Consider the following 248,271-nt stretch of genomic DNA (forward strand, 5'->3'; position numbering starts at 1 on the left):
AGTCAACAAATTCAGGTTTGGGCTAGTGCCAAAAACGCAGCTCCTCTTTAGCCTCCACAGTGCTGCAGTCAGCGTCCCCCCCCCCCCCCCCCCCCGCGTAGACACCTGCGGCGTGTTCCGTAAAATGATTTCGCAATAACTTCAGTCTGTGCGCTCGTTCACTTTTCAAGCGCTCGTGTATTTGTTCACTGGTTCACCAGCACTTCCGTACATAGAGTTTCATTCAATAATAACTTGTATGAAACTCTATGATTCCGTAACTTCAAAAGAACGCGACATCAGGGTTGTCGCAAAACAACTCGTTAAAATCAGGTACAAAGTTTTCATTCTCAGCAATGTATGTGGTTTTTTTGTGAAGCTGGTAATGCTTGTGGTTTTGCTGCCCATAAAAATGTCTGATCGATCAGACCACGGAGGGATATGACAAAGCTATACGCAGTTTTCCACACGGGCTTCCTGCGGACTGTGAGCCATGGCGTCAACAAAACTTTTTTGCGGGCGTTCATTTATTTCTGTTCTTGGAGCATGGGATTTCTATGAACTTTGTGACCAGCCAAGTCAATTATAGGAAATTTAACTGCAGAGTAGGAGTTGTGACAAATGAACAGGAATAAAAAAAATAACAATGGTAATTGCTGAATTGCATCGCCATCGCCATGCTCCATGGGCATCGCCATCTTGCTATGTCGCTGATAGTCGCTGGCTCAATGAACGAAGTTTGCCGAACTACCGCTGGATGGTAGATGTCGGTGATCAGCTGCACGGAAGTTTTGTAAGCACAATACTACGTTGTGTCATGTAGTGACAACAAAGCACATCGACTGCTTTTTTGTACGCTATGCTCTGTCGAAAGCGACAGCCAGCTGAATCTGCACAAGTTGCGGATCACTTACTGAAAGGCGGGTTTTTAACCGTGCCCACGCACAGGCATTCATTCCACGATGATATTACCAAAGCGTCATCTGACACCTTCAGTGTAATCGGCCATGTCCAAGTGTAAACCGCTGCACGTGTCGTACGTTTAGTTTAGCCGGCAAATGCTTGTGAACGTAGTCAATGGATGACTGTAATCGTGCTATCTTGAATAGCGCCGTGTATGAAACGCGCAGGATGCGGGCCCAGTCCTCGTCGTCTCGTCAGACGAACTGGTGCCAACATCTGACTAATGTGAATGTCGTGTGCATTTACGCGCGTTTATTGTGCCTTCAAAACTTAGCAGGCCTCTCGCAACGTCAGGAGACGCGAAAAGGAAGGGTTTGCGACCATGGCCGACGTCTCAAGCTTCAAGACAGCCGGTAAAGATTTTCTTGGGTGATCTTGACCTACGGTTAAGAACACATAAGAGAACGAGATTTTTAGTGACTTGGTGCATTGTTTAGGGGGAAGATAAGTAGCTAAGATTGCAAAGTTCAAACTGAACGAGAATGGTAGAGAGACACCACTCAGCGTTGTGCCCTCATTTCTGTATTTGGGCTCATGTGCTAGATTACTGTTAGTGGGACCTAAGTCTACATGTAGCTGGTACGTGGTTAGCTAGAATTGTTCTTGCAGCTCGTTCTTTGGCATGAGTTGTGAGAGAGGCATGTGGTTTCAGATGGGCGAACCTAATCACTTGTCTCGCCGAGAGCCTGCGATGTTAGTATAAATACACCAGTGGTATGATGGCTTGTGACAGGGATTTGTCGCATCATTCTTCGCGCCTCTGAGACATCAAGTGCTCTATGAGTACTAACGTCCACGCAGCCATCTTTGAAGCCCGGTGCAAGTGCCCTCCAGAAACCCATTTTCCTGGGGCTGGGAATGAGTTTATTTTACTGCATTGACCTTGTACAATGTTCTTGTAGTTGACGATACAGGGATAAAGAAGATTGACAGAGTAATGAAGGCAATTTTGGAGATATCAGCCAATTACACTGTGTTGGCCTGTTTTAAATTATAAATAAATAGTCCTGTTGTCCAACTATGGTGTTGGCGCACATACATTCACTGGGGCTTGACATGGCAGAACGTGAACTTTGTTATGCCACATTAGGGTTAACAGACATTGTATGCTGGGTCCTACGTTTTTGCACAAAGGCCCAATAGCGTTCCAGCGCTGTAGTTATCACACTGAAGCAGGTTAATCGTCGCATGATTATACTGCCTCGACATCATCCGAGCTACCATGTTGTGCTTCCATGATGTCACATGCCGGCCATCAATGTGCAGCAGCCATGAAGATAGGTTGGATCAAATTGTGGTTTCTATTTATTCTGCAAGTGGCATGCCGCCTTCATAACATTCATATCGCAAGCCCTATTATGCAGAAGTACGATTTTTTCACAAAGGACAAGCGGCCCCATTTTTTTCGAGGACTACTGACTGGAAAGCCGAAGATCATAAACAAGTTTAGTGGCGTTAAAGGTACCAGCAACTGCCCAGATCATGAAATGAGATAACTGCACAGATGGAAAGATTGTCCCTCACAGTGACTCAAGCCAACCCTGTTTTTCTCGTGAAAAGTGGAGTTATGTTTTTATTTCTTCATTAAAAATCATGAAAATAGCCTGTGGCGCCTCCTGGCAGCAGAAACTTCAATTATCTGATGTAACCTGTCATGTGACCGTAAAATAGTGTACACGGTTGAAAGGTTTTGTTAGTATTGAAATATTGTTTGCTTCTTTATATTAAAACATATTACTCCATAAAAATGTACATATAGACCTGCGTTAGTTGTGTGCTATAAAGTGTAGCTGCCTTCATTTGATGTAATAATCCGATGCTCGTCAGCGCATCTTGAGCAACTTTTCTGCGTGCTCATCAAACCGTGCAAGCAGATTCCTGGTCACTAAGATATTGGAGCGACTTGGTTTTTCTATCTACAATCTGTCTGCTAGCCGGCATGGCCACGCATATGCGCAGTGACGCTTTTGGTGGCTTGGCTTGGCTCATGTGTCGAGAGAGTAATGATGACGAGACAAGCCGTCCATGACACAGGGGCAACAACCTTGGGTGCAGGCGGACGCAACGCGATACACATACAAAGAAGCTGTATAAAGTCACATAGTCTCATTTTAACAGCTCGTTACTTTAAAAAATAGCTGTAAAGCTCAGAATAAACATGGTTAACATAGTAGTTACAGGAACTTCTGCGAAAGCTGAACAGCATGCACAAGTCGCCAGAAAGGCTACAAGCATCGCTATCAGTTCTCAGCATTGCTGGATAAAAGGGCTCATCCGTGCTCGGAGCCTTTTATATAAGAAAATATTGCTTATAAAATAACTTTGCTCTTTTGGTATTAACTACTGCAGCTACAAACACTACGAAAGGTAAGCTTTCTGTCGCACCGAGAAAAACTGGGGCGAAAAAAGTCAGCTGTTGGTCCCTTTAAAAAATAATGACGAATAATATAATGGTCCTTACCCTTCACATTGCTTAAAAGCTACTTGCAGAAAATTTTCAACTTTAGCTACATTCATTACAAATTACTGCTATATTTTATTGGAGCAATCTTGGCAAAGATTCAGAGCTGGTTACTGTGTAATGCTAACATTTAGAATGCGTGTGCACTTCGTAGTTGGTGGTAGACCTGACGGATCAACACATTAAAAGAAAAAGAGCTTGGCTTTCATTTTTGTTCCTAGTGAGCTGTTACCTGCTGGGAGTTGTCATAGCTTAAATGAAAAAATGCCTTTATCAGACTAAACTTGCGTAGTGTTGCTCTGTTGGAGGTGCTCGCTGAGCTCAGCCAATCAGGCAGAGCCAGTGTATGCTTACATATGGCCAGCATAGCCATGGTCATACAGCGATCAGAAATACAACATTCTGACATCATGAGAAAACATATCAAAGAAACATTTGCGACCAAGCGTCTTGATTTTAGTCTTACGATAATGAGGGTGTGTGCGACCACAACTATGGACACTGCTGCGCTAGTGCCCTCCTTGCGGATGACATTGGATAAATACTTTCTATAAGGACCCTTTAGGCCGGTCTTGTTTAATGGGCCATTTTGGTAGATAAGGCGCTATGCTTGACTGTGGTGCATCAGTGGCATTGAACTGCACTGCACATAACATTGTAGCAGACTACATGTCATAGTAAAATTCAGTGCCTTTTGTCTGTAGCTTGGGGTGATAGCTTAGAAGGTAGAGTGTCACGTTGCTAAACTTGAGGGAGTGGGTTGGATTGTGAGCTGCGGCGGCTCCATTTCAATAGGATTGAATGAAAGAACACTGGCTAACTTTGAGGTGCATGTTGAAGAACTCCATGTTGTCAAAACTAATCCAGGGTCTCTTACTACGTTTGCCTCATAATATTTTCACAGTTATGACATGTAAAACCTCATAAATTATTATTAAATGCGAATGCATTTCTTAGTTAAGCTATGTCAGGCGTCTGTAAAGGGATCCGTCCACAGCCCTTTCCCATAGCAACAGCTGCGGGCGCGCGCGTCCTTAGCAACTGGAGCCCTCGCCATGTCGCGCTTCGGCGTCAGTGCACCCCCTTATCCTCACCCCTAGCAACCAGAGCCCCCACCTCCTTGAGTTGAACGGGACTTGCCACCGCCTCAATGCAGTGCGTTACTGCGTTTCTCACAACAGAAAAACGCCACTTGCGGTGAATGGCGCTATTGGCTACAGGGTGTAAGAAAAAGAAAGAAAGCATTATTCTTCTAACGCTGGTTTCTCACGTGCAAAGCTTGTTATGTACGCTACACAATGCAATCGCATTTCTTCACGATTCCCTTCGGGAAGGTGGGGATATTTATTATCACTATTATTATTATTATTATCCTGTGAGCTGACCTAGACATTTAGGCAGTCATGGGAACCTAATTTTCTTTAGCAATAGGTTGCAGGATCAGAGTACACCAAAGCGACTTCTTTTTAGAAAAGTAGAAGGATTAGCATGGCACCTGTGTAGAATGATAAAGGCACCTGTGTGACATGGGTATGGAAAAGGAAAGAGGTTACTTCTGTATAAAAATGCAGCATAATAACATATATTGGTAGGTATATGTTATTAGCTTGAATAAGTAGACATGTTCACACGAGAGAATGTGTAGAGCAAGTGCACACGACTTGCTTATCAGCAAAGGCCACTGAATGAATAAAAAAGCATTGCACAAAAGGTACATGCAGAAAGGTAGGACATGTTCGTGTTCTCTTCATCATGCAGGCCGATAGGTGGGTCACTGGTGCACTCTCTTGCCTTCTTGGATATTAGAGAAGCTTTTTATGCGATAGCAAGTGCTTATATTGCAGGAATGTCAGTGTTGATGTCATTGGTTGTAAGTGAAAAATTGTTGTCCGTGAGTGAAAAATCATACTAGATGCAAATAATAAGAATTAATCGTTGGAGACTGAATTGAAGTTGGGCCTTCTGCATGGCAAGCAGGTGTTGTAGCACGAAGCCACACCAGTGCTTGAAACTGTTTAGGATAAAAACGCTATACAATATCATGTAGTGTGAGTAGCTGCGTTGCAATGCAGAAGCGTAGAATCATACCAGTTCCTCTCGCAGTAGGCAATGTAGGATAGTTTGAAACTGCCATTGTATTGCCCTTAACGTTCCTTTCTTTGCGGCACAGTTTAGTTGTTGACAGAGATGCAAAGCTAGGCTAGAGATTCAGAAGGCAATGTGAATGATTATGCTGTTGCATTCTATTCACGATGAAGCTCGAGCATCACAACTGCACGGTTTACATACTCTGCTAAATTACTTATTTTTTTTTTTGTACTCTTCCTATGTTCTGCAGAGCATTTGTGATGCACGTACGAGTGTGTTGAACAGGCTGGGCCATCAAGAAGTTCTACATGATATTAGTAAATTTTGTTTTATACTTTTTGTGTGTGGGGGGGGGAAATGGGCTGGGGGGTGAAGAATACACAAAAACAGTGTAAAAGGCTGCTTTTTTATTTGTCTGATAATGCATATATAACATTTCTTTTTTACTTTTATGTGGTCTTATTTACGTTAATTTACTGTAGTTTTAAAATAAATGTTTTGTGTATTACAGAGGAACACTGTTCTGCTGCAGTGGAGCCAGGCTTGCCAGTGCCGGTCTCAATGAGTCCGGAAGACAGTGCAGTTTGGCATCTTCCAACAACCGGTTAGTGATATTAGATAAAACTACACTATACTATGTGTGGGAACACCTTTCTATTTATGATCAGGATTATTGCCATAAAAATATCAGCAAGCCAGAATAGGTACAGAGAGAAAATATGGGTGATAGTGTTGCCTCGACGATTCGTGATATCATCATCATAAATTTCAATACCATCTTCCCAGGTCTATAAAATGATCAATTTGCCAAAGTTTATTACATTGTGTTCCTGAGTAGCGAAAGACTTAACAAAACAAGTTTCATGGAGCTTCTCTTGGTCATTTCAGTCAAAGTAAAACTGCAATATTAGAAAAATACCACAGTGGTCATTATTTTGGGTTTTAATGATGGACTTATGATTTCAAACTCAGGGGCACAACAGCTGTGCCAATTTGGTACAATTCTTTTTTTTTGTGCCGAGTTGTGCCAAAACCATGAAAATTGCTGCAATTGCGCCACACTGTGCCAAAATGCCTGAGCAGCCTCAAATTTTTTTTAGTTGCGCTAACTTGAGTCAGAAATGAAGGCTATGTTGGTCACCTGCAGTTTGTGTCATCAAAGTCCAAGCGCGCAGACGCTAACCTTAAACCATGGTGTACGATGTGTTAGGTCACGACACTTGCCAGACGTTATCGACATAACGCATAAACGGGGCTTGCCTGTTGGTCTACTGTCCACAGCGGAGACCGATCGGCACGTGAACAAACTCGATGTGCTGCTATCGTTGGCACTGCCGGTAGGCACGTTGGTTGCTATAGAAACGGCACATGAAATATTTTTCCTTCTTGATGTTGCGTCGTCCCCGCGGTAGATTAACAGTGCCGTTTCCAAGCCAATGGGCATGCGCCGTCATTACTTTATCTGGTCGGACGTGCCTTTCCAGCGAGTCGAGAAGTAGTGCCCTTAACCTAACCACAGTAATATCTAGGGAATGGAATGGAATGAAAAAACTTTATTTACTAGGGACATTATATTTAGGGACATTATATCTAGGGACATTAAATCCAATCATGAAAGAAAAAGAGTGGGGGGGGGGGGGGGAAGGTTGGAAAATTTTTTTGCCTTGTTTTAAAACGTGCAAACTGCTGCTTAAGCCATTTTTGCCCCAGTACACCGGTACAGTGAGGTAAAGCATATTCAGATTTGAAAGGGGCTGTTAATACTAGTGATTCACGAGAGGCATGACATTTTTTTCGATTACTCATACATGTATACGCCACGTAATTGTGAGTACTAGTATGATTGCGGACGACTAAAAATGGTACTGGTTTATTGGCAATCATTTGGAACAGTGTATGACATTTCTGCAGCCCTAAAAAAATAGTTTTTTCTTTTTTCGCCACTCCTATCTCTCAGTTTCAAGAATCTACTTAATTTCTGGGTCCGCAGCTTAGAGCACAGCATGGGCTGAAAACTCTGTGCACCGGCCTGCTTGAGCCCAGCACGGGGTTCTTTAATACGGCCCGGCCCGGGCCCGGAAGGTTGGGCTTGGCCCGGTCTGTTCCAGCCAAATATGCCTTCAGCATAAATAAAGCGCTGTCCAATCTTCAGTTATAATCCAGTCTTCAGTTTTAAGAATTTTTTTCTCAACTTTAACTTCCTTGACAACTTTAATTATTCCTGTGCATATTTTTGGTTAATTACACCTGTAACACTTTTGGGAAATAATTTTACAGCAATGTCAAATAAAATTGGAGTTGTTGCATTTCAAAGACTGCAAAGTGTAATACCGTCATAGAGTGAAAAAGTGCCATTCATTTGTACTCTGACTCTATATAAAGTGCACATGAGCTCTGGCTATTGAGTTAATGCAGCAAGTGTCCTGCAAATTTCGTGTATTGCTCTACGGAATGAAAAAAAAAAATTCCACTCGTATCTTCCTGGGGAAGAACTCAAGTAAACATTTCGCAGAATGGGAGGAGGTGGTATTGTGAGAATGTTGTGTAATTGGGTATGGTTTGGGAAAGTCTAATTGTGCATCATCATCATCTTCTTCAGCCTGAATTCTCCCACTGTTGGGCAAAGGCCTCTCTCATGATCTGCCAATCAACCCAGTCTTGTGCTTTCTGCTGCCACGTCATACCTGCGAACTTCTCACTTTCTGTCTCCCTTTTATGCGTTTGCCTTATCTGCGAATCAAGTCAGTTACCCTTGATGACCAGGGGTTATCCTGCCTACGTGCTAGGTGCCCGGCCCACGTCTATCTGTTCTTTTTATTTTGTTTTTATTATTTTATTGAATGAAGGAGAAGCGTTGCCTTCAACATCAAACGAAAGCTAAGACGCTCTTGACTGAATTCCGAACGCGTGATCCAAAGCGCGAGCAGTCTTTTTTTTTTAACTAGCAGATGCTAGCAGGCGAGAGAGGGCGAGGGGAGCGACAGACGCAAGCCACCGCCGTTGCCAAAGCGCGACATAAGAAATGCTCCACATTTGAAATGCGCTCGAGCTGCTTCTGGCAGGAAAACACCAGGCTGCATAGCGTTACATAAAGCTGTCGTGTCGACTCTTGGATAAGCAACTGCCCCCAATGTACTACATCATGTTTTCGCTCTCAAAACAAGAAGGTTTTTCACTCCACACCCCGAATCACTGCCACCGCCTTGCCATATATCTGTGAAAGCGAGCCACCGTACCGCCTTCGATATTTGAAAGTGTTATGTCTTAAAGCAAAACCACATTAAGAGCTTTCGAAATAACTGCCTGTTAGGGCACCGAAGTTAACCAGCCTTCGGTATCTTTGGCGCTCCCCTCCCCACAGCACGCAGCAGAGTGCGATGCCCCGCTGGGACCGGAAGCTGGAGAGAGGGTGGCTGAAGGCCTCCGTGTGATCAGGTGGTGAAGTATGACTGCCTGTGGCCCACAATAGTGGTTGCAGACTTGCAGCTCGCGGCATGAACAACAGAGGAGAATGAAATGCGTGACAAAAGGGAAAAGTGATGATTATGGTAGGGAATAAAAGGTAAAGAAAAAAAAATCGGCTGATCCCTCAAACATAAGAATCGATGTTATGCGAAGCATAACACAGATTCATCTTGAACAGCGGCATATGGTTTATATAAACAACTGTTTACAGCAGCTTAAGGATACTACGAACGGCAGCATGAGAGTACCGGCGGCACAATCGATGAGGGCAGAATGCCTCGATAGGAAGTCCATGCCGAAGATTAGGTCGTGAGGGCAATTTTCAAGCACCGTAAATAAAACGGGGACATGGCGGCCGGCAATACTAACGCGAGCGGTACACATTCCAGTGATGGCCACAGTTCCACCATCAGCGACACGTAGGGCATTAGTTGCTGCAGTCGTGAGGACTTTTTTGAGCAGGCGACACAGATGAGCACTCATTATGGACACTTGATCTTCGGTATCGGCTAACGCCGTCAAAGAAATACCGTTCAATTCACCTCAATCAAGTTAGTATTAGTGGGGAGCATCAACGGAGGATTTGGATCAGTCGCAATTGATGCAGCACTACCTCCCGGAGCTGCATGATCTAGTTTCCGTCAGAGAGGATCCATAGTTGACCTGCGACGGATAGCGGCGCGGTTGGGGCGATGGGGAACGGAGGCGTTGAGGTGACGGCGAACAAGCGGTGGAGCGGCTGTTAGGTACGTCGGAATAAGGGTACAATGACTGGGCGAATACCGACGGGAGTCCTCGTATGGTCGAGTAGAGGAAAATGGGCTCCAGTTTGAGGGCGTCCAAGTGCTGCGGCAGTAGCGAGAGATATGGCAAACTCGATGGCAGCGGAAGCAGATCGGTCTGCCGTCGGAAGTTTTCCATTCCGTCAGATTGTAGGATCGTGCAATAAAATGTAAGTCATGGCGTGGTGCATTTATTGTCATTGGTCTGGAGGTGGGTCGGGAGGCAGAGCAGGCCACAGGAATACCGAGCTTTGCAATTTCCTGCCTCACGACGGCTTGAATAACGGAGACCGCCGGAGGCGTTTGTGCGGCGCCATGGTCGAGTGGATGTGGGGGAAATGGGGCCGGACTTTGCGCCTCAAGCTCCCGTCGAACTATACGTATCACACTGTCCTGCATGGGTGGCGCGGAACCGAGATCGGTGCAGGTTGTTGTAACAGCCGTGTTTGGTAGCCGCATAAACTGAGGCAGAACACGGCGGCTTTTGGCCATTTTGAAGCGGCAGCATTCCTTAGTAATTATATCTACGGTCGTGACATTGGTATACACGAGCAGTTTGAAGGCATCATCCGCGAGGCCTCTGAGAATGTGGCCCACTTTGTCACTCTCTGTCATTTGCTCGTCCACTTTCAGGCACAACGCGAGCACGTTTTGTATGTACGAGACATTCGACTCAGTTGAGGACTGCGCACGAGTGGCAAGTTCTTTTTGCCCTTCCATTTGGCGACCGGACGGGTCTCCAAACAGGTTGCGTAGTCGCTCCTCGAAGATGTCCCAGCTGGTGAGGTCGTTCTGATGGGCTTCGAACTAAACTGGTGGGGTGCCGTACAAGTAAAATATTACGTTAGTGAGCATCATTGTAAGGTCCCATCGGTGTGTCTGGCTAACACGCTCGTACATACGGAGTCAGTAGTCAACGTCAAGCCCAGGTTGTGCGGAGAATGTACCGGGTTCATGGGGGTGGGGCATTGTCAGGTATGTGGTGGCTGGAGCTACAGACGGATACGCTGAAGGGTTGTTGTTATTGGTAGCCATGGCCGGAGACTGAACGGTGCGGCCACTGCGTAGCTTCGTGGTGAGGACGGAACGTTCCACCTCCACCAAATATGTTACGGAAAAGAAGAGACGCCATATCGACGAGGCTGTGGATTAGATGTATTTGAAACCAGCGGTAATGGCGTGACCAGTTCACCAGCGATCGAGCGGAGACCACACTTCGTCTTCCTCGTCAGGCACACACGTGCGTCGCCCCCTAGAGTCTCAGTATGCATGCATGTAGCAATATAAACAGCTGTTTACAGCAATGTAAGGATACTACCAATGGCAGCATGACTATCGACAACACTACAAGTAGTAAGCTGATATGCTACACTTGCGCTCGCGAAGATGGTAGCCCCAAACACTGCTGCATAAATCAATTTCAGCATATGGTGCCCAAGTACAATTGACATTAACCCGACGTAAAAACTGTATCATAGGAGTACATATGTAACGTTTATAACATTGAACATAGCCAGCCCTGCAGACACACTGGACGTTTCACGAACATTAGGGTCTGTTTGAAAAGTAGTTGCGAGACCTGGCGTGGCTCTGTGGTAGAATACTTGATTGCCAAGCAGAATGCTGGAATTCGATTACTGCTGGGACCCTGATATTTATTTCTTTGCATTCGTCGCATCAAAGCTCGCATTAAGATTATGAATGCCTATTCTCACCGTTCCTAGTCATAAATCGTCAATCACTTATGGCTTATACGCGCATATGTCTTAATCTTGAAGTGTTTGTGCTAACACATGGGGATAAAGATGAGAAATACAAACAGGTGCAAAAACTTAAGATGAGTATATTCCAACAAGGTTGAGTCTGATTTGTTGTATATATGTGGCACATACCCACCCGTTGTATATGGCTATGTGCCGCACGTGTTTGGCGGAAAAGGTTTGACAACGTGCACGACAGAATAGTCTCTCATGAATAGCTAGTCATAATCGTAACATCATCTTACTCTCCCGTACTGATTTCGGTTTACCCTAAGTTATGTAGGTCATCACGAGAGCACTTAGGCGTAAGAGATAGATAGATAGATAGATAGATAGATAGATAGATAGATAGATAGATAGATAGATAGATAGATAGATAGATAGATAGGTAGGGTAGGGTAGGGTAGGGTAGGGTAGGGTCGGGTCGGGTCGGGTCGGGTCGGGCCGGGCTGGGCCGGTCCAGTCGGTCGGTCGGTCGGTCGGTCGGTCCTTTGATATTAGAAAACGGTAGAAGCTGGTAGAAAAAGCTTCGAAGAATAATAAAATCCTCAGCATGGGTTGTCACTGGAGCTTTTAAAAATTTATGCAATAAAACTTGTCGATACAGCCGTGACAGTGCACCTCTGCGTTACAAAAAGTACCGCAGCAAACCATTATCATGATAATCATTTTCTTTAGAGTTTTATATACTTTCGCCACGGGAGAGTTTTAATGTTCTTTAGCGCCACGTGCTTGCCCTTCGGCAAATTAGTACATAACTGACAAAATATGGCAAGGACAAAGGAAGCCGTAAAGGTAACCCCAAAATTCGCATTGTACAATGGGAGTGCAAGTCGGTCGGTCGGTCGGTTGGTCGGTCCTTCGATATTAGAAAACGGTAGAAACTGGGGGAAAAAGCTTCGAAGAATAATAAAATCCTCAGCATGGGTTGTCACTGGAGCTTTTAAAAATTTATGCAATAAAACTTGTCGATACAGCCGTGACAGTGCACCTTTGATCCGGCTGTAGATCTAAGCATTTAAGCACCGTTTATTGGACCAGCAACTCACCATTCCAACTTTCAATTTTTTCGTTCGTAGACCTCACAGGAATTACCTATATGCATAACTTTGTTTCTGTGACTGCCTTGGGTCTTAAAAGCTATCTATTTACAGTTGAGGAGATCGCCAACCTATGCGTCCGGTGCACATCCTGTGGATCTCAGGTTAATCATCATCGCAAGAGCAAGTTTTACAAGCACAAGCTTCTAAGCGTAATTGTTTGTAAGGTAAGTATCATGAAGTATTATACACGTAAAGCTTATGAATTAGAGGCCTTAGGTGCTGTTTTTTTTTAGTGTAGAATATTTTTACTTGGAAGAAGGTAAAGTAACTGTGAGAAGAAAATAAATTTAGTGTAAAATTTGCAGCTCTACCTCTTCAATAAATAAAACAACATATAAGAATTTCACAGACTATAATGAACTTCATCAGTGTACTTTTCGTTGCTCTTAAATTGTGACAATTTTCCGAGTTGGATTTGGTGAAGTCGTTGCAGCCATTGCATCTGTTTCACGTAATTTTATTGTCCTTGTTTCCCCGCTTCATTAAGGTTTAAAAGCTGCAGTCTACAGAAGTGCAGTGTATCTTGATCTTCAGGCAAAGTAGCAGATATGGAAACAATCAGACTTCGTCTTTACTTATCTCCTGGATTAGTACTACGCTTCTTGCACATAGGAATGCAAAAGTAATGCTAAAAACAAGCTGGAAAGCAGGGACCATCACTTGCAAGTGAGCTTATTATAAAGAGCTTCATGAGAAAAAACTTGAGCATTTGTGTGCAAAGACAGCCGTCAAATTTTTAAATGTGAAGCATTTCTAAGCAAACTTCGGCGACTTTGAGTGTATCTATCTAGCCGCCTACGACTTTTAGCTCTCCTGGCCGTTTCGATAATGGTATCTACACCAAACTTGGTATGGCATAACATGACTGTATGAAGAAAATATCTGATTAGTCGTTACATGAACATTATGACATGAATGTCATGATTTACATTTCATGGTGCTGCAGCTAAATTTACATTTCATGGTGGTTTCGTTTACATGGCATGTTGCAAAACTGGTATGGTATGGCATGATTGCATGGCGAACAAAAGGGACAGATACTAACATGAAATTCATGACATGCGTGTCTTGTAACAACATGACTACATGCCACGCTCATGAAGCGCTGGCAGCCGTTTCGCTTGCTTCACTTTTACCAAATTTAATATGACGGGACGCAAACGGATGACATAGGTAAATGACACATCCAAACATTATAATCATGACATGCATGTCATGTAACAACATTACTACATGCCACACTAATGATGGTTTCGCGGCCGTTTCGCTAGCTTCACATATGTCAAATTTGGTATTACGTGACGCCAATGGATGATGAATGTAAGTGACTGGTGCAAACATGATAATTATGAGATGCATGTCATGTGAGAACATGACTACATTACACAGTCAAGGTGCCAATACATTTCGACGTGACGCGGTGCGCGTGCTCACCGGCGTTGCCATGCCAGGCGCCGGTTCTGCCCTATACTCCCAGGTGCGCACCGCTCTGCATTGCTTTGACGCATGCGTATTTCAGTGCGTCCGGCATCCCTCCATCACGAAAAGAGGGAGACGCAGTGTTGTCTGGGTAACGCATCGGAGCTCGCATGTTGCTAACGTATACCGTCGCTGTGCCAAGTGTGCGCGCCTGTCAACGCTACATTGGAATATATTGGGCCCTTCATGACGCCTTCACGGTCGTTTTGCTAGCTGACCAAATTGGGTGTTACGTGACGTCAATGGATGACAAAATATATGACTGGTACAAACATGATAGTCCTGACACACGTGTCATGTAAGAACATGACAACATAACACGCCCATAGCGTGCTCGCAGCCGTTTCGCTAGGTCCACATATACTAAATTTGGTATCACGCGATGTGAATAGATGACGAAGGTAAACGACACATCCAAACATGATAATCATGACGTGGAAGTCATGTACAGCATCATTTATGTCCACCTTGTAACATTGTGCTGATTTCTAAGTATCATATCAACATTTATCAATCGTGCTTCGCATATCATCGATTCCCCCTGTACGTGGCATTGCCAATTTTGTTATTTCTTTTTTTCTCAAAAATAGGATATAGTAAACACACTCACATCACGAGTATATTAAGAGTGCAAGTGCAGGTACAAAGATGAAAAGCTTCTAGTACAGAACGTGCACTTTCTACGTAATTAAACTCAGTGGCAGAGCAGCGTCTTCGCTGTTCACTATCATTCTTTCACCACCTCTTCTGTACTCAACATATCAACATTTCTCAATCGTGATTTGCATGTCGTCGATTCCCCCTGTACGTGGCATCTGCCAATTTTGTTATTTTTTGATTGATTGATATGTGGATTTAATGTCTCAAAACCACCATATAATTATGAGAGACGCCGTAGTAGAGGGCTCCGGAAATTTTAACCACCCGAGGTTCTTTAACGTGCACCCAAATCTGAGCACACGGGCCTACAACATTTCCGCCTCCATCGGAAATGCAGCCGCCGCAGCCGGGATTCGAACCCGCGACCTGCGGGTCAGCAGCCGAGTACTTTAGCCACTAGACCACCATGGCGGGGCAAAATTTTTTTTAATTTCTTTTTTTCTAAAAAATAGGATATAGTAAACACTCTCACATCACTAGGAAAGTGAGAGCGCAAGTGCAGGTACAAAGATGCAAAGTTTCTAGTACAGAACGTGCACTTTCTTCGTAATTAAACTCAGTGTCAGAGCAGCGTTTTCTGTGTTCACTATCATTCTTTCACCACCTTTTCTGTGCTCCCCTTTGCAAAATGCCGAGCCAACTAGCGTAATCCAAAAATTAACAATTCTCAATATTATGCTTTCTGCATATACTGTTAGATCTGCTTATAACAACCCTCCGTATAATGAACCTCCTCATAATGAATTCCTCAATATAATGAAGTTATTCTATTCCTCGTCGTTACTTCATAGAAGTGCATGTATTTGCGACCTCTTTGTAACAAAGTAACAGTGGGAGACGACCCTGATATAACAAATTTTCGCCACGGACAATCTAAGAATTTTTCCCCGGATTTTGTCATTTTGGCACGAGCATACATCTTTCGCAGTTGCCCTACCGCCGACGATGCGCGAACCAGTGGCAGCACTTTTTGTCGCCCCGTGATTCCCACGCAAAAGTGAGTGCTCGTTACTGGGCACGGACGTGCGCGACGCGGACAGGCAGGCCTGCTCCCCATTAGCCGGCGTTGCCGCCGTTCTTGCCGGTGCGGGTGCATGCATGGAAATGCCTTCTCCCTTCAAACCAAAAAAAAAAAAAAGAAAGTATACTGTGGCGTTGGCATTGCTACACCTTTAGCTAGCGTCACATATGTGGAGCCGCGCTGAATATGGAGGACGCTTTACCAAATAGTTTTCCACGGTTCGTATCGATCGCTCTTTGGATTTGATGCGATGTGCGCATGCATAGTTTCACTGCGCGCGCATGGTGTGGCCTTTGACAACGTTCAGATTATTTTTTTTTTTTTTAATGAGGACTACTGTGTCGTCACTACCTAAGGGATGTCTATCCCGGCTGCGGCGGCTGCATTTCCGATGGAGGCGGAAATGTTGTAGGCCCGTGTGCTCAGATTTGGGTGCACGTTAAAGAACCCCAGGTGGTCAAAATTTCCGGAGCCCTCCACTACGGCGTCTCTCATAATCATATGGTGGTTTTGGGACGTTAAACCCCACAAATCAATCAATCAATCAATCAATTACCTAAGGGATGTCAGATTAGGCGCGTATAAAATCTTTCCGAAAGCACAGTGGCAACGACGGCTCTTTAAAGGTCGACTCGTTAGGCATTTGCGTTTGTGCCATGAGTTCGAGGGACTGTAGCTTTCACAATTAGCCGATTAGCTCTGGGAACAACACGACAGTGCATTTAATGCAATGCAATGAATGCGAGAGCAACAAATTCTGTTATACGAAGTGAGGCTGGCAGCCAACTCTTTTGGATCCGATGTCGTGGAACTCCTACAAAATGCTGGTGTAAAGCGAACACGGTCGCTCCAGGGAGAAAAGCTCTTTCCACACAGTCTCTTCACGTTCACTGATGCTGCGCTGATGCTCACCGAGATACGCACGCCAGCAATCGCGACCGTGCCCTTAAAAGTTCTTCGTTGCTACTCTAGCGACCCCCCCATGCCTCCCCGGGTTTCTTCATGCTCGTTCAATACGGGTTGTTTTCTTTATGTTTGAGCATTCGACAGCAGTTTTAACATGCGGGGGGGATGTTAATGTTTGCACCCTTCAGTCTGTCATTAGTATATGACAAAATATCAAGAGGGCGACGAAGGGATGCATGTTTGATTTGAATAACGTTTGTTAAATTTGAAGTGAATTTAGAAAAGAGGAAGACGAAGGAGAGAAAAAAGAGGCACGAGCGACGAAGTGGCCGAGACAGATGGTGGTGCGTGACCCTAGCGGCGATTTGCGTGCTAGCAGCGATGAGCTGGCATTGTCCACGTGGGCTTCGCAAGAGAAGGTTGCATCGCCAGGGAATTCACTGGCAACGGGAGCGGCAGGACAGGGACTTGGCAACATGTTATGCAGGCGTCCCGAGAGAAAGAAGGAGACCTCAACAAGCTTCGAGGGAGGCTACTTGGGATGCAGTCGCCGCACACAACAAGCGCCGATGTTCCTGGCGCAAACCCCTTTTAAAGCAAGCCGCTGAAGACTGTCCCTGGGTGGCCACATCACCTTGCAGCACCGGGTATCGTCAGCGGCTGCTAGGCCCAACCACCGACATCAGGCAACGACGTCTACGGGCGACCACTTCGGAAGCGGCACAAACGGTGACGTTCCTAGAGAAGGCTGAGAACTCCGACAAGGACACGACCAATCCGGACATTAACAAGCAGCGCATGTCAGTTGTGACAAGTAAGATGACGAGAAGCACCATGAAAAGCACTAAGACTGAAGAGATGTCCGTCAATAGTTAGGACAGTCCAGTCTGCAAAGGAATTAGTTTGGAGGTTTACTTTGGCAGTTATTACTCTTGGTTTTGTACATTTGTGGTATATAGAGGGTGTGTCGTGTGTGAGTGTTTATTAAATGTGGTGTGTTGTTAATGGAGTCATGTCTCAGTTCATCGCCTGCAGCAGCAGCCCCGGTAATCCGTGACACAGGCAATAGAGATGGGCTAGCTCATTTGATCTCTGCTTCAGCAGCGCTCGCACTATTTTACCCGCTCGTAAAAGTCACGATGCACTAGGGCATGTTATCAATTTCGACTTGGTACTGAGCATGGCGGCGACAGTAAAAACCTGCATAGAGTGCCCACATAATGCAGTTTCTTACTGCTAAATAAGTGTTCTGGGTTAATTCTGCCTTCAGTTCCCCTCTTATTTAATCTGTAAATTTATTTTTCAAATTTTTATACTGAACCTGCATATAACAAAGTTCTTTTTATAACGACTTCTCTGTTATTTTTGTTTATCCAGTTTTAACTGTAGTAGGAAGCAGAGTTTTTTTCATAATAAATAAAAAAAATCCTTTCATGGAAATCATTTACAATCGTGCAGTGAATCATTTTTGGGTTTCAGCCCCGCCGCGCCGGTCTAGTGGCTAAGGTACTTGGCTGCTGACCCGTAGGTCGCCGGATCGAATCCCGGCTGCGGCGGCTGCATTTCCGATGAAGGCGGAAATGTTGTAGGCCCATGTACTCAGATTTGGGTGCATGTTAAAAAAACCCCAGGTGGTCAAAATTCCCGGAGCCCTCCACTACGGCGTCTCTCATAATCGTATGGTGGTTTTGGGACGTTAAACCTCACATATCAATCTATCAATCATTTCTGTGTTTCGCATACAATTTGAATAAAGAATCTAAGTTGGCTCATTTAAACGTCTATTTATTTAACATGAGAAGACAAATATGGGTGTATTGTTGGCGACGTACATTCAAACCTTGATATAACGAATCTAGATATAATGATATATCAGTTATAACGAAGTAAGTGAATAATAGTCTAGCAATAGATATGGTTTTAATAATAAACCTTTATAACGAATTTTTGGATATAACGAACTTATCTTCATGTAAGATGTAACTTTGTCATAATGTGGTTTGAGTGTATATAAGTCTGTATGTGCTTTGCTGTCCAATGGTGTTGGAGGTTGTGTTTTGTCACTTTTACAGTCCTTTTTGGTTTTTCCGGCTCATACACTGTTTTCATTCGGCACTAACTTTTGTGCCAAAGTTGCCGTGCCTCGCTTCATCAAAGGGGCTTTACATTTACTTTGGCATGGTTACAGTTAGGATGTTGCCAAAACCGAATACGTCCCACTATGTTGTGCACCTTCGTTATCATTTTCTTCCACCATTCTTTCACACAGAGGGTGGAACAGAGAAGTATGAGCAGACAAAAGTCTTTATTTTAATTTTACCACTATTCAGGCAACATCTTAATCTTCTTGACTATCTTTAGTGCACAAAATTTGTAAAGCATTATCACATTGACCAATGTTACTACATAGAAAAACATAATCATGGAACCTGAAGTGTATCTTTATACTCGTGAGGGCATTTTGATCTCCAAGCGGCCAGTGCAGAAGGGAACTAGCAAAGTTTCCACCTCCAGCATGTGGGGGTTCTGGGTTTGAGTGCCAGCGCCACTGAGCCGGCACCCACCTGTCTTTCTAAGGGGCAACAGGTACCTCAGCGTGGTGCCCCTTGCTACTCGGGTACTGATCCCGAGAAAAAACCTCTTCTTTTCGCAACCGCCTAACTATTAGTCTCTCCGACTTCGCCCACAACGCCGTGTCATTCTCCCCGATGAAATGCAAAAATTAGTATCTTTCCTAACCTCGAACCACTCTTTCTCCCATAATAAATGTGCATTTTTATTTAACATGTCAAGCCACTTAATTAGCGAGAGCGATCAAATGTCTGGTAATTCAGATGTGTTTGAAAATCTGAGCACCAATATGTATGTCTTTATGGTCCTGTATCATCATCATCATCATCATCATCATCATCATCATCATCATCAGCCTGACTACGTCCACTGCAGGATAAAGTCCTCTCCCATGTTCCGCCAGTTAACCCTATGGTCCTGTATACCTTCATAATTTCAATCTCGATGGGGGTCCAGGAATTTTAGTAAGAAATTTGGACAGTGTGTACAGTTGAGCCCCTTTATAAGAGACACTGATATAGGAGGCAAATGGGTATAAGAGACAGCAGTGTGCCTGCAGTAAAATACGGGTTGATAGGAAAGTGCATATGAGGTATAAAAGGTTTATACATACGAGGTTTATACGAGGTTTTACATACGAGGTTTATACATCTCGTATAAAAGACGAGAATGGCTGCTTGGAGCATGCTTCTTATAAAGGGGTTTAACTGGTTTGCCCCTAAAAAGGTGTGCAGTTTAATGAGTATAAAAAAATTTTACATGTTTCCACATGATGATGATGTGGGATCACAGTCACTACTGTTAGCTTATTAAGGGTAGATGCTACTCGAAAAGAAGAGTTTCTTTAATCTGCAGCCTAGGGAAATGAAATTTTTGCTGTATACATAAGCTTTTATGCTCATTTCAAATATGTAATCAGTTTATGTTAAGTTTCATAGTTTTTGTTTTGTACCATGGCAATGTGTAAAATATAGTTCTTTTTGGACGCACTGTTCCCACCATCAAATTTGTATGCTTCTGAGTCATTAATGGCTCATATTGCTCCACATGAACCGTAAAATGTAAAAATAATAAGAAAGTATGTATGAGACATTTTATTGATAAACAAAATTGAGATGTGAGAAGTCCCAGAATGCTCAGACCATACTAATTACTTACTTTAGGTTCGTAATAATTACATAGTCCATATCAAACTTCAAAGGAAATGCCTGCACTCCTCAAATAATAAGGAATATGGGGGCAAAATTTAATCACCATATGGCTATCAGAAGTGCCAGAAACATAATGCCAAACTGAAAAAGTTGCCTAAAATTGTATCTTGAGAGAAACACATTTTAAAGGTATAAATGAAAGCTCGTCTGTGCAGCAAAGATATGTTTTTTAAGAAGATTTTTTCGGTCATGAGAGCTTGGGAAGTATTGTTATTTTGAGCATATGGCTTTGGTGAAGTGCTCATGTGAAATACAATGGAAGTAGCCTGGTGACAATTTTCAGGGGACTCTAGACAATGAGTTCTTTTTAGTTTTAGTAGCTACTTTATGCTCTTTAAAAGTAATTTTAACCTGCTTCGAGTTTACTTTGTTCAATACATTGTTCAATTACATTGTTCAATATCTTGTTGTTTAACTAAAAAATTTAAACTTGTGAAAGCAGATAAAAACAAAAGAATATGTACTTTTGGACCTGTCAAAAATGAGTTTTCGGAAAAGAACTCATTTTTTGACTTGCATTTTCTCTTAACAGGGGATTTGCACATTATTTTGTTACAGTAGGCTCTCACGGAACGGAACCTGAAGAGACTAGAAAAAGTGTACTCGGCTTAACAGGAGCTTTATTTACCGATATGAACAGAGGTGCACCATTATGTACGAAATCAATCATATCAGGTGTAGCAGTTACGTTTTGCAGATTTTCGTTTACTGGGAATCTACTGTATTTTTTTTTAAATGCTGCCGGGCTGCTTTGTCCATATCTTTACTCTCTGGAATGTATCGTTTCAGCGGTGCTACCAGTATTATGGTGATGGCCAGTTTCGGCAGCCAGGAGCTGATAGTGACGAGTACTGCAGTTGGTGTGCGGAAGGTGGTATCCTGATTTTGTGCGACCGCTGTGGCCGTGTTTTCTGCAAAGAGTGCATAAGCTGGAACTTCTCCTGCCAAGAGCTGAATCGCATCGAATCACTGGACGAGTGGCAGTGTTTCGTGTGTGATCCAGCTCCACTTGAACCTATGGTGAACTATGCCAGCGTGATCACTGACTACAGTCGACACCTGAAGAAGCAAAGGCCCTCCTCAAGCTCTCGTAGCGAGAAGCCGAAACTTTCCGAAGCTGACATGAGGAAGCTGGTGCTCGATAAGGCGAGAGAAATCAAGCATTCCCTTTCAGAGCTAGCCAAACGACCAGAAGGGTTCCTTGCAGAAGCAAGCAAGGTGCTTCGCGACCATGCCAGTGCTTTGTCTTGCTTAGCTGAAAATGTGGAAACCTGTCAGAGGCAGCAGCTGAGGTCTGTAAAACGTGCCAGCAGAAACAAGCACGGTAAAGACAGTTACCATGAGGCTTCACCGTCAATGGGCTCTCAGCCAGGTGTCATTGTAACAACTGGGGATGAAAGGGTAATTGCAATTGGTGGAGAGCAGCATATCGGCGGACCTGAAGGAGACAACTCGACAGATATGCAAGTTCAAGGGAGGAGTGAGCTATGCTCTCAGGATAAAACCAATGGTCCAGATGTTAATGCCGCTACTCAGATGATAGGTGTGCCAGCAATTAAGAAAGAAATCAACAGTCCGGAAGCTAGCTTCAGGCACGAAGTACCGGACGAATCTGCAATCAAGACAGAAATCAACATTGCAGAATTTAGCTCTCAAACTGAAATGCTGAATGTGTCTGAAATTAAGGTGGAACCAGGCATGGATAGATGTTCTATTCATTCTGTTGCAGGAAATGACGATAGTGACATTTGTGGAAGCCTGAACGGCCCACTAATCAACTCCGATGGGGAATTGTCATCTTTGGCTGCAGATATCAAATGTGAAGATGTTTCCAAGAACCTCACTACGGGTATCCCCATGGAGAGCAGTAGTGAGCACTGCAGCATGACTTTCAAGAATGAAGACAAGGATACTGCTTCTGAAGTAGAAAACATTGAGGAAATTCCACCGAGTGGAAATGCTTCCTCATTTGTGGATGAGCTGAGTGCTTCTTCAAGCGACAGCGATTTTGACCGTGGCAAAAAGTCCTCAGCCTATAACTTTGTTAGGGAAGTCAAATGTGGCAGCAAACTACCTTCTTCGGAAGAGGAAAGTGAGACAAGTGAGAGTTCTGAAACCGTTGAAGAGTGGGAGCAAACGACTCGGTGTGCAACTCGTAGGCGGCCTAACGATAGCAAGAAGAGGCACTCCAGAGTCAGCAGATCTGCCAGAGCAAAACGCCCGAGGAGGTCTAGTTGGTTCGCGAGTGATTCCAGTGGCTCTTCGAGTGACACCAGTGATTTCTCGGGTGAAGACGACGAATGGTGCGATTCATCGCGGAGAAGACCTCAAGCTCGTAAACGCAAGATTCCTACGAAAAAGAAGTGTGCTTATCGAGCTCCACCTCCTTTGTCGGAAGAAGTCCTCAAGAGATATCTGGACGAGGCGTTTGAGAGGTATCAGGATCCAAAGCTCACAATGCGTGTAACTGTGGATGTGGAACGCCTTGAGGTCGATCATTCACAGTATGCTCCAATGAGAACGACATACGAGACAGATGAGTGGAGTGGTGTGGAGGAACTTGAGGATGCTTCCAACACTGCAAAGACACGTAAGTTCAACCTGCCTTTAAAGTGTATTTAAAAAATAATGTCAGTAGCTTTTGTCGCGCTTTTTCTTCCTGTACTGCTTTAGTGCATGTGGATTGAGCTGCTCATCAAAATTTGAGGATCACTTACCGTAATTACTCGAATCTAACGCGCACCTTTTTTCCGGTTAAGCGAGTTCATAAATCGCATGCGCGTTAGAATCGAGTACGAACAAAAAAATTACGGTCAATCTATTGCCATCGGCAAATCCAAATGGCCGCCCCCTACGTGCATCGGCATGGCGCGTCGGCCATTTCTGCCTATGTGTTTCCCATGTGCGGCACTTCGTACATGTGCTGAGGAGTTCGTCATCTAGTAGTGCATTAGCATCGACGGCGTGGAAGGGCCGACTCCAAAAACCCGAGTGCACCACGATGCCGCTTTTAAAAGTAAAGTCATCGCGTGTGCAGAAACGGACGGAAATCGGGCCGCATCGCGGTTGTTCGGAGTTCCCGAAACGTCCGTGCGGGACCGGCAGAAACAAAAGCAGAAGATTGTCGACAGCAAAGCTTCACGCAAAGGCTTCAGTGGACCACAGCAGGGTCGGTTTCCGCAAATTAAAGAGCTGCTCGGCGAGTATGTGCTTGAGCAGCGAGCGGCACAGCGGCCCGTGACGACAGAACTGCTCCAAGTGCGGGCTATGCAATTAGTCTTAGAAAAAGGTCTAATGCGGAGCCAGTTTAAAGCGAGCAGGTGCTGGCTAACTAACTTTATGAAGAGGAAAGGCTTTCCTTTCTGAAGGGGAAAATGCATATGCGAAAACTTTTGCGGAGGAGTACGATGAAAAGCTTCACAGTTTTCAGAGGTTCGTCCTAAACTTGCGGCGCAACAACGGCTACCTGCTTGGGCAAATTGGGAATGCCAATCAGACGCCTCTTTACTTCGACATGCCTGGCACCACAACCGTCGAGAAGAAGGAGGCGAAGCAAGTTCGCGTGCTGACATCGGTCCACGGTAAAACAACAGTGACGGCAATGCTCTGTTACACGTCAGATGGGCACAAGCTTCGCCCGTACCTCATATATAAACGCAAGACGCTCCCGAAAGGAGTCGTTTTTTCGAGTGGTGTGATCGTGCGGGCCAGCGAGAAAAATGGGTGCGCGTTGCAATCGATGTCTTACATTTTTTTTTTTTTTCGTGGTGGAAATCGGGTGCGCGTTACAATCGAGGGCGCGGTAGAATCGAGTAAATACGGTAACCTAGTTCATGTTCCCTACTCATGTAGTATAGAGCGTATTTCTCATATCATCATCTGCATTCAGAAGAGTTCAGTTGCTTAGTGTGCGCTGTTGGGAGCTCTAATTGAATCGATGGGGGCCATTACGTATCATCCTTGCGGCTTTTTAGCATTCTGTGTCATTTTTTACACAAATGTTGTATGGTGAACCACTTTCGACCTGCAGTGTCATTACAGCATGTCTTCATTTTAAATGTCTTCAAAATTTCTGTTTCCTCCTTTTTCTTGCAACTGGGCTATATTTCTAATTTTTAAAAAAATTTCAACATACTGCAGACTCAAAGTGTTATCGTGGAAGTAAAGGTAGAAAATAGAAAAATTGCATAACAACGCAAAATGTACTGGAAAATGGAAGATCACTGTTTAGTTATGTTGCTTTCAAGGCTGCCTTGCGGCATAAGTACACCCTCATAATCTTGAACTCCGATATCCCGAAAGCTTACCTAAATTGAATACCTTTTGTTTCCACATTGCCAGTCTCATGTTCTAGTTTTTTCACTCCTTATTTTGAAGAAAAGCTTTTTTACCAAACTTCATGCAGTTTAGAAGTAAAAAAATGTTCCTGATTGGAGGTTTTCATACTTTGTGAGTGGCTCAACATCACTAAAGACCGAAAGTGCACTTGTGCACTAGCGGGAACTTTTGATGAATAGCTGCAGCAAATTTGGGCACGTGCTACACGGTTGCTCTAGACTTGGAGTGTCCTAGTTAGTTGTGCTGAGTTACACAGTCTTGTGAAGGAAAGACTCTGATGTCGCTACTAACGAAGGATGCTTCTGCACTTTTCATTGTATCTGCCAAGGTCTTGTCGGAGAGAACAATTGGTTCTCGCAGCTTCTGATGCTGTCTACTGCATAAATGAAGAAATTGGCTGGTCCCTTCTCATAAGGTGTTTAATAGCACTCCCAACAAACTTGCCCTTTTTTACGAAAGAGAAAAACGAGAGCAAGAAAAAAATCAATGCCGAGTTTTCTTAGGGAGTTGTTAAAGTGATACGTAAATGTAGAGTTTTACCTTAGGAAAACCTATGGTTGCAGCCGTCTATGGAGCATTGTTTTCAAGTGGCATCTGTGCAGCATCCTTCTCATTTTCGGTGTTCATCAATGTCTTGAATGACCCAACAAAAGGCCCCTTTTGGGATCATTGAAGCATATGTTTGGCATTAATCTTTTGTGAAATTTTTCCCGACGTGTACAAACTCCATGCAGACCTTTCATGCTCTTCTATAGATGGCAATTATATCACAATCACGAATTTTTTTTCATAGGCCTCATACAGAGCGATCTCCTTTTATATATTCTTTTGCCAATGGAGCAGTATATTTTTATAGATGAAATATATTCATATTCTGCAAGCGTGGCTCTGTAGCACACTCAGTAAGACACATGGCTTCTTAGTGTAAGTACGTAGATTCAAAATCAAAAGCTCATCACTGCCAATAAAAATTTATTGTGTTTTCTACCTTTATTTTTTTAAAGAAATTCGTCTTACGTGGCATAGGGACAAACGTGCAGTTTTCTCATGAAATTGACATAGAAATACTTGAAAGAAGAAAAATTTTATTAATAGTTTCAGTGAAGTTAATTTGGGACGGGCTTCAGCTCCAGCCTAGGCATCGGCCACGAGCCCTTAGGCTCGGGCGGCTCTTGGCTAGCAGGATGGCCCACAATTGTTCTAATATGGAGCTGAAAAGAGCCTCCTCCCAGTGGGCCCTGCAGTTTGAGACTGCCTTTTCATGGTTTTGTATGTTTTGTCATGTAAACTTGAGCATTCCCATAGTGCATGGGCAAGTGTTAGTAGTAGTAGGGCAGTAGTTAACATAATAATATGTGGGGTTGAATGTCCCAGAACCGCCATATGGTTATGAGAGACGCCGTAGTGGAGGGCTCTGGAAATTTCGGCTACCTGGGGTTCTTTAACGTGCACCCAAATCTGAGCACACGGTTCTACAGCATTTTTGCCTCCATCGAAAATGCAGCCGCCGCAGCCGGGATTCGATTCCGCGACCTATGGGTCAGCAGCCGAGTACCTTAGCCACTAGACCACCGCGATGAGGTGGTAGGGCAGTAGTTAGTAGTGTCAGTTTCTTTGGCTTCCGCAAACTCCTTTGATGCTGAGCATCTGCTCTTTGTCAATTATTACATCAATCTTACATAGTAGTCTCAAAGGTGAACATACTCAGCATACTTGGCTGGGCTAGAATTTATACAAATAAAATAAGCTCTCCAGCCACTTATAGTCCGAAGTTTCTAAAGTTAAAATTTAAAAATTAAAAACTGACCCAGTGTTTCAATACCGATTCGGTCCCTTCTTCAGGGGTACTGTTTGACCAGCTCTGAAGCTAGCAAATTTTGCTGGTGTTCCCCTCTCAATCTTCCTTCTTCCTGCCATCAAGCACATTGTCTTGGCGCAGTACCTGTAACACTGTTGCCCATATGCTAAGCTCGATGATGTGTGTTTTATTTGTGGTCATGGCGGCCACATTTTGACAGGGGTAAAATGCAAAAAAAACAAAAAAAAAAAAAACACCCGTTAACTTAGATTTACGTGCACGTTATAGAACCCCAGCTACTCATAATTTTGGGAGCCCCCCCCCCCCCCCCTCCTTACTGCATTGTCTTCGTAATCATATTGTGGTTTTGGGATGAGTAACCTCGAGAAATATTATTATTATTATTATTATTATTATTATTATTATTATTATTATTATTGTTGCCTGCAGGCATCAAAATGTTTAGTGCCAAGATACACAACTGATAGGGAACGTTACAGGTTTCATTCTGTAAAGGCTTCATGTGATCATTCAAAGGGCTTACATTTTCGTTGTTTCGTTTATAGACTCTTGACCTAATCTTATTTGTTTTCTATGCCCTCAAGTTGACAGAGTTTCAGAAGTAAAGTCGTGTTAGGGCACCAAAGAAATTTTGGTTTTTCTTATTGTTCACCAGTGTTCTTTACTGTCTTCATGATATTACTCACCGACAAATATATTGTGTGCAGGGTCGTATGATTCAAGTAATGATGGTGATGATAAAGAAGTTGAGGTATCGCCAACAAAGGTAATTTCCTGCTTTATTGTCTGTGTAACACTTTCTTTAAATTGGTCAGTTTCAACAATATGGGATGGGTGTATGTTGCAAAGGAATACTGCTAAGTGGAAAAAAAAAAAGGGCAATCGAGTTGTGTTTGAATTTATGTTGTACGTTTCAAAAATAATAAATACCTCCATTTTTTCATTAGTAGCACATAGGTAATTTTAATATTGACTAAACACTCCCATATTATATTACTATCAACATGATATTACTATCAAAGAATGAAATGTGACATTCGCTTCAGTAGCACCCTTGACACTTGTCTTGGCAATGTATTATTCCTTTTATGGTGGGAAACAATCCACTACGAACCCCTGTTTCTAACTTGGAAATAAAATCGAACCTCTTTTATAAAAGACACTGATACAAAAGTCAAATGGGTACAAGAGACACCAGGGTGCGTACAGTACAATACGGATTTGTAATAAAATGCTAGCGAGTTACCCTGCTTATAAGAGATCTGATATAACAGACAAGAATTACCGCCTATAGTCTGCCTCTCATAAAAAGGTTTAACTGTAGTGCTACATCGTGAAAGACCACATGTCTAATTTCTCACTCTCAATGATGCTTTCATCTGCTGTGATGTCACGTGCATCATTTGTGGATAATACTCGGACGCACATTGTCTCTGGCACCAATCATGTCTGCACAGTTTGCAGCAATATAACTCAAAAGTACTTTTTGCTGAGGACTTTGTCATCTAAAATATCGTGTGTCTGCATGACTTTGTTTCTTTTGCTATGGAGAATGAAGCAACACGTCTTAGGACACTAATGGCTTTTTTATGTACATGGAAGCTCAACTAAGCACTGCCATGAAAGTAGTAATAAGGTTCAGGTGACATTTACAAGTAACATAGAGTGGTTCTACTATAGGACAATAGTTACTATCGTGAACTTGTTTACAGCGCAACACTAGAAACACAAGACAGGGAAGGAGCAAAAAATAAAAGACAGAACAAGTTCACGATGGATCCCAACCATCTGGCCCAACTTACCGTCTTACTGCAATAGTTGCTATGCTTGAGGGGCCCCTCACATCTTAATCAATGATCTTTCCATCACCGGAAGGGTTGTACTTCGGTGTTACCTTTCATTAGGATAAATGACAGTCTAATACTTACAATTGCTCACAAGCGCAGTCACTGTAACAAGCAGCACAATAAAGTAATGCCAAGTGGATTGCTGTAGTGCCCAAGAAGCATGGCTTGTTCATAAAATATTAAAAAGGTTTTTTTACATATACCTTTTGACTACATCCTTATTGGCTACTGTCCTGCTTTTCTTCTTTGTTAGTACTATAAATTCACGTCTTGATGAGACAATATTTCATTCAGTTTTATCAAGTTTTATGTTCTTTAGAAATATTTTTCAGAAATTGATACACGTTTCAGCTGGTAACATTTACACGAGACAACTGTTTCACTAGTGTTTTATTAGTGCACTGCGATACCCACACATTTTTCAGAGTCATGCCTACACTGATAAATATTTAGGACCAGCAGAAGCAAACTAGTCTCACGGAACAAACTGCTTGAACACTCTGCTCACAAAGCACGAGTATATTATTTCATGTTTTTTTGCATATACTTGTATAGCAAGGTCAACCAAAGGCTGCCATAGTACAGTGGTCTTCATATGAAACTGTATTCTTGTTTGCTTAAACAGAGCCAGGATGCTGATGGCAAAGGGCGCAGAAACATTCGCCGACTCATCTCAGACGAAGAGCTTGCTCAGCAGACCAAGGCAGCTGCTCAGGCCGAAGAAGAAAGAAAACGGCGCATCGCCGAAAGGCGAAAGCTGGTACAGTGCAGTAGCTAGTATTTAACTAGTTTCTGTTTCGCTTGACATCGTGCCGGTCTTTGACTGACTATCAATACCTTCTTTCGTTTGCCGCAGTACTACGAAGTTCTGGGAACCGAAGTTGGAGAGACTCATGAGATGACGACGGAACTGGTGCTTGAAATGGACCTGCAGACAAAGGAACCCCTTGTGCGTGTTGATGAAAAGCTTGTCAAGTTCATGAAGCCTCATCAAGTGAAAGGTGATGTATCTTGCATACTTCTACATATCAAAAATATTTTTTTACGAAGCTGATTGATTTCTTTCCTTCAACTTCCAGTAGCAAGAACGGAGTTCTGGAGAGAGAGATGGCCCAAAAAGCGCATCGTAATAAGAATAAAAGTTGTCAGTGTAATGAGACGAAGTTAAGATGCGAAATTTTGTCGCATGGTTGGGACATTGATAAAGGCAGCAGTTGTTGTGTTCAAGACTTGGATTTTCATATGGGCAAACAACGTGCAAGCCATTCACATTGTAAACCAACAGCAGCATCAATAGCCTTTGGCCATGGAGTATAATCTGTTCATTGGCAGAGCGCGTCATCCTTTATAAAACAGTCACCGAACCGTCCAGTGCTATCTCAGGTGCACGCATGAACTCTCGAATAAACTTGCCTGTTCGCGCTGTGCGTGTAATCTTAACCAAACGATCTCAGAAAATCACAGAGATTCCCAAACATTGTGGCGTGGTCTGCGGCGTTTTTGTGGCTGAAACCCGAGTACAACAAAATAAAGTTCATAAACGCACATGGCAGTACTGAGCATGTTGCAGATATACATGCTGTATCATTGATGTTGTTGTTGCAAATAATGTATCATATGAGAAGTTTGTTAATACTGTCCAGTTACTCCATTAAGCAAAAGAAATAAAATGCCAAAGTATTTTTAAGCATTGGCAAATGCTACTGTTAGAATTGTAGCATCAGTGGTGTACATAGGAGTGTAAATTTGAAAAACACAGGTCAGAGGACGAAAGTAGGAGGGAGCAGAAAGTTCGGGCGCTACACTTTAGCTCTGCTATGTACCCCGTTCACTATGTACCCCATTGACGATAACCAACTCGCCCAACAACAAGTCTTACTTAGCATTATAACATGCTAAGAGTTTGCTTCTCGTTAATGCAAGCTGCCTGAGGAAAACAAGGTAGCTTTGTAGTGAATGACTAGAAACTTAGTCATCATTCTCGAACTTTAGTTGTATGTGCAAAACAAAAAAAAAACAAAAAAAAGGCACAGTAAGCAAGAGCTTAATATTCAGCAGGAAAACTTCATGTTTTAATTATTTAGTTGATAGTTCAGTGGAGCACCGTCTGGTCAGGTAGAGGCATTGATGAAAAACAGGTTGCTGACCAATGTCAAAACAAAACACGAATGACGTTTCTGGATTTGTACGGATCCCTTTTTCTCAATCTAGTGAACAAGGGATCCAGAGGTGAACAAATGTGAACAAGGGATCGGTACGGGTTCCAAAAGGTCGTTCTTGTTTTGTTTTGACATTGGTCAGTAACCTGTTTTTCACCAATGTTCCAATGTTTTCACATTTTCAAAAGAAAGCATAAAAGAACGTACGTTTTCATTTGTGCTGGTTTATAGAGTGTTGTCGGATTGCAATCATGGTCTTCTAAATCACAGTGATTAATAGCATCATAATAAATTGAAGTTAAGTATAAAAGTTAATGTTTTTGAATATATTACATTAGGGATTGCTGGTTCATGCCTATTCTTGATTGCTGTATTGTCTGTACATTTGCCATGTCTTGTGCAACGTCCTTCTGACACAGGTCATGGTTCTAGCAAGTGGCACATTTAATTCTCAGGCATTGGAACAGCTTGCTCAATGCAGGCATTAAAATGCAGGTGTCAAGTTCCTCTATGACTGTGTCATTGAGTCATTGGAGATGCTGAAAAAGGACCCAGAAAAAGGATCTGGCTGCATTTTGGCTCACTGCATGGGACTGGGAAAATCATTCCAGGTGCCGTGGTTGTCTTTGTTGGAACTCATCATAAGACATTGTACTGGCATGCTATGTTGTTGTTTTTATGCTTACAGTCAGTCTACTTTGTAATGAAGTTGCATGCCGTGGATTGTGCCTTTGTCATAATTGATATTTATTTTGCATGCACGCATTCCTTACCTGCATTCCTTACCTGCTGATAATGGTGATGGAAAAACTGTTTGTTTTAATTTGGTACCTCCGTGCTTGTTTTGTTGTTAGGTGTTACTATATTTGAGCATTTAGCGTATGTTATATTTCGGTCCATTGCATTCACATGAATGTACTGGGGGAGAAAAAAGAGCTTGTTTGATGGAGCAACTACAGGAGGAGGCTGACAGTTATGGAACTTAATAATACGTGTAATTGCAGTTTGGTATAATATTCTTGCTTTTTTTTCATGATTGAGAGAAAGGAGGAGGCCAAAACATAAGTGTACTGCCCTGTTATCAGTAAAATTATTAATCTCTTCCAAGCTTCTTTCAAAACTGCTTGACTTTTTTTGGGAGCTTCTGTGCCAACTTCTTAAGGCAAATCTTTGACCAGAATGTGGATAGATAAATCAGTCCGTAAAAAGATCTATGAATGAAAAGCGTGTATGTGTAAAATGGGAAAGGCAGGGAGGTTTAACCTTTGCCGTTTGGAAAATGAAGAGAATTTTATGACCAACAACGAAGGATTTCAAGCAGACGGTTCTTTATACCTGAAGGGGATCGGTTCCATGTTTTTAGCATTTTTCATTATATTTACCTTGTTTTTCAGGTGATATCTTTCTTGCACACAATGATGACCCACAAAGAGGCTGGTCCATTGCTTAGCACTGCCCTTGTTATATGTCCCTACAACACTGTCTACAATTGGGCTAATGAATTTGATGTGTGGCTACATAGAAATGGACTGGACATGAAGGTGTGTGTGTGGTTCTGCTTTTTATCAGAATGAATAGGCTTGCATAGCATATGCGTAGTAGACACCACAAAGTAGCCCATGATGCATGTCCCTTTTACATTTATTGTGGCTTGGTTACTTTGCCGAATCTTTGGCTCGCTCGAAGCATTCTTCAAAAGAGCATTCTCCCTGTGTGCTCTAATTTTGCTAAAAACAGGTAGTTGTAAGGAAGGAAATAAAATAGACCATTAAAAATCCTCTTGCTTTATTAACTTTAGTTCCATATTTACTGTGGGGGCATCTATTAATGCTGGGTAGTAAATGGCACCCTGTGTGTGCAGTGTGTACAGAACAAGTGTACGTTTGTGCTGTGGGTATGAGTAGCTGTCGGAGTTTTAAGCTTAGTAAATGTGACGTTACATACAAGTTGCAAAGTAAAATGTATTAGAGTATGTGTGATGTCGTGATCTTTAATGAAAAGCAAAAGCTGTGCCATTAATTTGGAATTTTGTTCTAAATTGCATCTATTCAGTACTAGATTGGCCTCGCACAGAACTTACCTTTGAATAATCCAGTGTTGGTCGATATTAGTGCTGCCCCATTCTAGTAGATCGTACTCTGCCTAGTCTGTCATCAGTTTTCGAATATCTAGAGGGGCGGAGCTCAGACTGTAATTGCTTTTTTCTATCCACAGGTGTATGAAGTGTCTTCCATGAAAGTAAATTTGCAGAGAGTGGAGGTGCTGGAGAGGTGGCACCGTGAAGGTGGTGTGGCCATCATTGGCTACAGCTTGTTCTGTCAGCTCATTAAAGGGAGCGGCAAACGAAAGAAAACGGCACTGCTCAGTCGATACAGAAAGATCCTCCTGAACCCAGGTAAGCGCCAGCATTGTTGAGAGGGGTCATGCTTGACTAGTGGTCAACTCGGTAAAATCTGTACCAGCAGTCACTCAACAGACAAGTTACAACTCGGAGCACGTGAATGATTGCACCACAATGTTGACCAAAATGAATGGCAGCGAGAAAATGTTTACACTTACTATGCCTGTAAATTTTTCATATTGATTACATGTTTTCTTGTAGCAAATACACTCAGACATTTTAGCACAGTGGTGCCTGACATCACTGTACCATGTTCATTATATATGATACAGTTGAACATCGACAAAAAATGAATAAAATAAATAAAATAATTAAATAAAAATAAATAAATAAAAGCATGTTTGATTAATTAGATGGAAAGATACAAAAAAGACAGAAAGAATGTCAAACCTGAAAGGTGTTTACCAAATTTACTATGTGATGTGGCACCTACTATGGTCAGTTCTAGTTTTTTTCAAATTTCTTGTCATTTGGGATTACTAGAATACCAGGTTACCAGAAGCGTAATTGTTAATTACAGGTATTGTAACAGCTCCAGGTGTTCCAAAGCCCAACTAGGCAAACATATAAATGCAGCAATAAAGAGTTTGCTACTTCACATCGGGCGTAAATTTTTGACAATCAAGAACATGTTCTCCGCACAAAAACTCACTAAACAGAAAAAGATGTGTCTCTAATTGTGCTTAGGTGTTGCTATCAACATCCAGTCACCTGGCATCATACGGAAGGATTCCGTCATATATGTCAGTACTGCACATGCGAAAGCTCTTTAGTTATCGTTCGCAATGACCATATGGTGAATAAAATGCTGGAAGAGTCACAAGAGCAAAGCTGAACGTCGTCAGGGACCATACCACGCACGCACGGTGTTGAAAACAAAGTGCGAACGACACGGATACCGTGGAAAACTGTTCGGTAATGCGCCCTTCATTCCAGCATGGCCCCACATGTGACCCTAACTGTAAGCTTGGCACTGCCAATGTGCCAATGTAAAAAGGGCACATTTGCACATGTGTCCGTGACGGCAAGAACAACAGCAACGTTAGCTCGTGGGGTACAGACCCGCCGGCCCGCCTCGTGCACACCCACTCACAATAAGGAGCGCTCGCTCTCGCCTGCCGTCGCCAGGTTCACGAGAGCGCCGTTGTCGTTTCGCTCTTCGTCGGCGAAAGAAGCAGCCAAAATGACAAAATCTGGGGTGAAATTCCTAGATTGTCAGAGGCGAAAATTGGTTATATCAAGGTTGTCTCCTGCTGTTAGTTTGCAACATAAAGATTGAAGATACATATACTTCTATGGAGTAACGGTGGGGAATAGAAAATCTTGGTCATATCGATGAGTTCGTTATATGAAGGTCCGTTATAAGCAGGTTTAACTGTTTAACATTTGTACATATATCTGGCATCATTTCGTAACATTTTGCACAATAAAAAAATTACACCACAGTCACCTTCCCACCGCATGCGAAGCATACTCTTATGAGATAGCAAGGTGAAAGTGTTTATTTTGGCTAGGTTGATGAAGTGCTACGTGGGGTGGTGTTTCATAGTTGTCTTGTCAAGAATGAGGCAATGCAGAGGCTGAATTGAATTTGTACGTTATTTGGTGCTACCAAGGTGTTGTCGACAGCATAACATGTGATAGGCAAAGACGCCATTTTCTCATTTTCCCATCCTCATTCAACTTGTGTGGAAGTCCAACTGATGTGGTGGACAAGGGTGTGCTGCCTTCAAGTAGCAGTTCCAAATCTTCCTCGCATACGTCCATATATAAGTGCATCTGAAAGTTTGGATGGTAAAAATTTTCGACATTCGATTTTTCGGACTTGCTGTCATAATTTCACATCCAAAACAGCATTGATTGAGCCCCCACATCTGTCTCATCTATCATCTTCATGTTGAAACCAGCGTTTTCTTGAGTCGATAAACTCGCAACCGTAGCAGAGCTTGAAACGCAGCTTTGCCGCAACATGAGAATGTAATGAAGTCAAGCATTTGAAAATTTGAAGGGACCACTCGTAATCAGATGTAGACTGTATTTGTCCTGTGGTCTTAAAAAAGTTCGACTGCAAGGGTGCCTAAAAGACAGCTTCGCCGCATTAGGCAAATCTATTGAGGTGAAGCATTCTAAAAAAATTTGAAGGAATCATTTTTGATTAGATGTTGGCCGTCTAAACGGTGTAAGATATAAACAATTTATGGGGGGAGGGGACACTCCTCAGCTTTCTTTAAGGATGCTATCGATCAGTCGGAACCTTGGTTGCCCCGTTTTCAACTGGTCGATTGCGTCTTGGAGTTGTCCCCACCTAAAATGTTTGTACCTGACACCGTGGCCGTCTATAAAAAACTCGACCTCGACCGTAGCGGAGACTGAAAGGCAGCTTTGCCTTAATACGAGAATGTTACGAGGTGAAGCATATTAATTATTTGAAGGGGGCGCTTTTAATTAGACGTTGGTTGTATTTGCCTTTGGGAAGTTCGAATAGTAAAATTCCAATGTGAATCAAATTGAATAGCAAACGGTATTCGAATGATATTCAAAATTTCGAATGTTGATGCACTCCTATTGTAAGGTTAATATGCTTCCTGCACCAAGCATCTTCAAATAGCTTTTCATATTTTCTTACGTTCTTTTTCTGGAAAACTTCACAGGGCCAAGCCTTGTAGTTTGTGACGAAGGACATGTGCTGAAGAATGCCAACACTGGCTTGTCCAAAGCCCTGAGTACCTTGAAGACTGGCCGAAGGATTGTGCTGACTGGTACCCCCTTGCAGAACAACCTGACAGAATGTAAGTTTTATAAATTTCCTCTTTAGTGACTCATCATAATATTTACCTATGGCAGTATAGAAGCGAACTCAGTGCTGTATTGGCGTACGATTCTGCTGTGGGGCTTTCAGTGCTAGTTGCATGGTCTCTACGCAATCATTGCAGCAAGCTTCTTTGCATTCATAGTCACTACTGTATCATTAACGGACTGTTATAACCCTAATCTAAGCTACAAGAAAAGTAACCTTATATATAAAGTGAAACAAAGGATGATGTATGAAGAAAACACGGCTAAACGAGTCACAAGTGTCGTTTGTCAGCACGAGTGTGTTGCAACTCTCGAGAATCACTGCAAAAATAGAAAAGTAAAATACATAAATCAGGCAAGCTGTTAATTTTTCTGATTAGTGAAGCACTTTTAGTGACACCTGTATTTGCAGAACCTCGTCCTTGTGGAACTTCTCACTACATGATTCGGGCTAACTTTTCTCTGCAAAATAAATCCCATTGTTGCTGCTGTTTTCTTATTATTTTTTCTTTCTCTCTCACGCTACTTAATCTCGCTTACTTGTTGTTCACACCAAGAGGCACAGTGACGCTAGCCATCGCCATTTTGCAAGCTATAGAAAACATTTTCTACTCTGTGCACTTACTGTTCAGGCATTTACTATTGCCGCTAAGGCGTGAGCCTATCGTGCAGTCGTGCAGACTTCAAGACAATGAGTGGCCCAAAGTTCACACATATAAAAGAAAACAAGTCATTGGTAGTTTGCATGGGAGTGCAACTAGATCTGCTGCGTACTTTATGGTCTAGCCTTGGCTCTCTCTGAACTGTCAGTGCTAAGAGAAGTCTTCATTTTACTTTTTATCAAGTTAAAGAGCCACAATACATGTCAGTCTTTATTTTCGGGGCATTTGCCTTGATGTGGTGTTATTTGATGATTGCATCGATGCAATGCAGCAGAAAAATTGCTTTTTTTGGACTGATAAAAGCTTAACAGATTGCAGTGCTTTGTGTGCTTTCATCGGTGTCCAAGGAGAATGTAAACACATGATGCCAAGCGGTTTCCAGCGATGCCACCAGGTGTCGATGCTGCCTGTGAATCTCGCAGTACTTTGCCAATGATGGGCTTACACCTGCAGATAATGTTTACATAGTTACTTAAGCCACGTATCGTGCAGTACTTAGGGCAAGAACTTAGGTTTGCAAGTACTGATTATTTGCTAGTTAATTTTGCTACAGTGTTTGGTGATCTTAAGATTATTTATTGTCCCATCTGGAAATAATTTTTGTTCTGCAAGGATTTCTATTGTTCAGCAAACATGGTGTAAACAAAGCATGGAGTTTACTTCATAAAGGTGCTGTCATATTTGTAGCAGGGTGACTGTTTGTCATACATGAAGTTTTTATTTGTGAAACACTGAACCTCGGAAAAAAAAAGGAGGGGTGCTGCATATAGGTGCTATGCTAACAACTGTTTGCAAATACCATCAGATGCGTATAGCACTCATCAACTTGCCCGAGATGTTTTTCTGAAATATTGAACCTTTTTTTTGTTGTCAATGGTAAAATTCTGATGAACTTAATTAGCCTTAGCGCTTATAAGTACTCAATTGTCTTTTTGTATTGTATGTCGCACTACTATCACTAGTAGAGCTTTCTTTTTATAACATTAATTCCAACCATGCGACGCCAACAAACAAGCCTTCATACAAGGATATTTAATTTCTGCAGTGTTAGCTCAGTGATGTATGCATATTCCTGAAGAAATCAATTTAGATACCCATGTGTGTCAAGTTGTCTTCCAGTTCACTTTCATTTATCTTTTCTTTTTTATCCCTACATTGTCAAATTTAACAGTTAATATATTCCCTGGCATCATTCACCGTCTGCATCAAATGGTTATAAAAAATATGCTTCCTTTAGTTTCTTATTGCACTTGCTGTCTGTGAATTTGCATGCCATTTTTTTTGCTCATATAGGTTTTATAAGTGTCACGTCATTATGTGTGTCCAAAAAGTTTTAAATGTGACAAGTAAATACTTGCGAGCAGGAAAAGTTGATGCGAAAGTACTAAAGGGGCAAAAAGTTGATTTGTTTTCAATCCATTTTTTTTTGTGTGATAGAACGCTTACTCTTCGTAGTGTTCGTAGCTGCCGTAGCTAATCCCAAAAGCACGTAGTCGTTTTATAAGCAGTATTTTTTTATCTGAAAGGCTCTGAACATCTGAACACGAATGAACCCTTTCAAACCGCAACACTGAGAATTGATAGCGATGCTGGCAGCCATTCTGGTGACTTGTGCATTCTGTCGTTTTGGTTTTGCAGGAGTTCCTTTAACTGTGCTTAACCATATTTTTTCTGAACTTTACAACTATTTTACAAAATAACAAACTGGTACAATGACTCGATGTGGCCTTATACCGCTTCTCTGTATTTTTACTGCATTGTATTCGTCTGCGCCCAAGGTTGTTGCGCCCGTGTCGTGGATGGCTTGTCCCTTCGTCGTTACTCTCTTGACACAGGAGCCAAGCTAAGCCGCCAAAAACGTCACTGCAAATATGCGTGGCTATGCCGACCAGCAGTAGACACAATTTCTGAGACAAATTGTAATGTCACGTAGTTTATTTACGTACAGACCTACTGGAAGGCCGAGGAACGCCAGTAGAGCGAGGAACGTCAACAGGCCGAAAATACAAACAAGCGCAAGCTCGGGTCGCGCGTTTGCACCTACGCTGTGGCTTGCCGTTTCTTGCTGCTTCGTCGTCGTTCACATAGTTCCCTACATTGGCCCCCGATGAATAGCGTAGCCAACCTGGCAACCTTAGCCGTAGTTACTATAGCGGGGTCGTAATACGGCTTCAGGCGACTCACATGCACAATTTCTCGGCCACGACGGCGTAAGTCATCAGACTGTGTCAAAGGCTCAATCTCATAATTGACTGGTGACGTACGGGTGAGAATGCGATAGGGCTCGTGGTATCGTGCCAGTAATTTCGACCAAAGGCCAGGAGTACTCGGTGGAATCCAGAGTCAAACGAGAGCGCCAGTCGTGAAAGTAGAGAGATGTCGGTCGGTGTCATGCCGTCGCTTCTGGCGGCCTTGGTCCTCGGTTGTCAGTGAACGGGCCAATCGTCTGCAATCTTCTGCGTACCTGGCAACATCAGAAATTGTGTATGGGAGGATAGTGTCCAGCGTGCACGATGGTTCACGTCCAAGGGGAAAACCCTGCTGTCGCGGTCGTAGCGGTGTTATACGCATACGTGACGAATGGAAGGACAGTGTCCCAATTGGTCTGGTCTGAAGCTGTGTACATCGTCAACATATCACCGAGAGTGCGATTAAATCGTTCTGTGAGGCCGTTCGTCTGCGGGTGATATGCTGTCATCATGCGATGAACCATGTTGCACTGAGCGAGCAAGGCTTGAATGGCGTCAGACAAGAAAACACGCCCCCGGTCACTCAAAAGTTCGCGGGGAGCACCATGACGAAGAACAAACTTGCTCAATATGAAAAACGCAACTTCCCTCGCGGTTGCTGCAGGTAGTGCTGCCGTCTCCGCGTAAAGCGTGAGGTGGTCCACGCCGACAATTATCACCTATTTCCAGAAGACGACGTGGGAAGTGGTCCATATAAGTCCATACCGACGCAGTCAAATGGACGCGCTGGACAAGGCAGAGGTTGAAGTGTACCGGCAGGGCGTTGAGGTGGGGCTTTACATCGCTGGCATGCAGTACAAGCACGTACGTACTTGCGAACAAATGTGTACATGCCGCGCCAGTAGTACCGCTGACGTAGACGGTTGTACGTTTTGAGAGCGCCGGCGTGAGTGCTTTGCGGGTCGTTGTGGAAAGCAGTACAGATTTCTGAGTGCATGTGGTTGGGTATCACTAACAGCTACCTCCGACCTTCAGACGTGTAATTCCGCCGATAGAGGAGGTCGTCTCAAATAGCGAAATGTCTGGCTTGACGGGGGATAGTTCTCGGGACTGAATTAGCTAACAGATCAGTCAGAAAGGCGAGGAGTTGGGAAATCGACACATCTTTGCGTTGTTCCGATGCCATGTCTGTCAAGTCGATTGGTGTTATGACAGCTGAAGAAGGTGACGAGGAGGTTGGGTCAGCCAGTAGCGGCAAACGAGATAGCGCATCAACGTCGGAGTGCTTGCGGCTGGATCGGTATACAAGACGAATGTCGTATTCTTGTAGGCAAAGCGCCCAACGACCAAGGCGCCCCGACAGGTCTTTGAGCGATGATAGCCAGCGTAGAGCGTGATGGTCCATGACGACTTCAAAAGGGCGGCCATAAAGGTATGGGCGGAACTTCGTCAAAGCCCAGACAATTGCGAGGCACTCTTTCTCAGTGACGGAGTAATTACACTCGGCTTTCTTGAGGGTTCGACTCGCGTAAGTGACCACGTATTCTTGGTATCCTGGTTTTCGTTGAGCCAATACAGCACCAAGACCGACACCACTGGCGTCGGTGTGGACCTCCATAGGCGCATTGGGGTCGAAATGACGTAGTATTGGAGGTGATAATAATAACCGCCGAAGCGCGGTGAAGGATTCATTGCACTCTTTCGACCAAGCAGAAATGCCTTTGGAAGTTGTCAACAGGTTGCTAAGAGACGCGATGATGGAAGAGAAGTTACGCACAAATCGACGAAAGTATGAGCACAGACCGATAAAACTTCGAAGCGTCTTGATGGAATTGGGCTTCGGATAGTCGGCCATGGCGCGGAGTTTCGCCAGATCCGGGAGAACACCCTCTTTGCAGACAACGTGACCCAGTATAGTGACCTGACGTGCGGCAAAATGGCACTTCTTGGTGTTAAGTTGAAAGCCAGCAGAGGTGAGACACGTGAGAATAGCACGAAGACATACAAGGTGAGTCGAGAAGTCACGAGAAAAAACGACGATGTCGTCTAGGTAGCAGAGGCACATGTTACACTTGTAGCCGCGAAGGATGGTGTCCATCATCCGTCTGATGGTAGCTGGGGTGTTGCAGAGTCCAAACGGCATGACGTTAAACTCATACAGCCCATCAGGTGTTACAAATGCAGTCTTCGATCGGTCAGGATCAGCCATTGGAACTTGCCAATATCCTGAGCGTAAATCTAAAGAGGAGAAATATTCTGCTCCTTGCAAGCAATTGAGAGCATCGTCGATGCGTGGCAACGGGTACACATCCTTCTGAGTCATCTTATTGAGCCGGCGGTAGTCGACACAGAATCGGATAGACCCATCCTTTTTGCGCACAAGTACAACAGGGGATGACCAAGGGCTCTGCAATGGCTGGATGACACCACGCTTGAGCATATCGTCGACTTGTTCGTTGATAATACGGTGCTCTTCCGCTGAAACACGATATGGTCGTTGGCGTAAGGGAGCATGAGTACCGATGTCAATGAGGTGCGTGATGTTCACTGTGCGACCCAAAGATGGTTGAGCGCAATCGAAGGCAGAACGGAACTCTCGAAGAAGGGACAAGAGTTCACGTCTTTGTGTCGGCGATAACTTAGCGGCAACAGAGGGCTGGAATGAGTCTGGCGCGGGCAGTGTGGCCACAGGTGGCGTCATAGCATTGAGCTGGAGGTGAGGTGGGTGTTCGGCAAACTCCAGAAGGCGCAAGAGGTCAACGTCTTGTATGTTACCCAAACATTCTCCGCAAATTAAGGTAACTGGCGATGATAGCGAGTTCGCAACGAGCATGGAGGTAGCACCGGATTCCACGGTGAGTATGGCAAAGGGCAGGTGTAGGCTACGGCGGCGGGTAAATACGTCAGACGGAGTGAACAAATCAGTTCCGGCAAGAGCGGCCGTACAGGTCAGGGCTACAAGGGTGGATGTTCTCGGTGCTATTTCCGTGTCTGCAACAACGACAAGTTTGTAAGATTCAGAAAGAGAATCTACCAAACAAGAGGTTGGCAGCAGTGTAAGGGCAACTTCTGCACGTGAGCAATCTATGATGGCCCGATGACGCGAAAGAAAGTCCGATCCAAGAATGACTTCGTGGGAGCATGATGCCAGCACAAAAAATTCAGTGGCGTAAAGTTCACCTTGGATAATGACACGTGCAGTGCGCACAGCTGTAGGTTCTATGCACTGCGAGTTGGCCGTGCGGAGCGTCAGGCCCGAAAGAGGCGTCGTCACCTTTTTCAACTTGCGGCGTAAGGTCTCACAGATTATGGAAACGGCAGCCCCTGTGTCGATAAGTGCTTGTGCGGCGGTCCCCTCAACATTGACGTCAAAAACGTTTTGCGGCGAAAAATATGGAGGCCTTAAGCAGTTCGAATTGTATGCAGCTGTTGCCTCCGGAGCTGCAGCGATCAGTTTCCCTCTTCCGTAGCAGGTCGGCGAAGCATAGGTGACAGGGAGCGTCGTCGGGGCGATGGTGACCGATGGTTTGCGTAGGGTCGATGACCGTCAGTGGTGTACCTTGGCGGCGTCCTAGACGACGCAATTGTCCTGCCCATGGTGTCAACTGGAGGGGGATCTCGACGACAGTGGCGGGCGACGTGTCCAGCGATACCACAGGCGAAACAGATGGGCCTATTATCTGGCGTCCTCCAAGCGTCTGAGCGACGGTAAAATGGAGCTGAAGATCTCGCGAAGGGATACGGCGCAGCAATTGGGTTTGTAGGCACGACATAGGGCGGCGTGGCAGGTTGAGCATACGGCATACGCTGTTGCGTAGGCCGAGCAGCGACGGCGGCGTACGTGAGAGGCGTAGTGACAGGTGGTTGCTGATGCATCGGTGGAAGGGTCTCAGTGACTTGGGTCCGAATGGCGTGTTGGAGGTCCGGTGCCAGAGCTTACGCGGGCTTATGTGTCAGTGGCAGCTGTGACAGCTGGCGCGCTGCCTTTTCGCGGACGAGGTCCTTGATTGTCGAAAGCAGTGACTGCTGATCGGTAGGATGGGCAGCTAGGTGCAATCTTGCGAGCGTGTCTGGCGTCGTGAGGGCTTGACAAGCGATTGCGCGCTGCCTACGCAACTCATCGAAGCTCTGACAGAGGGAAACGAGCACAGCAATTGTGGGGGGATTTCTCGCAAGCAACATCTGAAAGGCGCCGTCGTCAATGCCTTTCAATTGTGCCTGATTTTTTCTTCCTCAGGCGTGGTAGAGTTGACGCGGTTGCATAGATCTTCAATGTAGCCCGTGTAGGTCTCGCCTGGTTGCTGCGCACGGTGACGTAAACGCTGCTCGGCTTGAAGCTTGCATGCCGCAGGTCGTCCAAAGACGTCCGTAATAGTAGTCTTGAATGCAGACTACGTAGGAATGTCAGCTGCGTGGTTATTAAACCACAGTTACGCGGTGTCCGCAAGGTGGAGCGTGACGTAGCCCAGCTTACTTGGGTCGTCCCATTTGTTACTTGCGCCGACTTTGTCTTACCTTGTCAACCAATCTTCGACGTCCGACTCAGTGGAGTCCGTGAAGATAAGAGGATCTCGTTGAGGATACATGGTGCTGCAAGTGACATGGACGGTCGAAGGTCTCACCTGGAGAGGCGTCTCGGTGGCCATGTTCGTGTCACGTAGAGGGGGAAGCTTATGGGAGCGAAGTTCTAGGTTTGTACGGGAGTCCACACACCTCCACCAGATGTCACGTAGTTTATTTACGTACAGACCTTCTGGAAGGCCGAGGGACGCCAGTAGAGCGAGGAATGTCAACAAGCCGGAAATACAAACAAGCGCAAGCTCGGGTCGCGCGTGTGCACCAACGCTGTGGCTTGCCGTTTCTTGCTACTTTGTCGTTCGCATAGTTCCCTACAATAAATAGAAAAACCATGTCGCTCCAAAATCTTAGCAACCCGGAAACTACATGCACGATTTCATGAGCAAGCAGTAAAGTTGCTCAAAATGCGCTGACGAACGTGGAATCATTACGTCATGGGAAGACAGCACCACTTTAATGGATACTACTAACGCAGGCCTATATGTACATTTTTATAGAGTAATATCTTTTACTATGAAGGAGCAAACAATATTTAAATACTAACAGGAAGATTGTTGACCGCATACACTAGTTAACGGTCACATGACAGGGCACATCGGATAATTGAAGTTTCTGGCACTAGGTAGTGCCACAGGATATCTTCATCTAAGGTCCCTAAATGAAAAAAAGTTTCCGAAGTAGCGGCACTTTTCTCTTTCCTCCTCCCCTATATTCCTGGAGCGCCCCCTAGAAGGTTCAAAACTTTCATGAAAAAGCGAATGTTTGGGTTCAGTTGCTACGGCGAATAGATGTAAATGAAACAAAATGGAATGAAATAAGTGGTAGAATAAATGGTTACCTTTATGAACATAAACGGTACAACACAAGAGCAAGCGGGATGTGCGTTAATCAACTGGCAACGTTGTGGAGTTTTATATTTTACACTACTAGCCATGGTGTCTCGTGTCGTACATCGTAGTTCGTCCAGGTATAACTAGTCCGCTTCTATGAATGTGTTTTGCGCTTGCTGTGACACTGTGAACGTGCTTCTTGCTGGATCCTGTCAGTGACCCTAAGGCGTGACGCTGTGACGAGTGATTTCAGTCAGCTTGTGCACACGCAAGGAAAAACCACGGCCAGACTGGTACGAACGCTTGACTAGCAGCCCTGCAATGACGGTTTTTTTAAATGTGCCCATTCTGACAATCGTGATGCCAGGTGATGTGGTGCGGTGTGTGGATCTTCCTGAAAAATGAGAGTTCTATGGGTTAGGTGTCCCGAAGCAGCTCGTTTATGCCGCGTTCTGGTCAACTGGTCAAGCATAAAATGTTCCTGATGATGCGTTAATTACGCGCTCCAGCTGCTCTGTATGCATGCATACGCACAAGTATTCGTAACAACTGACATGGACCAGACGTGCATTAGACGCGCTCCTGGCGTTTGAATAAACACCGACCAATAATCTTGCTTCACAGATCCGCGTCGACGTACGTCGATGTATTTGCATGAAAGCGTTCTCCTGAAATGTTTCATAGCTACACTTCACGGTGTGTTTCATTTCGAATAGCACAAGGTAAGTGGAAGAGAGCGAAACCATTTTCCGTTGTATTATGGCAACTGAGCATTGCTGTAAAACTCGTATATTGCATTGAACGAGCAATGCAAGACTATCTTGGCCAACTTGGCGCCAACTTAAACGCTCCTCCTCTTCAGTTTACGTCGTGGCTATGATTTCATCTTTGGTCAGGGCGAGAATCCAGCTGCAGCCATATGCGCATGGATACTCGTTTTGAATCTTTTGCATATTAATAAATAACACTGCCAGTCACTTGCAAGATCACGTGCAAAGAATTCACTAATTACGGATGCAGATTTCACAGGAACGGAGGGTTAAGTGAGAGAGTGAGGAGGACAGCTCGAGAACAATGAGTGACACTACCTTGGAAACTTGTTTCATCTAGTGACCTTATCTTCATTATTTTCGATGAAGAAATAAAAATATAACTCCGGTTTTCACAAGAAAAACAGGGTTGGAGGCACTATGAGGGACAATCTTTCCGTCTGTGCAGTCATCTCATTTCATGTACTGGGAAGTTGTCGGTTCCTATAAAGGAGCACTGACTCAAAAACTTTTCACCTTGTTTTTTCTGTTGCAATACATAGCTAACAACCCACTAATAATGGCTGAAAAATGCATTTTCTCAAGCAAGCGACAAATAATTATCTGGAGACAGTGTTATAGAACTCAGTCGCAGTTTTAGTTTCAGAGAGTGCCTAGTTAGGCATGACCCAAATTGGTTTTCACCTAAACGTCGCTTGTTACGTGAGCACAAAAAACAGTGTGCCATAAGTACTGTATTGACCACTCTTTTTAATGAAGACTTTTTAAGTGCTGGTACGATTTCCTCTTAGGCAGTGTAAAGATGTGTGACACTTAAGAATGCGCTGCCGAGGCAAGGACCTAGGCCTTCATGCTTTCGTGATAGTCTTCCCCTCTTTTTGTTGAAAGATTCTGTTAGGAGAGAGTTCTTGCAAGAATCGTGGCAGCACACACAAACTTGTGACACAGGGGGTGGTGGCTTGTTTGCCTGAAAACTGAAGGCGCATTTTGCATGTGGTGGTGTGACATTGATATTATATGTTGTCACGTCGCTCCAGAGATCCAGGCAAGGTTTATTGAAGGCTGAGAAACAGGGCCCTTACTAAGCGTCTCAATTGGGCTTTCTTGCTAGAACTGGGTCGGGCATGCACTTCTTTAATTAAAGAGGCCCTGCAACACTTTTTGAGCATGGTCAGAAAACGTTGCCGATTGGTAGTAGAGGCTCCTGAGAATATCCGAGCCAAATATTATAGTGCAGCACACCTCCTGCAATTCACAACAACCTATCACAGTCAGCAAAATATTGCTTTCTGTTCTTTTGGCAAATAATGGAGGAAGCTCAAAAATCACTCATAGGAGGCCTTCTATCAGCCATTGGCTGAATTGAGCTAGGTGCACTCGGTCGTTACAAGGATTGCCACGGGAGGCCGCGACTTGTCCACGCGTGCACGCGCTACCACAGTCATGTATTCAAAGAAAAAAAAAAAAAAAAAAGAAGTGCTCAAGGTTTCGAGGCGCGCCTGACATATTTTCTTTGCTGATGTCATTTCTCCCTGCTTGTCTTCCAGTGCTTTTGTTGGGATGAGGGAAGAGAGAATGCGATTACTACGTGTGACAAATCTTTGTAACTTTGCTTGTACTGGACGGATTCTTAAAATTTTTTTGGCATTGAATTTGTGAAGCAATAAACTTTTTTATTGAATCCATTCTATGATTACTTGGAAAAGTGTTTCAGGGCCCCTTTAGGTGGTCTGTGCCTTTGCATACGACCCACTACTACAGGCAGGCGGCAATATTCCACACACACACACACACACACACACACGCACGCACGCACACACACACACACACACACACACACACACACACACACACACACACACACACACACACACACACACACACATGCACGCACAAAAAAACCGTCGTTTTGATGCTGCAAGGTTATTAATAAAAAAGGCAGCTTAGGCAATACGAAAAGACATAACGAATAGTTAAATGTTACATGCTCACAGTCCACCAATGATGAGGCAATGGCAGTAGCACAAATAAACGGAAGCAAAATGACTTAACAGTAAGAGAAATTAAGAACGTGCAAAATAAGGTTTCATGTGCTCAGCCGAAATTATCTCGGAGCTCGGTTCTCTTCATTGTGTTATTGTTGACGACGCAGGGTTCGGAGCCACTACATAGTTCACGTGACTTACATGGTGCAACACTTCATACGCATCGAAGTATCTGCTTAGCAACTTTTTGAAGATGTCACGAGGAAAACAGGGGTCCAAACCGAAAGTTGGTCTCCTGTACTGTAAGATACGTCTCTGTTGCATGTAATGTCATTGTGACATAGTGTCAGTTTTGGGCCCAGAACTACATAGCAAGGAACTGAATCCAACCACGAGCGCACAGGCACACACACGAGAATATATTTACAGAGAACGTAACTATGAACGAGTAACACTTAAAGTAGTAGAAACACGTGGTCTATAGCTGTACTCAATGTCTCTTTGAATTAGAAAAGTCTCGCCATGTTTTGATGTGGCTTGCGAATCGCCGGCGCCGATCGCTCGTGGGCTGTGCGCCATCTGGCTCGTTGCCGTCCTCAACGTGCGTCGGACCACGCCGTGACACGGCCTTCTGCCGCAGCAGCAGCAGTCGGTAGCTGATTGGTTGCTCCGCAGCAGCTCTTCGCCACCACGCTCGTCTCAGCAGCGCACCGGGGTCGCGCCAGCCACCCGGAACGGTACCAGGAACATCAGGCCCGCAGCAACCAAAACCCACAGCCACTCTAGACGGCAGCCAGCACCGCGGAATTTCGCCTGGTCCCTGGGCCAGTCGCCCAGCCGGAGTACAGGAGCGGTAGAGCGCCTAGATGCCGTTGTCTAGTTCCTCGGATTGGACGTCCAGACGAGAACTGACTCCTTGCACGCGCTGCCTCGAACCACCGCACACCACGCGCACGCTTCGTTTTCCTCTTCGCCCCCGCACGGTGAACACTGAATTCTTTTTTTCCCCCCTCGCCTCTGTATCATGACAACCCCTCGTTTAAGAATGTTGTTTACAACTTTTATGACGTGAGGAAGAGGCGGAAAAAATGTCACAATGTTCTAGATAATTCACTAAATGTCCAGTTGTACGTCCACAGCACTTCAGAAGTTTACATAACATAGTGCAATACATTCCCATTACACGCGGCTCAGGTAATCTGCTCCGACATTATCCGACCCTTTGATGTAACAGACTGAAAATGAGTACTCTTGTAAGAGTAGGCTCCATTGCAAAACTCAATTGTTCAGGTGTTTAGCGGATTGCAAGTATTGCAAAGGCTGGTGGTCGGATTGTATGACAAATTGTTTGCCGTACAAATACAAATGGAATTTTTTCACCGCCCAGACAGGTGCCAAGCATTCCCGTTCGATGGTGGAATACCAGGTTTCTTGAGGCAATAGGTTGCAAAACCTGGTCCTCTCCTACCTGGAGCAGTACGGCACCAAGCCTAGTGGTCGAGGCGTCGGTGCAGAGAACAAATCCCTTTGTCATGTTGGGTGCTTGTAGAATGGGAGTATCTCCAAGCTTGTTCTTCAAAATAGTGAAAGCTTCTTCCTTAGAAGGTCCCCACGCGATGGTATTTCTCTGCCCTTTCCGTGTGAGGTCAGTCAAAGGCTTGGTGATCTCAGCGGAGTTTGTGATAAATTTCCTGTAATAGTTCGTTAGACCCAGGAAAGACTGCAGGGCTTTCTTTGTCTTTGGCGTTGTAGTTGCGAGTACGTTATTAAGGGTTTTCAGGAGAGGTTCAACTTTACCATCTCCGATTCGATGGCCAAGAAAACAGATGGTTTGCTCTCCTATCTCACATCTACTTGGCTTGATGGTTAAATTGGCGCGTTGTATTCGGTCAAATACACGCCGTAGAGTGACCAAATGTTCAGGCCACGTGTTTGTAGCAATGACTACATTGTCAAAATAGTGATAAACATTTTCTATATCACCTAGAACAGCTCACATGAGGCGTGCGAAAACAGCCGGAGCTGTCTTTATGCCAAAGGGCATGAACACAAAAAGGTATAGTCAAGATATACTGGAAAAGGCTGTTTTTTCCCGGCTGTCCACAGCCATGGGCACTTGCCAGTAGCCCTTGGTGAAGTCAAATTTTGAGAAGAATTCGTATTGACCAGCAAGGGCAAGAACCACGTCTATACGCGGTATTGGTTCACCGTCCGCAATCAAGATTTTATTTAGCTCTCTGAAGTCGACGCATAAACGAATCGTGTTGTCAGGTTTTTTGACAACTACGATGGGAGCATGGTATGGTGACTGCGACCTTTCAATTATGCCCAACTTTAGCATTTCTTGGACTTCTTTCTCGATGCTTTCCCGCAGAGCTAGTGGGATGGAATACTGCGGAACATGTATAGGTTTATCGGATGTCAAGCGTAGTGTGCAATCTACTAGGTCAGTCTTTCCTGGAAGGTCCGAAAAGATTATCTCAAATTCTTTGAATAAATCAAGCACATCAGAACGCTGTTCAATGCTCAGATTCTCTGATAATTTCACATCATCCGCAGTCTGTGTACGAAATAACCTAGGGTAAGGAATCTCATGTGAGCTTTCTTCACTTGACATTTCCTCGTTCGCTTCCGGTGGCTCTTCAACTTCGTTTATGACCCACACCTGCTGCACTGGTAAAGGTTCGCGTTCCTCGTACTTTTTGCGCATGTTGATGTGGAAAATTTTTCTTTTTCCGCTTATCGCGAGAACGTAGTCGACCTCATTCTTGCGCTCGACGACTTCAAGTGGACCTTTCCATTGCATGGGCGGTTTGTTAGTATCTGTCTGCAAAAGAAGTAACACTTTATCCCCGACGTTTAGCTTTCGAGGACAGCTTTTGCGGTCGTAGTAAGTCTTTTGTTTTGCGCGTGCTCTTTCCAATTCATCATGCGCAAGTATGCATGTCTCTTCCAGGCGGTTTCGAAGGTCGACCAAGTAGGTATAGGTAGTGCGAATTTCACCGTCGATGTCTTCATTGCTCCACAGCTCCTTCAGCGGTCCTCGTACGTGACGACCGTAAATTAGCTGAAAAGGCGAGAAGCCCAAGCTCGCTTGCGGCACCTCTCTGTAAGCAAAAAGGAGTGGGGCGAGGTAACTGTCCCAGAATCGTGGTTTTTCCTCGCACATCCTCTTGAGCATCATCTTCAGCATTTCATTAAACTTCTAAACGAGCCCATTCGCCATGGCATGGTAGGGGTCGTTCGAAGAAACTTGATGGCAAGAAGACGGCCCACCTCTCCCATGAGTTCCGCTGTAAAACTTCTTCCTTGGTCTGTAACGATCTCTTTCGGTAGGCCGACTCGAGAGAAAATCTCAATCAGTCCTTCAGCTACATGCACAGCATCAATTGCAGGGAGTGCAATGGCATTTGCATATCAGGTGGCAAAGTCGATAAGAGTTAAAATGTAACGGTTGCCACGGTCCGACTTCGGTGAGAACGGACCGATTAAATCGACCGCAACACGCTCAAAAGGCGTACGAATGACAGGCATGCTTTCTAGAGGCGCAACACCAATTTTGCCTTTTGGTGTCGTTAGCTGACACTTATCGCAGGACTTGACGAACCGTTTCACGTCGCCATGCAGATCCAGCCAGTAAAAATCTGCTAAAATGCGATCTGCCGTGCACCAAATGCCTTGGTGCTCTGCCATAAGACTTTCATGGCCGACTTCAAGGATACGCTTCCTGAAAATCTTCGGCACGACGAGCTGGCTAAACGTCCTGCCTGTCGCAAGGTAGTATTGTCGGTAAAGAAGTACTCCTCTTTCAAGAAACGTGTAACTGTGGCCTTTCGGTGACTTGAAATCTTTACCGACTTTGGCAAACACGGCTTTCAATGTTTTGTCGTTCTGTTGCTCTTCTGACAACTGGTCTTTTGTTACGTCGCACCATTTTGTTTTTGGCACGGACAATGCTGTTATTTTGTCCTCGTGAGGTTTAACCGTAGCGGAAACATAGTGAGGACACTCCTCAGCTTCCATGCTGCAGTTTCGCGTCGCATTGTCGCTCTTGTCGACTGTAGGAGGCTTCCACTTATGATCCGGCTTGTGAGGATCTCTGACACCTGGTAGGTTACCAAACACCAAATCATTAAGTGGCTTGTCCATACAAAGTGCGGTTATCTCTCCCTTAAAGTATGGGGTGCTCACGGAAATCTTGGCCTCTGGTACTTCTATGGTGGAACCATCAATGAGTAAGACTCTGCTACTCTTCCCAGTCAACCGTTGTTTTGGCACTAGGTTTCTTCGGATAATTGCAGTATTACTGCCTGTATCTCGAAGAACCCTGACTGGTTTACTAACACTTTGCCTTCAAGAACTGGCATTTCTTGTACCAGAAATACTGGTATCTTTTCATCCACAATTGCATTAGGAGGGTCACGTTTCTTTCCTTTTTGCCCTCCGCCAGTGTTGTCACTCGAAGGGTAACCATAACGGTTCTCGTTCACTGCACATGCGGAACTTTTTTCTTTCTGTGCCTTCATGCTTCAGCACTCGTCGCTCTAGTGGCCAATTTTCCCACATACTCTACACTTTGTCGCTTCTTTAGCTGGGTTCCGAAATTCATGTGCTTGATGTCCCAGACGCTTGCATAGCATGCATCTTGTCGGTGATTTCTTGGGAGCATTATCAAGACTCTTGAATTCTCTGGAGTCGTCTGTATCCTTTCCCAGGTTTGACAGATTCTGCACTTCTATGCAGCGATCAGTAGCGTCAGCTAGCTGTTGAAGTGACTTGCACTCACGTTCTTTTGAAAATATCGTTAGTTTTGGATGGCAACAGTGGAGAAACTGTTCAACGAGCATGTAGTCTCGAAGGCCATCGAATGTTCTGGGCACATCAGCCATGTCAACCCAGTGGTCGAAGTACCCTGAGAGTCTCGCGGCTAACTGTCTCCCGGTTTCTCCATCTTCTGGTCGTGCCTTGCGAAATTTTCTTGGTACCCTTGCGCAGTGAATCAAAACCTCTGCAACAAGGCTTTCTTTACTTTCTCATAGTCTAGAGAATCTGTGGCAGTCATTCGGCCAATTACTGTCAACGCTTCGCCACTCAAACACATGCTCACAGCTAATGCCCATTTCTCTTGTAGCCAGCCTTGTCCTGTTGCCACGCGTTCGAATCTTTGCAAGTATGCATGCAAATCATCACGTCGCTCATCGAACAGCGGAAGCGATTTCTGTGGATTCAGTACTGCAGAGGAGCTACTCGGCTGAGCCATAGAATCAGAGTCAGCTGCTGCATCTACCCTCAAAGCTTCTTCTTGAAGCTTTAGCTTCAGCTCAAGGATTTGCTTCGCTCTCTCATCTGCTTCTCTGCTCGCTTCTCTCTCAGTAGCACGTTCATCTCTTTGCCTCGCCTGTTATGCCTCAACCCACTTACGCAATTCTGGCCCACTCAATCCTAGTTGTGCCCCAACAGCAGCTAATCTTTCTGTCTGTGTCTATCATCAAAACAAGTTTTGTGAATGTGCACTCAGGAGACGATAACTTCCTTCGATGTTTCTACGAGCGGTATCCTGGCAGGCTCGCCAGATTGTGACGTAGTGTCAGTTTTGGGCCCAGGACCACTCAACAAGGAACTGAATCGAACCATGCGCGCACGGACACACACACGAGAATATATTTACAGAGAACGTAACTATGAACGAGTAACACTTAAAGTAGTAGAAACACGCAGTCTATAGCTGTACTCAATGTCTCTCTAAATTAGAAAAGTCTCGCCGTGTTTTGATGTGGCTTGCGGGTCGCCGGCGCCGATCGCTCGTGGGCTGTGCGCCGTCTGGCTCGTTGCCGTCCTCAACATGCGTCGGACCACGCCGTGACACGGCCTTCTGCCGCAGCAGCAGCAGTCGGTAGCTGATTGGTAGCTCCGCAGCAGCTCTCCGCCACCACGCTCGTCTCAGCAGCGCACCGGGGTCGCGCCAGCCACCCGGAACGGCAGCAGGAACATCAGGCCCGCAGCTATCGAAACCCACAGCCACTCTGGACGGCAGCCAGCACCGCGGAACCTCGCCTGGTCCCTGGGCCAGTCGCCCAGCTGGAGTGCAGAAACGGTAGAGCACCTAGATGCCATTGTCTAGTTCCCCGGACCGGACGTCCAGCCGAGAACTGACTCTTTGCACGCGCTGCCTCGAACCACCGCACACCACGCGCACGCTTCGTTTTCCTCTTCGCCCCCGCACGGTGAACACTGAATTCTTTTTTTTCCCGCGCCTCTGTATCATGACAGTCAAGTATTGACCTGTTGTTGCAACCAATGTGTAGCCATGCAAGCTGGCGAGTTTTTTGATGCGCTATACAAATTCATCGGCGTCAGTTGTTAATTGATCGGCATCTTCGCAAGGAAGCATAAAATCTAACATTATCTGTTGATATTTCATAGATGATGTCTGTGTGTCCATACAAATCAACCCCACAAGTTATTTCTCTTCAAAATTGTGTCAGTGCTCCTTTGATTTGCATTTTAGACTTAGGTTGTTTCTTCCAGATCATTGCATGGTGAGCTTTATTAAACCAGGACTCCTTGGAACAAAGACTGAGTTTATCAACCGATTTGTGAACCCTATTGCCAATGGACAGTGTGCAGACTCCACTTCTCATGATGTACAGCTCATGAAAAAGAGGGTTCATATCCTTCACCGTCTTCTTGAAGGATTTGTACAGGTGTGTACTGTGAATCTAATTATTGGTATAGTGAATGCTGATATTATGAATTATAGATTATTATGAACTCAATACGAATATTAAGTCGCTATGCTTCATTTCAGTGACATTTTTTTTTTATAGCGAAGCCAGAAATGCAAAAGCTGTCACGATATTGACCATAATGAAAAAATACACTTTTTTTATCATTTTAGAAGGCTGTGGAACTTTTGGTTATCCAGTGCTAAAAAAGTGCATTTGTAAGGTTCTGCCACTGTGTGAAGTTTGAAATGTCACAAAGAGACAGATAAGGGTTAACATGTTTATAGTTGATTCGAAGTCTAAAATAATATGTCAATGTATCTATGATTTTTTTCGTGCGGTAGATTGAAGATTTATTAGAGACAATTTATATCTGCACTGTTACAATGAATATAGAATATAACAAACTAATTTATAGTCTATACATCACTTTGTTATAAGGAAGTTTGACTGCGATATAATGTTGACATCTTGATTCTTAGACATCACTTAGTTAGTGCATGAAGCTGACATTTGTAGTTCAGTCTGCTAACCTGTAACTGCTTAGGTCCCTATGTCAAGAAGTTGTGTGACACTGTAGTATTCATAATTCTGTACCCCCATCGAATGCTTTCAGATTTTTCTGGTACCTGAATAAAAAAAAAAAGAAATGCTTGCGGGTAGGCATCAGTTGACTTGTGCTCTCTGCATTGTTAGATAAATGTAGTATAATGCGACTTGGATCATTGCTTACTTTCAGCGCTGTGACAAGACTGCCCTGGCTCCATACCTTCCTCCGAAGCACGAGTATGTGATCCTGGTACGGCTGTCCGACATACAAGTGTCACTGTATCGGCACTTTCTGAAGAACCTAACGCTGGGTGCTGATGACCAGCGAATGAACAACATTTCACTCTTCACGGACTACTTCACTCTGCAGAACATTTCCACGCACCCTCTGCTGCTTGAGCTTAGTGATGACAGGGTTACTGCCAGGGATTTTCTCAATGATGGCGATGAGGAAGAGGTAGGGTATTTGGTACCTTCGTACCACTACCTTCATACTTCATACTTCTTGTGCTACTTTTGCTAGTACCTTCATATTTTATACTGCTTGTGCTACCTTCATACTTAGTTTATTTTGCTGTGTCTGTACATTGTAACAGATGCTCCAAGAAGGGATGCATATTTTTTAAGCAATGGCGAAATGTTGAGGTAGTTGTTTTGTATTGGCGTGATAAAAGAAACATGATGGTCTTTTCTGAAAATCAAAGCATCAATAACGATATCAGCATACGTTTTAGACAAATATAAAATGTAAGTGTGTCTAGGTATTGTAGCTACAAGTGCAAACTAATGAGAATCTCTTGGCAGTACAAAAGCTCTTAAACGTACATACTAGGTAGCATCGAACTCAACCATATTTTGTCATATAAATTTTTGGATACTGCTATCATTTACTATGTAATGGGGAAAAATGATTTAATATGACCAGTAACGGCACTAACCGTGAATTAGAATGCATACAACGTAACTTCAATAAAGCCCCACCTTTCCTCGAAATGCTCCTGTATCAAACTTGCGCACTCGAAGCTAGGATCTGCCACTACACTCTTGAATTCTTATCACACAATGTAGTTGGGTCTCCTGAAGTGATTCAAAATGAACTTGTGTAGTTCATTATTTTTGGTTTCATCAAAACGGTTATAGTTTCAGTTTCGTAAAGGCTGTGATTGCTCCAGGAGCAGCTATGAACCTATATTCGTAGGGCATGCTCACAATCGCTAGACATGTGCAATTACGAAAGGCATCAACACGAATGACTTATGAAACCTTTTACGTGATGCGCACTCATGCGAAAAGACTGTGAGAAGATGATCTCTCTTTGGCACAGCTGTAAACAGGTTTTGTAGAGTTGCGCGATATCTGATCTAAAAGAGTTAGGTGCCAGCCTTACAATTTGTTGCTATCTCATTTATCGCTTCACAATTCTAATGAAATTGTCTCTTTTTTTAACTGGATGGCAGCGTTCACAAAAGAAAAAAAAAGGGTGTAAGTAACGGTGCTCAATGAAAGGGAGGGGGGCGGGCGGTGTTCAGTTCCCAGAACAGCCCAGCAGAGAGACTGTTGCACATAATTGTTCGTGAAGCATATGCGTGCATTCTCATTCATTTGGCCGGTGTGCTTCGCACTTATCAACTTGACGGTTGACGCTCGCACGTTCAGGTAAAAAAATACATGTGCAAGGGGGTTTAATAGCGACGCCAGGTAATAGGCAGACAGCGGGTACGGAAACAAATGCTCGGGCAGTCCAGCGTCTACAGCTCGTGCACCCGCTCGCGCTTCGCACTCAGCGATGGTTCCACTAGTTATTGCCTTGCGAATTCCCCACTGCAATGCTCCGGCGACGAAGATGAGCCATCCTGGCGACTCAAGGTGACGAGAGAACAGGAGGGTCGTAACAGGGCTTGAGGCGACTGACGTGGACCATCTCATGACCAAGGTGGCCCTTGTCCGTGGACGGCTTGAGCGGTTCAATCACATAGGTGACAGAAGAAGGGTGCTGTATGACGCGGTAAGGGCCCGTATACTTCGGTGCAAACTTGGGAGTCAGTCCAGGAGAGTGGAAAGGCAGTCGGAGCCACACGAGAGAACCGACGGGGAAGGTATTCTGAACAAGATCATGGTCGTGGCGATCTTTTTGGATGGCTTGGTTATCGGCTGTGAAGGACCGTGCAAGCTGACGACACTCTTCGGCATGTTCGGCCATTTCAGAAACTGGGCTGAACTCGGAGGCATCAGGATTGTATGGCAGAATTGTGTCGAGTGTGTTGCATGGGTCACGACCATATAAAAGAAAAAATGGAGAAAAGCCTGTTGTTGATTGAATCGCCGTATTGTAGGCGTACGTCTTACGTCACGAAAGGAAGAACAACGTCCCAGTTGGAGTGGTCGGAATCAATATAAATAGCAAGCATGTCTCCAAGGGTTCTGTTGAAACGTTCCGTTAGGCCGTTCGTCTGAGGGTGGTAGGCTGTTGATGTGCGGTGTACTGTACGGCATGAATGTAGGAGCTGCTGCAGAACTTCGGACAAAAATACGCGTCCTCTGTCACTCAGGAGCTCCCGTGGTGCACCATGACGAAGAACAAACCGGTGCAAGATGAAGGTTGCAACGTCACGAGCGCCAGCCGAAGGTAGGGATGCCGTTTCGGCGTACCTTGTCAGATGGTCGGCAGCCACAATCACCCATCGATTACCACCAACAGAGCACGGTAGCGGGCCGTATAGGTCAATCCCAACACGATCAAATGGGCGTGCAGGACATGGCAAAGGCTGCAGTTGACCGGGTGAATGTGGGAATGTCTTGCGCTGCTGACACTGGGAACATGAGCGAATGTGTTTGCGTACAAACGTGTACATACCCCGCCAGTAGTAACGTTGGCGAATCCGCTCATACGTCTTTAGCGCACCGGCGTGTGCGTGTTGCGCTGCAGCATGAAAATATTTGCAGATATCAGACCGCATATGGCTGGGTATAACTACCAGCCATTTACGGCCAGCCACTTAATAGTTGCGACGGTATAACAGGCCATTCCGTATGGCGAAATGCGTTGCTTGGCGGCGAAGAGCACGCGGGTAACCGGAAGTTGATGCGTCAGAAAGCATATTCAAGAGCGAGGCAATTCAAGGGTCTTTCCGCTGTTCGGATGGCATGTCTGTGACGCTGACGGCAGAGAGGGGAAGGTCCAGGGCTGATATATCCGTATCATCAGATTTCACGGGTGATCGTGAAAGCGCATCTGCGTCAGAGTGCTTTCGCCCCGATCGGTAGACGACGCGTATGTCGAATTCCTGGAGGCGTAGTGCCCAACGTCCGAGGCGGCCGGAAGCATCTTTCAGTGAAGCCAACCACCAGAGTGCGTGATGGTCAGTTACCACATCAAAAGTTTGGCCGTACAAATAGGGGCGAAACTTGTTTAACGCCCACACAATCGCGAGGCACTCTTTTTCCGTAACAGAATAATTGGCTTCTGCCTTAGTGAGGGCGCGGCTGGCATAGGCGACCACATACTCCGTAAAACCTGGCTTGCGTTGCGCGAGTACTGCACCAAGGCCGACGCCACTTCCATCCGTGTACACTTCGGTTGGCGCAGTAGGGTCGTAATGGCGCAGTACGGGTGGTGAGGTAAGGAGTTGGCGCAGTGTTGCGAAGGATTCGTCACAGGCTGCTGTCTAATTGGAAAGATCTGCAGTGCCAGCAAGGAGTTAGGTAAGTGGAGCGATGATGAAGGCAAAGTTCCGGACAAACCGACGAAAATAGGAGCACAGGCCCACAAAGCTCCGTAGTTCTTTAACTGTAGTTGGCTTAGGAAATTCGGCAACAGCATGAAGCTTGTCAGGGTCGGGAAGGATGCCGGCTTTCGAGACGACATGACCAAGTATGGTGAGTTGTTTAGCCACGAAGTGACACTTCTTCAGGTTAAGCTGAAGCCTGGCGTTTGTAAGGCACTGTAGAATCTTACGCAGACGAGTGAGATGCGAAGTGAAATCGGGTGAAAAAACCACAACGTCATCAAGACAGCACAAGCATATGTTCCATTTGAGACCGCGTAAAATGCTGTCCATCATTCGCTCGAATGTGGCAGGCGCGTTGCAGAGTCCGAATGGCATTGCGGTAAATTCATAGAGGCCATCTGGTGTGACAAACGCCATTTTTGGACGACCAGAGTCAGCCATTGGGACCTGCCAATAACCCGAGCGAAGGTCAAGCGAGGAAAAGAATTCTGCACCTTGGAGACAATCGAGAGCGTCGTCTATGCGGGGAAGAGGGTAAACATCTTTCCTCGTAATGTTGTTTAGGCGCCTGTAGTCTACGCAGAACCGCATTGAACCATCCTTTTTTTTTGACGAGTACAACTGGGGAAGACCAAGGACTACAAGAAGGCTTGATGACTCCACGCTGTAGCATGTCGTCTACTTGTTTTGCAATTACCCGACGCTCCGCTGGTGACACACGATAAGGGCGCTGGCGCAAAGGAGTACTCTTTCCTGTGTCAATTGTGTGCACAACGGTGTTCGTTCTTCCTAGCACCGCTTGGGGAAAGTCAAACGAACGCTTGAATTCGTGCAACAGGGTAACAAGCTGCTCTCGTTGAGCCGGGGTGAGATGGCTGTCAATAGAACAGTGAAATGCATCGGTAGACACGCTGTTCGAGGCAAAGTGAGGAACCAACGCGTTCAGCTCCATATTTTGCTTGGTGTCGAAGAAATCGGCAGGCACGACAGTACCTTCATCGATAAGCTGAATGTGGCTGAGCGTCTCGTTGCGGCGCAAACTGAGGGGGCACGAGTTAGGATTGGAAATAAATATCCTGGTAGTGCCTTGACAAAGCTCAAGAACGGCGAATGGCAGCGATGTGTGGTGGCGGCTACCGAAGATGTCAGATGGCGTGAATAGGACGGTAGCGTCAGAAAGTGAAGCACAGCAGGCAGGGACAAACTGGGCGCTGAAAGGAAGAAGGTCTATGTCCGTCGCGACGACAAGGTTAGCCACACTAGATACGGCCGCATCAACAGAAGGCGCATCACGAAACGGTAACAGCTCCACTTCGGCCCGAGCGCAGTCCACGACGGCGTGATGACGTGATAAGAAATCCCATCCTAGGATGACATCGTGGGAACATGAAGCCAACACGTGAAATTCAATTGTGTACAACACGTTTCGAATAACCACTTTTGCTGTACACGCCGCGACGGGCTCAATTTGTTGGGCGCGCGCAGTACTAAGAGAAGCCACGGGAGAAAGCATCGTCACTTTACGAAGAGAGCGGCAGAGTCTTTGACTAATCACAGATATCGCGGCACCGGTATCGATGAGTGCGAGTGTTCGTACACCTTCGACGATTACATCGATAAGATTGGCGGGAGACAGGCGAGGACTTAAACGATCAGACGATGACGCAGCTCGTGCCTCCGGAGCTGCGGCAGTTAGTTTTCTGTCTCAATGGAGGTGGGTCATCGACGCATAGGTAATACAGAACGACGACTTGTTGAAGGTGAAGGCGAGCGGGAAGTAGAACGTCTAGAAGCGAATGTTCGGGCACCGGAAGCAGTTTGCGCATCGCGTTCGTGAACTTCAGGTGGTACGTGAGGCGCGTGGTATGGAGGCCGAAACGAATAGTCAGGATATCTTGGTGCGTTAACTGTGAAGCGCCGACGACATAGACGTGCAACGTGACCTGGAATTCCGCAAAAGTAACATATGGGCCGGTTGTCAGCAGTGCGCCAAGGATTTCCGGCGTGCTGCTGTGTAGCTGGAAACGGCGCGGTGGACGGTCGCACAGGTTGTGGCGTATACAATGGCAGACGAGATGGAGGCATTGCCGCGACGGCCGCATAAGTCAGTGGCGCGGCAACAGGCGTTGGTGGAGAGGCAGGCGTAGGTAATGGCAACGCCTTGGAGACCTGCTCCTGAATAGCCTGTCTGATTGTCGGCGTTAGGCGGTTCGTTGGTGCTTCGGTGGTCGGCAGATACGAGAGACACAAAATCTGTCGTGCGATGTCTTCGTGTACATATTCTTTTATCTGCTCCAGCAGGGAGGTGTCACCACCGACGGCCAGGGCAGCGATAGAGTCGTCTGCTGTCGTCGACCTCCGAACTGCTGCACGTTGTTTCCGAATCTCTTCCAAGCTCTGGCACAAGGTCACAAGTTCGGATACGGTACTTGGGCCCTTTGCCAGCAACATTTGATAGGCATCATCGTCTATGCCTTTCAAGATATGCCTGATCTTGTCATGTTCGGTCATCTCAGGGTTAAAGCGCCGACATAAATCGATTACATCTTCAATATAGCTGGTGAAGTTTTCGCCCTGCCTTTGTGCACGTCCACGTAGGCGCTGCTCAACACGCAGCTTGCGCACTGCGGGGCGATCGAACACAGCTGCGAGGGTGGTCTTGAAAGCGGCCCAAGTGGCGAATTCCGTACGGTGGTTTGTGAACCACAGGCTGGCGACGTCTTCGAGATAAAATGGGACGTACTCCAATTTCGAGGGGTCGTCCCACTTGTTGGCGGCGCTCACCTTTTCAAACAGCTGCAACCAGTCTTCCACGTCTTGGTCCTCGGTGCCGCTGAAGAAAGGCGGATCTCGTTGGCACAGGGTGGTAGGCACGATGACCAGTTGAGATTGGGCCGTGCTTTGCTGGGTGGTGCCTTGCTCGGTCGTCTGATCAGGCATTGCTGATGCAGTGGGCAGCTTCCGGCTTCGAAGTTCCAGGTTTGTGTACCCAGCACCTCCACCACTTTGCAAGGGGGTTTAATAGCGACGCCAGGTAATAGGCAGACAGCCGGTACGGAAACAAATGCTCGGGCAGTCCAGCATCTACAGCTCATGCACCCGCTCGCGCTTCGCACTCAGCGATGATCCCACTAGTTATTGCCTTACGAATTCCCCACTACAGATGGATGGCTGTACATCATACCATTTGCTTTCAACTGTACAATCTGTGTTTATATTCTGTTGCGTGAGATTTGTGATCAAATGTTCGTTCTTGCAAAAGTTTTTATTTAGTATTGTGCCGATATTTGCCTCTCGTTATATAAGCCTGCAAGCATAGGCCAATATATTTTTCTCTTTCAGAGTGACAGTGCCATTCCTTTTGTCGACGACGTGGTCTCAGAGAAAAGCACATCCGATTCAACTGATGAGGACGTTGAAGCTGCAGATATCGGAGAGCCAACTGCTCAATTGAAAGAAGGGTGTGTTGATTCTTTTCCTGCCTGTTTTACTACTTGACTGATAGACCATACTTACATGGTTGAACAAAGTATTGTTTTGATAATTGGTACTTCCCTTGCTTGAGTATGACTGAGGACAGTAAAGTCATAAACAGAAAATGTTTTCTACAATGCATCACCAGCATCATCATAAGCCTGACTATGCCTACTGCAGGACAGGAGCCTCTCCCATGTTCTGCCAGTCAACTCGGTCCTGTGCTTGCTGCTGCCACTTTATACCCGCAAGCTTTCTAATCTCATCTGCCCACCTAACTTTCTGTCTCCCTCTCACCCGCATGCCTTCTTTGGGAATCCAGTCAATTACCCTCATTGACCAATTGTTATTCTGCCTATTTCCTACTGACTACGCCTACTGCTGTACTACAGGACAGGAGCCTCTCCCATGTTCCGCCAGTCAACTCTGTCCTGTGCTTGCAGCTGCCACTTCATACCTGCAAGCTTCCTAATATCATCTGCCCGCCTAACTTTCTGTCTCCCCCTCACCCGCATGTTTTCCTTGGGAATCCAGTCAGTTACCCTCATTGACCAGTTGTTATCCTGCCTATTTCCTACGTTCCTGGCCCCTATTCATTTCTTCTTGATTTTAACTATGATATCTTGAACTCCGGTTTGTTCCCTGAGCCACTGTGCTCTCTTCTTGTCTTTAAGGTTACCCCTATCATTTTCCTTTCCATCGCTTGCTGTGTCGTCCTCAACTTTAACTGAACCCTCTTTGTAAGCCTCCATGTTTCTGCTCCTTAGGTATAAGTACTGGCAAGTGGCAGCTGTTATATGCCTTCCTCTTGAGGGATAGTGCCAATGTATCAGTCAGAATTTCAGAATGCTTGCCAAATGTGCTCCACCACATTCTTATTCGTCGAACTACTTCAATCTCATAGTTCGGCTCCGCGGTTACCACCTGTCCTAAGTAGGCGTACTCTTTTACAACTTCAAGTGCAGTGGTACCTGTCTCGAGGCGCATTTCTCGCCCAAGGTTGTTCTACATTACTTTCGTTTTCTGCAGGCTAATTTTAAGACGTACCTTTCTGCTCTCCCTGTCTAATTGAGAAATGAATCGCAATTCCTCCCCCGAATGACTCAGCAAAGCAATGTCATCGGTGAAGCGTATGTTACCAAGGTACTTTCCATTAACTCTTATCTCTAACTCTTCCCATTCTAGGTCTCTGAAAACCTCCTGTAAGCACGCGGTAAATAGCATTGAAGAGGTCTTATCCCCTTGTGTGACACCGTTCTTTATTGGTATTTTGTTGCTTTTTTTATGAAGCACTGTGGTGGCAGTTGATCCTCTTTAGATTTCTTCCAGGATGTTTATATATGCTTCGTTGGCGTCCTGACTCTGCAGTGTCTACATGACTCCTGATATCTCTACTGAATCAAATGCCTTCTTGTAATATAGGAAGACTATGTACTATTCGCAACGAGATTAGGCTATAGGTGGCAACACCGTCCCCATGGAATATGTGGATAGGCTGTCGGTGACGTGTATACAAACACGGGCAGCAGCGCTTCACTGCCTGCGGTTTGAGCCGATTGTTGGCAAATGAAATGCGTTGACTGAAGCTTACTAGTAATATTTATGTTGCTCTCTGCTGAATCGACACACGAAGCCCATGCAACGTGTGGGGTCTCGATGCGGAGAGCGCCACACTCTTGGAACACGGACGGACACAGCAGACACGGTCGGACCACAACGAGCAACACACATTTATTTAACTGCTTTTAAATCAAGGATATCGCCAGCTGAGTTATTATAACATCAATTGAGATCAACATGCTATAACAGCCTTACAACACACCCAAGGCTTCGTCGCCAATGCTTGACTCACCACGAAGGCCCCGCCAGATGGCCCGTGGTGTCATGCACCAGGGACTCACGCGAGAGATAACCGTTCGCACCGAATGCGACCCGCAGAAAAGGCTCGCTTAATCAACTCGTGCTGCCACCAAGGCCTGCAGCCTGGGGTCACTGCCGGCGCTCCCGATCTAACCATGAGGATGATAGTAGTGATCAACGCTCGCCAACACAACAGCGCCTACTGTTCAATAGTTGTGACCCCGAAACACGGCTTCTGCACGAAACATGTGCTTTGCTCACCCCAGGATGCCAAACCGCATGGCTCTCGTACCAACAGAACAACGTTCTTGAACTAACACTAACAACAACAACAAAAAAAAAACGTGAGCAGAAAAAAAAAAAAACATCAATGTGCCGACAAGTTCAAACACGTTACAACAACCGATCTCCTGACTCTCAACAAAGCACATTGCCGACGCTAGCAATGGAAGTTTCCCTAGTTACCCTGGGCCTACTCTTCCACAGCTCAAAAAATGGCTGTTCCGAATCGCCAGAACTGTCATCCGATGCTTCAAGAGCTCCACGTTGGGCAGCCATTGTGGGGTCTCGATGTGGAGAGCGCCACGCTCTTGGAACACGGATGGACACAGTTGACACGGTCGCACCAAACCGACCAACATACATTTATTTAAATGCTTTTAAATTGATGATATCGTCAGTCGGATCATTACAACAGCAATTGTGATCAGCACGCTATAATAGCCTTACACAAAGTTTACGCAACACTCAACATCATAAACAGGATAACACACCCAAGGCGGCGGCGCCAACGCTTGACTCACCACGAGGGCCCCCGGCAGATGGCTCGCAATGCCGTGCACTGGGGACCCACGCGAGACACAACCATTCGTGCCAAACGCCCCCCCCCCCCCCCCCCAAAAAAAAAAAGGCTCCCTCAATCAACTCGAGCTGCCACCAAGGCCTGCCCCCAGGGGTCACCGCCTGTGCTTCCGATCTAACGATGATGATGATAGTGGTGATCAACGCCCGCGAACACAACGGCGCCTACCATTCAATAGTTGTGACCCTGAAATACGGCTTCTGCGCGGGCCACATGCACCACGCGGCACGAACAACCTTGCGGGGGTGTCATCACCCCCACAACCGTTACTATTACTAGCGAGTCAAGCTCACCCTGGCTGGCTGTCTGCACGGTTTTGCACTAAATCACGCTTGTGCTGTGTTGTTTGTACGCATTTCGCTTATGTTTCACCTACTACGCACTCCTCTTGCACGACTTAACTACTTATCAACATCTTGCTCATTTGAATACTATAAAAGAAAGGAAAGATATCCCTCATATCGGTGCGATGCATTCGGTGCCACTGTTCACAGCAAATACGCATGTGCATTTTTCGCCTCATTCTGTTCCCCATGAAATATGGGACACTTGATAAGCCTAGCCAGGAAAGTTTCCTGGCTGACAGCGCTTTGCGTTACATTGACGTTTATCACATACACACATGTTCGTGCAACATTAACACTGTCAAAAGCTTATAAGAGTCCGTAGAAAGCTTTCGTGGAAGGATCACGTGCATATGACAGTGATAAAACAAAAGTCTGCTTATTTCATGGGAAGAATATGTTTTTTTTTTAATTTTTTCAATAGAAAAATGACCGTTGCGTTCTGCCAGTCAATAACAAGGCCACACAAACCCTCTAGACAGTGTGAAAAAAAGATGACATTTTCTGTGAAAATGTACAACAGTAATGTAAGGCATGTTGTCTGAAATAATTTTGAACATCTGGGTTATTCAACACATTTTCAAATCTAAGCAGTGTATCAGTGTAAATTTCGCTGTGTAAGTTTCATCCCAAGTTGAAAAATCACACTGAGCAACTCCGTTTCAAGAGGAGTTCAAGTACCGAAGTGTCACACTTGACTTGATAGAATTACCTTTCTGTAGTAGTATTATGGCCAGATAAACATAAATAAAGCTCATCACATAGTCGATAAGCTAATATTTACAGTGCTGTATTTATAAACTTAACAACAAGGTGCCAGTGCATGGCCTATATACCCTCGTTTTTGTTTACAACGAAATCGCTCAAACGCTGCGTTCACTCACAATTTAATAGTATTCGTGCTTGAAATGATGCCAAGTGCATTTTACGATATGCTTGAAGCAGAAAACCATACTCACACTGAAGTGATTCTGGTAAATGGAGGGTACAACGACAATACACAGCGCTCTGGGAAGTTGCATATTTCTGATCTTATTGCAGTGCATTACCAGCCGAGCAAGACAAAATGCTTTCATCCGTCATTTCAGGCATACGTACAAGCAGTGAAGCTCGCGCTGACATATCCGAACAAGTCACCCTTTGCGAATGTTCACGACAAATTGCAAACATGATGTGGCTAGTAGACAACGCAGGGAGCAGTCCACACTTTGCCGTTTCGGCCAGTTGCCGCCATGCCGCGACTCTGCTCAATCTCGCGGCGAATAGTGGTTGCGTGCTATCAATCACCTGATTGATAGTATCAGTGTGATCGATTGTTGAGTAGTCTGTTCGAAATCCTGCTTGTTCCTTAGGTTGATTGAATTCTATTGTTGTCTTAATTCTGTTAGCAAGTACCTTTGTAAATAGCTTGTATATGACAGAGAGCAAGCTGATTGGCCTGTAGTTCTTCAAGTCCTTGTCGTCTCCTTTCTTATGGATTAAGATGATGATAGCATTCTTCCAAGATTATGGTACCCTCCCTGTCAGAAGAGGCTTCGTAAACGGGGTGGCTAGTTTTTCTAACACAATCTGTCCTCTGTCTTTTAACAGATCTGATGTTACCTGATCCTTACCAGCAGCTTTGTCTTTTTGCATTCCCTCCAAGGCTTTCCTGACTCTTCTGTCATTACTGATAGGATGCCATCTGGGTTACTGCTAGTTCTTACCCTATGGTCGGGGTTGTCCTGGCTATTGTACAGTTCTCTGTAAAACTCATTCCTTACTTTAACTATCCTATTCATATTAGTACAGCCAATCTCTTATATATCGAACTCAAAGGGGATGTTGAATTAGTTCGATATATCAATATCTCGAATTACAAAATATGCGTATTTAAGGCCTAAATAAAGGCCTTGGAAATCATTACAACTCCTAACATAACGATTTACTCACAGTATAATGAATGACAAAATGTGAACTACAAGTAACCGTACTTTCTCTCGCATGAAAATAGGCCATAAACTTGTCATGCTTCTTGCACACCGTCAAGTTCTAGTCATACTCAATATCACTGAAGCTTTTCGAATAAGGGAGTTCAGCTCCTTCTCAAAGGCCATGCTTTTTAGTATCGCATACCATTGAGCGCTAACAAAAAAAGGGAATGTGAACATCGCAATGAGGTTGCCAAGCCACTTTGAATTCTTAATTTGGTGTTCTTGGCAATTGGTTTATTTTAAAAACACTATGCTCACATGATGAGACTTGCAGATTGTGCATCAAACATACCGGTGCACTCGCGAGCGCCTCGCAACGAAGCAGATCAGAGCGATCGAATGACACCACCTTTCATCACCTGCACGTGGAAAATGATCCGAACTTATCAGAACGCGGCTGAAAATAGATCAATATTTGCAAGGAAAATGCATTTTCTGGACCTCGGTTTGGTGCAGTGTTCGATATAGCGGTTGTCCTGCTGTGCGGGAGTTCAATATACAGATGAATCGGTCCCGTACTTTTGCATAGGAAATTCAAGGGGGTTTTTCAACTGTTCAATATAGCCAATAGTTTGATATATCCGAGTTTGATATATCCGGGATCGACTTAGTTGCTTTGCTTTGCCTTCCTTGTCCCTTAGAGCATACATCTGGTTTTTGCCTGTCCCAAGTTTCTGCTTCACCGCTTTGACACTTCTTCCGTTCCTTAGAGCATGTTCAATTTTTCCAGTCTTATACCTGCTTACATGGGATACCTTACATTTATTAATCAACTTTGAAAGATCTGCCAGTCCAAATATGTATGTTGTGTTTGAGGCTTTCATGCCGTGACGTTTTTTAATGAAGATCTCTGCGCTAGAGTCCGGTCTAACTACCGTACCTTCAACTTCCACAGCACACATCGTAATGATACTTGTCAGATTATCATTCATTGTGTCAACACTGAGACTGATTTCCTCAATGAGAGCCTAGTACCTAAGCGAGAATCTGACTCGTGCACTTTCTCTCTCAATGCTAGCTCATTGATTGGCTTCTTGCGTATCATTTTATTTCATTCCTTCTTCAAGTCTAGGTTAACTCGAGACCTTACCATTGTATGGTCTCTGCATCGTACCTTGCCAAGCACTTCCACATCCTGCACGATGCCTGAGTGTGCACTCAGTATAAAGTCTATTTCATTCTTACTTTCGCCATTAGAGCTCTTCCATGTCCACTTGTGGTTGTTGGGGGCCGTCCTATGTACGGCTGACACAGAAGCTTAACTAATGTTCCAGCCGCACACAGTCGTACCATGCACGATTAACGTCCCCTGTCCGTAGACACAGAAGCTTAACTAATGTTCCAGCCGCACACAGTCGTACCATGCACGATTAACGTCCCCAGTCCGTAGCTCGTCTCATTGCAGCTACACGGGTTCGGGCGAATAAGGAAACAGGCTAGGTCAACAAAACGACACTTTATTGCTAGGCGTTAGCAATAGCGCGCAAATGTCGTGAGGATATAGTACAAAAAACAAGGGTAGACGGTCCTTGGTCGTTGTTGTCCTCGGCTCGAAGGGGAATTTGCAGGTTCGACCTTCTTCTTTCAAGTCTGGTGTCAGAGAGAGTGTGGGGCTGTCCGCACGCTAGTTTTTTCCACTGACCCGGTTTTCCTCTCCCTGACGAGAACAATACTTTTTCTCCCTGAGGGAGGGGAAACCTGTTCCGCACGCCGGGAAAGGGGGAATCATGAGTGCTGGCCGCGGGGGTGTTCTATCTTCTCGCAAGAGTGTTTATTGACTCTCGAAGGGACAGTCATGTCCCGGCAACTAGGCTGTCGCGCTGCCATAAAAGAGAGAGGGTGGCTGAGCGCTCGTGCTCCCCCACACAGTTCACTTGCTTTCGGTAGAAGATATTCAAGGTGCATAAACTATTGCATTCTGTGAATTCTACTAATAACTCCCCTCTGGCATTTCTAGTACCAATGCCATGATCCCCCACTGCCTGGTCTTCAGTCTGCTTCTCTACTGTGCCATCGAAGTCGCCCATCAGTATGGTGTACTGTATTTTTACCTTACTCATTGCCGATTCCACGTCTTCATAGAAGCTTTCAACTAATACGCCATCATGGCTGGATGTAGGTGATAGGCCAGACCACTTACATCTTGTATCTCTCATGAATTTAATTACGATACCTACCACCCTTTTGTATTCCTCCATGTTATCAGCTATATTTTTGTGGATGAGGAACCCCACCCCCTGTTTTCTTCTGTCAAACAAGCCACGATAGCAAAGGACATGCCCTTTATATAGCCCTATATAGGCCCCATCTGTCCTCCTAGCCTCACTGAGTCCTATTACATCCAATTTAACACCCTCTAGTTTGTCGAATAGCACACTTCACTTAGTTCTATTACATCCAATTTAACACCCTCTAGTTCCTCGAGTAGCACAGCTAGATTTGCCTCACTAGATAAGGTTCTAACGTTAAACGTTGCCAAGTTCAGATTATAATGGCGGCCTGTCCAGACCCAGAGATTCTTATCACCCTGTGCTGTGTCGCAGATCTGACTGCCGCGGTGGTCAGTTTTTTCGCAGCCACTGGGGACTGTGGGCCAAGGGTTAATTGGCATATCCATGTGGGAGGTAGTGGCCAGATAGTGCACCATAGTAGTCAATTCCTGGTCGCTAATTCTCTCTTATAATGCATGACTCTTTCGAAAGTGATGCAGTCCTGAAGCGTTAAAATTCACTACTACTATATAAATATTCGTTGGATAGTTCAAAGTAGAATCGGCTGTATTATCTTGTTTCAATTTACAAGTGTGGGGCTTCACTGAATGAATCGAGTTCAAGTACTTTAGTGTCCTGTTAGAAGTATTGTTGATAAAAGGTTTCAAAGCTGGAACGTTCTTCTTACATATTATTCATTTTGTGGTAAATCCTGTCATTTAGGAGTCTCTGAATCATTTTTGGTTGGTGCTAAGGTTTGCAACAGAACATGAGTGATGATTTGCTCTCTTGAGACAAGGTGATCTGTGCAATGAAACCTTCATGATATGACTTTCATGGGGCCTTGCAAAAACATTCTGTAGCCTGGTCATTGCATAATCCAGCCACCAATAATTATAACATGCAGTTCCAGGCACCAAAATTACAAGGAGCTTCAGTTGAAACTTGTATAACTATAAATCATTACTTTGAATGGCTTGAAAATCAAAGCTGCCAAGAAAGTAAATTTGAAGAAAATACACATGCCAATCGCTCATATTGCAGCGATTTAGCATACCTTGTACCCTTGTTCATGGTCATGAGCATTTAAACATTATTTTCTTGCAGACAGTTTTCTAAAACCAAGCAGCTAAGTATTCATTTCAGCAGCTAAGTATTCATAAAACCAAGCAGCTAAGCCCAACAATGAATGTTTGAAATGCTTTGTGTTAGCGTGTGTCAAAGCGGCATACACATCTTTATTATGGGTATCTGAATGCACATATCCTATATGATCTGCATGCATTTTGATTCTACACTATTTCTCTGCAGTCTCATAACAGTTGTACAATCATATAAATATATGTATTTATTTACATGTACTGGAGGTCCTATTCGGACCTAGGCAGGTGTGGTTACCTCGTAGGCAACAAATGAGAAAGGAAAAATATAAAAGAGACATTTGCAATGTGTAATTATGCAACGTATGGGCTGATCCCTAAAACTGCAGTATAATGAACATGGGCCTGTCCCAGAAGTAGTGCAGCCAAAGTGTCCTAGAAGTGCTAGCTGCTTAAAATGCTAGTTGTCTCAAGAGAACCATTGAAAAAATGGTGCTCGATGCATGCACCGAACATTACAAAGAGAAGCTGTGGCATGAGATGAATATGTTGTGATCCTGGCCTGATGGTTAGATCATTTGGCTGCTGTTACAGAATATAAAGGTTTGATCCACCATAACTCACATATTCGTAACATAGTAGATGAACTTTGCTTACTCTGAATATATCTGATGAACAAGTAGAGGTGTGTCGAATGGGCACGAAGATGTCATAATCTACAAAAAATGTTCAGCTTAGATGTGTTGCTTTCAGAGTACAGAAGTGTTACTTTGATGAATGACAGCTTTCAAGAGCACCTAAACACGCACACATGAATATGCCGTACGAGGCACCCACTTTCAATTTAAGCATGTGAAAATGTATGTGGAAATATGAGCTTTTTATTCATAAATGAACGGTCATCACTATCTATTGTTGAAAACAAGAAAGATATGAACCCTTCTATGTGTGCTCAGAGATAACTTTGAACCCACTTTGTTAATTTTCTGACTTAAGTTTAGCTCTAAATGTTACATTTAAAAGCTTTTGAACACATTTGAAAGCTTTCGAACACATTTGAATCTTCATCGATACCTTTATATCTTTCGTAAACAGATTTTTTGCAAGCTGCATTCTCCTGATTTCTGTCTGTTTGAATATGCAGACGTGAAAAGGATGACATGGATGGTGAAAGTGGGGCTGTTAAATCTACGTCGTTATACCACACGAGGAGTCGAGGTTTGTTTCACTTCTTCTTTGTTCTGCGGCAGAACTTTGCCCATGTGTTTCTTTCGTGTTTTGGTTTAGCCACTCGTGACAAAGAACAGTGAAAGTGCTGTACTTAGTTGAGTTTGTTTTGGTCCAGCTTTTGCTTTTTTACCGACACACTTGGGGATCAATCATCCAGACTCTGAGACACTGCCCTGAAAGGGCAAACAAACTACGAATTGGTGCTCCCGGTGGCACTCTCCTGTCTAATCTTCATCATAAAATCGCGACTAAGAACCGGTGCAGCCATGGGGAAAGATGCAAGTGCAGTCATGGTGGCCGATGCAAGCAAGGCGAGCGCACGCATCCTATATGTGACGTCAAAACAATCGCAGCGCTGGCCTCTCTAGCGGAGCCCCTCGCGGCCAATATTTTCTATAAATAACTAAGGTGTACCGTGTTCTCACATCCCCGCTTTCAGGAAAACGTTAGTATAGCTGCATTATAATTGACATGTTGCTCTGTAAGCTGTTAGCTATAAGCTGTATTGAAATACCAATGGGGCCTTTCTGTATGATGGCAAATAGGATTGTGAGAAAAGCCCTTGATATCTAGGTAGTCGGGCACCGTTAATGGTTATGTTATAAGTGGTGCAGACTGCATACAATAATTTGTTTATTACGAACTTCAGAGTATCGCAAAAAGTGGTCGTTATATCGATAGTGTTTTAGATATGGACTTGCCCTGAAAGACGTTCTCTTAACGGCCAAGCAGTTTATTCCTTGTGTGAAGAGGAAGATGTGCCTGCAGCGAGCAGCATCGCCATTGCCTGTCTCTCTCGGCTCGTGCTTCGGTTCGCTGCTAGACGGTTCTTCACGCTGTCGTGCCGTTGTCGTTAACGGCTAATAAACCTTTTCACATTTGGTGGAGAGTGCTGTTTATCCCCATCGCTACATCCTGGAGCTGCGAAGCTGCAAGCTACCGCCCATCATGACTGACAATGCCAACCCATCGGCATCGTCGCCCCAGTTCAACTGCCCTGGCCATCCTAGGCTACGGGACCCGAAGGTCTTCAGCGGTGCGGATGGGACCAACGTGGAAGACCGGCTCTAGCACTACGAGCTGGTAAGTGCCAATAATAAGTGGAATGAATCCGACAAGCTGGGCCACGTCATATTTTATCTCACTGGCGTCGCAGAATTGTGGTTTAACAACCACAAACACAACATCCTCACATGGAGCGCCTTCAAGACGTCATGTGCTGAAGTGTTCGGTCGGCCGGCTGTCCGCAAGCAGCGGGCAGAACAGCGCTTGCGCGACCGCTCTCAGCAGACTGGCGAAAATTTTACCAGCTATATTGAGGATGTCATCGACCTTTGTCGACGCGCAAATGACACCATGCTCGAGTCGGACAAGGTCAAACACATCCTGAAAGGCATCGACGATGGCGCATTTCAACTGCTCTTGGCTATGAATCCGAGCACAGTTTCTGAAGTCGTCAGCTTGTGTCAAAGCTACGACGAGTTGAAGAAGCAACGCACTCTTACTCGGCATCCTCAGCGTGGTGGTGAGTCGCTGTCCAGTTTCGACATCATGCCTGACAATTCACCGTTGCTTCAGCAAGTCCAAGCCTTCGTCCGTGAGGAAGTCGCCCGTGAGGAAGTCGCCCGCCAACTTTCTCTAGTGCCCTTTACTCAGGAGATCACCACCCGTCTACCTGCCCCGCTTTGCACTGCTTTATCGGAAGAGGTTGCACAAGCTGTTCCCCTTGCGCACTACGAGCCACCTCTATCTAGTTGTGTTCACTGCCCGCGTGTCGCACAGCCGGTAGGTGCCCCTGTCACCTATCTGCCAGCCGTTCAGCCTTCGGGCGCGCCCCTAACGTATGCAGCGCAGCCTGTGGCTCCTCCTGTCGCCTGTTCGCAAGAGATGCAGCCCATAGCCGCGCCGCTCACATATGCGGACGCTGTGCGTAGGCTTCCGCAACCGCCCTACACCACGCTCTCACAGCCCGCACACCCGGCTACTTATACTGCATCTTGGGTGGCACCACCAGTCGCCAATCCTTGGAGGATGCCCGATAACCGACCGATTTGCTACGCCTGCTTCACTCCCGGACACGTTGCCCGCTACTGCCGCCGTAGACTTCAGACGTTCGGCAACTATGCCCGGTCGTCGCAACCCGGCAGCCAACCCTTCGACCAATACGGGCCGGTATCGTCACCTCGCTATGCACCTACTGACCACCTTCACTTCCAGCTGCACCGCGCACCCTCTCCTCGTCGGCGATCGCCCTCCCCTATGCGTTGCCGGCCCGGACCCTCCGAACAGGAAAACTAAGCATCGCAGTTCAAGAGGCAAGAACTGCGCCGTTTTCGAACTGTCTAAGCCCTCACTCCTCTCCTGCTAACGTGGTCGCAGTAACTGTTGAAGGTTATTGTACTTTTGCCCTTGTGGATACCGGCGCAGCTGTTTCTGTTATTGCCGCTAATCTCTACCGTTTATTACGCAAAGTGCAAGGGAGTTTAATGGCGACGCCAGGTAGTAGGCAGGTAGCCGGTACGGACAGAAATGCTCGAGCAGTCCAGCGTCTACAGCTCGTGCACACACTCGCGCTTCGCACTCCGAGAGAGATGGTCCCACTGTCGTTTACTTGTTCTGCAATTACGCGCATGTACGCGCAATCGTAGCATGTCGTCTACTTGTTCTGCAATTACGCGACGCTCCGCCGGAGACACACGATAGGGGCGCTGGCGCAAAGGAGTACTTTTTCCTGTGTCAATTGTGTGCACAACGGCGTTCGTTCTTCCTAGAACCGCTTGGGGGAAGTCGAACGAACGCCTGAATTCGTGCAACAGGGTAAGAAGCTGCTCTCGTTGAGCCGGGGCTAGACGGCAGTCAATAGAACGATAAAATGCATCGGACGACACACTGTTCGAGGCAAAGTGAGGAACCAACGCGTTCAGCTCTATATTCGGCTTGGTGTCAAAGAAATCGGCAGGCACGATAGTACCTTCATCGATAAGCTGAATGTGGCCGAGCATCTCGTTGCAGCGCATACTGAGGGGGCGCGAGTTCGGATTGGAAATAAATATTCCGGTAGTGTCTGCACAAAGCGCAAGAACGGCGAATGGCAGCGATGTGTGATGGCGGCTACCGAAGATGTGAGATGGCGTGAATAGGACGGTAGCGTCAGAAAGTGAAGTGCAGCAGGCAGGGACAAACTGGGCACTGAAAGGAGGAAGGTCTATGTCCGTCGCGACGACAAGGTTAGACACACTAGATACGGCCGCATCAACAGAAGGCGCATCACGAAACGGTAACAGCTCCACTTCGGCCCGAGCGCAGTCCACGACGGGGTGATGACGGGATAGGAAATCCCACCCTAGGATGACATCGTGGGAACATGAAGCCAACACGTGAAATTCAATGATGTACAAAAGGTCTCGAATAACCACTTTTGCTGTACATGCCGCGACGAGCTCAATTTGTTGGGCGCTCGAGTGCTCAAAGAAACTACGGGAGAAAGCATCGTCACTTTACGAAGAGAGCGGCAGAGTCTTTGACTAATCACAGATATCGCGGCACCGGTATCGATGAGTGCAAGTGTTCGTACACCTTCGACGATTATATCGATAAGATTGGCGTGAGACAGGCGAGGACTTAAACGATTAGACGATGACGCAGCTCGTGCCCCCGCAGCTGCGGCAGTTAGTTTTCCGTCTCAATGGAGGTGGGTCGTCGACGCATAGGCGACACGGAACGACGACTTGTTGAAGGGGAAGGCGAGCGGGAAGTACGTCGAGAAGCGGAGGTTCGGGTGCCGGAAGCAGCTTGCGCATCGAGTTCGTGAACTTCAGGTGGCACGTGAGGCGCGTGGCATGGAGGCCGAAACGAGTAGTCAGGGTATCTTGGTGCGTTAACTGTGAAGCGCCGACGACATAGACGCGCAACGTGACCTGGAATCCCGCAAAAGTAGCATATCGGCCGGTTGTCAGCAGTGCGCCAAGGATTTCCAGCGTGCTGCTGTGTAGCTGGAAACGGCACGGTGGAAGGTCGCACAGGTTGTGGCGTATACAATGGCAGACGAGGCGGAGGCATTGCTGCGACGGCCGCATAAGTCAGTGGCGCGGCAACAGGTGTTGATGGAGAGGCAGGCGTAGGTAATGGCAACGCCTCGGAGACCTGCTCCTGAATAGCCTGTCTGATTGTCGGCGTTAGACGGTTTGTTGGTGCTTCGGTGGTCGGCAGATACAAGAGACACGAAAGCTGTCGTGCGACCTCTTCATGTACATATACTTTTATCTGGTCCAGCAGGGTGCTGTCACCACTGACGGCCAGGGAAGCGAGAGAGTCGTCTGCTGTCGTTGACCTCCGAACTAATGCACGTTGCTTGCGAATCTCTTCCAAGCTCTGGCACAAGGTCACAAGTTCGGACTTGGGCCCTTTGCCAGCAACATTTGATAGGCATCATCGTCTATGCCTTTCAAGATATGCCTGATCTTGTCATGTTCGGTCATCTCAGGGTTAAAGCGCCGGCATAAATCGATTACATCTTCAATACAGCTAGTGAAGTTTTCGCCCTGCCTTTGTGCATGTCCGCGTAGGCGCTGCTCAACACACAGCTCGCGCACTGCGGGGCGATCGAACACAGCTGCGAGGGTGGTCTTGAAAGCGGCCCAAGTGGCGAATTCCGTACGGTGGTTTGTGAACCACAGGCTGGCGACGTCTTCGAGATAAAATGGGACGTACTCCAATTTCGAGGGGTCGTCCCACTTGTTGGCGGCGCTCACCTTTTCAAACAGCTGCAACCAGTCTTCCACGTCTTGGTCCTCGGTGCCGCTGAAGAAAGGCGGATCTCGTTGGCACAGGGTGGTAGGCACGATGACCAGTTGAGATTGGGCCGTGCTTTGCTGGGTGGTGCCTTGCTCAGTCGTCTGATCAGGCATTGCTGATGCAGTGGGCAGCTTCCGGCTTCGAAGTTCCAGGTTTGCGTACCCAGCACACTTTCACCACTTTGCAAGGGAGCTTAATAGCGATGCCAGGTAGTAGGCAAGCAGCGGGTACGGACAGAAATGCTCGAGCAGTCCAGCGTCTACAGCTCGTGCACACACTCGCGCTTCGCACTCCGAGAGAGATGGTCTCACTAGTCAGTGCCTTGCGAATTCCCCACTACAAAAGTCACGACGACACTTTCGGGACTGTCGCTTCACACCACAAGCGCACAGCAAGTAACGCCTCTCGCATCCTGCACTGCAAGAGTGTCCATCGAAGGCATTCTTTACATCATGGAGTTTATTGTTCTCGCTGTCTGTTCGCATGATGTCATTCTCGGGTGGGACTTCCTATCCCGCCATAATGCCGTCATCAATTGCGCACGCGCCGAAGTTGAGTTTTCACCCTTGTTTGATGATGTCCCATTAATTGACGCTCTTCATCAGCCGCTGAAGTTGCTCGTTCATGAAGATACTGATACTCCACTTGGAAATTTCGCACTTGTTCCCGTTTAATGCAACGCCTACACTGACGCTGCAGTCCTTTTTATGCCTTCCGATATCTTCAAGAGTCGTCGAGCTCTGCCGCTGCCTTTCGCAACAAATGACCTTGTCTCCGGAAGAAGCAATATGTTCGTAAGCAATCCGCTTTCCACACCTGTCACTTTGCTTGCAGGGGAATGTCTCGGCCGCGTGCAGAATCTCGACCCTTCGTCATTGGTTGATGTCCCGGATGACTACTGCGACCACCCAAAAGCACTGTCGGCACTCGGGGAGTCGTCCAATGATAAGTTTTCCAGCGCCATCGCCTGCACTCTCGCTCCCACCGAAGATGCCGACCTTGTAGTGACACGCATCCTGAAGGAGTACGGCCACTAGCGTGGGTCCGGTCTTAGCGAGCCGCAGGGCACGCGTTAACCGTCGCCATGGCGAGAACACGATACTGCTCGAAGTCGCAACACTTTACAGTAAAAGCTCGTTAATTCGAATTCCACGTGAATGCTGGGCAATTTCGAATTATACAAAATTAGAAATAATGAAAGTGAGCAAAAATGGGTGGATTTCGGGGGTGGGGGCACGAAAAATATTTATTGGTCAAAAAAGTCGGCGATGACCATCTGCTTTTTTTCTCTGAATGCCACAGCTGCGGCTCTCTGTTCCAGCGCGCAGACGCGGCGCAGGGAATCCTCTTCACCCTCTTCAAAGCTGAAGAAGAGACGCGCCACATTAAGTGCCTCCATCACCGCAGAAGCTGATGGGCGCACAGGTGCTTCGTCATCTTCGTCTTCCTTACCTTCTGGCTCTTCAGCAACAGGCTGCGCACCAGCTACTTGAGCGATAATGTCCTCATCAGTCAGGGCACCACACACCGATGCACCGGTGTCAACTTCAACATAATCGGCTAAACGTATGCCCCGAAGAGTGTCGCGCAATGCCACTGGCATGAGCTCCTCAGCCCCATCCACGTCGACGTCACAACTATCCTGCGCACTTCCAGCTGCAAATCCACTGTAGCGGAAACAGTTTGCGATTGTGGTCGCGGTCACCTGTTCCCATGCGCGCACCAACATGTGCATGGCAGTGAGCAGCGTAACGCCGAAGTCCTTCCTGTCGCCCGCGCACAAAATCATTCTCTCCAGCACGTGAGGCCTATAAAAGCACTTAATGTTCCTTATCACACCCTGGTCCATTGGCTCTAGGGCCGCAGTCGTATTTGCCGGAAGGGACACCAACTTAGTTGCTCTCAGCTCAACGTCGACTTTGTGCGCCGATCAGTTGTCGACGACAAGAAGAACGCGTCTGCCGCCCAGTTTCATTCACCTGTCGAATTTCAGTAGCCACTTCCTGAATACGTCACCTGTCATCCAGGCTTACTTGTTTGCGGTGTACTCCGTCGGCAGTGTACTCCGTCGGCAGTGAGTGTTTTTGAAGCACCGTGGCTTGAGTGCTTTGCCAATCACAAAAAGGGGGACCTTTTTCGTACCGGTCATATTTGCGGCGACCAGATCAGTGACACGCTCTTTGCTGCGCTTGCCGCCGGCACAGCTGTCTCCCTTGTTGGTGATCGTCTTGTCTGGCTGCAACTTGAAAAATAATGCTGTCTCGTCAGCGTTAAACACATCCTGTAGTGAGTAGCTCTCCAAGTACTGCTGCAGGGTGTCGCTTCTCCAAGTAGCGCATGTTTCGGCGTCCACTTCCTTTGCCTTGCCGGATAACGTGCGGAATACGAGATTGTGCCGCTCCCTGAAACGTTGAAACCATTCCTTGGAGGCGACAAAGTCTTCAATGTCCAAGCACAGGGCGAAATCGGCTGCCTTGGCCATGATGATAGGGCCGCACAATGCGATACTCTGGGCTCTCATTTCTTTAACCCAGATAATCAAAGCTGACTCCAGTTCCGGGAACTTCGCTGTCCTTAGCCTTTTTCAACTGGCGCCAAAATCCTCGGCTTCATAGGCGTTTTCAATGGCCGTCCTGTTGTGTATGTAGGTTGACAACGTGCTCGGAGGTATGCCGTGCTTCCTCGCAATTTCGTATTTGCTCGAGTTCCCTTGGTCAACCTCTCGCAAAATCTCCGCCTTCTCCTTGACAGTCTTCGCGCAGTAGTTTCCCCGCGGCATCTTGCAACTTCGATGCGGAATAAGACTGCTTGTTGGCGTGAACGAACAATGGGCTCGAGAAACAAAGTGACGTTGCCTGGTGCGGCCTAGGACTGCTAGGACTACTCCGCCGACTCCTCAGCCTCCCGCGGGTCTTGCGTATACAAGTGGCGCCAGGCGCTGAGATAGCGGGAGGGCTACGGAAAAAAAAATTGCTCCCTGGATTTTGGAGGCCATACTTTGCTCGCCCTTTGCTCGGAGGCCACTTGAAGCTCGAAAAAACCAGTCGTGCCACCTATCGTTCGGCCGTAAAAGCTTCCACTAGTGTTTGACGATGATGACGCTCGGCGGCGCGCGCTTCGAATTATCCGTAGAGGCAGCAATTTCTGTTCGAATTAATGAATCGTTTTACACATGGTCTCCTATGCACTGCGGACTGGACTGCGGCGACCATTTCGAATTATCCAAAATTTCAAATTGATGAGGTCTGAATTAACGAGCTTTCACTGTATTGTCTGTGGCAACACCAAAATGCAGTACAGCCCGTTGCAAAGGCACGGCGGGAAAGCAAATGGGCTTACCCACGCCACAGGCATAAAAGTACTACACAGGGTGCCACGAGCACGTCTTCGCGGTAAAGGTGATCCACGGAGACACCGGGACCAAGGCCCGATTGAGCGAGGGCAAAGGCGCTCGCTTTGACTTCAGAGGGAGACGGGTCGGCATAGCTAGGCCACGCACTAGGACACTGTACCACTCTTCGGCCTAGCGTTCAGGGGGGGGGGGGGGGGGGGCGACATAAGGTAAGCGTTCGCCGCGGGCGCAAGGCGCTGTTGGCGAAGTCCGAACGAGCCTCACAGGAAGCTGACGGATGGAAAAGAAAAGCGTGCTTACCCCAATGTCGTCCCCGGAGAGGTCTCTCTACCCGCTCCCGACGCAGCACGCGAAAACCTCTTGGGAGACTCCGCGGGCGGGGCCATAGTCAAAATCCGCTACCGAGTGAGGGAGTTGAACGTCACTCCGCTCTCCCAGCGCGGCAGACAGCAGAGGAGGGGAGACATGTCGGGACGTGAGAACAGCAGAAAAGGCGGCAAACCCCGCACAAAGGCAGCGGGCTAGTCTCAATTCCCACAACCTGCTGTATCTTCTGCATGAGTTCAGGAGTTCTTTAGATGTGTCGCAACCTCAACTAGGCCGCACGTCACAAGTCAAGTATCATGTTGACACCGGCCTGCACCAGCCACCGCGTCAAAGACCATACCGTGTCTCCGCATCAATGATCAAGTCGAAGATATGCTTCGTAGAGATGTCATTCGACCATCCCACAGTCCCTGGGCGTCTTCTGTCGTCCTCGTGCGTAAGAAAGACGGATCTATCCGATTTTGCATGGACTATCGTCGTTTGAATAAGATAACCCGCAAGTACGTCTATCCTTTGCTGCGCATTGAGGACGCCATTGACACGCTTCATGGAGCGAAATTCTTCTCGTCGCTAGATTTGCGGTCTGGCTACTGGCAAGTCCCAGTGGCTGAAGCCGATCGCCAAAAAACGGCGTTTATTACACCAGACGCACTATACGAGTTTAACGTCATGCCTTTTGGGCTTTGTAACGCGCCTGCCACGTTTGAACGTCTTATGGATAATACGCTATGTGGCGTCAAGTGGAATATGTGTCTCTGTTACCTCGACGATGTCGTGGTTTTCTCCCATGATTTTCCTATGCACCTCCTTCACCTCAGGCACGTTTTGACTTGTCCGACCAATGCTGGCCTGCAGCTTAACCTGAAAAAATGCCGCTTCGCTGCACGCGAGCTCGTCATTCTAGGCCACATCGTGTCCAAGCACTGCGTATTACCTGACCCAGCAAAACTTCGAGCAGTCGCAGAATTTCCCAAGCCGACGACCATGAAAGAACTTCGCAGTTTTGTAGGCCTATGCTCTTATTTCCGGCACTTTGTTCGCAATTTTGCATCTATCATGTCACCAGTAATTCAGCTTCTTCGCGGTGACGTGTACCTCTCCTCCCGGTCCCCTGCATGTGACGTTGCCTTCACTACTCTGCGCCGTCTGCTCACCTCCCCACCTATTCTTCGCCACTTCGACCCGATGGCTCCTACGAAAGTGCACACCGACGCCAATGGCGTCGGGCTAGGTGCTGTCCTCGCTCAAATAAAACCCCGGCTTTTCAGAATACGTTGTAGCCTACGCTAGCCGCACTCTGATGAAATCCAAAACTAATTACAGCGTGACAGAAAAAGAGTGTTTGGCTCTGGTGTGGTTGCTTGGAAAGTTCCGGCCATACTTATACGGCCACCCGTTCAATATAGTAACTGATCACCACGCACTTTGCTGGCTCTCCACTTTGAAAGACCCTTCTGGCCGCCTTGTGCGATGGGCACTCCACATTCAGAAGTACGACATTCGCGTCGTATACCGCTGCGGACGCAAACACTCTGATGCTGATGCCCTGTCCTGCTCACCTTTACTACCAGATCCGTCGTGCGGAAACACTCGCCTCCAGACCTTGTCATCGCTAAATCTCGACTAGATTGCCACCGAACAATGTCGTGACCTGTGGATCGCATCTCTTATCGAATATCTATTTGGCACGCCCAACCTTCCAGTATCTCGATCCCTCCGAAATCGAGCTTTCCATTTCGCCATTCGCGATCAACTTCTTCATCAACACAACTACGCTCTCGATGGCCGCCAGTGGCTACTGGTCATTGCACGCACTTTACGATCGCAAGTACGTGCCTCTCTTCACGATGATCTGCAATGTGGCCGCGCCGGGATGTTCAAAACATATGAACGCCTTCGCCATCGCTATTACTGGCGCGGCATGTACAATTTTGTACGCAAATTCGTGCAGTGCTGTCCTGACTGCTAGCGACGCAAATTAACACTGCCACGTGCGACTGGCGCATTGCAGTCACTTCCATGCCCTGCCAAGCCATTCGATCGTGACGGCGTTGACCTCTACGGCCCCCTTTCATTGACACCAGATGGTAATCAATGAATTATAGTGGCAGTTGACCACCTGACACGCTACGCCGAAACAGCCGCTTTGCCGAGCTTTACAGCTCAGGATGTCGTCTCTTTCATTTTACGTCGCTTTATCCTTCGACATGGTGCACCTCGAGAGCTCCTTAGTGACAGAGGCCGCGCTTTCCTTTCCGAGGTCGTCAAAACTCTGCTTTCGGAATGCCACGTCATTCATCGGAAAATGACAGCATACCACCCACAGACTAACGGGCTAACGAAACGATTTAACCGCACGCTGGGTGATATGCTCTCAATGTACGTGGCATCTGATCATAGCAACTGGGACCGTGTTCTCCCATACGTCACATTCGCATTTAACACCGCAATACAAACCACCACGGGATTCTCACCTTTCTTTCTTCTTTACGGACGCGAGCCTTCCCATACAATCGATACCCTACTACCCTACCGTCCTGATGCATCCGAGTGTCCACCTATCTCCGATGCTGCTCGACAAGCCGAAAAGTGCCGCCAGCTCGCCCGTACCTTCATCTCGAAAAAGCAACAATGCCAGAAAGAACACCATAGCACCGCCCTTTCAAATCACAGCTATGCCCCAGGATCTCTTGTGTGGCTCGCCATCCCATACCAAACTCCGGGACTCTCCTCGAAACTTGTCCCTCAGTACGAGGGGCCTTACACCATTTTGGAGAAAACCTCTCCGGTTAATTTCCTAATTGAGCCAGTTTCCTGATCGGACGACATGCGCCGGCGTGCGCGTGACATCGTCCATGCTTCCCGCCTGAGCCTCTGCCTGAAACTTCTTAGGTCGCCAGGATGGCTCTTTTTTCAGCAGGGGCGATTGTGAAGAAGAAGATGTGCTTGCAGCGAGCAGCATCGCCAACACCCGGCTCTCTCGGCTCGTGCTTCGGTTCGCTGCTGTGCTGATCTCTGCTGGACGGTTCTTCACGCTGTCTTGCCGTTGTCGTTAACGACTAATAAACCTCTTCACTCTTGTGGTTCTTTAATAAAAAGTGCTAAAACCCCTCTGGTGACAAGTTAGGCCTTTTCTTGTGTTTTGCGATGCCTGCTCACGAGTGAAATAAACTGCCTTTTCAATGAATTGACATGGTTTCACTGAGGCATGGTACCGCCATAAGTAATATATAGTCCCTGGCTAGTTGCATGCAGCACGTTGCTTGCTTGGCTCATGCCGTCACTGTTGGGTCGTTTGCAGTCTAATATAAGCGCATGCTTGTGCGTTCTTTGTGTATGCTCCACACTGAACCGTACATTGCTACAGCGAATAGCCTGTTCGTCTAACACAACCAAGACAAGCATTTTGCAGGCAATACGCAAGTGGCCCTCCATGATGCGGCAGTGAACTTGCAAGTGGCAGCATGGCATTGTTTTACCACCATTACTCTGCATGGCTTGCTCTACTTGTGCATCTGAGCTGATAGCTGCAGATGACTTCGGTTAAGCTGTCAGGGAAAAGCACAATGGCGCATTCATCGCTAGCCGTCACCTTACCTTCGCTCCTTTCTGATGCTTATTCGTGAAGGCATCGCCACTATTTTGTGGAAGTCGTAATCACGAATTGGCTGGTATTTTCCATTGCCGAAAAGATAAAAGACATTTTGCGGCACATTGTGGCGCCAGCAAGTTGAGGGTTGCAGTGAACTTTTATGCAAGGAGAGGTTATTACTTCTTCCAATAATGGTTGATTACATTCCAAGGCATTGTTGGTTTATCGTAAGCGGTCGTAAAGGCATGGGCAGGTCGGGGAAAAAAAAAGTTGCCTTGCAATAGTTGACCACAAGTCTTCATGCTCTCTGCCACTATACCACAACCATATTCTCACTACCATTGTACCACTGGAGAAATGTCTGGAAAGTGAGTGACCTCACTCGCAGCATTCAAAATTTGTGTGCGGGGCGTGTCACGTTCTATATCTTCATTGCAAGTAAACAGCAGCGTGGCATGCGCAAGCGTATGCCTCTCTCATACCTTAAAATGGCTGTTTTAACTTGTTTTTTTCCCATATGCGCTACATTTTTACCTCAACCAATTCAGAAGTCTTCATTGTGAAAATATGAGGCTTTAAAGAATGTTCACTTATGTGGACTGTTTCATTGGGTAGCATAGGAAAAATGTGAGTGCATCGGAATATGGTTGTTATAGCCTATAGATAGTTATATCTGGAATCATTATAAGTGGTTTCAACTGTATAGCTGTATTTCGTTTGCAAATGGCCCTGCCAATCTCATGTTACTCTGAGTTTCGCTTTGCCTTTTTTTGGTTGTGCACTGAAACCTTATTATAACAAAGTTGCATCTTACATGAAAATAAGTTCGTTATATTTGAAAATTCGCTATGAAAGTTTATTCCTAACGCTATATCTATTGCAAGACTACGTTTCATATACTTCATTATAACCAGTATTTTGTTATAACTGGGTTCGTTATATCCAGGTCTTTGTAAATAATTTTTGTAAATAATTTAAAATGCTATCTAAACTTTCAGTGCACATTGTTGGGGATAGTGCTTAGAGCACAGTGTTTGATACTAAGCCTATGGTTCACATCACAAGCTTGCATTGTGAGATTTTATAAGGGATAGCACTGGAGTGCTTGTGCATGTTCCCCACAGTCTGAAGGCAGGACTGCAAATTATTTTTGCTTTGAAGCTGCTTCTGAAGCTGCTTCTGAAATAAAAAGCGGCACAATGCTAGCACAGAGGGAAGCAGCTGGAGGATGTGCATAGCAATCTGTTAGGTTTTCGAGAAATGCTCGCTTAATTACAGCAATGCTGATATGGAACTTGTGAGCCATAGTTAAAGTTGTGCCGATAGTATATAGAGCAGTCTGAGCCATGTCTCCACTAAAAAAAATGCAAAAGGTTGTGAAAACTAGATGTAAAATTGATTGCTTGGTTTTTATTACCAGGCGACGTAGACAACCGGCCACCTACACCACAAGAGCAGAGAAAGAAGCAATGGTGGGATGAATTTGTCTGTGAAGAAGACATCGAGAAGCTGCAGATCAGTGGGAAACTCACCTTATTTTATGACATCCTCCAGGAGTGCGACGCCATTGGAGACAAAGTGTAAGCTCCAGCTGCTTTATATGTTTTTGCCTTGACATTATACAAAGCATAGTTGTCAATCTACCTTATGATTGGCTATGCTATATATCTCTGGTCTTACTTAATTCGTATGACATTACAATTTATTGATGTCGTATTCATTGCATTGTATTCAACGCGCTGTCGTGTTGTCAGAGCTAATCCGCTAATCACGAAAGATATAGTCCGCGAACTCGCGCGCAAGATGGAAGCACATGACAAGTGGACCTCCAAAGATCCATTGTCACCGTGGTCTTGGAGAGTTTCCATGAGTGCCTTACCTGACATCCCCTTGGTAGTGATGACACGGTTGTCCGCATTCAAGAAAAAAGAAAAAAAGCAAGGTAGAACATTGTCGGGGGCCACACCATGTGCGCGCAGTGACACCATGCCCGCGCGTGCGCTGTCGAAAATGAGGAGCGAATGATACAGATACCTCAGAAAGCTATTTGATAAAGCGCCCTTCATATGCAGTGCAGCCCCTCATACATGACGCTAACTAGAAAAATGGCACTGTCAACACGAAAGTAGTTTTCTATTTTTGTTTCTGGTTTAAAGAGAGGGGGAGGGCACATCCGTGCATGCGCCCCTGGCAGCAACAACGATGAAAACGCTGGCTCGAGGGGCGCAGGCCCGCCTGCCCGCCTTGCGCACACCCGGCCGCAATACTATGAGCGCTCTCTCTCACTTGGGAGTCACAGGGACCAGGAGTGCGAAGCTTTGGCGGCAGGGCAATAGTGGATGACGCATGCTCGTGTCAAAATGACAAAAATCCAGGGTGAACTTTTAGACTATTTGTGGCAAAAATTCGTTATATCAAGGTTGTCTCCCGCTGTTAGTTTGTTACATAGAGGTCGCAGATACATGTGCTTCTATAGAGAAACGACAAGGAATAGAAAAAGTTTGTTATATAGATGAATTCATTATATATAGGTTCGTTATAAGGAGGTTTAACTGTATTAATAGTTTAATTAATTTGTTGCGCACCTTAAGTGCCATTTCTCTCATTTAGTACCAGCGAGCACACCGAAAGCTACGCAGAGGGATGGGAAGATAATAAGGTGGCAAGAAGCTTCATCCGTTTAGCAGTGTATTTCATGACTTTACACTAGTTCTTTTCGTTTCTTTTTTTTTTGTATGCATGGCTTACTTTCAGTGCGATCGCAAGAGTGCGTGCTTGCATGTTGCGACATCTGATAATGGCCATCGTAACCATGCAGCTTGCGACGCTCAAGTCGGCCAATGACTGCCGATTTTGTGTCTATGATGTGGTCATTTTGGATAAAGGCATCTTTTGTCGGCAGGAATTGATTGGAGCCCCACCGCGGTGGTCTAGTGGCTAAGGCATTCGGCTGCTGATCCGCAGGGCGCGGGTTCGAATCCCGGCTGCGGCGGCTGCATTTGCGGTGGAGGCGGGAATGTTGTAGGCCCGTGTGCTCAGATTTGGGTGTACGTTAAAGAACCCCAGGTGGTCTAAATTTCTGGAGCCCTCCACTACGGCGTCTCTCATAATCATAGTGGTTTTGGGACGTTAAACCCCACATATCAATCAAGGAATTGATTGGAAATTGTGATTGTGCAATTATCGCAATAAGTTGATTAAGTAAGGGTAATCAAGTAGTTAAGTTGATGATGCAATGGCCTTGCAAAGGGCCTCAGTTCATGTTAGTTGGTGATATTGGCAGCAAAAATTTTATTGAAGAGCTACATGTGTAGCTAGTCATAACATTTGCTGTGACGACTTTGAATATTGGATATGAGAATTTGGGGATGTTGGTATTATCAATCAGTCACTTTTGAAGATGCTTTCAAAGTTCCTGGCCACATTCAGTGCTATAACTCTTAAATTTTGGCTCACATGTTCTCGGTATCCTTGACTACCAATCGGCAGCATTTTCTGTCTATGTTCGAAAAATGTTGCACGACATCTTTGAAGGGTCCCTCAGCAGGCCCCATGACAAATTTTAATTAGATGGTGGCAGTTGCTGCGCGTCCTACGAAAAGCGTTATGCCACAAAAATTTTTTCAATCGGTTTATTACGAGCTGAGAAAACGTGTATTTCAAACTGGCACGAAACCATGATGCAAGGAGATGAACTCGAAACCCTTGCCGCTAGTCCTGCGTAGCCTTCACAAGACAAATCCCTTCCTTACCCTCTCTGGCATCCGAGCGAGAGGAACACATTACGTGCACGTCAGGGCATGTGCGCATGACGAGCCTGAGCTAGCTCAAGCCCCCGAACATGTGTGCGCTGTTGTTTTGCTAACCAGTGTTATTTTGTGGTCTACTGGCTCGCCGATCATCAGGTTTGCAGCCTATTACCGAGTATGAAAACTGAGACATTCCAAACTGACTCAAAAGTGGCAGTATCATGAGCCATTGCAGTATTAACATTTACTTGGACGGGGTAATAAAAATAAGTGTAAAGAGTACTTGAATGCACGAAAACATTACTTTCGTTTCCAGTGCTGGTGACTGCTTGATGCGTTAACCACGGGGACAAGAATGCATGCGAAACGAAGGCACATTACCTCCATGCATGTATTGCTGCAATTAATGGGGGGTGGGGTGGGGTGATGAAAAAGACGGACACATTCTTTTTGTGTGTCTCATGATTTCTCTAAGCTTTATTCATCTATTCAAGCAACAAATTGCACAAACTACACATGTCGTGTCAAATAATTTTCGCCATGTCACGTGCTACTGTTGGCGATGTCAGAGCACAGTTGTTTATGTGCAGGACAGACGTTGCAGCACTACTGTCTACATAGGGCAATTCCATCCTCTACGTCATCCCCTCATTACCTGGGCACGTGCACGTGAGAAGAAGGGCAAGCAGTGTTCAGCTCGGAATTTGACCCATTTTCGCGGTGCATAGCATTGTGAATAATGGCAGACGTGACTGGGAACGCCCAGTGTATGCATTGCGCTCGTCAGCTCAAAATTGTCAAACTTGGTTAGGGGCCTTTGAGTTCACTAGATTTTCTATACTGTGTGTAGGTTATTTGTAATAGTTACTGCATTTTCTTGCAGTTAACCCACACCCTTAACAACGATTCGCGGAAAATATTGAAAAAATTATCTCTGACAATTGTCGACGAAGCAAACTTTCATGCATATCTTTGATGCACTACCATAAGCCACCTCTGCAAACCTGAATTTATGTTTTTGATCTTTCACTTCAGTTTCTTAACTTTTATGTGTGTGTAATACGTGCAAATATATTGTATCAGTGAATGATAGGGCCCTCCTTTCCCAAAGTTTACTTTTCAGCCAGAGCCTGCTGACTCTGGACTTAGTGGAGAGGATGCTCGAGCAGTGCAACGGGCGGACAGCAACGGGAGAGACCGAAACAGATGTCGCAGACCCCGCTGACCCATTGAAAGACTGCCACAACACATGGGTGCTGGGCGTCGACTACTTCCGCATTGATGGTGCCACATCGGTGGATTTGCGCTCGCGCTGGATCAGCATGTTCAACGATGAAAACAATCATCGTGGTCGTTTGTTCCTTGTGTCGACTAGGGCGGGCTCACTGGGCACTAACCTTGTGGGTGCGAACCGTGTGGTGCTCATGGATGCCTCGTGGAACCCCACGCATGACACGCAGGCCATCTTCCGTGTGTATCGGTTTGGCCAGAGGAAGCCAGTTTTCATCTATCGCCTACTTGCTCAGGTGAGTGCGTGTTGTTTTGAAAGTAACATTGAGCATTTATTTTACTTGTATGACAGGTTATGATTAACACGTCTCTGAAAACATAAGTTCCTGTAAGCTTCTACTTAATACATTACAGTATGCCTTTCACGAGATAGTTTCTTTCTCCAATTAAAGCTTCATTATACTGAGGTTTTATGTTTTGTTACGCCAGCAATGATGATTTTTCTAATACTCCTATGAGCTAATTTAGTAATGATAAGTCAAGTTGGTGTAATGGCCTTAGAAAGGCCCAGAGTGATGTTAGTGATATTGGTAGTAAGAATGTTAGACTTGAAGAGCTGCTTGTGCATATAGTAACATTCATTGTGACAGTTTTGAAATGCCATATGAGAACTGTGGTGGTTTTAAAACGAATGAGAACATGCAAGTGTCATAAAATCTGTGTAATAAAGGGAGCACACTTTGCGCTGCACGAAAGATGTTTTGCAGCTAAATGTAAACTACAATTTTTAACGATTCCAAGAAGTTGCAAAAAACTGCATGTCACAACACTGTAGTAATGTGATACCTTGCAGTTGCTTTGGTGCCCCGGTATGCTATAACAGACATCAGCATAAATTTATCACATTGAGTACTGCTTATTTTTGTCTCATCACAAATATTTTGAAGCAGCTGCACTTTTTGTCTTTGCGTATTACAATGTAATGAACGTCCACGTTTTCATACAGTGCCGGCCTGATGGTGATGAACAATACCACAGAACTGGGGCACCTATGATTGCATGGCCGCTTACATGAGTGCTGTAGTGTGTGTATGAGTTTGCGACTATGTCCTACGTGGCCTGCAGTCACATTTTTTCAGAATTACTCTTATGCTCGTGTACAACTGCTTTTGTGCTTGCTTGTTAATATTTTCATCAAAGGTGTGGTGTACACGTAACCCGAAGGAGTACGGCCACCAGCGTGGGTCCGGTCTTAGCGAGCCGCAGGGCACGCGTTAACCGTCGCCGTGGCGGGAAACACGATACTGCTCAAGTCGCAACACTTTATTGTGGCAACACCAAACGCAGTACAGCCCGTTGCAAAAAGGCGCGGTGGGAAAGCAAGTAGACTAATCCACGCCACGGGCACAAAGTACTACACAGGGTGCCACGAGCACGTCTCCGCGGTAAAGGTGATTCACGGAGACACCGGAACAAAGGCCCGGTTGCTCGAGCGAGGGCAAAGGCGCTCGCGTTGGCTTCGAAGGGAGACGGGTCGGCGTAGCGAGGCCACGTGCTAGGACACCATACCGCCCTTCGGCCGTGCGTACGCAGCGGGGCAACAAAAGGTGAGCGTTCGCCGCGGGCGCGAGGCGCCGTCAGCGAAGTCCGACGAGCCCCCGAGCGACGAGAGTCGACGGACGGAAAAGATTGCGTGGCTCACCGTTTGCTGTCCCGGAGAGTATCTGACCGCTCCCGACGCAGCGCGCAAAAACCTCTCGGAGTCCCCGCGCGCGGCGCCACAGTCAACATCCGCTTCCGGGTGAGGGAGTTAAACGTCACTCCGCTCTCCCACCACGGCAGACAGCAAAGGAGGGCAGGCATGTCGGGACATGAGAATGGCAGAAAAGGCGGCAAAGCCCGCGCAAAGGCAGCGGGCTAGCCTCAATTCCCACAAAGGTTGCATTAATGTGATTATGACTACAAATAAAGAAGCTGTTGTAGAAACTGTTCCAGTTGCTGTTACTACAGAATTGGGCTCTCTGAATGGCAAGTTTTATTTGTGCTAAAGAAAAAAAATAGTTGCATAAATTATAGTTGTTTGTCTCTTTAATCCCACTGCCTATTTGCTCACAATTAGTTTTGCATGTTCAGTGCACTGTTGCCTCACCACCATGGGGTAATACATCTACTAGATTATAGGACGAGTTTTTTTTTCTAGAAAAACAATCAAAAGTTGACCATCGTCTTACATACCGGTCATCGAAAAAAAAATGTGAAAGTCTCACAACAATGGACACCAGAAGTCGAAAGCCTTCATTGCCATTGTGAGCATCAGCAGTGGCGCCGTTGGGCAAGGCTAGGCAAAACCTACAGTACAATTACCTATTTCCTCCAGAAATAAGTGGTAGTCTACGGCAGTTTATGATAGGCTTTAAGAAAAAAAAGTTGAGGATGCCGTAGCGTAGAGCATTCTGGTGGCACAACAAAAATTCAGTGCATCGGAGAAAAGCGTCCAATATTGGAGGAGCAATAAGCAACGTATCACAACCTGGAGAAAAAACAACAACATAGTTTCGTGGACAGTGCATCCCGAACTGGAAACACTACTCGCCGAATTTGTCCTGGAGCTGCGTGCAATATTGCTACCCGTAACAGTGGAGTGCATACGCATGAAAGCTCTCGAGATAGCGTGTGACTGTGGGCTTATGAGTGTTCAATTCAAGGGATCGTCATCGTGGTTGCGCCGATTTATGAAGCAAAAGGGCTTTGAGCTGAAGTGCCGTACTTCTGTTTTTCTGCAAATGCTGCATCGGTAACGCATTGAATGGAACAGGCGACGATTCACTCTGGGACGTTACTAGTGAAAAACAGACGTCGTCGGACTGAAGTTTAGACAAGTCTGAATGACAGCACTTGGTGGCCTTTTGGTGTTTAACTACATAAGATTAGTGTTCCAAAAAAATAAAATGTTACCACAGTGCAGCTGATTGTGTCGCGCTTTTAGCAAGGTAAGGGTGCACCGCGATACTTTGGGATTTTTAAAAATTTCTTGTTCCGAGAATAAAAGTTTGGGGGGTCGACCTATATTCCGGTTTTTATTGTACTTCGTAAGCTCGTAGAAGATGTAGAGCTTGGATAGGTCAAGTGTGATATTTTACCTTGACTCAGGGGACTATGGAGGAGAAGATTTACTACCGCCAGGTGACCAAACTGGCACTGGCTTGCCGTGTGGTGGACAAGCGACACGTCGGGCGTCTCTTCAATGCAGCAGAGCTTGTCGATCTGTACACATTCAATCCAGTGGGAAAGGATGAACCACAGTCCACACCCAAGGTGCCAAGCGTAAGTACAACTCAACCATGCTTCAAGAAGATGAGATGTGGCAGTGTGCAGCTTATAGAATTTCGCATCAAAATACTGGTTGCTCTCATATTGTGCACTGGTTAGTTTGCTGTTAATCGACTCCCTTTGTGATGTTTCCATATGGTTTGTACATACTGTGCTAAACAAATAAAAAATGTAGTCTTATTGAACTTGGACTAATGTTAAAGTATAACTTAGCAATGAATAGCAAAACAAAGTAATTGCAACTCTTTTCAAGTAACCTCAGAAATCCATGCATTTAAAGATGCAATTTTAATGAAGCAAAAGCTTTCTTGAAATCGATAAGCCAAATCCTTATAGCACGCCAGAAGGCAATTACTAACTGGTATGAAACTGAACAAGTCGGTGGGCTGAAATATTCTTATCAGGCTATAATGAAATCATCTGATGTTAATATTAATTATACTGAGATCAGGTGGTTTTCGATTTGACTTTCAGTTTGCTTGTGAGCAATTCAATACTTTCACAAGCTAGTGATGACTTTGCATTGCTTGTGAAAACACGCAATTACTGTAATGAACTAACAGTCATAATGAAGTCCTTGCAATTCTTCTATCCAAATTTAATTATGCTGAGTGGATTTGGTATTTAGAAGCAGTGTCTTCAGCCTGGATTGAAAGTAAAAAGTTCTGCTAGGCTTGTTGCTGACCTCTTCCAATTGAGAAAGATTGAGGCAAGATGGGGCATACAATTCAAAATGATTCTAAATGAACATCAGCTCATATTGAATTGTACGCCCCATCTGGTGGAAATTTCTGACCAAATTTCTTTACACATATGCAAAGAATATACTTCAACAAATATTTTGGATCACATTCCTTTCCTGTTTCTTGATATTATTGCTGTGATATTAATTTTGCCGCATCATGTTTGCTAGGACCGGCTTTTGGCAGAGCTGCTGATTCGCAACAGAGACTGGATTGTGTCCTACCATGAGCATGACTCACTGCTCCAGAATGACAAAACAGAAGAACTGACGGAGGAAGAGCATAAGTTAGCCTGGGAAGAGTACAAAAATGAGCGTGATGGAAGACTCATCGCCTGTAAGTTATAGTATTTCTCTTATTCGGGGTGTGTTCTTTAGTAATTGACAAAAATTGCATGTTTACCTGGTCACTTGGCTAATTGAATAAATTGACCATACTACAGGGGGGGGGGGGTCATCCTGACCGTTGCACTAATATTAAACAGTACAGTGTCAGCTTGTTGATTTTTCTAGTCCAGCGGTGTTAGAAAATCGGTATATAGGTGTGGTAATACACTAAATTTACTAATATTGGACGAGCGTTTTGATGCAAAAAGTGCATATTTGAAAAATTAAATATTTCAAGCAACTCATATACACCAGACTTTATTTAAACAAAACCTGGAGAGACAAGGAAAATGTGTTCTGTTTAACAAGAGTTCCATTTATTGAGAAATGATGAGTGGGAGCAGAATTCAAGTGCAAAAGCAATAACGTTAGAGGCAGTTGCTCTGTTTAAGCAGCAGTTCCGTTCAAGAGATTTCTACCCAATGTGAGTCTACGGGATTCAATCCATACGTGATCCAAATAGTCTCTTGCCAAAAACAGCTTGTCAATTTTCACTTTCTTAGTATACAGTGAAACCCCGTTAATTTGGACTTCATGGTACCGAAGAGAATGTCCGAATTAACCAAGAGTACGAATTATCCCGATTATGAAGAAAACACTTGAAAAATGTCTCCTACACCATGAGACTTTTCTATCCAAATTTAATTATGCTGAGTTGATTTGGTATTTAGAAGCAGTGTCTGCCATCACAGACTTTTATTCCTTAAAAAGTCTCTGATGGCAGTTTGCATCACGGGCTCAATGTGTGACGAAGTCACAATTTTGCGAAGTTCCTGTAGGTGGCTTAGCCCACGCACACTGTCCTAGGAAAGCATGCATATGTCCTCTAAAATGGCCAACGCATGCACAGCCTCCATCATAGTGTGGCGTGGACGCTCCTCAGTATCACTTGCGTCCTTGTCAGCCGATTCCCCTTCGCCATTTAAGACTTCGGCGACGACATCGCTGTCGGTCACTGTACCGTCCACGGCAACATCTCAGTCAATTGTGAAGTAATCGCCCAGGGGCACATCAGCTGGCCTGATGCTTACATAGCGGCCGTCTTGCTCTTCGCCGGTTTCCTTATCGGCCACCACCCCAGGATCAGCAGCGTCGTGCACGAAGCCGCTATGCCTAAAGCAGTTTGCGACTACTGCAGGCGGTATGTTGTTCCACACGTATGTCAGCATGTGGATTGTGCTTAGCTGGCTTACTTGGTACTGCTTGCCTGACTCCATGCAGATCAACATTCGCTCGAGTACCTGCCGTTGATAGCGGCTTTTCACGAACTGTATGATTCCCTGGTCCATCGACTGCAGGGAAGCCGTTGTCTTCAGAGGCAGGAATAGCAGTTCAAGATTCTCGAGCCCGGACACCTTCGTGTGCGCACTACAGTTGTCCTAGCACGAACAACACTTTCCGAGCCTTGGCCGCAAAGCGGCGGTCGAGCTCATGCAGCCAGGCTTAAAAGAGTTCGGCAGTCATCGAAGCCTTTCCGTTGAACCGGTAGTCGACAGGCAGCTGCCTAATATTCTTGAAACATCTTGGCTTCGCAGCCTTCCCGATCACCAGCAGCAGCAGCCGCTCTGTGCCGGTCATGTTAAGAACCAGAAGAACTGTCACGAGCCCTTCAGTTCGTTTTCCACTGATGCACGGGTCCCCCTTAAACGCGATTGTCTTGTCAGGCAGAGCCTTATAGAACAGCGCTGTCTCATCAACGCTGAAAATGTTTCACAGCTCGTATGTACAAAGGCACGCGGATAGTCCAGACCGCCAGTCCTGCATAACACTTTCGTCAACCGCACCTCTTTCACCACACACGTTGCGGAACACCAGCCCATGTCGCTTCTTGAAGCGGTCGAACCAGCCTTCGGACGCATTGAAGGAGTCAATTTTCATGGTCACCGCAAACTTCTGTGCTTGTGCGCGCATAAGGGGGCCGCTCAAGGGCAAACGCGCATCGCGCGAAACGGTAATTCAGCGCAACAGAGCTTCTTCTAGCTTGGGATGCGCTGCCGTTCGAAGCCTCTTTCTTTGGTCGCCAAACATGTCCTTGTCATACGCTTGCGTAATCTGCTCTTTGTTCTTCACATAAGTGCTCAGCGTGCTTTTCTTCACATTGAACTTTTCCATCACTTCTTTTCGAGATGCTCCCGCTTGCAGCGCCTTCAATGTATTCACCTTCGCAGCCAAATTCTTTGCTTCGTACTTCGCCCTCTTCTTGCGGGAGTTGGGGCGGTTGGGGCCGCAGGAGACGAAGGGGAAGCCATCCCGGCGTCGCTCGCGCGGTGGTCACGCACGCGCGCATGAAGTACACAACACACACACACACAAATGCACGGCGATAAAAAGGAAATAAAAACCGGCAAACTTTTCAAAAAACAGCAAACAGTAAGACTGCAGATGGCACTGATCACGTACAGATAAATAATTTAAAGCACGCTAGAGGTCAGCAATCCAACTCGACCGTCACACAAACGTGTTCGACGCGCAAGAAAAAAGGAAAGGCAAATCCATAGGTTGCCCATTGCTGGTGACACTAGCAATGCACTGCCTTCTATTTTAGTTGTTTAAACCACCATGTGTTTTTTTTTGGAGGGGGGGGGGAGGAAGGTGCCTCCAAGATGTACTACCCATGGACAAAGTTTTGAATCTCAGAGGCCGCAATCCAATCCCAAAGTTGCGTAGGTGCGCCGTCGATTTGGCTGGCAGACTTGGCTGCTGCTTCCCCGTCGTGACTTGACTGCGGTCGGGCGTTCGAATTAACCGAAGTGCGGCCGAATTTGTCCGTATAATGAGAGTTTTCAGCCATAGAACAATGGACAATTTGGACGGGACCAGACGCCGTGGCCGAATTAACCGAAATTCTGAATTAACAAAGGTCGAATTAACGAGATTTTACTGTACACAGAGGCTGTTTGACCAATGATAATGATAATGGTGTTAGTGCAGCGGTGCCTCCAGATCAGCATATGAAATACGTAAAGGCGTGATGGCAGCTGCCATTGAACAGGCTATTACAGTTTACCACTATCAACCCCAGGATGATAAGCATGTCTAACTATTGCTTGCTTAGCAGTGTGAATGGCTCACCACTGTTGGTACTGGTGTAAATGCCAGGCCTCCATCCACTGCCAGCTTCTCATGCCAGACCACTTCAAAGACTCATCACTTTGCAGAAACAGAAGCAGCACACCATTACTGGCAACGAAGTTGTTGGGCCAATCCAGCGCTGCTTCTGTTTCTGCGAGCAACACGCAGCTGAAGCAGTCCTGGGCATCTAGTGGTGACACTGTGCATACATAATGTCACCTGTTAAAAGTACGTAGTGCAATCAGATTGGCTCTACATTACACACAAGCTGCTAAGCTTATAGTGGTTGATGATGCCCCATTTTGCCCATGATTAGTCATGCTGGCGGATTCGTCGGTGGCCACCATCACGGTGTACCTTTGCGCATTTCGGATGATTATCTGTGCAAGAATTACAATCGATCTTGGATATAGCAAACTCGAGGGGGATCATGACATATTTCTATATATCGATGATTTGAAATACAAAATATGTGTTTTTAAGACCTAAATTAAACTAATTAAGGCCTTGAAAATCATTACAACTGCTAGCATAACAATTCACTTACAGTACAATGAAGAACAAGGTGTGAGCTGCAGGTTACCACACTTCATTATGCATAAAAATAGTCCGTAAACTTGTCTTGCTTCTTGCGCGCCTTCGGTATCCAGTCATCCTTATTGTCATTGAAGCTTTTCTAATAAGCGAATTCAGCTCCTTTGGCCACGACAGTGTTGAGAATTGCATGTAAGAAATGTCCCTTGCCTTTCACCTATTGCATTTAACAGTAACAATATATTTCTCGTTAACAGCTACAGAATACTTCTGATTTAAGGTTGAATGAACACATGGAATACACATGAAAAAAGGCAACGAAAACACTTGGGTTCTTATCAAGAACCATTGGCAAGACTACTAAAGAACTTAGATTGTTGGTGAACAAAACGTATGTGCGCCCATTCTGATAAAGGTCTGCTCTATGAGACCTTCATACACTAGCAAATGCTAAAAAACTAGAATGCATACAAAGAATTCAAAGGTTTACTTACAACGCTCACAGTAGAAGCACGTCCCCTTCAGCCCTCCTGGGAAGCCCTAACTTAGAACCCTAAAACAGCAGGTGTGCCTGTGAAAGACTGAAACTAGTTTATCGGATTTAGTACAGTAACCTAAAAATCGATTGGGGAAAAAGATTGAACCATTGAAATCACGAATACCACGGTCAAATCATAGCAAAAAAGTTCAAAATTCTCACGTAAAACCACTAATTTTCAAAAATCATTCTTTCCTTCAGCAGTACATGGGTGGAACGCGCTGTCCGATGAAGCGGTATCGTCCACAATTTTTTTTATTCATGCATGTGATAGCGAATCTGCCAGCCATCACTTGATTGAATTGTTGTTATTTTTGTTTTTTTTTCTTGTGTATTAGTTTTTCGTGCCTTTTTAAAGCAAAACTGGCTCATTCTCTGCAAAAAGAAAAAAAATGTTATATTGACTCATTTTTTAAAATGTTTCTAAGTTATAACTCTTCTAGATTTTTTTTCCTCGATGCACTCTTTTTGTTATAAGTCCTTTCTGTTGTCTTCTTGCATTGGAAAATGTAATATCAAATGTGTGTGTGCACGTATATATATATATATATATATATATACATACATACATACATATAAATATCTTGGCATCACAATATCACAATCACCAACAACTTAACTTGGTCCTGCCACATTGAAAAGATTTGCTCTTCTGCCCGTAGAAAGTTAGGATTACTAAGGCACGTTCTCAAAAGCTCTCCCCCTAAAACTAAACTCCTCGCTTTTAACACAATAGTCCGGCCTTGTTTAGAGTATGCGTCCGAAGTCTAGGATCCGTGCACTAGAAAGATATTAATAATCTTGAGAAAGTCCAAAGATTAGCTGTTCGGTTTATTTACAATCACTTCTCCCAGTCTGACTCCCCGACAGAACTAATAATTAATAACAATATTCCAACTTTAGAATCCCAAAGGAAACTAGCTAGACTTAAACTTTTTTTCACCTATCTAAGAAAAACACTATCATAGACCTTTGGCACGTCCTCACTCCGTTGTCTTCACGTCCTGCTAGAGGATACCATTCTTACAAATTCACACCTAGCTGCCTTTGCGCGCACTAGCAACTTCAAGTACTCTTTTTTTCCCTCGCACAATAGCGGATTGGAACGAGCTGTCGCACCATATTTTTGAGTCTGCAAATGTTCTAAAATCTCTAGAAAATTACTTTGAAGTGCGAGATGTGTAACCCGCAAATATATTGTACACCTGTCTGATTTATTTTTTCTGTCGTTGTCGTTGTTTTCTTTGTTTTTTTTTCTTTACACCTGTACATCTATTAGTTGGTCATATCATTATTGTACCACCTCCCACTCCTGCTTGGGCTATTTTTATGGCCTGCAGTACTTTATAAATAAACAAATAAATAAATAAATAGGTAACCCACTCCTGGCTACGATTTCACATAGATGTCAGTATTATTGACTAAATAAATAAATAAATAAATAAACAAACAAATAAATGACAAACCAGAGTCTCATTGGTCGACTGGTCTGTAGACTTGTGGAAAAGATACTTCTCTTTTTTTTTTTCTCCCACACTCTGCGACCCCCAAATTTGAGAGGCGCAGTTAAAGGGCCATGACACCCAATTTTCACTCATAACCTGTGTTGTGTGGGTTAATCCTTGGATGTTCTCAAACAAGCTGGTTAAGTTTTAGTGCATTTGGTTGAGCACTTAATTTATAACAAATATCTTTATAAACACATGAGCAGCATGGGCAGACCATGACACTGGCACACTTGCTAGCTGCGACATAATAAGCTGCTTGCTTTGTGAGTGACTGTATTCTGGCCAACAATCTTGTTTCATGGTCAGCTACGTATACAGTGGAGCTATGTCAGCTTTCTTTAGCTTGACATTGAAAATTGAATGACTTCCAAGGGCTTAAACTGAGCTAGATTATGACGGCTCCACTCGATGAAGAACATGACGTCACGCACGCCATGGCAAAATGGTGGTCACTGCCAGTGAAGAAGGATATAGAGCCAGCGACTTCTAGGGCTCATTTTACAAGGAAACACTCTTATTGTCTATTTTTCATACATGTGTGAGACCATATACACTCAAACCTCGTCATAACATAATGGGATATAAGGAAATAATGGATATAACGAAGTAAATAAAATTCCTCTCAAAAGCTCCATTGAGAACCATGCATTCTAAACCTCGTTTTAATGAAGTAAAATTGACAGGTAATGACAGGATATAATGAGCTCAATTAGTCTACAAAAAAAAACGACCATAGTGTGTTAAGTATATCGTTTTCTGCGGAGTTTGACGCTCGTCCGGCGCGGCTCTTTCAAAACTACCACGCCGGCCTTACTTACAGCCACGCCACGCGCAGCCGAGAGAGCCATCCTCTTCACACAGCCAGCGGAGAGAATTGAGGAAGCGCTCAGCGGCTTACATGACCGAGAATCGGCGCCGCGGTGCGAAGTGATTTCCCTCTTCGTGCCTTAAAGACAACGGTAACGACTGCGTCTCCGTCTCCGCTGCTACCCTCTGCACCGAGAAAGGAGGACTCTCCGCGACAACTTTCTTTTTCTTTTTTTCTATTCTCCGCACGCGACCTTGAAAGGAGAAGGGTCTCTACGTGCAGAGACGGAAAAGGGAGAAGCGTGGCACAGGCGCGTCCGCATCGCAGATCGGCATTTGAGGGAGAGAAAACGATCCGCCACAGTCTTTTCTTTCTTCACGTGCAGCGTTGAGAGGTGCCGCCGCGAGATTGGCCATGGTGCTGAGAGCATTTTCAGAGCGCGGTATGTTCGAATTAACAAGTGCTTGCACGTTCAAATTACGGGCATTTTCGCCCAATGGAATACAGATAGCTTTGACGGGACCTCAGCGTGAGTTCGAATTAACTGGAAGTTCGAGTTAAGGGTGTTCAAATTAATGAGGTTTGACTGTGTTTATTTTTCGTCGCACGCGAGGCTGCGTAGTGGTGCATCGGGCCACGAGGCGGTTTCTTTCTTTGCATGCTTATAGGTGCGCGCTCATCTGAGGATACATTGTGACCAACTGTTATGATCAAATAACAAAATAATGGATATAACGAAATAATTGTGGCTCCCCTTCAAGTTCGTTATAACAATTGATTGATTGATTTGTGGGGTTTAACGTCCCAAAACCACCATTTGATTATGAGAGATGCCGTAGTGGAGGGCTCCAAAAATTTCGACCACCTAGGGTTCTTTAACGTGCACCCAAATCTGAGCACACAGGCCTACAACATTTCCGCCTCCATCGGAAATGCAGCCGCAGCAGCCGGGATTCGAACCCACGACCTGAAGTTCGTTATAACAAGGCTTGAGTGTAGTACTCTCTACTCGTATTTTCAGCCGAAACCAACAATTTGGCGGGTGACCATGGTTCCTTTAACCTGACAAAATGTGATCATATTATGCAGTTGTGGCCAGACTTTACGGAGACTTAATGTGGTGGGTTTGTTGCAATTACAACAAAGCAGTTAGCATTATTTAATCTTTGTGAATATTAATGAGGTTGTGTATGTGACCATTATTTAGTAAAGAGTTTCAGCCTCAATTTTATGCCTCGACCACGTCTGTCCCCTCTAGCTTGCCTTTTGCATGCATGCATGCTGTGGGGCATTAAAAGGGGGTTCAAAATATTCAAGTAAAAAAACTTCTTTATAATAAAAAAAAAAACTATGGTAATATTGCTATATGCATATTGCCAGCTTTTTAAATCGTGTGCGCGCAGGCGCGGTGAAGACTATGAAGATCTCTTTCTCTGCTCAGGCTCTGGACTGGACTTGTCAGCGCTAAGATATTTGTAAACAGGGCAAGTGACTTGTCATTCACGTAACATGTTAGGGTTGCGAAAATTATTTGTGGGCATAAATTACACAATATAATAACGCATCTTGCGTTGCATCTTGCAGCCGAGCTTCTGGTGTTGAGCTCATCTCTTGTCCTAAACTTTTTCTATTTCGTAGCAAGCAGGAGGTCCTCAATTGCCAGCAGTAGCGAAGAGATGCTTCTTGCTCTGTGAGATGTTGCAACGTGTACTGTTTCTCTTGCATTGCAGCAGCAACAGACACTACTTTGACGCCTGGGGCGGCATCCATGGCAATGAAAACAAAGCCAACCAGCCTACGCCGACTTACTCGAGATGGCAAGAAAGCCAGAAAACGTCATCCAGTGCCAAAAGTTATTCGGATACGATTGCCCATGGGCGCGGGGGCAAGTGAGTCTGAGTCTACATATGTATTCATGATGCGCATTCAGATAAAGGAAAGAAAAAAACATTCAAGGAGCAGCCTTTACAAACACTGAAATTAAAATTAAAGTGCACTGGTTAGGATTGTCAAGTAGTTTTATAAGGTATAAAATAAAGATATTCTATTTGACTAAAAAAAATATTCAATTTCACTAATGCAGGTTGAGTTAATGCGAACCTCGATATAACAAACTTGGATATAACAAATTATCAGTTCTGACAAAGTAAATGAAGAATAGCTTGTCATAGATACAGTGCTTTAAGTATATGTTTATAGCGAATTTTTAGATTTAGCGAAGTACTTTTGTGGCAGTTGTGACAGTGCTATAATGAGGATTGTGTGTATATCTGGTCACAGTTGACTTCGGTATAACAAATGTATGTAATAAATTATCTGACGCCCTTGGTAATTTGAATTCCAAGGGGATTGAAAATCAGTTCGAACTTAAGAGAGTCCCTTTGAATATAGCACCCAGTGATTTAGACTACATTTTTGAACTGGTACTGCCTGTGCCATCTTTGCATATGCTGGCAAAGGACAGGGGGTTCATAGTGTGTGTGTGTGTGTGTGTGTGTGTGTGTGTGTGTGTGTGTGTGTGCGCGCGTGCGTGCGTGTGTGTGTGTGCGTGTGTGTGTGTGTGTGTGTGTGAGTGAGAGAGAGAGAGAGTGTGGGAGTGAGCAGGCATTCTTTTTCCTTAAGGGTGTTGAAAAAAGGAAGGTGAGAATGTGCATTTGGCAGAGGGTGGGGTAGGGGGGGGGTCCAAAATGGTGTGGGTCTTCTTTTCTGCGGTAGTCATGGTGGAAGTGGTTATTGCTATGGACTTATAACTGGAAAGTGTCTTCCACATCTACTAAGACAACACAGCTACTCACATGAAGCAGAGTAGTGAAATAAAAATATTCAAGGGAAATAAGGAATTAAAAAGAAATAGAGACACTCAGTCCTGCATGTCTGCAGCCTCTGTCAACCTAGCAGCATGCAGAGATCAGCATTGACATATCTGAATTCCTGCGATATTTGTGGCAGCTTTGTTGACATACTTCGTACACTTGCAGCCTTTTAAAAGCTTTTTTTTTAATAGCGAAGTTACTCTCAGCCGAGGTTTTCATCCAGCGTTGTGGTAGCGCTGATCACGTGGCCTTGTATTGTGGCAAGAGTGAGCCTCGCTAGAAAGGGGAGAGATGCTTGTGCTGCGAGAGGTGAGGGTGTGTCGTGAGAGGCGAGTGCTTGCAACGAGAGGCTAAGGCGGAGGATGTCAAAGGGTGAACTTCCGAGAAACGCTCCACGATTGTGCAACGGTGAGGAACAGTGGAGTGTAAAATAGCGTATCAGTGAGAATGTTCAGGACTCCCGATCGAGATGGTGCCCAACGTGAGTGTTGGTGAGAGTTGATGCAAGAATAGGTATGTCGTCACCTGACCAAACACAATGTTCATGCAAAAGAAGCCGAAGCTAAGCTCCAATGAACAGAAGGCTTGAAAAATATAGCCGATATAGCTTGATGAAGGATGTGCATAAGCTTCACTGTTTCGACAGTTTTCGACTAGTGGAGCTGGCTGGATTGTTTTTCTTTCCCATAGTACAGCACCTCATATTAGTGCTAGCATTCACTACTTCAACAATTTAAGTGTAAACAGATGCATGTAGGTTTCAACATAACTTCTGCATATCCTTTTGTTATTGCAGTGTGGCATCATGACCTGGTGTCATCAAGCCATTGTCACATACAATACAAACCAGTGCTGCTGTTTCATTTGCCTGTACTTTTGTTATTATTTCCTTGAGCCCAGTTCTATAATTCTGACGTTACAGAAAATAACTACTATGGTGAAATGAGTGTAGTTCATGTTCTAACCTTTTGATTTTGCATGCCAGTGTATTATTAGAGAGTAGTGGTCCCAGTGTTGCACATTTACCCAAACCGGCTTAAACCTGTGTCACACGAGCGTTTGGAAGGCCATTTAACCAATGTTCTATTGACTCAACTCTGTGCTGCTGCGCGGGTGATTTCGCAGTTCATTGAGTCAGTAGCCTGTCAAGTCAATGGAGCACCCCACGATTCCGTTGAACTTCGATGGCTGTTGAGTGATGGAAGTAGAAACAGCGCTACAGCATGAACATGCCAACGTTGACAAGCTGCAAACGCGTGGCCACAGTTTTTTATTCAACAACTTGAAAACCAAATGTGCATTCATAATTGCATATAAATAATTTATTGAAATATTGAAAACAAAAATGATAGATGCAAGTGTGCTTTTAAACGTATTTACTAGATTGTTTTGCTTACGATGACATGAAAATGAAAACAATTTGCAGTGCCACTCAGTTTTTGCGAGAAACACCCGAACTGCTCAACGGCTGTAAAAAGCTGCCCTGTAGCCTGCCATGTAGGAGCGTAACAACTCTGTTGAGTCGATGGAACTGCGATGTTTCAATGCTCAGTGACTTGGCGGTTTTTCAAAAGTGCCCATGTGACACAGGTGTTAGCAACACCAAAACTTTCTTTTATGGCGACTGTGTAGGATAGATGCCAGTGTATGTTGCATACTGCCTTTTTCAATAGCAGCATCAGCGACATCCACTCCAGTGTTCGTAAACTCATCTATGGGAGTGATGAGAATGACAACCACAGGCGGCATGAACTTTGTGACACAGAATTTCGCTGACTCAAACTTGACCAATGTACTCATGGCACCAAGGGTTGTACAAGTACCTATGAAGATGGCTGCGAACACTGTACTAGGTGAGGCCATCACTCTAGCTGTTCTATCGTTATGATGAAGCTATTTGCTTACAAGTGTAAAGACTGTCTAGATGAGTTTTTGTTTAATGTACTTTTAGGTAGGTCGTGCACACTGGTCCATAGACCCATTGTGCATAAATGTTCTTGTGTACAAGATGGCACTGCCTAATAATTTTTGGTCAATAGTATGGAAGTATGTTAGTTTTCTCAGTTTAGATGTGCAAATATATATTCCTGTGAGGTTCTCATACTTACTTCACTTCTATTTAAAGTACATTATTTTGTGCAATCCTATTCTTGATGTGCGCTATTTGAAACAGCAGGTAATATCGGCGGGGTCTAATGTTTACTTGAAAATCCACAGAAACGTCACGGGCTAATTGTATCGGTTCAGATTTTTCCGTGTCTGCATGATGGAAGCCGAGCATGACACATTTGGCTTAATGAGCCTTAAAAATTAAGCTAAGCTCATCCACATGGAGCTCTGCGTGAGAGGACCTGATAAAAGCTGCTTCTAATTTCTACAAACAGCTGGATCGACTGTGACTGCTTCACCGGCAACCACCTCAACAACTGCTGTGGCATCACCGACAGTGCCAACGAACCTGGTCATGATGGCACCCAGTTACATCGACACCAGGACGATGAAATTTTGTTACTCAAAACCAACGGTAGTACAGGTGCCAGTAACATTGCCCTTCAATACTCTTTCAGGTGAGTGTAGCATTGTGGTCACCAAAATACCCCTGATAGCAACTCATTTTAGTAGCACATAAGTAAATGTTTGTAGGATATTGGTACTTCCTAGTATACAATTAATGGATGAATGCTTAAGTTATCTGCACAAGCAAAACAACATGCAATGCTTTGCTTGTTTGTGACGATGACTTTTGACTGCACTTCCTATAGATTCAATGAAAGTAGCATTATGGAAGTGTAGCTTTGTCAGACACCTTCACCTACAACAAGGTTATTAAAAAGTGTTTTTCATTGCCTGTCTTTTTTTTAAGTGGGCTCACAAACAAACGGACACAGTTGTGGTTATCTGGTATGCTGCTTGTGACCTGCAATCAAATAAAAAAAAGTGATGTTGATATCGAGCTATGTTGAACGCATCTAAATCCCCTTGTCTATTTCAACAACTGCCCACTTTTCAGTATGTTTCTATCTGTATCTATGTTTACTATATAATTATGCAGGTGGGCTATAGAAAACAGCTTGGTACTCATTTATCTTGCCTTCCTGAGGGACACATCTTTTTCACCGTGAGTAACACGTGCGCGGCACCTACTCTCAGGAAATGTGCAATTTGCCTAAAAGGTTGGGTTCAGGCATGTGGACCTTATGCTGAAAGTTGCAATGGAATCACCAGAAGCAATGAGTCGTGCACATGTACATCTTTGCTTGAAAAGTTGTGTTGCCAGCTGTTTATTGTAAAGGCAAGAGTAGCAGGTGTGTGATTGGTGTGCAGTTTGGAAATGCATTTGAATTGGGGGGATCTCAACTGTAATTATAACATATACTTTTTTTTTTAATCAGGAGCGACTCCAGTACAAGGTGGAACCAAATCAGTATTTGTACAAAAAAAAGTGCTACAAGTGCAGGTACCAGTGAGCACTAGCTTGACAACAGGTGAGAAAAACTTGTGCTCGCAAGCAAATGGTACACTAGCAGTATTTCTGCCAGCCGAGTTTGCTACAGGAACAAACCTTCATTTTGCAGCATCGAGAAAAGTGGTACAAGTGCAGGTACCAGTGAGCACTAGCGCTACAGCAGGTGAGGACAGCTTGCGCTTTCAAGCTGGTGGCACACTAGCAGTTAGAGTGTACTACCGTACTTCAAAAAGTCTTAACAGCACATAGAACAATTAGGAAAAAAAGAAGACAACAGAGGTAACGAGCGCTAACTTCGAACAATTTTTTATTTTGACGAGAAATGTCTCTATACAATTCAAGGCTGAAAGTGTGATACCAAAAAAAAAAGAATAAGAAAAAAGAAACGGGAAAAAACGTACATGTGGGGCGAGCACTGCTTCATCATTTCACTTAGTTCGAGCATATCACCACACGCGTCCTAAAACTGGGTAATCGATTTCTTGATTTAAAGGTGCTATAGACTGTGCGCTAACACACTTCCATATCTGCTTTGATAACTTCATAAGTTGTCTGAGCCCTATGCTTTGCCATCACCTTGCTCAACACCATAATAATGCCTGCAATACGGTGCAAGGTCACATCGCATTCATTGTCGTGACTGTGGGTGCACACCATGCTTTAATCAGAGTAAAGTGATGGCAAGGCATAGGTTTTAGCTTTTAAATAAAGAAATTGAGTACCTGGCTTGGTTTTAGGAGGCGTGTGGTGATATTTCTGAACTAAGTGAAATGACGAAGCAATGCTCGCTACACATGTGCATGCTTTCTTGTTTCTTTTTTCTTATTTTTTTTGTTCTCGCACTCTCTGCCTTGCATTGTATACACTTCTTATTGAAATTAAAGCTAGTTGGAAGTCAGCACTATTTACCTCTGTTGTCTTGTCCTTTTCCTAATCATTCTATGCGCTGTTGACACTTTTTGAAATGGATCCCCAAAAAGTTGCCCAAGCGTCAACCCTTCTATAGAGTGTACTAGAATCGGAGAGCAGGTCCACTGGTGCAGGTGGCAAACTGCACGGGTGAAGTAAAAAGCCCAGAAAATTTGCAGTGGCGCTGCAATCCCCTTCGCCTGAAGCTCTGGCTCATCCGGAGTTGTTGGGCCACTGGAGCAGCGGTTGCCAGCACCCGGTAGTAACTTCTAGAGTGCTGAGCAGTCTACATCGGTGCGGCATTGTCTGTTTGATACACTACTTCTCGCGTTTTGTTTTTACCATTCGTTCACTATCTATTTTCAACCTTGTTAGTGCGAAAAAAAGATTCTAATGCAGTGAAGCTAGCCCTGCTGCTATTAGCCACAAACAGGGTGTTAGCGAAATTATTATAGTGCCTCTCGTTAGTTTAATTATTCGCAAGACTTAGTATGACGCCCTCGATGGCTTTGCACGAACGCTGCTGCAACTGTGCGGGATATGCTTGAGACACGACCGATGCCCGACGGCAAAGCTGCTGCTGCCGGCCATGACACACGGCTGTAACCATAACGACTATAATCGTAACCATGGTAACCTTCATGTGAAGGCGACGATGATGCCACTTGGATTTTCAAAAGAAAGGAAACGCCTCAGAAGTGAGACCCAATGTGGACCCACTCCCCCAATCTAGTACTACACTCTAATAGCAGTACTTGTGCCAGCCGAGTATGCTACAGGAACTAACCTTCATTTTGCAGCATCGAGAAGAGTGCTACAAGTGGAGGTACCAGTGACCACTAGCAGTGCAGCAGGTGAAGACAGCTTGCGCTCACAAGCAGGTGATGCCCAAGCAGTATTCGTGCCAGCTGGGGTTGCTATAGCAATTGACCTTTATCTTGCAGCACCGGGAAGAGTGATACAAGTGCAAGTACCCGTGCCCACAAACACTACAACAGGTGAGAAAAGCTTTGATGTTATTTTTATTCAGATAAAACTGTAATAAATGAAATCATGTTTACAGAAAAGCAGCATGTGGCTATGACTTGGGGCTTTGGAGCATCTGGCTGCAAAAATTAAGAGCTCAGGAAGTGAAGTTGTGTGTGGCTAATATGAGCACGTCACCTGCACATCCACTTTGTTCACTCTGCCCTTGCAGCGTTTGCGTGAGCAACAGCACTGCAGCGGCTTTAAAGGCACTTGAAGCACGGTGGCAGTGCTTGAAATTCTGAGAAAGTTCTAGACGTTCCTCATAAGTAGGTTTCACGATATTTGTTTATCACAATCTGAGATTATGATGACACAATTCAGTGCATCAGAGTGATGCATGCAGTCAGTCACATTGTAGAGTGCAGCAATGCTTGCAGCCATGTGGTCGGATGCAAAAAGCAGTTATTAATCGGCCATAGTGCTGCTGAAGACAAAATGTCGATATTGCTTTTGCACCGTCAGCATGTGAGAGAGCTGTAATTTCTCTACATATACCTTGGGAAGCAGTGCAAAATCATGAGTGCCCACTCCACGTTTTTCAATAAAGCCAGGAGTGAGATATGGCATACCAGTTGTCAAGGTGTCAAATCATTACAAGTCCTCTATATGTGTGGTGAGTAAGGGGTTTTACTCAATGGGCCCAGGTCATCGGACGCACTCAAGACAACTTGATGACACGAAGACGTTCTTTATATTGGACGAGGACAAGAACACACACGAAGAAATCTCACAATGACAAATAGAAAGTCTACAATAAAGTTTCTTTGGTGCGAGGAGAAAGTCTACATTGTTACGGTCAGCATTCTTCGCTCCCACGACACCAAGTTTAGAAAACCACACTCACGCGCGCCGTCGTTGCGGTGACCGCAGCACCGGGCAACGTGGCGTTGTGTCCATCGCAGTAGCGTCCACAGTGAGGCACGCCTTCTCGTGTAGCTTGCTGGCTCGAGCTTAAGACGTCCCGCACCATGACGTCTTGTTGGCGTCCAGGTCATGCTCGACTGAAGCGAGCGCCCAGGACACGGGGTCAAAAGCCCCGACAACCATCGAAGCCGGCTGCGTAGGTTCTCTCCGAGACCAGAACAGCGGCTGGCCATGAAGAATGTTGCTTCGGACCAACCTGGGGGTGAGGTGGGGCGATGCACAGTCTAGAACGCACCCGAGGACTTCAACGCCGCGACGAGGCCCGGACACGGAGAGTCAGAACGAGCAGTCAGGGCGTGGCCCGAACTTGTTCTTGCGCTCTGCCCTCTGAGGTTAGCCGAGCTGTCCTCGTGGCTCGGGAGCTTTTTCACGAGGTACGTGCACGAGCACGTGCATAGGCGAGCTTCATCATTTCACCGCTATCACTATCATGGTAATTCCCGCGCACCTGAAATGCTAAATCGGCCCCGCACAACGATCACAAATAAATCGGCCCCTACGGCTCACTCGTCGAAGTCCTCACAATATGGCCATGCAGGGCCATAACTAATCGGGAGTTGAAAGGGTTCTGACACCCCCGGGAATTTTTTTATGCCTTAACTGTTCGGGTGATACTGGAGTATTTACATGCCTTCGCATCGAGCAACACTTGCTAAAGTTAGCCGTTTTACACTTAAACACTTCCTCAAAAAAGTTCCTGACTACAGCTCTGGGCCACGAAGGTCATGCGTTTCGATGGTCAACCACCCTGACACAGTGGAGTGGCCAGTGACTATCTTCAGGCGTAGTCAGCTTAGAAGTGCTGCTCTTTGTGGGACAGTGGGACACATACGTCCCACCGTTTCTTCTACGGAAAAACCTTTCTCCCACATCAGCTGTCATAATTAGTGCCATGAAAAGTGGCTGATATCTCACCTAAGTCTATGCAAACTCGAGAAAAGGCTATCTTCGGGTGTAGTCAGCCTAGAAGTGCTGCTCTATGCGGGACAGTGGGACACATGCATCCCACCATTTTTTCTGCAGAAAAAGCTTTCTGTTACATCAGCTGTCATAATCAGCGCCACGAAAAGTAGCTGCTATCTCACCTAAGTCCATGTAAACTCGAGAAAAGGCTATCTTTGAGTGTAATCAGCTTAGAAGTGCTGTTCCTTGCATCACAGTGGGACACATACTTCCCGCTCTTTCTTATGCAGAAAAACCTTTCTCCTACATTAGCTGTCATAACTAGCACCAGGATAAGTGGCTGCTTTCTCACGTTAGTTTATGCGAACTCGAGAAAAATTGTTTCATTAAGTGCAAATAGTGCCACAATGTCTTTGAAATTGGTTCCTTTTTTTACGGAAGCTTTTGAATTTTGGTCCTGTTCAAAAAACAAACAAGTGTGTAGTTTAAAATGCGAGATAGTCAAAACCATATGAATATTGTGGGGAACCGGTTTATTCAGCCAGGCTTGAGCTAGATCACTCTGGTAATATTTTCAGGTGACGAAGATGTACAGGTGATGATGATATGTAAAGAGAGTGAAGAATCCTTCGCTTGTCGCACTCACACTAATTCCCCCGCACGGTGGAAACGGCCACCTGGTCACCTGAGAGTATTAGCAAATGAGCCACGTATAAGGCTTTAAAAGAGATACATGCACTATCTCTGTCCCTCAGCAACAATGATCAGGATTAGTGCTAAAAGGAGAAATGTGGTAATTGACATGAGATGTCTGTTCAACCACCGTCTACGGCCCAATAAAGCGAGTGATGAATTTTTCGCACAACCGGGGACGTGCAGGGGAGTCCATAGAAGAACTTCGTTACCAGGGAAAAAACATCACAACACGGCGAGACGAGTCGTAGCGAGGCTTCTGAGTGTCTTGAGAGAGGCAGGTGTTAACGCGGGCCAGGTGACGGTAGTGTGCGAGACGAGATAAAAATAATTCAAAGAAAGAAGCTGTCAAGGGTGCTGGGGTTGAAAGAAAAGAGACATCTAGAGCGAAACTTGGCGAGCGATTATGCATGAGAGAAAATGGAGAAAAGCAGGTAATGTGTTAAGCAGCCGTATTGTAAGCGAATGTCATGAAGGGTAGGATTGCGTCCCAGTTCGTGTGGTGGGGGTGAATGTACATCGCGATCATGTCCATGAGGGTCCAATGAAAAAGCGTTCAGTCAATCCGTTGGTCTGCAGGTGGTAACTAGAAGTGGTCTTGTGAACAGTGTTGGAGGCACGCGAAACTTGGTCGACAATAGAAGAGAGAAAGACTTTGTTACGATCGCTCAGGAGAATGCGTGGGGCTCCATGGTGCAAAAAGATGGGGTGAAGGAAGAAATCGGCGACCTCAGTGGCCGTCCCAGATTGTATACAAGCTACTTCTGCTTAGCGGGTAAAGTGGTCGACGGCCGTGACAATCCAACAATTCCCGTTTGATGATATAGAAAGAGGGCCATACAAGTCGATTCCGATGACTTTAGAAGGCAAGGCTGGACAAGGAAGAGGTTGCATAAAGCCAACCGGAGCAGTCGTGGGTTGTTTTCATTGTTGGCAATGGACACAGGAGGTGACGTACTTAGCAACGGCTGAAGAGAGGCCAGGCCAAAAACGACTTCGTATTTTGTCGTAAATCTTCTGATAGCCTAGGTGACCGGCAGTTGGATCATCATGAAAAGCTTCCAGAACTTCACCTGGCAGAGAATGGGGGATGACGGGCACCCACTTGTTGCCATCGATGTGGTAAATGTAGCGGTATAAAGGGCCACCGACAAACTTAAATTATTTAGGTTGTTGACGGAGTCGGGCGTTTGGAGGAGTAGTAGAGCCGGTCATGCGGTCAACAATGCTGCGGCAGTATGGGTCAACACGTTGTGAAACAAGGACGGATTGGGGGCCAAGTGATGAACTTAGCACTGCAATTGAAGTGGTGGCGCCGTTTTGGAGTAGCGATGGTGAGTGGCCTTCGCTGGGCAAAGTACAGCGTGATAAAAGCATCACCATCTTGATGCTTTTTCCCAGATCTGTAGGCGACATCAAAATCGTACTCCTGCAAATGAAGCACCCAGCGACCGAGGCGACCCAATAAGTTTTTCAGCGATGAAAGCCAGCATAGGGCATTATGGTCGGTAACGACGGTAAAGTGACAGCCGTGAAGATATGGTAAAAATCTTTGCACTGCCCAAACAACAGCAAGGCACTCCTGCTTGGTAATAGTGAAATTCTTTTCTGCAGTGATAAGAACACGACTTGCGTAAGCAATGACGCGTTCGAATGAGTTGTTGCGCTGCGAAAGTACGGCACGTATACCATGATTGGCATCGGTGTGAAAGATGGTGAGTGCGCTTGGATCGAGGTGGCACATTACTGGATCCGACGTGAGGGCTTGCTTCAATGCCATGAAAGTGCTTTCGCAGTCTTCAAACCTAATGAAGGTGACATTACTTGCGATGAGTTGATGGAGCGGAGACACAAGTTGTGCGAAGCTGCGTATGAAGCGCCGAAAGTAAAAAGCTAACCCAAGAAAGCTGCACAATTCCTTTTGACGTACAGGACGAGGAAGGTCGAGGACGGCGGCAAGCTTCTCGGGTTCCTTCTTTGCTGACGAGGTGATCGAGAACCTTGATCATCTTGCTAGCAAAGGTACATTTCTTGGTGTTAAGCTGTAGAACGGCTTCGGCAGGGCATGTGAGGACTGCGTCAGGACATTGTAGATGCTGCGAGAACGGAGATGAAAACACTACTATGTTATCGAGATAGCACAGACACGTTTTTCATTTCAAACCACGCAATACACCATCTATCATGCATTCGAAAGTGGCGGGCGCATTACAGAGTCCGAAAGGCATCACATTAAACTCGTACAACCCATCTGGCGTTGAAAAGGCGGTATTCGCTTTGTTAGACTCCGACACTGGTATCTGCCAGTAGCCAAATCTAAGGTCGATGCTAGAAAAACACTCGGTGCCCTGTAATGAATCCAGTGTGTTGTCGATCCGAGGGAGAGGATAAATATCCTTGCACGTTATTTTGTTTAGCGCGCGATAAACGACGCAGAAATGAACTGTCCCATCTTTCTTTTGAATGAGAACAGCTGAAGATTACCAGGGACTCGACGAAGGACGTATGATGTTGCGTCATAGCATGCCGGAGACGTTTTCCTCCATGATCTTGTGTTCTGCCTGAGACACCCGATATGGATGCCGATGTCTGGATGCTTTGAGTAGCGGTGATAGTCATGCTGAGGACGGATGCATTCACGTCAAATAGAAAATGGTTTCTATTCAACAGGGTGAGCAAATCTTCAGTTTGAGCAGGTGTTAAGTCAGTGCTTATGGTTGCCGACACAGCTATAGAAGAGGCTTGGAATGGCAGTGATGGTGACTTTAGGACGTCGTTGTAGTTGTTGTTTGGAAGAGTAACAATCGCAACAGGCTCACTGTCGACCGCGCAAGATACTGTTGAGCCACAGGGGAGCAGTACAGATTCAGGGGTTTGATTTAAGGTGCTAAGGTAGGTAGACCCTTTGAAGAAGCGAGTAAGCCCTGGTGTGATCACAATGCCCCTACGTAGGGTATGGCCGTAAAGGAGAATAAGTACGTCATCATCCACAATGTCGGTGCAATTAGCACTTATAATTTCTTCGATGTATAGCCGAAGCACATAATCTGGTGGGGTGACAAGGCGGGTGCATCCGTCGTGTTCAAGTGGCAAAGAGTCAGTGGCATTTACTGTATTTACTTGCATAATTTGTGCACTTTTTTTTTCATGATTTTGTGGCTCTGAGAAGAGGGTGCGCAAATTACGCGGGGATTTCGCGAACGCATATGACATAATGTGCAGTAGTCTTAACGCGTGCAGTATACACACTAAAAATAGTAAATGGAAGCACAAATAAAATGTACTTCTAATTAAACAGAACTAGCACATATTTTAACCAGTCAGATCTGGTCACACGCGTTCTAGTCATAATCACTGATCAAAAGTTCCGATTGAGAATCCTCATCGCTGTTGCTGTCACCATCCTCCCAAAGCACATCGTCCTCAGTTCTGTCGAGCGCATTCGAATGCCCCTTGAAATTTTTTTCGACAATGCTGGGAGGAACTAGGTTCCACAACACGGTGATACCGAAGGGCCCAACCGTTCACATATAATTAAAAAGTCCTTCTTCAATGGCAGAAAACTTGTGTTAGATAGCCCACCCTTGCTTTCTCCCGTACCGATCGCGCTGACCATCATACGTTTGAATTCACCCTGTAGTGCTTGGTGGCGACATGGTTCTAGCTTTATTCGGCAAACTTCACAACAGTGAGCTTGAATTTCGCCGTATATACATAATTACCGTAGGCAATCGCAAGAGAACAGCACAAACGCGACAATCGGATGGTGAAACCCAAACTTCGGAAATCAACCAAATGTGCGTTGCAGGGCAGGCGCATAGAACGAGGGGAACAGTTGGCGAAACAGGCGCTCGCTTGCCTCCTATGCACAAAGTTGTTCGTGCCATGATGCGAGCGTATGTTCCTATGGTACAGATTCTAGAGGTAGGCGGAGGGAGGCAAACGCTTTGGCAGTTCTCATGGGTACGGTGTTAGGGACCCTAGTTCAGGGGAAGACCTTGGAAATAGAGGCTTCGCACTCGCAGCCCGCTTGAATGTGTTTGCCTAGTCGGTGAGGCGCACGCCCGGTGCACCCGTTCAGGGAATCAAAAGGTTCAAAGTCCCTTCATGCGCGAGCCAGTGAACTGGCTCGGCGGGTTGGGAAGCGTAAAATATGCGAGTATAATTCTTTTTTTCGTAAAGCAGGCAAAATATTAGGGGTGTGCAAATTATTTGAGGGTGCAAATTATGCAAGTAAATACGTTAGATGCAGGAGGCACTGATGACAAGATATTGAAACGGATGCAGAAGACAAGAAATCCCACCCCAGAATGACAGCGTGGGTGCACTCACAAAATACCGTGAAAACGATGTGATGACCAACGCCTTCTATGCAGACACGAATGGTGGACGAATGGAAGTCGAAGAATGAGAGCATTCGTCGCCACACGAAGAGGTGGGCCGCCATGAGGCGTCACTTTTCGAAGGTTGGAACAAAAATCAGCATGAATAATCGAAATGGCAGCGCTAGTGTCTACGAGAGCCTCTACGCGTACACCTTCTTCTAACACTACTATCAAGTTCGATGGCCGCTCTGGAGGAATTGTTAGCTGTCCGGTGGATTCAGTTTCCCCTCCTAAAACTGCATCGGGGAGTTTTCCGCATGGGTGTTTGTGGAATGGGAGGTGGGTCGCAGAGGCGACACTGAACGGCGACCTGGCGAAGGCGACCTGCGGCGAGACGTACGGGAATTCCAAGGCATGTCAGTATGGTAGGTGGGAGATGGTGAACGGTGTTAGGACGAGCGGGAGGGTGGCCGTAGATAGTTCATGGTTGGACGGAAGCTGCGATGTTCTTCAGGAGCGTAGCCGTATTGCTTGTCTTGTTGGCGTCTTCGACAAAACCAGGCGATATGTCCTCGATAGCCACAGTAGTAACAGATGGGCCGAGGAGGGCGCTGAGGGGCGTAGTAAGGCGGTGCACGCACTGGCGGTGACAACGAAGCTACAGGCATATGGTCTTCTGGTGTAAGCACAGAAACGGTGGGTGCGGCAGAGAGTGCGGCAACTTTGGAGTACGTACGTGGGCACATGACGCACGCAGGGATCGTTGGAACACGTCGGACGCGATCTATTCCCTAATCAGGTCTCGCAAGCCATCTTTTGCAGAAGGGATAGTAACTTCCACAGCGCAGGAAGAGCAGTGCCCGTGAAACTCTTCACGAACGATGTCGTCAATAAGCGCACACAAGTTGAGGGGTGCAGGCAAACAAATGTTGGTGACATCTTAGCAGAGGCAAAGAGCCAAAGCTCGTCAAGTCGCTGGCAGATGGTTATCACGTCCTGGTTGGTGGCAGGATTTTGTGTGGCGAGGGCTTTTAAGGCGACGGTGTTGATGCCTTTAATAATGTGACGTATTTGGTCATTCTGAGACAGGATGAAGTTAACACGCTTGCACAGTGCAAAGACATCCTCAATGTACGAGGTATAAGATTCACCTGGCTGCTGAGTGTGTTCAGCGAGCTTCTTCTTTGCTGCCTCAGCTCGAACTGTAGGAGCACCAAAAATTTTACGAAGTTGCTGCGCGAAAATGTCGCGGTCGAGAAGATTCAGGTGGCGGTTCCAGAACCAAGTTTTGGCGACACCGGACATGTAAAATCTGACGCTGCGCAACTTCTGTGGATTGTCCCACCTGTTAAAATCGCTGAGGAGGTCGTAGTTCTTGATCCAGTCTTCTACGTCATCACTTTGGAGACCGGAAAACACAGGTGGATCATGCAGGCGATTGTTGTTGGGCAGAGCGGGTTGTTGCTACTGCAACAGGCGGCCACGTGACCAACAAGATGGCAGTTAAAGCAAATGGACCGGTCATCAGCAGTCCTCCACTCACCGGGATTTCGAGAGCGCGCTGGGAGCCTCTGGCCTTGAGCGTAGGAAACTGGCGGACGACGGTCAGTTGGTCGGGAGGGGGCGGCGGTGCACACAGATTCCAGGCCAACGTTCAAAAGCTCTTGGCGAACGATGGCATGCACTAAAGGCACCATTTGGGAGCTGGACTCACAGACACGAGAGAAAGTTGAAGCGGGAGACATAGCTTCAAGTTCTCGACGAACCATCTTCGTGACGTGCTCTGCAGTCAGTGGTGCCTGTGATACAGGCGTGCCTTCGCACGACCATGTTGCTGCGGTATGGAAAGTCGAGCGAACTGATGGGAAATAAGTCGGCTTTTGGCGGCCTCAAAACGCTGGCACTCTCGAATAATAGCATCTACTGTGTCGCAGTCTTTGCAAATTAGCAAATTGAACGGGTCATCGGCAATGCCTTTTAATATGTGCGCTACCTACTCGGACTCCTTCATGCCGTCGTCTGCTTTGTGGCAAAGGGCGAGCACGCCCTGTATGTAAGACAGGTACGACTCCGATGACGTTTGAGCGCGAGATGCCAGCTCCTTCTTGGCCGCTGTCTTCCTGCCAGTCGATTTTCCGAACAGTGCACGCATCTTTTTTTTGCACGCATCCGGGCTGCCAATTTCCGCTTCGTGGTTCTCAAACCACACTTTGGCTGTCCTCTTCAGGTAAAGTAGGACGTTCGCCAGCATGAGCGTTTCGTCCCAGCGATAATTCCTGCTTGTTCGTTCGTACAGGGGCAACCATTCCGCAATGTCTACATTGTCGATCCCGCAGAATGTGCCAGGGTCTATCAGCTGGGGCAGAACAACTGTCGTCGTTGCGGTGGCCGCTGCGGGAGCTGGAATCAAGAAGATGTACTGGTGATGATGATATTGCAAGGGAGTTTAATAGCGACGCCAGGTAGTAGGCAGGCAGCCGGTACGGACAGAAATGCTCGAGCCGTCCAGCGTCTACAGCTCGTGCACACACTCGCGCTTCGCACTCCGAGAAAGATGGTCCCACTAGTCAGTGCCTTGCGAATTCCCCACTACGATACCCCGGCGACCAAGACGAGCCATCCTGGCGACTCAAGGTGACGAGAGAACAGGAGGGTCGTAGCAGGGCTTGAGGCGACTGACGTGGACCGTCTCACGACCAAGGCGGCGCTTGTCCGTGGATGGCTTGAGTGGTTCAATCACATAGGTGACAGAAGGAGGGTGCTGTATGACGCGGTAAGGGCCCGTATACTTCGGTGCAAACTTGGGAGTCAGTCCAGGAGAGTGGAAAGGCAGTCGGAGCCACACGAGAGAACCGACGGGGAATGTGTCCTGAACAAGATCACGGTCGTGGCGATCTTTTTGGAGGGCTTGATTATCGGCTGTGAAGGACCGTGCAAGCTGACGACACTCTTCGGCATGTTCTGCCATTTCAGAAACTGGGCTGAACTCGGAGGCATCAGGATTGTATGGCAGAATTGTGTCGAGTGTGCTGCATGGGTCACGACCATATAAAAGAAAAAATGGAGAAAAGCCCGTTGTTGATTGAATCGCCATATTGTAGGCATACGTCACGAAAGGAAGGACAACGTCCCAATTGCAGTGGTCCGAATCATCATACATAGCGAGCATGTCTCCGAGAGTTCTATTGAAACGTTCCGTTAGGCCGTTCGTCTGAGGGTGGTAGGCTGTTGATGTGCGGTGTACCGTGCGGCATGAATGTAAGAGCTGCTGCAGAACTTCGGACAAGAATACACGGCCCCTGTCACTCAGGAGCTCCCGTGGTGCACCATGACGAAGAACAAACCGATGCAAGATGAAGGTTGCAACGTCACGAGCACCAGCCGAAGGTAGCGCTGCCGTTTCGGCGTACCTTGTCAGATGGTCGGCAGCCACAATCACCCATCGATTACCACCGACAGAGCACGGTAGCGGGCCGTATAGGTTAATCCGAACACGGTCAAATGGGCGTGCAGGACATGGTAAAGGCTGCAGTTGACCGGGTGAATGAGGAAATGTCTTGCGCTGCTGACACAGGGAACATGAGCGAATGTGTTTGCGTACAAACGTGTACATACCCCGCCAGTAGTAACGTTGGCGGATCCGTTCATACGTCTTTAGCGCACCGGCGTGTGCGTGTTGAGGCTCAGCATGAAAATATTCGCAGATATCAGAGCGCATATGGCTGGGTATGACTAGCAGCCATTTACGACCCACCACTTGATAGTTGCGACGGTATAACAGGCCATCTCGTGTGGCGAAATGCGTTGCTTGGCGGCGAAGAGCACGAGGGTAACCGGAAGTTGATGTGTCAGAAAGGATATTCAAGAGCGAGACAATCCAAGGGTCTTTCCGCTGTTCGGATGGCATGTCTGTGACGCTGACGGAGTAGAGGGGAAGGTCAAGGGCTGATATTTCCGATTCATCAGATTTCACGGGGGATCGTGAAAGCGCATCTGCGTCAGAGTGTTTTCGCCCCGATCGGTAGACGACGCGTATGTCGAATTCCTGGAGGCGTAGTGCCCAACGTCCGAGGCGACCAGAAGGATCTTTCAGTGAAACCAACCAACAGAGTGCGTGATGGTCTCTTACCACGTCAAAAGTTTGGCCGTACAAATAGGGGCGAAACTTGTTTAACGGCCACACAATCGCCAGGCACTCTTTTTCCGTAACAGAATAGTTGGCTTCTGCCTTAGTGAGGGCGCGGCTGGCATAGACGACCACATACTCCGTAAAACCTGGTTTGCGTTGCGCGAGTACTGCACCAAGGCCGACGCCACTTGCATCCGCGTGTACTTCGGTCGGCGCAGTAGGGTCGTAATGACGCAGTACGGGTGGTGAGGTAAGGAGTTGGCGCAGTGTTGTGAAGGATTCGTCACAGGCTTCTGTCCAATTCGAAAGATCTGCAGGGCCAGCAAGGAGTTTGGTGAGTGGAGCGATGATGGAGGCAAAGTTCCGGACAAAACGACGAAAATAGGAGCACAGGCCCACAAAGCTCCGTAGTTCTTTAACAGTAGTCGGCTTAGGAAATTCGGCAACAGCACGAAGCTTGTCAGGGTCGGGAAGAATGCCGGCTTTCGAGACGACATGACCAAGTATGGTGAGTTGTTTAGCCCCGAAGTGACACTTCTTCAGGTTAGGCTGAAGCCTGGCGTTTGTAAGGCACTGTAGAATCTTACGCAGACGAGTGAGATGCGAAGTGAAATCGGGTGAAAAGACCACAACGTCATCAAGATAGCACAAGCAGATGTTCCATTTGAGACCGCGTAAAATGCTGTCCATCATTCGCTCGAATGTGGCGGGCGCATTGCAGAGTCCGAATGGCATTACGGTGAATTCATAGAGACCATCTGGTGTGACGAACGCCGTTTTTGGACGATCAGACTCAGCCATTGGGACCTGCCAATAGCCTGAGCGAAGGTCAAGCGAGGAAAAGAATTCTGCACCTTGGAGACAATCGAGAGCTTCGTCTATGCGGGGAAGAGGGTAAACATCTTTCCTCGTAATGTTGTTTAGGCGCCTGTAGTCTACGCAGAACCGTATCGAACCATCCTTTTTTCTGACAAGTACAACTGGTGAAGACCAAGGACTACAAGAAGACTTGATGACTCCACGCTGCAGCATGTCGTCTACTTGTTCTGCAATTACGCGACGCTCTGCCGGAGACACACGATAGGGGCGCTGGCGCAAAGGAGTACACTTTCCTGTGTCAATTGTGTGCACAATTGCGTTCGTTCTTCCTAGAACCGCTTGGGGAAGGTCGAACGAACGCCTGAATTCGTGCAACAGGGTAAGAAGCTGCTCTCGTTGAGCCGGGGCTAGATGGCAGTCAATAGAACGATGAAATGCATCTGAGGACACACTGTTCGAGGCAAAGTGAGGAACCAACGCGTTCAGTTCCATATTCGGCTTGGTGTCGAAGAAATCGGCAGGCACGATAGTACCTTCATCGATAAGCTGAATGTGGCCGAGCGTCTCGTTGCGGAGCAAACTGAGAGGGCACGAGTTCGGATTGGAAATAAATATTCCGGTAGTGTCTTTACAAAGCGCAAGAACGGCGAATGGCAGCAATGTGTGATGGCGGCTACCGAAGATGTGAGATGGCGTGAATAGGACGGTAGCGTCAGAAAGTGAAGTGCAGCAGGCAGGGACAAACTGGGCGCTGAAAGGAGGAAGGTCTATGTCCGTCGCGACGACAAGGTTAGCCACACTAGATACGGCCGCATCAACAGAAGGCGCATCACGAAACGGTAACACCTCCACTTTGGCCCGAGCGCAGTCCACGACGGCGTGATGACGTGATAGGAAGTCCCATCCTAGGATGACATCGTGGGAACATGAAGCCAACACGTGAAATTCAATGATGTACAACACGTCTCGAATAACCACTTTTGCCGTACAAGCCGCGACGGGCTCAATTTGTTGGGCGCTCGCAGTGCTCAAAGAAACTACGGGAGAAAGCATGGTCACTTTACGAAGAGAGCGGCAGAGTCTTTGACTAATCACAGATATCGCGGCACCGGTATCGATGAGTGCAAGTGTTCGTACACCTTCGACGATTACATCGATAAGATTGGCGGGAGACAGGCGAGGACTTAAACAATTAGACGATGACGCAGCTCGTGCCTCCGGAGCTGCGGCAGTTAGTTTTCCGTCTCAATGGAGGTGGGTCGTCGACGCATAGGCGACACGGAACGACGACTTGGTGAAGGGGAAGGTGAGCGGGAAGTAGAACGTCGAGAAGCGGAGGTTCGGGTGCCGGAAGCAGCTTGCGCATCGCGTTCGTGAACTTCAGGTGGCACGTGAGGCGCGTGGCATGAAGGCCGAAACGAGTAGTCAGGGTATCTTGGTGTATTAGCTGCGAAGCGCCGACGACATAGATGCGCAACGTGACCTGGAACCCCGCAAAAGTAGCATATCGGCCGGTTGTCAGCAGTGCGCCAAGGATTTCCAGCGTGCTGCTGTGTAGCTGGAAACGGCGCGGTAGAAGGTCGCACAGGTTGTGGCGTATACAATGGCAGACGAGGCGGAGGCATTGCCGCGACGGCCGCATAAGTCAGTGGCGCAGCAACAGGTGTTGATGGAGAGGCAGGCGTAGGTAATGGCAACGCCTCGGCGACCTGCTCCTCAATAGCCTGTCTGATTGTCGGCGTTAGACGGTTCGTTGGTGCTTCGGTGGTCGGCAGATACGAGAGACACGAAAGCTGTCGTGCGACCTCTTCACGTACATATGCTTTTATCTGCTCCAGCAGGGTGCTGTCACCACTGACGGCCAGGGAAGCGAGAGAGTCGTCTGCTGTCGTTGACCTCCGAACTAATGCACGTTGCTTGCGAATCTCTTCCAAGTTCTGGCACAAGGTTACAAGTTCGGATACGGTACTTGGGCCCTTTGCCAGCAACATTTGAAAGGCATCATCGTCTATTCCTTTCAAGATATGCCTGATCTTTTCTTGCTCGGTCATCTCAGGGTTAAAGCGCTGGCATAAATCGATAACATCTTCAATGTAGCTAGTGAAGTTTTCGCCCTGCCTTTGCGCTCGTCCGCGTAGGCGCTGTTCAGCACGCAGCTTGCGCACTGCGAGGCGATCGAACACAGCTGCAAGGGTGGTCTTGAACGCGGCCCAAGTGGTAAATTCCGTACGGTGGTTTGTGAACCACAGGCTGGCGACGTCTTTGAGATAAAATAGGACGTACTCCAATTTCGAGGGGTCGTCCCACTTGTTGGCGGCGCTCACCTTTTCAAACAGCTGCACCCAGTCTTCCACATCTTGGTCCTCGGTGCCGCTGAAGAAGGGGGGATCCCGTTGACGCAGGGTGGTAGGTACGATGACCAGTTGAGATTGGGCCGTGCTCTGCAGGGGGGTGCCTTGCTCGGTCGTCTGATCAGGCATTGCTGATGCAGTGGGCAGCTTCCGGCTTCGAAGTTCCAGGTTTGCGTACCCAGCACCTCCACCACTTTGCAAGGGAGTTTAATAGCGACGCCAGGTAGTAGGCAGGCAGCCGGTACGGACAGAAATGCTCGAGCCGTCCAGCGTCTACAGCTCGTGCACACACTCGCGCTTCGCACTCCGAGAGAGATGGTCCCACTAGTCAGTGCCTTGCGAATTCCCCACTACAATACGTAAAGAAAATGAAGAGTCATTCGCTTGTCACGGTCACACTATAAATAATAAATATAATTACAGTGATACCTGAAAAACATTGAAAAGTTTCATATCATGTCACAGTATGAAGTGTATGCTAAAACAACACTTCAGTGAAAAATAGTAAAAAGAGTTCTGCCAAAAGGCAAAGCAATGAACGCAAAAGAAACAATTCGGAATGTTGTAAGAGGTCTGGGTAGCAGGTAACTCTTTTGGACCTGATCTCGCTTAATAGGAGATTTTCCTATTCTACAAGTGTGCTTCTTCGCTATGCAGTTTGCCGTACTAATGGCAGCTAGCCTTTTACTAAAAACGATGTATTTGTTGAGTTTCTTGCTTTGATGAGTTTGTTGAACTATTAAGTGGAAAATGTCAACTCGGCTGTCTGGATATAGACACGGATAATATCAAGCCCTAGCACGTGCAACTAGAATCTCGTTTCCACTTGAAGCATTACGGGTGCCGCCATTAGTAGGGCGAACATGCTTCGCAGAGAAGTGCACTTGCGGATTAGGAAAATATTCTATACCACAATTTATGTATGAATTTAACTGACTTGATGTCATAAAGGCCAGTGTACAGCAGAGCTGAGGGGAAGCTTTGGTGTTGAAATGAATGTTATGCAAAGCTAGGTTAATACGGGCGTGATTTAGCCCTGTAGAAATGTCCTGTCCATTTGACCACCTTCATGTCTCTTACCTTCAACACTGCCTCACTCGTCCACTCGCCTCTGATGTGCTCTACGATAATCTCCCTCTTTCTCTCCCTCATCATTGTCAATCTTTCGCTTTTCACACTTTCCTATGCTATTTCTATCATGGGTACCTCTCTCCTCCAGCTTTCCTCACCCTCACTTTCCTTTCCCACTTCCTGGTTATGCAATGCTATACACGATGACGCTACGCTTTGCTCTGTTCTCTTTTTTGTTGGTCCTGGATATGGAGTTATCAGTCGCACATTATTTCTTATTATTTGAAGCAGCTGCAGCAGCAGTAACAGCGATCTCATCATCAACGTCTACAATGCCAGCTCTAACAGTATCAGCCCCAATGTCAGCAGTGGAAACATCAGTAGCAACAACTAACCTGCCAACGTCAGTGCACGAAGTTAATGACTTGAACAACACCAGTGCACCTCCAACATTGCAAGTAGTACCAGTGGCCGGGAACAGTACAACAGGTGAGGGAACCTTCTTGACATCTAAAAAAATGTTTGATGCATATGCCATGTTGAAACTGTCATGCTGGGAGATAAATATCTAGTTTTTAGCTGAACACTTTGCACCCCTTGCACTTAGTGGCAAAAACACGTTGGAATGATTCGGATGCGTCCTAGTAATGCGTAGCTGAAAGGATTTTCCGAAAAGCTTAAGGAGGAACAGAGATATAGCAGTCTCTATATTTGCCTGATGCATTCCCCTGAAACTTTCTTTGTTCCGTTGGAGAGGGCAGCAACGTTTGTGGTGCCCCACCCAGTGCATTATGTCACCTCGCTCATTGTTGTGTTTCCTTTCCGTGTAACTTCGGGGTGCTAATGACTGCAGTGCCATTTCGAGAAAGTGCCCTTCCCTGTGGTTCATGGGCAACAAACCTCTGTTTGTTGCCCATGGCAATGGTAGGTTCAATGGAGGTGCTTCCATGCCATGCTTCCTGTGGTCTGATCGCCTTTATGTTTGTGAGTCTTCATTGTAATGTGCCATACGAGGAACCAAGTCTTCCGAGGAAGTTCATGTGCACTCAGTTTTTTTTTGTTGTGGGGAGACTTTCATGCTATAATCGTGAATTCTGGGGCTGTTCCGGGAAAGCAGCTTGCCCCACTTTGTTGGTAATCTCAACCTACTGAAAAGGTCACTTGCTCACAATTTTAATGTAATACTTGGGATGCATCCAACCTAGTCAGTTTGAGGAAACTTTGTTGTTAGTACGTATATGTGTCGCTTAGCACAGTGTAGACCACTTAGTATAATGTAACCGTTTATAGTGCAGAACCGGTTACAATGCGGCCTTTTCTACTCCCATTTACCCTCCCATAGAACCCCATGTATACCACTTATTGGGCAGTCCCCCAAGATGAAAGACCGATTATAATGCGATTGCCTGAAAATGTTTGTGAAAAACGCGGTAGCAAGTGCGCTTCTGAAAGGAAGCGCGCTGGGGTCACCGCTGGAGAGCGAACGACGTGGTCGTTAAGCAGGAAGAGGGGGACACGGAGTGAACGAATGAAGAGCAGAGGGGAAAAAAAGAAAATGAAAAAAGACTGCAGGACACTGCGCGGGCTCACCGAGTAAGGGAGGAAGACGGTTGCCTTGGTGACAGATAAGCCTTTGCATCAGCGCCGACGCTGCTACAGCGTACTATGTCACTAGCGTGGCTCCAGCCGCGTGCCGCTCAACGTGGCACGTACGAATTCGTCCTCATCAACTGCGCTTAACAGTTTCCTGTCAAGAAAAACGTCGTTATCGAGCTTGCAACATATTGCGTTTGCTTCCTCGTCGGTAAATTCAAAAAACCTTTTACGGTATTATGATGAGAGCTTTCACTTTTGCTGCCAGTGCGCTGTCATACGTAAGCTTGGCGAGTTTTTGTCGTTGCTGATCTCCCGACCATGATCGCAAACTTCTTATCATGTGCGCGGTGCTTGAGTGCGATATCTTCAACTCCAAACCTTTAACTTTTGGATAAACTTTCTGCGACAATATACCAAATGGCAAGCTAGGCCTAATCTGCGTTGGTTGCACTTCAATCGGTAGCGGGCTATTCGAGTTGCAGCTTGGTACTGAATTCATGAAACTCTTCGCGGTAGCGGCACTTTATGGGAAGAGATAATGTTAGTTTAAACGAAAGCGGCACGTGTAGTGCTCATATAGTGGTTCACGATTCGATTGCGATGTCTTAAATTGGGTGCGCGCCCGTGAAATGAAATGGTTGGCATCTTTCAGCACATCAAATTTTGAATGGGATTTGACATATTTTCTGTGTAATGCGCATGATCGAGGCGGTTTGAAAAGCAGTCTGGGAGTTTCCGTGATGGTGCTTTCATTTGGTAGGCAGCCCCCCCCCCCCCCCTCCTTTTGCATTCATTTTGTTGGTAATGCGTGTTTTTAGACATTGAATTCTTTTAACATTCGTAAATTTAAATGTTATCAAGCATGCACCGCGTGTTTCGATTCTCGCACACGTGAGGCTGCATGCTCAACATGTTTTGCGCAGGTGTGGCCCTTGAAAAAGGTTGTTCTGGTTATAGTGCGGTACCGCTTATAGTCCGGATATTCACGACTCCCGCGACTTACGTTATAAGCGGTCTATACCAAGAATATACAATATGAGAAAATTCCTATTTTTTTGCAGCAATAGAAGCTACACCTGAAGTACAAGCGTCGTTGCCAGACAGGCCATTTGCGTTCCACTTAATAGCACACAAGTTCCTTGATCTGAACACATCAGAACAAGTTCAGAGTTCCCTGCCACCACTGTCAGCAGGTGTGGCCTCGATAGCAGGTGAGACCATTTTTACACAGTACTAATGTGTGATATCATTGGACCCAGAAGCTATAAAAGGGCAGCTTGCCAGCAGCTGATACTATAGAAGGAACAAGCTTAGCTTTGATGCTGCTTTTGAGTTCTGCCTTGGTAAAACTTGCGGAGACTTCAAAACCTATTAGGTTGGTAATTCCATTTTTTTAGAAGTGTGCAAAAAAGGAAAGAAAAAAAAAGAATAGAATGAAATCAAATTCCTTGAGAGCATACAAATAGGCCCTGTTCACACATATCGGCATTCATTTCTGAAGTACAAAAAGATAGGCGTAACTTTTGGATCTTGTGCTCATGATAGTTCAAACATGCATGCACAGATGGGGAGGCGTCCGAAGGTGTCAGCAACACACATATCAAGAGCCCAGTTGCATGTTTTTTTTGAAAAAGTGAGAAACTTTCTAATGGTGCAAGACATAGGAGAAATACCTTCTCTTGATTCAAAAACTCATATGGGTAACCTTGACAATAGCCACAAGCTTTTCGTTCTTAGTACCCATGTCATTAGGCTCATTAGTAAGTTAATTAAAGTAGTTCGCTAACTAATAGTGAAATTGAAACACAACTTACCTTCCAATATCCACTAAGCCTGATAATTAAGTTTTAATTGAATTGCATGCTTACCTCATGGCCTCTTTTTTTTTTTAAAGCAGTTTGGTAGTCATTGGAGAAACAGTTGGTATTTTAGTTTCCGTATGTCATCGGCGCCATGTAAAAATTATAACTACCGAGGTAATTGATCTGTAACAGTTGCTGCCCTTTTTCAAGGCTCAAAACAAGCCAAGCTACTAAGTCATAAAAGCAGCATTTGTACAATTTGTAGTGCAGGACTTAGGTGCAAGCAAAGGAAGTTCACTTATGTGTTTAGCAAGAACACGAATTTTAAGGGTGTGCGAATATTCGAAATTTTGAATATATTTTGAATAGGCATTTGCTACTTGATTCGATTCACACTTAAATGTTTACTATGCAAATTATTCAAGTTTCGCAAACACAAATGCAGCCCCGTCACGGTGGTCTAGTGGCTAAGGTACTTGGCTGCTGACCCGCAGGTTGCGGGATCGAATCCCGGCTGCGGCGGCTGCATTTTCGATGGAGGCAAAAATGCTGTGGGCCCGTGTGCCCAGATTTGGGTGCATGTTAAAGAACCCCAGGTGGTCGAAATTTCCGTAGCCCTCTACTACGGCGTCTCTCATAGTCATATTGTGGTTTTGGGATGTTTAACCCCATTATTATCAAATCAAAAGCAAACACAAATGCAATGATCGTCCGATTAAATGCTACTCCTTCACACTTGTAATATGCTTCATCTCATTACACTGTGGTATTGTGGCAAAGCTGCTTTTCAAGCTCTGCTACTGTCTCAAATGTATTGAATCAAGAAAACGCTGGTTCCAACATGGAGATTATAGATGTGGCAGTGGTGGGGGCTCAATCAATTTCTGCAGGAAGTCTGAAAAAAATGTGATGCTGAAGATTGTTAGCATACAAAATTTTGAATGTTCTTGTATGTTGAGGTCTATGAGGCAGGTTTTGAACTTCTAACTCTAAGGGAGCCCGATGTTGTATGCCATATCAGTTGGGTTTTCATGAAAGTTAAAAAAAGGAGGAGAGGATGAGAAAATAGCATCTTTGCCTTTCTTGTGTAAGTGTAGCCGGAAACACTTTGGTTGCACTAAATCATGTACATAATTATATTTGTCTTCTGCATTGCCTCATTCTTGAGAAGACAACTATGAAGTACTACCCTGCCAGCACTTCATCATCCTAGCAATAAAAACACTTTTATGTTGCTATATCTAGTAAAAAAATATGCTTAGGAATCCTTTTTTTTTTCCTCACTATTTCTCTTCCATGATTTGTGGGGTTTAACTTCCCAAAACCACCATATGATTATGAGAGACGCCGTAGTGGAGGGCTCCGGAAATTTTGGCCACCTGGGGTTCTTTAACGTGCACTCAAATCTGAGCACACGGGCCTACAACATTTCCGCCTCCATCGGAAATGCAGCCGCCGCAGCCGGGATTCGATTCCGTGACCTGTGGGTCAGCAGCCGAGTACCTTAGCCACTAGACCAACGCGGCGGGGCTATTTGTCTTCCACCTGTTCGAAAAATATTCTAGAAGTGTATAAGAAATATTTTATTCTAGTTCACTTTTCACCTGAAATTTTGCTATTTTCACAGCTCTAACACAACTCCTTATAGCAGTTTCACATGCCCAAGTGTCTTCCTGACATCAGCACCAAATAAAGGTACTAGATGAATTAGTGGATAATGACTGTTGGGATCGGTCTGTTCATAAATCACAGCTTGGTCAATGTGTATATTCCCAGGAATGATGCTTTGGTTAATTTATTGACCACTTGGCTTTTGTTTACTACATTACAGTGGTGAAGGCTGCAATATTGAAGCAATACCTTCCATTCATTTTTGTGTCACTCTTATTGACTGTTCACGGCTTATTTATCCCTTTTAAACATGGGTGAAGTGTGAAAGGATGTACCACTGGGAAATGCATCACTACAAAATTGTTGTTACTGGCTGTTCAGGCGATATGAATTTGTGCAGCAAATCATTGATAAACTTCCATTCCATGATAATCACCTTATGCATTCACACTATTTTGTGTGTCTTGGACCAAATGGGAAATAGTACTTCCTTCAATGTGTTGAGATAAGGCGGTGTACTTGTTACTATGCTGTTGATGCCTGCGCTGTTGAAAGCTGATGCATCCTACACACTTCGTATGAATTCACATGATTCACACGTTTGTTTAGCTCATTGGTAGTTTTTTTATTTTTTATTTTTTCCTCGCAATTCTGTCATTTTGTACCTCTAAATGCTTGGTACGTCGTAGTGATTTCAGTCCAACTCTCAACTATCAGGCAATGATCGCATGCTGCTTGCCCTCTAGAACATGCATCGAGTGAAGTCTTATTTACAATATGCACAAAGAATGATGGGAAATGATTTAAACTCCAACCAAAAGTTTGTGAAGAAACCCGACGTTTCGCAACCGACTTGGTTCCTTCTTCAGGGTGAAACTGAGAGACTACGTAGCAGTGGCGTCTTCAAAAGACTCGCGGGGCGTTTAATGACCACCTCTCTCTCGTTTTGCCGTGGAGCGCAGTCCGTGTGTATACGCTGGGGGAAGGGGTTACGAGAGAGCGGTTGATGTTTTGGGTCGTTCACTGTTGTATATGCCATGACTCGAGTAGTAACCATCTCCTCCAGTTAGTCTCGTTTTCAAGGATACCAAGTCTCACTTTCAGACTAACTGGAGGGGAAGGTTACTACTCGGGTTGTGGCATATACTGCGAACAGCCCAAAATATTGCCGCGAAGCATATTGCGGATAGTTGCGCATGCCGATACCGCCGGAACGCGGCCTTATCGTAGTCCAGGATGCACCGCGATTCATCTGCGAAGATCGTTGCCCGCTTGTCGACCGTTCGTTGATTACGAGATAGCCCCAGATGCTACGAGGACTGTATCCCGGATGGTGAACGTGCCTTGCAATCCAGTGGGGCATTCTGTTCCCCGACGGCCGTCGAACACGCTGTTCACCACCCGCTAAGCCGATGTGTATACTTTCCTTTAGTGGGCGCAAGTCCGCCAAATAAACGGATTCCCTTCTATTTCTATGAGCCTCCCGGTCTCCTGTCTTTGGGCTACCCTCACTCTTACGTAACAATATCAATCACTCTCTCGAAACCCCTCCCCCAGTGTATTCACACAAACTGTGCTCCACGGCAAAATGAGAAGGGAGAGAGGGTAAGGTCATCAATCTCCCCACGGTTGCTTAGAAGACGCCGCTGCTACGTAGTCCCAGTTTCCCCTGAGTAAGGAACCAAGTCGGTTACGAAATGTCGGGTTTCTTCACAAACTTATAGTTGGAATTCAAATCACTTCCCAGTTTTCATACCCAACTAGACAGACATCTGTCGAACATTTACATTCAAAGAATGATGTTGGAAAGTCAAATTACGCTAGGATGACAGTGTCTCATGTTGATCTATGAGCCGTATGGGGAGCTTGTAGGATGGACCACTTTGCTATTGCAGTCTTGTTATGGAGTGATTTTGCAGCTAATCAGCACCAAATCAAAACATGCTCTGGACTACTTCCAATGTGTTTAGTAGATAGGAAGCGGTATGATCCGATAAATTATATTTTCCATACCTTGCAATATCAGGATCATTGTCAACAACTACTAAAGCAAACCAGCACCAGCCAGTTTACAAATCTACGGCCACAAGCACGGACTTCCTGCAAGAAGTTGATCCTGCACCAGTACCAGTGGTACAGGAAAATGAGCCGGCACCAGGGGAAGTGGTAGAGAAAGCTGAACCGACACTAGTGCCGCTGGTGTTGCCTACTGTTCCCGGTAAGGCCCACACAGCTGCAGCCTGTACAAATCTTTTACACAGTCTGTAAAGGCCTCTTCTGTTGGTATGTTTTATATGTTTGCTTAAACCCATAAGTTGCGTTTGAATTCTGCTTTTCTAAAACTTGTGGGGACTTCAAAACAAATCAGAGCAATAATTCTATTGTTCAGGAGTGCAAAAAAAAAAGAAAAAAAATGGGAACGAATGCAGATGCTTTGAGAACAAACAAATGGCAGGGCAGGGCAGGCAGGTAGAAAAAAAAAATGAATCCATCAATGGACGTGACATGCCATGCGCTCTTTAAAGAGTGACATTCGTGCTACAGGGTGTATGTGTGACCGGCAACGACAGTGACACGCAGGCAAGCCTCGCTGTGCACTCTGGGTAATCCGCCATTTCTAAGCAATAACAAGTAGACAAAGTTTGTGGTGTCGGTGTGGTCGCAGTCGGTCTCCGGATGCGCAGTTTGGCATATCTCTGTGCAAGAATGAAACATTAATATTATTTTGCGGCAAAATGGCACGTGATAAAACAGATTATGCAGCACACGCTGTGCGTCAAAGACCAGTCGTGCTGCAGTGAAAAAGTTGCCCTGTCTGATGTGGACCACTTTGAGTTTTTGGAAAGCGACTGCATAAGAGACGTAAATCTGTGGCAGCTAATCGACGACACAGATGTAAGCAAGTTCTTTGTCTTGAGGACCAGTTTGCTTACCTGCCAGCAACTAAAGGCTCGGGGAGTATTAGAAAGCCACAATTTTTTTGCTAGCAGTTGGTAGTGCAAGCCATCGGTTAAGGGGGAACATGGGTTTTAGAAGGCCAAAAATCGCAAAAAAATTGACTTTTTGAAGCTGACATTTTCGAAATCTGCGCCTATTTTTGCACTTATCTGAGAAGTTTCTAGCTTCTCGCGTCATTATTTCTGGCACAAAATCAATTTATAACATTCTTGTGAGATGAATGTGAGCGCAAATTGATGCTAAAATCGCGCTTTTTTTGCGCTAAACAGTTGCCGTTACACACGAGCTATCGTGTTCATCTTGGTCTCGTTTGGAAGGGTCGTTCTTCATCTTCAATTTCCCGCCACCGCTGGCTCATCTTGCTCATTGGTTTTTTAGCAAAAACGCATCATCGAGAAGCACTAGCGCGCGATTCAATTGGCTACTTGGGGCACTTGACCAAATTTAGGCATTCGATTGGCTAAGGGTCGCTTTCGGCGTCTGCTTCACCATCGTGACGCGTACGGACATGCGCCATTTTGTCATGGTGCTACTGACTGCTTGTGGCAGTAAAGAAATTCCGTGCTACAGTAATTTGTGAAGCGGATGTGACGGTGGTTCGTTCACTGTGAACTTCAGAAAGATCCCCGCTATGGCTCAGGACAACGAAGAAAACGAACTCGACGCAGTCAACGGCGGTCGCCGAGTCACCGGTGTAGGCCTAACTCACGTAAGGGCCCGTTGGTTGCCGACAACGTTACTGAGAACGGCTGTGTTTTGCAGCCTCATCAGTTAGAGGACGGCAAGTAAAAAGCAGAAGTGAAGCTACCAAAGATATCAATCTTTGTAGTGACGGAACGGAAGTGCGGTCTTTTCGCTAAACCCGCCGATGTTGTGGTTCCCCCCCCCCCCCCCCCCCCGCCTGACGAAAGGACCTTGAACTGCGCGACGGGTCGTCAGAGTGAAGTACGCTGTGCGTCGACCAACAACAGAAAGTCAATCCGTTCGCAGTGAACATGCTCACGGCCCTCGCAATGGTGGCTACTGGCAACAGGTAGACTGCTTTTAACGACGTGTTCGCAACATTCTCGCGATCTCCGCTCGAAAATGCGGCAGTCTTACATGAAAAGGAAACTAACACCTCGGCACTCCTGTAGCCTCGAAATTGATGAGCGAGGGAGCAACTTTGGTTCGCGACACTTACGGGTAACTTATTCTGGACAAGCCGAAAAACATTGCTGCGTTATTCGACGGATCGTGGATGACGCAGGCACATTTGTCGCACATCGCCGTCAGTACAGTCACCGAACTGATAAGCGGCCTCGCGGCAGACGAGCACACGGCGACAACTTGCTACAGGACTAGAAGAACCGACACACTCGTATAAACAATCAGTCCTATTACATTCCCGGTGCATATTAACTGACTAAAAGTAAGTGTGCCATGATATTTTTTCCTCGGAACGGCGAAATTAGGTTTTAACAGCATTATTCTAGAAGCGCAGATTTTGACCACTTTCTTTTGCTTGTTCTGTAAAAGTGGACCTAGGACAGCTAGAGCTGTACTTGTTTTTGCACAATGTAGCTAAATGTGCACGAAAAAACAATGCTGGAAGCCTATTTTTAATGGGCAGCTTCATTTTTTTATTTTAATATAAAAATTTCTGTACTTGGTTACATGCAATGAACTTTACTGTGCTGTAATTCGAGAAGTACTCGTTCAATTTTCGATCAGCTTGCAGCATTGCACTCCTTAGGCTTCCTAGCATTCATTTATATGTCAATGGCTACGTAATTATAAGTGCATACATTTTTACAGTTAAAAATGTTAGAATTCTTTGTTTTCTTCATTTTCTCAAAATGGCAATTTTGTACTCCCAGCATGAAAATTACTGCAGTATATCTGAAACTATTACAGATAGCAGAATATTTTATTTTGCAGCATGAAGCTATATGTTTGGAGCACACAACATAGGAAGCAGATTTTGATTTCTCTTGATGCAAGTTTTTCAAACTAGTCTTTTGTGTGACCACACAATGGCTACTATCAGGGCTGTAAAGTTTACTGTACTGTAAAGTAAGAAATAATGACCCATTAAAAAAGGTGCTTCTTATATTGCATGTCTTATGCTTTCTACTGTCAATCCCCATGTTATTTAAAATTTTGGCAGGTGGTTATTTTTCTATTATGGTAAGAACAATAGAAGTTGTTATCTTGATTATTTAAATAACTGATGAAGCTACAGAAAAAATAACTACATTTTTAGAATCCGGAGAACACACTAAGTAAGCATGCCAACTTTTATCACACTTGGTTCAAAAATAAATGAGAGAGCCCTAAGAACCATGTCCCCCCTTAAGGTAGTTTTCTTAGACGCTGTGATCCTCAAAAAAAAAAAAATTACGTTGAAGTGTTTTGTTTTTCTAGCAGAATATAATATTATCTTGTTGCACATGTCAACCACTCGCAGAGCCTCAACAAGCTAAGTGTTGATTTGTGGGCTCCGTGCCAGGGAGATGGTAAAGTCGTTGTCGCTACCTTTATATGCTGGGAACGGCGGGGCGTGCTCCCAAGTAGCAGCACTGCTTCTTTAGAGTAAGGCGTGCGCATGCAGCAGAAGCGTTTTTGAACGGACAGCGCCAACTCTTGACCACTGACGCACATCAGGAAATTAGATGTGGTACCTATCGCTGCTATGGATTTCACTTCGTCGATGATGAAAAAAATAAGCATTGAAGTGCTGATTCCAGCGCAGCTCGTGAGCTAAAAGCCCTTGCCAAGCCAGTGGCACTCATTGGAGAGGAGTGGCAGTATTTTTTCACAACCTTGGTTTATTCATGTCACCGGCCAGCTGTGGCAAGTACAGAACGGGATTTCAGTGACTTGTATGTGCCGTTAGTAATACGCTTTAAACAATTAAAATTATTAGTGAAAGATTTAAAGGTTTGGCCATTATTAGAGGCGACGACAAGCTGACGTTGCGAAGGCCGTATCAATCCTCGTTCGTATTCTCATCATCATAGCCTAAATGCTTCAGGTGGGGTCCAGTTTAGACTGCAGTCGACAAACAAGCTTGAAGGATAACCTGAAACAATTTATAGAGCATACAGTTTATCACACGCACCATTTGTTAAAACAGTCTGTGGCCCTGGAAAACAGGGTACACCAATGCTGTGCTGAAACCAAGGCCTGTATTCACGGTGCGCAAGTAGTAACACTTCTGCAGTGACAGAAACGGGTAGTGCTTCAAAGTAGATAACATAGGTGCGGGTTTCGCACACCTGATAAATGTGCTGGCAACACACTTCGTACTTATGTGGGCCATTGGCAACACCCTTTTCTGTGGAGGCGGGCGATCCACTCACGCTGCCGGCGTTGAGACAGCTGCCTCGTCTTGCCGTATTCATGAACCTTCACCTTTGGAATGTTGAAAAACCGAAAGTTGCTGAGATTCTGATTTTACTGCTTAGCCTTTTTTTTCTCGGCTTGGGTGTGCGTATGGCTTTTGCAGCCTTCAGTGGCACAGTAAACCATGGCAGCTGTAGACTGGCTGCACGCATAGCTTTGCATGTCAGCTTGTTATTGCTGCAAAATGGTGGACTACCCAGAGTGCCCACAAGACTTGCCTGCATGTCGCTGTTGATACTGATCATGCATACACCCTATAATCATGGCCTCTTGACATGGTGCTTCGTGTGAGTGCGTGATTATTTGGAAGATTACCCGCAGCACCATCTTAGGCATTATCGCGGGGGGCACAGTGCCTCATAGAATGAATCCGCAGTGTTGCGGCCAGCTAAATCAGCTGGTAACTTATTCCATTCGACAATGGCTTATGGAAAAAAAGAATGCTTTAACAGATCTGTTCTGGGGTTGTATGGCCGTACTTTAAATTTGTGGTCATGATGAGAGGAATGATAATGCACTGGCTTTAAATATTCTGAAGGAATAATGTCTGTTTTCTTGTTATAGATTGAATAAAACAGTTTCAAGCCTATATTACGTCTTCGATCTTTTAAGTATTGCCAATTAAGTTCTCTTTTCATACATTGAGAGCTTTCAGTTTGGTCATATTTTCCCAGAAGAAATCTTGCTGCTATCGACTGAATGCGCTTTATTGCATGAATGTGTACTTTGAGAAACGGATACCACACAAAACAGGCGTATTCCATTATTAGTCTGACATAGGCGTAATATGCAGCCTGCTTAACCTCCTTGGTTACATGTTTAAGATTTCTTTGTAAAAAGCCTACGGCTTTTCCAGCTCTGCTGAGAACACTGGGAATGCGTTCAGACCATCCCCCATCCTCAGAAAATGTGACACCCAAGTACTTGTATTTGTATTCTTTCCTAATAGCTTCATTGTTCAAGATGTACTGATTTGTAAACCTATTGACCCATTTGGTGAAACTGACGTGAATGCTTTATTAGTATTTAGTACCATACCTTTACGTGATTAAGGTCATCCTGAAGCTGGGTGGAATCCATTCGGTCGGTCAGTTCACTATACAACACACAGTCGTCAGCAAACATTCTAATACGACACTTAATTGTATCCGAAATGTACGGAACACTGAGGTACCCCTGATGTCACCGAAACCAAACATGAACATGATGCACCTAGAACAACCTCCTGTTTTCTGTCTGCAATCCATCAGCAAATGGTTTGATGAATGTTCAAGTTCTGCAGTTTTTGAATCAGAATCGAGTATGATACCGTATCGAAGGCCTTCCTGAAGTCCAAAAATAAACAGTCTGTCTTCGATTATCTAAAACTGATGCTGTATTATGATATAATTCAATTAATTGGGTTGTACATGAAAAACCCTGTCTAAATCTGTGTTGTATAGAATTTAAAAAATTAATTGAAGTCAGGTGATTCAATAAAGCAGTAAAAAGAGCATGTTCAAGTACTTTACAACATATCCGCATCAGCGAAATTGGTCTGTAATTTGATACATCCGATTTGGAACCACTTTTGAAAATGTGCCCAACATTAGCTATTTTCCAGTCATCAGGAAGTTTGCCTTCATCGAGTGATTTTTTGTAGATAACATAGAGATAACAAGCTACTGCCTCAACGCAGTGTTTTAAAACTCTTGGCGATATGCCATCTGGGCCAGTTGCTTTACTTTCGTCAATGCACTATAACAACTTTACTATGCCATTGAATGAAAGCTCCATCTCACTCATAGGCAAACATTGTTCTTTTTTATTCACGACAATCACTTGTGTAGGTGGGCGGAAAACCGATTTTAAAAGTTGTTGAAAAGTGTGGCTTTATCTTTATCCTCAGTTACAATATCGCCACCGTAATGTTCTTACGTGCAGTCTTCTTCTAGCACTTTAATCTTGTCCGCTGAATGACCTTTTCGTAGCTGTGAGTATAAACAGGTACTGTTCTTTCACTCCTTGTTTGTATTTGTGGTCCTAGAAGCAGAAAGGGACCCACTCATTCCTGCCAAAATAAGCAGCTCTTCTCGGTGTGCAGGCAACAGTTGACCCATATTTTATTTTTCAGTAATGTTTTACATGAGGAACATTACTGTATTTGCTTCTAATACATTAGGAGGCCCCAAACTAAATATACGCCGACTCTGGGAGCTTGAGTTAATAATGCATAAAGTACTCCATTGAAAAGTAATTATTTTTATGTGTATTATTACCTTAACATTAAATCTGTCGTTGCACTAACTTGTCTCATTAGTCCTTCCCCTCTTTTTGAAAGTGCATGGCAGATTTATTGCCCACTTAATTAAAGGTGCAATGCACTTTCTCGTTCTTTGTTTTTTTTATTGCACTTTTGAAAACATCAGTGCTTATTGTTTTATTTTAGGTGGTCTCTCTACTGTTGGATCAAATAATGATTTCAGGCTTGTTTTGGACATCTACAAAATGAGTGCCGAGATAAAATCAAAGGTAAGACACGTTCAGCGTTTCCAGAGATCCAGATAGGCTTGTTCTAAATTATCTATGTTCACGTTCCTCTCCACAATTTCAAGGTGTTTTTGATGCTGTTTTCAATGCTCGCAAAGCTCATTATTTCAGCAATAAGTTTTGTGGGCAAAACTACTGCCGTGACCTACTGCCATTCATAGGTGTTTGCGATCAAATTTCGAAGATACACAATGTTGATAGTGTATTTTAAATTTAAGAATAGTAGCACGAACATGTAAAAGGTACAATCAGAACTTAGAATAGAGCCTCAGCTTGTCTGCAGAGTGCTAACTATTTGCTGGTTTACCTAGTTAGGGGGGGCATAAGTGTGAAGGGTTAGGGTGGTGGCATGTGCTGGCACAGAAGTTGACCAGGCTACAAGCTATTACTTCAGTAACTGTGCTGCTGGTGTAAATTTGCAGCAGTTGTCTAATCGTTGTCACCTTTCCAAAATTTGTGTTTTAGGAACATATGCTAACACACACCAAAAAAGATGCTCATTAGCTTATTAGTAAAGGCTTATAATTTGGAACTATGCTCAAACCTCGTTTAACGTAACGGGATATATAATGAAATAATGGATATAACAAAGTAAATGAAGTTCCCCTTGAAAGCTTCATTTAGAACCATGCATTTTAAGCCTCATTGTAACGAAGTAAAATTGACCTGTATATGGATATAACGAACTAAATTAGTCTATCAAATAGTCTATATAGAAAAATGACTGTAGTGTATTAAGTATATCGTTTCCTGCGGAGTTTGACGCTCGTTCGGCACGGCTTTTTGAAAACTTTCGCGCCGACCTTACAGCCACGCCACGTGCGGCCGAGAGAGCCGTCCTCCTCACACAGCCAGCGAAGAGGATTGAGGAAGCACTCAGCGGGTCACACGACCGAGAAGCGGCGCCACGATGCGAAGCGATTTCCCTCTCACTTAGGCGCTTCAAGACGACGACAACGACACTTCTAATACCGTGGGCAATGACTACGTCTCCGCGCTACCCTCTGCACCGAGAAAGGAGGGCTCTCCGCGACAGCTTTTTTTTTTCTTTCTGCGCGTGGCCTTAAAAGAAGAAGGGTCTCTATGTGCAGAGACGGAAAAAGGCGAAGCGTGGCTAGGGTGGCTAGAATGGGGAGGTGTGAAAAGCGAGCCGTGTCTCCCTTGCCGAGCGGGGCCGTGGTGCGCGAGAGCTCAGCTAGGTCGTGATTTAGCGCGGCGATCGGAGGCGCTGCTGCTAGTGTGGCTACTAGCACAGCAGAGACGGCTGCAGGTGCAGTGTATGCCGGAGGAGGCTACTGGTCACTCGCGGCAAGTGCTTCTCAGCATTTGTGTTCCATGAGGTGCGACGACTTTGTTTTGTTTGCCCTTAGAACACTAAAGGGCTCCTACAAAGTAGAAAAAAAATGCTGCAGACTTGTTTTTATTGCCTGGGTGCAACACGGAATACAGATGGTGCGCTGAAAATTTTCCCCGTTTTTCGTGCGCTCTGGCATGCAAAGGCAGGTTAGCAAAAAGGGAGCGCACCATCGCAAGGGCGGACAAAGCGCTCCAGGAAAATACCGCCGTCAGGTAAAAACATTTCGACGCATGGTAAATGTTTTGAATTTATTTAAGGGCAGAAAAGACTTGTGTGCATGAGTGGAAGGCATCGGCAAGTGGAGATATTGAACACTTTGTGCCGCTCTTAACACTTCGGCGATTGCTTTTCAATAAATACATTTATTTACATGAAAATTATGTCTTCTCAGTTGGTTTTTAGATTCAGCGCGCGAGAATTCGTGCATGTTGTGGAAGGACAGGAAGAATGCAGCGTGACAAGACTAGTTTAAGAGATGATGCTTTACCCACCTTATTTCCAAGCCTGCCCAAATATATATCCAAGAGTTTGCCTAAAGAACGAAAAAGAAGAAATGCTGCTTCATCGGACTCCCCCTGAGTGGGTGGTATGAGCCATCAGTCCAGGGGAAACAAACAAACAAGTGACCCGATAACCCTATCACGTTGGAGGATTGCCCAAATGACTCGACGAGCTGCCAAGGCAGGCGACTAGAGATTGGGATCTAAGGGGACTTCTGTACCTGCCAGAGTCTCTAAAACCTGGTAGGGACTATGAAAACCAAGTTGACACATGTGTTTAGCACAGTGCACCTGCATTCGAATTTAGTAGCCAGTCTTCTACGATCTCTAGGCAGTTTCGAGAAATTGGCTGCATTTAAAATTGCAAATAGTTGAACAAAGCAGTGGTCAGATGATTTTGCGTGACGAGAGGTTTTTTTTTATTGGTCTGAACCAAGCAAAAAGCGAGAAAAAAGTCAAGCGATTGAAGCCCTGTGTCACGTACGAAAAATGTCCGTCAGTGACTCACTGTAGTTGTAGCTATAAAATTAAGTGTTGTCTCAGTTTCTACACATGTTTCAGAATACTGCCTCAAGTGTAGTACAATTCCAGCATTGAGAAAATAGCAATGCATAACTGCACTCGATAAGTTGCACTGTCGAGGCAAATTTAGCAGCAAACGTCACAATCTATCACGGGTTAGCACAAGGTAATGTTGGCAAACTAACGTCGTCAGAGATACCCTGCTCCGCTAGAGCTAGCTTTTTTTTTTTTGACTCCGTTAAGACGTAGTTCAATGTTATAGAAAATAAAACCGTTTTGGTTTCACTAAGCATATAAAGAGTGGTGCTTCACTCTAATGAAATTAAAAACTTCGCTCTAATGAAATGTTCGTTCAGCGAAAGATGCGTGTATTCATATTAGGTGAAATTGCTGCTTGATATTCACATTGACAAAACTCTTGTACTGGCGAAAAACTCGAAACGACCATCGCGGGTTCATTTCAAAGAAGAAAGCTGGCAGCGCCTCCGACTACAGCGTCACCACTGCAAGCTCGGGAGTGGGAGCAACTTTGGAGCGGCCGGTTTTCACACCTCCCAATTCTAGCCACCCTAGCGTGGCACAGGCGCGTCGCAGATCGGCATTTGAGAGAGAGCAAACAATTCGCTACAGTCTTTTTTTTTTTCTTTTTCTTTGCTTTTCTTCTTTTCCTTCTTTGCGCGCAGCGTTGAGAGGTGCCGCTGCCGGATTAGGCATGGTGCTGAAAGCATTTTCGGAGCGCGGTATGTTCGAATTAACCGTCGTAAGTGCTTCCGCGTTCGAATTACAGGGCGTTCTCGCCCATTGGAATACACATAACTTTGACGGAACCTCAGCGTGAGTTCGAATTCACCGGAAGTTTGAATTAAGCATGTTCGAATTAATGAGATTCGACTGTGTTTATTTTCCGTTGCATGCGTGGTTGCGTAGGGGTACATGGGATCGTGAGCTGGTTTCCTTCTTTGCATGCTTATAGGTGTGCGCCCATCTGAGCATTCATTGCCACAAACTGTTATAATCGATATAACGAAATAATGGATATAATGAAATATTTGTGGCTTCCCTTCAACTTCGTTATAACGAGGCTTGAGTGTATTGGGACCGGAAAAAGATTCTTGAAATAACTGAAATCGCAATTATGAAAAGTGTTTAGAAAACAATATTCAAATGTCAATACATCAACACACTTTCATTTTCGTGATGAATATGTAAAGGCTGTACTTATTTTGTATAAAAGCAACATGAAAGCTGCTATCTTCATCATCTGATCACTTCCATCACAACCCTACCTAGTGTAAGGCCTCCATGTCCTAATTAGCCCAGAACGTTCTCTGTGCCTATACCCTAATATGTACAGCCACCATGACCATCACGATGCATACATGGCGATGCTTTTTGTCGCCGATAAACAAAAAAAATTTGCCGCAGCCGCTAGAGCCTTGGTCACCAAGAATGCGATTCTGGACGGCTACTTTGTCTATTTTCTTTTTAATGCCCCAGGTCAGCGAAGTGTAACATATGGTGGGAAACACAAACGGGCAGGAAACATTCTGACTTTTCCATCGTTACCATACGGTTTGCCGTGATGATGATGGCAATGCGGACTATGCCACCTCTTTTCAGTTGGCCAGAAATATTGCTTTTGCTCCTTTGCTCCACACATTTGCAGCACTTCGTGCTCGGTCCTGGAATCCTGGAATAAGGACCCACCTACTCGCTCTTTCTTCTTCTACCCCTTCCCCCGAATAACCAATAAAGTTTTTCCACCACCACCACCCAGGTTCATCCGAACTAACTGAACGGCTGAATCAGAGTTCGATACCATTAAACATTGTATATGATGGCCGGAACTGGAGAACACATCTGAATTATCTGATGTTCTGAATCGAGGAGGGTTGAATTAACCCAGCTTTCACTGTAATTGTGTTAGATGTATTGCATGATGTTGCTACCATTGCTTGTAACCAGCCATCGTGTTGAAGGAGCCCTGCAACACTTTTCCAAGTAGCCATTGAATGCATTCACTGAAAGACCCTATTGCCTCGTGAATTGGCCGCTGCAAAAATTTTATGAACAAAGCTCCTTAGGGCGTAAGCTTGTCCGGCGTCGTAGTATCCACCGCTATGGCGATGGTGATGACTCTCGCACCACTAGTATTTAGCTTGCTCACTAGATGGTGCTAAGGCGCTCGCTCCACTCTAATGCATGCTATAGTGTGATAGGCGATGTCACTGTGGCCACCGCTAGTACTCTGAGCACTCACTAGATGGTGGTGGCACTGTAGTGCTCGCGCCTCTATTACTTGGATTGCTCACTACATGGTGCTCTAGTGTGATAGGAGACCTCTAAAGGCGCAGCTATAAAATGCATTTGCTCTTGGCACGCTTCCCCTTTCACTGGCAGTCAGACGACAGACAGACAGGCAAAGAGACAGATGCACACCACACAAAGACAGGCAGATCCCAACCTGAGAGCCCACAAAGCTTCACCCCATTCATCATCATTCAGTCCGTGGATATGCTGTGATTTTTCTTTAGAACTTGTATAGTACGAGCAGAGTTGAAAAGAACTGCTCATGCTGCAATTGCTTTCTCTTTTCTCTCGTTTCAATGGAAGCGCGGGAAGCTAAGCAGGTTGTTAACTCCAGGCCACGCGATGCGCTATAATATTTGACTCTAATGTTCTTGGGAGCCTCAACTACTGATCATCAGCGTTTTCTGACTATGCTCCAAAAGTGTTGCAGGGCCCCTTTAATCTCCATGTGCTCCAAAATATTGGACGCAATAAATCTTATGGCGACTGTACTTTGGTGCATCAAATTAGTTACTTAGCTTTGATTCCTTGCCTCATCTGTCTTTCTGTTGCAGTACCCATTCGTAACCAATGTCCAGCTTGTTTATCGATTCAAAAGGGCTATGCAGGAGTATCACCAGATGTTCCAAAGGCAACTGCTCGGTACCTTAGAAGAAAAAAATACGGTATGAATGCTGGCTGAATGCTCACTGTTTCCTACCATGACCTCATCCTGTTCCCTCTCATCAATTGGCTCTGCCTTTCAGTTCATCAATGCCCAGCTGCCCGTACCAGAAGAAGTTCTTGGAAAGCTCAAGGAAGCTTCACTTGCTATTGAGCAGCTGAATATTGCCATTCAGGCATGTGATGAAATCACAAAGGTAAGGGATGAAATCTTTGATAACATTGTTTTTTATAAAGCATTCGTTCAATTTGCATATAACATGCAATTCAAACACAGTACACTACAGGAACAGCCTTGAAAGCTGCTGTACACTTTCTTAGGGCGGCTAGTGCAAGCTCAGAATACCACTCCGCCCCAATTCACGATCATTTTGTTTTGAGAAGTGCTCACTGCACGTCTGTAAGGTGATGTGTTGTGCACGTATGTAGATGCAGGCTTTGTCAGCTGCTACTGGTGATGACGAAGTATGGCCGAGGCCCTTGTACCCGTTGAGCAGCTTTATGATCCAGTCCTTACGCGTTTCAGACAGTGCGATTCTCGAGGCGATTTTACTATTCTTCCGTGAGGTACTACATCTGTTAATCTGACTTTTCATCAGACACGACTCTTGGACTCCTGTGTTGAGTTGTTTTAGAAAATGTTTTGAGCACACTCTGACAGAATACCCGAGTGCGACACAGAAGGCTTAGGTTTGATTCCTGCTTGAACCCAGTTCTCCCCCTCCTCATTGTTCACAATTGCTGTAATGGACATCAGTAGTGGTAGATATCACAAAAATTACCGTTTGTGAGATCATAACAGTCTCGCAATAAAGTTTAAATGTGGGCTTGTTAGTACAGTCCAATCCCGCTAAAACGAAACTTACAGGGCACGGAAAAAATTTCGTTGAAGCGAAAATTTTGTTGTAGAGAAATAGAAAGAAATATCGCTGATCTGAGCTAGCAAAACAAAGGAATGTTTATTCTCAAAATTCAAAAAATGTCCGCTGCTTTTTATTCTTTCCCAGCAGCGTCACGGCGTGATTCTCATTCATGCATAGCGAGGCCATGGTGAAAAGCACACTGAAAAAACACCTAAAACTACTTTCGTGAACAAACCAAACAGTTGCATTTACACGTTAACACCAGCAGCTGTCCACCGTCAAAAGTGTCCGACAACGCCGAGATGGAGGCAGGGTATCGTGGAGCTTTCGCATTATTCTATGCCATTCTGATCATCCATCACTCGCAGCTAGCTGATTTTGTTGATAATGCGGACGACCAGCCGCTCTGATTAGTTATCACACTGGTAAAGCGCGAACATAATGATAAGCATCGGAATCAGGAAAGGCATCGTGCCGTGATTGCACCCAGCAGCTGCGAGAAAGAAACCATGGACTGAGCGACTGAGTTTCAGCTTCGGATCGTCTGCGGCTCAAAAGCAAGCCAGTGATAAAACAAAAGCAGGGCAGTCTCATTGCCATCACTACCACGCAATGGCGGCGTCCATGCTTGCTGAACAGCGACGTTATTCGCAACTTTCAGCTACTCTAGTGCCGCCACACGGCGACCGGCGCAAGCCTTGATGCGGTGGTAAAATGAGAACTTGCTTGGCGACAACGTGCCTGCCGTGCCTTGTTGTCGTTATATCCCACAACATCTTGCGCGTGCGGGAACTACATTTTGTTGGTGCAAGGTTGCAGAACCTTTCAGCTTCAATAATGCACGAATAATACAAGATAAATTGCTTGTGCGCTGGGCTGCAAGGCTTAAGCTGCTCCATGAAAGGCATCATTAGCGCGCTTGGTTTTCTTTTCGTCTGACGACGGAAAAAACAATGAATTATCAAGCTATACATTGTGAAAATTGTCAACAAATTGTGGTTACCAGTGAGCACTTCAAATCAGATGACTTCTGGGACAGAACAGAATTGTTTGGATTTTATTTACCGGAACCAGGACATGATGAGAAACGTTGCAGCGGGAACCTCGGGATTTATTTTCATCACTTGGGGTTCCTTAAAGTGCTCTTAAATCTAAGCCCCTGGTTGTTCTTTTCTATTTAGCCCTTTCGAAATGCCGCTGACATGGCCAGCAATAGAGCCCACCGCACTCAGCAGCATGGCACTTCACGGTGTCAAATACACCCTTCACGGTACTCTAATGCACTCAGCTGCAGACCCGCAAGTGGCAGGATCGAATCCCCGCAGCAGCCGCCGCATTTTCGATGGAGGTGAAAATGTTTGAGACCCTTGTTATGTGCTTAAATTTCGGTGCACGTTAAAGAATCTCAGGTGGTCGAAATTTCCGGATTCCTCCACTAATCATATGTTGATTCTGGGACGTTCAACCCTAACTATTACTATTATCAATCATGAGACAAACAATTGAGTGCTCGTCCTTTTGGTGGGGTCTACAATAACACGGTCAATACAACAGTGTGCTTTCGCGAGCGAAAAGCACTCGAACACAGCTCGCCGCCACTGACACATGCGAGCAGCAGCTGGGCAGACACCGCCGCCGTCCGCAACTGAGCGCAAGCCTGTCTAGGGTGTTCAAATTTCAGCAACGATATATATATATTTTTCTAGTCTTATGCCTGCGTCGAGATACGCAAGCAGTTTTCTCCACAACATTGATATGAAGATCGAAGCAAAATAAGCAGGTTGGGCGAGATGGCCTGCAGTGTCACATGTTCACCTGCGAAATGCCCAAGCATCGTGGTTCCCGATCTCGCTCGTAGCTTGTAAGGAAGCACTTTTTTGAATAAGTGACATACTGGAGCACAAGTTTATCGAGTTAAGCATTAGTTTGTGTAATTAAACAATTGTAACCCATCTTGGCTGGCATGAAACCGGCACCCTCAGTCAAAATGATCGGAGTGGTAAAGGAACGACCGGTAGCACAAGCGGTCCTACATCAACTGTCTTCTGTGTTGTTTACCGTTGTCCATATATGGCCGCGCGATTGCCGGACCAAGTGAATGACAAACATCTGCCGAGTTTGACACACGCTGGATGCTTGATCCGGCAATGAAGTATGACGGAACGTCACTGAATTGGCTGCTACACGAGCGCGCCGGACGTCCAATCCGGTGAAAGATCATACCGCATGTTCCACACTTTATGCACTCTAGCATTAGCTGCTTCCTTCATGGGAATTTAAATGCCACTGAAAATTATCCTAGCTGAAAGCGGCGGCAACCATGCAAAGAGAAAACTTGTGACGAAGGCTCCGCGCAGGCAGGGGATCACCGCATCGGCAGCCATTTTGGTTTTCCTGTGGCACCCCCTATAGTCACTGAAAGTTTCGAATTGCGGCGGTTTCTAGTGGTGCCGACGCGTGTTTTAGACTTCGTTGACGCATTTTCAGGCTCTGAAAATGCATCGAAATGTCAAAGATTGGGTTTACTGCATAGCAATAAGTATTTGAGTATGGAATTGCATGGTAAAATTTTGTTGAAGCGGTACGATCGAAGAAAAAGTGTTTGTTGTGGCAACAACATTTATGCATTGATTCCTATGGACTGCTGACGGGGAATCGTGAATTTTTCGTTGTAGTGGAAATTTCGTTGAAGCGGCGTTTGTTGTAGCGGAGTTTGACTGTATGATATTGATATGTTACCGTGCTCTACTGAAAGCTAAAAAGGCAAGCAAAGCTTTGTTGTGGCACACCTTGTGTTCCTTTTGAGGACTATGAAGGCTGGGATTAAGCTTTTGTATATGTTGAATTATACAAATGAAAAGTACCATCTAAAGGTTTATTAGATTAGTATAGGTAGATTTATTGCACACTCAAGTGTAGCATCTGAGGTTTATTAGGTGAAATGTGTGAGAAGGCTGAAACGGACGTCTCTTTGAGTGCATGTGTACGGTATATTTAGAGCGTGTAATTAGTTTGAAAAGCTCACTTGTTTAATCAGAGTAGAGATTCTAAATAGTTAGGATACACTTTGCCCAAATATTCAGTGCAGTGGGCAAAATAATACATGATGACAATAAGCTACTTGTGAACGCAGGTATCCAAGTTGACTTTTCCAGCGTGTGTCCCAGTTGAACAACATGCTGAGAAATTTTTAGGTGTGGGCATACGTTGTGCACTTTGACCTTGAATTATTAGTTCTAAGGGGCCAGCATCTGCTACCCTACTTAAACGATTAAAAGTAATGCTTGCCAACAACAAAACAATGGCCGCACAACAAGTCTGGCTCTCGTCCAATGTGTCCAATGTTTGCACTTCTTAATTTCTTTATTGATGAATCTTGACAACTACCTCAGCTTTCTCTTTATTTACATGTATAATTGTAGAATAATTTGCTTTTTGCAATTTAGTTGATAGCTGATTATTGTTAAACTCCGTTAAGATCTCCTCAAGTTTATTCATTTTGTCTTTCATTGCATTGTGCGTGCTGCCCAAACATGATTGTAAGTTCTTGAAGCAAAAAAAGCCGAGAGTGAAAACCTCAGTCCTTCGTGGACTTACTAGGGACCACGAAAGAAGTACTAGTTGGATTTTATTAAAATTTTGCACTTTCAAACAAATGCAATAGACAACATTATGTGCAAATTTTCATAACGTTTCATAATTGGTTGCAGAAGTTATAACACTGTACTTCAGAAAGTATGCTGTGCCCACGATATAGCAATAGAGATGCTGGCGAGACACAGCAATGGAGAGTGCACTTGGCCCTTGCCAAAAGATTAGTATACAGCTTGGCCCATACAGCTTATTGAAGCACTGGGACTTTATAGAACGCAAACGTAAAGCTTGTTGCAGCACTATTTCAATGTATTGTGGCATACCTGCATCGTTTTCCAAGCTGTGGGAAAATTTAGGTATGGATAGAGTGTAATAGCAAGCTCATCGGACGCTAGAGATCTCTTGATACTTCTGTTATGTACAACAATGCCAAGTGAGTATAATGCTGTTATGCGACTGAAGGACAATAGTCATTGCCTACAAGGTCTGCTGAAACACACAGTGCAGTTTCAAATCCTGTATGTGCTGCCTGCGGCTATTTTTATTATTTGGATGAATGTGGGCTGAAATAATGTGAGTCTCAAGGTTGAAATGTCTAGTTATTTTCAGCACGATATAGAGCTCAGCCCTTTTCATGCCATTGTTACAGCTGTTGAGGAGAGTTGACAATGGCACTACGTTTTTTTTTGTTTTTTTCTTTTCAATGGGTAATACATTATTAATTATTGAGGTTTAACATTCAAAAACCACCATATAATTATGAGAGATACCGCAGTGGAGGGCTTTGGAAATTTCGATTACCTAGGGTTCTTTAACGTGCACCTAAATCTAAGCACATGGGTCTCAAGCATTTTCACCTCCATGGAAAATGTACCCGCCCAACCGGGATTTGATCCCGTGACCTGCGTGTCAGCAGCCGTCTTTTCAGTGGGTGACCACGTGGTTACAGAACATAGAAACTACTGTGTTGTTGTTTGGCAGCATAGCGACTGTGCTTTTGTCTGTGGCCTTTGCGAACCGAAATTTTTTCCAGTATCAAAACAAAAATTATACTCCCCACATTATTTTTGTTGCATATTTTTTTTATTGGCAGAGACCAAGCTTTGTACCATCGTCATTTCCCTTCCCCTCCTAAGTGTCTATGTCATGGTTAAAAGCGACAGTGAAAACCTCAAAGGGCTCTCGCATACTCACAGCGGCATCTGTCGCAGCCTCTGGGTCTTCTGTAACTGAAAAAATGGCGTTCTTAAAAAAAAAAAAAAAAAAAAAACTGGTTCAATCTTTGCGGCACGCACATTAGGTACGTGCGTGCTCCCATGAAGTCCCATTGTACAGTCGAACCTCTTTATAAGAGACACTGATATAAGAGACAAATGGGTATAAGAGACACCAGGGTGCCTACAGTAAAATACGGGTTGATAAAAAAATGCATACGTGGTACCCTGCTTATAAGAGACATCTTTTATAAAAGGCAGGAAATGCTGCCCAAAGCATGCCTTTCATAAAGGGGTTTAACGGCACGTACTACAAAAAGTACACCCAGATTTGATTACCCCTCTGAGCAAAACTATGCACTCTATACAGTTCTCGCACTGCACAGTGATTATATTGTTTCTGCTTAAGCACAAGCAATCTGTTTTTTCAACGTATAAATTTTGAAACCTGACACAAGTTTAGGAAAAGGAGTACTGACCACGGGCATTTCACGGGCTTTTGTTTTCCTAAAGTTTAATGACTCTTAGAACAGAAAAAATAGAACAGAGTCAATATGCCAGGTTAGCATCTTCTTGCTGCAACACTTGGCCTCCGAAATTCTAATAAGGAAAATCAGAACATTGTGTTATGTATTTTTTATTCCTGAATAAGGAAGGTGCGCTTTTTAATGTAATTGGTTGTCAATGGGTTAACAGTTCAAGTGTTTGCTCTCCAGCTTGCCGGTGGATTGGGTTATCAACTATGTATACATTGCACCCACTCTTGTGCGCAACTTGAATACTGTTTTAAATTTTGATGCAGGAAAACTATTTAGGATTGTCCAGTAGTTTCGAATATCACTTCTCATGCAATGTTGGTGTCTAAACTTACAAAGTCGAGCGCTCGTAACAGTACGAATTTAGTTTTGAGAATGAAAGTATGACTTAACTCGGGGGGGTCTTTTTCTTTTAGAGACGTCAACAAACAATCGTGTTTTTTAGTGAAGTATGACATTTTCCTCATTTTTAGTCTGCAACCATTTCCAGTAAGTGGTTATAAATTCTGGCAATTACAGAAGCTTTATTACCTGGCCCTAATAAAGTTGCAGTGGGTAAGGCTTTAGTTTGTGATATCTTCTCATTAAAAGCAGTTGTGTATAGCTGTGCATAACATAAGGGGCTAATGCAATGTTCTTTTTTTTTTGGCTTTCTTGCTCGCCTAAACAGCAACTACAAAGGAATAAAAAGCTGAATAGACTGGTGCAAGTTCTTCCCCTGTTGAGGCAGCGACTGAGACACATACTGCCTCGACAGCAACGTGCAAAGGATCGCTGTACCGAGCAAGCCGAAACTGTAGAAGTTCAGCAGCAGCCGAAGCCTACAGAAGAAGTACCTCAGGAAAAGGATCCTCAAGCACCTCAGCAGGATCAGCAACAGTAACGACAATTAGCTTATTGACAGCTTGTGTCGACAGAGGGCCTCTGCTGCTACAGCAGCACTGATACCAACAAGCACTTGGTCTCAAAAAAGTCTGTCAAACAGTTTCTTTCCAATGTGTGAAAATGATGAAGTCTTCAAAGCATTTGTTGGTCATGCCGTGGCATTGCATTGGAACCATTGCTTTGGAAAGAGACAGCCCTATTGTTTTTTTAGTTAATCCTGCAGTCCTACAGAACTAGTCTACGGCGCACAGTGGGCCACTGTTCATTCCATGATAACTTAGTGCTATGCCTGGAGAGCACTGTTTGTTGCAAGATTGCGGCAAGCGCCTTTGAATTGTGAGCAGGCACATTCAAGCGCAGTGTACAACACACCGGTGTATCTGTCAAAGCACCACTTCAAGTTGCATCGTACCAAAGGCTACAGATGTAAAACCCATTCGCCGTTCACTCTGCTTAGGGTGGATTGAGTACACCTGAACCCATGGTAACGACCAATATTGTTGGTAGTTGCCAGAATTCGGTAACCAAGATGACAGCCTCGCTTTTCTGTCATTATTGACATGGCCCATTGTTGATGCCTCAGACCATGGCAGAACAACAGATGGTGCGAACATTTTTGTCTTATTGCTGTGCTGTGACTGGGGATCTGTGCACTGGGCCCTTAAGTTGATGCTAGTATATTTGTGAATTCTGGAACTGTGACTTCACAAGTATTCTACTAAAACAACTGGCCTGTCTTTCAGTGCGCATTATTTCTCTTGCTTGCAGGTTGTGGCAATGCAACTTTTTTAGATGTGGTCATGTGGTCATCACTGTTGTCCTTCGAGCCTAACATATGTTATCTTTTCTGGCATTTTGTTACTGGCAATGACACAGTTTGCACTGGAGCTGTGTTTCATATCCATCCACCTATTATAAGAATTGTTTTATATTCATGCCTTCAAGATGAACGGTTACCTTGAGGTTACCGTAATCGTACATATTTATGTTTTAGTGAAAATTATAATAAAATGTTTCTTCTCTTGGCTTAATAGTCACTGTTACTTTAAAGCTGCTAATGCTAATAAAGTAACAATGCATTTAACAAGAACACATACAGAAACACATATCAACAGAAACATCAAGGGTACGTTGGTTCTTTTTTTTAAAGGCTGCTGTGGAACCCTCTCACCGGTAAATCTCACTTGCATACATGTCCTTTTGAAACTATGTACAATGCTCTTTTTTTTCAAATGGCCCTTAAAAAGGCATTTCAACGCTTTTTCAAGTAACCGTTGAATGGCTTCAGTGAAGGAGTTTATTGCCTCATGTATTGACCGCTTCAAATTTTTTTAAATACATCAAGTATAGTTGGAGTTACACAGAGGTTTGTCTCATGCCATAATTGCTTTCTCTCTTCCCTCGTCCCGATGCGCGTGCTGGAAGCTAAGCAGGGAAGGCATGCAGAGGGAAATAAGTTATGTCACGCACGCGTCAGGACCTTGACCACTTTTTTTTTTTTTTTCGAATGCGTGCGTCACTTTCAGTGCGATCGCTAGCCCGCGACGGCCGTAGCAACTATGCTACTATGCAGCCCGCAACATGGCACCCGAGATTGCGCACTGGGGTGTTTCTCTCGTTCCGCCCTAATCGTTAAAAAAAAAAAAGAAAAGTTATGTGATTCGTGCGCTCGGCTTTCGCGAGAGGACATGCTAACACCTAGGTTAGATTTCAGATTCAGTAAGGAAATATAAGCAATCAATATTTTTAATGATAATGAAGGTAGTGAGCTTAGGATACAGGAGGTCACGGTAGAGATAACAGATAAATACAAAGATCTGAGAGTATGGATAAGCAATGGGACCGAGTACCTAAGGGAACACGGGATATACGTAACAACTAAAGGTAACAGGAATGCAGCAGTGATGAAAAATAGGCCACTGTGGAATTACAATAAGTATGACGTTGTGAGAGGAATATGGAAAGGGGTCATGGTTCCTGGTCTGACGTTCGGCAATGCGGTCTTGTGCATGAGATTAGAAGTTCAAGCAAGATTAAAAATTACCCCAGGTGGTCGAAAGTTCCGGAGCCCTCCACTACGACGTCTCTCATAATCATATGGTGGTTTTGGGACGTTAAACCCCACATATCATCAAGATTAAAAATTATGCAACGTGGAATAGGTAGGCTTGCCTTAGCAGCTTACAGGAATACACCAAGTCAGGGAGTACAAGGTGATATGGGATGGACATCATTTGAGGGCAGGGAAGCTAGCTGCAAGATAAAATTTGAGAAGCGATTGAGAGAAATCGGGGAGGAGCGTTGGGCTAGAAAGTTATTCAGCTACTTGTACATAAAGAATGTTTATACAAAATAAAGGAAGCAAACCAGAAAATTGACTGGTAAATACTTATATAACAGCAGGGGGCCAAACCAAAAACAACTATCGGTGAAGATTTAGGCGAAGGAAACGAAGACTAATATGTGGAGAATTGGCATCATATAAGAAATCCGCACTATAGATCTATGGAACTTTTAAGCAGGAAATTACCAAGGAAAGGATCTATGATAATACTCGTGGTAGTTCTTTACTCTTTGAGGCCAGGATGGGAGTATTGCGAACCAAGGCATATCGGGCAAAATACGAAGGGGTAGACACGGTATGCAGTGCGTGTGGAGAGGAGGAGAAAACTGCCGAACACTTGATAATGTTCTGTAAAGGGCTTCACCCTATAGTTTAGGATGATGGCGCAGAGTTTTTCAAAGCACTGGGGTTTAGGGACAGGGAGGGCAAAATGGACTTCAAGCGGATAGAATTAACTAGATTGAGGTTATCTGATTGATGGATAAAGTCAAGGCACGAGTAAAAATTAAACCCTTCTCTGCAAAGTACGAGTCCTCAACCTCACTATTTAAAGGGAAAAAAAATCTACTTTTTCGTTCACTAAGTATTATGGCTAGGTGGCGTTAGCCGCTGCCTGATCTAAAGGGTAGTCATATCAATCCGTCCATTCAATCAGCGAGTAGGCAAGGTCGTGCAAGTTCGAGCAGGTATCCAAGCCCACAGAGGTAAAACGGGGGCTTAGACAGGGTTGTCATCTGTCTTGTTATTCATGATGTACCTACAAGGATTAGAGGCCAAATTACAGGGAAGTGGATTGATGTGGCTGTACCCTTCAGATCAGGCAGCGGCTAACGCCACCTAGCCATAATACTTGATGAACTAACAACTAGATTTATCTTTTTTTTCTTTAAATAGTGAAGTTGAGGATTGGCACTTTGCAGTGAAGGGTTTAATTTTCACTCGTGCCTTGACTTTAGCCATCAATCAGATAACCTCCTCCTAGTTAATTCTACCCGCTTAAAGTCTATATTGCCCTCCCTGTCCCTAAACCCCAGTGCTTTGAAAAACTCTGCGCCATCATCCTGAACGATAGGTTGAAGCAATTTACATAACATTGTCAAGTGTTCGGCAGTTTCCTCCTCCTCTCAAAATGCACTACATTCTGTGTGTACCCCTTCGTATTTGGCCAGACATGCCTTGGTTCCCAATATTCCTGTCCTGGCCTTAAACAGTAGAGAAATATTCCGAGTATTACTATTGATCCTTTCCTTGGCAATTTCCTGCTTAAAAGATTGATAGATCTCTAGTGCGGACTTCTTAATCATGCCGATTCTCCACGTGTCAGTATCCGTTTCCTTGACCTTCTACTTAACCAATAGTTCTTTTTAGTTTGGCCCCCTGCTGTTTTCTAAGTATTTACCTGTCAATTTTCTGGCTCGCTTTCTCCATTTTATATTGACATTCTTCATGTACAAGTAGCTGAAAACCTTCCTAGCCCAACGCTCCTCCCCCATTTCCCTCAATAGCTTCTCAAATTTTATCTTGCTGCTAGCTTCCCTGCCCTCAAATGATGTCCATCCCATATCACCTTGTACTCCCTGATTTGGTGTATTCCCTTAAGCTCCTAAATCAAGCCTACCTATTCCACGGTGCTTAATTTCTAATCTTGCTTGAAGTTCTGATCTCATGCACAAGACCGCATTGCCGAACGTCAGACCAGGAACCATGACCCCTTTCCATATTCTTCTCACAACATCATACCTATTGTAATTCCACAGTGCCCTGTTTTTCATTACCGCTGCATTCCTGTTACCTTTAGTCGACACGTATATTTCGTATTCCCTTAGGTACCCGGCCCCATTGCTTATCCATATGCCCAGATATTTGTATTTATCTGTTATCTCTAGCGGGACCTCCTGCATTTTAAACTCACTACCTTCATTGTCATTAAAAATCATGACTGCTTATTTTTTCTTACTGAATCTCAAATCGAACCTATTTCCCTCATTACTGCAGATATCCATCAATCTCTGCAAATCTTCCTTGTTGTCGGCGATTAGCACTATATCATCTGCATACATCAATGCTGGTAGTGCCTGTTCAATGAGTTTTCCTTGTTTGACGAATGAGAGGTTGAAGCCCAGTCTACTTCCCTCTAATTTGGCCTCTAATCCTTGTAGGTACATCATGAATAACAAGAGTGACAGAGGACACCCCTGCCTAAGCCCCCCGTTTTACTTCTGTAGGCTTGAATACCTATTTTTTCCTATGTATAACTGCCTTGTTACCTTTATAGATATCTTTTAAAATATTAGTGACTACGTCTTTCACACCTAGTGTGTCCATTATTCCCCACAATTCCTCTTGAACCACGCTATCGTATGCTTCCTTGATATCCAAAAAATTCCGCCATATCCACGAAGTGAATGATGATGAGTGGGCGAAGCTCCGGAGGTAAACCTGGTAAACCATGAATCCTCTGTACATTTTGCCCACTCGATTTTATTACATCGCTCTCCCTAGCGTACGTCGCCGCACTAAATCGAACGATTGCCTTCAACCAATGACACGCGCCATATGTGACATCATTCCTATTTTATAAGATCTCGCGTCTTTCATCAACTACAAGTACCGCTTTCTAGTTTATAACATCTTGCATCTTTTCATCATCAGCTACAAGTACCACCATCTAGTAAACACTACAAGAACTAAACGAGAGGTGGCTACATACAGGAGACGGTACCGCCATCTAGTGAACACTGCAAGAACTAAACTAGAGGTAGTTACATACAGGGGACGGTACCGCCATCTAGTGAACACTGCAAGAACTAAACTAGTGGTGGCTACATACAGGCTACAGGGGACGCACAGCCCACGCCCTAAGGAGCTTCTCCCCTAAAATGCTAGCCACAGGGGCCTCTGTTCCTGTTTTGCTATTTCGATGCACTGCGTCAGTGATAACAGATTATCTTCCAACCTCCTGTGCTTCCGAAACCCATTCTGTAGTTCCCCAGCACCCCTGATCCTCTATCCATGCCTGCAGTCTTTCCTTTATAATCTGCATTGCCAGCCTGTAGACCACTGATGTCACTGTTATAGGACGGTATTTGTTTGTCAGTTTTGTCCCCCTTTCCTTTATAGATCATGTTCATCCTGCTAAGTTTGCATCGATCGGGGACTTCACCATCGATTATTATTTTGCTCACTGCCTCTCTCAAAGTCTGCTTAGACTTCGGACCTAATGTCTTTATCAGCATAATTGAAATGCCATCTGGGCCTGTTGATGTACTACTAGAAACCTTCTTCTCAGCCTTTTCCCACTCTCGTTGTGAAAATAGAGCCATTGTGCCACTTGATTCATCCTTGTCTATTGTTGTGCATAAAGCACTTCTTTGTTAAAATTGTTCTGTCACCCTTGTTCTTAAATATTCAATAGCTTCGTCCCCTTCTAGCCTAGCACCTTGAGCTGTAGTTATAAACCTCTGCTCTAGGCTCGTCTCATTTCTTAGGGAGTTCAGATGATTCCGAAATTTCGCAGCTGCCTTTCTATCTTCTTTATGTACTTCTGCCAGCCACTGAGCTCCCTTCCTTCTAATCTTTTCATTGATCAGAAGGGATGCATCCCTTCTACAGCTTAGAAAGGTTTCCCATTTTCTTTCAACATCATCTGTCGGTTCACCCTGCTGCTTAGCATGTCTGTGTTCCCTAGAGGCTTCCTGGCGTTTTTAATGAGAAACCCACATTAAACGCGCTCTCTAGCGGTAGCCGGGCGCGCGAGGCGAGACTCGCCATGGCGAGGCTAGAATTACTAGAATTATGCACCTGCGCGCTCCCTTCTTACGGCCTAGGAGGATATATATAAAAAAATTGCAATTTTTTTATATATATCCTCCTAGCTTACGGCCTTCGCAACGTGTGTAGTACATGCCTCTCGCCACTCCTTTGAGGTGGGCGCTGCGACCCTGCCATTTTTCGCCGTTCCGGACAGCGCGCGAAATCACGAGTTCGGGCGCGCTTTTCCTATATATAGTGCTAATGGCCGACAACAAGGAAGATTTGCAGAGATTGGTGTACATCTGCGGCAATGAGGGAGACAGGTCGAATTTCAGATTCAGTAAGGAAATATCAGTCATGATTTTTGATGACAATGAAGATAGTGAGCTTAGAACACAGGAGGTCATGATGCTAGAGATAACAGATAAATACAAATATCTGGGCGTGTGGGTAAGCAATGGGGTCGAGTACCTAAGGGAACGCGGAATATACGTGTCGACTAAAGGTAACAGGAATGCAGCGGTAATGAAAAACAGGGCACTATGGAATTACAATAGGTATGATGTTGTGAGAGGAATATGGAAATGGATCATGGTTCCTGGTCTGACGTTCGGCAATGCGGTCTTGTGCATGAGATCATAAGTTCAAGCAAGATTTGAAATTAAGCAACGTGGAGTAGGTAGGCTTGCCTTAGGAGCTCACGGGAATACACCAAATCAGGGAGTACAAGGTGATATGGGATGGGCATCATTTTAGGGCAGGGAAGCTAGCAGCAAGATAAAATTTGAAAAGCGATTGAGAGAAATGGGGGAGGAGCGTTAGGCTAGGAAGGTATTCAGCTACTTGTACATGACGAATGTCGATTCAAAATGGCGGAAGCGAACCAGAAAATTGACTGGTAAATACTTGGAAAACAGCAGGAGGCCAAACCAAAAAGAATTGTCGGTTAAGAAGAAGGTGAAGGAAGCCGAAACCGATATGTGGATAATTGGCATGATTAAGAAGTCCGCACTAGAGGTCTATAGAACTTTTAAGCAGGAAATTGCCAAGGAAAGGATCTATGATAATATTCGGGGTAGTTCTCTACTGTTTGAGGCCAGGACGGGAGTATTGCGAACCAAGACATATCGGGCCAAATACGAAGGGATAGACACGGTATGCAGTGCGTGTGGAGAGGAAGAAGAAACTCCGGAACACTTGATAATGTTCTGTAAAGGGCTTCACCCTATAGTTCAGGATGATGGCGCAGAGTTTTTGAAAGCACTAGGGTTTAGTGACAGTGAGGGCAAAATAGACTTTAAGCGGGTAGAATTAAATAGAAGGAGGTTATCTGATTGGTGGCTAAAGTCAAGGCACGAGTGAAAATTAAATCCCTCACTGCAAAGTACGAATCCTCAACCTCACTATTTAAGGGGAAAAAAAATAAATCTAGTTTTTGGTTCAATAAGTGTTACGGCTTAGTGGCGCCAGCCACCGCCCGATCTAAAGGGTACAGCCATATACATCCATCCATCTCTAAACCCCCTAAAGCTTCGTAAAGGAGCGACACTCTCCTCCTCGACTCGCGTTTCTCCTTGGTCTCCTCGCCGCACTCGCATTTCGAACGTGGCGCTACCTACATTGCTCTTGCGCGGCACAGCCCTTTCGCGAAGAGAGCGCTTGCTCGGCAGGCAGCGCGCTGAGATCATTCACACCAGTCGTCTAACTCATCCTAAAATTATCTTAACGAGTGTAGCGTTAGCCCACATCAGCTCTGTTTAGTTCCTCGTACAACACGTACTTGTGATCAGGCCTTGATCGAGTCACTCGGCATTGCAATGACCGGATGTTAACTTTGTGCGTGTCGTGGTCGGGAACTGAGAACACGAACTAGCTGACAGATAACTACAACTGTTTAATGGTTAAAGGATTGGACTAAACCATGCGTGCTAGCGCGGCTACATGTTAGCTCGACAGACACGGTCACACACACTCGCGCCAGCGATCTTCTGCCCCGAGTCGTCCCGCACCTCACGTGATGCGGTACGCATAGCGCCATCTCTTTGTGGCTGCGTCCACGACAGTGTGCATCACCCTTTAGTATGTTCTGAAATGTAAAAATATGATCGTTAGTGAGAACACCCGTTTTTTCTTGGCCCATCGTTTAGCGCGTCTCCGAATAAGCTCTACATGCACTGTCAATAACATCGCTGAAACGTCCATGCGTGGCTGCTATGGCTAACCTTTCTTTTAGCTGGCGCGATAGCGCCCGAAGGGACAGTGCGACTGTCTTTCCTTACTCAGCGCATTGGTGGTGCAAACTTCACCGTGTGTAGGGTACACAATATGTGCAGAGAGCATTCACAGAGCCTGTCATCCGATGAAAGCAACGACTCGCGTTGGCGCGTTGTCTACGCGAGACGGCGATGTCGCCGATGGCCAATTTTAGCGTTTGGTGAGGCATCTGAAACCTTAATAATCTGTCAGAAGGCGCACCGTAATGCATACGAACAGCTGTGGTTGTTTCGTGAAGTGGTTAGGCGAACAAATCGTATTTCAGAAGTGCGCCCTGTGGACGTATCTGACAAACGAACCATATCGCCTAAACAATTAGATAGCCTATGAATCAACTAGTGTGCCATCATACGCGATTACTTAGCGAGAGTTCCACTCGCGGATATCAACCTTCACACGAAATAGCAAAAAAAAAAAAAACTATCACGTGAAACGACACGTACGTGTGAGGCTCCTAAACGATGCACGCACCCAATGACTCGAAGGCATGCATGCTTTGCATAGTTGCATGCCCTTGCATCGCGAGACCTCTGGCTGATCGGCCAACGTAAGAGAGCAACAGAGAGCAATTTGCTATGAAATATACGAGCACGCAACGAAATATAATGGAGAGCACCAATCTTAATTTGAGTTGCTGCACTCCAGTTTTGTTTATTCAAAACAGCAACGCGAAATCTTTTATGTTCCGTAATCACAATTTCGAGCGTCTTTCCGCGTACATGCTAAGCGCACAAACCATGCAGTCCAGCGAACTCAAACCAGTCGATGCATAACGACTAGGTGTCGTCGCGGCGTGGAGTGTATTCATCGTTGGCACGTCGACCGTCAAACCAAGGTCGAACAGGACGGAATGAATCGCCTCGATGCCAGCAATGACGGCCTGCACCTCCGCAGTGAAAGCAATGTGGGCGCCTGTCGACTGTGCGCCATGCATCTGTTCTTCGGGTCGGTGGACGTCTGAGCGTCTCCCCTGGCGTCGATGCCCTTGGCGTGGCTGTGGACGGCTGGTTGTATGGCTGTGGCACGGGTGGTTGATGCAGTGTCTGCTCTTGCGGCGTTGACCAAAGAGCCATTGATACCTGGTGGTACGGCGTTGGCGTAGCGGGTGGTGGACGTCGGAGAGCGGCAACGTAGCTCATGGGACGCTGCTCAGCATCAAGACCAGCCGTTGACAACGCTTGGCGGATTTCGTCGCGCACGACTTCAACGATCGGCGCAATGGGCGTTTCAGCCACCGGAGTCCGGAACTTCTGCAGTTCTTCGCGAACTATCTCCCTAATCAAGTCTCGCAAGGAGCTCTGACTCTCGGACGTCATGGCGATAGTATTGATTGGGATATTGCTCGACATGCAGTCATATTGCCTGCAGCGTTGATAAAGGGCCCGCTCGATAGCCGTGGCCTTCTTAATAAAGGCAACCACGGTACTTCGAGGGTTGTGCAGTAGCCCGGCGAAAAGCTGTTCCTTGACACCGCGCTTGAGGTAACTCAACTTTTTATCTTTCGTCTTATGCGGGTTAGCTCGACGAAAGAGACGAGTGATGTCTTCGGCAAACACTGCAACAGTTTCGTTGGGTTTTTGAACCCGTAGCTCCAATAGCTACTGTGCATGGTCACGTTGATCGACATTGGCGAAGGTATCGGCGAACTGCTCTCGAAAGTCGGGACAAGTTGATAGATTGACTTCTCTATTCTCATACCAAGTACGATCACCATCGTCAAGGTAGAAATAGGCTCAAGAAAGTTTTTCCTGTTCCGGCCACTGAATTATCTTGGCAACACGCTCGTAGTGTTCAAGCCAGTCGTCAACGTCTTTATGGGCGCCGCCACTAAAGCGATCAGGAACGAGTGGTTGATAGATGGTCACCTGAGATGGGTGCATCGGAAAGCTGCCTTGGGGCACCTGTTGGGGGCTTGCGTTAGCCATTGGTCGAGGGGAGCGCTGCCTGGGAGGTTCCGGCGAAAGAGTGAGCTCTGGCGTGAGGCCTCGCAACCGTCGACTGAAACGATGCACAGGAGTTGCAATCGGTGACAATGCCTTTGGACTGGATGAACGGCTCCCAGCGGGAGTGTGGAGCATCAGGCAGGGTTGCGATCCAGCACCTCCACCAGTGTCGCAGTACAACGCGAACAAAGCACAGCTACGCCTTGAGACAGCGAAAGCAGCGTGTTCTCAACAGCTGAGCCTGTTTGTTTGTTTCCCTGGACTGATGGCTCATACCCACTCAGGGGGACTAATGTAAGGAAAACCACATAAAAAGAGAGCAGACGAGAAAAAAAAAATGGAAAAGTCAAGTTGAGAAATTTTGAGATTTCAGGTGTTGTGATTACCACTCAGCTGCGTTTACTTCACCTCACCATTAAGAATTTTTTTGGGGTGGATGGGTAATAAATAATAATTATTCGATTGGAGATCACAAAGGTATACGTTTGGATGCCTGAATATAATCGCAAACGGCATTGAAAGCATCCCTGTGGCAATGTGCCAAAGCTGAGGCACCAAAGCTTAGTGCAGTTTCCGCCGTCAATCTAACGCCAATTTTCAAAAATGGAATAACTAGAAACCTTTTTAGAAGTATAGCGTATTGGCCACAATACAAAAAATAATGTTCTAGTGATTCCATTTCTCTGCAGAATGCGCAGAGGGGTGATATTGTCTGATCAGCTCTGTGTATAGATACAGGTTGGGGGGGGGGGGGGGGGGGGCACACGACATCGGGATTTAGTAAAACTTCGAGCTTTCTGGACTGGCTCCATTGGGTTGCATTGGAAACTTTAGGTGTTTATATTCTGTCCATGCCGCAAGATTGTCTTCTTCGTTCTCGAGTCAAGCCAGAGGCCCACTACCTGGTTCCGCTAAATCCCCTATCATCGTTTTCGTCCACATGTAGACACGGGTCAATATATATATATATATATATATATATATATATATATATATATATATATATATATATATATATATATATATATATATATATATATATATATATATACACATACACAAAACATGAAATAAAGAGTGCATTTAATTTGTGTCGATCAAGTTTTGTCCTACTGAGAAATCAGTCAGCTTAACTTTCGTCTCTTCGAAAAACACAAGGAAAATAAAAAAAAGATTAACAAAATTTTATGGCCGCATTGCCCAAGCGGCCCTGAAAGAAGGCACGAGCACATTATTTTTCATTGTTTCCCTCTATTTGGGGACCTCAGCAGCGACGTCGTGAAATAAATTTTCTGTTCATGATTTATTTCTAGTAGGATGCCCGCCAACCACCAGTGGTAAAAGTGGTGCTGCTGCTGCCGATAGCGAATACATGGGAGGTATAGGGAATTTCCGCGCCCTGCCTACGTCACTCGACGTCATTGCTCGGAGCGAATCGGTCACATTGGTGAACAGCGGTTACATCTTATTCAGCGCTACCTCGTCGCACAGGCCAGTTTTTTCAGCGGTAGAAAGAAGCAGCCCACTAGTATATATATGAGCTTCTCTCGAATACCAAAGGTTATCGAATGCCAGTGCGAGCGTATGAAAATGCTCAGTGCCAACCATCAGAGGCGGGCAATTTTCGACGTAGAAAACGCCAACGTTGGTGTGTATGGAGTGCACTTCGTAGTTCAGACAATCGGAAAATAGGTTGAATGTGAAGAAGGGGGATGCTCTTTCGTTCGCGGGACAGCTGTTCGTGCTGTTTGACGAGACGAACGTGGACTGGGCGCCATCTACACGATTAGGCTACAGCATCAAGCATGCAGGTGCTGCATGACATTAGCGCGTATAGTAAGTGCATATGCTTCTATCAAGAGCATCAAAAAAATGCATTGCCGCCTGTGCATCTCGATCACTGCACTCGCATGAGAAGCGCAAACGGCAGCATTTAATTACTAATCAGCATTGAGTCATGATCCATTCTACTTACCTCTGCAAGCACGATCAAAGTTACGATCGCGAATTTCCTTTGAAGACATGTTTTTTACCCAGCAGCTCGTACAGTAGCTGTGGGATTCTATTGACTTGTACGCCCAAGTGCGTATAAGTGTATTCTAGCGTGGTGGCTCACTCGCGCGCGCACTTATCTCGGGATTCGGGCGCTCTGTACTTCTCGTGCTGCCGCCGCAAACTTGCTTTGAAGTCACAGTAGTTAAAGAGCGAACGAAAGTCATTTCGCTCACTGCCACGGCCGCGTTTGCGAAAGGAGCGCACTGCTCACACACGAAGTAAGAATCGTGACCGCTGTTTGCTATCGTCCAGGTGTACACTTGTGCGTTCGTTTCGTACGTCTTTCTGTTTGATCAGCGGGCTTTAAGTGTCAAGCTGTGACAGTTGTTTGTCCGAGCTCGTCCTGTGTATGCTCCTTTCGTGTTGGTGCTCTCTGCTTGAGGCGTGCGCCGCAAGTTTCGGGCTGCTTGCCATTATTCGCGTGACATTGCAATTTCTTAATGCAGCATTCATTCCTTCGCCCCTGTGGTCAAACAATGTACAATGGATGCTCCACTACCGCTGCGAGGGCACGTTTCACTTCCGTCTCACGCCGATTCCTGAAATGGGCGATCAACCACGTTTTCAAATGCGAAGCACTTTTTAGCGAACTTCGGCGAACATATATATCTATCTAGCCGCTCACGTGTGGGTGCTCTCGTGGTCACCCCCTTGACTTGGCGTGAGCCAAAATTAGCATTGGAGGGTAAAATGGTTTGACGAATATGACGCTCCGGTCAAGACATGAATAAGGTCACATGCGTACGTCGTCAAACACTTACCGCCAGACAGTGGCACGTACCCACGGAACGGGTATGTTCCACTGGTATGCGGGTATCTGCCACAGGTGATTGACACTTAGTATCTACTCAGGAATGACGAGAACACACATGGCCAAATTTAACGCGCAAGCGTTAAGAAATACCCGACATCTGTAACGTCAATTTGACGAATGCAAAGAATAAATGTCAAGGTCCCAGCTGGAATCGAACCCGAGCATTCTGCGTAGCAATGAAGCATTTTACCACAGAGCTACGCCAGGTCTCGGAACTACTTTTCAAATTGACGCTAATCTTCGTGAAACGTCAATAGTGGTTGCAGTGCTGCCTACCCAATTTTATAAACATTACATATGAACTCCTTTGATACAGCCGTCACGTCGGGTTAACGTCTATTGTGGTTATTTGTCATGCGCTGAAGTTGATTTATGTAGCAGGGCCAGCATCCTCGCGGGCATCAGCGCTTCATATAAGCTTCTGGTATTGCTAACACGCGTGTTCTAGTTGGCATTGTTTCGCAAGCGCAAACAACTGGGTATATAAACATCTGCAACTCATATGTCTGTGCTTGCAACATTTGTACATATATTTAGTGTCCATGACGTGTCGCTCAATAAAAAAATTGCAACACGGTCACCTTCCCTCCGCATGCTTCGCATAACGTTGATTCCCAGGTACAAGGGATCTGCCGAACTTTTTTCGACAAGCCTACGATTGATCAAGAGACCAACAGTTTTTGGAAGATGGCGCATACAAATACGCTTGTGAGTGGCGCGCCTTCGAATGTGTAGATTGCCAGCGTCGAGTTTTTCGCGTATGACCACTCGCGTCGAAACTTGCGAGTTGTGAAAGCTTCGTATAAAAAGGATAAATAGCATCAGTGATTCCACGTGCCTGCACACATACTTCGGTTCTATTTCATTTCGTTTCGCTCGCGGAGACACCGCAGGAGTAGAACAGTGAGCGATATGGTGGTGTCAGTCGTGTCACATTAGCCCATGTCGAGAAACGCGTCGCTTGTGCTCCTGCAGGGTGGGTGGGTCCATTGGGACTATGCTTGGAATGTTCCGAAATGGCTCTTTAAGTACAGTTCTTCGAGGCTACCTGTCTTCCGCGGGCTGTGCGTGCGCTGATTTTAGTCGAATCGTGGGGCTTCTCTTCTCTGCAGCGTCGTTAAGGGCGGCGCAGGAAGCGGCGGTTGTTACCTGGGCGTTGCTGGCCACTTGTCGCGTCTCTCCGCGGAGTATGCGAGCGCCATGCACTGTCGCTTCGGAGTTGTGTGCAGTGCCTGCGGAGGTTGACGTTCCTGCATTCACTCCAGCGTCCATTACGAGTATATAGGAGACTATGTCGCTCCACCCACAGTGCGGATCTTCAGTCGGAGTAATCGCGTATTTGCGCTCGAAGCGGCACACAGTTGCGCACGTTAGACTTCTGTAGATGTGCACTTTGGTCGGAAATAAGTGCGGTTGTGCATTTCCCGCTTTCGCAGCCTCTTGCCGCCCTATTGCGCACAACAGTGGCAACGGCCTCGTTTCGTCTCCTACATCCCGCATGTTTCATAAGGAGCATTCTGCGACTGCCGAGAAAAAATCCTTAACAGTTTCCTCGCGTACGCCGCAACTCTCGAACTATGTTGTTGTAGTCCTTAGGTACGAATGATTTAGTGAGTATGCTTCGCTGGCAAAGTCATCTGACTTATATCCGTTCAACAAAATATTTGGGAGGAGCGCACGACATATCACACTTGCAGCTCACTCGCTATGTCAACATCGTTACAAGATATTCGTATTAGCAATATATATAGTCACCATCCCAAGATATAATGCAGTCCTGTCTTTTTCCTGTACACGGTAACGTCTGGCCGAGGAACTCAAGCCCGTGATGGCTTTAATTCTGCACCTTTTATTGTTCCCCGATTGTCGTTGGACACACACGTTACGGTCGTAAAATAACGAGGCTGCATCTGGCAAAAAGAAAAATGATTTCATCGGTACTTATTGTTGAAATTCCTCAAAATAGTTTCCTCGGTTGTCGATACACTGACTACGATGTGATTCCGATGGCAGGCCCCGCCGCGGTGGTCTAGTGGCTAAAGTACTTGACTGCTGACCCGCAGGTCGCGGGTTCGATTCCCGGCTGCGGCGGCTGCATTTCCGATGGAGGCGGAAATGTTGTAGGCCCGTGTGCTCAGATTTGGGTGCACGTTAAAGAACCCCAGGTGGTCGAAATTTCCGGAGCCCTCCACTACGGCGTCTCTCGTAATCATATGGTGGTTTTGGGACGTTAAACCCCACATATCAATCCCGATGGCACGGAAACTTTCTAAAAGTCAGTTGCTGTCACCTGTCTCAGAGACTCCGTCACAGCTCGTCGGATGGCGGGCATATACCGTTGAAACTTCAGCATTTATGGCTTTTCTTGGACTTTCGCAAAAGGAAACAGCCTGTGGGGCTCACACCAGGAATGTATCACGGTTGATGTGAGCCTACAGAACACCTATGCAAGTCCGACAGACTCCTTCTCCTATAAGGCTCCCGCACTGACAGCAGGCGGGTGGCTTCTATTTGTCTCAGGGCAAGACTTCATGTATTCCTCTCGAGCGCAGACGAAGGGAGGCTCCGCAATTTGAGGGCAGCTTGCACCTGCAAAGTTTCGCGTAACTCCCGTTTTACAATTTTTCGTAGTGGAACCGCGTCTCGCTACGAGTGCCATCTGCGAGGGCACTGTATACGCCGACGGTCACGAGCGCGCCATTGACTGCTGAGAAATAAATTGAGTTAGTGTATTACCGCTTTCGAGAAACCCGAAACTCATTCGTGGATGTCTGCGGTGCACCCAGATTTAGCGGGTCATTTGTCAAGCCGCGGCCGAGTAAACAATACCGCATGACTCGTTCCCACGCACGTGGCGGACCCGCAGACTTTTCGCCTACTGCCGGCCTGGTTCCTATACGTCTTTGTCAAACTCTGAGATACGAAAATTCAATTAGGAGTCGTCAGAGAGGCGAAAACTTTGACTACCAGCAGTCGGTATCAACTCGACATCTTCAGTCGGCGCGGATATCTGGCGACGGGATCTCCCCATTCGGAGCGCGGTCGCGCCGCCCCTCGCGCCACTCTGCGGAGGGCTGCAGTGGCTCGGAAGAGGCGGAGAATAAATGCGATGTATACTTTTAGGCTGCCAGATGTCGTTGTGTCTGGTAGATTGAGTGGCGGAAGCGTTAAATTAGTCTAAACGTTAGAAGGGTGCGTGTGCGCGCGGGTATGCTAGATACACCTATAAAATGTGTGTTGGGCTAAGCGTGTTAAAACGTCGTTAGCGTTCGGCTCTTTGCATCCGGATGTTTTCCATTGGGACGTACGTAAAGAAGACAGTAATTCTCCTACAAAGGAACTTTTTCAGGCAGAACAGTGGAACCGATATGGGAGCTTCCACCTCTGTCACGATGGCAACCCTGCATAGTCAGGATCAGGAGAAATCACTCAGCTCCTTCTCGCCGCGACCCAAGCTTTTTAACCGTTATATGGACGATTGTTTTTGCGTCATGAGGACGTCTGAACTTCAGACAGCCCCTAAACTCTGTGCACCCAGCCATACAATTCACGACCGAGTGTGAATGTGACCACTGCCTGCCCATTCTTGACGTCCAGGTGGCAAGAAAGCGAAAGAGCCTGGAGTTCTCCGTTCGCAGGAAGCCAACGCACACTGGCCGCTACCTTCAATTTGATTCTTCCCACCCCGCCTGCCACAAGGCCTCGGTTGTGACCACGCTACTCCAGAGAGCTAAGAACTTATGCTCCAATAACACGGAGCAAAAGAAAGAAGAGGCCCGCATAATTGGTGGCCTCAGAAAAAAACGGATACCCAAAAAACTTCATTTGAGCCACCACCCGCCGCGCAGAGCAACAGAGGATACGAAAACCGTAATCAACCTTAATTGGCAGCCCCCCAGAAACGCGTTTCGGTCCCATACGTTCAGGGAACTAGCGAGATGTTGGCGCGGATCTTCAAGAAGGAAAGGGTTCGCATCACTCACGTGCCTTCGTGTACGCTGGGCCGCCTCCTCCCCCGCCCGAAAGACTGGCCAAAAATGGACATGACCTCCGGTGTCATCTACAAAATTCCGTGCGCCGAGTGCCCCTCTTCGTATATCGGCAAGACGAAAAACCTACCGGAACGACTGAAGCCACACGCCAACGATGTGCGGAAGCTCTACAAAGAGCGCAGCGCAGTCTCCGAACATGCTGAAACGTTGGATCACCGAATAAATTTCGAAGCGACGGCCATCCTTGAAAGCGAGCTGAACTGGAGGAGAAGGTTATTACTCGAGTCGTGGCACATACAGAGGACAGCCCGTAACATCAACCGCTCTCTCGGAACCCTTCCCCCATCAGTGCATATGAACTGCGCTTTACGGCAAAACGAGAGAGAGAGGGGGGGGGGGTCATTATCCGCCTCACGAGTGCTTTGAAGACGCCGCTGCTATACGCAGCCCCGCAGTCAACCCTGCGAGGACGGAACCAAGTCGGTTTCGAAACGTCGGGTTTCTTCAAAACTTTTGGTTGGAGTCTAAATCGTCTCCCAGTTTCATACCCAATCAGACAGACTTCTGTCGAATGTTTACATTCAAGAAAACAGAAAAAGTGCACTGGTTCTACAGATTCTTACATCTCGAAGTAGTTTGACGCGATAGAAATCTTGCTCAGCATTCTAAGGCTCTCAGACATTTCTTCTTAATACCAAATAGCCATTTCTATAACACGCATGAGCTTCATCGCGAAATATGAAGTTGACGAAGCTAGTGTCATGGGAACGGAAAGACAATCCAGGATGGCAGGTGATTGAAATAATGAAGTTTAGACGTTTGCGGATGGATAATTTCTTCGGCTGCTATATGGTGCAGGAATAAAGGCATATATGCCAGCGGCAAATTTCATTTACTTGGAACAGAGCACGAAATTGGCTGGTTAACGTTTGAATTTGGTATAGCTGCTTCTGGGAAATTGATACTAATGCAGCATTTTCGACTTCGTATCGTGTTTCGCTTAATCAATTCGAAGCTTATTTTTATTCAGCCGACGTGTTGGTCAGCGTGACCAGCGATTGTAAGGTTAAGCAATGCTAAGCGTCTCTCTGCGCTCTGAATCAGTTACAACGTCATTGAGACATTGCGGTTCAATAATAATGATAATAATAATATCTGGGTTTTTACATTCGAAAATGACGATGTGATTACGATAGATGCCGTCTAAAAGCGACCGGTGTGGCCGGGATCGCGATATTCGGGTCATCAGTCGAGCATCATAACCGGTGCTGCACTGCCGCGGACGAGGCATTGTACTTTGATGGTTGTACCAGGAAGATAGATAATCCATGGAGAAAATTGATTGCTGTGTAACTTATGACTTACTCGAAAAGTGAGGAAAACCAAAATTAAAGCGGATTCACGGCCTCTTTTGCCCATACCGTTGCAGCTGCAAAACACCGAGTCCATGGGATCATCTCTTTCACATCCCGATCGTCCCGACTACCTAAACTTATTCCCATAGAACTTGTTGGTAAATAAACGGAAGAAAAGCTTTCTCTGTGCCACGACGTCGTGGATGACGTGGTCTGCGACGCGTAGAGGCAAGTATTATAGCGTTCAATGGAAACTTAACTTCTTTACAACGTTTACGCGCCCTCAGTGTGAAATTTTTGCGTCCGACGCTTAAGCGATAAGTTTCAACTTCAATAATACATGTCATAAAAATCGTATAAGTGGCGGCTAGTTCGAAAACAAAGGTTCGTGCCCCCGTGAAGATTCTGATATAAAATGGGTCGACTCCGGGACCCCCGCACACCACATTGTCAGCTGTCCCACTGTTCTATGCGCGCGCATGGCTGGTATACAGATTATGACGTCAAAACTATATAACAGTTCGTTAACCTTCAGGATGCACACAGCTGCGGCTGAATAAAGCTGCAGCACCACATTAAAACAGGTGGTCTGTCTGTGGCTTCTTCCGAGTACTATACTCCCTTCTTCGGGCGGAAGCGTGTAAACAACAAAGAAGTGTATCTTTGCGCTTAGCCAAATAGCGGGCCGCAGCCCGCGGCCCACGGCATCGTGCCTTCAAAGGGAGGGTGGCTCCCTTGGCCAAATAAACTGTCCTCCGCATCGTCGTATGATGAAGGCGACACTTGTCATCCTTCGTGCAGGGAACCGCGAGGGGGTTCCCGCGAAGCGGCTGCGCGGATCGACTCGTCGGCGGAAAGTGGAGGCCGCTTGCAGGTGGCCGAGTTTCCGGAACACACACACACACACACACACACACACACACACACACACACACACACACACACACACACACACACACACACACACACACACACATATATATATATATATATATATATATATATATATATATATATATATATATATATATATATATATATATATATATATATATATATATATATATATATATATATATATATATATATATATATATATATATATATATATATATCGTCAGTGCACCAGATGATTCTAGTGCTCCCTAACGTTCCACGTACGAGCGACACGCTTCCCTCGCACCGGTTCATGACAGCGATAAGCACTCACAGTGGTTATCGTTTTTGTGGCCGATAGCAAAACGTGTTCATCGTAAGGCCACCACCATCGTTGAGGCCCTGCCGAGACAGCACAATGGGGCAAATGCTACGGTCGTTCGTACGCGGAACGTTGGAGAGCACTAGAATCATCATGCGCACTGGCGCACGAGTGGGTTTGTCACGTGGTACTTTTTTTTGTATTTCGCGAGCATTTGTAATTAGCAGAAAAACACTAATACCTAGCAGATACAAAGTTCAAAACTGTCTAATCGGACGTTTTACAAACCGATCTACAACTTTCTCATTGAAATTTTTTATCTATCTTCGTTTCTTGAAAAGTTAGTTAATTAAACATATCTAATTAAACAATATTTGAGAACACAAAAAATAGTCTAACTCCAGTCAACGGTGAGCAATATCGGTCGCGTCGTAATTACGTGTTTCAGCATATTGCTCAAGTTACGTGGCACACCTTGTGTATATATGATCGCATACATGTGCCCTCCGTGTGACGGATATGGCCGGTTCATTTCATCTCTGCTTCAGCAGCGTCCGTCCAGCGCTCGCTCTTACAACATACGATGTGCGGGGTGACGTTGTCGATTTCTACTTTATACGAAACATGGCGGCGACGGGAAGAACCCGTCGTCCATATAATTGATATCGCAATAAGTAGGACTCGCGACTATACTCTGTCTTCATGTAAGCGGTTCAGTGTCGACAGTCTACCACGTCAAAAAAGATGACTCTGTGACAGCAACTTCCAGATGCATGGCAACATTGAATAAACGCGCGCATTGGCTGTTCAGAAAAAAAGAGCGTCTAACTGTGGAATGAACTCATCCGTTTAGGTCGGGTGTCTTACACTTTTAACTGAAAGTTTGAGGTCAATTAACGTGCCCCGCCGCGGTGGTCTAGTGGCTAAGGTACTCGGCTGCTGACCCACAGGTCGCGGGATCGAATCCCGGCTGTGGCGGCTGCATTTCCGATGGAGGCAGAAATGGTGTAGGCCTGTGTGCTCAGATTTGGGTGCACGTTAAAGAACCCCAGGTGGTCGAAATTTCCGGAGCCCTCCACTACGGCGTCTTTCATAATCATTGCGTGATTTTGGGACGTTAAACTCCACATAGCAATCAATCAATTAACGTACGGACTCAATTCTTCGCCGGGGTGCGTCTGGTATATGCGCGGTTGTTGATTCTTCCACAAGCATGGCATAGCATATAATGCCTAAGTCGTCACGGTATTACATCAAGAATTGGGAATTGCTTTGGCCTGAAACTATACCTACACCATCACCGGCAACTGCGTTTGGAAATAATAGGGACGGTGGCCTTGGTGTGTTCACAAAAAGTAATAAACGAATTTGTGTACTTGGTATTCTCCTATGGGAAAGCAGAAAGCCGTCCCTGTCGAGTGAAAGCATGGGATTAGAAAAAAGAAATATTCGACGATTTAGAGTATTATGTATGCTATATTATGGAGAGAAGTAAGCTCTGAGAGGTCATGGAAGCATTACATTCTGTACAATTGTGCTCAGAAAAAGTGTTCAACGATTTAGAGTACTTGGAAGTATATACGTTCGAAAAAGTCTTTAACGACTTAGAGTATGTGGTAGTCTACTATGGGACAGTATAAAGCCGTCCAGTTGGCATCACACTTGAGGCTATGTTGACAAAAATCACGCCGTTCTGCGAAAACAAGTGGTTATAGCTTGTGTGTTTAGAAAGAGTCGTTAACAACTTAGCGTATTTGATACTCTACTATCGGAGATCAAGAAGCCGTCCCGTGCATACACTAACATAAAAATGACAAGAGCGGTCACTCGGGTCAAAAAGCGGCTGAGCTACTCATGCAGCTTCCCCCCATTCGTAAGACGCCAACACATCACTTACTGCTTCAAGGAAACACGCGTACTAGTTATTTACTACAGTACCTTTTCTAGTGCATTATACGTCTATACGTGTTTCTGCGTATGTGATAGCGGCAAGATAGTGGCCTGAATCCGTTTTTATCGTCTGTGAATGTATATATACGGTGCGAGGACGTCGTGCTGAGATCAGGCATGAATCGGACGCGAGAAAAGTGCGCATGGCGTCGACGCGACGGCAACGTTGTCATGCTCCGTGTTCAATCAATCAATCAATCAATCAATCAATCAATCAATCAATCAATCAATCAATCAATCAATCAATCAATCAATCAATTTGATTTTTGTTGACAAACCAAAGAAAAGAATACAAGATATCTGGACCGTTAGCCTACATTGGCTAGTGATCGGTCCATATCGGAGTGCATAAAAGCAGCTTAGCAGAGCATATTTAGCAATAAACACATGTATACACAATTATTTATACATATAACTGTTCGTGAGCATTTTCGGCAATGACGAAGTACGGGCAGCAGCAGGGATGTGTCACAAAAGATGTGCGATAACGTACCTGGCGCGCGTCGTGGTCTTCGCTTGTTTCGGCTGCCTCTCAGCTTGGCTGCTGGTATTAGGTACGAACGCCATGTTCAGTGCATATTGCATTTATCATTGAAGCCTTGACCTAACGTTTCTGGCATTGTGCTGTTTGGCACAGAGATCTTTTTTTTTTGTGCTCTTCACTTCGTGCACTGTTTTCGTGGATTGCTTCACTCGCTAAAGAAAACTGTCAGGAATGCTTCGAAGTGCGTTTGCGAGAAAATTCTTTTTTGGCTCAAGAAATCGAGTCGCCGCTCGCGTTGTTAGGTTTTCGTTGAGCCGCTACATCTATTAGAATTCACTGCATCAGTGAGATTTTGGGAAAAGTGCAGCTATGTTCAGTGTCGTTGTCTGTGCCGTTCGCAAATAGCTTGAAGCGCTAACGAGCACAGTAAGAGAGAAGTGGTGGATCTAGAAAAAATGTTTGCTATACCTAAAGCTAAAACGTAACTTTGAGTAAACACTCCTGCCTCTTTAACGGCTTGAATGACACCTATAATTGCTTTGTTTTTGCTGCGGCAACTGCTTGTGGCTGTTTTTCGCGAAAGAGCGATGTAAAGTGTGCAGGAAAAAATTAGTACGAAGGTGGGAAGAAAAACGTAGCCAACATTTTTCTTTTCTTTTTTCAGTTCATACCGGAGTGAAGTGCGGAGGCAACTACTGCCGTGTCGCGTTGTGCACATGTAGTTGTGTGCGCTAATTGTATTCTGCCGCAGTTCTTGTTATATTGTTGTTTATATGTTTATTGCGTATAATTTATAATCATGATATATGGCAGCTGTATTTTCGCGTCTCGCAATGCAACGGTCCTCTCTTTGTGCCTGCGTTTATCGAAAATTAACAAAGTGGGCATGTGCTTACCAAGAATATCACTTGAATATAAAAGTTTTCGCTCCTCCAATGATTCTCATGTTTTAATTAAATTGTGTGCATACACACACATTGACATAATGCGCTTGCCGCTCTATAGTGGTGCAGCTTACACGAAGCTCATCGATGCATGAAAACCGTGCTAAAAAATAAGGCATGACCTCATAGATGAGTACGCACGTTGAAGTGGTCTCGGAGACTGTATAATAATTCTAGTCATTGAAATCTATAGCCTTCGAGACAGTCATTCCTATGGTCTGCCATCTCTGAGGCTGCAAAGTTTCACCACACCCGTTTGGTGCGCTGCGAACCCAAATCAGCCGCTGGGGCCAATGAAAGTGGCCTCTCTAGCTTGGCCTTTTATATTACTCTTTGTCCCGTGGGCAAATCGCAATGATTGGGAGTGTGAAATGCTTTGTCTGTACAACGAAATATCTGTGCTATGAGTACACATAAACCTTTGGACGCGCACCTTGGTGTTTCTGGTTTTGGGATGAAGCCTTGAAAGCCATGGCTGAATACCGTGAAGATTACATCAAATACATGAAATCAATATTAACACTTTCCGGGGGAATGAGTTGCTTTTATTTGACATTTAGCGAAGCATTTAAAAAACGAAGAAAAAAAATATTCATACTTCCTTGGGTAATTTCAGCTGAAACGGCCACCTTTGTATTGAGGTCGTGGAATTACTTGCCGTCGACGTTTGCGGACGCGAAGTAATCCCGAGATATAACTTCGTTGCAGAAAGCAGAAAAGAAATACCTTTCGAGAATAACCTGCTCACGGACAACTTTTTCTCGGATAAGCAGCGAAGTCTACAGAGCCATATCGCGCATATCCTACTGCTAATGATCAGGTCGTGGGATCGAATCCCAGCTGCGGCGGCTGCATTTCCGATGGAGGCGGAAATGTTGTAGGCCCGTGGGCTCAGATTTGGGTGCACGTTACAGAACCCCATGTGGTCGAAATTTCCGGAACCCTCCACTACGGCGTCTCTCACAGTCATATAGTGGTTTCGGGACGTTAAACCCCACATATAAATCAATCAATTACTGCTAATGAGCGTGTAGTCCTACAATTGTGTCCTTATTTTCTACGTGAAATATAAACAATACGGCCGCCACTTTAAATGCGGAGCATTTCTTAGTCGCACGATGTCGCGGATCCGGCGTCGGCGGTGCCCGCTTCTCCTGCCAACTAGAGTATATGGCCCCTACTCCGCAATGCATCCTGCCAAATAGAGTATATGGCCCCTACTCCGCAATGCATCCTGCAACTAGAGTATATGGCCCCTACTCCGCAATGCATCCTGCCAAATAGAGTATATGGCCCCTACTCCGCAATGCATCCTGCAACTAGAGTATATGGCCCCTACTCCGCAATGCATCCTGCAACTAGAGTATATGGCCCCTACTCCGCAATGCATCCTGCAACTAGAGTATATGGCCCCTACTCCGCAATGCATCCTGCAACTAGAGTATATGGCCCCTACTCCGCAATGCATCCTGCAACTAGAGTATATGGCCCCTACTCCGCAATGCATCCTGCAACTAGAGTATATGGCCCCTACTCCGCAATGCATCCTGCAACTAGAGTATATGGCCCCTACTCCGCAATGCATCCTGCAACTAGAGTATATGGCCCCTACTCCGCAATGCATCCTGCAACTAGAGTATACGGCCCCTACTCCGCAATGCATGGTTGCTGGCGGCGCCGGCGGCGTTGGATAGCAGTTGCGCTACTCCGGTTCCGTGGGGACCATATGCAGTTATTATAGTGCCAACTGTGCCAACGGAAGCAAGAACAAACGGACGGACAGAAGCACGGACGGACGCTTAGCCCACACATGTCTTCACTGTTGATACATGCCCCGTCTTTCATGAAAGCGTGTCTCGACCATCGTCAGTCGTTTTTGCCCGATAGTGATAGGGATAGGAACCAGCTTCCTGGCTCTATATGACGAGCATTCAAGAGCGCATACATTTTAAATATGCCTTGTTAACTAATTAAATAGCTGCACTTAGCCTTTGCGGAATTTTCTCTTTGTAGTACTACTGCGAATCGCCTTGCGTATTTACCGTGTATCAGTGCACTTGCGTGCTTTTTAGGTTGAATGTTGTGTAACGCTTCTCAAGTTCAATATTATTTCTGGTCTATAATACGGGCATATATGATAGCCCCTTCCCACTGTAGTGTACCTTGTACCTTGAGGGCAAGATAAAAACAAATAAGATGAATACCCCTGCTGACGTTTTATGCATGGATTGCAGGACTATAGGACACCGTGTTTTCACTATATTATTGGTGCGGTCATTGTACATGGTAGATTAGTGCTAATGATCGTAACCAGGAGATAGTTTTTTCGTTGCCCTAATACACATGCGCATTAATAATAATAATAATAATAATAATAATAATAATAATAATAATAATAATAATAATAATAATAATAATAATAATAATAATAATAATATTTGCTGAAATTTTCACTTCCGAAAACTCCAAATCACCGATATGTTTCGCGTGATACATGTATACGCAAGCCCTAAAAGCAGCAGCGTTGCCATGTATGGCTGGTAGGAGCAACCCCTACAACACACGCCAAAGAAAGAGACAAAAAGAAGCAGTATTAACACGACGCAGACCTCATATAGATCAGACGCACGTGTGCACCTACGTCTATACTCACACCGAACAAACATAACCCACAGTGATGTGCCATCTGGTATATATTTCATCGGCAGATATTTCTCCCTCATCATCATCATCAGCCTGACTACGCCCACTGCAGGACAAAGGTCTCTCCCATGTTCTTCCAATCAACTCGGTCCTGTGCTTGCTGCTGCCACTTTATACCCAAAAACTTCGTAATCTCATCTGCCCACCCAACCTTCTGTCTCCCCTTCACCTGATTTCCTTATCTTGGAATCCATTCTGTTATCCTTAATGATTAGCGGTTATCTTGCCTTCACCTTGCGTTGTTGTTGTTGTCGTCGTCGTCGTCGTCGTCGTCGTTGTTGTTGTTGTTGTTGTTGTTGTTGTTTTCTTATGAACAAGACTCGTACCCAATGGAGGGGATGGACCGAGTATAAGGTGAATTTTCCCGATACATTGCGCGTTGCCTAATTCCTAGGAGCGCAAGTTAGTTAATTACGATTTGAAGTGCTAATTATGATTGTGCCATTCGCAATTCAAATTTGCGACGTCCGCGCTGTCCATGCACGGACGTCACAGAAGATGGGGGGGGGGGGGGGATCACAGGTGACAGAGCCGCCGCGGACTGCGAGGCCTGAGTGCCGGTTTCAGGCATCGCAGCTGGACAAATATGGCGTCCACTGCGGAGTTCGAGAGCCGGGTTATGTGAAGACGCAGTACATTCACCAAAAAATGTTGCGGGGAAGATTTATTCGCCGACAGCGGGTCTTGCTAACGACGTACAGAGCACGCAGTACTGCAGGCCAGCGGGGAAGCTCGAGAGTCTTGTCTTGTCTTGTCTCCTAGGAGATCTTGGCTCATACCCACATGGGGGATTGGCCACACTGTACCTCATAATAGATCATTTTTTACAACGCTTGCTAAAAAAATAAAGAGAAATTAGATAGGAACAATAATAATGTTCCTTTGAAAAAAACGTGAAAAATTGCAGAAGAATGCGATAAACCAGAATATATAAAACAAATTAACAAGAATGAGGAAGGGGGAGAAAGAATTGGATATATCTGGCAGTACCACTAGGAGCGTATCCTTCCGGTTGCCTGAATGAATTTATGTAGCGCTGACAGAATAGCACTGTCCAACCCACAACAAACACGTTGTAGTCTTCCTCCTTTTGGATGTCATTTCAGTGCTTGTGTCGGAGCGACATGTTTCATGCACGTATCGATTTGTAGTGCACGCACAATTCAGCAAGAGAATCGTTTAGTCGCAGTGATGTATTCCTGCGAATAAAACATCCCGGTTGGCTGCCGTGCTTACGACCATTTATTCTTCTTCATTTCGACTAGGGTGTCTTTAACCCCAGCTTGTTCCCTGACACACTCTGCTCTCTTTTTGTCCCTTAGGGTTACACTCGTCATTTTCCTTTCCAATGCTGACTGCGTCGTGCTCAACATTTCGACATATACTGGATGACATATATGGTAGAAAGTGTAGTTCCACTTCAGATTGAAGCAGCCCGAAAACAACTAAGATGAAGCTCAGACGAAGCACTTCTCGCGTCCGTCTAACCTTCGTTTTTGTTGCTCGTCCTGCTTCAATCTAAAATTGAACAGTACCAACTAGGTGAGTTGTCGAGTTTGCTAAAAGGAAGTACAGGACTCCCTGCTCACATCGGAGAGCGGGCACCTTGCCCGACTTGCAGGGAGGCCACGACTTCTATACGAACGTTTTCTGGGGTGCGGACCGAAGGCTCTCAATCTCCCGGGGGAGCCTGTATTCTCTCGGCGATGATTCGACCTGACACGTACAACGGTGGGCGTCCCATAGACCACGCTTGTGCCGGGATGCTGGGGGAAGCCTGCAGGAGGGGGGGGGGGGGGTTACGAGCACGCACCGCGGTTTGCGGCCGCCGCCGTATCCACTCCCATCCGCCCGCGCTCCCTTTAGCGTCTGGCCTCCTTTCCCCCGTATTCCCTCGACTTCCCCGGCGGCGCGCGTCAAGCGGGAGTTTTACCTCTCGCGGAGTTGTTCAGGAAACACAACTCAAGGGACGGCAGCTGACCGCATCGACGGCAAACTCGTGACGAGACTGTAGTTGGTTGCATGGGTGCGGCCTTTGCCGCTACGGTGCCTGTGCTCCCTACGTTGTTAAAAAGACTCCGCTGTGCGAGCGTGGTCCGCATCCGAATCCCATTTGCACCTTACTCGGATAACTTAAAGAAAGAGAGAGAGCGACGTAAATCTCTTATGTGTGGGGAAGTCTGGTAGAAGTTCACTAACGAAAGCGGGTGAGAGAACGGCAACCTCCTGGAAGAAGCTTAACGCCCGACAGTTAAAGGTAACGGAAGGGAGAGTGAAAGAAAAACGACGGGATGTCTGGCATGAGAAAAAAAAACGGTTATAGCCGTCCACGGTGTGTGGTGTTGGCCGACTAATGAACGGTGTCACGGGTAGCTTTTTAATTTTGTTGTTTTTACTTTAATAGCGCACCGCCATTAGTTGCAGCTGCTCTCGACGAAGCTGCTGCTCCGGTGACGACACGGCCCCGACGCGATGCCCCGGTGAGCAAGTATAGCAGTATCTAGTTAAATCTGTTGGTACAAAAATTTCGTACCTTGGGAATCGATATTATGCGTAGCATGCGTATGAATGATGAATGTGTTTTATTTATTTTTAATGAGCGATACGTTATGAAGTGGCTCTTAATATATGCACAAATCCACGCGCACACATACGTTAAACAGCCTCTTATGTTTTATATTAGCAGTTGCTTACAGTTGCGTAACGATGCCAACAACAAGACGGATATTAGCAACACCAGAAGCGGTAAGCTGGCATATGAAGGGCTGGTGTTTGCGCTTATGCGCGCGAGCGTGGTAGCCCTCAACACTGCTACACTAATCAACTTCGGTTGATGGCGCCTATAGCTACAATTTACGTTAACCCGACATGGCAGCTGTATCATCATATGAAACGTTTATAATACTGGATAGCTAGTACTGCAACCGCAATTGACGTTACACGAACATAAGGGTCTACTTTAAAGGTATATCTGAGGCCTGGCTTGGCTCTGTGGCAGAATACTTGCATTTTCAGGCAGAATTCCAGGTTTCGATTCATGCTCGGATACTGATATTTATTGTTGGCACTCGTCCGGTCAACGCTGCCTATGAAACGCTCAAGCGTTGAAGTTACTCATGAGTGTTCTCGCCGTTCCTGCAGATGGGTATAGGTATAAAATGTCGAATTGTCGATCGCTGTGGCACATACCCACATACTGCGAGTATGAGCTAGCCGCTGTTTGGCGGGGAGTGTTTGACGACGTACATAACGAGATTGTGAGATTATTCATGTCATGACCAACGAGCCATGTTCGTCAAACCATCTTACCCTCCCGTACTAATTTTGGTGTACCCCAAGTTAAGGGGGTGATCATAAAAACACCCAGATGTAGGTGGCTAGATAGATAGATAGATAGATAGATAGATAGATAGATAGATAGATAGATAGATAGATAGATAGATAGATATAGATAGATAGATAGATATAGATAGATAGATATAGATAGATAGATATAGATAGATAGATAGATAGATAGATAGATAGATAGATAGATAGATAGATAGATAGATAGATAGATAGATAGATAGATAGATAGATAGATAGATAGATAGATAGATAGATAGATACGCTCAAAGTCGCTCAAGACGAAACTGAAGGTATATACGGGGTGTCCCGCGTAACTTTAGCCACAGTTTAAAAATATGCTGGAACACGTGATCACGACGCAACCAAATGCATGTTGCTCTCTGTTGCCTGGAGTTAGTGACACTATTTCTTGTGTTCTCAAGTATTGTTTAATTAGATATGTTTAATGCCCCATTGTGCTGTCTTGACTGGGCCGCAACGATGGTGGTGGATTTACTATGAACACGTTTTGCTATCGGACACAAAAACGATAAGCGCTATGACTGCTTACCTCTGTCATGAACCGGTGCGAGAGAAGCAGGTCGTTCGTACGCGGAACGTTAGGGACCACTAGAATCATCGTGCGTACTGGTGCACGAGGGGTTTGTCACGTGGTATTTTTTTGTATTTCGCGGGCATTTGTAATTAGCAGAAAGGCACTTATACCTAACAGATATAAAATTCAAAACTATCTATTTGGCCGTTTTGCAAACATATCTACAACTTTCTCATTGAAATTTTTATCCATCTTCATTCCTTTAAAATTTAGTTATTTAAACAAATCTAATTAGGCAATATTTGAGAAAAAAAATAGTCTGACTCACTCCAGGCAATGATTAGGAACATGTATTTGGTCGCGTCGTAATTACGTGTTCCGGCATGTTTTCAAACTCTGGCTAAAGTTACGTGGGACACCCTGTATAACGCTACGAAGATCGCATGCGAAAAGGTATATGCTGTCACCAGGCACTCGTAAATTGCTTACTTCTGGAGCCATTTGCGTTCAAGCCACGCCATTCATGCTTCACACTGGATTTTTAACCTATCGGCAGCTTTGTCGTAAAAACTATCATAATCAAGAACTTCCAGGCGTTCTCTACATGCAATTGAAGCTGTCGAAGCTATCACCACTTGTGATACGTCGTGCAAGACACTTCTGCATGGTGGGTACGCGCCCGGAATCGGGTAAACCTCACAACCGCGTACGGCGTGTGTCAAACGAAATCGAGCACGCCAAAAAAGACCGATACAAAAAAAAAGAGGTAGAAAATAGAGAGAAAGCAACAGGAAGAGAAAAATAGAAATAAATGGAATAAAGACGTGGAAAAACGGAGCAAGTGAGCGAAAGACACGAAAAAGAGTTAAAAAGTGAAGTGCAAGGCAAAAAGGGAAAGATAGGGAGAAATAAATAGAAACAAAGAGGGAGCGAGAAAGAATAGCGAAATAAAAATAGAAAGAACGAGTAAAAAGAAAGAGAATTAAGCAGATGCGGAAAATAGATACAAAAAACAGGGACAAAGAAAGCAAAAAGAAAAAAAAGGAAAGGGATGCAAGGAAGGCCCTCTAGCGGTGCTATTCGTTTGGGCTTGGCACCACTGCCATGCTGCCATATATAGTTTTTCACTCATGAGCCGTACAAGGTTCCCGCCTCAATATAGCAGTTGCTATAGTCCACACCCGACATGCAATCCTAATATGGGTTGTTTTACGTCCCAAAACCATCATGAGAGACGTCATAGTGGAGGGCTCCGGAAATTTTGACCGTCTGGTGTTCTTCAACGTACACTCACATCGTGCAGTACACGGGCCTCTACAATTTCGCTTCCATCGAAATGAGACTGGGATCCAACCGGCGACCTTTGGGGCAGCAGGCGAGCACCATTGCCATCTGTTTCACCAATGCGGACCGATATAAAATCCTAACTGCGTCGCTGGTAAACAGTGCTCCCTTTTAATGTCGTGGTTAAAACTGCAGGCCGTCCATGTATACTGTTGGGACTCCAGGTCCTGCCGGTCTCGTTTTCGGTAGCTGGCCCCGTCGCAGGATCCATCGTCCAACAATTCAGCGAGAAAGAAGCGCCCGAACAAACGACAGAGATTTATTTACATGTGGAGAAGTGATAAACTGATCCAAAGAGAGAAGAGAGAGAGATACAAAACGTCTTCGGCATTTTATAGCGCCGCGTTGCCGACACTGGGCGCACTGTCCGCATCGTCAGCCAATACGGTGGCTCCGGCACCTCGGCCACGAGAGAGGGGGAAACACACCTCACAACACATGGAGTGGCACAACCTAACACGAGGTCCATATATGGTCACGGCGCCCTAAAATGTTGCCAAACATGGTCACGAACGCACAGCAGAGTCCGGAGTTCTCCCGGCGAGAGGGGGAACCTGAATGGGGAGGTGGGGGTGGACGACACAGTCGGTCAAGAACCGGTTCTCCCCCAAACTCCTCCTGCTTGGTTCCCTAGGGCCGGTCGTAACAGTCTCTCGCGCGGGGGGAGGGGGGGGGGGTAAGATCTCGATGGGCTGAGGTTTGCAGCCACTGTCCGGAGAGATCAGCTCCGGCAGTCGGTTTGGTGACGACCGTCTTTGATGAAGTAGAGGGCACCACCTGCTTCATTGTGGGCTCAACAGACATCACATACGCACATGAAAACACAACTACTCAGCCGGTGAGCGCCAGACAATTCCGCCAAACTCCACCAGGCAATTTTCCCCTTTAACGGATATTAAAGGAAATACACAATTTATTCAAAATGTTACTCATACGTTAAGGTGACACAAAACAACAACACTGGAAGCACACCGAACCCGAAACCCTGGATAGCCGTGTCTTCAACGTTTTCAAACAAGTACACCTAAAAGAGTAAAAAAAAAAAAAAACAATCACTAGCCCTTGTCTAGGTCAGGAAAAAAAAAATGCCAGAGTTCTCGAGACATCCTGTCGCGTCAGGGGCATCGACTTAAGCCATCAGCGTTGCCATGGAGTACACCCCTTTTGTAGCGTATTTCAAACGTATATTGTTGCAAAACGAGGCTCCAACGCAGCAGGCGGCCGTTCTTAGAAAACATGGTCTGTAGCCAGGTGAGAGGACAGTGGTCCACTTCCACAATGAACTTGCTTCCGGCAATATAACAAGCCAGTTTCTGGACTGCCCAAACCAAGCACGCACATTCCTTTTCGCTAGCGCTGTAAACCTGCTCGCGAAGGGTGAGTTTCCGGCTAATATAGAGGACGGGATGCTCTTCATCCCCCTCATCCCTTTGACTAAGAACTGCCCCCATGCCTCTATCACTAGCGTCGCATTGGACTATGAAAGGCCTCGAGTAGTGCGGTGAACTAAGCAAAGGTTGGCTCGACAAGGCCGCTTTCAAAACGCGGAAAGCCTTTTCTTTCTCCTCATCCCAGTCGACCACTTGGGGCTCGGTCTTGCGCAACGCGTCAGTAAGAGTGCTGGCAATGTCGGAATATCTCGGGATGTACTTACGATAGTAACCAGCTATTCCAAGAAAAGCCCGAATATCGGTTTTCGTTCGGGGCTGGGGAAAGTCTCGGATAGCTGCCACTTTCATTTCAGAGGGACGGCGATGCCCTCGACCGATAACATGCCCGAGATAGAGTACCTCTGCTTGTGCTAGCTGGCACTTGGGCGCCTTTACCGTTAAACCTGCTTCGCGTAGGCGTGTCAGTACTGCTCTCAAATGCGCCAAGTGTTCTGGCCAGGACGAGGAAAACACGGCGACGTCGTCCAAGTAAGGCAATGCGAAGTCCTCTTGACCCCGCAAAACCTTATCCATTAAGTTTGAAAAACAGTAAGGCGCGTTCTTTAGGCCGAAACTCAACACTTTAGGGCGGAATGTCCCCAATGGTGAAATAAATGCAGCATACCGGCTCGCCCTCTCGGTGAGCGGCACATGCCAGTAACCTCTCACTAGGTCTAGCGTTGAGATAAATTCCGCGCTGCTTACCCTCTCGACGCGTTCCTCAATGTGGGGAATTGGGTATGTCTGATCCTTGGGGATGAGGTTTAACTTACGATAGTCTACGCAAGGACGCGGATCCTTGCCGGGTACCTCCACAAGAATTAGCGGGGAAGTGTAATCACTTTCACACGGCTCAATCACGCCCAATTCCAGCATCCTGTTAACCTCTGCTTTTATTAGCTCAAGCCGGCGAGGTGACACCCGATACGTCTTAGATCTTACCGGTTCCGACGAGGTAAGCTCTATGTCATGAGTGAGGACGGATGTCCGGCCTGGCTCGCTTACAAATCTGTCCTGAAACTCGGTCAAAAGACCACGCAATTCCTGCTTCTGCTTCGTTGTCAGTTGTGACTTTGATACTAAATCCTCAACTCTTTTCTCGATCGGGACTTCGTCCGATTCGGGAGCTAATTCAACTATTTCTGCCGGAACCTCTTCCGGAACATTTAAAGTCATGTTCACGATGGCTTCCCTCTCTTTGTAGGGTTTGAGTAAGTTGCTATGATACACCTGGTGTGCCTTACGACTTCCTGGTAATTTTACCACATAGTTGGTGTCAGACAATTTTCGACTAACTTCGGCCGGGCCGACCCATTGCACTTCAAGCTTATTCTTTTGGGAGGGCCTCAACAACATGACCCTGTCTCCTACAGCAAAGTGTCGCGCTTTAGCTGTCCGATCGTAGTAAAGCTTAGCCTTCTGCTGTGCTTTGGTCATCGCACTCTCGGTCAGTTCTTGGGCTTTTGTTAGACGATCCAATAAGGTGAGGACATATTCCACTATACTACAGGATCATCACCCGGACCTTCCCACGACTCTCTCAGCATACGAAGAGGAGATCGCAGTCTGCGGCCGTAAACAAGTTCCGCTGGCGTAAACCCTGTTGTCTCATGTGGTGCAGTTCTTAGTGCAAACATCGTTGCAGGTAAGCACATTTCCCAGTCAGTTTTTCGTTCAAAACATAGGGCTCTTAACACTCGCTTCATCACGGAGTGAAGCTTTTCTATCGAGTTCGACTGCGGATGGTAGACTGAACTATGCAATAATTTCACGCCACACCGCTCTAGAAAGGTTGTCGTTAAGGCACTCGTGAAAATGGTGCCCTGGTCTGATTGTATCTCGGCAGGAAAGCCTACCCAGGCAAACACGGACAGAAGTGCGTTCACTACTTCGACGGAACTTAGCTCTTTTAGCGGGACCGCCTCTGGAAATTTAGTAGCTGGGCAGATTAAGGTCAGGATGTGACGGTAGCCTGAAGTTGTCTTGGGCAAAGGACCTACTGTGTCAATTACCAACCGACGAAAGGGCTCCGTAATTACGGGTACCAGCTTCATTGGAAATTTCGCCTTATCTCCCGGCTTACCCACTCGCTGACACAAATCGCAAGATTTTACAAACCTCTCTACATCTTTAAAGCATCCAGGCCAGTAGTATTCCTGTAAAAGACGATTTTTCGTCTTCTTTACGCCTAAGTGGCCTGACCATGATTCTCCATGCACCAAACTAAGCAAATCCTGACGATACGCCTGAGGTACGACTACCTGGTCAAACTCTACTCCTCGCCTATCTAGATATTTTCGATAGAGTATGCCGCTCCTCTCTTGGAATCTCACATTTCGTTTGGCGATTCCCTCTTTCGAACTGTCATGGAATTGCTTAAGCGTCGGGTCCCCCTTTTGTTCGGTTATTAATGAAGCGGGGCTCACCTGCAGCAGCCGACTGAAATTATCCGAAGTTGGCATGACACACAACTCTTTTGTATTTCCTAGTACCTGGAATGTGTCACCCTCTGTGCTATCCTCTGTACTACCAGGAATCGGCTTGGGAGCAACGGAATTTTCTATTTGCTCGGTCAACGAGGCGTAATTGACCCCTTCCAATTCGGGAGGAGGTTCAACGTCGCCTTTAGGAATGGTTGCCTCCGCGACTACGGCTTCTGCAGCCTGTTCTCGCACAAGTCGATTTGTTACCGTGGTGTCCAACTCGCAACCAGGCCCGTTGTCGATTTGAGGCTTGTTTGCCTCAGCGAATGTTGCTCTCGCAGCCAGCGCACGTGCCTTCGATCTAGTCAGTGCCTGCACTATGCCTTCTCCTAACGTTAGTCCTTTCTCCTTCAGCATTTGATCTGACTTATTTGAAAATAAGTAAGGATACTGAGGGGGTAGATATGGCGATACCGCGGCTTCCGTTTCCAACGTACCAAATGCGCCTTTAAGGACAACTTTAGCTACGCGGAGGCACTGACTGTTTGCTTCTACGGCTTGTCTAATCCAGGCACAGTCTCCTGAATATTGTCCGGACTGAACAAAAGACGGATGAACTACGTCCATAGTGGCTGCGGAGTCTCTAAGAACCCGACACTGCTTGCCGTTCACGGTAAGGTCGTACATATAGGGCTCTAACAACTTCATGTTCTCGTCGGCTTCATTTATAGATAAAAAGGCCACCTTTTCTTTCGGGCAATGTTTCGCGAAGTGCCCTGTTTCGTGGCAATTGAAACAAGCAGCCGGTTTTCTCGCCTCAAATTTCCTTTTGCTTGCCTCTGCCAACGCCCCATGGTTAGATTAATTGTTTTCCTCACCTTTTTGTGCGAGACTTGTCGGTTGTTTTCTAAACGGCGCCTTATTCGGTACTAGGAATTTTTTCCCTTTTAGGCTCGCTGTTTGCCCCGAGGGCGCGGCGCGTAACGAATTCTTCAGCGAGCTCTGCGGCTTTCGTTACGGTGTTCACGTCCGGTCTATCCTGCACCCAGAACCTCACCTTTTCTGGTAACCTTTGATAGAATTGTTCCAGACCGATACACTCAAGCACCTTGTCATGATTCCCATACGCCTTTGCCTCTTTGAGCCACTCCCCCATGTTGGCCATTAACTTGTAAGCAAACTCCGGGTATGAATCATTGTTCTCTTTTACGGCGTTGCGAAATTTTTGTCTGAAACCTTCCGCTGACAACCTGTATTTCTTGAGAAGGCTCGACTTTACCTCACTGTACTCGTCAGCCTCCTCTTTCGTGAGGCGCGCGATTACTTCTGAGGCCTCCCCCGGAAGTACGGACAACAAGCGTTGAGGCCATGTATCCTGGCTGAAACCTTGCCTTTCACAAGTTCTCTCAAAGTTGACGAGGAACAGCCCAATGTCCTCCCCTAGCTTGTACGATCTCATTAGGTCCGTCATTTTGAACCTGACCCGCTCTGCGGTACCGGATGCCTCGCTGCCTCCTGTTCTACTATTATGGCTAATCTCTAGCTCAAGGCGCTTCATTTCAAGCTCGTGCTTTCGCATCTTATCTGCCTCGGCTTCTGCCGCTTTCCTTTCGGCCTCGGCCGCCTTTCTTTCGGCCTCTGCCGCTTGCCTCTCCTGAATCTCCTCGACACATTCTGACAGCTCGTCATCCTCCGCCCCCAATGCGAGAATCGCCTCTATCAGCTCTGGCTTTCTTTGAGAGTCCGACACCTCCAGATTCAACTCCCTTGCAAGTAGCAACAACATGGACTTTCGCAGGGATTTCAGATTCATGGCTGCCTCCAGTACCGCTGTCTCTGTTCCACAAAGATTCCTGTCCTGCAACTAATTAACCTTGACGGCAACGACAGCTCTAGGTTCCTGCGTTGCCTCAAGTTTTCCGTTAACTTAGTCTACAAATAAAGCTTCAAACAGCTCTTATACGGAATCCTGCCCTGCCACTGTTAACCTTGACGCCACTGACAGAAAGAGCTTAACCAAGCTATCACACAATTTCTGCCTGACGCAAGTTACCTGTTAACCCAATGACCAAGACAGCCCCTCTCTACCAGTTTTTACTTAACACATAGAGTAAATGCCTGGTAAAATTTAACAGAGAAAGCCGGCACTCACCCAGTTCGCAGTCATGTCTCAGGCGTCGTGCCTCTCAGAAGTGCCGTTCGATTCCTTTTGGAAGTCGATGAGCTCGTGTCATCCTTCTCCTGTCGTCCCGTTGTTGAACTTCGGGCTCACTCCGTCCAGTGGTCGCTTTCGGGGTTATCGGCATCCCGCCGCTGCCATCCAGTTGTTGGGACTCCGGGTCCTGCCGGTCTCGTTTTCGGTAGCTGGCCCCGTCGCAGGATCCATCGTCCAACAATTCAGCGAGAAAGAAGCGCCCGAACAAACGACAGAGATTTATTTACATGTGGAGAAGTGATCAACTGATCCAAAGAGAGAAAAGAGAGAGATACAAAACGTCTTCGGCATTTTATAGCGCCGTGTTGCCGACACTGGGCGCACTGTCCGCATCGTCAGCCAATACGGTGGCTCCGGCACCTCGGCCACGAGAGAGGGGAAACACACCTCACAACACATGGAGTGGCACAACCTAACACGAGGTCCATATATGGTCACGGCGCCCTAAAATGTTGCCAAACATGGTCACGAACGCACAGCAGAGTCCGGAGTTCTCCCGGCGAGAGGGGGAACCTGAATGGGGAGGTGGGGGTGGACGACACAGTCGGTCAAGAACCGGTTCTCCCCCAAACTCCTCCTGCTTGGTTCCCTAGGGCCGGTCGTAACAATACCTACGTGCACGTATTGTTGTTTTAGCTCCGTCTGAAAGAGTAATGCAGTGCTGACCACTTGTACTTGCATACCCTGCCCCACCGCGGTGGTCTAGTGGCTAAGGTACTCGGCTGCTGCCCCGCAGGTCGCGGGATTGAATCCCGGCTGTGGCGGCTGCATTTCCGATTGGAGGCGGAAATGTAGGCCCGTGTGCTCAGATTTGGGCGCACGTTAAAGAACCCCAGGTGGTCGACATTCCCGGAGCCCTCCACTACGTCGTATCTCATAATCGTATGGTGGCTTTCGGGACGTTAAACCCCACATATCAATCAATACCTGTATACCCTGAAAAAAAAATAGAAAATACGTAATGATAGTTAAAAGGAGAACAAACATGGACAAGTATAGCACACATGACTATCGGTGTCTTTGCTTGTCCGTGTTGTGCTGTTTTCAAGTGTACTGATACATGCCAGCTATACGTGGCATACACACGGCATTAATATATGGAGTGCCACGTTCTCGAGGAGGCTCGACATACGTGGAGGGCCTGCAATATAATTGATTGCACATCTTATGGGCAACATGTACGCGTCCATCACAAGGAAACGCGCTCAGATGCAACACAGACGCGGAAAGAATTCACGCGTCTGCACTTGTCTGGTGACGTCTGGTGACTAAACAGAAAAATGAATAGAAAGATTTGCGTAGTTCTGAGGAAAATCTCAAGAACAAGAGTACGCGTATATATGCTCTGATTTGTACGGCATATACGACGCCATCAACAGATGGTTGCGGGTCCTGCTTCCCGAGAAAGGGACAGATTACGCGCTAACGACAGGCGGGAGGACCACAAGTACAGTCCTTTGTATCTCCTCCGTTGTTTGCGTTGCTTCCCATTCCTGGAGCGTCCTCTCAAGAACCTCCTAGCATGAACTCGAGCGCTCTGTGTACGTGTCCGTAAAGCGCTGAGCCCATTAGCTTTTAGAAACAAGTGCTCATCAAGTTGCACGTGCTCGAGGCGGCACATTGGAAGCACGTTCAGTACACCCGACGACCCGTGTCGTGTGAGGCCACGCGGCCCGACACGCGAAGCCGGGGACACGCGAAGCCGGGGACACGCGCGCGGAAGTGTATGTCGCCCACACTGCGACTCCCATAGTGCTCACCCCCCCCCCCCCCTCATCGCGCCCTCCGCACGCGGCTCTGTAACCGAAACCCACGCAACAATACCGGCCCAGTGGTATATAGAATCAACGTGCGAGTGGTGGGTATATACGTTGCAGCGGTTAAACGGATCACGAAGAAAAGCCGGCGGCAGGTTTCGTAATGCGCTGCCATACATCGCTTCCCGGTCGCGGCGCAGGATATGAGTTCCTATTGCACCTATTGGAGCAGCCGCCGATTTAACACATCGTAAGATGCTTAATATACACGGTCTGAGCCGTATGTCCAGTGGAAAGTGGTCGGGAATGAACGAAGCACATATTTCTCGAATAACACCTCGCATGTACGCTGCGGATTTGAACACGTATCTGCATGGCCGTTGACGTGTTCGAAGATCACGAATAGATGTCGTAATCGACCAGAAAGTATGATGGGTACCCATTGCACGCAATCGCGAATATGCCCCATGTTTCTTGAATGCGTAAAAAACCAAACGCCGTTGTGAAGGGCTCCGGAAATTTGACCACTTGGTGTTCTTCAAAGTGCGCTGACATAATACAGTGTACGGGCTTCAATCGTTTCGCCTTCGCCGAAGTGCGACCACCACAACTGGGATGGAACCCATGCCCTTCGTGTCAGCTGCCGAGCACCCTGTAGGCCATAGGTCGGCAAAACGTGTGGAGCTCACTCAAACTCACTCATGAAACACATTTGGCGCTCTGAACTCACTCGCGGACTCCAACACACCAAAAATTCTCTGGGCCAGGCTTCCTCGGACTCACCATAATGAAAAATTCCTTCAACCGAACTCACCTTTCCCGCGCGAACGCTGTGAGCGACCATCAACTTTTACGCATGAAAAGATAGACAAGGAGCAGCACTTATTGCAGGATAAGAAAAACAAAGAAAATTAGTTTTTGTATTAGCGATACAGAGGTCGGCAAAATCAAAACGTCTCGTTTTGCCCCGTGTCTCATTTTACACCCACCCTATACCCTAGATAGGACCGTGTACATCGGCAAAAGAAAGTGGAACTCGCTCAGACTCATCAAAATTTCCTGGATCGAACTCAATCGAACTCATTCGGATTCACACTCACAAAAATTTTCTTCGGCAATGACTCTGACTTAGACTCACCAAAATATTACTCACCCGAACTCATTCACACCCATGACTCGATCTGAGTGAGTCCGAGTAAATCGACTCATGAGAGAGTTCGCCGACCTATGTCCTAGACACTGTTCCACTGAGGAGGACCTACCTGCTCATCTGCAGATCGTGCTGATTTGGGCACGATTGTTCGGTCAAGCACAACCAGACCACCGTGCCTCACATTTCCTGAAACAACTGCGCGGGCACCCTTCTTACCCGGAGTAAAAGGTCGACAGCGTTTGACTGCCTCTCCGTTGGAGGACATATCAAAATCCAGCTCGCGCCGCTGTGGCCCGTAGACAATAGGACCCTTTGAAGCGTCCCTTCTCTGTATGAGAAACCGGCGTCACCCGCGGCGACATCGGAAACATAATACTCGAGCGCTGTCGCGTGCTGATTTATGTCGTCCGTCCCCCCAGTCACGACTCGTCCTCGGCAAAGAGAAGAAAGGCGAAAGAGAGAAGCAAACGAAGCATGAAACAGTGGGCGGAACTGCGGAAAGCGCAAGGGCGCGATAATCGGACCTCGGTATAGGAGCATGTCGTTGTTGCCCCATTCTATACGCAACTCGCTGTTTTTTTGAGTAATAACCGTGGCCCTGGCTGTGCCACGAGCGGATCCGTGCCTGCGGAGGTTTCGGCGCATTAGCGACGCGTTCTGGAATGGTGCAGCTGTGATGGAGTTGCGAGAAAGTCCCCTCACTTATTTCCTTTCCACGATTACGATGGTAGAGGAAGAGATGGATCACTTGACCACGGCTTTTCTTACTTTCCAGATGATGTGGCTGTATTAAAGAGGCAACAGTTATAACTTCGCGGCCAAGTTAAATTGACCGTGCAGTTGATAGCATTAAACATCACCATATCGCTTCTATAGGGCTCTTCTCTCACTGATTCGAAATTGGTCTCATACTTTTACCATGACCTCCAAGATTGCGCGCCAGCAAACCTGCCAACGCGCAATCTGGGAAACTACGCTTTTACTCGGTCAGATCTGTCTCATCATTCTTTAATGTGATAGACACACTCATTAAAAGTGCCTTTCCTCCTCCCGTTTAAGTAAAAGTGTAAAAGTAAAAGTAAAGGTAAATGTCGTAGTACAAGTGTAAAACTCACCTAGGAAGGGGGCGCAAAGTAGGCCTCATACATTGAAATAATATGCGAGGGGCCCGGGATCTCCTGCAATCAACATCCCCCGTCCTGAAATGCGCATAGTGATGAATCATAAGCACGGATATTTTTAAGATAATCTATAGCTTGTGGCCTAGGACGCCTGATGTTACGTTCCAAGAACAGTTCACTTCCTACTTTTAAGCCCGGAAAGCAAGAGACGAATGACAGGCCGTTGTGCGAAGTACGTCATCATCGCTTCATATCCATTTTTGTGGGCATCGCGAAGCGAAGAAACTAATTGCAAATAACATGTTAAAAAAAAGGACCCCCCCCCCCTTCTCTACCGCGACTCCGGTTTATACTTAGGATGCCGCTGAGTCCATCTCATCAGCCACTGGGGCCATCGACATCGCTTTTCAAAGCAAAAGAAGGCTGCACCAAGTGCGAGCGTCAGTTTTCGATCTAATTATAGGCCCTCCATTGTTTCCTGGCTTCTAAGGCTCCAAGCGGACCTCCGCGTTCCCGGCTGAGCACGGACGCATCCTCACTCACGCACGCATACACGATCAATATATACCGCAATAACGGGGCAAGAAGTTTACGCTTACGCCGGCCACTGCTGCATATAACGCTGCAACAGCCCGGCTTCTATTTCGGAACTGCATTCCGGTACCGATCAAACAACATCCTTCGCGGCTGATTAGCTTGTCAGCGCCGAGCTCATTCGTAAACCAACAAAGTGGCTCGCCCGCGGAGTCCGCCATCTTGGTTGCGAGGCGCTCCTCCCCCGACAGGAACCGTGGGCTCCGTTTACGTTCTTCACTCATCGCAGCATGCCGCAGAGCGAGTGCCTCGCAAGGAGCGCCCGCACGAACCTGCGGCCAGGGCCCCGTCTTCTGTTGTTTTTGTGACTTTTCCTTTGTTCTGTTCTCGGGGTTGCGGACCGGTTCCTGACTGGCTCCGGAGTTTATGCTTAGCCAGTGTGAAGTAGCGAGAAAAAAAAAATCCCGACTACTGCGTCATGAAGCAACGTCGCGCATGCTTCGTTTGTTTGCGGTCTGCAGTCTGAAGTGTAAACCCTCGCCTGACTGTTTTTTTTTGCGTCAAAGGCAGAAAGAAGACGAACGAGAAGATGAAAATGGGCTCTAAGCAGTAAGCTCTCTTCGTGGACTGTGGCAAAACGTACGGACGATCGCTGTCCATTCTTCTCTGGGCGCTTCCTTCCCGTCTCGCACGTGCTATTTTCTCTCCCCCACCGTTATGCGATGTTAACCCGGAAGAAATAAAGGTTACGTAAACATTCCCCGCATAAACAACGTATCATTGCGCGTGTCGCTTCCTTACTCATTCACGCGCATCGTTACGTGTCGAGCTTTCAACAATCGGGACATCTGGATCACAAGATATATGGATGGCAGTGACATGCATGCTCATAGATGGCTCCTATACCTAACCCGGCGAGTGGTTTAACCTCTGTTTACCTTCCGTGTAGTGCTGCATCTCGTATGTCGCTGTGCACTTGGCTTATCTTCCTGTCTTTCAACACAGAGGTGCGTATATAGTTTGTTAAAGCCAAGTTGGTCTCGTCTAAACATGGTTCTTCGGGCACCGGTATATTTGTATATATGCTATCTGTGACGTTTGCGTAGGACGTCGTCGTCTTTCCTAACTGCTACCGGTGTGCACGTCACATATCTTTTATCCACCTTTTCCGTAAATAGCATTGCTAATGTTGTGTTGCCACACCAGACGACTTCTTTCTTTACCATCAGTTGTTCTATGCGAGTATGAATGGGTGATTTCTTGACGCCGAGTCGGGCAGCCCAGGCTGCTTCGCTTCAAGCTCCTTCAGCAGACGGCCGGCTTTACTGATGCCACTCTGATCGAGCATCGCGATTGCATTCGCTGAACGGGCGTCATCAGTGAGTCGTCTCGTTGAAAATGTAAATGCGCTGGCGACGTTCACTGCGTGTTTATACTGTCGAAGACTGCTGGAGGTCGAAGACCGAGGAAGTGTATATACAGGAATGTTCTTTGCTTATACTTTGTTCAGAGGGCTTTCGAGCGCTGTTTGCTTCACAAAACTGCGTGGCGGACGGCTGAGCTCTGCAGACGAGGAGAAAGATAAGAGCAGCAACATGGATGCGTCTTTATATGTACACAAAGGAAGAAAACAAAAAGCTATGAGCTGGAAGTTGCGGGTTCCATGCCGGCCACGGCTGTCGGATTTAAATGGAGGCGAAAGGCGACTGAGGCGCGTGCATACTGTAGTGATGTAATTTCACATTAAAGAGCACCAGGTGGTGAAATTTTTCGAAGCCCTTCGCTTCGACGTGCCTCCCAATCACATCGTGGTTTTGGCATGCAAAATCCCATATACAATAACAGTTTGTCGGTCGAGCTATTTTCATTTCCCGTGATCCTTCGCATTTTGTTCGCAGCGAGATGGTCATTTAGAACTATAGTGTGTTTCCATCTCAACTTTGTATTCTTTCTCGCTTTCTTTCTCTATTTACGACAGGGTTACACAGTTATCTCACGGGTATAGAAAATCGTCAGCAAAATCATTTAAGACAAACGCAAGCGAGGTTGGATGCAACAAACGAGGCAGATGACGCTGTAGCGCGAATGCTGGGGCGCCCGAATAAATTGTAATTGGGCAGTCAAGTGGCCACCTGCAAGTAAACGAGACTCGGCGTGGGAAAAAACGGCGCGCCAGCGGCTGTTTGCGCGCGCGCCTAACGACGCAGGCGGGCACCGATGCTTCAGTGCCGGTGTCGCGCATACCGCCGTTTACTGTGGACACGTCTGCACTTTTGTGGCCGCGACATGCGGGGCGAAGCGCAGATCGTACACGCTTGAGGGCGCAAATTGTGGCGTCGACCGCGGATCACTTTTCCGAGATGGTGGACGCCTTAGATCTTTCTTGGCTAAAGCAAGCATTCCCAACCACGGTGGCGTCCAATGCGTGGTATAGTTACCGCAGTTACCATACTGTAACAAAATGAAATGGATCATCGTCGCTATGTAATCAACAAGAATAATTGCCCAATCACTCCGTGATTGATTTGATTGATTTGTGGGGTTTAAGGTCCCCAAAACCACCATTTGATTAGAAGAGACGCCGTAGTGGAGGACTCCGGAAATTTTGACCACCTGGGGTTCTTTAACGTGCACAAAAATCTGAGTACACGGGCCTACAACATTTCCGCGTCCATCAGAAATGCAGCCACCACAGCCGGGATTTGATCCCGTGACCTGCGGGTCAGCAGCCGAGTACTTTAGCCACTAGACCACCGTGGCGGGGCGCCCAATCACTCCCTGAAGATGGTTAACCAGCGAAGCTAAAACGCGCGACGCAGCTGTTTATCTGGATTAATCGCGGTGATTTAATAATGTATTTCTCAATTACTGCTTACGTCCAGAAATAATAATTGCTGTCTGCCGCCCGTGTGTCTGTGTCACTTTCTTCATTTTCAGTGCAACAGTCGCGAGTAGCGAAGTTTGCGCAATTCCTGTGGCACATATATATTTTGCCAGCGGACAAATTCATTTTGAGTGGACCTGTGGTAAGTATTGCCCAATTGTCAGTGGCGCATGCACGATATTGCGAACAGAACGGATTAATTTTGGTTTTGCCGGGTCATGTACAACTTAGCTTGGTATACGTACGGCGTTGACTGCAATCTTTATACGGCAATCAAAGCACTCGAATGAAATGTTATGATAGCGCTTTTAGCCTGCCTGTGCATGACACTATTGCAGGTACTCTCAATGAACTCCAGACGGGCCGCTTTTTAGGACGCCGTTACAGTAAGCGGCATCGTACTAGTCCCACTATTCGGTTCCTTTCTCTTCGGACGTAAAGACTGACGTCGAGCGAGTATGCTCCGAGGTGGGCGGGAAGGGGGCAGCGGTCAAGTGGGGCGCCCGACGGAAGGGACCGGGCGTGCCTAAAGAAGGCTTCGACCCACTAATGGTGTCCACGACAATCACACGACGCGGAAATGTGTACACAGCCCGTCGTCGCGCGATGCGAGCTCTTGCCCATCGGTAAAGAAAAGGTACCCTCTAAATTTTAGGACCGATTGTCGCCGCCACGGCTACTGGACTGCATGCCTGCGCTGTGTGGTGGCCACGGAGAGGAGAAACGACGGGGTACAGTTCAGTGCTGGTCGGCAGGGGCGATCGTAGTTTGGCTTTCTGCTTGACTCGGTCTTCGCGCGCAACGCCCCGCATACCAGACGTGGTGCCCGGCTTATTCAGCGTCACGCCACCGCAGTTACGTGGAATGCCATTAGAGCTGCGTGCGCCGTTTTGCGGGATGGACCGGGAAACGCGCTGTGCCTCCGGTGAATGTGACGCATTATGGAACTGCCGAACCGAAGCGTTTGCGTGTATGGAAAACGAGACCCCGTTTGATGCGTAAACGTATTCATTTTTCTTCGGGCCTTCTCCTTTTTTTTTTGGTTGCCTTTTAGTGTGCATTGTTTGCGTATCAAATGAGGGCCACGCAATTTTGGCACGTTCTCATTGTCCAGCGGCTGATATGGAACGGTCTTTTTTTTCCCTTCTTTTTACTTCTATGCATCGAACTATCGTATACGGCAACATTTTTTTCGTGCATGTTTTCGTCATGTAATCCGAAACTGGGTGTTGGGACCATATAAGTTCAAACCAAGGGTAGATTCTTCCCATTCTATGTACAAACGGTTTAAAATGTTGGAGCCCTACCCTACGGTGTCTCTCACAATAATATTGGGGCTTTGGCCAGTGAGACCCCTAAACTATTGTCATCATCGAACGCTTTATAAATATTGTTATCATTCCCTCAATTTTTTTTTTCACTGTATCACTATGTATACCCGCACTACCAACATCCATCGGTCGCTTTCGTTCAAAGAATCTCTCGCTGCTTGTACGGCCATGTATGTAAGACACCCTTGCTCACCGTATTCGCTCGCGACATCATCATTCTCTCTCTTCGAAGCATGTGAGAGCTTTCCCCTCCCACTGTAGCGAGTTGAAGGCACATTTCATCGGGAGGTGATTTACGATCGCCGAGTGCGCGCATCGAGTTCGGCAAAGCCGCCTACAAGACCGGCCCGAGGGTCGTATAGTCGTGAACCCGAGGCCCGCGGTTACAGAGCGCCCTCGTTCCGCCGTGCGACGACTTAAAGCCCCTACGACGACTCGTCGTCGGGCGCCCCGGTGCGGTCGCACGACGCGGCGTCGTAAAAAGAGAGCACGGCGTTCACCGCGTGTTGTACGTGGCGAAGCAAACGAGAATAAACAGAGGGAGATAAAAAAAAAAGTGATGCTCATTTCTTCCGCTGGGCACGATGCTCTTTCTCTCTTATCTCTTCCCGGTCACATGTAAGTTTTTTTTATTTTAACTTTTGTTCAGGAATAGAGGTTTCAAGCCAGGGTAGGAAGTTTCCCCGCATTTGCGGCGGTTATAGGTGAAGTCGCACTCAGTGTGAGCTGCAGCACGTTGCCCGTGCTAAAAGCACGGATGGCGACACAGATAAACATTAAATTAGTTAAAACGTCATCAAAACAGTACCCTTTTATATATATATTGTTACGCTTGAACGATACCGTCAAAGGCTGAAAGGGGCCGTTTATTAGGTCGTGAGGGTGAGCTCAGAAGCGGCGGACTAGTTAGAAGTCCTCCTGATCCTCTTCTCCCTTTCTGAGTCGGAGCGGCAAGTGCGTTCACCGTAGTCTTCGGTTGTCTTCGTCCATGTGCGCAACATTGCTCTCCGCGCAGACGAAGGCCACCGGACGAGTCAGTCCAGTTGTCTTGGCTTGTATGCTTTCAGGCGGGCAACAATGTGTGCGCAGTCACGGGGGCATTGTGTTGCCGCTCGTATTGAGCATTACGCGATTTTCTGCAATTACGACGTAAGGGGTGTGGGAATTTCTAATTAATTCATATGCGCGTAATACTTCCCTCTGCGCATGCATTTTCTGTCACCATTATTTCTTGGACAAACACGAGATGTACATGCGACACCTTCGAAATGCGTGACGCTTTGCGTATGTTGGTTCCCACTGGGCTTGGAACCTGCACATCTTTAAAATTGCGTTCTGTAAGCTTTTTGGCATGGCAAGCTAATTTTTAATGCGATTAAGTGTATTTTAATGCTCCGGATGACTACGGATGAATTTCGGCCACCCAGGGTTCTTAAACGCGAGCGTAAATGTAAGCGCACCCGTGTCTTTTGTGTTTCGTCCCTTCTAAATGGGGCCGCCATGGCACGGAGTCGACCTTGCGCGCCCTCAAGCAGAGCAACGCGACACCTGTAACGTGTCGAGTTCCCAAGGCATGCATCTGACAGTCATGCTTCTGTTTGTACTCTGCGAAAAATAATCTGTGCGTGCACAAATGGACAAAATTTGTTTGTAGTCTCTGCGCAGAAAAGCGCACGCGTTTGACACGAAGAAGAAACATCAAAATGGTATTCACCGGAGCTATTGTTGGTTCATAGCTAACACCACTGCTATAAAATGTTGTTAATAAAGCTTCACTTGTTAGTAAAGTGACATCCTTCTATGTCTTCTCTTTGTCCCTCATTTTCAGTTCCGAAGTTCTAACAAGAAGTTAGCTATAAGAAGACCTCGTTTTCCAGGAGGTTTCTAATCCGATGCATGGACGTATACTATGCTCATGCACTGGCCACCGACCTTGCGGTGTCGGCAGCGGATCCATCACAACGGTTATTACAAGACGTGACCTCCGCGAACATCACAATGAGCATAAAGAAACTATACGAAAAGAGAAAGTGACGCTCACGCGCCAATGAAAACATAAGGAACCCGTGACTCCGGCATCGCGTCGCGACACATTCGTCTTGTCGCCGCAACTCTCGAAAAGCAATAACTCAGCCAGTGGCTCAGACACGGGTCACCCTTCTCCAAGCTTCGCTGATGGAAAGACGCTCTCAGATAGCGCGCTCCGCCTGTCGCTCTGCGGATGCTCCAGCACTGGCGGCGTATTGCGTGCGTTCGACACCTTCTTGCCCTTACAGACGAGGGCATTCCCCGTATACGCTGGCGATCGCCAAAAGGTTCGGGCAGTTCGCGTCCAAGGAGGACGCTTCTCTCTCGCCCCCGTTTCAGACACAACGCGAGTGGAAAGTGTAACTTGAACCCTGGTCAATTTCGCGACCCTGCACTCAGCGCCACGGAGGGAAAAAAGAAAAGGAGGAGGACACAAACAGTGTCGCCTTTCGGACCGTTTCGTTTTCTTAAGCCGAGACCGCAACTCCGTCTGTCTGTATACGTCTGGTCTGTTTGGGTGCGGCGGCGCCTTGCCGTCTCTTGTCCCAGCGGAGAACAGTTCTGCAACTGACCGAGACGCCATCTTCCTTGTCTTCCTGCACCTCCTTCTCCGGCCGTTCTCATTCTTCTTCCTTTCCCGCCTTCTCTGCTCCTGTGCACGGAAGCACAGTCCGAGCGGCGCTGTGTACTCGTGCTGTCGTCGCACCATCACTTAAGGTCGGCATCGCTTCGACGAAAACGACGTCTCGGCATCCGAGCTCGAGCCGAGACGGGTGGTCGTCCCTGTGCGTCTCGTACACTGTGCAGTGTGTCTTCATAACTTTTTTGCTTTCGAAGGCGCCCTATACAGCAGCTTCGCGCTCCGGAGCACTTTGGGAATGCCCGTGAATCGTATACGCGCCTCGTGTTTATCTAAACGATCACGTCACGCGTAACCTCGCAAGTCGGTAAGCTCTTGGTTTGAGCGTTGCCTGCGCTTCACATGCATGTCTTTGTTTTTTACTTGGAGTCTTTTCACAGAGGAAAAAGAAGAAAATTAAGGCAGCTTCACGCCAGTATAGTTCCAAGCCTGAAAGAGGTGCGGAGCTGGGCAGCCTATTTTCTTTCTCTTCTGTTTTTTGTTTCTTTCTTCATCTCTCTCTCTCTCTCTTCTGTATTTCCCCGTTTTTTTTTTATTTTGTTTCCCTTATGTTCATTTCTATTTTTCTTCCTATATTTATTTCTCATTTATTTCTCGCATTTCCTATTTCTAGCTTGCCTCCGATTTCAATTTTAATACGTGGTCTGCGTTGTATTGTTTCCCTATAGCAGTAATGCACGCACATTATATAATCATCAAGGCACACGAGGAACGAGAGAAAGAAGGCGCGTTAAACTCATCATCAACGAACTCGAAGAACAATGCGAAGAAGACTTCTCCTTGGCGCACTCAATAGTCGACAGCTGGCTATACGCTATATATGTTTCTGCTTGCGTTATGCCAAACGACGACGACAGACTACGACGACATACGACAGCCTGCAGCCTGAAGGGCTGCACACTTAAAAGTGCACATCCACACCGCGACTCTGTGTTATTTCGTGTTTGTTATCGGATGAATAGGACGTTATTGTTGAACATAAAATCATTTACTACTTTCATTTTTTAAATCTATATGCGCTTGTTTCCTGCTAGTTAATGTTCACCGAGAGACGTCTCATGTGTACTATAAAATGTGATTGTGGGTCTCTCTTAAAACTTTGAACGATATTCGAAATTTTCAGATTGTGCTTGTTTAGCGCAGAGGAAAACCGAGGGAGCCACAATTTTCATCAGAAATAAAATTGCTAAGTACGACTCTGCTGGGAATCACTGCGGATCTTTTACATGCGAAGCAGCTTATTGGGGCGGAGTTCAATTCGATGTGTGGCGTAACCGCCCTTACACTTTGTCTGCGATCGTGTGATGGCCTCGGGAAACGAGATTCTGCAGACGCGTGATCAGCCAACGCGCTGTATCTTAGCCAGAACACGCTGCAGCATGTTCGAGCGCGTTAGTTACTGCGTAAGTATACCTGCGTAAGAGACTGTGGCCTCTTCCCCTTACGCTCCCAGCAATGCCGAGGGCGCCTCAAGGGAAAATGAGGATGCACCATAGTCACGCGATAGGCGAGCAACACATTGTCGCCCGTCTGTCCTGTGCTGCATTACGTGCGGCTTGCGTGTGCATGTTGAAGGCCGTAGAACGTTTACAGAAAGAACATACCGTTCCCTTGAAGAAATAACGAGTTACCGTTACAGTCACACGGATTCTGAATCGGACAGTGGTGTTCCTCTGTGGCTTCCAAAAGGAACTAGTTCATGGAACGTCATTCCTTTCCACAACACTAGTCGCAGCCCACACGATCGTACGACGGGTCGGACACCCGGTGTATATACTCGCAAGCGTGCAGAACGTTGAAGGCGTGGTATACTATCGCTCAATATTGTGGCAGGCGACCCCAGAGTCAGTGGTAATGACCCGGTACTATGGGCCATGGCGTTCAATAACTCCAACATGCAGCGAGGAGGTGACCTCAGCCCAAGTCTGGCGTCCAATCAGCCGCGTTCTTTTGGCTGTCACACCGTCTTCCCTGGTTCTGCACTCAGCTATGACCACTAGGGTTTGTTTAATCATTATTGATGCATGTTAGTCGTCGGGAGGAAGATGTACGACTAAGTGGCGTTATAGCTGTTAAACACCAATAAACATTGCCCAACTTCACTTATATTTATGTACACTAAACAATAAACTACTTTCGTAAGGACACTTCTTCCTTTGGTGTTTACCGATTAGTATAACGGAGGATCAAATATGGTTTCTTTCTCGGTATACTACTGTTGGATTATTGTCACTGTCATTAGTCTGCCACAAACGAAATTTTACTGTTATGCTATTTATTTCCTAACTTATTCACGATATCATCACATGTCCTGTATTATTTGATTGGTTCTATCATTTTTTGAAATGCGCGTAACATGAGCAGATAGCCGCGTTGAGAAAACGAACCATCATGGTGTTTTTATCTCCATCTTCATGCTCTTCATAAATCATACAGCTGCTTTTCTTTTTTCGATCTTTGCGCCGTTTTAACGCAGTTTCACACATCGCCCAACTCCTTTTCTCATTTTGATTTTTCGTCTTACCTTGTGCTTTGTTAATGAAAACTAACAGACAATAATGTGAGGGAAAGTATAGGGGATGTTGTAAGAAGTAATTGTAATGTAAGTGTGAAGAAAGAAAAGTGGGCGAAAAGATAACTTGCCACTGGCAGGATCCGAACCTGCGACCTCCGAATAACGCGTTCGATATCTACCACTGAGCTACGGTGGCGGTTATCGCCACGAACAGTTTATAGAATATATACGTGCATTCAAACGTGGGAGCGTCAGTACTACTACTACTACTACTACTACTACTACTACTACTACTACTACTACTACTACGACTACTACTACTACTACTACTACTATCATTACCAATAGTAAGTGTATGACAGAGCATGTTTCATGTCACTGTTCCACTGTTCTAAAAACAATATATGACATCACTATTACCAAGTGCCATTTTCGCTACGGTTCGTCACAGCTGCGTTTCTCATTTCCTCCAGAACTGCATTTCTGAAAGTCACTGAGTCCCATTCACCGACACTGTGCATGTCACTTAATAACACGCATCTCCCAAATTCGTGTCGATAATCACTCTGCAGAACGGGTATACGACGGCAAGGGACGGCGTCACTGAACTATAGCCTGGCAAAATAAACGCGAAAGGCTAAAAGGGGAAAATGGGCGCGTATTATCATAAAGGTGCGGCGACAGTGCCGAATACCCCCATCGAGGAGGTGTAGTCTCACCCTCGGGCACCCATCGCAACGGCAGCGCGAGTGCTGCGTGCTGTGGGCGTCGTCCGGAGAGAGAGAGCTGGACGCGGGCGGAGCCAGGCTGTTGCCCGCCTCTGCGGGCATCTACCGCGGGCCGCATGGCAGGCCGTGGCAACCGAGACGCAGTCCGGCCACGCAATGCCCGAGCACCGGACTGCTGTAGCAGCCCGGAAGCGGCGCAAGGCCTAGTCTTCAATCCCGCTCGCACGCAGTCCTGGACGCGCTGTCCGACGTTCCGTAGCGGCTGCAGTATTGTTCCGGTATCGTCGAATCGACAGGCCTGCTGATCCAGAGCCAGGCTTCTCCATCTCTTCCATGTCACGAGTGTGAGAGTGTGTTGGAGACTGTGAAATCAAGACCAGCTAGAGTGACAGCAAAGATCAAGTACCAGCTGACCAACCACCTTCCGCAAAGTTTTCTATAACCTGCTGAAGACTCGACATCGTCACTCATACTAAACTGCATCCGATCCAACTCCGCTGGCATCCTGCAATTTTGCTCGGAACAGGTAACTACAGCTCTCTCCATCAGGGCTCGCGTGCTCTGTAATAGGTTTCTAAAACCCGGAAATTTGGTGCAATACTGGTAGCACTTGTGGATATCTTTACGAATATAAACGAAGACATTCTTGAGAAGTAACTTGATAAGTAAAAAAAAAACTAAAGAAAGTCATTCTGGTCTGAAAGAAGGACTGTGTTAGCGCCCTCGTTTCTTCCGCGGCTCCACATCCCCAGCTGCCAACAGAGTCTATTGCTCCGCCAGACCCCTCACACGTGCCTTTCCCAGTTAGTGTCATCGAGCGCTGCAGGAGGAGGCGGCAAGTGGGCGTTTCGAAAGTAGCCCTTCAGGGGAACTGATTTGTTTGAGGGCGTCTGGAGAACGAGACTGTACCTCACGTTGCACGGTATTTGTGTTGCCGATGAACTTTTTTTTTTTTGATGCACAGTTTGGTACGAGAGACGTCAGTCCAAAACTGCGATTAGCGAAATGGGGCAACGAAAATATGTCTCGAAGACCAGATGATAGTGCTCGTACATTTCAACGGTTGATTTTTTTGCCTCGTCAACCTGGATTCCAAATCCACGTGCTGGAAAGGTGCTTGTTCATATTCGTTGCCCGAAAGTACCATGTCGTAATTAATTAGATGACACACCTGTTACTGGAGGACGGTACGGTTCTGCAAAGAGCTCGGTCTTTCATCATGTCTTGTCTTGTGTTGTTTTCGCCATTGCGAGCTCCCTGACGAACACTAACCACTGCCAAACACCAACAGCTGTACGAACGATATCGTCGAGGTCTTCAAGTCTGGAAATCAACCAACGCGCTTAAGAGGGACTGTTATCCATGGCTCTCCGCATGTGTTCTGTACGTGAAGTGCTCATTGCGCGGGGTCGACGAGACCACTAGTTACGGCGTTTCGCTTTTGTGCTTTAAGATACTGAAGTGCTGCAACTCCAATCGGTGTATCGCAACAACTGCGCAGGTACATCAATCTTGCCATTAGGTTGAATTGAAGCGACAAAATATTGTTTCGCGTTCTGTAGGAGAGAACAGAGCCTATATATCCGACAGGACTTGGCCAATCTCGTTGATTGACACTCGCAAGCAACTGCCAGAAAGCTTTCGCTCGAACATGAGCCTGGTGGGTGGCTTTCCCCCAGCGGCTGCGGCCGCATTCGCCGCCCAGGAGCCCCTGTACGGGGCTTACTACGCAAGTGGTCCACCGGGAGCCGAGTACCTGGGTTGGCTCCTCGGGGACCAGGCGACGGCTGGTGACCTGACCGGCAGCGGAGGTGTGCCGGCGGCGTGCTCGTACTCGGCCGGCGGCCCAGCGAGGCCGGGCTCGGCGGACGAGCCTTGGGCCTCGCCTCACCCGCCCAGCGTCCCGCCGCCGCCTGCGGGGCGCGGGGTCAAGCGGCGGGTGACCGCCAACCGCAAGGAGCGACGCCGCACGCAGAGCATCAACAACGCGTTCGCCGAACTGCGCGAGTGCATACCCAACGTGCCAGCTGACACCAAGCTGTCGAAGATAAAGACGCTGCGGCTGGCTACCTCGTACATCGCCTACCTCATGGACCTGCTGCAGGGACCACCGGGCGCCGCCCACCAGGCGTGCTTCAAGGCGGACCTGCAGGCGGCTCATGCAGCTCTCACGCTCCACCACCAGCAGCAGCAACAGCAACTCCCTCCACAACAGCAGCAGCAGCAGCAGCTTACGCCACTCAGCTCCCCGGACGAGGTTCGTCGAAAAGAGCTGGTGAGTTCGTACACTTTTTCGATGTAAGAGTGGGTGTGTTGCACGCGTATGTTGGCACCATTCTGAAATGCCACTGTTCGTAAACCATACGGAACAGAGAAGCAGTGGCTTTTTAGGTATACAGTTGATAAAGCCAAAAAGGAAGGGAGAACGAGAGATGAAGAGGAAGGCTTGGAAATCTAGCCATAGATTTGCAACCGGTTTCCTATATCCAGCACATGGGTGACGAAATCGGGACAAGAAAGAGTGGGGAGAAGAAGAGAGAGCGTCTGCTGCTTCTCTTACGTTGTCAGAATGTACAAACATTTTCATATAACTTGTCGGGTCACTTGTATAAATTGTCATAACCATTTACAGATACAATCTCTTGGCTAAAGTGCATCAGGCTTCTCGGAAATATGTCATGGGTGGTCCTTACTGTACAGTGTTTTTAAATTTTGTTGATACTCACGGCAGAAAGGTATCACAGGTTATCGGAGTTCTTTCCCATTGCACCTGCCTGCTGGCTCTCAATGGCGGTGCCATAAATTCTTGCAGCCTCAGCGACTCCCTCTTTGAAGCATGTGAGGGCGAAAGGTGCGAGGGGGATCGTATAAAGGGTGTCCACATAATCAAGACAATGTCTACAACTGACGGCGAGGCCAGCATGACAGCATTCTGTTTTTATCCCGGTCAATAATCAAGCCGGTCAATAATCAGCACGCCTGGTGGGCGTGCTGATCAGGGCCGATACAGAAGATGTTACATAGTGCCACAAAATGTTTTAAGCGTTCCTTTTTCTTCTCTTTGCGGCGATGGGCATAGGCTGGCGATTGTATACGTTGATCACAAAGTACGTGTGGTTTTCGCGGTCGTTCATATCTCAAGTCCTAGGTGATTTTGACTTTAACAATTACGCCATGGCATTCCGTTATTCGTTTCCGTATACTATGTACAAATCGACTCTGCCAACAAGGTTAAAGGTGTCCAGTTTCTTCACACCACCTCACCAGCTGTGCTTAACTGACTTTCTTTCGAAGCGAGCGCACTATTTCACGTCTCAATGTGACATTCTTTCGAAAGATAAATCATCTCATTGATGCGGCATGCCGGAACAAACGATGGAAGGCGAAGACAAGGGACTTCATAGCACCATTATAAAAGGCACGCCGCATGACCTGCGAACGTGGCGATCTCATTTGGGGATCTTCGAATATAAAGGCGTCTTTGAGAAAAGCTTGTCATATATATATATATATATATATATATATATATATATATATATATATATATATATATATATATATATATATATATATATATATATATATATATATATATATATATATATATATATATATATATATAATGGTATTATTACCCCGTTTTATTCTTATTCCTTTTTTTTCTTTTCTTCACTCTAAAAAAATATCGAGTAAAAAGGGTGTCTTTTTGTCCCACAACAATAATCGTCATCAGGCTTGCGTGCGCTTCCTTACTTGAAAACTCGGCGCTGGCCACTTTCCTATCGAGAATGCAATGTAACCCTGATAATGGGCATGTCGATCGTGACCGGAATGTACCGTGCGCGGGGCGATAGCACAAGGATGGAACGCAATATAGATGACGATTATTGTTGCGGGGCAAAAAGACACCCTTTTCAACTCGCTCTTTTTTTAGAGTGTTCCTCCTTGTCTGGGACACCGGATACCTCTCACGCGACCTGTAAGTCAACGTACGGTCAGCTCCCAGTCAATTTTCCGCAAGTGTCAACAAATGTATGACACGTCTGAAAGTGCGGTCCCTTTCATTTCATAAACGCCCTCCCGGTCACAAGTGGTGGGACGCAGGCAGCTGTGTCACCAAGTCGCCTATTTACACTAATCCGCCGCGCCTTCGAATCCGCCCACTGCTTCAGTGCTTGTCACCCGGCTCGGGGACGTCAGTGTGTCGAGGCGCGTTGATGGCACGCTGCACGAGGGCAGAAACGCGGCGTGTATTATCGGCTGTCCCGCAACCCTCATCGCCCTCGACGCCGCCCAATGTCACTTGTACCATGGGTGACCAGGGTCTAGGGTGCCCGCGGCGGCTTGCGGTCCCGAAACGTCACCTTAGAATTCTGCCGGTTTGTCAGCGAGACAGCTCGACAGACGACGCGTGAAAGCCCGTGGCGTTGAAACACGTGTATCCGATTGCAGTGCAAACAAGATCCGCGACTCGAAAGCCGCCTGCGCCCGTCTCCTCTGCTCACCACGCCCATCTCTCTAACACTCTCCTTTCTTCTGCAAGGGTAGCGAACTGAACGAGTCTCAGCGTATTCATAGTTCTGGCTTTGGAACTAACGCTCGTGTAAGTATGTGAATGAGTATGTGAAGAAATAGAACCGAGTTTTCTCGTTTTCCTGCAATAGTTACAACAATCATCAAACAAACAATGAAGCCAGTGAAAAGATTATAAAATTAACGTTAGAGTGTGCCCTGTGTCAGGCATGTAATCAGAAATATTTAACAAGGAGGAGGAGGAGGAGGGGGGTGATGTGTACTTGCTAAACACCTTGACCGGGAGAGGGGGGGTTTAGGGCACCCCTCCTGGCTTCTGTTTGCCTTCGTATTATTGTCACTGGCCGTATTCATCTGTGTACCATAAATTGGTAGCACGTTTAAGAAGTCAAGGGGAGATAAATCAGAGTGGGTTGCTTCATTGCGATGTTTCTTACAACCCTGAAAACCCTATTCACCTTTTCGGAGTTGCTTCCCAAGAAACTTCCGGTCACTTCAATTATCACTCTCGAACGCTGAAGCAGAAAACGTTTTTTGTTGTTGTTGTTGTGCCAATGTAAGCAAAAACGTTTTTTTTTTCGCTTCCTGGTAAAGGAAAGGCGCTTAAAGTTAACGACTAACACCTGTAATGCTGTGCGTAACTTAAAAGAAGTTGTGTTTGATTTATTTAGCCAGACAAAGGTGAGAAAAGTGTTGAAAATGAGCAGGCTATAGACCCACTAAAGCATTCCATCTCCTCTAATTCTTCTAGGCTATATACGCTCGTGCACGAAACTATAAGCCATCGAGCAACTCTGCAGTGTATAGAACGCAGTGGGGTTTCCAGGTATGGAACGCGGTGCTTCCGCCTCTAACCCTAGGCCATTCTGGGACTGCCTTCTGCTCTCCCATTAGTATAGTACCCTGTTCTCTAAATCGTTACCCACTTTTTCTACCCTCTCCCTACTCTGTATGTAAACAACGAAAGCGCCTATGAGTAAACTATAGACATTAGAGCCCGTCAGCCAAGTGACCGTGATCTTTTCTTGTCTCTTCAGTCACTCAAGTGGTTTCCCCTACCAGGCGAGGCATCAAGGTCAGGATAGACTTCTCTCACGCTTGCTCGCTTGCATTCTCAGTGAAAACTTTAAGCTTTACTGCAAGGATTTATTATGCTAGATTTATGCTGTGGAAATGATACGTTCATTTTCGTTTTGTTCGTTTGTTTCATGACATTTTTGTGTATACTACCATGCAGCGCCTCTACCTGAAAACCGGGACAATATAGACGCACTTAGATGTACACACAGAAAGCATTGAAGTAGAGTTGCTTGCGGAACTAGTAATTTTGGTCATTGTCTTTGACGCCTCATCAAGCGTGAAGCCCACAGGATGGCTTTCAGCTCTTATATAGTGCAGTACCAAGTACTGGAAATCGTTAACAGCTTTTTCAAAACTCACCACAGCGAGCATTAATGATCTCCCGTATTAAGAGTACACAAGGTACTTCAAATCATCAGACGTTTATAAATGTATAAAGCATTTTATAGTCGCACCTACTCGCAAATCTAGCGTTGGTGGTGTCGTCGACATCCCCACTGCGCACGCTGTGCGAATAATCGCGTTTCGTGCCGACTGTCGATTTCCAGGTGGAACAATGTGCACGTTAAACAGCTCGCAGGTGTCGTATTTTATTTACCCCACCTCGTTTGTCGAGGCAATGTTCGTGTTTGCGAACAAGTGTGAAATTCCGGGTGACCCAACGCACCAGTGCAATCGCTGTTAAACGAACAAGTCAGCGACTGTTCAACGTCGAGCTGAGCGTTGCGAGGTGGACCGGCTTCTCATAGTAAATCGAGTATAATTGTACGCGTCACGCAAGCTTGCCGGCAACTCGATACGCCGTGATGCTTACATAATATAGTATAAAACTACAGCCCGAGGCAACGTAGATCAGCACTCGCCTGTCAGTTACATCTGGGAAAGATGAGTGGTCCGGCGCACTGACGGTATCCGCCGTGTCCCGGTTAAGGAGTCAGTCTATATACAGTGGGCAACAGCACCGCCAGTGGTGGCCTCGCACTTGGATGGTGATGAGGTGGACCGTGCAAACCGTCAGCATTGTCAAGACTCGCCAAATGCCCCAACGCACTGGCTAACCTAACGGAAATCCTTCGGGAAGAAGTGTTTTGGAAACAAGCCCGGTGTCTTCATGCGTTTATTTGCGTGCAGAACATTCACTCTCTTTTAACGTTCTGTCGCATCCTGTTGTCAACTCGAGGGTCGATGTCATCAAAATTCCGGCATTATGATGTAGTCTGAAAGTACGAAAAGCAAGACTATTGCCAAGTTAACCTGCTAAACCGACAGCACGGTGCACCTGATACGCAGAAGGAAGGAAGAACAGCAAGAGAGAAGGCAGGGGGCTAACTGATGCATGCGTTCATCTTTAGGGACTTCGCGTATGAGGCACCAATGCACAACGGGCCGAGAGCAGAGCAGGGTCCGAGAAACTCAATCGATGTACAACTCTGGAAGGTTACCAAGATGGTCCTGAGCGCATATTCATGCACTCCAGCAGTGTGCGTCTACTGAAGGTTGGTATTGAGAACACGCTCGAAGAAATAGCAGAAGTATGAAAAAGGGAGAGCGTGCATTTAGCGAGGCTGTCCATGCAAGGTCGGGGAATATCCTGCAAGATTTAGCCCTATAAAGACCCAATAACGATTTGCAAGGGCTTCGTACAATCTCAAACTGCTATGAAGGGGTTGGCTTTCTCAACGCAACTGTTCGTGCATGCCAATCGTCAAGCTATTTGCAGCCGTGGTGGCCGGCTGGGTTTTGCCAATGCAGCGACATTCAGAAATCAAAATCACAATTGTGTGCAGGGCACCGCTTCAGGGGGGGGGGGGGCGAAGATTCGTTACAGCGTCCCATTTTTACTATGTCAATATATGGGACTCACTTTGCGCCCTCCTCTCTTAAGTGACTAAAAAAGACGCCTCCCCCCCCTTTCCCCTGTGCGCGCGCCAACGGTCGGAATGAAGAAACCAGTCTTTACGGAAGCAGCTGGCATCACAGCACTCACTAAGGAAGATATGGAAATAATTCACGGTGATTCAAGTGAAGCACAGCACAAGCCTTCGCAAAGGGTGTAGTCTCAGAAGAAGCACTGTGAGTATCATTACTACGAGGCAAGAAAACCACGCATACCCTGTTGTCTTCACTGCAGAGTGTCTTCCCCTCCCAGTTTCAATAAGTGAGCTCGCGAGGTGGCGCGAGACATCAACGACCGCGACTCCCACGAGCATGCGTTCTAACCGTGACGGGAATAATACCCGCTACATATAACAAGCTCACTAAGCACTTTTATGCATCCAGGAGAACTTTCCCTCCGCCTCACAATAATCTCGCTAGGCCCGAATCACTTACATTAACCAAGACATAAGAATCACTACAGTGAACCAAGACATAAGAGCTTTCAAATGCTGCATGCGTTCTAACCGTGACGGGAATAATACCCGCTACATATAACAAGCTCACTAAGCACTTTTATGCATCCAGGAGAACTTTCCCTCCGCCTCACAATAATCTCGCTAGGCCCGAATCACTTACATTAACCAAGACATAAGAATCACTACAGTGAACCAAGACATAAGAGCTTTCAAATGCTGAACCTAACACGGAATTATACACTCTATACCTCAGTAAGCTCTGCCCACAATGCGAATAAGTACATTCTCTAGATCGCGTGCTCTGGCCGTGTGCCTAACTCGCTCGCTTACATATCACCTCCTCTGCCAGATGAAAGATGGCAGTCCATGCTTGACAAAAATCCGGGCTGCGCACCAAGACCGCGAAGCGGCTGAGGGACTCGGCCTCTCGCTCCTGATGCGGGATTGGCCCGTGACCCAAGGATCTGTGTTTTAAATAAACGTTTATTCAATCCAAATCGAACCTTGCAAAGTGTGCGCGTTCGTTTATAAATGAGATTTAATGTAAGCTGCTAGGAGGCGGGATAACTCCATGAATACAGACAATGCCTGTCTGCGACTTTCCTGCGGAGGCTGGACGCCGCGAGATAAAGAGCCCCGATAGGGACGCTGCTGCAGAGCCTGCAGCATGTTCCCACAATCGTTCAAGCCAACTTGTAATCTTATAATGCCATTTTATGACGGTATAAGTTAGGTTGTGCAACCATGCACGTCATAAGCCCCAGGAAAAAAGTAGGGGCGTTTAGAGCGTCGGGATTCTGCACTGCAACATCCCAGAGAGGCTGTTCAAATGTAAATGCCAGCACATGCTTCCTTGTGTTTGCTTAAATTATTTAGTTATTATTACGTCATGCCGTAGAATACTAGAGAATGGTGACCTACACTGATTGACTACACTGATTGAAAAAAATTATCAAAAAGGTAGGGAGGTTAACTAGGCTTAAGTTCAGTTTCCTACCCTACACTGGGAGAGGGGAATTAGAGAGAAAGAGAGAGAGAGAGGGAGATACACATTGCACATAACATACACAAACACCACGCACACAAAATGCTCTAGGCATAGAATCGAAGCTTGGCTGTCTAACAGAAACATGAACTTTAACAGACATTTATGAGAGGCTATCGGTAAACGTATGCGCTTGTGAGTAATACTGGCGCCGCTTGTTTTTACACAACGCGAATAGAAGATCGATGCACGTAATGACTTCGTCTGTATATATACTCATGCTGATAATGCATGGAAATGGTTCCGCTTTCGAGGGTGGCATAGTGCATAGTGCTGGAGTGGTGTGCCTCGATGAGCCGTGAAAGCGTGCATCAAGGCACCATATTCTGAAGCAGTGGTATCAACATCTCTCATCTTTGGTTAGCGCTAAAGCTGTTTCTGCTCGCGGCGCCGCTGGGCATCAGGAACTCTCTCACAGCGTCCTTCGGTGACGCCAAACTGCCCGTGCCCTCTCTCTCTCTTTCTCTAGCATGCGCGTGTTATGTTGTTCTCGTGTTCCCCTCGCGTGTTCCCCTCGTCGTGCATGTTTGCTCCCACGGTGGTGTCGTCTCTCGTTTGGCTTCGAGCAGAAAGCACAGCGCTACCACCGCTGCATTCTGGATCACGTTCGCGCGCATTTTATTTTGTCCGTTCTCCTCGTGGTCAAACGATGCACGCCTGTAAAGTCTAACAACACAAACAAGAAGGCGAGGAGACGTCGCTGTGTAAGCCAGTGCGAGATCGTATTATGAGATGAGGAACAATACCCCAGACTCGGACGTGGGCATGGATCCCGATGTTATCGCATGCTCGGTCCGATGCACGTGAAGCAAGGTCCAGTGCAAGACATCCTTGCATCACAAAACACCCTTCGCTTGCTATATATATATATATATATATATATATATATATATATATATATATATATATATATATATATATATATATAAATATATATATATATATATATATATATATATATATATATATTTATCATCACAGAAATGCCATTCCCCAGTGTTAATCGACACGCAATCGTTTGCCGTCATTTTCTTGCGGCGGCGATGTTTTCTCACTTAGGAATTAAACGTATACAGTACATGACTGCAACTGAAAAAAAAAAGCGGGGAGAGGGGTGAGGGGGTTTAGGACGTAATCAGGCCCTTATGGCTGCTTTCTGCATGGTACAATTTTTATGCATCAACAATAGGATGTTGATGAGAGAGAGAGAGAGAGAGAGAGAGAGAGAGAGAGAGAGATAATTGTTGTACCTATTTTGCTTTGGACTATGTTTGTTTCACTTATGGATATGCTCGAAACTCTTGTGTTTTGATATTTTTTGCGCGAATAAACGCAAAGTAACATTTGTAAAGAGAACGAGAAAGAAAAGACCACGAGATTCACCTTGGAGAGGCTCTTTTGATGTCGTCCATTAGTACGAAGAGAATGATTATTACCTTCTATTAAATTTTGGGAGCCCTTCATTACGGCGTTCCTCATAACCATATCGTGGTTTTGGGACCACGATATATATGACGATATATTACCGCACTATATATTCTGTAATCGTTGCAAAACGTACACGATCAGCTACAATATTCAAATGAATCGACACTGCGTAGATACGATACCATTTGCTGTCGAAAAACGAGAGCACTGACACGAACGAAGGTTGGCGCGTCAACAAAAACGAGTCGGTCGTGTAATGCCAAGGCAGGATCAATTCACCACGTCAGTCAGTGGCGCGGCGGGCTGCGAATCGCAGCGACAAGAGCGTTGACAAGACAAGTCGCTGACGAATGAGGGCGCGATAAAGTGGGGTGTCTCATAAGTTCAGCGCACGCTTTCGCCCATCAGAACGTCCACCGTATAATGGGCCATGAGAATTTCGAGAGCATAGATACGTTGTCGTACGTGAAGCTTGGCATTTAACGACTTGGTTCATCTCTGGTATTGTGGGTTGTCGGCCTCATTAATTACCTGATTAATCCAGTAGGCCCAGGAAGGGGCCGTCAGGTATTCCCCGCCGGGTCCTATACGCGGGAGACGCCCGCTACGCGCTAAGCGCGTCCTGTAGGACAAGAATAAAGTTTTCTTATTCAATTCCATGTTAGGTTTTGTACAAATGAAGTACTCCATGGCAGTAGACAGTATACGAAGGGCGCGAAACAACTATTCGCTTGTGTTACATGCACATCCTGAATGCCTGAATTACAACCTGAATCATCCTGTAAAAGAAGATTGTACTTTAGATAAAGTAACATTATTATTAATTTACATGGTGTTCCATTGTAATAAGATTGCTGGTTGCAACTTACACAGCTAGTGTGGTAGATGGGGGCTCCGCGAATAAGAAAGGTTAAACTACAACCAAATGGGTCATCACGTTCGAGATTCTGACGGAAGACCACAGACTCGTAAGGAAAGACATGATGTAAACTAAACAGACACTCTCGTGCAATAATTAACCTCACTTTGCCAACGCAATGTGTTGATTACTGCTGCTGATCCTGTAACTAAACCGTTAGTTTATTGATTTCAAGTTGCACGCGCACTGTGGGTGAGGGGGGCGCATTGGTCTTGAGGTTACAGTGCTTGACTCCTGACCCGATGGTCACGTGGTCGAATCCCGGCGGCCGCATTTCGATAGAGACCAGGTGATAGAGGCCCGCCTGCTTAAATTTAGGTGCACGTTAAAGAACCCCAGAAGGTAGAAATATCCGAAGCCCTCTACTACCATGTGTGCTATAATCATATTGATTAATATAACCGTATAATAATAAAATAACATTATAATATTATATTACTATACATCATATTATGCTATAATCATGTATTCTGGAATCATATAATCATATTAAGGACGACAGAGGACATATACTGGCGCGAGCTGATCGACAGCGCTGCTCGCCTAACCACGCGGAAAATACAGCTGAGTCCTTCCCGGCGTATATAGCAATATCCTAGTTTCTGGACGTAAAAGCTCAACGATTGTTACTATTACAATTTCGTTACTCGCACATAGCGTCTGTGCACGCAAGGTCACAAGTAAAGACGAGAGAACACGAAGGGAACGGACAGAGTCAAACGTTGCAGACTCAGGGAGCGTCGCGTATTGAGAAGTCGCACTTCGCGATCGGCTCGTCAACAGCGACGTCCCAGACGACGCCTTGGATCGTGTGCAGACGAATGCGCTGACTCGCCTTTCGCGTTCAGCAAGCACCCAGCGGAGAAAGTGTTCGTGGCATACCAGCCGGGCGAGCTAGCTGGACCGATGATAGCCGAGGCACGCGAAACCGGAGCCATCGGCGGGCGCGCGATAAAGCGCCCGTCGCAGAGGGTGCGCCAACAAGGGGCCTTCATTGAGAACCGCTGGCGCCAGCGCGACGCGGCTCGCGGCGCATCCAGCGCGCAGCTTCGCCGTGCCCGAGCACAACGCAGCACCAGCCTTGATTCCGTCGAAGACGCGCTCGGCCCGCGCCAATCCATTTTTCACGGCGATGCGCCGGGGCCCTCGCTGTCGACTGTCGTCGCAGCGGCGACTTTTGGGCCGATATGAGCCGAGTAAGCGGGAGACCTTGTACGGGCATGCGACGCGAGGGCGTCGGTCCTGCTAAGTTGTAGAAGACACTGTGCGTAGGATTAAAGCAGCTCATTGTGTGTTATTCGAGCGAGCGTAATGGGAAGGGTAGCCAGTGTAACCTGTCGTAATGCAACACGAGTTCATAAGACACCTTAACGGGCGGGGTAAATGGTTGTCATGTCGAAAAGACAGGCAAAAAAAAAGGCCAACAAAATCGGGAAAACCCTCCAAAGAGCAGTCAACTATGGTTAAGAGGTGTAGTGCCAAAAAGTAACAGTGCGAGTGTCAATACAAGATGAACGTCTGAACTGAACTGGTAGAAATAGCTCTTTTAAATCATAATTGTTGAGATCGAAGCGCTTGTATGTTGGTGACTTCAATTGGCGAATTCAGAAGTCATTTCGCGCAAGGTGACGAAGTTTAATGCACTGTTTCAGAAATGACGCCGTCTTGACAAGTCCTGCGTGACATCAAAGCGACTAGAAGTAACAGCCTTGTTGCGACAGTACTGCACAAATCGGCTCAAAAGCACTGTTGCTGTGACTGAAGCAAAGGCAGTAGTCAATTTCAAAAGCGTTTCTCCCGTGATGACAAAGAACAGCACACTTCATCACACACACACACACACACACACACACACACACACACACACACACACACACACACACACACACACACACACACACACACACACACACACACACACACACACACACACACATACATACATATATATATATATATATATATAACAAAAAGCGTTTGTAAATAAAATAAAGAATTAAATTATAAAATGAGTGTATAGGTGTCCAGTGGGAGGAAGACTCCAGATTTATTTTTTTTTAATTTACACACAGACATTGATCCACCGCGTAACGCCTGCGCCAACATGAAAAAGGCTGCATTGATTGCTACTCCCTAACTAAGTAACACTAAATTGGTTCCCACGATGCGCGGAATATTCGAAATTTGTTTATTGAATTGTTTTACTTAATTTATTAAAACATCCGCCAGACAGAGAGGAATGCTAGAAAAGGAATTATTGATCGATTTGTGTGGTTTAACGTCCCAAAACCACCATATCATTACGAGAGATGCCGTAGTGAAGGGCTCTGGAAATTTCGACCACCTGGGGTTCTTTAACGTGCACCCAAATCTGAGCACACGGGCCTGCAACATTTCCGCCTCCATCGGAAATGCAGCCGCCGCAGCAGGGATTTGATCCTGTGGTCTGCGGGTCAGCAGCCGAGTACCTTAGCCATAGACCACCGTGGCAGGGCACTGGAAAAGGAAGCTTTCAAGTCCAATGATTTCAATTCAGGTTGCCCAGATGATTCTCAGATGGTAGCGAATACCATTTGCTACTTGTGCACTTTTTGTGTAGATGGGATTATGAATTTCTTCGCCCGGGGTTGTTTTCTGGACAAGTATTTGAGCCGCTCTTCGGCCGTTGAACTAGTAGGAAAATACATTACTGATCAATCAAAAATGCGCACCATGTTTTTTTGGCACATCCATAGGCAGGCATGCCGAAGAGTGTACTGAATGTATACAACGAAGAAATTACACTTTCTTTGTTGGCGAGCAAATATGTGCGGCAATGTTCACTATCTGGCTTTGTCTTGATTGTTTTGTATTCTCGGTATAGCATTCTTGTGTTCGGAAAGCCACTCGCTGCATAGTTCAGGACTTTTTAACTTGTAACAGCTTCAAGTGGTCGCTTCATTTGTTCATCTACACAACATATTTTTCGCCGCAAGTCCGCTTGAGGCACATTTTCACTGTTTGACTTGCGATCAGAATTTCAAGAGCCTGAAATGAAAAAAGAAGCGCGCAAAAACAGCATCCTTTAAAATAACTATTAGAAAGGGTGGCCGATAGTATGTTGTCAATGAACGGGGACCTATATAGGCCATGCTTTAAAAAAATATATGTTCCTGACGGAGCCATACCACATTGATAATAAGAATGAAAAGAATTGCATAAGTCAACGATTGATTTCGCTATCTGAAGAAGAGATTGTGTTCACAGATTTCTCATAGGCATGCGTGCCTATTTTAAAATGCATTTTTTAGTCGGGCTATGTCAGGCGTCCGCCGGGAGCCATCCACCGCCCTCTACCATAGCAACACCTGCGGGCGCGCGCGTCCCTAGCATTGGGAGCCCCCACCTCCTTGACTTGGAAGGTGACGTGCCACTGCCTCAATGCAGTGCGTCTGAAACGCGTTTGTAGCATTTCTGCTGCCAGCGTTTGTGTAACGTTTGTGTTGATAAGACGCTAGCATAATGGTAGTCAGGTACAATGACGACACAAAGGTGCTGATGAATGTGTAAATAAATGGTTATGGTACAAATACTCGTCTCTTCATTAATTTACGTCACTAAAATTACTATTCCGTGTACTCTCGGCACAAGAAATGCATTCGCATTTCCTCACTGTTTCCTTCGGGGAGGTTATGCATATATTTTCTTCGTGCAAGTAATTCTTTAATTTTTCATAGACCAGCCCTCGTCTTGTTTCCTTCTCGTGTATTGTCTCTTGACTGCTCTCCAAGAATATATATACATATTTACTGTTCGCCCACCCTTCGGCTTTGCTACACTTCAAAAGTCTCGTTCAGAATAAGGCGATCCTCGGAATGAGGCCTCTTGCTATAGTACCCATTTCCTCGACTCCCAGCCATGTATATTGAAGTAATTACGGTCATCTTGGTCAAGCACAAAATTAAACTTTTTTAGCTGGAAGCGCTCGTCGATCGTTACATTTTGAAACGGCTTGCACAAAACAGCGGCTACGAAGTCACAAAACGTTGATAGTTTGGCTCAACTACGGAGAACCAAAATAGCAAAAAATAACCAAATTGCCAAGTAACCAAAGCGTTTTTTCACCGCCATCGGCCTAAAACAAGTACCTAAATCGGTGCGAAGTAGCCAAACCTGGCAACATCGAAAAAAAAGAGGGGGGGGGGGGGGGTCTTAGTTGGGATGAAGCGTGTGATCCCATCCGTGGTCTGCTGGTCGTATAAGTGGAAAGCCACATCGACCTATAGTCAGCGCAGAAACGGAAAGCTTGTCGACCACTCTGCCAGTCTTTGGTTAGCATCAGTTGTAAACGAGCGTACGCTTCGGTTTCATTTAATTCAAGGGTTAGAGTCTCGTAAGTGCGCCTGAACCATATGAGTTACCTTGTTTTTTTATAACATCAAACCGATTGTTTTTTTGCTTGACACAGGCTCCAAATGGCACCTTTCACTCGTCGGCGTTCTCATACAGATTCGTGTCTCATTAGGAGCGTATAGGCAATCACCATTTCCGTAACCATGGGGAGGTGTGAGGGGGGATGCAATCTTTCCCCCTGTAGTGATTCAATTTTGCGTATGTATATATAAATATATATAGACGAACAAACAAACGCACGAATGTGCATGAAAAAATTATTACCTTTTCTTCCCCCACCCCTCGTGAAAAAAACTTTCGGCTGCGCCTCTGGCAATCATGTAAACGACGAGCGATGGTCCACCATAATAAAAAAAGAAATGGGTGTGGAAGGGTTGCGTTATGACTGATTGAATAACAAACATACAGTGATTACTGCGTTTTCTGTAAATTCGTATAGTTTGGAATTTCACGTACTATCGAAAACACCATGAAACGATTATGCAGTATGCCGTAGGCGGAACTCCGAACGTTTCAACCAGTTGGGTTTCATTTTTTTAATTATATAATGTTTCGAAGATGTTGGCGCTTTTGTAAAGCACCGGCTGCTCCTTTTCACGAATGTTAAAAAGCACAGGAACGAGAAAATCCATAACAAAAATAACCGCCACGCAGAGTTCATATCAGTCCATCCAAATAAACTTTATTATCAGAAACCAGCAAGTTTAGGTGGCCAGGCCTAGGGCTTGACTCGACGCCACCCCACGGGCTTGCTGGGTTGCATGCTGTGGGAGTGCCCGGCACAGTGCAGACACGCTAACACCACGACCCTTTCGTCGAAGCTTGATGAGGCTTCGCTATAGGCCCCACACTTCACTTTCAACTAAGAAATGCTCCGGATTTAAAAAAGCGCGCTCCAGTCCACACACTCTCTTTCTGCCATCACGACAGAGCACTTGCAAGGTACCCACTATACGCCATGACGATGACGACAATGAAGATGGTGACGATGATATCACAGAAAACGACTGGCTTGTGCAGCGGATGACGCCTCGGTGTGCTACAAAATGCGTTTCGTACGACTGAAAACAACCTACAACCACCAGGGGAACGTGCCTAGACCTCGTCTTTGCCAACTTCAGGATAGATTCGATACAACCAATCACCTATAATGAAGGCAAAATGAAATCCACAACTCAACACAACATACCAGCTGTGACCAATAAGCACAGTGTATATAACTGTACACCACTTTGTCACTCATTTACGAGCGTGATAGGGCATTGTCACAGGTGATTTGCGGTAACGCTGAACGACCCCACTGCTTCGCCCGCTCACCATCATTCACTCCGTGGATATGCTGTGATTTCACACTTACTCTTCATGGCGTTCCTCAGCGTCTGAAATGGCTCCACAATATATAGTCGCATCCAGGTACCACCGAAACGCGAGTTTGTCCGCAAATTTTTGTGGTGTACCAATTTTCCTTGCGTGCACAGTCCTTCATGCCGGATTTGCATCTTCCATTACAGAAAGGGCTTTCGAATGCGTGAACATCTCTGTGCCGACTCAACGGGAAAACAGTCCGTGCGTGCGTGCATTCCGTCGCGTGGAACGATGATCGCTTTAAGGAAATAAACTTATAAAAGGAAAGAAAATTTCTTAGCCTGGCTTTAGGCTTCAACACAGGTCTTGAGCATCATTGCAAGAGCTGAATAAGTGCCGTTTCATAGCAGCCATTCATACAAACACTCCTTGTCCAGCGATATTTAGTAAATTCAAGTCTCCATCATGCTATAGATTTCTGTCTTGCTTGGCTTTACGTATGTTACTTATCGCGTAACTGCTCCTTAGCACCAATTAAATTTAGTGGTGAACAAAGTAAACAAATATGTCCGACTCAACTGTTCATCTGCCTTTGTTTGCCCTCTTTGTTCCAAGTTTTCCCACAAATAAATAGAGCCGAGACTTTCTGTGCGTGTTTGGAAGGTGGAACAATACAAACTGTATGTAAGAAGACAATTAAAACAATACGCTGACCCCGATAAAAGCAAGGAGACCCGTGTGCTCCCTTTAGGTGCACGGTACAGAGTCCCATGTGGTCGAAAGTCTCCGAGTCCTACACTATAGGGCGTCTGGCGAAACCATATCGTAGTTTTGTAACGTAAAAGTGTGGCAGCTTGGGCTAGTTGGTATGGCATGACGATAGTTACAGCGCGAGAACAAAACGACGACACAGAGACAAGAAGGACACGAAAGACACGAGCGCTTCGTGTCCTTCTTGTCTCTGTGTCGTCGTTTTGTTCTCGCGCTATAACTATCGTTTGTAGCGTAAAGCCCCCTACAATTTATTACACCCTCACACAAGCTTCAGCGTCGCTGAATAATAATAATAATAATAATAATAATAATAATAATAATAATAATAATAATAATAATAATAATAATAATAATAATGTGGCACCGGTTTCCCACGTTCATTCATGATCGTGATAGGGCCTCATACGGATCCGATTTTTCCATCTTAATTGGCCCGTTCACGCAAGCTGCTAATGGGAGTCAATCACTCTAGAGAAATTTCATCCCGATTGGGCTCGACAAGCATGGCGCTACGTGTGGCACGAATACGACACGTGTACATCGACAGCGTATCAGAATTCGTGACAGAAGCGGTCATCTTGAGCGACAGTTTTCGAGGTAATCGTGCGCATGATCGACGGTAACGTGCATTTAAGAGTGTATACAAGGAGTCTGCTCGAAGATGTATAAGACATGCTGCGTGTATATACGGACAGAAGGAGCTGCAACAAACTCAGAAGCACTGCTGTCACGTGCGTGCACTTGCCTCGTGCGTGGGATGCCCGCGTTATATGGCACCGCAAAGTGCAGGGGGCTTGCGGTGCTCTGGTTTGTCTCATGCAGCGGTCAAGAGGCTGCTGCCATAACACAGGCATTCCTGTTGCGACGACCAGAAATACTCGCTCGCCGTTTCCGCCACGCTTGTGCACCGCGGGCTCGTCTTCTCCCTGCATGCGCGTTCTGTGTTGTATTTGTGATGTGTGCGTATAGACATTCGACTCGTGCGTCATCCTCGTCGTGTCAAGCTTTGAGTCTGCGAGGAGTACTTGTCCGCTCGAGAAAGCGCGTGTTCCGACGATCGTGTATTGTTTTTGCGCGGGAAAAGCTGGAGGCGAGGAATATTATCGCTTGTTTGTCAGCAAACTACTCGCGGGCTAATATGTAGGTTAAAAAAATACAGTGATGTCAATAAAATCTGAATTTCCAGTGCACCAGCTTCAGTAAGATTGGATGGTGAGAGCTTGATTACCCTTATCAATGGTAATTACTGCGTTATTTCTAAACAACAAAACTATAGTGAATTCGAAGGAATAAAGTATTCAACATTCGTACGGGGTGAGACCCCTGCCTGTCTCGTCCCACCCTCCATCGATGATGAGGGCTGTGTATACGATCCAAATGACGGCTTGAAGTCCTCATACCCGGCACTTAAAATTTTTTATATGTTTTGATTGATTTGTGGGGTTTAACGTCCCAAAACCACCACATGATTATGAGAGACGCCGTAGTGGAGGGCTCCGGAAATTAACCCCCGGGGTTCTTTAACGTGCGCCCAAATCTGAGCACACGGGCCTACAACATTTCCGCCTCCATCGGAAATGCAGCCGCCGCAGCCGGGAATCGAACCCGCGACCTGCGGGTCAGCAGCCGAGTACCTTAGCCACTAGACCACCGCGACGGGGCATATGTTTTCACACAGTTAATTCAATTAAGGCTACTTGTTGTTCATCGTTTCAGGTTGACCCAGCGTTGTTTCGTGTCGTTGGACACAACGTGAAATTCCACTCGTTGGTTTCTTTTGCTGCATGTTCTTTTGTGTGTTTGATACATGTGAAAGGTCGTTCAGTAACAGCCCCATAGCATGCGCAAAAACTCTCGTTGGGCCTGGCGCCCTGTTCAGGAACGTTCACTTGATGCTACAAGAATACAACGACGCGCTTTCAAAAGAACTGCGAGCCCTGTATACGATCTCATGCAGTGGAACCCCAGTAGCTATGAAGGTCGCCCGTCTGTTCACAGCAATTTGTGCACCCCGCTTAACCTAGTATTCTTGGAACCGTCACAACATACATCGCTTGCGACGTCAGAAAACTATCTGAATCAGTGCCGATAAACATCGTGACGCAGCGCAGTCTTTGCACGTGCCGTAGATATTTCTTTTTGGCATGAACCGCTTTCGCATCGACCAGCTGTGGCCGGAACCGGAATACACGTGTGCCGATTATATGGTGAATCTCGCGGGGCAAGCTCGATACAACCGCTAATTCACTCAAGAAGATCCCACTCTCGATAAAGAATTGGTGCCCCCTAAGCTGTCAAGCCCGGGAGGCTGATTTCGTCCCAGGGGGGTTTTAATCGGAGCGCTTCGCTACGAGCTGCGGGGATATTGCACAGTGCGCGAACCACTGTAGCGAACTACTCCAGCGTGCGAGTGAAAACAAAAACGACCTGCTATTGTTAATACTGTGTAACTTATATATTGCAGATGCCGCAATGTGCTACACTCAGACGTAATCGGCGCACTAGAATATACAGAAGATCACGCACTCTTAAATGCCCTTATTCGGATGACTGGATAGTGGAATCGCTTAAAGCGGTAGAAATTAGGGAGAAATCATCGGAAGGTTAATAGCAAGAGACCTATAATTATATTTGCCACGAGGCCCCACCGTGGTGGTCCAGTGGCTAAGGCACTCGGCTGCTGACCCGCAGGTCGCGGGATCGAATCCCGGCTGCGGCGGCTGCTTTTCTGATGGAGGCGGAAGTGTTGTAGGCCCGTGTTCTCAGATTTGGGTGCACGTTAAAGAACCCCAGGTGGTCGAAATTTCCGGAGCCCTCCACTACGGCGCCTCTCATAATCATACGGTGGTTTTGGGACGTTACACCCTACATATCAATCAATCAATTATATTTGCCACGAGGAGACACTTGTAGCTTTGGAGACCGGTATGCCGACTACTGCTTAGTCAGTTTGCGCTGTAAACCAGGTGTCTTAATACATTAATTTTGTCGCGTCACTCCTTCGAGTGTTTTTAGATGGCGCGAAAAACGGAGACGACGACGACGACGACAACAACAACAACAAGACAGTATACGCAGGCGCTGTCTTTCATCGTTTATTTCAAGCTGTTGGCTTCTATTTGCATTGACTGTCAACTACATCTGGCAATCGCCACGCAAAAGAGCGCGAAATTTGATCAGCTCGCGTGTAGATACTTTTTGGAAATGAATGTTAATTATTTCAGTTTATGAGACGACAAATTCGGAAAACTGGCATTATTGAAACGCCAGTGGTCTGGGTTTGTTGACGATAGTTGGTGTTCGCTCGCGTGTCAAGCACTGCACCGATTTTAACGAGTTGAAGAAAGAACGAAGTAGAGAGAGAAATAGATACAAGGAAAGGCAGGGAGGTTAACCAGACACACGTCTTGTTTGCAACCCTGCACGGGGGGAACAGATAAAGGGGAGGGGCGAGAGAGATAAAAGAGAGGGAAGAAAGATACACAGAATCACGAGCGCACAGAGGGACAGGGGGGAGCATACGTGGTCTGCAAGCGGTCGCTCAGATTTATTTAGTTCAGGTACTTCATAGCGTTTTGGTTGTCTTTCTGAGCCAGCGCACGTCCAAGGTCCTTTGAAATCTTCTGTACGAAAAAATGGTCTGGGGTCCAGTTGGTGATTTCCCACAATTCCTGTGACTCTGGCTGCCAGATCTTCCCATCCCTCGCGCGATTGTAGACGCCTGCATTCGGAGGCCTTGCAGGAGAGCGCGGCCCTCCTCCTTACTCTTGCAACGCTGGCAACAATGACGGACAGCCTGCAATTTCGCCATTACGAGGTAATCTAATAAGCCACTCCACAAATGAGGCGGCGTGCGCAGCGCACAGCCTGGACCCTTATATATAATGCGCGCAAGGCATTCGTGCGAGTGGCGTGGAAAAGCCTTTCCAACGACGTTCTGCCGCATCGGTTTTTATCGCGGCGAGGATAATCTTGCCGACGACTCGGTATCCGCAGCTGAGTCGAGAGGCAGAAAACATTACATCAAATTTTGCGCGTTTTAGTCTCTGCGCAAGATATTTGGCCCAGAGCACAAGGTATCGCGTCTACGTTTATGCATTTCTTACATTTTATTTATTCTATCTTTTTAACGTTTGTGTCGTTCCATCCTTCGATACTGCGATTTATTGCGTTGAAGATAACAAATCCGAGTGCTGTTGCCGTTTTTTTTTTCGCGACTATAAGATGCACAACTTGCGTTCTGTACGACTTGCCGGTTATCAGATATTAGCTTCGTGTAACCTTATTTGTTAAACAAAGGGCAAGCGAGACGAATTATTAACAATAGTATCTGGAATTTTTAAGTCCCGGAACCACGATGTGATTATGAGGGAGGCAGTAGTGGAGGGCTACGGAAATTTAAATTATTTGGTGCTCTTTAACACTACCTTACGTAATAACCGCTACACCACTATGGTGGCTGTAAGATGAAAGAGACGAATTCAAATAAGAATAAGAAAATAAACGATGATAAGAAAGCGCTTCGCACACACGCGCGTATGTATATATATATATATATATATATATATATATATATATATATATATATATATATATATATATATATATATATATATATATACGGGCGTGTATACACGGCAGTCCACCCTACTTAAGCAAGGAAGAAGAGTGGAAAATTTCTTATATGTCAGACAGATTACGGATTAGAGCAACCAGCGACCGCTACACCCTTGCGGGAGGGTCGGGTGGTTCCAGCTGTAGCTGCATGGTTAAGTTCACCACAGTGACCGCACTGGTAATACGTGTATACCGAATACCGTTGTGTGGTTGGTGCGCAAAGACAGCATTCCTACGCAAAGAGTCGGACTGTCGGACGGAAGAAGGAATACATTGAAGCGTACAATGTGAGCACGCCAACCTCGTTAAATCTGACAGTCGCACTCGCAACGCACAAATCAGGTTGTCATGGAAACCGTAGGAGTAGACGAAGCCTTAGATTTGATAAGAAAACCAAGACACTTATATTCACAACAACGTTGTATATGTTATTATATTAATGTTGTGGTCCTAGGTAGGCTGGGGGAGGGTCATGTAGCTTGCTTTAATGGCACCTCCGAAAATCGGCTGCGGGGCCTGCAGCTGGGTAGGCCAGATACGAAAGCTTGCCTCCGTATACTAGTAGCCATTATTTTTTTTCTGGGTAAATGATAAAAAGGATGACGCAAAGATAAAGGTGGTGGAAGAGGCGACCTGCTTTCGTTCGCAGGGGATCTTGCGCACTGCTTGCTTGAACAATGCTGCGTATAGACAGTGGAAGCTTACGAGAGGCTTACTCACGGTAGCCGTAATCGATGCCACATGGCCCCAACCGCCGGCCAGAAACATTAATGGCACGCTTAAAACCGTGCGAGTCGCTCTGGAGGTATACAGAGAGAGCGTACACTGTGCACGAGGCCACTTGCGGCGTGCCTTTATCCAGAAGGCGACACTGCGTCTTCAATGCCCGGCTGCGGTCCTCTCGAAAGAGGGTCGTTGGACACAAACCAGACGAGCGCGGCTTCTATGTGGGGCCCTGCCGCGTTCGAGTCTCCAGTATTGGCAGGCTTATGTGCGATGCTTTTAGTAACGTGTCTCTATATCACGTGCGGAAGATGATCTTGAGAGCTGTTGCACGGATGCCGTGCCACGCGCTCCATTGACTCATTTATCCTGTCACTGATACAACTGTGACATGCCCGCCCGGGTGGCTCCGGTGAATATGCGTAACTTTTACGCGGTAGAGCGCGAAGTCGCGAGTTCGCTTCTTTTCCTGGACAGCGTTGATTTGATGGGTTAATCAGATTGTTGCCTTGGCACGTGGAACTCGGTAAATTTTGTAAGATATGGCTGCAGAAAAGATGGAAATGTACACGTGGGTATATGGACGATGACGGTATCAAGACAGTCGACTCGTAGGAACCGTTCTTAACATGGTTCCACTAAATGACCAAAATATGAATTATAGAAGACAACAAGATGAGCTGCGAAAATTTTCATGAGGTTGACTGGATGTATACGAACTGGAAGAATGAAGACACGTACAGGTGACAGTGTTCAGCAATAGTCGGCACAATCATAGGAGGGTATAGCCTTTTTTACGTGTTTTAGGGGGCGAGTGGAGGGGGTGAGAGTTCAACTATAGTTTGCGTATATTCGTGTGTGTGTTTGCATGTGTTCAAGTTTATAAACGCAAGCAAAATTCAAAAATTTCGCAAGAAGGGAGGGGGGTTTGAATTTTCTTTGGCTACGATCATGGGCAGAACTCACAAAATGGGACGGACATTAAATTGTGAGGCTGAAAGGAACTTGTAAGGCTGATTGATAAATAGAGAGGTAATTTACTTGTAGCTAAAGGTTGATTGATTAATTGATTGATTTGTGGGGTTTAACGTCCCAAAACCACCATAGGATTACGAGAGACGCCGTAGTGGAGGGCTCCGGAAATTTTGACCACCTGGGGTTCTTTAACGTGCACCCAAATCTGAGCACACGGGCCTACAACAGTTCCGCCTCCATCGGAAATGCAGCCGCCGCAGCGGGGATTTGAACCCGCGACCTGCGGGTCAGAAGCTGAGTACCTTAGCCACTAGACCACCGCGGCGGGGCTTGTATATAGCATAAGGTCTTGGATCGACTTGCTGAAGCGTTTGTTACACTATGATGAAAAATAGCTGAAAAAAAGGAAGCGAACGATGAAATTTCTGTATTTCAGTTAAGAAGGTTATTGTTGGATCCTACCATACATATGTGAGAAATTACTAGTCTTCAAGCCAAGAAATGGCCGTTGTGTCTCGGGCCTTTTCTGCCTCTTACAAACGTTATACTATATACGTTCGCCATTTATGAATAAGTGTGATTCAGAGCTGACATGAGTGCCGTGGTTAACGGGCTCGTTGCTTTCCGGGGCCATCGTTTTGACCAGCGTGCTTTCTCTTCCGCACAGGCGAACGTGATCCAGGCCGAGAAGAGGGGCAAAGGCCGAACGGGCTGGCCACAACACGTCTGGGCGCTGGAGCTCAAGCACGACGCCTGAGAACTGTCGCCTACGCGTCGGCCGACTTTTGACGCCACTAGACCTCGGTGCATGACGATGCTGCTGCTCATGCTGCGGCTGCTGCTGTTGCTGCTGGTATCTGATACCTACACCGTCTAGTGACTTGCAGTTGAATCAGACCGAAGAAGTAGCTCTGCGGTGGGTCGACATCTGCAACGAGGCTTTGAATATGGTGCGCTGCCGAGCGAGACAAAATGTGATCTGTGAATGGAAAGCGTTTTTTTTGTCCTTTTTTCTCCCATCGAAGAATCTGTGCTGCGCGCTTCCAAATGGGACATTGTCCAGCGCCTGTCAAGCAGGTTGTTCTTTGTGCACGCCAGCTTCCCTGCAAGCGCGCATATTCCCTGAAGTACTTGCGGTAGAGAGAATTCGTTTATTATAGCATCGACCTCAGAAGCATGCACTGTGCTCAACGCCACTGTTCTGCAGCGAATAAAAAGAATTGATTTGTTTAAGCGCACAGATCATGGACCCAGTACAGTTCCGAATCTTCTGGTCAACCGCAAACTTCGAAGCGTTGAATGCACAATCGTAAGCACATACGTAACTATAGTGGAAATGCATAACGAGCACGAGGTTAGTGTGGTTATAGTTATACAAGCGAATACTATAGCGTCCTGCCGTGCGGCGCTGTGCTGCATCGTGATAGTTGATACCAAAGCCAGACGTGGTGTGTTCCTATAGGTATAGCGTTTTTTTTATTGTTTTTCTATACTAACTCGCAAGGAGCCATTCCTTCAACCGGTGCTTGGTACCAAACGAACAGAGTTTAAAGCTATATATACGTCCGCGGAAGGCAATATGTCGGAATTCCTGAAACGAAGTCAAACGAAACTCTGCGTATACGTCACGCAATGGCTGTCGATGTGGACACGTGTGGCCGAATGCGGCGCCAAGCCCCGGCCGTGTACGAGGCAAAAGTCCAGGTCACAAGCGGAGCCATCACCAAGAGGAAGAGAAACACGCATTTGCGCGAACTCGCTCCCGGCGAAGAACTGCACGCGAAAAGAGGTGTTATATTTCCCCGCGGTGGGTCAACCCTGCAATCACTCTTACGTGCTCATGCATGAAGCCAACTCTCGAATCGACCACACACACTGCACGGAAATTTTCGCCACCGAGAAGAGACGCCCAGTGGGACTGTATACGACGTGCCGATGGAACTTATGTACAGCGATGGCCGCCTATCTGTGTGTATACGTGTACGAATGTGCGCGGCAGTGACTGTTCTGTTCGTGACATTGTGTTATTCGCAATGGATAAGCAGCGAGTGTTATGATGTTATGCAAGGGGAATCTTTAAGCTGACAAAGCTATAAGGCAGCAGAAACGTTCGATAACTATTAACGAATGCTCTGTTTTACTGTAAGTGTGCTCAGTTTTACTACCCTTAACTGGCCAAACATGAACGCCAGTAATTGTCAGTTACACGATAATTCGTTTCGTTAACAAAGGGGACCGAAGTCAAGTGAATCTGTAGATTGGCATTTGAGCTTATCTGCTCCCTATCAGTTTTCCAAACTGTTGTGAATGTTACTTGTAATGCCATGATATAATTTTTGGCCCCTTAAATCCTTCTCTTATAAATATATGTGAATCCAGTTGATGTTGTGGGCATATTTAAAGGGCTATTGTCTCCTGCCATTGAGAATCAAGACCAGCACATGTATTGCGCCATGTCTTTTTCTCAAATGTAAGACTTCTTCGCCGTCGTGCGAGCCAGCGCCTGATGACAATACTCAAACGTCCTTTGTCCAAAGCTAAGAAATTACTTCTCTGCCTTGACGCTTCAAGTAACACTGCGGGTGAGTTTTCGGTCGCTTGCAGCCGATGAAGTTGTATGACAGAAAGCTTGAACCACGCCACCTTTGACGATTACGTTTACTATGCCAAAGATGGTGATATTGTTTCTGTCTTGTAAATACGTGCGTAGTTCTTGCCTTGCTTATAAATTTTATTGAAATGAAGACAAATATTGGAATTTATAGTACTTTGTCCTTTTTGTGTAGGTTTACTGCAAGGTCCCAAGGTGTTTATGAAATCTGTTATCATTTACCCAACTTAAGTGCAATGGTTTCCTTTATTTCTCGGTGGGATTTGTTTAGAAATAAAGGCAGCATTATGTACCTCATGTCATTCTTTTACTAAGGCGAGACCCTCAAGTGCCTCATCAGACAAAAAATTCAGCGTACTATAAAGGAACTCACGTCACCTCGTACGCCATAGGAAATAAAGACCATGGTTCAAGCCTTCATCGAACCCAGACATCCTGCATGTATGCCGACATTCTACCGCAGAGCCACGCCAGCGCTATATAGGTCGAGGAGTCACGTTAACATATAATATTGACAGAAATGAGTAGTAAAGCCGTACAAGGCGTCATAGTGTGAATTAAGTAACGAGCGAGTGGTTTAAAGCTGTGCACCCATTATAAATGGCTGAGTCATAATTCAGCATCATAAGCACCCACAATATCCACATGGTGTGCAGCTGTAGCTAAAAATTTCTTTACTGGCATGCAGTGGATACTTCACTACTTCACAAAATGATAACACTGAACGAATGACTCTGTCCTTCAAGTCGTCTTTATTGAACGAACGCACTAAAGATCCTGTGAGCTTTCTCTCTCTCTCTCTCTCTCTCTCTCTCTCTCTCTCTCTCTCTCTCTCTCTCTCTGTGTGTGTGCATATGTGTGCGTGTGTGCGTGCTTGTGTGGGTGTGTGTGCGTGCGTGCATGCGTGTGTGTGTGTGTGTGTGCGTGTGCGTGTGTGTGTGTGTGTGTGTGTGTGTGTGTGTGTGTGTGTGTGTGTGTGTGTTCGCTCGCGTTGTACGACATATATGGCACCCAATTTCGGAAATGTCTGAAGGTTTACATGTTCATTTTGTATTTGGTTCAAGTGATTTTCAAGAATGGTTGCAAGCCGCAAGGCTACAATGACATAAAATTATTTCACTAAACCTTAATTGATTAACGGCGAACCATTAGCCGAAGCTTCTTAGGCTGGATGAAAATAAAGCGACAAAAACTGGCGAGTGGTAACGCTGCCTTCATGTTTCCGAAGAGTTTAGCTTGAAACTGCCAGACTTTGGTGTTCTGACGGTACAGATATGGCGTATTAAAGGATTTTTGCGTCCAAGTACCCCTTCTTGGGAAACTTGGACGCAGAAATTTTGATGTTTAGAGCAAAATTTCGCCGATTTTGAGCCCGATGAACTTTACTAAGAAATATATTTGGGCTTCACCGGTTCCAACGGAACTAATTCTGTCGTTCCACTTGTATGTCTGCCAAACGAAACGATTCAGCCACCCGGCCAAAGTTGAATGTATGTTGTCAATCCGCAGTCCTGCGGCCTTTTCTCGCTACCCCCATATCTCTCAAGGAGGTATGAAAACCTGATTGATTGATTGATATTGAACTGGTGGCTCCGTTCATACTTATGAACATAGTTGATCAAAAAGCAAATATTAAGCATATTTGAGGCGCACCATCAGTAAGTATTAAGTAGTGTGGCCTTTACTAGAAAATACATCGATACGTAATTCGAGAGACTCTAGTGCTTATACAGGGAAACAAATCGCTAACAGAAAAGACACCTAAAAGAAAGAACACTTGAACAGGTCTAGTGTTTCTTAGGCTGCACTGAAAATGCGACGCTGTGCACGAAAGAGGGCCGGCAGAAGACTATCGTCTTTCGACAACATTTCAGCGAAGCACGCACATACGCAGTCAATTTTTGTAGGCGTGCCCATATCTTATTGTAAAAGCGATAAAAATTGCATCTGACAGGCTCCGCGAACAAATCAACAAAGTAACGAAGTATGTGCGAAAGTGTACCTGACATTTGTGATGCCAGTCTATTGCCGGCGCGCTATAATAGGTTTCCTGCGCGAAACAACGGAAAGATAACTTTCACCATCACTTCGACTCTTTAACCAATTGTCGCAGCGGAATTCAGGAAAACAACTTTGCCAGCAATAATTTTTTTCGTCTTTAGTGATTACGTGTTCATCTTCACTAAACATTCTGGTCCGCGTGACTGGTAAAGTGATGCGATCGGCTGTTGACCCGAAAGTCAAAAGTTCAATCTCGGCCACAGTGGTCACATCTTGACCTACAGAAAAATTGCCGAAGACATGTGTATTGGTCGATGTGAATGCACGTTAAAAAAAAACACCTGATCGAAATTTCTAGAGCCCTCCACTAATCTGTGCTTCATAATCATATCGTGGTTCTGACATGTATAAAAGGCGGGAAATTATACTGAACGTTCTTGCTGCAATATGCCGCTACGTTGCTAACCACCAACTGTAATACGCATTTCTCACAGATTGTCTGCGCAGCCGCGTTCAGTTTCGCACGCGAGATGATATCTTCATAGCCAGATAATGTAGCCAGCTGAAAACCACGGCCTTTAGGAAATGTCGCTTTCGGAAGCCCTTGAATACGCACGGGCTGAACAACTGTGCTACACGTGCACGAAGCCTGCTCACCGTCGCATACCACAAGGTAAGCGCTTCGACATTCTGTACATGCATATCGTGCAGGCCTTCAAGCTTTATGACAATTTTCAGCGCTTGCAGATGGCAGCCAAATTTCGCCAGGGGCTGTGGGAATAGGTAGTCGAAGGTTTTGAGAATAGCGGAGCGAAACTTGAAGGAACACGGACGTACAGACTATCATACACACAACACAGTCATTGATGCCTGTATCGTTTGTATCAATGCTTGTTAATCAGTGTTTGCTTAGATTTTGCGTGGCTGTACTCAAGAGCACGTATACCATCTCAGTGGATGAAGTGTACTGAATTAACCGAGGAACCTTGATATGAACAGCAGGGCACTTGATGCGTACCTTTTTTTATTTCTTCGGGAAAAATAGACCTAGGAATTACATGCACGTTAGATTCGGGTACAGACGTTTAAAATGCCCCATAGCTGTATTTTTGTTTTGGGGTGATGTAAGTCGGGTGCGCGATGGAATTGGGGGTGCGTTGTAATGAGGTAAATACGGTAAGCCTTACATTCTATGAGTACACGTCATTTGCCGGCCTCCCTGGTCTTCTATCGGGTGAGGATAGGATAGAGGCCTCGGCCGTCGATGTTTGACTCGCTTCCTTTTCCATATCGAGTCTCCAGATAGGTCTCGGGTTCCGCATTCTGGCGTAGGGCATGCCGTCCTGCACGTAGCTAACAGTTGATTCTTTCGGGCTAGCTCTAGTTTACAAAGGACTCGACGCCCATTTGCCCCGCCGCGGTGGTCTAGTGGCTAAGGTACTCGGCTGCTGACCCGCAGGGCGCGGGTTCGAATCCCGGCTGCGGCGGCTGCATTTCCGATGGAGGCGGAAATGTTGTAGGCCCGTGTGCTCAGATTTGGGTGCACGTTAAAGAACCCCAGGTGGTCTAAATTTCCGGAGCCCTCCACTACGGCGTCTCTCATAATCATATAGTGGTTTTGGGACGTTAAACCCCACATATCAATCAATCAATCGACGCCCATTTACGGAAAGAAATCCATCGAAACACACTTCACCAACACGGTCCTCAGTAATATTCGTCATCAATTTCGTCAACAAATTTTTCACCATCAAATCGCCATCGACCCCGTGTGTACAGTGCACGCTTTATTTGACGCTCCAGCTTATGCTGATGTCCATTATTCATGCTGCGTCACACTCGCAATTCGCAGCTTGAATGTGACGGTAGCGCACCGTTTGAGAATGGAGATTCGCGGAGTGTAGATAATGGTTATCTTGGGAGGTCGAGATGAGTCACAGAGAGAGCGAGACCTTCATGATATATTGATGTTCGAAATCGTCCGCTGAAGTGTCAAGGAAAACGTACATTCGTTCGTACATGCCACTCCAGAGGAATTCGCAATGTCCCCATGGTACCCACCAAAATTTACCTTGGTACCCACTTCGGTATTGTAGCAAACTTTATCTGCTATACCTATCGTCACCCCTCAAGCATCTAGTGATAACAATAGCGCTGCGTTGTGACCAGTGCTTCCTTCCAGTTTCCAGTAGTATTGTCATAGTGTGCTCATATGAACGAGCCTACAGCGCGCTACTATAGCCACGTCTCTACGTAAGCTGGTCGTAAAAACACGTGTGCAACCCACCGGGGCAGTTTAGCTGCTAAGATGTTACGCTGCTAAGCCTGAGGACATGGGGTTGCTTCTCGGCAGTGCCGCCACACTTCAACCTGGACACTGTGCAAAAGGCACCCACGTAGTTACGTAGTGGTCCAAACTAATGTGCAGTCCTCCACTACGTAGTATCTAGGCCAGGGACTTTGAACGCTTGGGGGGGGGGGGGATTAAATGTTTTCTGAGATTTCAATTTTACAAACACGCACACGTAGAAACATATGCATGCACATGAATAAAGAGTAGTTAACCCCCCCACCCTCACTCCTCCTACCTCCATCACCGGAAAAAAAGCTGCTGCAACTCTTCTTCATATCGCAACTTCGGCCCGGAATATCGCAGAAGTCTTCAAACCTAGAGTTCCTCAGCTGTTCCCAGACGGCACAATGTTCTACAACCGAGCAGCCGTTGCTGGAAAGGCTTCCTCGAGCCGCAAAAGCGTTGTCGGAGTACTCTCTCTTTCCAATCAGTGACATTGGAGCCGTGTCAGGCTGGTCACTCGATCCTCAACAGTCGCGATAGCGGCGACTCCGGGGCGTCCACTTTCCTCCGTTGCGAGCCCTCCGAGCATGTATGCAACTTTGAGTGTATACAGTATACATGCGCACTCATGCACTCTACGCACTCGCTTGTAAATTGTGGACTTATCGCATTGTGCGCCCTCTGGCGGGGTGAACCCGCGTGGGAAAATGTGCGGTGGGGACGCGGACTTGAACCCGGCAGGGTGTGCATCTTGGCACCGCGAAACCGCGCCTACTTAACGATAGCGGGCCACCGATAGCGCGACCTCTGACGGCGAGTGCGCGTTACACATGTCGTTACGCGGGAGAAGGCTTTGAGAAAGCGTACGCATGTAAAGAAGGGCTCGGCACCAACGCCGACGATGCACTCGTGAGAACTAAACCACCCACCAACTTTGCATGCACTCTCAAAAGAAGCAAGAAAAAAGCTTATTTTTTACAATTATCAGCGTAAAATTCGCGCTTGCTGGTGTAACATTTAGGCGTCTTTTCATTGCCGCATCCCTGTGAAACGTTTAGCACAGGGACACTGAAGAACAATGGAGACATGCGTGAAGCGCTAAATTATACAAATATCTTACGTCCTGGAAAGGCGCCAGTTTTATAAACTTCCATTTAATCGCAGCTCCGTAGATGTTCCGCATTATTATTAGGAGGCACAGATGCCAGATCTTTATTCTGGACCCCCGAAAGTGCCCACATTAAAGTGTTTCTCGATGCATGATTGAACAAGTAATCCACGCCACTATTGAAAGGAAAAAGTGCAATCCCATCCTGTTCATGAAATCGAATGTTGTTAATACTTAGCAGAGACCCCAGTTTTTTTTTTTTTTTTTTTTACAGTGAACGCTGTTGGAGGCCACAAGGATCGCGTCCACCGTAGTTGTCCGCCGCCGCTGCCGCCGGTGTACGTATCCACTATCGCGTAGAATTAGAAAAAAAACTAAGTAAATAAAGAACACTAATGACACAATAAGATTCGAACCCGGATCCCCTGCGTGCCAGCCAAGTCTTCTTCATCTTCCACTTCTCCTCCTTCTCTCATGGCTCATACCAAATGCGGATAATAAGACGAGTAGTATAGGTAATTTTTTTTTCAGTATTGCCTTTCGTGTACTAATCGTATAAGCTAGAAATAACTAATATAACAAATTTAAGCACGAATTGTTAGTAATAAAAGTAATAAAATATGTAAAAGATGAAGAATTCAGCTAGATATTCATTCAGAGTGACTGATAAATTCCTCTAAGGCAAAGAAAAAATCTGTGTGACCGTAGACCAGAGGCCCAGAGTAGGGGCACCAGAATAATAAATAACAGATTTTATACGTCTAGACCAGATTTAGAAGATTTGACACTACGAACCTTTTCTCAATGACGTGTACAAGTGACAAGATAGAAAGTAATGGCTAATAGTTTTTTTCTAATTTCCACTGAAGGGGAACAGAGGCGAAAACGCTTAACTTGCTCTTTGCAGGTAAAAATTCAGAAAGGTCACACGCAGCAGCGAAATTTGGTTATAGCCAGTTCCGTTATTCTTGACAACTCGACAAATCACTGCGCCAGGAAAATAATAGGTGCTTATATTTTGGAGAAACTGCGAAGACAGGGTCTGATAAGCTTTGTCTGAATGCTGTTTAATTGATTGATTGATTGATTGATTGATATGTGGGGTTTAACGTCCCAAAACAACCATATGATTATGAGAGACGCCGTATTGGAGGGCTCCGGAAATTTCGACCACCTGGGGTTCTTTAACGTGCGCCCAAATCTAAGCACACGGGCCTACAACATTTCCGCCTCTATCGGAAATGCAGCCGCCGCAGCCGGGATTCGATCCCACTACTTGCGGGTTTTGTCTGAATGTTGGTGTGTGGAAACTTACAATTGTGATGCCGTGCTTACACATTTACAGTAAAATACACACAAAAAAATACAGAGACACGTGTCCCTGGTGTGGCGAGAAACCCACAGTATACGACACAACATGGGGATGCCAAAGTATAACGGCAGTACCCGTCATACACAACACCACGCCGGAGCAGTGGGAGGCTGCGCTGTCCAGCCGGAAGCGGATGACTGGCTGGTTGAACGTGCCAGACGGGCAGCAAAGGCCGCAGGAGTCCTGGACTGAGAACCCATCCACAAGCGTTCCGCAGAACAGTGCTTGGCAGAACAGCTCCAGAGCTAAATAAAGTTCATTCTCTCTCTCTGTGCTGTTAGCGGAGAAACCCGAATGATCAGCGCCAAAAGCACTGCCTTTTCTAAAGAATCGGCGCTTTTGTTTAACAACAAACCTTTGTGACCTGGTAGCCAAATTAAATTAATACATGAGCACAAAGCCACGTCGTCTTTTTTATTTCCGGTCCGACGTCACGCACAAGGAGACAAGATGCTTGGAAATCAATGGTAGTCTTATAGTCAGGCTTGATGCCGGGGGGGGGGGGGGGGGGGGGGTAGTGTTTATGTTATAAGAAGGAAAAGAAAAGAAAAGTGCGCCCCGTAACTGTCTGCTTCAGGGAGCGACACCTCAACAGTAGCTCACAAGGGATGGGGGTGAGGAGGGATTAAGAGGATAGGAGAGATGCGCTAAGCCAGCGAGCGAGGACATATTGAGGGGATAGGAGAGATAGGAAAGATGGAAACACGGTCACAGGAGTCCGAGGACGGGGCACCACTTGCGAGAGCTCTTGTCGGCGTCAGGAGATTGCGTAGAGCAAGTCCAGTCGGTCAGAGCTACGCTGTCGTCGGAGGTCGGCGTCAGGAGATGACATAGGGCGAGCCCAGCCGGCCAGAGCTACGCTGACGTCGTCGTATACGGGACCGGTGGCTGGATGTGGCGTAGGACCAACCCAGTCGGCCAGAGCTGCGCTGTCGTCGGAGATCGCGAGGGCACAACCGGTCGGCACGGAATCCAGCGAGCGAGCTTGATGCCGGGAAAGGAATCGCGTTAATATGAATAATAAAGTGTTTCAGAACAGCATATAGTAATAACCAGGCATCACGCCATGCGAATCGTGTAACGAGTGGCTCGTGGAATGCTGCAACTGCTCACAGAAGCTTCTGACATAATACTTCATCGCCATCAGCCACAGCATGAAAAAATTGAGAAAAATTTCTCGCAAATTCACAGGGGATACCACGCTTCTCCCGGAAGAATGACGAAGGATGGCATAGCGAATGCCTTGTTACTGCACAAAATTTATGGTGATTTATAGCATAGTGGGTACCCTGCAAGCATTCGTATAGCAATTACTCAAAGGGCCGGTAAAAAAAAATGCTCTATAGAAAGGCCGTTCTTCTGCAGCTTTCGCTGTGACTGCTGCAAGTTGCGTGGGCCTGGCTGTTATTATGATGCCGTGTGCCCCTCTGTTGGCTTTTCCATGGTACGTGACTACATCACGAAGTAGGTATAAAGTTGGCGTTCTTAGAGGAAATAAAATGTGTCGTGCATTGGCGGCCGCCGGTTCTGAGTCCATGCGCTATTCGCGCTGCATAAAAAGAGTATACCGAATTGATTCTATCTGTTCCTCTGCTCTTTAATCGACAAGACAATTTGTTACCATGTTTAATGCCTATATACAGACAACGCCCGAAGCCTTTTGCTCGATTTCTTCCTTTTGCTTTTTCTTTTTTCAAATCGTGACCAAACAAGAGCATGCACTTCATGCAAGGTTTTTGCTGATTTGCGGTCATCATGCATGCTCTCTAGATGAAGTACAGGCATGAAATATGTCGTACCACAGCCTTAAAAGCCGCACCGGGTGACTTTGGTGAGCTCTCTATACGATGTAAAAATGAGTGTGGCTTTCCTACTTAACAATGCAAAAGCGAAGTCAGTCTTGTATTCAGCGATGCAGCTGGTCGTTCGAATAAAATAATATTGTCGATTTCAGACGTATACCTTTAATACGTATCGGGATACAGCGTCCTTGACACCTCCGCATTTTATTAGCACGACTTGCAGGATTAATTTTTTTCCCCCTTAGACTAAGCTAACAAACATTATTCGCGCAGATTTGACCAAATGGAGGCAAATCGTTCGTTGAACGAGCGCACGTTGTTAGGGTTCATGTTCGATTAGAAGCAACAGTTGCGCTCCCCTAAACCCTTCCCTCGTTATTTATTTACGTGAAATAGCCACCACTGCGGCTTCTCATTGACCGCAACATTAAAACTTGCGAATATGTCTCTATTTTTAGGACACTGTTTATATGTCGCTTTTTACAAAAGACATTGCAAAGTTTTCGTTACCTGTAGTAATTACAGGATAAACAGAGCTGGCTGCAGAGTGGTCCTCGTAATAATAATAATAATAATAATAATAATAATAATAATAATAATAATAATAATAATAATAATAATATTAAGAAGAAGAAGAAGAAGAAGAAGAAGAAGAAGAAGAAGAAGAAGAAGAAGAAGAAGAAGAAGAAATAGTCGTAAAGAGAGGCGATCGGCAACAAAACAATGACGAAGTGCTAGTCGTTATTTTTTCTCTCTCTGAACCGTAGCCGGGCCATTGTGTGTGGTGTATTTTCACAGACATGCTTCCCTATATCCGACGCAATGCGTTCGTTTTATGATCCGAATCTCGTCAAAGGATTCGCTCTATGTGAAGTGCAAAATAGTCATAAGCTTTCCGTCACATTGCAGCAAGTTGTTGGCGCCTCAAGCTCCTTTCCGAAGCTTGCCTAAGAAAAGAAAGAAAGAAAGAAAGAAAGAAAGAAAGAAAGAAAGAAAGAAAGAAAGAAAGAAAGAAAGAAAGAAAGAAAGAAAGAAAGAAAGAAAGAAAGAAAGAGTTCGCGAGACGAGTTTAGAGCGTACACGTGCAGGCACGTTACAACTTCGGGAGCAGCGGCGGCGAGTGGGTGTTTCACGGCGCACTTTACGACGGCCAGCGTGCGGCGACCACATTTCGCGGCCGATTCGTCGCGCTATACGCAAGGGCTGCAAGTTCGGGAACTCTGCCAGCGCCGGCGGCTTCCTGCGCGCGGCCAAACAAACAAACACGGCACGCGGATAGCTTCGGAGCTGCTCGCCATTACTGCGCTGCCGTATACACAATCGCCGGCCAAGCGCGCCCGTATTTTTAGCGTTCCCTAATTTTCTTTCTAATTAGTTGACCTCGCGAGCGCGGAGTGGAGGAAGTTCTTTCCCCGCGGTGGTCTCCTTCTAGAGACACCAAATGGAAAGACGTGAGTGAGCGAAGCAACACGATTAGGTCCGCAATAGAAGCGAGTTAAGAACGTTTTTTTCTCATCCTATAGTAACTTACTCTTTCGCAAACACACACACAAAAGAAAAGAAGAAAAGAAAATGTCATGCTTGTTACCACACGACGTTTGATTTAAGCGAGGAAATTCGCATAACAAAAGTGCGGGTTGCGACGCCACTTTCGAGTTTTCACATCGTTCGTAGTGATGTGTCATAAAATTTCACGGCGTCTGCTGAGGCCTTTGTCGTTTCTAATCGCGGTAAAAATGCAGTAAATTGCCTTCTAAGGGATCCAGATACCTTATATAGCAAGTTTTGAGGAAAGTTGGCTGAGCCAACGTGACCATAACGATACGAAAAATAACGTTTAAATACGCTGTGCCCCCATAAGCTTTCTGGCGGGAACTTAAAAGTGAATCCTTTGAGAAGGATTTTTTTTTCATTCTTTAAAGAACCTGTAGTTGCGAGATTAAAAACACAACAGCTTTCAGAGTGTGAATCTTACCACTCTAAATAATTTTTCATGTTTTACTAAGTTTAAGAACGCTTGCCATATGAGAGTATGTGTTCTGATCGACATTGTACTGTTTCGTGATTTCTTCCCAACATTACGTAGTACCTTAACCAACGCACAAGGCCTCTGCACACAATTAACTTCGTAGGAATGGACTGCTGGGCGAGTTGACAAGCCATTTGTTGAAGCGCAAGTCATCTTCGTGTAATCTCCAAGCCTTTTTAGCGCACCGCCGCTTGAAGCACGACGGAATTGAACGACGGAATTGACGGAATGAACGTTTTGCGTATCGAATCTGTAATGTGAGTTGCGGGATACTTGCGCAAATTTTTAATAGTGAATGGTTATTTAATGGTGAGTGCTTGAATCAAAGGTCACAGACGTTTTGAAAGCAAAGTTTTCCTTGCCTTTCACCGATGTTCGGTTATTTGTCTTCTTGCTCTGGACATATTTATGAAGACTCGGAACGCCTATGTTCCGAGTCTTCACTCGGAACGCCTATCGCATCTGCCCTGTCAGTCTCATCAGAAGGTTTCTAATAGGGGCAGTATTCCCATATATAGAGTAAGCATGAACCCACACACTGAATGCAGCACGTAGACGTAACAATTATGTAAAGCCACGCATGGAGTTTGCAAGCTAAAGAGAGCATGAAGGGTGCTTAAAGCCGGGGACCTTCCCGTCAGCATATATCGTGTCACTCCACAGAAGTGTTCGGTATCGCTAGTCTCATTCCAAGTACACCGTTATAATCCTGTTGCACGCCAATGGAGATAAAAGCCGTCGCCCGGGCACTCTATATAAACAATTATATCGCTGGACAGGACATCTTGCCATTGCAAAGCATAATCTGCAGATTATACCACGAATAACAGCGATGAGATAACCACCGTTCGCAGCGGATGTGAAGGCTTCGCGTGAAATCATTTCAACGTATAGTACTTCGTGGCTTTGAACCTCGACGGACGGAGGCAGAAGTTCTGAATGCTGCACTTAGGCCCGCCCAAGCCCATTCTTCGCATTCGTATGCCACCATTACTATAGGCTGCGCTGCGCTGAGCACGTCGCTCCGTTTATAAGTATACGCGAGCCATTTTCCGAAGAGCCAGATCTTCCCCTTTGCTTATTGACCGTGTCGTCGTTGCGCGCTCTCTCGCCTTTGGGCGCGCATGCACATCATTTACCGTAAAGTTCATTGTTTCCCCTCTCCCTCTCGAGGTCCTTTCACTGACGGCGCCGGTCGCGTCGTCATTAAAGTCCTGTCCGGTGGCGTGGCCAGGCAGCGCCCACCGCCAGACCCGAGGGCTTGAGGCGGAGTCGGAAGCCTCCCATTGGACGACCGATGCCATCCCCCATCCCTTCCATCCCCCCCCCCCCCGGCATCAACCTTGCGAACGACTCCATCGACCCGTTTTCGCACAAGTACCGCGCCTGTGTTTCTTTTTCATCCGCTCTCACAGCGCAGGCGCCGGCTGTTCGATTGTTTCCCTCTCCACCTCTTATTCCCCTCTTTCCTCTTTATCAGAGTTCGGGTCAGGACCATCACCTCCCAGCGTCGCAGGGTGCGCGGTGTCATGACGTCACGCTTGAAGAATACTCGCGCACTGCGCATGTTTCCACCACGACGTGCTTTTCCATGGAATTAACTGGCACGACACAACGGTTGCTAGCTTTCAAATGTTCAAGCTAGTGTTTCCGCAGTTTCACCAGGCATGTGACAGCGAAATAACTGAGGCCTACACTTTTGATTGATATGTGGGGTTTAACGTCCCAAAACCATCATATGATTATGAGAGACGCCGTAGTGGAGGGCTCCGGAAATTTCGACCACCTGGGGTCCTTTAGCGTGCACCCAAATCTGAACACACGTGCCTACAACATTTCCGCCTCCATCGGAAATGCAGCCGTCGCAGCCGGGATTCGCTCCCGCGACCTACGGGTCGGCAGCCGAGTACCTTAGCCACTATAGACCACCGCGGCGGGGCGAGGCCTACACTATTACAGTCGGCAATGAGTGCAAGCTGATCAAACGGAGTTGTGTCAAACGAAATTAGTTTTACGAGTGCCAGAATGATGAGCACAAGAAAAAACGTGAACGAATGTTTGGATTGAGTATGCACTTTTCTTCGCGGCCTTAGCACAGTTTTCTGAAATCGCATACATAAATGTAAGCAGAATGGCGGCTGGTGGCGTACGATTGAGTGGTGCTCTGAGGTACGAGTGACACAACAAGAAAGACAGGAAAGAGACCGAGCTTCTGCAACCACAGAATATCACAAAATGCGCGAGTACGCTTGCACAAGTGGTACTACACAAGAAGCATAGTTTGTCTCAAAAGAAAGATTACCTTTATTATGTCCATTATGTTCTAACGTGTCAACTAGACTCTTGTATGCTTTGGGTTCTTTTTGCTCTTCTTCCTTCGATTTGTTTTTTCTCCCTTCTTTCTTTCTACAATTTAAACATTGCCTCTGGTATTGATAAGAAGCCGTATGGCAAAATTTTACACGTTTCGTTGGGCTAACCAGAAGAGGTAGGCATTATTCTAGGTGCGCTGCACTATACAATTTTTAGGAAGACAACTTAATACTTCGCTGACATGATACTCATTGGGGCACGAGGTGTTTAGAATTTATCCGCGGCAACCAGAAAAAGAAAATGAGGTTTCGCGAGTTGGAAAAGAAACGTGCTGAAAAGAAAGCACTGCACGCTTCTATAACTCCTTTCAGTGTTTTATTACTACAGCTTTTTAAAGGAGGCCCACTTAGGTGGAGATGGCATTCCGCTAACACCGCTACCCAAACAAGTAGAAGCAGAATAAATGACTGCTTCGATAGCTGACGTACAAGCTGTCGAGGATGAGCCAAGAGAATAAGCAAAAATGTTTGTTTCAGTTGCAATGAATGTAATTTCAATTTCCTTCCTGGCTGTATGACACCGAGGTGAATTGAAAGCATATTTGTGCCGTCGTTATGTACGGCCGGGTAGCGTCAGTCGAGTGTGGAGTCTCGTTACCCAAGCGAAAAGCGATATTTTGTTGCTTGAGAGAAAGAAGCGTTGAGAGCAGTATGTATGTTATTGCCACTCTGCGCGTTTGTATGCCCCCGCCGGGCACATCCTTGCAGTTGTTATTGCCGTGTATCAGAGATTCTTCATAATCAAGCAAAGAACCCATTCTCGCTGCTTGCGCGAAGCGAGGAAAAACAAACAACAAAAAGTGACCAAAGGACCCAAGAGACGTTTCGCATATTCCTCCTTTTCGCCTTTCTTTGCGCATTTAGGCTCAGCCTCCGGCCTTCCCCGGCACATAGCGTGGGGTGCACGAGTCCCGCCAATTTACGACCACCAGGGAGGAAAAGTGGAGGGCAGCGTGTGTGCTTGTGCGTTTGAAGTTGTTGGCTGGGAGAGACCTGTGTGGCCGCTGCGAGAGGAGAAGATGCTTTCGTCGATATATCGGTGCAACCACGGAGCCCGAGTGCTGCGAGCCGGGGCAGAAACCGCAACCTCGGGAACGGCGAGTGTATACAACCGACGCACACTACACGGAAAAGCCTGCGCCTCCGCGCGGCCGGCACGGTGGCGCCGCGGTGGTCGACCGCGGTAGCTTGTGTCTTTGACGGCCACCTACTTCGTCCTGGGTGTATATAACGAGCAGCGTGGCGCCGTGGTGCGGAGAGCGTTAGCGAACGGAAACAGTGGCCGAACGGTCGAGCCGTGCGAGGACTTTCTTGGAAACGTGAAGCCGTGCGCACACTGGACGCCGTCGTTTGAGCCGCCCTATTTGACGGCCAGCCTCCTGTCCCCCCCATTTGAGTGAAAGAGAACGTAGAGTTGGACGCAGACTTGTGCGACAATTACAGGAAGGTACAAAAAACGGGGAGTGTTTGTCTGCCTGCACGGATTTAGCTTGTTTTAAGGTATGCGGCATAGTCCCTCGCCGCTATCGATATCAGTTGTTATAGTTTTAATTTCCTATGTGTATTGCTCTCCACAACGTCCGCGGCCATGTGAGGCGGCCTATAGACCTCACCAAGGACAATATGCGTTTGCCTATCTTTACTTTCTCTGAAAGGAAAAAACACTTCTGTCTTCGAGCATCAGTCTGTGGGTCCTTGTGACCCGACTTGTACGGAAGGGTGTGCGCTAGAAAATTCAACTATGGTGCTATCGACGTGGCAAACGCCGTACGGTCCACTGAGATGAATAGGCAAACCGTGGTATCACCTCTGCAGCTTACATGACTGCGATACCCGATTTTTTGTGTCGAACACTTTGTAAATGTTGTGGTCCCCTCACCAGGTTTTCTTCTTTAAATGCGGATATTTGATACACTCGATTGCATAGCGCCACTCGCAAGCGCATGCAACTCTACACCCATTTGACGAAATTTGCTGCTGCTATAGCTGCAGCGCTCGCGCCACCATGAGGTTCCCAGTGGTAGTGCGCAAAGACAACCCGAAGGTTTCGGGTTCGATCCCGGTAGCGGTGCTCGCATTTCGGTGGAGGCGAAATGGTTGAGGCTCGGGTGCTGTGCGGTGTCAGCGCACGATAAAAAGCACCTTATGGTCTATATAGCCCTCCACTATGGCGTCTCTCATATCGCGGTTTTGGGACGTAAAACCCCAGATGCAATAGAAGAGAGCTCTGCAGAACCCCATCATTATTATTATTATTATTATTATTATTATTATTATTATTATTATTATTATTATTATTGTTGTTGTTGTTGTTATTATTAGTAGTAGTATAGCAGAAGCTGTAATTATATCCCAACTCGAGTCCCGCGTGGCGCCGTAGTTGTCCGCCACCACCGCGCCGGTGTCCGTTGTTATGAATTTCGCTCTGTCGCGATGGTAGCGGTGGCGAAGAGCGGCAAGCCGTCGAGCGGACTTCGCTGAAGCCTTAGCCCGAAGGCGAAACAGGGAGGCAATCCGTTTTGAAAACAGCAACAAAAGTAGTGTTTACTGTAGCAGGTTGTCGTTTGTACAGAGCCGGCCAGCACGACAACGTCGGCTGGGGCAAAATCTCGGCCTTAAATAGCGTCTTTGGTCCATTCTCTCAGACCAGTTCTCCGGCTCGGAGGGGGAGGCGTAGCCATACCCGGAACTGCAAAGTGGTTCGGCGGAGGAAGCGACGTTATCCCCGGAACTGCACGGTTTTTCTGCACGGAAGGCGGCGCTGGGAGGGGGGTAGACAGTTCGTCGGAACAGGGCTCGATTTCGTCAGACGTGCTCCCGAACGAGGAACATGTCTGTGGCACAACAGCACCCCCGCCGCCAGACAATGCATCCGGAGTTTTGAGCCGTCAGCGCGGCTCCGAAGGAGGGATGCTGGTTGACCGTCGGTAGCCGTTCCGCTCTCTCCGCCCGTTGAGACTTCCATAGGCCTGCAGAGGTTCACTGGAACGACGGAGTCGAACACAAAGCCGAAACACTCTGGCCAAAGCAAGCACCCTCCAAATGCTGATCAAGTCGCCAGACCAGCAGAAACCAACTGTTTCCTCGAGATTACGCTGGGCTAACAAATAGCATCACGAGCAATGAATCTCGGGAGGAATACATTATGCGGACACACCTTTAGCTAAGTGTCAGTGCATGACACCGCTAAACCAAACAGAATTTTTTTTTTCGTGAGCGATTCTCGATTGTGACCCGGGCAGATTAGGGACGATCGAAGCTGCCGAGGTTAACTCAATTTGGCCCTGAATCTACAATTTAGAATACCAAGAACACCCGAATCACGCACATTGGCGTCTCTTGCAAGCTTCAGACCGCTAACCAAAACAAAGTCATTCGATAAGCCCTAACTCAAGGTGCTCAGCCAATGAGCATCCCAACAAAATAAAACACGCTTGAAAAGAAAGAAAATAACAATGAAAATCAAACTTGCGCACGTTAAACAAAACAAAGTCAACCTACACTGACGTGCATAATAACACGTAATGCAAAACATAGAAGGTATCTGAAACAGGGGCTTTTACTATGCCTTCTCTGTTAAAATAAAGCACACCAAGTGTTACCTTTGAAATATTATGAAAACAAATTTAATCAAACAAACATATTAATGTGAGCTTCTGCGATGACAAGGCAAGTAAAACTTACAAAAATTTAGAACCATTCCTTGCTCATTGTCAGACGACAAAACTAGAAAAAGTTATTCTCAAATATAAATACAAAAATATACACTCTTGGTATCAGCAAGGTGGCACTCTCAGACGAACTCTGGGAAGTCGCGCACTCCATAGCTTTCGTGGGCTGCGGTCTGGACAAAAGGACGACGAAAGAACTTGTTCGCTGAACTCAGTAGCAGCAACTTTTGACGTACAGCCGCTTAACTTGAACAAGAAGGCACCTGTACTGCATCGTTTACGCCGCCCGTTCGACAAACGACCCCTTCGCCATGGTGGAGAACAACCGCTCGTGTTACCGCTCAAGCGCTCCCAACGTTTCCCCACTTGCTTGCATCTACGCGGAAGTGAAAAGAATAAGACCAGGCGGGGATCTCGGCGTTCGAATTTCCCTGAAATTCGGTCTTTCTTCACGTGCTTCCCGCCTAACCTCGATCTCAGTGATGGTATGAGCCTCAAACATTTCCTATAGAGCCCTTTCGCGATCCTACGCGTAGCCCTGAACCTGGCGTCTCGAATGAAGACGTCACGGCACTTAACAACTGCTTTAACATGTTTGACGCTTCTCGTCTCTTCCGCGCTACGCTTTTGCCGAGGCCTTTTCCTTTTCGAATGGCTAGGAACGCTGGAAGCCCCGACACACTTATTAACAAGTGCGCTGCCTTCGACAGGTTCTGCCAAAACTGTATGCGGCTTAACCAACTTATCTTTGTGGTCATTGTTAGGCGTCTGCTCTGGAGATGACAGGAAACGGAGATTTTGGCTTCGGAATTTTATTGAAGTTCCTTTCTTCGCGACGAGCTTCGCGTTTGATCTAGATCTCAGCAGCGGCCTGAACTTCAACTTTCTTTTATTGAGCTTTGTCCCGACCTCAGCCCTGACATTGAGCATGGCACCTCGAGAGCCATGGCGTTTAGCCACTTTCACGCGTTTGGCGTTCTTCAACTTTGCCTTATGTTCTCGCCGGCAACTCTTCTCAACAGAGCTGATCGTCGTGCTCACAGCACTGGTATTCTTATTCGCAAGTATGCTGCGTTCAGTTTGTGGAGTCAAAGCTCCAGATAGGTTTGCTAGCTTTTCCTCGGGCCCGTTGCTAGCTGTCTCTGCTTGCGACAGAACGGGATTTCCGATGCCTTTAAAGCCAATCAACTCGATTGAAGGTGTCTCTCTTGTTTGTAAGGGTTCCCTCTCTCTTTCCTGGATAATCCGTGTTCACAGGCCTTTGTAGTCAGCCTCCTGCTCTTTTTGACGCAATTCATCCTGATCACGTGCTCGCCCAAGCGGCCCTATCTCTATCGCTTTACGATGCGCCTCTGCGTCTCGAGGTTTCCGATGGGCCTCTGCCCTTAACTCTTCGTGAGGCTCCTCAGTGCCCGGATCTCTCTGACGCACTTCGGTGTCTTGCACCTTGTGACGGGCCTCAACGTCAGATGCCTCGCTACTTTCCTCATCCCGAAGCGCTGTGCGACGGGCCTCCATCGCTTTACTGCGCGCGTCGTCCTCCAGCGCTCTATGACGCGCCTCGTCCTCTCGCTCTTTTCGGCGGGCGTCTACCTTTAGCGCCTTACCACCTGCTTCAGCGCTGTTACTATCGCTCTGACTTCCAGCAAGACTTGAAATAAAAAAATATTTAATCAAAGCATATCTAGCCTGACTAAAATCTCCTGATTTTTCGGGGGGTAAACAATTCAATACATGCGCGATCTTGCGCGGCAACAACGTGGCGAGCTTCTCCACCAAAAGGTCGCGGCTAACACCCACATTACTGCAAACAACTTCAAACTCATCAAGAAAATGCACGATGCTTTCGCCTGTCTGAAAGTTGTGGAGCTGCTGTTTCGCTCGCTCCCACTTAAGTGCTTGAATTTTAAGATCAAGCTTTCTCATTTTGAGAGCATGCTCTCTCCTTTTTCGGCACTCCTCGGCCTTCCATTGTTCGTGCCTTTGAGCTTCTTCGGCCTTCCATTGTTCGTGCCTTTGAGCTTCGAGCTCTTCGCGGCTTTTCTCGGCCTTCTGCTTTTGCTCACAAACGAGCTCCCAAAACTCGTCAGCTTCCTCGGCCGTCACATTCTCTGCCCGCATCCCCTCGAGAATCGCTTCCCTTGTTTTAGCGGACCCGGTGGAAATCCCCATGGCTCGACAAATTTCGAGGAGGTCCTCCACAAGGTACTGCTCAATCGCGATCTCGTTTCTTGTGATGCTCTGCTATTGATATTCACCGTACTCTAAAGCTAATCTCACGGTCTAGAGCACGTGAATAATAAATTACAACCAACAAAACACAAAACGCCCTCCTAACATCTGCCTGTGCTAGAGAGGTCTGGCGAAATGAACAGTAAACGTTGGGCACTCACCCAACCAAAGTAGCCGACGATGGTCCAACTCGTGGCTGCCGTCGAACAGTATCAGGCCTTTAGGGATCCGGTCCAACTTGCCAATGTTGAGATCCGGGGTTGCTTGTCCCAGCTTGCCGAACGATGAGAACAGGGTAGCGTATACCAGCGCATCCAAACGCTGATATCAGGTCGGTCGTGCTCGAGCTTCCAGGGGTCTGATCCGGCGTGCCAAACGTAGGATATCGTATCCCGAAGCTGTCAACCACTGTTATGAATTTCGCTCTGTCGCGATGGTAGCGGTGGCGAAGAGCGGCAAGCCGTCGAGCGGACTTCGCTGAAGCCTTAGCCCGAAGGCGAAACAGGGAGGCAATCCGTTTTGAAAACAGCAACAAAAGTAGCGTTTACTGTAGCAGGTTGTCGTTTGTACAGAGCCGGCCAGCATGACAACGTCGGCTGGGGCAAAATCTCTTAACATGGGGCCGGCTCGGCCTTAAATAGCGTCTTTGGTCCATTCTCTCAGACCAGTTCTCCGGCTCGGAGGGGGAGACGTAGCCATACCCGAAACTGCAAAGTGGTTCGGCGGAGGAAGCGACGTTATCCCCGGAACTGCACGGTTCTTCTGCACGGAAGGCGGCGCTGGGAGGGGGGTAGACAGTTCGTCGGAACAGGGCTCGATCTCGTCAGACGTGCTCCCGAACGAGGAACATGTCTGTGGCACAACACCGTATAACCACATAACGTGAAATTAGCAAAAAAAAAAAAACCTTGTACCAATGACACAGTGGGGCTCGAACCCTGGTCCGCTGAGTGCCAGCCCAGTAGTCTATCATTGAGTCACGCCGGCGCTTGGGACTTGTTGGCAAACTTGCCTTATAGGCAGGCTTAATGTCGGGAAAGCAATCACGTTAATACGACTTATAAAGCGTTTTAAAACAGCGAAATAACAAGCATTCGTCGCGCAATGCGAATAGCGTAACGAGTGGGTCGTCCAATGCCCCAACCCATCACAAAAGCTTGTTTTTGTTCAGCTATTAACTGTGGCACGTACCCATTTCAGGCATAATAATTCTCATCATCGTCAGCCACTGCATGAAGAATTGGGACAAAATTTCTCGCAATAGTTTTGCGGATACCACGCTTCTCAGAAGAATGACGAAAAATAGCATAGCGAATGCCAGCCTAATACCCTAAAAATTTTATTAATAATGCAGTAGTGGGTATGAAGCAAGTGTGCTTGCAGCAGTTATCCAATGAGTGTTTAGAAAAGGCTCTGAAAGGCTGCTCTTTTAGCTTTCGCTGTGCTGTGCCTCCCGCGCAGGCCTGGCGTTATTATTATTATTATTATTATTATTATTATTATTATTATTATTATTATTATTATTATTATTATTATTATTATTATTATTATTATTATTATTATTATTATTATTATTATTATTATTATTATGCGCATACATGGATTGCATTTACTGGCATGCTACAGCTAAGTAAACCCCTCGGATGCCCGTTAAACCGTGGGACAAATGCAAGAGGCACGCTATCGCCGACCGTGTCTGAGGAGGTGCCACCATGCCGCAAGTATACGTATACCCACAGAGTGCGCGCCCTCTTTCACGACATCGACGCATGGATAAGAGGCAGTGAACAAAAGGGCAACGAGAGCGCAACACCAGCGCGCCTGAGGTAAACGGCCAGCCACGGCCCGAACCCACGCCAAAAAATAAGCGAGAGTAATGAAGAAAAATATGAAAGAAAAAAAAAAACACAGTGCTGACTGGCGCAGTGGAGGAGGCGTTCTCGATGGGGAAGGGATGCCTCGGCGCGCGCCTCCTCGGTCTGAGTGAAGGATGACGTCGCCGTTACGTCGCGTGTAATTTGAGCCCGTCTCTAAACACGGCGACGTCATTTCTTCTTTCGCGCTTATCTTCGTTCGCGTTGTCCTTATCTGCCGTTTTTTTTCTTCTTTTTTAGTTTGTTTTATCTATCCTCTCTTCGCTGCCATCGCCCACTTTCCCGACGTTGTATATTCTCCGCAATCGCGAGAGGAGGATCTCCGTAGAGAGTTCTGGCAACCGCATCTTTCGCGTGTTCGTA

The 248,271-nt window shown here is 46.2% G+C and overlaps 2 protein-coding genes across 12 annotated transcripts; both read left to right on the forward strand.

Moving 5' to 3' along the window:
* Window positions 1–654: 654 nt before the first annotated feature.
* On the forward strand, window positions 655–148,856 carry LOC119170468 (uncharacterized). Of its 10 annotated transcripts, none has more exons than XM_075887286.1 (34): window positions 682–772; window positions 1,217–1,295; window positions 6,003–6,095; window positions 12,653–12,765; window positions 21,239–23,039; window positions 27,314–27,372; window positions 29,079–29,213; window positions 29,310–29,454; window positions 31,108–31,223; window positions 32,007–32,153; window positions 32,827–33,007; window positions 35,665–35,802; window positions 53,352–53,527; window positions 54,288–54,554; window positions 61,168–61,286; window positions 70,793–70,866; window positions 84,364–84,523; window positions 87,804–88,218; window positions 91,073–91,246; window positions 92,166–92,331; window positions 100,572–100,730; window positions 103,331–103,507; window positions 104,039–104,221; window positions 105,047–105,139; window positions 105,230–105,283; window positions 106,830–106,910; window positions 106,974–107,027; window positions 122,562–122,762; window positions 124,931–125,080; window positions 129,309–129,500; window positions 136,056–136,138; window positions 141,400–141,510; window positions 141,592–141,705; window positions 148,386–148,856. In XM_075887286.1, exons 1-34 carry the CDS (start codon window positions 737–739, stop codon window positions 148,596–148,598), a joined length of 6,459 nt encoding a protein of 2,152 aa, XP_075743401.1. In that variant the 5' UTR covers window positions 682–736; the 3' UTR covers window positions 148,599–148,856. The 10 variants fall into 10 exon arrangements, with proteins under 10 accessions (XP_075743407.1, XP_075743401.1, XP_075743404.1 ...); XM_075887283.1 differs by having other exon boundaries at window positions 683–772; window positions 103,328–103,507; XM_075887284.1 differs by having other exon boundaries at window positions 683–772; window positions 103,328–103,507; window positions 122,565–122,762.
* A 51,649-nt stretch (window positions 148,857–200,505) lies between these two features.
* Window positions 200,506–227,448, forward strand: LOC119170467 (heart- and neural crest derivatives-expressed protein 2). Of its 2 annotated transcripts, XM_037421642.2 has the most exons (3): window positions 200,506–202,670; window positions 205,966–206,003; window positions 225,208–227,448. In XM_037421642.2, exons 1-3 carry the CDS (start codon window positions 202,047–202,049, stop codon window positions 225,215–225,217), a joined length of 672 nt encoding a protein of 223 aa, XP_037277539.2. In that variant the 5' UTR covers window positions 200,506–202,046; the 3' UTR covers window positions 225,218–227,448. The 2 variants fall into 2 exon arrangements, with proteins under 2 accessions (XP_037277539.2, XP_037277538.2); XM_037421641.2 differs by lacking the exon at window positions 205,966–206,003 and having other exon boundaries at window positions 200,510–202,670.
* Window positions 227,449–248,271: the final 20,823 nt, after the last annotated feature.

Source organism: Rhipicephalus microplus, chromosome 2 (genome assembly GCF_043290135.1).
Source record: "Rhipicephalus microplus isolate Deutch F79 chromosome 2, USDA_Rmic, whole genome shotgun sequence".
Classification (NCBI taxonomy): domain Eukaryota; kingdom Metazoa; phylum Arthropoda; class Arachnida; order Ixodida; family Ixodidae; genus Rhipicephalus; species Rhipicephalus microplus.

Excerpts from the sequence above, each read along its gene's own strand:
- LOC119170467 (XM_037421641.2), top strand. The coding sequence starts at position 202,047 with ATGAGCCTGGTGGGTGGCTTTCCCCCAGCGGCTGCGGCCGCATTCGCC. Across the intron at positions 202,671-225,207 it reads AGGTTCGTCGAAAAGAGCTG|GCGAACGTGATCCAGGCCGA; the intron begins GTGAGTTCGTAC and ends TCTTCCGCACAG.
- LOC119170468 (XM_075887283.1), top strand. The coding sequence starts at position 737 with ATGGTAGATGTCGGTGATCAGCTGCACGGAAGTTTT. Across the intron at positions 29,455-31,107 it reads GAAGCCTCATCAAGTGAAAG|GTGTCAAGTTCCTCTATGAC; the intron begins GTGATGTATCTT and ends ATTAAAATGCAG. Across the intron at positions 103,508-104,038 it reads GGCTGCGAACACTGTACTAG|CTGGATCGACTGTGACTGCT; the intron begins GTGAGGCCATCA and ends TTCTACAAACAG.